This window comes from Anser cygnoides, chromosome 10 (genome assembly GCF_040182565.1).
Source record: "Anser cygnoides isolate HZ-2024a breed goose chromosome 10, Taihu_goose_T2T_genome, whole genome shotgun sequence".
NCBI lineage: Eukaryota > Metazoa > Chordata > Aves > Anseriformes > Anatidae > Anser > Anser cygnoides.
The window spans coordinates 15623350-15885527 of record NC_089882.1 but is presented as its reverse complement, the minus strand read 5'-3'; the positions used below and the strand labels follow the sequence as shown (position 1 = coordinate 15885527).

Below are 262178 nucleotides of genomic sequence, written 5' to 3'. Positions count from 1 at the left end.
ATTGAACAAACTGAAAGCAGGGCAAGAGAAGAATAGTAATTATGGAAATTCTGGTAAGAATTAATTACAGCATACACCACCAGGCAGCTCTGATATGTAAAAAAGAAATAAAGTGAGAAGCACCTATGTGTACCTTCCAGATACAGAAAATACTGCTTCGCCTTTGTATTAGATTTTGAAACAATGATTATTCCTAACTGCATTATCTAAAAGGAGATAGTATGTATAATACAGTCTTAAAGATCTCTTTGATTATGATGGCTGTTTGTCCATGGGACTACACATCACATGGAAACCTAAACCCAGCAGCCAGCTCCTAGTCTCACAACTGCTTAATTTATAAATTCTCCAAAATTGGTATATAGCCAAGATGTTCTGCTATTTATTGTTACTTTATGTAAGGCTGTTTATTGGTGGTTTCTGTGTTATGTTTCATTTTGAGAGGAGACAGTATATCTAGGGTGGAGATTTAAGGCACACAAACCACACGCACAAAAAATAGTATGAAGCTGGAGAAGGAAGAGGAGGTTGTCAAAGCCTGTAGAGAAGAATTGAGGATAATTAATCAGGCAAATGGAGATAGAGAGCAGGTGTGCAGAGGGAATAGTCTGATGGGAACAAAAGCCAGTGGAATGAAAATGAATGTCAGAAGAGGTGAGTGACTTTTTCTTTATTTTATAAATGGTGAACTGCAGCAATGAAAGTTTTCTTTGTCAGCCTGAATTTTTATTTAAAAAATAGTCTTATAAACATTAATCAAAGCAGTAACATTTTAGATGTTTTTGAAAAACAAATTATTTAGTAGAATTAAATTAATTCAATGATGACCTTTTAAACAGTGTTATATGACACACACACACACCAAGCTTATAAATTCCAGCAAACGATTAAAATATTTTACTTGAAAAAGTAGTTTTTATAATAAGGGTAAAAAAGGAAATATATTAGAGATGTTAAACTAGGAAGAGAAAGGGAAATGTAGGGCAAGGGCAAAACCAGTTTCCCCCCGGCATGTTTGTAAACCAAACCTTGCAGGATTTAGGTCAGTACGGGAGACAAAAAATATGGTTTATATAAACCAATGTCAAACTGAGCAGTTAAGGTTTATATCCAAACAGACTAAGGTCAAACCTCTCATCTCTCTGTGCAACAAAATAGTGTCACCTACTTCTCCAAGGAGCAAGAGTGTGGCTGACAACCCTGAAGACCATCAGAAATGGAAATTCATTCACTGCTTTTGCAAAGAGGAGCAGCTGGTATCACTTACTGTTTTGAGATAAGAGGAAAATGCTCTTTGATTCCCTGTTTACTTTGCAGTTCCTACACAGAGCTGTGAAGGAGCCTGTTGCTGCACTAAGGCTTTTCAAGTCTGTCTGCGCTTGCTCTCTTGTCAGGGCAGGACTGAAGTATTTGCCTCACCACACTGTTTTGTTGTTCCCTTTAGGCTAAAAGACTGAAGGGGTGAGCAAATAACAAAGTTTTGCAGAGAAGGTGAGAAGGGCTGGCTTTCTTAAATTAATGAAAGTAAAATTTTGGATGAGTAATTTTTAATGAATAGAAAGAAACAAAAGGAAGGAAACTTGAGGGATCCAAAGACCATGATACTAGAGCTTTGCAAATGGGATCATCTCAGATGATAATACACCTGAGCTGATTAGCTGTGGTTGGGATACCAAGGCTAACGTGAAAGCCTGCTTCTTTTCTTGTCTTCCTCCTGACCACACTGACTGGGAAATGCTAACTGTAATGGTGTGATAACAATACAGCCGAAGGAATAAGGTTCTTTAATAATAACAGTCTGAAATATTATCTGAGCCTACTCAGAGTGTTAGAGCAAAAAGAGGTGTGTGGGTTGGGTGCTCTTGGGACAGGGGGGCACAGGTAGGTGAATTCAGAGCACTGATTCAGATCACTTCTCCCTTTCATTTGATTTTATTTGAAGTTAGGCCTTCACCATAAACTTTAAGCTGACAGTAAATTACAAAAACAAACAAACAAACAAAAACGTATTTTGACACAAATGAATGTTCAGTAACTGAAATTTAATAGTGTGATTAACCGTTGCTTCAAAGATGGTCACAGGGGCATAAGATGGTCCTCTAGGTGTCCCCCTCCTTGCATATGAGAAAAATATATATATTTTTATTTGTGAAACATTTGACTTAATTGTTCATCAGAATTTTCTGCTAATCAGAAGCTAGCCTTTTGCTTTGAGAAATCAAACACTGTGTTCTAGGTATCTGACATGTAGGAAAGAATGGTAATACAGAATCACAGAATGGTTTGGGTTGGAAGGGACCCCAAAGCCCACCCAGCCCCAACCCCTGCCATGGGCAGGGACACCTCCCACCAGCCCAGGCTGCCCCCAGCCCCATCCAGCCTGGCCTTGGGCACTGCCAGGGCTGGGGCACCCGCAGCTCCTCTGGGCAGCCTGGGCCTGGGCCTCACTGCCCTCTGAGTAAGGAATTTCTTCCTGATGTCTAATTTAAATCCACCTTCTTTTGGTTGGAAGCCATTACCCCTTGTCCTATCACCACACCCCTGCCAAAGAGTGCCTCCCCAGCTTTCCTGCAGCCCCCTTCAGGCACTGGAAGGCCGCTGTGAGGTCTCCCTGTAGCCTTCTCTTCTCCAGGCTGAACAGCCCCAGCTCCCTCAGCCTGTCTTCATAGGGCTTCAGCCCTCTGGTCCTCCGCATGACCTCCTCTGGACTCTCTCTAACAGAACTTTTCTAGCTACAGAGGAAGCAATCTACCAGAATTGTAGCAATGCTCAGCATTTTTTTTTTTTTTTTTTCCTTTCCAGGAATATTTTTTTAACCTTTTTAGTCCTTTTTGTTTTACGTTAGAGAAGACACTAGCAAACACTGGTCTGGACTGGTAGCTGAAGAAATTGTTCTGTATGCAATCTTAGCAAGGCAGACTTGTCTTCAATCTGTCCTCTGTCCCTATGGATTTAAACCAAGATGCAAAAAAGGGAAGAAGTGCAGTGGGATCACACATTGGATATTTGCAAGTTTGCTTTCCCTTGAAGTTCAGTGAGATTTCTGCATGGAGGTGAGCAAAAGGCAGTCATCCTTTAGCAGTTAAAATTAGCCAACGTGGTTTTTCCAAGGTCATCACTGTTCTCAAACTCTTTGTACAGCAGCTCCTCTATAAGTAGTTGAATTTTGTACTCTTCATTACCTAGTAACCATACATACTACTCTTGAAAAGGAAAAAAATAAAAAGAATCCTACTTCCGGGCTCTGAAATCTTTTCACGATAGATGAAAATGATGATATGTAGATGCTTACTTATTCTCTGCCATGTCTAGTTGTGAAATTAAAACTACACTGATAAACGTTCTGGGATTAGGGATCTTTTCAATGGAGTTTTTTTTCTTGGAGTTCTTTGGCTGTTTTTAAATTGGCCTTTGCGTGCTGTGCTATCACATATGCTGCCATCCAAAGGGTTTAATCAGTTCCTTGTAACATGAAAGTCCAGGAACATCTTTCCTGTATTGAAAATAAAAATAATTTAATCCATATGAATTTAGTACTTGTAAAAGGAGCAGACTTGGCAGCTTCTGAGGGAAGTCCTTTGCTTAGCTATAAAACAGAGCCATTGTATAGCTTCCTTCTGTCGGCATCAGCCCTAAATGAGATTTTTCAATACCCTTAAACAATCATTCTCGATGTCAGATGACAGTCTGAACTCCACATTCAACCTGTGGTCATGACATCAATGAGGCAGGGCCTGCATCATGAGCTCTTTACATTGGCATTTAAACCATGTCACCTTGTAGTGAGGTCACAGCTGCAGGAACAGTAGGTTTGGGCACTTCCATCTTGCACTTCAGGGAATGCACATATATTCTAAATAACATTTTCCTCTTATTCACAGGCAAAGATATACATGGAGTTTGCAGTCCAGTTCCATTTTAAAAGTAAGTTATATGATTAGCTTTTAGATTAGCAGTTCTATGTTCACTTTATTATCTGGTATAGTGTCTGCATTATCTTGTATGGTACTTAAAGATTGATCCAGTAATTTTTCATGCTTTACCCATAGGAGGATGCTCCCCTAACCCGAGTAAATAAATAAATAAATATAAAACCCATAAAGCCTCTACGTGTATGTTGGTAGGTCCTTTTTTTCTCCTTGCCGAAGGGGAAGTTGTAAATTCCTTCTTACTGATCCCACAGGTTAATAATGCAAGTGTTTAAAGCAGTTGTGAATCAGGAAAGTTAACAAGAACCCACAGAACAACCAGAATAATTTCATGAGAAAAAAGACTTTCATAGAGAAATCTGTTGTCTGTCTCTTCATACATGGTGTTCACCCTAATCCAAGATGAATTTCTTTTCATCCTTTAGAGATTTAAAAACTGAGAGTCATCTTTTATCTGCTTAGTAAGGATAAAAATGTGCCCAGAATACTCTAGGGCTGCTGTGTTCCACGTGGTCCCTTTGTGCTTTTTGTAATGTACTCAGAGCTCACCATGGGTGTTCTTATGTGGTTTCGTTTATTTTGTGAAGCCTACTTATTTTTAGAATAAATTATGCTCTGCTGCAGGGTCCCAAAGTTTCTTGGCTATGTGAAGGAAGAAAAATGCTCTCAGAAATAAATCTTAAAAGAAAGAGATTGACGGTGCTACCTCGTCCTACTTCTGCAGCTATTAGGGGAAAAAAAAGGTGTATGGGGGGGTTGAATTAATTTGAAACTGTTGTTTGCAAAAGGTGTCTTTCGTTCAGGGGGTAGTATCTGTATGTAATACATTTCAAAGGTATACACCATAAACCAAATAAGTTAAAGTTCTGATGAATGTAGACCTTGGGACCATGACAACAGCAAACACTTCAGGGATCATCCGTGGACAGTTGTACAGAGCATGGCTAATCCGGTCATCATGCGCAGCCCTTCTGAGCGGCAGGCTGGCATTACAAGAGAGAGAGAGTGTTTGTGCGCACATAAAAAGGTATAGATGGATGCAGATATATATATATATATATATGGACAGCCATGTGCACATTCCCCAGCTAATGGACAAGTCATGTGCTTGTAAGAGGTGGAGGGAGACTGGGGACACTGGCACAGGTGTGAGCACGATGCTGCCAGGCCCACGGTCAGTGGTGGTGACTGGTAGCAATTCCTTGCTCTTTGTAAAGACTAATGGCTATGTTGTACGTCGTTCACTTGCTTTTGATTCATTCTTAATGCATTGATATTTTCTAGAGTACAGTTGTATTCAAGCTCAAAATTACTTTTTCATGATTTTGTTTATTGTGTTTTATCTTTTTTTTTTTTTTTGCTGTTATTTTTCGCTTGATTTGGGGGTAAAATTACTGCTGAAAGTCATATTTGAAAGTTAGTTCTTATGCCACCATTGAAAACATCCAAGTCTGTCACGCCTCTGCTGTTGGATCTGATCAGAACAGCTTTTCTTCCCTGGCCTGAGAACAGACTGGGGTTCTGTTTTCCAGGCAATGCAGTGGTGACCAGCTGAGTATAAAACATCACAGCACCTGCAAGATGTCACAGATATAACGCAGCAGACCTTTGTGTTGGGCTGAGGAATACTATGCCCCTGTTGGCAACAGACATTGACTTGGGAAATGGCGGTGTATCTTTTTTGTTGTTTTCCATAGATTTCAGGTTTTTTTTCTTTAACATGGGCAGTACTGTTCCTTTCAACATCTCTTACCTCACAACATCAGAGGAAGTTACAATGTAAAATATTTGCTGTTTTCCTTTTAACTTTAATTTAAATTTGAATTTAGGAGTATGGATTTTAGATTGTATTTTTCATGGTAAAATACAGGAAACTGTGTGTGTATATGTATGTATACACATATATGTATACATATTTAAACCTGAGGACTTTAATACATGCCGCACCTATATAGGGGTTGGCAGGAACTGAATAAACAGCCCTGTAAGTGGCCTCAGCAAGTGAGCGTTGTGTGCGCAGCGTTAGGCAAAGGAAGGTGACTTTTAAGGCCTAGGCAAATTTGAAAAGTAATCATAAGACAAAGCATAGCTTCATCTGGAGACTGTCACTGAGTTCAGCAAGTCTTGTTCTTTTAGCTTAATTCACTCTCAAAGTGAATTAAATTCCCCTGAAATAAATGTGTGTAGGAACAGTTCTGCTTAAAATACAGTATTTTAATCTGATTTAACTTGCTAGATAGACAACCAATAATTTTCGCCTTATCTTGAATAATTCTATATGCAGATAACACTGTAGGGTGAAATAAATAAGGTTACTTTTTTATTTGACTGGATTTATTTGCAAAGAAAAAACAGATGTTATGAAGATACAGTATTCTAGCACCTATCTGTTAGCTTTCTATATACTCCCTGCCAACAGGGTTAAAAGCAAATGATTGTGGTTCCTTTTCTGCTCCTCTTCCAGTGATAATTTAACACAAGCAGAGATTATTATCTGGAAAATTCAGATAGTGAATTCTGATAGTCTTCCCCTCATATTAATCTGCCGTTCTTGAAAATAAATTAGGGTTAGGAAAGTTACCGTTTATTATGAGTAATAAAGACCAAAAGGTTGCACATGGGTTACCTACAAACCTCTTCTTGGTCATTTCTGGTGGGCAGTTTTGGCTGGGAGGATTTTGCTGTCACATTTTATTGAATCTATTTTAGTTGGCTTTTCTTTTATTGCTGCACCATAGCTCCAGTCATCTGAAAATCTTTTCCACATTATTCTAATTATTCTTTTAAATTTCTCTTCTCTTGCTCTTTTCTGTCCTCCTTCGGTATATCGCAGTCTCATCTTTATTAATAAGTACTTTGTAGCTTTAGTGTATTTTGAGGAACAGTAAGTTGTTCATAGAGTTCCTATTAGGCAAGTTGTACACCAGTGAGAAAAATGAAATTGGAAGAATTAAATGATTGCCTCAGGGGAGGTTTGTTGTGCAGACCAGGACTAGAAATCTATTTCTAACCTTCCATTTTGTGATTCAGGTGTGGCTTGCGTTTTTCTTTCCTGCCTTCTCATCTTTATTTTTCTGACCTGTGTTGTTGTCTCTTTCCTGCCTACATAAATTCCCTCTGCATTCATTCAAAAAGCAGCTCCTCTGACCAGGGCCTCTGCTACATGGCTTTATGTGCCAAACCCAAGCTTGTTCTGGAAATGCTGACTCAGCACAGAACAAGGTAGCTTTGTGGCAGTGACAGTATTCTGTGAAAAGTGTTGGAAAATATGCTTGAGCTAGACACAGCCACAATTCTTAACTAGCTGATGAACCTTTCCAGAAGCTTTTCTTAATGAGAACATTACCCTTAGATGGGGACATTTCCCGCAGATGTTCTTGTATGGTTACAATCGACTCAGATCCTGCAAAACTGCCATTTTTCCTGTGCCTGCTGTGAAGGACTCGGAAGCAGGATCCTGAGGACTAAAAACCTGATTAGACGGCACTGTCACCTAGAATTCAGTCATGTCCAGCAACAAATCTTCCCCCCTTTTTCTGCTCACTGTGCACTAAGTTAATGATTCTATTTCCTTCTGAAATCAGCTGGTGATGCTGGTATCTGCTCATCTATTCTTTCATGTAAGAAATTAGGATTATGTCTATAGAGGTCCCCTCTGGGGTAATTTTCTCTTGAAACCCAAAGAGCTTTATAAGTCATATCAGGAGAAGTAAGGTTTTGAGGTATTCAGAATTCCTTTATTCATGTGTCACAGGTTCACAACTCTAAAACAGTGGTTCCTGATGAAATGCAGTCCCTCCCAAGTAGTTCCTGGAAAACAGTATAAGCTACCTAACAGTTAAATAGCATAGTAGGAGTGAAAATCTCAAGTGTGGTTGAACTTTGTTCATCTGTTTTATCTGTGTTTCTTCTCTGTATAAGCAGAGAGAGTTCCATTCCAGAGAAGGGAGAGAAAACTTTTAAATACATTTTAAGGTCCAAACTCTGTGATACATAAGGCAAGAAAAAGCTATTAAGTGTCTTGTATTCTGTCTCTCTTACTGTAAGACCAAAAACATGAAAAATGGTGTATGAATGTGGAGTTAACTCAGCTAGAACTGATAGGTCTCCATTCTTAGTCAACCGAGGCCAAGGGGATGATTTCAAAAATGAATTGCAATTAAGAAGTGGGGAGAATGGAAAGTCTGGGATCTGCTAACAGGGCAGAGCACCAGAACCAAGTCCGGTTCTTTTAGAGTGCAGCTTGCCATGAGGTAGCCTTGGTGGAAACACTGGGAGGGGTGTATACGAATAACCATCAGAAAAAATGGCTGAGTGGAACAAGCACCTATCTTGTTTGTGTTTATACTGTTTTTCACAGAATGGCTTTTAAGAAAAAAAAAAATATATTTGATAGTAAATGTATAGATGTGATTTACACTCAACCTTCTGTTCAGAGCACACTGTGAAGGATATGATATCCTTTCACAGAAAGCCACTTCAAGCTTTCTGTGGAAGTCAGTCCAGCAGCAAAAAAAATAAAAATAAAAAATAAACCCTCTTGCCTATTAAATACTCCCTATTCCTATTAATTCCCTATTAAATATTCCCAATTCCCTATTAAAATTAATGGTAATGATAAAGGGAGGGTACGCTTTTAGGAGGAAGGAAATATTCAGTTCCCAGTTACCCAGTCTGAGAGAAGAGAAAGACCATGGTTTCTGTCTCAAGTGCAGTTATTGAGTTGTCATCTGGTGATTTCCAGAGTATAAAAATTACTTTTAAGGGCCTCACTAGAAGAAAAGTTACTTGACTACTGCAGGCCTTAATTTAACTAAGAGTTGTATTTCCATTGTAATATATTTTAGCAAACTGCACACTAAGCAGTACGTTGAAAGCATGTGCGTGCCCAGGGAGAAATAGGGCAATATCCAGTAAGTAGCTGAGGTGTACCCAAAGCGTGCTGGATTCCTGATCACTACAAACAGCAGCTTTTCCCATTTCTCGGTTGCAGCTGGTTTAACTAGACCCTGGGACCCTGTTTTCTGCCCTGAGTTAACAGAGAAACATACATACACAGGCAGAATTGGCTTCAAGGGATTCTTGGGGGCAGGTAGAAGGAAAGAAACCTTTTCTTTCTTTCTGTGGAAGAGGTAGATCTAGGCTCTTTGTCTCTTCTGGGCTGCATGAACTTCAAGCCTTTGCTGTTCATTTGCCAGGAAAGCGCCCATACGATTAGAGATTTGCCAGTAGCAAGGAAAAAGTTTATGATCTAGGGGGCTGCAAAGAATGAATAAAAGGGAGAAAAAGTTTTATAGAGTAATAGTGTGGCCATCCATCCAAGGTTTCTATTTCTGTTCCCAGGGCTGTCGATATCTTCTGCATTCTATATTGCGTAATATACCTAACCAGTTTTCCACCAGTAAAGCTAATTAGCACTCATGTGACCCTTGACTGACACAGCTAATTGTTTCCAGTTCTAGCACTAGCTCAGTTATCAGCCTGTGTGACATTGTGTGGTGCAGATACAGGCTGAATCTTGATGTCTCAGGTTTGAAAAGCATATTTGTAAGGGGGTGTGTCAGACCTGAGATGGATGTGATTTATGAAAAACTTCTTCAGCCTTCACTGGCTCCAGTCTGCTGGGGACTTTTATTAGCATCCCTCCCGTTGGTAGAATAAAATCAGTAAATTATTTCTGCAGGAATTAAATTGTGGCTGCATTATATACCACACAAATGCCTGAAGTATGTCACTGTGGTTTTTCAATTACATATATATATAATATTTTACTGAAAACTTTATATAAAAATATTTTTATAAATATAAAATGTTTTACTGAAAAATTTTACTAATGCAGAAGAGAAGTAGTTCTCTACGCACTGGTACTAATAAAAATGTTGTTTTCCTATGCATTCATGTCTTGCTTGCGTAACCACAGTATCTAATATGCTGCAAATTCAAAACATGGTTTTTCTTTTCATTGTGGTGCTTATCTGTTTGTCAAGACTTGCTCTGCTGTTGGTAAGAAGGTATGTACACCAGCGTGTTCCCCTCTAACTGCCTATTTTCTGAAGCTATAGGATTTAGATGACTCCTCAAATCAGCCAACAGGTTGCAGGTGGAACAAAAGGAAAAGACAGATAAGAATATTGTTTCAAGCAAAATTGGTTTTCATGGTGCATTTTTCTGATGGGAAAACAGGCCAAAAATGCCTATTGATTATGTTTCCATACCTTAATATTTGAATGGAGTTTGGTTTTGTGTGTGTGTGTATTTGTTTCTCTGTTTTTATTGAAACAGAGAAAGGCAATTATATTATTTTAATGCTTAGGAAGCTCTGAACTTAGAACAAGTAAACTGTGCCTAGTAGGAAACTGCATTTATATTTTTTTTCTGAAATCCCCACTTGAAATGATATTTTTCAAGCTCAAAAGTGTGGTTTTATCTTTGTAATGACATTGGTAATCAACTGACTCCTTTATCTCCCCTGGAGATTGTTTTCTCGTCTGAATGCATGTGAGTATAAAACACCAGAGAAGTTCCTAAGCTACAGATACCAAGAGTAGCTTTGGGTTTTTGTTTTTAATGTAGCTTGCTGAGGGTTGTACAGCAAAATGGTTTGTTTACTCTCTGCAGCTTCTCTGAGTAGACTTCTGTGACAACTAGAATTTAACAAGTATAATTTCCTTTCATAATTATTTTTTTTTATTTCAGAAGATGTACATCATTTATTTTTCTTCCAGTTACTGTGAAAAGTCAACTTTAAATCAAATTACTGAGGAGTTGTATCCTTGTAAGTCCCTTGACACTGAAATGCAGAAAGATGACTCAATACACAGGGAAAATACAAGTGGCATATAACCTCCTTTTTACACCCCATTTCAAGATATATTAATGAGATGACAGATCACATTTTATATAGCTCTTATCTGAAGAACCACAGAGGTTTTGCCGAATGAAATATTAATTCCTAGTTCAAATGCAAATGCCTGCAAGGTGAACTGATGTTTATCAGCTCAGTGTCTTCTATTAGGAAGACATCATGACCAATACTGTGTTTGATAAAGCTGTAAGTGGATTCAATAAGTTTGATTGCAACCTTGCTAACCATTTTCTGAGGAAAAAAATAAATGCCAGAAAATCCTCACTGGACTTACCAACTACCTGGTATTAAAAATATCTTGTGATAAAATTTGTAAGATTCTGAGTAGTCAGTTATTTTGAAATACTTCACTTCTGACAAACTTCTCTCAAATCTGTTTTTAAAACTGCAGCCTTAGTTTTCAAAGGAGTTTGGTAGTCTTCTAAAATCCCAGTGTACAATTAAAATTCCTGCTGTGTGTCATCAGATTTGAAGCAGCACATTGTCTCCTGCCTGATAACATGCTCTGATACTGTGCTAGCCCTGAGGAAATCCACTCCCTGTTAAACCTCCAAGGAAATAGAGAAGAGGGACCTCCTGGCTCAGAGCTGAAGCCATTTCCATCATAAGCAATTATATCAATATAAACCCGTTGGGTACATGGATTAGGCTTAGTCTCAGAAATGTAAGTTGTTCCTAAGGCTCCTCTTGGAGCCTTACTACATCTTACTACATCCAGTTTTCGTCTACTCATTCTTGATGCGGATGTTGTTTAGCCTGGATCATTGTTTTCTCCTTTCCTGCTCACTTGTCTGAGTTTTTGATGCCCTAAAGTGCTTAAAATAATCGTTCTTTTCCTAGCTTTTTTTTTTTTTTAGGTAAGCTAAACAAGCCAATCTTTCTATTTGTCTTGCATAAGATAGGCTTTCTATTCTTCGTATCTTTATAGTAGTTCCTCAAACCGTTACTGGAGCAGGAAATTATTAATCACAGAAACACACGACCAGAGTTCTAAAGGAGGCAACTTACCCAGGGATATCGATACTTCTCTACCTCCTCTTGACCTTTCTCTGCAAGTCCTAGCATTGCACTTCTGTCTTCATGACCGTGTTTTACAGAGGTGACCTGGGACCAGCCTCAGATCTACTAATAAAGAGAATCAAGTTTTTTTCCCTCTATAAGGGGAAAGGTAAGCCAAGGTTTACGGTATTTTTATTTTTTTATTAATAGTAGCTGTGTATTGTTGAATTTTCATCTATGTTGATTATTCTCTTAAAAAAGTTCATCCAGGAGTAAAACTCCTTTGTAAAACTTAGCCTTTACATGTGCTGATTGTACCTCCCTTATATCATCAGAAACTCCCACGAGTGCTCTCCTACTTTTTGTACCAACATTATTAATTAAAATACTAAATAAGAATGCTCCCAAATGCAAAGTTGAGGAACACCAGTAGTGATCATCTTCATGTACAGCATTTTCCCAGTCAGTACAGCCTTCTGTCAGGTTTTCAGACATTTTTTTAAACCATCTTACAGTTCTTATACTGGTCTCTTTTACATTTCCTTCATGGTTTCTTGTGAAACAATATCATGTAAACATGTAAAACATGACTGTTTTACAAAGATGCAGATTGCTGTACCGTTTCTCTTTTATAAGTCCTAAGTTTCCTTGGATGTAAATAATTTTTAAATAGGTGGCAAAGCCAAGTGCCTTAGGCATTTCTTATTTGAAGTTACCAATACCAAGGTGTTCATAGCCCATCATAAAATCTAGCAAACGTAATGTTTTGAGATCTTTTGATAGATTTTGTTGAAAACAGAATAAAAAGAAATTAGGTTACTTAAAGATGAAGATGAGGTAACTAAACTAATTGAACTAAGTCTGAACCAATGAAATAATTCAGATTAGTGTATATACAAATTAGTACACTGGTAGTGAAGGCAAAATGTGAAGCTGACATTACAATTTTCTAGTCTTTATTAAATAAGACTTGCACTGTCTACTGTGGAGAGGATGTGAGGGGCGAGGTTCTTTCAACCTGGGTACCCCGTCAGCTGCTCTGGCTGGTGAAGTTCAATGATTTAGCTACAGATGGGCGCTAGGTACAAGTGCCTCAGCTTGTGTGTTTGTTCGGTTATTAAACCTCCTCAAAGGGAAGCTCTTAACCCTGATGGTTAAGAGCTGATTTGAATTGTTATGGCAACCGGGGTTTTTAACTTTTGTTATACTGCTTTTGTTAGCTGAAAGCAGGCAGCGGAGGCTTAGTTAGTTTAGGTATAGTAAAGCACGTGTGCTCTCATGTCTGATTAGGCAGTGACTCAGGTGTTTCCCCTTCTCCGTTCGCGTGGCTTGTGAAGAGAAGAAAGGAATACATGCAGCCTCCAAAATGGCTGGGTCACTCTGGATGCATTTTGCCCCCATGAAACTTTTTTTTTTCTTTTCTTTTTTTTTTTTTTTTTTTTGTAGATGCCTTTTGCTTCGGGAAGAATGCTTGTAACTTCAAGATCTGCTGGAGCCCAGGTATAATGGACTGTCTGTCCAGTCCAGTTCTCTGTGAGCAAAATCCTAGAGGTGAATCGGAATAGATTTTATTCCAGATACGTGATTGGTTTCTGCTGGTCATGTTACACTGCCAGCATTTTACCTGGAGTAGTGTCTTGTATACCACAGGCAGTAACCGTAATGTCTTAGAATTATCTAATAATCTAATCAGAATATTTTTTCCATGCAGATGTTCTTGTCATGGTAGATTTCAGTGTGCTCTCCCTTCCTCTCTTGTAAGCAGTTCCCCAAGACTCTTTGCTAAATAAAAAATCTGGGAACTTATCTTAATGCACAAACTGTTTTACATTTTATGCAAAATTTATGTAGAAAATATTATGAAAAAAAAATTAAAAAGAGACTGAGTGTGTGAAGTTTCAGAGGGCTAACTTAAATCAAACCTTGTGGTTCTCATCCACTGAATCTTTTTCCATTGCTTGATTCCTGAACTTTGGATTTCTTGCTGGGGATCACTGATGGGCCTGACATTGCTTTCTTTGTGGGAACTGAGAGGAATGCAGGCAAGATAATAGGGCTATAACTACCCAGCCTTTCTGTGAATATTTTGGTAGAGATTTAAGATTTAGTCTGTTTATTATCAAATAGATTAATTATCTATTATGCAGTAATAAAATGATTTCTATCACTGAAGAATTACAGTGAAGAGGAGCAGTGACTTCAAAGAATCAGACATCTACAGCGAGTCTGTGATTTGCACACTTGAAGAACGTATTCTATCTTCAAGCACGGGCCACCTGAATGAAAATGTTTTACCTGGGAGAAAAACAAGTCTGTGCTTCTTTCAGTATGCGTGCTGTTTCTATCAGTGTTAATTGGAGTGCTGGGTAAAATTCGTAAAGGAAATAGACCCTGAACTGTTGTTTTCAGGCAGCTGCAGCAGAAGCAGCAGCACAGCAGATCCTGCAGTTGTGTATTTGTAATTGTGCCACAATGGAACAAGCCCTGGAGCGAGCAAAGGGACTTGGAGATTTCCCACCTCCCTGGCAGCTTTTCTGACTAATTCAGCTGTGCTGGCAAGTGCTGCCAGTCAGCTACGTGCTATTTTCAGAATAAAGTGTATACAGCAGCAGGGAAGAGGCCACAATAGTGAAATTTCTCCCTTTGTTTCACATGATTATATGTAACCCTTCTGGCATGTGTGAAGGCCGTTATGTGGGTGTGACGTGACATCAAAGATCCTCTTAAATATTAACGAAATGTTGGCTTCTAGCTGCACGATCCAACTGTCCTTAAATTCTGTCTCTAAGAGTTTAAAATACAAATACCTAGAGGCCTTTTCAGTAGCAGTTCTTCCCTTCTTGCAAATACATCTGAGATCGTTGCTGGCCTGGGAAAGTGGTCTGTTTTCACTGATTAAGAAGCAGACTGCTTTACCTGAAAATTTTGTCTTCCTGCAGAGATTTCTCTTCAACCCCTCCCAGCTCACCCCAGCTTACCCTGGCTCTGCCGTGGGCAGGGAGGTGCAGGGCTTATTCTCGGCTGAGGCTTCCTCCATCCCGCTGACCTCAGCTCTGCACTGGCTGTAACTGGGCAGATCCAACTTTCTTGTCCCAGCTTGTGATGTCCCAGCTTCCACCTGCCTCCAGCCCGCTCCTTCCAGCCCTGTCTGGCAGTGGGCTGGGACTCCCCGTCCTCAGACGAGACTCCAGAGGAGGTCCTGCTTTCTGCTCTCTTCCCCAGCTTGAACTTAGACTTAAATTTTAGTGTGAAGAAGGTACAATAATAATATCAAGAAAGCATAAAGAATACCAACAGGGCTGATTTTTTTTGATTTTTCTTAAGATAGGGAGAAAACAGAAAAAGCTTCTTCCAGCATGAAATCCATTTATTCTACCCAAATGAAACAAAAATATATTTGCAAAAAAGTGTAATAAAGAGGTAATTTCTTTGCATACAATTTACTGGAATGACATGAGTGACCAGTCTGTTGACTTCTGTTTTATGCAAACTTTTTGTGCATCAAAAATTATTACCACTCCAGTTTAGAGACATTTTGACTATAAGACCATTCCTTTACTTTTGCTCGGTAGCCTCCACATTCTTCTCAAACTAACAGGGATTTTAGCTATTCCTTTGTAGCCCAGCAGAGGCTGGTTCTCTCTTTTCGTCTCCAGTTCTCTTGAGATTACTTTCTAAATGTACACCAAGGTGCTCATCGTTATCTTTTAAGCCGAGGGAAGCCTGTGGGGTCTTTCTTCTGAAAGCTTCCCAGATCAGATAAGTTAGAAAGTGGATGGACATGGAATGTGAAATTCAAAAGCAGCATAGACATTGCTTAGCAGTGAAAGTTTGATGAAAATTGTTTCAGTTAATTTTTCAAAAGTTGCCAAAACTTATTTTTACATTATAATGTATTCTCCCTACTTGAGCTTTGTTGTTACAACCAGCCAAGCCATTTGTCTGTAAGGAAGTCAACTTACTCTGAGAGTGACATTCGACATGAAAATGCTCAGGTGAAATGAATAAACCTTTGCAAAATTATAACTAACTGGAAAACGAGTCTCATGATATCACGTGTCAGGACAGCTTTAGGGAATAGTATGAGTTCTGCTTTGCACCTTTATAGCAGAATCCTCATCGAATTCTAGAAGGAAATATTTTAGAATCTGTTAACGCCTGTGAAAGTGACAACTGAAGTTTTTTGTTGTACTGTTTAAATATCTCCTTGTGTTAGTATTGCACCGCTCAGCATAAAAGTCTAAATGGATTTTTTCAGCTATCAGAGTGAAATAGTATATAATATCCCAGAGCTTCTGCAGCAACAGTCCATTGCCAGGGCTGCTGCTATTAGAATGATGATAATTTACAGGAGTAACTATAAGTCAGTCACATTTGAAATAAAAACTGTGGAAAATATGTTGCTTTTTAGGAGATGCAAATACATCAGCAATATTGATCCTGGTGCCATATGATGTTCTTGCTGAATTCAAATGTGAGAGGACAAAACATAAAAATGAAGATCTGGCTGCCTATCACATGATTCAACAGCCATCTAGGGGAAGGGATATTGCTTTGTGTTTCTCCTCCCTTTTTCTGGTTAGAAAAAGGTGTAAAGGGAGAGCCTCCTTGGTTTCTAGCTGTTTGCTTTGCTAAGAGAAATTCTGGATTTGTTTTTGAATAAAAAGCTATTCCTTGAGGCTAGAGCATAAGAGGTTTGAGTGAAAGAGATTGCTACCTTATAGTGGGTAATTCTTGTCTAAAAATGTAGTGCTTTTGAATGGTATAGAGGATCCTCTCTCTCTCTCCCCTGAATTTTCTGCTTTCTCTTTTTTTCTGCAAGAACAAGAACATTTTCATTCTCTGCTCTCAGATGCCTGGAAGTACAGACTCAGTGTGACCATGTTGACTGTATCAAAAAGTGATGAAACCTTAAGGGTAGCTATATATGAAGATTCTTATCTGCTAGGAAAAAATATATATAATCGCCAAACAAATAATTGCAGAAAACTGCATGCATCTAAAGCAAACAAACATATCCCTAAACATTCTTCTCAAGATTTCATTTAAAAGTTTTGGGCAGAATTTTACAACCAAAGCTATCCATCTCTTCAGCTAAAGACAAACTTAAAACTTATTTTTCAGTACAGAAACTGTAACTGAAAGTGATTAAGCATACTCTAATTTATTGTCATTTACAAGTCAACAGCAAAAAATATATATATATCCTACAAATCCATATGGTGATATGCAAGCATCTCTCTCCAGTAGTACATGATTCAAAAATGTCTGTGCCAGTGCTTTAAGCAGTTTCAGAGTAAGCCTTTGACTAGTGTCATAAAGATCTTCTGTTCTTTTCTGTTTAAAAAAAAATCTGAAAACAGCTGCAGAATTGGAGCCGTAACTGTGCACCATACTCTTTCAGATCTTTTCTAGGGCACAGGCCCAGGTGTCTTGGTTTTGTTACGCAGAAATATCCGCATTTCTTGGAATTGTTTGCAGTAGATTCTCATTTACTTATTTCAGCAGTCACAATAGCTTTTTCTGCCTCTCTGATTATGAGTCCAGATCGTGATAGCTTTATGGTTGATTGGATGATGTGCCTTTGCAGTTTTGAACTTGCTTGGTTTACCATTTACTATGAAGTTGGATGCTAGGGCAGCACTGAATCTAAAAAGGCAGCTCAGTGCTGAAAGGGAGGAACAAGTGCTGATATTTTCTCTGCAGTCCTTTTGTCATGTTCTGGTGAATCTTTAAGCTCTTGTAGCTCTTTGAGCAGTGGCTTTATCTATCTTCTTATTCCTGCTGTATTTGTGATACTCTAAACTGCATAGCATTTCCCTGATTATCATTTCATGTTTCCATTTGAATTTTATATACAAAGGTTTTCTGTTGGAGAGGATTAGAAACCCTGATTTTTTTCCATATTACCAGGGTAAGATTGTGTGTAATATCTTTCACAGTTCTGGCTACCAAGCTGTCGTCATCTACTTCAGTCATGTTTGTGTCTGAAGACACGCTGCTGGCACCATTTTGTTTTATCTGTGCTAGAAGACTGCCTCTTCTCCTTCTGTTCTTATGCTGATCGAAGTCCCAGATTTTTCCTTAACAGGAAAGTTAATGTTATGTTTCTGTCATTGCAAATTCTCATGTTAGTTGAATAATCCTGTTTTTAACTTTCCAATCCATCATTATAAGGTAACATAACAAGACTTCAGTGGGAATACGGTTTCAGCATGATCTGTGTTTCATCATCTCTTGAGAATGTATGCAGCCATGTAAACCTGCTGGCTGCCTGAGCCAAAGTGGGCCGCTTGTAAGAATATGAGAAAGCACAGCACTTGGATTTGGGGCCAGGAGTGCTAGGGGGTGATGCTGGTCATATTTTTGTTTTATTTTAATTTTTGTATAAGATACTGAAGCTGGCCAAATGATTGAGAATGTTAGCAGGTATGGTCTACAGGAGGATTTCAGTGTAGGCAGGTGGCTGTTCTTAGAAGATTATAGTACCAGCTACAAGATTTTATCTATATTTAAATTGCCTTAATGAACAGGCAGGTTTCTATACAAAACTGTTTTTTTCATTACACAAAAATGGCAAGAGAAGGAATATTATTTTGAGGGGAAAAAAAACAAACAGTAATATCTGGTGAAAGACATAAGTTACAGCCGTTGTTCAATATGGATCAGTTATTTTCCGTATGTGGCTTCCACATGGAAAAACTTTTCTGTTGGAAAAGTTTTTTGAGTAAATGAATATTGAATAAATCAATTATGTACTTTTCTAAGAATTCTAAAATTTTGATCTTCCATTTTTGTTATTTCTTTCAATCATTTCAGTTCTGCAATGAAACAGAGCATTGTCACATGAAGTCTGAGAATCAGAGAATGGTTTGGGTTGGAAGGGACCCCAAAGCCCACCCAGCCCCAACGCCTCCATAGGCAGGGACACCTCCCACCAGCCCAGGCTGCCCCCAGCCCCATCCAGCCTGGCCTTGGGCAATGCCAGGGATGGGGCAGCCACAGCTCCTCTGGGCAGCCTGGGCCAGGGCCTCACCGCCCTCTGAGTGAAGAATTTATTCCTTACAACTAATCTAAATCTCCCCTCTTTTAGTTTAAAACCATTTAAAACCAACCTAATATTATCTGCCCAAGTAAAAAGTTATTATCTCTTTCCCTCTTCCCTTCTTTCCTCAAAATATCCAGTGAGTCTTTAAAACTTCTGTAAAGCAAGAGAAATTTGGCCGTTTTTGTCCTGGAATTCTTAGATTAAAACAGCAACCAAGAAAACCTACCTTAGACCAAAGAAAGTTAATTTAATTTCAGACTCAATGTAATGAGACTGTTATCTTGTATTGTAGAATATGCAGATAAAGTACAGCTTTGAAGATACTGTAGTCTGATAAAAGACAATTTATCTACTGAATGTATTAGGCTCATAATTATATGGGTGGACCTAAACTAATTAACACCAAAAATGTATGTATTGCTGCTGTCTGAAGGAAACTGATGAGCAGGAAATGTGTAGATGACTCGGAGAATGAGAATTGGGTATGCTGGAGAAATCTGGTTCAGAAATGCAGTTATGTTATTTTTTATATATTTCCATGTGGAAATGATCTCTTCCATATTAAAGGAATCTCTCACAGCAAGAGAATCAATATCTGTGAATAACAACTTACTTGGTTAAGGGAAAGTATCCTGTAGAAGGGCCTCTGCCATGGTGGTTCAAAAAAGCTCACTGGGAAATAATAGCAAAGCAGCTTTTTTTTTTTTTTTTTTCAAAAGGAGGGAAATTATGGATGCTTTTTCTATTTTATTTATGCCTCTGAATGGTGTTTTTTTTTTTTCATTGAAAATGTGCATGTAGTGAAATTTTAAAAAATATATTCATCGGAAGATTTGTACACCAGTCAAATGCATGCAAAAGGATACTGGTTTTGAGATTTCTTTTCTTTCTCAAGAAAACAATGGTATGAGGAAAGAACAGAAAGAACCTACACAGTTATATCTTTGACATTTTTCAGGGTTGAAGACCTTGGGTCCTTGCTTAAATACCACGGCTGTTTTCAAACCAAGACTGTTGGGAAATTTTTTGGATCAAAACCTTTGCTGCATGTACATCAAAGGCTCTCCTGTGCTGCACTGTGCCTCTTGGAAACAGCACTGTTCTGAAGTTTGTGTAGCCCATGTTTGTAAACGAGAGTATCTGACAGTTAACGCTGGTGCTGCCAGTCTTCAGCAACTGGCTTTGGGCTCTGTCTCTTAAATCTCTCTGACTTCATGTACCAGGAGACACTGAGCTGCTTGTTCTCACTTGCTGGTGGTACAGCTGCCACTCCAGGGCCTGCAGATGAACCCTTTCAGAAACAGACCTGCGAGCCGTGTTGCTGTTTCTGTGCTGGAGTTTGTGAGATTTGCATGTCCCAGTGAGAAGGACCCATCTCTTAGGACTTAAACTGAACACAGGGAACAGTGCAATCCTAATGCAAAGTGGCTGAAGTGATTATAGCTTTCGAGGAGTTTCTAAATGTAGAGAAAAAGCCATCAGTGATTTTTACTAAGTGTTAACAAATAAACCTGATGCATGCAGAGTGTGGTTACCTAGGAAAATTTAGTGAGTTTTAATCCTGGGAATCAAAGCATTAGTACATCGCCAGGGGAAGATGATGGACTTTTGTTTCCAAATGCTGTATATAGCTCAGCCTTTTTGGCAATGTCCCTGGGATTATATTCATTTCTTCTGAAGCTGCAAATTGATTAAATTAAATCAGTGAAAGGCCACTAATGACATGTTTTGCTTTTCCTTTTATTGCAGCAGCATGTTAAGCTTACATTTGGAGTTTGAATCACATGGTAGCTGGCTGTTCAAAAGAGCAATTGGTCATGGTCTAAACATGCACGATACAGTGAAGCTTCTGACCACAGCTATTAAGGAGAAAAAAAAGAAGGGAAGTTGTACAATCGTGCCTCATGCTCATATTTAAAGGATGGAATGAGTGCTTTGTTTCAATCTTTTTTTTTTCCTAAATAGTGATGTGAAATTTTAATGTTCTCTAGTTCTAGTGCTGAAATATCTTTTCCAGAAACATTGTTCATTTTACTTCTGAAACAGCGAAAATTGTGTGTGTGTGCCTATCACTGGACTCCAGGCTTGTGCAAGTTGAAGCGGTAATACCAGTTGATGAAGCCATAGATATTTTTCCCCATATGCAATACACATTGGAGATGAGTTGCTCTGGCTCACTGGGACAGCATGGGGACTCCTGTCACAAGCTTTCAGTGGAATCTCATGTTTTATTCCTTATTCTTTTTGGCTCAAGTTTACCTGATAACTGCTCTTTTTGCCCCCTTCTCACCCTCTCTGTTCCTGAGCTGTAGTGAGGCTTTTTGACATATTGAAGCTCTCCATCTCTTGCATCCTGTCCTTTCCTGGTGTCCCTCTGTCATCACACTGATTCTCTTTATAGCTCCGGAGTATCATTTTGCCCTGGGTGGCAGTATCAACTACTGTGGATCATATATATGTATTCCATATAATGCCCTAAGTGAATCCTTAAATACTATGGAATCGATGGGGTACTTTCCACCACTATATTTTGTTTACGTAGCACTGTCTCTAGCTTTATGTCTGAATACGTTTAGATTGTAATTTCTTTGGTATAGGAACTGTTTCCGTGCCTGTGTGTGTCCACGGTACCTACAACAGCAATTCATCTTCTGTCTGTTGAGAACCAAAGGGAGCTGAGGTATACACCATATACTTAGTGTATTTGAAAATATTTCAGCTACATTTATGCTTATTCAACAGCCAAGTTAAAGACAAAATATTTAAAGAGCTGTGTGTTCATGCAATTCCTGTGACTGTAAATGAGATTTAGGCATTAATTAAAGTTGCACCTTAAAAATTCTTTTTAACCTCTAAAACTTTTTTAACCATCATGAACTCAGTGTTGTATCTAAATTTGTATAATTTACATTTTCTACCCATCTCCATGCAAACTGTAATTATTCAGGTTCCCATTTTGATACTCCCCAAAATGTGATTCACATCCCATTTATACACTACCATTGCCATTTAATTAAATTAATTCTTACAGCAGCCTCAGGTAACAGAGCAGATAGGTCTCAAATCCAAATAGACTTCACTGATTCGATCAGTTTTATTTAGTCACAGACTAGTTTTTCTGAGAAGCTCGTTTGCTCTGCAAGCACTACAAATGCTCATTTATCTAAGCATTCAGCATTGTGGATATTCAGCAGAGTATTTTGGAAAACTTGGCTGTAGTTGCTGGTGCTGAGCCATACAGTCTGTCTCAAAAAATTCTCAGATTTTATTTTCTCAAGTTCTCTCAAAGTTGGGGACGAGGAATCCCTTTGAAATATGTATCTAGGCTCTAGATGTCTCAGAAATGAAGTGGTATTTCTGAAAAACTCAGTTGGGATGTCTTGCCAACATGGATCTTAAGCAATGGTAAAGCTAGAATTGGAATAATGAGAAAAATAGAAAATGCCTTTGAAAGAAATTCTAAGATTGAATTATGAAAACGTGGCATCTTTAAAGCTCTTGAGATATCAGGTCATTTTGCTAGTCAAGCACATACATGTGCACCTATTTTGAAGTGTAGTTACACAAGTTCAGTATTTGAGATATACGTATACTTTTTAACATCAGCTTTCACAGAAGGACTAAATTTGAGAGAAGAGAACCACAACCTCTGAAAATTACCTTCTCAGAGGAGCTTTATTCTGAAATTCCTCCCATTACTAGCTGTCTGGAAACAAAAACAAGCATTCTTAAACAAAATGCACCTTTTAGCCATGTGAGTGATTGTCCTTGTAGTTGTAAAGCTGTGATTTATTTTTTTTTTTATTTTTTTTCTTGGAGGAATCTCTTTGTATCTGTTCCTTCCTATGAGGTTCTTGAACACTATTTTTCATATAAACCAGCTTTACTCTGTCAAGCAGCAGAGTCACAGGAAACCAAGGCTCCACAGATCCTGTAGGGTCCTCCCACTCAGTATTGCCTGGCAAGCCAATTAGCTTGATATTTTTATCTCTAACTTGATTTGGAACTAATTGTAAATTTCTATTTTACCATTCTGTTTTCTGTGATAAATGCCCTACTCATTGTTAGATCCGCTCCTAGGGCAGCTGAATCGCCTTCTGCCTGTGCCACGCTCTGTGGCTCTGGCACCCAAGGATTACGGAGAAGCAACATCGTGATCGTGGCCCGGAGCACAGGGGATGTGTTCTCTCTTCCCAGCAGTGCAGGCTTTCCTACCATACCCCTCACTGCAGTGAGAATTTTGTTCTATATTAAGGTTCTTGTTAGTTGTTTAGTATCCACTGAGTTGCCCTCAAAGCAAAGCCTAATTCTGTACACTAAATCTAGAAAGCTAGAGACAGTTCATGTTTTACTCTAATTCTATGCTTTTTATTTATTTTTTATTATTATCTCAGTGCCTACCATTAGAAACAATTCATTTTAAAGCTTGAGATGTGTTTTTTACCATAGAGTACATCTTCCTTTACAAGTTTGAAGTAAATCTTTCAATCATTACAATTTACTGCAGTTTGCCTGACATCACTGAGTGGTATCAGAGCGCAGAACATGGATTGCTTCTGGTTAAAACTAAGCTTGAATATGCACTCCATGAACACCCATGAATGTCCATTAAGCAGCTAGAGAACATTAATTCCTGGGCCCGTACCAGCACTTATCCCAAGTGATATATATATAGTGGACACTGGTTTGTCAGCATTAACCGTTCAGCTGTGCATATGTTCTCCCACCTCATTTTATGGTGCAAGAACAAGGAGGTGAAGGTATGCACACGATACGTGTAAAAGTGGTGCTCTGGTCTGAGGAGGTTCTTGCTTGGCCCAGTAGGGGGAAGTTGACTGGGAGTGGAGAAGTAGGATCAGAGAAGTAAATAACTCTCTACTCGTTACTCTCTTCTCAGAAAAATGTCTGTTCCTGTTTTGAGCTCAGGTAACTGAAAAACTTGCTGGCTGTTTCCATTAAAGCCGTTGAGCAGGCACAGTTCTCTTAACTGTGTTAGATTAATTACCTTGATCCCAAGAGTGCGGTGTGCAGACCACCGACCAGAAGAAGCTGAAAAGCAGTTTACAGTCTGACTTCTTAGTGTGTGCCTAAGTAACAGTGTCTGTCTAGCTACAGCTAACAGGAGACTCACAAACAACTGGAAAGACCCCTGAGGAAGGATGGAGTACATTGCAGCCATACCTACTTTCCAAGCCTGCTTCTTCCCTACAAATCTTAGCTACCTTACTCCATATAAGTACTGAAAGAAAATGCAAGATCTATCTCGATTTGATCATCTGCATCTGAGCTTTTCATCTAACTCCACTGTGGTAATTCAAGCAAGCAGTTCTCTTCCACAGGCAGCTGAGTTCATGAAATTGTGTATTGAAAAGTCTCACACAAAAGTGAACTTTGTGTTCTAAATTACTGAGATGATGCCTTTTCCATTAGCACTTTAATTGAGGCTTTTGCTGCAGCAAATGTTTAGCACTGTAAGTAATTGGTAAAGGCTGCTGACCTGATAATACTGTGATAGGTTCAACCTAATCTGGAAGAAAAGCCATAAAACAGTTAGTGCCTCAGCTAACCCAAAGAATCTTCAAAAAAGAAAAGCATAATCTGAATGTTGTGCACAGCAAGTTGAAACATGCCTGGAATATTGCAGAAGGGCAACAGTGAGATGAATGAAAAAAGACTGCTCATTTTCCATGCGTTTTCCTGGGGAGTGGTCACACAGCTCCCCTCAGTCTGCTTTTGAATATCCCTTCAGCAACAGGAACCAGTATGCCATGGGAAAATGCTGTGACTGCTTTTAGCATCACAGAGTCATTTTTTATTGGAAAGTGTGCACAAAGTCATTATTTTATTGGAAATCCATCGTTTGCCTTCTAGCGTGTAGTCTGTCTACCCATCTGAGTCTTAACCACTTGAGAACTGATTCAAGAATTCTATCATTCAAAAGCAGTAAAAGGTTAGAAAAGCCGACAGAGATTAGACGGTATTAAGAAGTCTTTCTCCTTTTCCCTAAACACAGAGAAGCTTGAGGAGACTGGGGAAACTACTTCGCAAAGAGTACATGAGTGTGAAGGCCGCAGCAGAAGCAAGTTGGATTGTTTTGCAGTCTAATCCATTTGCTTGGGAGTGAATCTTGAACTGGGTGTCGTTGGGTGCCTCCCCTGCCCAGCGCTCTGTTGTGCTGGGGAGATGGCAGTGTGATGGCACGCCGCATGCCACGGCCTGCGAGGCCGCACCAGCCTCACCTTCCAGCCCTGCCAGCATTTCATTAGAACCCAGAACTAGGAAGAAGAGATACGTGGGATCATGCTGATCTCCACTTTGTTGTGTGATGGAGGTAGGACAAGGAGGGATAAAGACCCCATCTCTTTCTCTGGAGGTAGAACTAGGTCCTCCTTTCCAGACCTATGCTAAACCTGGAGCAGAAAAAGCAAAGCCTTTTCAAGTGGAGAAACCCAGACTGAGGACTCATGATAGGCAGAGAGGAAAGAGCAAGCACATGAACTGCCAGATAAAATACAAGTGTATGTAATGCTTAAGTAGATATCATTAGGGCTGTGAATTTTGAAAACTGGTAATATCCATGAATTTCACTGGTCAGTATTTACCATCTCACTGACACCCTGCTCACTAAGCCATCATTTCCAGGATTTATTCAACCATTCCAAATCTCTGAGCAGATTCAGACAGCTGCATTTTGAAAATGAGCAGGTAAACGTGTAGTTTTTTCTTTAATACCAAATGTAGGTGGTATTGCCCACTGAGACCAAGCACAGTCTGTCAACATGCCAGTGAGAGTTTTCATATATGTAGCATCTTTTGGTTTATTAAGCCTGGAAGGAAGTTTTTGAACTACAAAAATAAGAAAAATCATGGGATCTTAACAGCTAAAACATTTTTTCCTGGCTGTGAAAATTCCAAATAAGCCATGTTTTGTGGTGATCTTTTTTTATCTTGAGACTGTTCAGTCAATTTATAATGAGGCTTCTCTTCCTTGACTCATGCACAGATGAAATTTTGCATGGGAAAAGATACAAAAATATTTTTAATTTTAATTTTTGTTCCCATAAAACATGCATAATTAAAAACAAAATACCACATCCAGCGATGTAACTTCAAAGTAAGACGTTAACCTGTGTCGTTTACTGTAGAAAGGCCTACAGCTTCCTCCTGAGGAGCAGAGGGGCAGGCGCTGAGCTCTGCTCTCTGGGGACAGCGACAGGACCCGAGGGAACGGCATGGAGCTGGGACAGGGGAGGGTCAGGCTGGGTGTGAGGGAAAGGTTCTGCACCCAGAGGTGGTCGGGCACTGGGACAGGCTGCCCAGGGCAGTGGGTACAGCACTGAGCCTGTTCAAGGAGCATTTGGACAATGCTCTCAGACACAGGGTCTGATTTTTGGTGGTCCTGTGTGGAGCCAGGAGCTGGACTGGATGAGCCTTGTGGGTCCCTTCCAACCTGGGATACTCTATTATTCTGTGATGAGTCTATGATGTTATGTTATATTCATATAAATATATTTTCATTTTGAGTATCAAATATAAATTTGTGTTAGGGTCACCTAATTAATATTTTGTTATATAGAGAATGGTACCAATAACCTACTCCTGAAAGACTGGAGTTTAAGAATTTCACCTGAGAATTGCATCAAGATTGTCCTTCCTGGTTGAGTTAATGAATGTTTCTTCAGGTGATAGCCAACCTAGAGTTAAAAACTGAAGCAATGAAGAATTTTTTACATCCTCTGGTAAATTGTACCAATTTACTCCCATGATTAAATATCTGCACCCATTCCAGTCTTAATAGGTCATCATCACTGAGTCTTTTGATCTTGGAATCCCTTTGTCTGCTAGATTTAAAGAGCTATCAGAAAAGTCCTTGTATATATGCTTATAGACTCTGATCAAGTCATATCTTACCCTTCTCTTTGATAAAACTAACAAGATTGATCTCTCTAAATCTCTGTACTCAGAAGATTTATTTTTCAGAACTCAGATTATTCTTTTATTATTTTTTTTCTTGAACCTTTCTGATTTCTTTTTGGAGTAAGGTAGATATCAGTAGTTGGCACAGTATGTTACAATATGACCAGGATGCAAAATTATGTGGTTAGATTAGATTCATGCAAATCAGATAGAAATAATTGTTTCCTCTTTCATTTGAATCCATCCAAGCTCCATGTTGCTCTCACTGAGACTTGTAAGAGGATGACGTTTGTTATCGTTAGTTATATCGCTGATTATGGTCTGATTGCTTCGTTCAAACTGTCTGGACTGAGCTACTGCTAGTAGCAGTAATAAAATCTTCACAGTATTGTATTAATCTTTAATAGGTCTGTAATGCCCAGGATGCAAAATAATGGTATTTTAGGAATGCCAATTACCATTATGTTTTTCAATATTATAATACTTATGTCCCCAAAGCATTTTAGCTAACACATTTATATGACCTTAAGTGGGAAGCTTCCCATGATTCATATTCATTGTAAATAGAAAACTTTTTCTTTTTTTTAATATTTCCGCAAATAGTCCTAGAGAAATTAGGCATCTGTGGATTGTAAGGATCTGAATTAGTGAAAGCCACTTCTGGAAGTATATCAGATGTCTTGTAGCTTCAGAGTGCAAAGTTCCTTGCATAGGATTCATCAGTATTTTATAGCTTCCTTGAGGAAATTATGTGGCTTTGGTTGGTCCGCAAATCAAGTATTTCCTAGGCTGCAATTCATATAAATATGTATTTAGAATAAACTATTAGAATGTGACTTCTTAAATCCAGGTAGCTCAACCAAATCCTGTCTGACTTTCTTTGTTGTCAGCAAGCTAACTTACTATGTACATCTGTCTTGTAGTTTGTTGTAGTTTTATAGGATCATTTCTAGTATAATATTTGGAATGTTTTGTAGAGTTCCCAACTGCTCTTGGCTATGATCGGTAGATGTTATATTGGTTTCATTATTTTTTTTCTAATATTGTGCTAAATTCCTGCTGAACTGTCTGTACAAGGATATTCTTTGCATTAGACATGTTCTGTGCTTGGGAAGAACGAGTAGGCTCCCATACAAACTGCTTAATGTACATTCTGGGTGCTTGTTTTGGCTCCTGGATCTAACATATATCTTGCTACAGCAGGAAAAAGTCAAGTAGGTTGATACCTCTTTTATGGTTCCATCATGGAGTAATTTCCCTCCCTCTAAAAGAAAACAGTGACAATGAATTTACTTAATTTTTTTTTTTTAAAGGGGTGGGGGGAGGGAAGGGGGGAGGAAGGCTCTAAATAAAATATTTATTTTACTACAATAACAATCTGATACAAAATAAACCTTTTTACTGTATGGCAAGGTCTTTCTAATGACCATTGGACTTGCAATGATCTCCTAACAGTGACTCTGTCCTCTCTTTTTCTAAGCAAGGCAAGCAAAGTTTCTTCTTTTCATGTCTTCTCATGTAATAATGTTCCATTTCCCTACCTGTTCTAATAGCCTTTCTTTGTACTTGTATGAATCTTGCTGGAACATGGATGATATAATTACATAAAGTACTCCAAAGTTTTTGCACGTAAGTTTTACCGATGCTTAGCTAAGTGGTCTGTTTTCAATGAAAATATCTTGTTTCATCCTTGTATCATGCTTGCTTTTTTTCTGTGTGGTTGCACTACAAATCAGGCAGTTAGCCATCCTGTGATCAACCACACACAGACTTTTTCCCTCCTCAGTCATTTTCAACCAATGAATCTTAAGCTTACAGCAGAGTTGTAATTTCTGAGAGCATCATTTTCTAATTTGTACTATTAGCATTTATGCCATACTGATTACTCTGTTATTAAAATTATCCATTTCTTCCCAGGATACTCTGATCTTCCACTGTGACATTGTATCTCAGTCAGTTAATATTAATACAGTTTCTGGTTGTTGTGTTTTTTTTTTTTTGTTTTTTTTTTTGGTTGGTTTGTTTTTTTTTTTCCTGTTAGTTTATTTTTGGTTCTGCAAATGCTGTTAAGTAAATACTATGTGAAAATATTATCTCAGAACACCTGAAGACTCTGGCCCCATTGGCATCCGTAAAGTACTCAGCTCCCTTACTAAGATCTTTCTTTGCTTTCTTTGCTTTCTTTGCTTGTGTACTGTTTAGTCTCACTGAATCCTGGGTAGGTTACCTGTAGATTATCCTAAATATAGTTTTATCTAGAAAAGTAATTTTATATTTAAATAGAGCTTATGTTTTGTTACACTGCCTCTTTTTCTTCAGCATTGCATTCAAAAACATTTGAGAACTTCTTATGCTACATATTTTTGACTACTAGGTAAATAGTTGCTTCGATCACCTCTTCTGCCTTCTTAAATGAATCTGTCTCATTTTAGGACCGGGATCAAATGATTAAATATTTTACAAATTTCTGATTTCAGAACAGAACACTAAGGTGTCAAGATATTCTGGAATGTGGATATTTATACTGCAAGGTTCTCAACTAGATTGTGTTGGACCCTCTGACCTTTGCCTCTGACATGGGTTTCTTTTCACATTTCACCAAATGGCTGGTATTGATTTACCATTCAGCACATGAACCTGCCCCTCAACCTTACTGAAAATTAAAAGAGTGATGTTCTAGATTACCCTCACTGCAATGTCTCTCCACTTTTTGCTTTTTTAAAACAAATAACTGACTTTTTATCATTATTATTGTTGTTATTTTGTTGTCCTTTCCATGACTTAGTTCAAATTAATTTCTGGAAGCTCTCACTTTCTCCTTTCACATTTTATACTCATAATTTTTACCTCTCTCTTCTGACTTCATCCCTTCCTAAAGCCCTGTTTGGTTTTTCATTTGCCCTGTTGGCTTTGTTTGGGGTGCTTATTCATTTGGAGCCTGTTTTTACTGAAGTGTTTTTGCTTGGTGTTCGAATTTTAGCAATACTTATCTATTGCTTTCACATTGAACATGAAGGTCTAGAATTTATTTAAGTTTGTAAGTTTTTCAGACCAATTATTTTCAATATACAGTTACCATAGTTACTCAGATTCTTCTTTTAAAATCAAGATTGAGTCCAATGTTTGTTTACCATTTCATTTGAATTGCATCATCTTAGTTCCTTCACTCCAAGGTTATTTGATCAACTCTTTTATAATGTCCTTCTTGCTAATCCAAATCACATTCACAACAGTATCATTTTATGTGAATTTAAGAAACATTTGGTAAAGAAGTCTGGCAATGCTCAAACTAATGAGGTTATGAATGCTACCGCTGACAGGAACATTTATTTTCTCATCTCTGTCTGGAAAGTTAGGTCCTATGCTGATACAGTTTCTAGAAGCCATAGAATTATTATTTTTTTAATCAAATCCAATTCTAGAATGCTCTTGAAAATCTTGAGCAAACTCATTGTTTGCTTATCATACCCCCAAAATATTTTGACTCAGAAATTATTTTGTCTGTGCTACCCACATTTCTTTAATCTACCATGCCCTTGTTTCATAATGCTAGTATATCAGTATTTCCTGCAGTTTTTCTGCAATTCATTTTTATCACTTTTCATTATTGTTATCCTTAGATGTTTTCCTCAGATTCTTTTAAACTACACAGTGGATATACAGGTTAATTATTAGTCATTCAGACAGCAATCTCACCCACAACAGTAAAATACTTCACTTGCATCATATTGATATATATTCCTTTTCATTTATTCTCTTTTATTAGTTGTAATGTTTATATTTTATTCTTTAGGAATGCACAATATTTCATAATTCCAACCATAACATGTTTTATGTAGGTAATAAATTTTTCTTGCCCGTTTATAGGCACCAATAGAAATTTCAATAACATTATTTCTTCAGTGACTTGTGCACCCAAAAATCTTTCTGTTCCTTTCCTCAAAGTTATGTGAGTTGGTCTAATAAAAGACACTTATACTCCCTTCATTACTTATGATAGAATGAGCACTTTGCAAACTGCAACAGTTAGTACAAATTCCAAACTAACTAGTAAGGTATAGTACTTTTTTTTTTTTTTTTTAATGGGTGAAAAACAGATTTTACCAGGTTGCAATAGAATTAGTATTAGCAGAAGATTACCTGTCTGCTAGGAATCCTGCCATTAGCTCAGTGGCTTGAAATGTTAAATCTCTGCTGAACGCGTCCTGTCTAGAGTGTGACAAGAAACAGCCGTCACAGGTCAATTCGAGATAATACAGTCGAGCATTTTGAGAACAAAACAAACAGTATTTTGAAATTTCAGCAGGGAAGGAGAGATACATCAGACACCAAAAGAAAAAAAATCATATTAAGAGGAAAATGTATGAATTATACCAAAATTTGCAGTCTTCTAATTCTGAACAGTAACACATTTGTAGCAGTGCATGCTGAATCAGGAGCAGCTGAGGGAGCTGGGATTGTTCAGCCTGGAGAAGAGGAGTCTCAGGGGCGACCTCATCGCTCTCTACAGGTACCTTAAAGGAGGCTGTAGCGAGGTGGGGGTTGGTCTGTTCTCCCACGTGCTGGGTGACAGGACGAGGGGGAATGGGCGAAAGTTGTGCCAGGGGAGGTTTAGGTTGGATGTTAGGAAGAACTTCTTTACTGAAAGGGTTGTTAGGCATTGGAATAGGCTGCCCAGGGAAGTGTCTGAGTCACCATCCCTGGAGGTCTTTAAGAGACGTTTAGGTGTTGAGCTTAGTGATATGGTTTAGTGGAGGACTTGTTAGTATTAGGTAGGAGGTTGGACTGGGTGATCTTGGAGGTCTCTTCCAACCTAGAAAATTCTGTGTGATTCTGTGTGATCTAAATTCGTGTAGATCCTTCTCCATTCCCAATAGGGAAAAAATAAAGGAGTTAATAAAAATTGCCTGAATCTTAACTTCATAATCCTAACAGGTTCAGGTAGTCAAGCAATCTGTTTGCAGTGTATGTTTGCACTTTGGTTGACAGGCATGTTGAATATTTATATTGGTTGCTGGATTTAGTGCTACTAAACAAATATATGAGTTTGTTTATCCTGTGTAGGAAGGTAGCAATGTCCATAGCCAATCCAAAACCTGATGGAAATGTGACAATATGGTGGATAATTTATAAATCATAAATGAAAAATAAATCTTCTAACTGAGTCTGTCCCCTGCTGTGTACCATGCTTTGCAGGAAAAAAAATGTGACTGTAAAAATAACTTTTACAAAGTCTTTTCTACATCTTATGTTGGCTTTAAGCGAATGAATGGGTTTAATATGGATGCTGCCTTTACGCTTAAAACGTTTGTGGCTGAAACACTACCTGGGTCATAGCAGGTTTCTTCCTACCTTATTATTCTTTCAGTTTTTGAGATTTTTGTGCCTATCACTGAAAACTTTACAATACGGGTATACCTTCCTCTTTTGATGGCCTGCCTTCAGATGGAATATATCAATGAGAGCTTTCTTGAAGAACTGTGCGCTTCTACTTCTGACAGACAATTATGTTAACGGATGCTATAATGATAGTTATTTAGTATGTTGATGGCAACACAAAGAATTAAAATTTTATTGCATAGCCTTACAGGAGGTGAGAAACATATTCTCTGTCTTTAATTAGCACCTGTACAATCTTAAACGTTTTTTGTTTGTTTGTTTGTTTTTCTCCATGTGGAGATGATCTGCTTAATCTGGGCTTTTTCTCCTAATGGCTCAATCAGTCACTCCATGATAGGACATTTCTGTCTGTTTATCAGGAAAATACCTCTCATATAGACTGAGCTGCTGTTTGCATGTCTGCTACAGATAGATAGCATCTTGAGGAGCTCTAGGCTAAGTCTTTACTGTGTGAGTTTACACCAGGGATGTTCACTGAGCATTTGGGGGGAGACAGGACGTGAATCTGTGCCCTTTTGCTTGGTGAACAACTGTCAGAAATTTTCTGATTGCTAGAGTGTAAAGAACAGCACTAAAGAAAAGTGAATATTCAATATCCTTGAGGGGACAAATGGATGTCATCTATTTCTGAGTAGAAGATTGTTGGGTATATTAAAGAGTTCCTTGCCAGTTTAACTGTACTACATTAGGGCATTAGATTGTGTTTATGTGATTATTGATTACTTCTTTGTGGTGATAGCTGATGAGGTGTCCATGCTTTTGTTGTTTAGATGAATCAGCTGCTGGTCACTTTGTGTTGATTCACTTTCAGAGCTGGATGTAAGTAGACTGGATGGATTTATGGTAACTTAATCCTTTTCACTCAGAGACGTGCCAGTTTTTGTAATTGTTGTTCTTGACTAATTGTTCTGCTGTGTCAAGTAACAAAATGTTCCTACATTCTCTTATTCTGCTCAAGATGATCTTGGTTCCATTACACTGGTCAAAGCTCCTAAAATATGTTTCTGTCAGCTTTTTGTTTTGTTTTGTTTTGTTTTGTTCCCAGTTAACCTAAGCGACACAGCTTAGTGTCTTTGGATGTAGTTATAGTTTTGGCATGAGTGAGACCAGGCTCCAAAGGTTCGATCTATAAAAGACTGAAGTGGAATGCTGAGAACGCAAGTAGAAGATCTCTCTCTCTTTTTCTTTTAAAGATTAGAATATTCTAATGTCTTTCCTAGGGATTACATTTCCAATTCTTTTTGGAATCTGAAGTTCGTATAAAGACTTAACCATTATCTACTTTTTAGGTAGAAAATCTCCCTCTGGGCACATGACACTAGCAATTAGAAACTTGATTTAGCTATTTATTGAACTATCCATATTTTAATTGTTTCAATTTAGCAACAACAAAAAGATAATCTTTTAAATATTAATTATATAATTATTAAATATCAAAAGGCATTATGTATTTATTTTGAATATACATATATTCAATACTGTATTTTGGTTAAAAAAATCAGACATAGAGGATGGTTATCATGTTTTATAAAAAAATATGTAATTAATATGGACAGTACAATAGAAGGAAAATGGTAAACACTGCTTCTTGGGTATTGAGCACCTTGCCATGACTGTTTATGCCAGTCATCGCGCTTCTCAGTAGTTGAACTGGAATAGCATGCCCCCGGCTAAGCTGTGTGCACCAGCCGTCTGCAAAGTAAAAATGAGATGAACGTCGGTTCATCAGGAACATAGGTTCATCAGGACTTCAAATTATTCATCTCAGTTCTTCCAGACTCACGTTTTTCCTATTGTTGATGCTAATTTCCTTTTGTTGATGATAGTTTTAGTTCCAGGCAAGAACATATTCTCTGTACAGGTCAAAGGCTGGTGGCCAGAAGTAACGCAGCCCGCTGGTCCTCCAGCTCGCGTGGCGACCAGCACGGCCAGCTACTGCTTTCCTCATGAGGACGCGGAGGAACGGGATTTGGGGCCGACTGACGCCGGGCCGCGGAGCAGGGGCAGGAGGCCGTGTCCCGCCCGGTGGCAGCGACCCTAACAGGCGGCGGCGCGCTGCGGGCCGCGATCGCTTCCCGGCCACGATCGCTTCCCGCCCGCGGCAGCACCACGGAGAGCGCCAGGGGCGCCGGGCCCACAAAATGGCCGCTGCCCGGCGGGCCCCGCGCCGCGCCGCAGGCGGGGGCGTCCAGAGCGCCGGTAGGGCCGCGGGGCCTGGCGGAGGGCAGCCCGGCCGCGGGTCTTCCTGCCCTGGCCTGTCAGACGGTTCAAAGGCAAATCAACCCGCTCCCTGTTTTACAGCTCGACAGCGTGTGCCAGGGAGGGAGAGCAAGCTGTGAGCCTTCAGCCCCTAACCCCGGAGGTACGTTAGGTTGTTTTCTTCCCTGCAAACCAAGGCTCAGTTGTCCTTGAAACAAAGCAATAACATGAGACAGAGCACTGGAGGAAAAAACAAACAAACAAACAAACAAAACAAACAGTAATAAATTACTCTGCATTCCCTTGAAGAGATTTGGCTAGGGATTGGTTAAGTGACAGCTAAAAACACTTAAGGCAGCCTCTGAAACGGCAACCCTGTTGCATTTCCAGGAGTGATGCAACCAGTTCTCAGATGTTTTCTCTCAGTAGTATAGATTTCTTAGAATCAAATCTTTCAAGGCAATAAATAAATATATGATACCTAAGATCAGAAATGAAAGACCACCACCACCACCAAAAAGACAAAAAAAAAAATCATGTTCACAAGAAGAGTTCACAAATAATTTCTGAAGTCTCTTTTAAAAAAATGACAGGAGCTAATTGTTACTTTGGAAGGGCTTCTTATATCCTGAACATTAGAAGAAATTAATAGGAAAAGGTACCAATATGTCACAACAATGCTAATTAACATTTTATAATTTCTCTCTCTTTTACTAGGTAATTTGCTGTAGTGAGGATATTAGGGATAAGTGAGAATGAGGCTGCAATAGTGTTTTTCTTAAATTTCTTGAGTATTTATGAAACATGAAGATTCAAATGAATATTTACCCTTTTTACAAATTGAAGAACAAAGTATTCTGCTTTAGTATCAGGAAAATGTTTGTTCAGCATGAGCTGTTATGACACTAAGGTGATAACAAATAAAGGTCCAGCTGACTACAAAATTACCACCTGCACTGAATTTTTAGTAATTATACTTGATGAACGCTATTTGTATTAACACATTAGTCAGTCCATTCTCTACTTTTCTGCTGAAAATAAATTAAAATAATTATCTGCCTTAATTTGGACACCTTCTAGGCAAACAACATATAAACTTACAAATTATTTGATGTTGGCATAAAAATTTGATCCGTATTTGTTCTTATGCAAGTTCTGCTCTTTCCTGATTTTAAAATTGGTTTTCAAGCAATGTTACAAATAGAGTAAAAGTAAGTTAGCATACTTGTAACTGCAAGTTGTGTTCTTTGCTCTTAGTTGGTCATTGTGGATTTTTTTTGTTTGTTTGTGGGTGTGTTTGTTGGTTTTTTTTGGTTGTGTTTTTTTTGAAGGTGAGACTTAACTCCAAATGTCTGATGTTCTGGAGATATTTGAAAGTACCTCTTTCCCCCCTCTCCTTGTCCCAGGATGACTTTAGCTTTCCCTTGCTTTGAAGATTAGACCAAAAATACAGGAAGTACTGGAATATTTTATGCTGACTTCCACTTTTCATGAAAGAAAAATTTTGGTGCTAAAGGAATGGAAAGATTGAACTATAGTCACTGAGAAGTTCCTAGGATTACCTGAAAAATACATTTCCTGTGTCGCACATGATAAGGTTAGATGTGTTTTGGTTGCTTTCAATCATAGGCTCCCATTTCAGGCATTCAATAATGAACACATGATAGAGTCATAAGTGCTAGCTGAAAATGCTGCCTGGCGTGTAGGGGTTGGCTTTCCTTGCCTGCCGCTCTGAGAAATGTTGAGGTGTGGGAGGAGAGAAGGCTACTAATAAAGAGCTTGTTCTGAATTAAAAAAAAAAAAATAAATCTAAAGATAATGGTCTTTAAAATCTTCCCTAATCCTGAGCAATAATCAGAAATTATACCGATGAAAGCGTGTTTGGGTGAATGAGGTTGTGGAGCACAAACACTGCAATGGCTAGTGCTCTAAAGGAAAATACTGCTGTCCATTTGCTACCTTTAGATTCCCACTGTGGCAGTTTAGTCCTTTCTTCCTAAGGAAAAAGTCTGTGAGATGGCCTTGGGCTATAGGAAAAATAACATAATTTGGATCCATACATCGAGAGCTGAGACCTCCCACTTAAAAGTTTCATGATTACTTCATCAAAACAAGAACAGCTCAGTTATTGAGATCTGTGAATCCTTATTTTGAGGGACAAAGGAGAAATGCTTTGTGCTTCAAAAGGACCTGCGAGGTTGTGGGAGATGATGATAGAGTGTATTTGCTTCAGATCCTTTTGCTTCTCCTTGCAATTTGTAATTTTATAGGAAAGCCAAGTTGTTTAATGGCTTAAACCATCTTATGAACAGGGGGAGAATATGAACTATAAAAGAAACAAGCATGCAAAGTTGGAAGTGTAAGTGTGGAAAAGGAAGTAATGTAAGCAAATAAGCTGACTGTTAGAGCGAGGTTAAAAGTCATCGCTGATTTTTCTCTGATAGCAGGAGATCCAGGCTGTGTTTGTAAAACAGATTTGCAGTAATAATGGAAGTAGGAGTACCAGCATCTATAGCTCTGAGAATGGGGAGAAAGGGTAAAGTATAGGGATGCTCTTACCTGAAAGGGAGGGCAGGAGGTGTTATGTTCCACAATACTGTAAGGCTGAGATAACTGGGAAGAATTTGCTTGCAGGGAGGTATGAGAATCCCTGCTTTCTGCACTCTGACCTTCCATTGTCCCTTGTAGAGCGTTCGAAAGGATTGTACAGTTCCCTTGATCTATTTAAGAGAAAGAAACTGTGTCAAATCTCTCCATTCCCTAGCCAGCTGTCTTTCAGATCACATCTATATTATAGCAAGATAGTATGATATAAGATGTACTTTAATTAATACTGTATTGAACGTTAATGTGTGTTCTGCTTGGTTAAGGGCAATTGCATTTGTGGTAACTTAACCATGAGCAATTCACCACATTTCTGACACAACAGCTCCTGTACATGCACAGTAGTCGTTAAGTAACTTTTATCAGAGTTATGCAAAATAATTAACATTTTTTTTTTCCCTGTGACTTCCTGTAAGGGAAAGCTCCTTTTCTCTGAAAAGCGTTTAGGATCCATGATGTCCAGTGGAAGAAGTTCTTCTTGTAGGAGCTCTGGCATATGCAGCAAATTTTCAAATTTACTTTAATTGATGAAGTTAATTTTAAAAACTTCTTAACAAAACCTTCAAAACATCTAAATAATCTAATGAAGCAGGCATTGGATTTCAGTTCTGCAGTGGTGGTTTTGAAATTTTCACTCCACTTAGTAAGGAAAATTTAAAAACAGCTCCAGAACGACAAAATTTGGACATGTAACCCTCTAAATTTCTTGCTTGCCTTTGCACAATACTATTATACTTTTCTGTGCTTTACAGAACAGTGTGAACAGTAGTCAGCTGTGTTGAGAGGTAAAAGAGGGAAGAAATGGTTGTTTTGCAGCCCTGCACAATAGCCGCTGTTTGCGTTGGTCTGTCTCTTCTGCATATGGATGATCCGGAATACCTATTTGCTGCCTGGGAGATTAGTGCCGCTGCCTGCTTACAGGATGAGGTGTTTGTTTTATGCTACGCTTTGGCTAAGAATATTTACCAAAGCAATCAGTGTGTATGTAGAGGTGGTAGGAGACTCATTAAGCTGGTGAATGCGAATCAGAGGAACAGGTGTAAATATATTTGGTAGCTTTATGTTATGCAAACTTGCATCCCACTAACACTACAGTTAGATGTACTGTTTTGTGTTTTTTGTTTTGTTTTGTTTTTTCTTAAGCAGGTCATGCACCCCTCTAGTAACTGTTCAAAAATAGGTATCACCAGCAGCAGTGCAGAAAAGTGTTGGAAAGACATAAGTAGTAACACTATATTTCACATACAAGTAATCTATCATCAGTATAACTCTACCTGCTAATGCTATTGTTTGTATGTCCATGATGTGGAAATAAAAATCACAGTTGTTCTGAAGCAAAATGTTTTAGTTTGTTGCAGGTCCTGTTCTTTCAGCTATTTTGTAGATTTCTGTGTCCTCAAGTTCATTAAACCTTTGGAGGTCCGCTCCTTCTCTTTCCAAGTCCACCTTCATTCCATATTTACTTTAATGAGAAGCATGAGCTTAGACATGGTTGTATTTTGAAGAAAATTCTGCTTTGTTCTTTAATTTTTCTTAAGCAGGAAAGGGATCTGCTTCGCTGCTCGTCAATTGGCAGCGAGAAGTATCCATGAAGTGCTGGGGAATGAGGAAACAGAGCTTGAAGAATTAACTGAATGTCATTACAGAGGTTTTCTGCTCCCAAAGTACTAGCAAGAGACGAACAGGTATTTATTACTGAAAAAACATACATCTGAGGTTCTAAATACCAGCAGCAGCCTATCTCCAACAGATGCAACTCAATGTCAGTTTTTGTCCCTTTGGAAAGCTATTTCTGCATGCTGTGGGAGTGCCTCAGGAAGGGAAGTAATGAAGCTATTGTAAATATATATGCTTAACTATGAATCTGAATTAAAATGTGATTGAATAAGTTGGGGTTTCTACATCAATAATGTAAAACACACGTACTTATTGGCCGCTTTCTGTTTGTACTCTGCACAGGAAAATCCAACAGCTCCAAACCAAACAAAAACCTAAACAGAAAGCTGGCCATCTTCAGTGTTGAAAAGTAAGTTGCACACGTTAAAAAAATAAATAATGAAGGTTTCCACAGCAACCTAAGTTCTGTAGTGCAAATAGATGACTTTCATTCTGTTTTATTACATAATGATAGAACAGATATTCTATAAAAAGTGTTGGGTACATCTGAAGTTATATTATTAAAAAGTTTGATGTAATCCTAAAACTTTACATCAAGCAATTTACAAAGGTTTCTGAAAATGCTGTAGAGAGAGCGTTGTTTCTTCCTGTAGCTTTGGGAAGGCTCTGACTGGAGAAAAATTGCTAACATGCTGGGGGATTTGCAGAGACCACAATTCCAGTTAAAGTTTGGGATTACGCACCTCGGCTTTCACTGTGTCGTGAGGAATTCAAATTCGGGTTCAGTGGAAAGATAACCGATTGTTGCGCCACCTGTCCGCATTTTGCCAGGTGCTTAGAAGCTTTGGAAATTAATAACGCGTAATGTAAAATAAGTCGGTGTCGTACACACGCTGGTCTCCCGAGGGGCGCGTGAATTTTCGCCTCCCAGAGAGCCCATTCCCTTTTTAGCCCGGTGCCCCCTCCGGTGCCGCAGCCCCCGAGCGCTGACAGGACCTCGGCCGCTCCCCAGCAGCCGTTTCCCGCCCTGTGCTGCGGGGCGGGGGGGGGGGGAGCCGGGCCATGGGCTGCCGCCCCCGCGCCTCGCGCCCGCGCGCTCCTCGTGCGGCCGCGCGGGTAGGGGGAGGGGAGGGGGGCGGGGGGGAGGAGGCGGTGCGAGCCGCGCATGCGCGCCGGGCTCCGCTGAGGCGGTGGGGGGGGGCGCGGCAGCGCGAGTCCTTCGGCGGCCGTGACGGGAGCGGCGGCGGCTGGGGGCGGCCGGGGCTGGGGGCTCCGCGGGGCCGCCGCGTCGGCAGGGCCGCGCCGGGAGGGCCACCGGGCGTCCCGCCACAGCCTGGGCGCTGAGGAGAGCCGCGGCCGTCGCCCCTGCGGGCGGGACGGACGGGCAGTGGGAGGGGGCGACCTCCTCTCGTTCCCCCTCCTTCCCCCCATCCCCTCGGCTCTCGCCCTGCCGGGACCCTCAAGGGTGCGGGGAGCCCAGGCGGGGGCTGCCGGTGCGGCGGCCGCGGAGCAGCGCCCCCGCTGAGGGGGGAGGAGGAGAAGCCGAAGCCGCCCCCGCTCCATGAGCGGCGCTCGTCCGCTTCGCTCTGCCCAGGGGATCCGCGGCCGGCCGCCGCCGCAACAGCAGCAGCAGCAGCATGTGGAGCCCGACCGAGGAGGAGAAATACGGCGTGGGTAGGTGCTGCCGCCCCTCGGCCCGGCCACTCGCCCCCGCCGCCGGGCCCCGGCCTCCGCCGCCGCCCCGCGGGGGTCGCCCCCGGCCGTGCTCGGCTCGCCCTGGCGCTCGGCCTCGGGGCTCTCCCCGGCGGCGGCTGACAGGAGCGGGCTGCGCGGCCCGGCCGCGCCCGCGGCGCTCAGCCCCTCATCGACTTAAGCGCGCGATGCTTTTTTTTTTTTGCCTTTTTTTTTTTTTTTCCCCCCCCCCCCCCTACCTCCCCCCTCCGTCTTAATCCGCGCTTTGTGGCGAGCTTGTTTATGTGGAGTTTGGAGCACGGGAACGGCTCCGGCGCGGTGTCATTAGGGGGCGTCGGCGATGCACCTGCTGCGGGGGGCGGGAGCGGCCGGCGGGGTCCTGCGGCGCAGCGCGGGGCCGCTGCCGGCCGTGGGTGGGAGCCGCGCCTCGCCGCCCCCGAGCGCGTGCCCTGCTTCCAGAGCTCGCCCCCGATGGCTTCTCCCTTTTTTGTTTGGTAAACGTCAGGGCTACAGAGCGTACCGAGCAATTTTTGGTAAGTGCAGGAATGTTGTGCATCATCGAAGGAAGGCACGGTCTTTCCTTAGCTTCCTTTTTATTTTGGTTGAATGTTTCAAATAAACCGTTGATGTGATGTTCACGGTATAATAATAAAAGTAGGTATTGCCTGCCCTGGCTACTTAGCTAAATGCTTCGTTAAAGTTACAGTTATCAGGTGTACGTATAGTTACATAAGTTCCATAGTGGGCGGTGATAATCCCTTTCTGCGAATATTTTTAAAATATATAATCCGACTTGTTACAAAGATCTGTTAACTTGTATGGTAAAGTGGGATTTTGCAGGTTGACTTGTATGCAATTAAGAGCTGGAGCGCAACAATGCTTATAACAAATTCTGAATGTGTCAGTGAGCAACAAAATGTATCAGAATGCTTTTTGCTAGTTTTTCACCTCGTGCAACAAATGCTTTGCTAAATACGTCCCATACATCTTCATAATAAATAATAGAATTAAGGAATGAACTTCTGTTTAAATAAAAAAAATGCAATCAAGTTTAGTGTTTTAGATGTGAAACCATAGGTATGGGACAAACACTGAGAATATGTAAAAGTAACAAGTTCGGTTACATGTTGTGTGGATGTTTAGAGAATACAAAGTATCCCAGCCTTGTTCATACCTTTACTCTTGGTTTAAAAAAAAACTAACAAAACAAAAAACAAAACCACCTCTGTTGTCCCAGTACTAAACTTGCTGGTGTTATTGTAACATATGCTGCAGAAAATAATTGTTTTTTCAAGTCCTGTTGGTTTTCCTGTGTTCTATTGATGTGGTCACTTTTCTTTGCTGTGAAATACCAGTGCCACAGGGTTTGATATTCAGAGTTTTGTGTGCTGCTTGACCGCTGTTCTCAAATAAGAAAATACGTATGCTGCCTTAACTGAAAAGCAGGTGGACTAATTTTGTTAAGGGAGATGCATGAGGGGATAAAGAGGAAATCTCAATTAAGGTTGTAAACCAGCCTCGAAGAGGCATCTAGAATAGAATGTTCCCTGAAGTAAGCATTTGTTTTTGTTCATTCTGTAGTTCTAGGAATATTGCTGAGATTTCTTTGTTGTTGTTTCAGGCAACACATGTATAGGTAGGTCTGACATGCTAGGTGACTCTTTGTGAACTTTGGTGCTGTCTAGACAAGGGTGCGTGTTTGTTGTTGTTACTGTTTTTATTGTTGGGTTGTGTTAATTACTCTTCCTATAATTGAAATTGGTGGTTAGTCCTCCAGAGAGGGAGAGTAAGCAAAAAATGCTGCTTGTGTCTAGAGCTTAGTTACTACAGGTGGTGAGAGAAGCACCAGAACTTGAGACTGGTTGTTTTCGTGCATTTTGGAGAAACTAGGCTATGGAAGGTATAATGGTATTGATAAAGTTTTATTGTTAGGAGATGCACTACCAAAAAAAAATCTATATATATAGATTTTTTTTCTGATGCAAGTTACCCTGGTTTCACAAGCAAAATAATGCATGCAAAAAGAAATTTCTTGGTATGAGTTGCTGCTAGGAGTTTATGTTTGGGTTTTATGAATTGTTTTTGTTTTTATTGCTGTCTATCCAAAGAAACCCTGTGTATTTTCTGCATGCTCCTTAAACTATGAGAAGTTTTTGCGTTGCCTTTGGATTAGGACAATGGATGTTATTTCTCTATTGACAGAAATTGGGTGGGAAAAAAATCAGATTTCTGCAAGCATCACAATACCATGAACAGATTACTGGTGGGATACTCAGGTATCTCTGGAGAGCCAGGCCCTGCTGCCTGCTCACCTCTATTTGTCAGAGCAAAGTGGTGATACAAAGGAGTTAATTCAGATGCAGTTGGCTTTGTTGAAGGCAAATTGGAGGTTAGGACACAGATCACATAGCCTGGGTCAGAGATGAGCCTTTATATACTCCCCCCCCCCCCCCCCCCCCCCCCGAAAGATTCCACATTTCCCCTCACAACAAGTTGCTGTGGAAGGGTTTTGTACTCTGCTTTCAAAGACTGTAAAAAGACATTTCTCACATGCTTGCTGGCACCCTTGTACATGCGCCCTTTACAGCTACCTGGGCTGCATGAGAACATGTTAAATTTACTGATGTGAACATCGGTGGCTTTTTCACAGGTTTGAAGTTCTCCTTGCCTGTCCAGCTGCAAGTAAAAGAAGTTTTTGGTGCTTAAAGTTCTGGTACAGTATTGTCCAACTCTACTGCAGGCCCCTGTATACTTTTGCAAGAAAGATATTGAAAGGTTGTTTGGGATGTTTAAAATAAATATATGAAAAACTCTAACAGCACTGAAGTTCTTCCTTGCTTGTCCTTCTCAGCTACGATGTGCAATTGGCTGTGAATAATTCCCTTCAGTTCCATTTGCAAGTACTTATATTCAGTGCCTCTTCTCCTAACTGTGCTTTCAAAACTCTGGACTTGCTGTTGGAAGGCAGGCAGTTCTTTCATGGGCATTGCTGAGGATGGCCTGCTGCAAAAGCTGCCAGTGAGACTTCCAAATGGATTATTGAAGATAACGAACTCTAGCCCTCTAGTGTTTTAATACTTTTAAAGCAGTCTCTGTCTGAATGAAAATATTTATTGAAGTGATGTGATTAGTTACATTAGGCTTCTAAAGCAAGCATTAAATAACGAGAATGAATTAAAAGAAAAAGCTGAGAAGGTGAAAGATCTTTTTAGTAAATAACTGCTAATTAAAATTTGTCAAATGCTTATGAGCTGATTATGTAATTAATTAGGCTGTCAATTTCTGCTGATTTATTTTAGTGCAGGGAGCATGTTTAGGTGATTCTCAAGAAAAAAATAAATGTATGTAGTTAATCCTCTACTTTATATGGCTGACTACATTATGTATGTATGTGTTAAATCACAAGGGTGGAGGAAAACCTGCCTTCATAAACAGCACCTGTTACTCTATTCAGAGTTAGTGGGTTAGAAGCTGTTCATTGTTCATTTAAAACAAATTTTGTATGTTTATTTTCACCACTTAATTGATAAGAATGAAAAGTAAATCTGTAAGCACACATGCACAAAACTAATGCTTCCCTTGCTGCTTCCACAAAAGGATGGAGCGTCTCAATGTCCTAGTTACAGTTCTGTACTGCAGCTTCTGCTTTTCGATCACTATCTTCCTTTCTGTTTCCTGCTGCTGAACGTTGGTTTGCACGCTCTGCGCTTCACAGTGATGTATGGGAAAGCAGGACTGCAAGACTTAGAAAAGGTCTGTCTTCCCTGAGCACAGCTCATAACATACTGCTGGCTTTCACCTCATCACGTAGAAGGCAGTTACTAAATGAAGGAGTGCTTTGAGCTGATGAACACTGCAGCTTCTCTGCATCACTGGAGCAGTTTATTACAAGTTTAAAATGAAAAGTTTCAGAGAGATGGAGAAAAGAATAAACCTCCACCAAAGTAGGAAAAACTCCATCTTCGATAACCTGGGAAGCCACGTCAGCCATTGCAACTGGGTTCTGTGTTGCGGGATGTATATTACACTTCGTCTCTCTTACCTTATTGCCAGAAACTGTAATAGCTTGGCAGCAGGTGGGAGGTGACTAAGGATGTGCTTCAGTGATCTGTCTTGGGACCGAAGCTGTACAGAGGGATGTACTCAAACCTTCTGTGTAAGAGGGTTTGGGGGGGATGCTACTAATACCTGGGGACTTCCTGATTTGTCAGGAAAATGAGGTGATCAGTGGATGAGAGTAATTTTTAGTTCCATTAAATATTTTGCCCAGAAGAACATGTTTTTACTCTTGAGAATGAACAAAAGAATTCATTAGCCAGGGGTCATGAAGGAAATATATAGGTGTTATTTGGCTGAATGAGGAATGAATCACACCTTGAAATGCCTGTGGAAAAGCGCAACTCCGAAGGTGCATCAGAGTAGAGACTTCCAGTATGGTCTCTACATGCAGTAGAGACTTTCAGGCAGAGTTTAGCACAGCAGCGAATGATTCAGCTGCAGTCTAGTGTACGGCTGCGTTCCTGTTACTGAGGTGACCTGGGGATTGAATATACTTCTCTGCGAGGAGGCTGATGTGTCTTGACTCCTTTATTCTAGAGAAGAGTGACCAAATGATAATGACAACGTGATTACTCTCATGAAAAGCTGGCCTGTGGGTCTAGATAAGAATTAATCTATTGCTAGTTTGAGATCTAAGTATTAGTTGTCCACAATTACAGTAGAAATTGGCCAAAAACTTCTAAATACAGGAGGAATGAAATTGAAAAACAGTTCTCAAATGACATGCAAAGGCAAGGAATCAGCTGTTTATGTTGGCCTTTTACGGTGTGGTTTGTATGGATGTAGGTGTGATCTTAGAGTCAGAAGTGGTAGTATTGCAGTGTGGGTTTTAACTTGGGGTGTTTGGTGGTTTTGAGAGTGCTTCTCCGCTTAGTCCCTGTTAAGCCGTGTGATGTATTCAGCTAGGACTTTAGGACTTCTCCTGGTTGCCAATGGGATGGGGATGGCAGTGTTTCCTCTCCGGTTCCAACCACAACACGAAATGGGTTTTGTATTTAGGCTGACTTCCTGAGGGTGAAAATCTTTGTGTACAGGCTTTCTGTCCTCACGTAACAACACCTCTTCACCAGTGATGTGCACCATCTTATGATGAGAATTGGCAGCTTGAGGCATACATTTCCTACAAATGTTATGAAAATTGCTGTCTGGCTGGGGAAGAAGGAGTTAGTTGGTGTTGTGTGGATAGACCTGCAGATAAACAGCTGCTGACTTGCTGAAAAGAATGGATATCCGAGTTCTGTGAGGACTCTTCCCGATCCAACTTTGTTGTTCACTTGCTGGAGAAGGTGGAGGGAGAGCTGTTGGTGTGAGCACAGCAGGGACCCGGGAGGGTGCTGCGTGGGCAGGAGTGCTTGGAGCAGGACTGGGGGCGGAGAGACTGAAGGTCTGGTGGCACTGCTCTGGGTTTGTCATGGGATTATTTGTGAAAAGGAGGGGATGGGAACATAAGTACCCGTTTGTAGAAAACTGGGCTTTTCGTCCTTATTCAAGGAACAAGGTCTTCTGTGTGCTTTTGCTGCGGCAGGTACCAGTTGAGGTTAAAAAGAAAAGTATATGCTAGTGTGCCTTGAATGCTCCTACTTCTTAGAAAATTTAGGTGCATGCTTGATGTTTCTTATTTGTATGCTTTGGGTTTAAATTCACTGTCAAGCCTGTAGGACAGGAGGGGAGATTCTTCAGAGTGAAGTTAGCGGGGAAGAGTAGAAGGTAGTTTCAGTTCTTCAAAAAGAGAAGGCAGCATTGGAAGTTAGTGAGGGACTTGGGTGCTGGTGCAGGTCATGGCTTGCAGTGGTATGGTTTGATAGTTCTTTCCTTCTTTCCTTTTTGTAGCTAGTGGCATAGCTCAGCTGAACTTGAGTCTCGCTTTCTTGCAGAGCCTTGCTTTAGAGTAATTCCGTACTTCTGTAAAAACCCAGAGTCCAGGACAAGCATCAGGGAAACATGTGAGAACTATTACCGGAACTCATGATCTAGAAAAGACTGTACTACATATTGGGTGCCATTTAAAAGCCCGCAGAAAGGGGATCATTGAGCATGGGGTAGATTTCCTTTCCTTGTCATCATGAGCACAGTGAGATGTACGTACAGCAGCTTGTCTGATTAATGTGTTAAGCAGTGATTTGGAACACAGTTCTTGTGTGAAAGAGCTGTAAATGCCTGATGATCTCCAACAATTAATGTAATCAGTAGTCATATGCGTGTCATGGATCAAATGGGAGATCTTTTCAGATGTGGATGTGAAAACACTAACCAAAGAATTGAAAGTCTGAAAGATTATTCAGCAGTTACAGATTCTGGTGCAGCTTCTTCTCGTGCTTCAGGTAGAAATCCTAGATAATTTTTGGAGTTGGTGAAGTCTGTGTTCCTTCCTCAGCTGTGGTACTCACTGTGGAAGAGGCTAAAGGAAGCATACAGTAGGATCTTGGTTGAAAGCCGGTTGTAACTGACAACAGTCTTTCCACTGATTGGTTTTGTTATGAATCAGCCTTAATATCACTACATATTACTCCTTGTTCTGTTTCAAAATGTAAGCTCACTGAACCTCAAGGCAGAGAGATGAAATATTTCATTCAAGTGACTGATGTTAAAAATCAAACCTCCGTTCAGGTGTTCGGGAGTCAAAATCAACTTGCTGATCTCTTCTGAGATCCTGGAAGCCTCCCTTAAGCTTTTTGTAGCTGGTTCCTTCCTGTCAGACGTATTGTAGTGTTCTTTTTGAACAAAGAGTCTCCAGTGAGGACTGAGGGTAACGGTGGGCCTGAGCAGGCCAAGTGCTTTGCAGCGGAGTTGTGAGGTGGGTACTCACTGCTGGGGATGGGCCTCTGCTTCAGCACCTCCCTTCATTTTCTTCTCTTGACTCTTTCTGGGTATTAAGCCTTAAGAAAGGTGTATGGCAGGTGGTGCTGGCTAACTGCTGGTGATTGGGAGCAGGTCATTCTGCTTTCAGTGGTAAGCTGGTACCAGTTGCTCTCTGAAACGTAACTAAGGGTTTGTCTAGGTGTTACAATGTAAGGAAGCTTCCGTGCAAACAGTGTGGCACTAGGGAGTGGTGAATGATTTTAATTTTCTTAATTTTTAATACAAGTCTGTGAGTTACCCAGCATGCTAGAGTGTAGTGCAGTGTGCTTTGGCAGATGGCTCCCTCTTATAGAAATCTCTTGTTTCTGAGCGTTTGAGCAGCAGGGGACTCTCTCTTCCCTCTAAATATGCTTAAGAATGAGATCTTTGTGCCAGCTGTAGATCTAGTGCACCTACCCTTTCTGTCTTCTTGCCCCAAAAAATGAAGCCTTGCATACATGTCAGGGAGACCCAGCGGAACTGTTGATTGACCCGAAGCTGGCTGAGAGCAATATACATCATCTTATGGGCCTGTTTGGGTATTGGGTTGCACGCAGTCCTTCGTCTTGCTGGGGTCTGTGGTCCACCCTATCAAGTCAGAAAGGCAGCAGGAAATCTTTCCCAGTGGAGTATCTTAGGCAGCACTGGATAGTTCCTGTGGGGAATGGATATGGGTGATTCCAGTAGCTGGGTGTGAGCCCAGAAGGGCAGGACGAGATGTTTGCTTCACCTGTGCTCTGCCTTTGCAGAGGATGATGCCTGTGAAACGTCTGCGTAAAGTTGCCCACTTCACCAAAGCGCATGTTTTCTCGTTTTTGTGTGTATGACTACATTATGTGCATGGAGAGAGTGTAGGTACAAGTAAGAAAGTGTCAGCCAGTGTGGGATTAATAAGCCAAAAATATGTGGATTATGCTAAAAATAGTTTGCGGTTTGAACTTAGATGTGGTGGTTTTTCATGGTCTGTAAATGGTCTTGAGCTGAGTGACTGGCAACTCAATTTTTGGCAAACCAAAGAGGCAGCAATGTAGCTTCACTGAATGCAGGATCAACCTTCTTGAAAGTGATAACTTTCCCCTGACGTCTGCTGTTACGTGCTGCATAAAATGGAGCTGCATGCTCCCAGTTACCTGCCCCCCGTGCCTAAGTGAGTTCCTTGCATGCCCCTTTCCCGTGGAGGAGAGGTTGCACTGATCGGCCATGCTGCTGCGAGGGCTCCTGGGTGCGGGCTGCAGGAAGGCCTGGCTCTGCTGCTCGCTGACCACACTTGTGCTCCTGCTGTCAGTAGCTCCTCACTGCCCCGGCACGCCCCTGGCATTTGCAGCTCGCTGCTTGGCCTGTCTGATGTTCCCTTTCAGCCTTTCTGAATACGCTGATCTAATCAGAACTATTTAAAAACAAAAGAAAACAAAAAAAACTGCTATGCTGTGTTTTTGTTTGTTTTTTCCCTCCCTTCTGCAGTGTATTTGGTTCTTTGTGGTCCAAGGGTTTTCCCCCAAGGAAGATTGCTTTTGAAGCAAAGGGTCTTGCAGAAATGGCTTTTTTTTTCTTTTATCTCTGGGGATGTGGAAGTAGAGAATAGGGCTCTTTCTCTAACTTTCTTCGTCATAGCAATGCCTGAAACTGTGACTTCTGGTCTTGGATTCTTGTGTTTTTTGGTGCTGGAGTGACTGTGCTCCAGGTTGCTTGCCCAAGACAATATTCTCTTTCTTGTTGTTGTTAAAAATGCAAATTATTTCAGCCTGTGTGAAGGATGCAGTAAGAGAAAAAGAGGATTTTGATAATGTGTCAAATGATGTTTATAACATTAATTAATGTGTTTGCTTAAGTCAAGATTAGAAGAGGGAACAATTCTGTAGATCTCGTAAGAACAGCGTCTCCACTTATGTCAGGTAAATACTTCATTTCCTAGAAGGTTAGTAGCAAATGGTTGACCAAAAAGGTCAAAGTTCTCGTGTGGGGTTTGAAAGGTTTCTTGGCAGTCTTGCAAAAGCTGTCTTCAGATCTCCACAAAAAGTTCTTATGTGGCAGACAGTATAGGATACAATAGTTTTCAGCTAGGATGCAGGAGCTAAATATGCTTTTATAAGTCTGCTATCTTCTTCCCATCCTCCTCCAGATGGGAAATGTGCAAATCAATCTTAAATGCCAAGGTATATTCGCCTTACGAACTTAGCAGTTAGACATCAGGACCAGAAGTTGTGGTCAATGTAAAATGGAGTAGGATATAAAGCATAGCAGCACACCTGCGGCTTTGGTGCAGGTAACTTGGCGGTGCTCTCGTAGCTCGCTGCGCAGCTGACTGTGTCCTTGGGCAGCCGAGGTGGTGAGGCTCCCCCCTCGGAGCAGGCAGGCTGATGAGCTGCAGCAAGGTCTGCGGTGCTGCGGCGTGTGGAAGCGGGGGCCAGCAGGGGCTGGTTCGTGGGCAGCTGCTTCGTAGGAAGCCACCGGCAGGGCAGAGCCCGACGCTCCTCAGAGTTGACCAGTGGAGGCAGAAGGAGCCTGGTCGTCAGTTACTGTACAGGATGCTAATTTTCACAGCCAGTGTGCTGAAGCACTGGGGCAGGCTGCCTGGGGAGGTGGTGCAATCTCCATCCTCCAGGATGGTCAGAACCCGACTGGTGCCTTACTTTGCTTCCTGGCGTTCACCATTGCGGTGCGGCCTTGGGTGGCCCATGCTTGCTGTGAGGAACATGACGAGCGGCGTGCTGCAGGTGGGGTGTTTCTCCTCTGTGCAGGTGAGGTGTGAAGCAGCCTTTGTCCCTAATTAAAGGGCAGAAAAAGAAGCTGCTGCATTTTCTTCCCCTGCAGAGGGAATGATGCAGGGATGAGGGACTTCAGTGCCCCCAGAGCATTGGGAATAGAAGTACAGGAAGGGAATGGGCGACCGGTGTTGGTGCCTGCCAAGTTAGAAGCTCAAAGTCAGTTCCTTAATATAGGTAAGAAAGCGGACAGTGCTGTGGGCTTCTGGTCTATATTTTTTTTTTTGCCCATCCTACCTCTTGTCACCAGGATGTGCAAAACTATTTTAAACAGCTCATGATTTTCGAGCCTAACCTCTATTTTTATCCTGAAGGGCGGGGGAAAGATGCTAGCAATAATTCACTTTGCTAGTGAATGATCACCTTTCTTCTCAGGCATCTGTTTCCTTTTTTACACGAATATTTTCATAGTGCTGGTATGAGTCAGTAGGAAGAGGCGGTGTTGCTAGGCAGCACTCTGAGCGCCGTGCAGATGCCGTGCGATGGCAGCGAGCTGCCTTGCAGCAGCCCGATGGTTGGTGGCGGTGTCCCTGGCCCAGGTTCTGCGCAGCCCAGAGCAGGCGGCAGCTCTGACAGGAGCAGATGCTGCCTAGCAACTGCCAGTGCTCCCCGGCCTGCCTGGAATACCGGCACTTAATTGTAGTGTAATTTTGGAAATACTCAAAGCCTTACGTGGAACAGATTGCTTTCAACTCTGCAGCATATTTTTCTTCCTCGAGGTTTTCCCTAAAAGTTTGTGTAGACCATTAATAAGGTCAAAAAATTCTTTAGCCCTCTTCTTCATGTCTTCATGTCTTTTGTTTAATCCCTCCTCTTCGGTTGTAATGTTTGGATGGCTTTTAATCAGCTTTTGATAATCTTTTTTGCGTATTACATTAGTGCCTGGCAATTCCAATCGGATTAGAGCCCTGTTCTGCACTGTGTGTATGGGGATTTTTGATGAGTATACCCCTTCCTGCAAAAACATTGTGGTGTTTTACTTGGGTAGGTGTTCTTTAGGTTGTAACTGGATGGGTCCTTTCCTTTGTACCCGAATTCTTTATATTACCTGTTTGCTTAAACACAGTGGTTTGGAAGTATTTTGTTTCCTGTTTTCTTTGTAAGCATGCATGCTGGCTGGGGCCTGAACTTGCAAATAAATTTGCCTGTCTCAAATTCATTCCTATCAAATAATTGAAACCTTCACTGACAATTAATCATGTAAGTACTAGGAGGGTATAGAGTGAAGGTGAAAATACTCTTCTAGGTATTTGTAGAACAAAATGAAAATGTTTTAATTTTAATTTCCTTGTGCTTCTGTTCCCTTGTCAAATATCATCAGGGTCTGATGGTGCAGTCTCTGAAGCTGCCAGGCTTAATCAGGTGGTTCCACACACAAAAGAATCATATCGGCATTTAATTTTGTGATAAAAATGTGAAGGCCTTTTTTTCTTTGTAAACTGTTTTTTATTCTTTTAAATGACCAGGCCTGTGATTATCTGTTTGCGAGAAGTACTGCTTCTTGCAGCAAAAAGGGTTGTGGGTTCTGAGACTCAGACTGGAAGGTGGTTTGGGAAGTATTAATTCTTTCTGCCTGTAGGGGTGGTTGTTTAATGCAATTGCCTCACAACCAGGTAAAGCTACATCTTGACTCTTAGGTTAATTTTCTTGTGCAGTCATGTTGCTGTGGTTTATAGGGATTTTTCCCTGTTTGCCATGTGCAAGTGCAAAGAATCTGTCACCCTTCTTGGAAAATGAATTACTAAGGAAAGGTAGCCTCGAGGATCCTAAAACCATAAATGGTATGGAGAGGAAGAACAGAAATTGATAGTTCACTCTATTTTAATACAAGCCAGAGGGCATTGGTGATGCAGGAGCTGAACAAATAACAGTGCTTTCTGTATGATGCCTAAGTGAAGTAAAAGTTCTGGGAGAATACAGCTGTTTCGGGTTGGTGGGGTGTAAAAACATTGAGTGGGGCTGTAGAGGAAAAAGTATGGAGCGTTTTATTTAATACATACATAAAAATTAATGCTGGTAGCCTCTGGTTCAGGAAGTCCCAATGCAGAGATGGCTCAAGTTATGGAAAGCTACATCCCTGCCCTATTCTAATACCTTTCCTTCACCTACTTATTTTAGCCTCTACTAAGGAAAAGGGATTGTATTTAGAGCCATCTTTGCTCTTGCCTAATACAGCAACTCTTAAGTTACATGGGGTCATTATCATTGTCTAGGTACTACAGGGAGCAAAATCGAGTTCATCTTATTCAGCTGTTAAAACTAGCTTATAACTGTTTGATATGAATCCATCTATTAAAAACATCTAATATGGAAAAGCTCTTTAGGGAAAGATATATCCTCTCTGTAAACTTTAAGTTACCAGTCTGGAGTAATTATATCATTTTCTTCAAGGCCAATCAATCTTACGGGCAGTCTCAGAGATTGACTTGTACTCCATGTTACCCAGTAATAGTGATAACTGGCAGTGGTCAAATGGGAAGTTAAAATTTAAACTACAGTCTTGCATATAAAACTACTTAAGAAATGGTTGGAATTCACTGTGTTAGAACTGGGATAGGAAGAGATCTTCACTGGTGGGTAAATATCACTTAGAGTATCACTTTGTTTAGCAATCTTTCCCAGATTTGGAAATACACTGTAAAGTTAGAAAGATGAGTGCGGAGTTCAGATAGCAGTTTTTACCAGTATACTTCTGCTCATGTAATTAGTAGTTTTCAGAGTGACCCACTCTTAACAGCTTTAAATTAAAAAAGTGAAAAATGCTTCAGGCAAACAAAGTTTACTATGACATCGGCAAAATAAGCAAGCAAATAAAAACCCTTTATGGACCATGGCAAATTTGTTGTAGAATTAAATGCTTTATACTCCTTTACAGGGGCTGTGAAATTCGTGTTTATGATATGCATTTACTCAAAGTAAGTATAAATGCCAAATTCTTAGCTGGTGTGACAGAGATGTGAATTTAAATATGGTTATGTATTATAAAACATAAATTACACCATCAGAAAAAAATCATAACTTTGGCATTTGTAGCATAGAATCCAATACAGTATCTGCATGGTTTGATTATAAATTGGTAGGGTATGGAGATAATTGATTTGGGTGTAGAGCTGCACAACTACAGCTGTGCTTCTCCTATGCATTATCTTCCTCATTGCTTTTGAAATTATTTGACTGAAGATATGCTTGGGGGCATAATTCATGCGTAGCCTGAATAACTGCACATTGACTGTAGTACAAACCAGATACAACAATTAAAGGCATGCTTCAACCTCAAACACCTCTACATTCTGTTGGTGTCTTCTAAAAGTATTAGAAGTCACCAGAACTTTGGTCAGACTGATAATAATGAATAGAGAACTGGGATGAACCATCGCACAGCCCAGGAAGACTTGTCTTTTGGAGCAATGAATAAACACAGATATGTTGGAAGTTTGCAAAATGGCGATTGTTACAATGGAAGGAGTGCAGGAACCTTCTGTTTCTTTTTTGTCAGGTTACGCAAATAAAAATGACCCAATGAAACAAACAAAAAGCATGGTCACAACTGATACTGTGATGTTATTTTTTTCCCCAAAGTTAACCCATAGAGTTCATTACCCTAAGATGTTGGTGAGGCCAAGCTTTGAAGAGAAGCAAAAATGTTTTAGTATATTGGATATGCTCTAGCATATATGGTTTCTGTTGTGGAAGAGAAAACATGAGAAATAAAGCAAAGCCAAAAAAAATAATTAAAATCCCAACTTTATGGTCAGAAAGTCGTAATTTAGACTTGGAGAAGGAATGAAAACATGGAAAACTCTTGAACCAATTTTGTTTCTCAGCCCTTATTTATATAAGGACTTCTAATTTTCACTGGTGTATCAGGGAATTTGGAGAGGGAAAGGGCTATGTTCCCTTATGAAGTAAAACAAATGACTTATTGTGGGCTGAACTGATATTTTTTATTGTAAATAGTTTATTATGCAACATCAAAATATTTCTGTAGGCTTTACTGAAATGTGTGGAAATAGGTTGGAGAATAATATATGCAGAAGGTGCATACATGTGCCAAGTTCGTAGTGCTGCAAAGTAGGTTGATTTATATACTAAGGAAAGTGGTGTGGGGGGCAAGTAGACTAGCTTCTGCCTGACGTTTCATGTGGAGGTATCGTGCTGTATGGTTCTCTGGCACTTACCTGTTTTCCTTTTAGCTTTTCCCACTATTCATGTGAAAACGTAGAGCATTTCTCTTACTACTGTTACGGTGTAACTGACATAATCCATTGAGAAAAAACACATCTCTGGAAGCACTGAGATTCAGGTGAGACTGGGTGGGGAAGCTGGGACACAGAAATTGGATTAGAAGCAATTACAAAGTGAAAGACCTATTTCAAACTGTGGCACAGCAAAATGAATGCAGCTCTGCAGTCTGAGTGTGCTTTTGGTCCTGGCAGGAGTGAGTGGCAGTCGCTCCCTGTTCACCTTCTCCATGCAGCCTACCAGTTACACTTCCTGCATGCCTTTCAGCTCTCAGTCTTACTGGTGGAAGCATCCTATCCTGGCTAATAATTCATCATACAAAGGTCCCTGTGCAGTGTTTGGTGCATCTTCTCTCATGTCTTTCCTGTCGTAGCAAGGTGAGAGGACGTCGGTGTGCATGTGAGGTTGTTAGGGCTGTTGGCCTTTGTGAAATCACCGCCCTGTAGGCAAACTGAGTGGCGTACATCTGCCAGTTCTGCATGTGGCTGTCAGGTCCTTCTGAAGCTCATCGGTGCCCTTAGTAGCATCACAGACTTTCTCACTTGGCTATATGCTGGCTTTCCTGGATCCCTTAGAAATACCTTATAAAGAATAGGCTCCAACGTGGATCCCTTTAGAGCTTGCTGGCCAGTCTGTCTTCATGAAGAGAACTGACTTTTCTTCCGTTTCCTACCTCTGTGCTAGTTATTGATCTGTGCAAATGTCTTCCCCCTTTATCACAGCCAAGCTCAGCTTCTGCAAGAGCTCTTGACAGGGGCTGTTCTTTAGCTTTTCTTTAGAAAAATCCCAGTAGCTTGTATTGATTGGGTCTTTGTCCATATGGCAAGCAGCTCCTTTACTTATCTAATATATGAGGAATCAGCAAGCCATGCAAAACCAGTGGCTCTTTCTTAAAATGCTGTGTGTAGCTGCACGCCCTTCAATTCTGTCCTTTCAAGACAGTTTCTCTTATTGCTGGAGAGTTGTAATGCAGTTGCTTACACCGTGGCAGGGCATGTCCTTAGGCAAGGGAAGCGCTTCTGAGGCTGTCCTCTCCTGCTTGATCTTTGGATTTCCGAACTATTACTCCAGTCCCATCTGTTATATCCCCAGTCCCTTCATGCTGTCTCTCACAGCTGGAGAGTGAGTGCCTGTGTGAATGAGTTTGTGCCTTCCTTACTGAAAAATTGCAGAGGAAGGCGTTTCTTTTGCCATGGCCCGCTTCAATACGGTTCAAGTAGTACAGCTGAAGAACCTCTGCCCTGTAGATAGTTCCTGTGCATGGTGATTCTTCAAAGCTGTCCTCTTTGGCAGGATGTTGGATTTAACTGCTGGCTGACATTAAGCTTGGGGAGGGATGACATTCTTACATCCTTTATAAGGCTGGCTGGCGAGGGGGTTTAGTCTCTGAAAATCTGCATGTCTGTCTTGGAATCTGAGAGGGATTGTTCAGATCTGTTAACTGGTGGGCAGAACCTTTGCTGTGTGGCTGATGTGATGATGCACTACTCTATTCTGGGGACTGAGGAGACCACTCTTGAAAGAAAAGATGGAGACTTACTGAGGGATGGGCTGTGTAGATAGATGTTTGTGGTACTACAAAGAATGTCTTTGTGGGAACGGCAGAAGTCAGATACTGGAGTCCTGTCTGTAAATGATTTTCTCTAGAATGGTTAAATTATTCTGTATTTCCCATACACATTTGTGTTCGTACTTCTGAAGTAATTCTGCAGAGAAGAACTGTACTTAGAAGTGACTTCGTAAATAAGATTTCATACTGCATTTTTAGCTTAATAAAGGAGCACCATCCATAACTTTGGCAGTAACCTTTGGAGTCATACATCAGGCTATAAAACAGCTGCAGAGCTCTGGGATTCTGTCACAATCAGTAGGTGTCTTAACATGTCTGAAGTCAAAAAACTGTAAGATTTTGGGATATGTGAAATAGTTTTAACAAGATATGGCTTGATGTACTATGGTGGACTCGGTCAGTTTATTTGAATTCTTCGGCTTTTCCTGACTTTTGTATAGTTTAGCGTGGCTGAAAAGTCTCCTACCCTTGAGATTTGGCTTCTGTTATTCTGAAAATGTTTTGCTATTCACATGTCCTTTTTAAAATTAATGATTATTAAAATCATCAAACACAGCAAACTTGCATAATGCACAAATCTATTGGTGAAGCAGTTAATTTCATACTGCTCTATTAAGAATGAGGAACAGGAGGTAGATGTTGTTTTTGTTTGAGAACTTTCTAATTGAGATGGTCATCTAGATTGTATCTACAGCTGATGGAGTCAATTCTTTTCTGTTCTGTGACTTTTTTATTTTTTTTTTTTTACTCAGGTAGACCTAAGAAAAGATCTTTGACCATCTCATGACTGAGTACTGTGAATTATAAAGAGCTGGTGACATACTGATGCAACAGAGCCCTTCTGAGATTTTCCTTGTGTGATCAGCAAAAGCCTTTTATAAATGGACAGTTTGCTTCTATAAACTAACAGATCTATTAGAATTATTTCTTATAGGCTTAAATATATTTAAGTCATTATTCCTGTCCTTGTTTTTGAAATTGACTATATGAGCAGTTGAAAGACTCAGTACTCTATTTTCCTAGTACTGTTCTGTTAGTGGTCCTTGCAAGCTTGCTCTTTATTGCTACGAAATAGGCAGGTATGTGATGACCAAGGAACTAGGCTTTGCATCACATCCAATTCTTCCCTGGCTACATCCTTAATTCCATGGTTTTTGTATAGGAAATAATCATTATAGGAAGCCAGCAGTTGTTCCCCAGTTCGGAACTTCTAGTGTGGTGTTAACCTGCAGCAACACTTTCCAGCTTCAGGTATTTGTTGAACTCACCTGAGTGAGACCAGTCAGTCATTAACCTGCCTGCAGCTTAGATGGCTCTTTGTCTTCAGGCACTAATTGTGATGTGTCCCACAGCCTGTGTGTCCCTGTGTCTTGATGATCTTGGCATGTGCAGAGAAGTTGAAAGTGGCTGGGACATGGCATTTAATATTTTTACATACATAATAAATTCGTAATCCTCCTGTGTCTAGAATTACTCTTACATGAATACATGTTGTTACTGTATTAATATTTCTCCATTTTGGGGGTATTTTCAATAGTAGCTTTTCACCCAGGATTTTACAGCATTCTCTACATATGCTAGAATTTTTTATTATTTTGGGTAGTCTGAATGAAAGAGTAATGTTGTTTGAATATAGGACTGTATTTTGGACAACAGTTCAAAAGAAGTTTGTACCTTCCTGTTTGGGTAAATGCCTTATTAGGGGGAAAAAGAAATCTGGATTTAAAGGACACTGTTACCTAAATCACTGGAGGGGTGAGGAGCAGCACTGGAGGTTTGATTATGGCCTGCCAGTAAAACATTTGGCAACTGCCAATGTTTCTGCACTTTGGGAGAAATGTTAAGTGGTTTTTCTTTGATTGAAAATCATATTTATGAATTCTTCATGGGTGAAGAATGAATCCAGTATGCTGACAAGCTCAGTGTTTTCCTTGGATTATGCTGTCTGTCTTACTCCAGTCTGGAGCCAGTTGCTGTGTTTCTCCTGTCTCTTAAGTAAACAAGAATTTCAAACCTCGTTTAACCAGTGCTGTCTTCTGTTGGGCTGTATGAGCTGAGAGGTTTGATGGAATCCCTACTTTTTTCCTTTTTAATTAAACAATGCACTGACTCTCAGAGCAAACATTGGATGTTTTCAGATTTTGATTCAAATTTTTTTCTCATTACTTTCATTTGTGTGGCTGATGCCTGCTTCATGTAGTTTGATTTTTTTTTTCTTGATCTTTCCCTTTATGACATCTTGTATGCATTTGATCTTTGGTAGAGATGTTTTTTTATACTTTTTTTTTTTTTGCAATCGAAGGGTCAAGAAACATACCTTGTGGTAAATGGTGCAGAAGTTGGTCTTAGTTCTTTTCCTGGTGTTCTTCTTCCTCGAGCTTGAACTTCTTTGTGCAAAACTTCCCTTGTAAGTTCTGCACAAAGCAACTTCAGTCGTAAGAGATCAGTGGCTTTGACACAAAAAGGCATTCAGGGAGGAGATGAAACGTAGCTCCATCCCATCGAAACATCTCAACCATATTTTGAGCTATTTTAAGGGGAGTGTTCTCTTAAATTGGGAAAGGGACATTGCCCACTGGAGGTCACTATTCCAGCTCTTGGAATTCCACTTGTGGTACTCTGTTGTGCCTTTGCGTGACACGCAGTGAGTGCCATGTGTCTGAGCATGCGTTTACTCAGAACAAGGTGCTCAGATGATTGAATTAAATCTGTGCCTGTGTGAGATTTTAAATGCTGCTGAACAGGCATATGGGGCTTGGGGAGTCTGGGGAAGAAACCTTATTTGCAATTCATCCTTTCTTTTGGTATGTCATTGTTCTGGTAATGCCCATGACCTTATTGCATTTTGATAATTGTGGTCAAAGAATGTATCTTTATACAATACCATATTTGTTTTGCATAGTTTGTTTAGTAATTCTTAGTTGATTTTTGTATTTTCTGAAATATTAGGTTCATATTCTCCCCAGTTAATGAAAACTACTGATACCTTGAAAAATATTTCAGATGTATAATACGATAGTTGTTCAGTGCTTCTGAAAACTACAGATTCCTATGTAGTCCCACATGTATCTAGTTAAACGTAATGTACGTTAATATAGGATTTTTGTAGTGTATTAGCTGCACAGATGGTACCTGAGATGGCATCAACTTGAAGGAAAGTGATTTCAAAGAAAACAAAAGGAAGTCAATGCCAGTAGTCAGGACTGCCTGTTCTATTGATGTAGTAGAGAAGGAATTCTGACACAAGGAAATCTTTGTATCCAGTATGAATCTGGGGTTGGTGATTAAAGTCATTATGAGCCTTGCTTAATTCAAAAGTCTTTTAAAAAGCACAGCTTTTATGCTACTGCTGAGCTTAACTTGTGATAAAGGCCAAAATAAAGATATCTGATGAGGAGAGTTGGCTGACAGGTTTTCTGGGCAGCTGTGTAATAGCTATTTTTGTGTAGGGAATGAGCTAAAGTGCTATGCTTAGAAGAAAAATTCACACACAGGTTCATCCCTCACATGTCTCTCTTTCTTTTTTCCCCACCCTCTAGTGATATGCAGCTTCCGTGGAGTTGTACCGCAAGGCTTAGTCCTGGAACTAGGTGAAACTGTCCAGATCCTAGAGAAATGTGAAGGTAAGTGTGATGTTCAAGTGGGAATCCTATTTTCTATATAAGAATACAAAAATATTTTAGTACGGCAGATTTTAATAAATTGCTTGGAAATCATGATGCATCAAAGCACTTGGATAAAAAAAAAATCTAATCTGACCCACTTTCTGTAGGAAAGGCTGAGTGCTTTTGGCACTAATCCAGTCTGATAGGGGGTCAGTGTGTTTTAAGTTAACCATCTGTCCAGAAAATCTTGAACCCTGACATGATTGTTTTATTGTAATTGGGTCTTGTAATAAATTTTCAGCATGTTAAGTGTAGAATCCTTGTTTCTTTAACTGTATTTTCTCAGTGTTATATATTTCAATTGACTATATCTGTGTTTATTACTTAGAAATATCTGAACACATGAAAAATACTAGTTATGAAGCAGAGTGACAAAGAATTTGCGAACAATGCTGGAGGAAAAAAATGTTTAGGGAGAATTGCTTTGCAGTTACCTTCCTATGTTCTTTTATATCTAAAGGAAAATGCTATTGTAAATGTTATAAATACAGTTCCTTCTTACATGGCTGGAGATGTCTGAATAAATTGCGCAATCCTCTTTTATTCATGTGACTAGTTTGATTGAAGTTGTTGCATTTAAAAGGAGAATTTTTATCTCAACGTTCAGAGTAAGCAAATGGTGTAAAACATTTATTGAGAAATAGGTTGACGAGATACAGTATCAGAATGTTTCACTAAATTCTGAGTTTGAATAATGTAACCTTAATCCTGAAGTGTTAAAAAACAAACTCAAAACACAGATCCACAAATTTGAATTCCAAGTTTACATTCCACAGTGTTGTAGGTTTGTTTTTGTGTTTGTTCAGTTTACTTTCCTTTTTCATCTCCAGCGTTAAAGTTGCTACATAAACCTTTTGCATGCATGTCAGAAGACTGCTTTTCTTCTGTCATGTCTGGAACTGTCTTTTGCTCGTCTTATATTCAGGCGTTTTGTTTGTTTACCTGCTGACTTAACTCTTTAATGAAAAAGTAACCTAATGTATGCAATTTTCCAGAATAGTAATGGCTTCCTCACTTGCACACATAAAAATTTGAATTAGAGTCTTGCGGCTCAGTGGTGATGTTTAATCCATGGAGAAGCATGCTATAAACAATTGATGTGTTGTTATACACAGGAATTGATAACGTGCTTGTTGGTTTGGTTTTTTTAAGTGTGGTGTAATGGGCTAGGATTTATTCAAACGCTGGATATTGATTATGTTGATTGTCATTTTTTACAAGGTATTGTGAATTAGTACATGGTGCAAGCTGAGGAAAAATTACTTGATGAGGATAATGCAACTCTAAGGGAAAACAGTATATATTGTTGAAAGTTGTCATAATATTTTTCAAACCATTTCCAGTAATCTGGGAAACTTTCAGAACTCTAGGAAATAAAGGCACAATAACAAAGGAGCAGCTTGTTCACAAGAAAGCAAAAGGTTAATCCAGTCTGTCTCTTTACAATGTTACAATAACTGGTTTCTGTGTATTCCCTTTGCTAGTAGTTTTGAGGGCAATTCCTCAAAGGAAGTTTGTGTCAATCTTCAAGTTGTTGAAAAAGGAGGCCCTTGGACAGAGTCCTGGGTGGAAGACACTTGTGCCAGTGATTTTTTTTTTTGCTTGCCTGTGTTTTTTTTAAGCCCCCTATCCTGTCATTTTGTTTGAGATGCCTTTAGCGTGGACTTCACATATTTAGAAAAAAAAAAAAAAGATTGATTTTATGCAGTTCCAGATGTTATTATAAAAACTAAACTCCTCTAGATATCTAGTGGTGAATGGAGTGAAATCCAGCTGGTGACCGGACACCAGTGGTGTTCTTCAGGGGTCGGTGCTGGGGCTCATCCTCTTTAATATCTTTATTAATGATTTGGATGAGGGAATCGAGCGTACTCTCAGTAAGTTTGCAGACGACACCAAGCTGGTGGAAGTGTCGATCTGCCAGAGGGTAGGAAGGCCCTGCAGAGGGACCTGGACAGGATGGGTCGATGGGCAGAGGGCAATGGGATGAGGTTCAACAAGGCCAAGTGCCGGGTCCTGCACTTCAGCCACAACAACCCTATGCAATGCTATAGGCATGTCTCCACAACTTTCCTCTCTCTGATCCTCTTTGAGTCATTCCATTTATGATCGTGCCACTGAGAGAGAACTGAAACAGTGGTGTTCTGTGCTGTACTTGCCATGCACTGGGAAGGTGAAAGGGTATGGCAACAGTGTGCCACCTACAGACGCTGAAAGGCAGAGCTTTCTAGTCTCAAGTGACAAGGCATGAGTACGTTCATTGTTTGAGGTGCATGAGGACCGCACAATTAAGAACGCCCTCTCTTTGTGTCACAGTGGCTATTGCCCTGCCACTGACAGTAGCTGTGAGTGGCATTCTAAGTAAACTTACAAAGACAGTTTTGTCCGTTTATTTTTGTTGGTAGGAAGCAGTTTTCTTTAGATTATAAACGCTTGAACTTAAGTGGCTTTAATTATTACTTTGAGTTTCCTATATATTCACTGAAAAAAAGAAATGGAAGGTGATGCCTGATGTACCAATTAAGGGAATGTTATCTTACCCATGTGAATTCTGGTATCCACACAAATATTTAGTTGCATGGTTTAATTTTTGTGTACATTAGCAGTTGTGTTCTTAATAAGCGTAATACACATAGTTTCCTTGGACAGCATGGTCAAATGAAGGCTTTCCAGTACCTGGGACAATTAAGAGCAGAGATAGCTTGTAATTAGCTTTTCTTAATTTTGAAGAACTCTGCTTGAGAAGTGGTGCTACTGGTGTGCCATCATGTCTCCAGTGAGATACCCCTTTTTGCTGTTTGCATTTTGTGGAGTGTGCCTGGGGAACTGAAGTAGCTTGGACCCCTGCAGCTGCTGTGGAAAATTTTGCCTGGCTATTCGAACTAGCCTTTTGGAGAGCAGGGGTGGCTTCTGAGTGGCTCTCTATTTGACTAAGGCCAAGATAAAATGCTAAGGTACCGTTCTACATCTTCTGCTTTTGTGGTGGCATCTCTGACTGCATTATTAGCATCTTCCTGTGGTTCTGCTGGCATCAGGCTGCTCCCTGACGTGGTGTTGGCAGCCTGGGCTGGCATTCATCTGCTGCTCATCCTGTCCTGGCGCTGCTGGGAGCACCAGGCTCAGAACAGAGTGGTCTTGGCATTGAGTGGTGGTTGCAGTGTCAGACAGCTTTTGCTAAGCATTGTTGCCATCCCTCTTCTGGGTCACTTTGAATACTGTTAGCTGCACACAAAGATACCCTGCAAGCAGCTTATGTGCAGATTACATGGTAAAAACAATTATTCGTTGACCAACATGTGCAAAAGATAGCTTTCCTTCAGATGTGAGGGTTACACACAGCACTGCAAAGTCTTATCAGTGTAAAATTCAGAATGAATAGCTAAGGTGTCTGTGTGTGTATACATATCTATAAAATATATAACCTAATAGATGTATAAGATTATATATATAATTATACCTAATTTAATTAGGTATGCGTATTGGAATAAAAACTAAATACAGTTCAAAGGTTGAAATTCCCTACTTGGCTTTGGCATTAGCTATTGAGCAGTTTGAAAAAAATGATTGTGAAATGTAATAATTAAATAAAAGTAAATAGTATTCTATAAGATAGTTGCTCATAATAAAATACTTTGGTACAATTTTCATAAAAGAATTCAGGTCTTTTTTCAATAAATTCCTAATTTGGGGTTAAAGATGCAGGGTGCAAGATCATGCTTGAAATTTTTGTTTGGTTTATAGTTAGCTGCAGAAAGTCATAATGTTGTCTGTGATAGTGGCCTCGTAGCTGAAAGTTGTACTTAATGAAACATTATTTTCTTAAACACAGAAGCCTAGTGACTAAATAAATTATTCTGCCACTTAAATAACAGACATGTTGGGATTGAAGTATTTGAAAAAAGTTGTAAAACACTGAAGATTGTCAGAGTGGCAGAGCTGCACGTTTTAGTTACAGAAACCCCTGGAGTTCTATTTTAATTTTAAAATATTTTTCAGAATTTGAAATTTTGGTTTCACTCTTAATTTTGACCTGGTCACTAGGATGGTAAATAAAGCTGTTCCTAAGGGAGACAGGTATAACTAACTACTGGTGTGCAGCACACTTCGTTTTTGCAGATTTTTGTCCTGAGAATCGCTTCTTGCCTTCTATGGTTTTTAGTAGTTTCTCAGAACAGTTGTTGTGAAAGTTTGCTTTTCTTGACAAAATTAAGGTAGTGAAGGAAACTTGGCCTAGGCAAATGTAGTGCCTCAGAGAAACTGCTTCTTGGCCCAAGCTCTGTTTGGAGACCAAGTTGTTTATAACGTGATTGCTGCTGCCTTTTACATCTGATTTCCTCATATTTAAAAATCCAGTCTCCCTTTGAAGAATGCTCAGAACCACTGATGAGCAGGGCACCCTTCTGATGGAGCTTTAAGTAGAGGTAAGGGAGTAGAAGGCTGTTATTGGGTCTGACTTTACTTTGTTGTGTCCCTTGGCACCCTCTGGTTAACAGCTGGGCTGGGTGCTCTATCCTGGTTACTCTTTCGTACCTTTATATTGTAGCAATTGCAACGTGAGACCCTCGTTTTGCCTTGTTTAAGCTTGAGGGTGAATTCTGCTTGGCGTCACGACATCTCTGCTTTGGAAGACTTTAATTAAAGCTTCTAGTTTTTTATCCTAAAATTGGTGTTTTGAAGAGTTTCAGAAAGCATTTTTTTTCCTTGACATGGCACCTCAACAGAGACAAATATAGAATCATAGAATGTGCTGAGTTAGAGGGGACCCATAAGGATCATCAAGTCCAACTCCTGGCACCGCACAGGTCTACCCAGAAGTTTAGACCGTGTGACTAAGTGCACAGTCCAATCTCTTCTTAAATTCAGACAGGCTTGGTGCAGTGACTACTTCACTGGAGAGCCTGTTCCAGTGTGCAACCACCCTCTCAGTGAAGAACCTCTTCCTGATGTCCAGCCTAAACTTCCCCTGCCTCAGCTTAACACTGTTCCCGTGAGTCCTATCACTGGTGATAACAGAGAATAGGTCCCCTGCCCCTCCACTCCCCCTCGCGAGGAAGCTGTAGGCCTCAGTGAGGTCTCCCCTCAGCCTCCTCTTCTCCAGGCTGAACAGGCCCAGTGCCCTCAGCCGCTCCTCATATATCTTCCCCTCTAGGCCCTTCACCATCTTTGTCGCCCTCCTCTGGACACTCTCCAACAGTTTAATGTCCTTTTTGTACTGTGGTGCCCAGAACTGCACACAGTACTCGAGGTGAGGCCGCGCAGAGCGGGACAATCACTTCCCTCGCCCGACTGGCGATGCCGTGCTTGGTGCACCCCAGGGTACGGTTGGCCCTCCTGGCTGCCAGGGCACACTGCTGGCTCACATTCAGCTTGCTGTCAACCACAGCCCCCAGATCCCTCTCTGCGGGGCTGCTCTCCAGCATCTCGTTGCCCAGTCTGTACGTATAGCCAGGGTTGCCCCGTCCCAGGTGCAGGACCTGGCACTTGCTTTTGTTAAACTTCATGTGGTTGGTGATCACCAACCACATATGTATATGTTATCTATATGATAGATAAAAGGTAGTGTCCAGTATTTATCAGTCTTTTTGAAGCTGTATAATTAGTGGAATAAAGGTCTGCTTCCTGACTTAATAAATCCCCACAACCGGTCAGCCCTACAATTTAAATTTAGGTTTGTTTTCATTGTATGCATAAGATCTGGAGTCATGAAATTTAAATTTTGGCCAAAAAATACAAAGCTTTAAGAGAGGAGCTTAATAATGCAAAACGTGATTATCAAATTTCTAGTTAGACTTCACATGGTAATGTTTTAACTGTAGCTGGGAATTCACTACTGGAAAAATTGTCAATTTGTGACGTATCCATGAAATTGTTCTTTATTCTGCTGGCTGGAGAACATGAGGCTGCAGCAAGTATTGGAACATAGGCTTTGCCTGGAGAGCTGGCTTTCAGAGCAGGAGCTTGTGTTACGTATCCCTGTGCTTTCAATATAGTAAATCTGTGGATCTCAGCAGTACAGTATGCTGCTGCTTTCCATCAACAGACCAAGATGTCCTGGATGCTTGTTTGTGTAATGTTCAGGGTTGTTATTCTGGGTTTTGAGCTAGCTTATTAGTTTCCAAGGCGTTCTAATCATTTTAGAAAAACTTGGTTCTTTTCGGACTGAGGGATGTTAAGTCTTGATTTCTCCAAAGCAAAGCTCAGAAGTGCTAGTCTTTCTGTTCTGGATACATCCTTAATTGTAAAATCAGGGAGGGCTTGATGTATGAAAATAAAAGATAGCATTTCACGTGTGCTTGTCTGCTCAGAGCTGTCTTGTGAGAAACCTCAGCTTTTTACATTCACGGTTAGCCCCAAAGGGGTTTCAGGCAGTTTTGATTGCTGTCTCTGCTGTTCTGGAGATTCAGGACCCTGTCCCTGCTCTCAGATGCTACTACATACTTGAGTTCTTCCACTCTGATGACCTCTCTTGTTGGATAGCCTTGAGACTAGGACAGATTTCCTGAGTGCAGTGAGGAGGCCGTATGTGGATTATTGTCAAGGATTTTGGTTTTGATGCGAATTAAAATCTTCTCTTATTTCAGCCTCTTTTGCCTGAGTCGTTAGGCTGTCCTTTAGAAAGACATGTTCTTTCTTAGTTCTGTTAAACTCAGTGACTACTCCTGCCCTGCACCCAGCCTGGAGGCATTTTAATGTCAGTCCTGTCCCTGGCCACTTCATGAAATGCTTTCCACTGGGGAAATGTCATTTTCTCAATGGAATTTGAACCTCAGAATTGTGCCTGCAATGGGGACAACTTGAAACTCTGGCAAATGGTGGTCTTTGTTAATTATTAAAACCTGACTTTTTGTGGCATTGTTTTTACAGGACAAGGAAGATTTGTGTTCTTGTGGCAGATTCTACTAGCAGATCTTTCTGTACAAGTTTAAGTTCACAATTTTCCATGAATACTTACATAATTTATTTCCAGAATTCTCTTTGTCATGATGTTATCTATGGAGTTTTTTCCCCTACAGTCTTGGTGTTTCTTTACTCAACTTTAATATTAGAGCTTTATTTTTTTCTGGAAAATAGATAAATATCTTCCAATTAATTTGCCTTGTTTTTCTGCTATTGAGTACTCAAAAGGGGATTGGCTTTTTCCATGTGACAGATTTCCTGTTGTTTAACTGGAAATTTGGAAAGGGTTATGAGGTGGCTTTTGGAAAGAATATTGTGTTTTGTTCAAGGTTCTTTCAAAGGGAAAGATCAAAAAACATTGGTAGCTCTTCTAATCTCTCAGATTATGAGACTGAGATATGCAGGTCTGCTTCAGAGCTTCTTTTGCAATTTAGATAGTTTCAGCAGTAATGCAGTCCTGAGTGATACATCTCTGGAAGGAGTGTTTTTTCAGTCCTTATCAACGAGTATGCAGGTTTCTGGAATAAGGCTTCAAGTTTCCCACACTGTGAATTTCCATATGCACAAGTTGTTGTAGGAGGAAATTTAAAAACAAACAAACAAAAAAATGCACACACAACAAATCCACCTTTAAGTAACTTAAGTAAATAACATGTGATGCTAGTATATATGTTTACAATGCGTTTATCTGTCCTGCCTCTTTCAGAGAACTTTCTGAATTCCAGGATTCAGAGGAGCTAGTCAGGAAGCCTAGTAATTCTTGGAGCTGAAAAAGCCCCATAGACAAAGAAAAGGGTAGGGACACATTCTTGCAATATACTGATAAGAATACTGCTACTATTTTTTCTTTAGCTTTTATTACTGGTCTGCAAGTATCTTACTATGTGAATATATGTATAGACAATGCATTTTGCAAAAAAAGTTTTGAGCAAGTGGTCATCTTAATGTTCAGTGGGAACAGGCATAATTGTGTGCTTTTGTTTTTGTTTTTCTCCAGTACTATTATCCTGGAAATAATTCTTCCTGCAAGTCTCTGAGGGATTATTTTCCTGTGTAGGTTATACAGGGCACAGAGCTATAGATCAGCCTACTTTTCAATTTTCTTGGCTTGTATCAAATACTGTCAGGTAGTATTGAGGAAAACAAGTTGTAAATGATCTTTACCCTGGATTTAGATCTTCCTCCTTAAAAACACAATGATTAGGCTTTATGGTCGGTTAGTTCAGTCACTCTGCTTAGTTTATCTACACTACATTGTGCTGTCAGGTGTAGTAGAGTTCATGGGAAAGCATAGTTGGAATAGCGTTTTAAGATACAGCAACTTGTCCAGAATACACTCGTATGGATATGATTCATTCAATTTTCTTCAGTACTTGGATTAAACTTTTTATTACGCATACCATGAGGTGTCCAGATCAGTTAGGTTAAGAAAGTGTATGCAATTCCTACTGCAACAATTTGTTTTACTGAGGTGTTACGTCCATCACGCTATCAATTTTGTAAATAAGTAAAACAAAAATTGTTTTACATCACCACTCATCAAAATCTATCCATTAGACAGCCTTGTTGTGACACTTCCCTATAAATACACATCGGCACTGTATTAAGATTAAGTCCAAAAGGCTGCATTTATCCCCAGCTTCTCCAAGCAGATGCAACAGTACTTTCCTCAATTGTTACCGTGCTCAGGTAACAGTAGGCTCATTCTGTGCAATCTTCCTGTGTGATCATTTAAATAAAAAACTATGCTTGCAGCACTATCTGTATCACTGAAGGTATTTCTGTCCATTCTTCATCATTTTATTTACTTTTGACTACGATATAAACCTGAAATTAGTCAGACTTGCTTGTGATATACTTGGTGTTCCCCTTCCTATCCTGTATAGGATGCTGTTTAGAATGGTGCTTCTAATAGACTGATTTTTGGTGTCCTTATAGGAAATCATGTCATATAGTATGAGTATCCCATGGGCTGGTTCAGATCAGCTGTCCCAGCTGTGTCCCCTGCCACCTTCTTGCCCAGCGCGAGCCTACTTGCTGGGTGCAGCAGAGTGGGGAGACAGACAGCCTCAATGTTGTTCACATGCTGTTGTGCAGGAGCCAAAACATTGCTCTGCTATCAGCACTGGCTTAGCCACCGATCCACAACACGGCACCATACAGGCTGCTGTGAAGAATGTTAGCTCCATCCCAGCACATCCAGTACAGGGATTCATTTTTGTAAAACAGTTATCTACCTGCCTTCCTCTAGGCTATCCACTAGGTCGAGCAGATTGAGAATATTCTTTGCTGTTGGAAAAGAAAATGGGGAGCATCATGTATGTGAAGCAGTCCGTTTGTAGAGGATGTTGGTGTTCTAAATTTGGTCTTATGCATTAACTTCATCTGTCCTCAAATTCTTACTAATTCATAGTAATTACTGGAAAGTTAATCTGTTCAAATTGTAGATGCTCACAATTGTTGATTAATATTAACTTATTCACAATATTCATGTCACTTCATAGACAAGTTCTTCTGTTTCTGAATTTTAAAATCTTTCTCACCATTTCATTTAAGTCAGTAGCCTTTAAAGGAAATGTATCACTAGAGAATGAACGACATAATTCTAAAGTAGTAGCACTTGGCTGTAGTATGGTAATATCTAAAAACGTTAGCACTGAGGTCTAACTGTGTAGTGCACATAGTGATCACAAATAACTGAAGCAGCTCCCTGGATTCGATGGCTGTCATGATTAATCCTCTAAAATAAATATTCTTTAAAAGATCTGGTTAGATCACTATGAATGTATTTAAGACTAATTTTAAGAATACAGGTTTAGTTCATTGTAGTCAATAACGTAATGCAGATGCAATTTTCTACATCTATTTAAAAATAAAAAAGCAATGTACCTTTTCTTATTGCTTTGACTTTGAGATACAGAATGAGGTTTCAGTGGTGTTCATTGTAAGCAAATAAGGAATTATATCCTACAAGTTAGTGCTTTGAAGTACTGGTGAGCTCTTCCATCTACTGCATCTTGCTTGTGAGGAGGTGGAGGAAACTTAAAACAGAGAAGGGTGATTCTAAAAATACTGTACTGCACTGAGAAAGAAAAAAGAAAGGACAGCCAAGATGTGGAGAGCCTGATCTCCAAGATTGAAGGGAAATGTGCAGGTTTTCAAATGTATAAAAGTACCTACAAAAGGGAAGTCAACAAAATATTTCCATGTTCTCAATAATAATAATAATTCTGGATTCAAATAGCGGCAAGGAAAATTCAGATTATAAAGTACGAATGTATTGTCTGAGCCGCTGAGGCAGATTGTGTGGTGAGGATGTACCATCTCCCCTTGGCAGAAATAAACACTCTGCCTTTCAAGTACTATCCCAAAATGTTGCTTTTACATGCAGTCTTCTTGGCTGATGCTGGTTATTGTGAGAAATTTATTCTGAAAGGATTCATGTACAGCACCATCACTTTCAAACCAGTCTTGCTGGAGTAGCAGGATGTTCATGTACTGTTTGTGGTTATATGCTTATATTGATGTGATTGCCATGAAATTTGACCAACTAAGAAATAAATTGAAAACAATTTTATTTTGCAATGTAAACAATGCCATGGGGAAATTTTGGCATTATATCCTATTTACATAAGGAATTTGTATAATAGGGATGCTTTTTTTCATACTAGGATTTATGAATGCCTTGAATTCATCAGTTTTCTTTTATATGGATTCAAGTTTCTTTACAAAAAGAAGTCAAGACTAGGAGGCTGTCCTGAAAACAAAATCAAGGCTCGCTGAGTCTCTAAATGAGTCATGTCATAACTCAGCCAAAAATAGTGCCTTTTCTGAGGTAGACAAAATACACAGTTACTTTCTTTTCTTCTCTATTCTCCATAGCAAATTGCTGACCGGTTCTCCTAGTGCTCTTCTACATGCTACAGATATTAAATTATATCTGTCCTATACAGAAAAAAATAAAACTAGGAAGTTGCTGGGAAAACTACTTGGAGGAATTTTTATGGCCCATGGATTTGGATTATGTGTAGTCGCTGAGTTGTATCGCATGTTGGCTATTGCCTGTCTGAGCGCTGGGCCACGGTAGGAGAGCAGCCTACAGGCGGTTGTGCTTGCCGCTTGCCACCCCCCGTTTACCGGCCTGGCCAGAGGCTCCTGATGGCTGGGGCTGTGCAGGCCTCCTCCCAGCCAGCGTCCTGGCACGCTCCTTCGGAACACCGCACGGGAGCCTGGCCTCAGGTCTTCAGGTCTGGCCTTGTGTGCCGGGGCTGAAGCATCAGACCCAAATCTGAGGAGAGCAGTAGATTTTTAATGATGATATGAGGCAGTTTTGTGTCTTATGAAGTGGAAGAGCTGCTCAGCCACCATGACAACTTGAGTGTGCTCCTTTTCTGTGGTTAAACTAGGTGGTGTTTTCAGCACTTTTTTATCAGGTGAATCGTTGTCTTGCATGGAGTGACATTAATTTCACTTGTGCAAAATAGAAGTAATTGGGTTCTTCTGTTTGACTTGCAGCCTTTGTAGCTTTTACTTCTGATATATTGTCCTATCTGGTTCTGTTATCTGATGGGGGATGCAAGAATTAGTAATTGGATTTGTGAAATTAAATCCTGAAGTCTTTTCTGTAGTCTCACAGGTATACATAAGACCAGACATATGCAAAGGATTTATCATTGTTTAAACAAAGTTAGAAATGTATAATAGCTCTTCCTGTCTTTTAAGGGACAGGTTTGGGCAGCCTGGATTTTTTTGGTTCAGATAAACACTAGGAAGAGACTCCTGTATCAGCGTGTAAGAAAAATGTTCACTGCATGAGCGCTGAACACATCTTTCTAACTGACTTATGACTGTGAGTAAAGCGACAAAGTGTATATTAAGCTGCTTTTACTCCTGGTGGGAATAAATAGGACTATTCCAAGTTCTTGATTGCTTATCATTGTTGCAGAGCAGGAAAAAAAAGTTGAAAAAATTTGACATGTGAGGCACAGTGGGTTTTTGAGATGATCTCAGTGATTGCATAGTTTTCAGTCAGCTTGCTTCTATGTAAAGCCAACAATACCAGAATTTAATGTAGCGTGTTTTGTCTGATTTTAGGCTGGTACAGAGGTGTTTCCATTAAGAAGCCCAATGTAAAGGTAAGTGTGAACAATTTTTTTTTAAGTTAGATTTACTACTTTGCTCTTGCAACCCTTGTAAACTCTTAGTTTTCCCTGTGCTCAGGATTTTAATTAAATCTAATCCTGCCACTTTCTTCATGTGGCAGGATTAGATTTATTTTCTAAATTGAGATCAATACTTGTCACCCCCAAAAAATCAGAATTTTATCCAGTTTGAGCCTCTCTCTACTGCTCCCAAGAAAACAGTAGAATGGTGATGCGCTTGCACTCCTTAATTCAGGATTTTTTAAGAACACATTTAAAATTTTATTATTCTAAAACAATTTTGGAAAAAGTCTGAGAAAGTTTGTTTTAGACTTTTACAGCTTAACCAATGCATTTAGTTGTTTTTCCAGTGATACTCTGTTTTGCTCTTGGAGAGCTTTTTCAACTGTTCTGATACGAATGCATGTATGTTTATGTAAATGTATGTATCCAAACATGTAAATAGTTTCTCCTATGTAAACATCATTTCATTGTCTTTTGTTATAAATATAGCTTGTATTTAAAAAGAAAAGAGTATCGGATTCTCATGTGTAACAGATCACTTTTCCTGACGTTACCAGCATTATGTTTGCAGAAGCGTAATCCTCTCTTAACGGAACAGCCTATACTTATTTTGTGTGCGTTGGTACACTTATGCTTGAGTATGTGTTCAGTTTTGATAAGAGAGCCCTTCAAGCCTTCCTTGGTTTCTTAGGTAACTAGCACAGGATCACTGATAGAGACATTAAGTATTGGAAGTGAACCAAACAAGAAACTGAATTAGCGTTTTTTTCCTTTTCTAGATATTCATATGGCTGAAAGCATGAACGGTTACTTTTTTTCCTGATGAAGTCATTCCTTTGTTCATCCCTTCTCCTTCTGCAGTGTCAGTCTTGCCTGTCCAAAGGAAGGAATTTTTCTTAGCATTTTGAATAAGCTTTACTTAGTATTCGTTTCAAAACCCTCACCATCCTGAAAATTTTTCTTCCTTTTATACAGGTTTTAAAGCGGTAAAAATTTAAAGCTCAAGCTTGATTACTGAAATTCTTCTGAGTCCGTCTGCTGTTTTTCACCTGCAGATTAACAATGCTGATCTTGTATTCCCCACTGAAGATGTAGATTTGCCATTCTTACAGGCTGAGGTTGATCTGAGCATTTGGGGCTGTCATTTTTCCAGAGATAATGGAATGCAATGAAAACTTCGGTTAAATTACTTTTCTCCATGTCTCGTCTCACAAGAACTGGCTGGCACAGGCAAGGTTAGAATCCAGCTGTCATGGGAACAGCAAAAGGCAAATACCCAGAGCTGCCCTGGATGGGTTCAGACAGTTCTTTGTGGGGAAAGAGGGAGGAAAGAAGGGAAAAAGATAGCCCCAGGCTATGCAAATAATGCAGTATGTTCTTCAGTGAAAGACTGGTATGGGAGCTAGACACAAATTCGATGGTGGGCTCTTTGGTTTTTGTTTTTAAGCCTACGTTGTTGTCGTTTAATGTAATGCAGCATGCTGGCAGGTAGGCACACTCTGGAATCATGCTGATGCCGTGCTGTGAAATGCCCAATAGGTATTTTGCTAGCTGTGCTGGCTAGCTTACATCTCTCCAGTAAATGTCCTTGGTAGGTAGTACTGGTACTCATGCCTTTGTGCTAACTGCAAGCTGTGTGTTTCTCAGACCTCATCCCACTTGTCACATCTTTTGACTACTTGCTTATCACCTATTAGCAGATTATTGTTCTCACACAGTCTTTGCAGCAGGAAGAAATTTTTTTAAGCATAGGTCTTCTCTCAGTCTTGTCCATTCCAAGGCAGCTGGGTAGGATTAGAATGGCACCTTTTCATTTGGTCATAGTTGGCTTACCTATTATTTTTATACCAGAGCATATTTCCTAGAGAACAGTGTTTCTGAACATTTTAGGAGATTTTGGGAATGAAAAGTGCTTTGTATAAGTCTTTTTATTATGTTTTTATTGAATAGACTTGCAAAACTTCGTTCTGAAGAAACTGGTCTCTTGAAGATGGAGGTTTGACTCAGAGTGCTGTCCTGTCCTAAAATGGATTAGAATAATCGTGTCCAATTTGAATGTTGACTTTTGACTGTGGTAGTGTCTTTGACACAGTAATAGATGGGTTTTAATATGGTATATTGGCAATTATATGTTGTGGAATAGAATATAAATGCTAAAAACTGCAAGTGTACTTTTCTAATTTACAGGCTTTTCTCTCTTACAGGGGATTTTTCCTGCAAACTATATTCACTTGAAAAAGGCAATTGTCAGTAACAGAGGGTAAGTGTTTTTCCTTAAACTATAATTTTTCTTGTTTAGAAGGGAATCTAAGAAATAGTTATTAAAACTTACGGAATGGTTTTAGTTTATTTTAGTTTTTGTGTTTATTAAGTTTTGAAATTTAAATGTTATCCTGTAGAGCTCTGTTATAAAATCACTGGTTTTCTTTATGTTCTTTAACGTTACAAGAACCAGTTTTATTTACTCTTGTTCACTTCCACTCATAAAATCTTGACTTCAGAGGTATCATCTGAAATGCACATGTTTTAAAGAATTCCATTTATGTTTTTCATTTCTTACTGCTCCTCAGTGGCAGAATTCTATATTCTGTTGTTTGCTATGGGGGCACTGGCATGTAGGCAGCAGATCTCACTTCTCAACAGATTTTCAACAAAATATAGCTGACAAGGTAACCATGTTAATTGGAAACTTCAAAAGCATCTAACCCCCACACCTCACCCCAACGAATGACTGAAGTACACTCTGCTGAAAATCTTTTACCTTTGCTGTAACAGGAAGGCTTATTAGGTTTAATTTAGTTAATGTGAATGGCAATGCTGATGGCAACATAACATCAGACTTTACTGTATGTAGGCTCTATAACCTGCAAAGTTTCCTGAGATTAACTGAGGCTCCTCAAATCAATATCCTGCATGGTTATGGATGCTTTTACCTGCATTTCCTAGATTAGGACAACTGTGGGGAGATTTAGAAGCGCAGTATTTCATTAGTGATCCAAGGTGGCCGATGAAATGTGGGATATAAAAAGCATTAAATGTCATTTAATGAAGTGCCTGTAGAAAAATATTTGACTTCTAATAATCTTAAATTGTGTGATTAGTCTCAAATGACTGAGTGAAGTTTGTAAAGGCAGCTGTAGTATTGATGCTTCTTCACTTTGGGGTGTAATCAAATCTATCTTTTGTGTAGAATGACTATTCCTAACATGTACTCCCCTTAGGGGGAAGAATACTTTCCTGCAATTTATGGTTATTAGTACTTAATGTTAGTTCAGAATTTTTAAAGGGCAACCTCTTCAGGATATTTGGATACTTACTAGGATAATTAATGTAATTTTTTTGAAGTATCTATCTAAGATTAGTATACCAATTGATACAACAGAACATAATACAGTTCCAAATCAGAGCTCATGGTCACTGTCATGTTTTGGTAAAAGAAATTCTGCATCTGTATTTAAGAATATATTCAAAGTGCCAGTATAAACACTTGCCAAATAATAAAGCATGGTATATACTGTTCTTGTATTTGGGTCAAAAATGCAATGCAGTGTCATTAATATGTAGGTGTAATATGGAGGAAGTTATAGTTATGGGAATGCAAAGCATTTTATTGAAATGGTTAAGTATAGTCCTGGTAGGCATTCATTTTAAATCCAGCCATACTATTGAAGGCTAATCTTCCAAAAAGGTTTATCTTTCAACGATGCCAAGAGTTTGTAAATCCATTTGCAAAAATAATCTTTAGAAGAACTTTGTCCTTTGGTTTTAATATTTTTTTCCCATATTAGCTGAAGTATGTTTTTGTCCTTTAGTTTTGTATGGTTTCCTAAAGGAATGCTGAGCTATTTTGAATCCATTCCCTTTAATAGCATTTTCAAAGATCTGAAAAGAACTGAATTTTCAGCTAGAAGTGGTTGTGGCATCTTTTTAATGTTAGTATCAATCAAACTTTTGGTGGTGTATACTAAATGCAGAACCTTTGTTTGACCATTGAAATGATCTTTGAATATGAGCTAAATAAGTAGTGAGCTCTTCGTGTTCGTAGTATCATACTTGAGATCACAAGCATATTCTGTGGAGATGTATTAAAACATGAATTCAGATTTACTAGTCTTTCATTGTGGCCAAATTTGAAGAAGGAAAAAAAGTGTAGTAGTATAATAGGGCACAGTCAGTGTTTCAGTGGGAATGGTAAGGTCATTGGCATAATAATAGAAAAAGTTGTGATTTGTCTTACTATCCTGGTACGTATGAATTGGTGCTTTCCAGTCCTAGCTTTAATGAGTTCAATGTATACCTAATATGGCCATGCCAGGTTTTTAAGATAGTGATGTTTCTAATGTATGTATATTTTAGATCTTAACATGAGATTTACTTATGTTGTTGATGTGAATTTGTCTTTTTGGTAGCTTGGAAACGAAAAATTGAAGCTTTTTCTTGATAACTTTTCTACTCCAAGAGTACCTTAACCTAAATTACTTTGTGACTCTAAGTTGGAAAAGACCTTCAAGATCACCAAGTCCAACTGTCAGCCTGATATACTGAGTCCCATTGCTAAACTACATACCTTATGCCATGTCCACACATTTCTTAAATACCTCCAGGGATGGGGGCTCTGCCACTGCCCTAAGCAGCCTGTACCAATGCTTGATTGCACTCTCTGTGAACAAATTCTTTCTTGTATCCAATTTAAACCTCCTTAGGCACAACTTGATCCAGCTGTCTGCTTCATCCTCCTCCCTCCACATTGCATTTGGCCTTAGCTAATGAGGCACAATGATTAGTAGTAAAATTTTCAAAAGAGAAGTACTATAATGCTATCATACTATTTTTAATGATGTTCTCAAAAAAAAATACATACCACCAAACAACCCACAACCTTTCAGAATTAAGTACATCTCATTGTTCTCATGTTTACGTGTTAGCATTCATTTAGCTCTGCACAGGGGGTAGAAGAAATAGTCTAAATTGTTTATGGAGTGGGGAGTTTGTAGCTTCCCTTCTGACGAATTTCAAAATAGCTATGTGCATGGCTGTACTGCTAAAGAGGAAGGGCTGTGTGTCTTTCACCTGTGTTGCTGGATGTGCTGCAGAGACTCTTACTTGACACAACCTGTCCCAAAACACCTTGTGAGCCAGTGTTTTTCAGTGGCAATATGCTAGGAGCTATGGAAAATTCTTCCAACAAGATGTGCTTCAGAAATATTTTTTATTTTTAATGCTCCCTCTTTTAAAAATTGCTGAAAGATCAGAAGCTTGAAATAGACCTTATTTTTACAGTGTTTCACGTTTTTCTGTAATGCCATTCAAAATAAATGGCAAGTCAGGGCACTCATGACTCAGATAGTATAATGTGTTACAATGCATACATTAGTTACCACATTCTTGCATCTTAGTGTAATGATAGAAGACAGCACACTATACTTCTTTAATTGGAAAGGAAGACCTTGACCACACACAAAAGGACAAGTTCTATTCTTTTGATTAGAGGATAGCCTACTCAGGTTTCCTATCCAATATTGAAAAGTCTTCTGGATAGGAAGGGTTCAAAGATGGAAGATCTTTCAGGTAATTGATTATATTGGACAACATATTGGAGGTGAAAAATGGATTGGACTGGTTTAGATGGAAGGAACACAAACTGAAGGACCCCGTTTACAGGCAAAATAACGTAACATGCTGTAATCACAAAAAGTGTTTTCATTGACCTTAATTGGAATAATTTAAATATTGAACACGTAACTAGAAAATTCTTCAATTAAGCACATTCTTGTTGAATATAGTGGAGGAAGAGTTAATATGATACGGGAGTTGCTTCAGTGTTACAACAGACAAAATGTTCCTCTTAAAATATTTTCCTTTATGTTCAGAGATCAAAAAAAGATCAAGTTTCAGCATTTTGCAAATGACTGCTACCTTTACTAATATTTTCCCTCTTGTCTAGGCAATATGAAACAGTTGTTCCACTTGAAGATTCTGTTGTGACTGAAGTCACAGCAACACTACAGGAATGGGCTGTGCTCTGGAAACAGCTGTATGTGGTAAGAACAGTACCCTTCTCATTGTACGCTGTTTTTCAAGCAGAAGAGATGCATTGCATGCATTCCAGTCCAATAGGAAAAAATCATAAAATAAGAGTTGTTAAATTCATTTTGTCTGGTGTAGGGGGGGGAGTGCCTAATTGTGGAATCACTGGTGATATGAACTTCAAATGGGCTGTGCTGGAAACTTCAGCAGTTTTTGAAATCTTGCCTTCAGATCTGAAAGCTTCATAGTTTAAAATATAGGTTTTAACGTGTTCTTAATTAAGTAAGAAATAGGATGTGTGTTTAGGAACACAAAATTAAAGGTTTGAGTCCCTTCAAAGAATTACTCAGTGCAGTCTGCATTTGTTTTAGCATCTGGGGTTTGAAAGAAGAGGTCAGACAAAAGACTTTCCACAGTATTGTTCCTTCCTCTGTTAAAAATGAACATTCAAATATTATCCTCATCTATTTTATATAATTTTCAGTTGCTACCACATAATGTGGTGACATTTTCTTTGCTTTCATTTTTATTCATATTATACTTTTTTTTTATGGCCAAGTCCTATGGAACAGCAAATAAGAAAATTGCACGTTTGAAAGTATTTTTTTCCTGTTCTATTTATTTATATTTTTTCTTAGTAATTTTAAGCCATAACTGTAGGATTAGGGTCAAGAACTGTAGGTGATACAGGCATGAGTTTCCTTTTTTCACTTACCTTACAGAAATACCTCTATGTAGAGTTTAGCTTCCTTATCTAAACCTGAAATGCCAGTATTTAGCTATCTAGGAAATGCAACCAGAAAAGATCAATTAAATGAGTCTAGTGTATCTGTAACACAGCAAGCCATGTTCCTTACTCCCTTCAAAAAGATTCCCTTCAAAAAGCAATCGAGTCTATTATGAAATTAGCTTTCTTTTTGTTACTCCCACTTCTTCTAACATCTTCTATGATGGCACATGGTATATACAATCTTTTAATATTTCTCTTAACCTAGTACTACTTGTTTTTTCCATTCCAAATACTTACCTCTCTGGTGTATGTGAATAAAGTGATCTTTTCTGTTTTCTTTGTGTAAGATAGATTCTTTTCTCTCCCTGGTGTCTTATGAAGAAGGCAACAGTAGTATACTGACAGTAGTATTGAATTTGAGAAAAGGGAATTGTTTTACTTACAAATGGGTTGAACTTCCTTTCTACTAATCTATTTCTTTTTGATCACTAAAACTAATTCTTGAGGGGAGGGAGAAAGAAAGCTGTAGCTATAAACTTTCAGTTAATGATTTTATTTCTGGGACTGCTTTCTATTCTAGCTCATTATACTTATAACATTGCTCACAACATTATTGTATTCTTAAATAACAGGGGAAAGAATTTACTGTTTTTGTGTGACTTTGGAAGTAGGCATCTGTTTAAAAACCAGTTGGCAAAGCTTCGGAGTGGAAAAAAGCTTTTTTTTCTGAAATCATACAAAAATAAAAATAAAACTATAATACAGAAACAATTACAGAATCATTTAGGTTGGAAGGCATCTTGAGATCATCCAGTCCCAACTGCCTGTTGAAGTAGAGTCAGGTAGAGCCAGTTGCTCAGGATTGGGTCTAGTCGTGTTTTGGGCACCTCGAACGGAGACTTGACAACTTCTCTGGGCAATGCTGTCAGTGTTTGACCACCTTCACAATTTAAAGAATAATTTCTTATGTTCAACGCTACTGATGCGGAACTATAGCTATTTTGACATGAAGGAACAATCTATGCTATTGTTAGGTGGGTAACAGAAGTTCGTCCCAGTCACAAGACATCAGTCTTCAGCCGGAGGAAGTGTAGATGGGTGCACAAATGGATGTGGCAGAGCTGGGATCAGGATTTTGTAATTGGTGTTCAGGCTAGAAGCTATACTGGAAGGTCACATCTTAAAATGTGTTAAGAGACTAAACAGAAATGCTTGCTGTTGGGTCAGCACCAGCAAAAATTTTTATTAATCCCAATCTGTAAAATGAATCATCTAAGAAATCTAATTAAAATTATTCATCATGCTACTGAGCCTAGTCAGCTTTGTAGAAAAGTACCATACTATAGTTAAAGTTAAAATGTTAGTTGTTACTGCAGATATTTTCAGGAGGTCAGTGCTTATAAATGGTAACAATAGGCACTTTTACAGTGCAATACATAATAGACAACTGCCAAACAAAACGTACAACATCTCTTAATATCTCTGAATAGACTGACGTGTTCATCTCATGCTTTTTGACGAATTTCTTCATTGGATTTTGGTTTCAAAGACCAAGTTTGTTTCAATTAAAAATTCCAGGGATCTGCTTCTAGTGATATAGTTGGGATGCATTGTAAGGTTTCTATGTGCCTCTCAATTAAACATTGGGTACTGGAATATGCTATCTAGGAAGCCTGGAGCAATTAAAATACTTCCTGAACAGGGGTGTGGTGTTTTAGGACAAAACTCAACTGGAAGAAATTGGAGAGAGGAGGAGAATACTAGGGAATGCAAGGGCAAAGCAAACTCAGGTTTGAGACACTGTTGTAGAAAATCGGGTCAAGTAAAGTGTTGGAAGTCCCCCTCAGCTCTCTGTGACCAAAGTTCATGCTGTCACCAGGAAGAAACTGAGTGGGGAAGCTCGAATAGCTTTATGAGAGCCATGGAAGTATTTTTAGTTTGTATGTCTGTATACTGGGAAGATGAGCCTAAGTTCACTGTACTACACAGTGTTGTGAGATTCTTACAAATTTTTCAATCATCATGAAAGTAAATAGAACTAGAAGCTGCGACTGTGGAGAAAAAGGCATTTATGGGCAATGAGTTCTGAAAGGAAAGGTTGTGCTTAAAATTAATTTGAAGTAAGATGTTACATGATGTTCTCTGATTTACTGTATGTCAAGTTATAGTATCAGCATCCAGCTACTCAGAACATATCACTTCAAATACTAAGAAAGCAATAAGGATTTCTGAAAACGTAGGAGGTATCTCTCTAGGTGGAAGTGGATAGGGATACAAACAATCCTGGTGTCAAAAACATGAGAATTTATTCAAGGTTGTTGTTACTTATATTGAGTTTTTGTAGCAGTAATGATAACCTAGTTAAAAATTGTGTGCCCATTCCAAAAATCTTGAACATTTAATATTTCTGAAGGAGTAAAGGCTTTTATATTTCAGGGATTTAAAAAAGTACATTTTTTTGTTTGAATACGTAGTCTGTGTGCAGATAAATATAGTGTCGTGGTATGGCAAAATAAAGCAATTCTCTTTGTTCTGAGCTGCCTGTGTGCAGGCTTCTACGATGAGCACAAACAGCTTTAGTAGCTACTTTCTGTCGAAAAGGTCACTATTCTATTTAACCTACTTACTTTGGATTTTCCTACTTTTACTGCCATTGTGTGAATTTTTTTGGGAGGTAGTTCACAGGAACTGAGGTTTAAAACTTGTACTGTGTAAGCACTGTATACTAAGTTGCTCACAATATGGGTAGAGTTTCTGATAACCATAGCTGATGAGGTGTGTACATACATGTGAGCATGTGCCTGTGTGTACATGTGTGTGTACACATACGAAGTGTATGATCTTGTGTTTTTATCTTGTGTTATTCTTTCGCCTGGCATTCAAATGAACATTCAAGTGCTCTTTAAGATGAATTTGGACAAGATACCTATTTCATTTTGTGGCAAGCCTAAGAAATTTAAAAGAAGGTTCTACTTGTCCTTTCTTAGTATTACAAAGGCTTACAAAGAAAAGATGTCAGAGATTCTCTTCCCTGATACTGCACTTAATATGGAGTGGGAGAGGAAAGAAAAATATAATTAGTGTTGGTACCAATGTGGGCAGATGAGCTTGTTCTTGTGACTACTCCAAAGAGTCAAACACAGGGCAGAAAAGCAAGAACGAACCTTTAGGAGAGACTTCTGCAAGCACAGATGTGTATAAAAATGCAAAACTGCATTTGTTATGGTGAAATGCGTGTGTGTAGCTGTTGTGTAGTTGCCTAGCTCGGTGTATGACTTCCATAGAAACAGAAGAATAATAGCAATAAGGTGAATAACTTTCTCTTTTCCTGTAGGTGTTGATAAGATTTGTTATTTTTGTACCACTTCTAAATAAAGGATGTGCAAGTTCTCTGTCAGCTTTAGTTAATTAGGTCAAACAAGACTCCTGTGAGTTGTTAAGTCAGCTAAAGAGATCACTGAAACTCACAGGTGGAGCATAGTAGCTATTTTAACAGTAAAAAAAAAAAAATCCTCAGAGTTTAAGATGTGATGTGGGGACTATTTCTGTTGAAATTGCAGATGACTGTAGAGAGACCAAATGTAACTGCCCAATTTAGAATTTGGTTGGATCAATAAATGTAATTCCCTACTTTTAAGCAGAAGGGGAGCAGGGGGAAGAGTGTGAAATGACTTCTGGTTTAGTTTTAGCAATAAGATCTACTGCTGTTGGGAATAGAGGGAGGTTTTGTTGTGTTTGTGTTTTTTTTGCCGAGTCTGAAACACGATTTGTGTTGACTATTTTTAAGTCTTCTGAGGTTCCTATCTGGTAAAAGAGTCTGGGTAAAAGGACTTGGTGCAATTGAACCTGATCTAGGTGTTTTAAGATGGCCCTGGCAACTGTGTAGGAGCATTAGTTCAAAGCTCATCTTTGAAAACAAATGTCCTTTACTGAATCACTAGTGCAGTTTGATTTTATATTGAAATATTTTGAGACATTTTTGCATAGTGATATGGCTTTTACTTCAAAACTGATAAAATCATAAACTGATAAATCAGTGCTAATGCCATTTCCTGAACGTTGTAGACCAAAAAATGTGTGGTATTATCTAGAAGAGACACGTGGTGTCTGAATTCTACTTTAGAAGGTCTCCTCTGAATGTCCAGGATGGAAAGATAATGTTAAGCATATTTCATACATGTAGTTCTGTGCAAGCAAACTCTAGGAAAGATCAAGTATTTGTACTTCGAGATGTATGTACAGAGACAGTCTTGCACGTATGTATGTGGTTGCCTTTTCTTTTTGAGTCATTTTCGAGGTTACCTGCAGATAGGAAAATCCTGTAGTGTGACTGTTCAAGCACAGTGAAAGAGACATGTAGAAAGCCTTAAGAGCTTGCCTGGCCCAGCTTGATGCTAATAGACTCAGTCATCATAGGTTCTGATATTCAGCGGTATTTTTGGAATTTTTTTTAATCTTTCCCTGGTTACAGTGAAGGGTGGGTCTTCATGGAGTGGCCAGGATCTCGGATATGAGTTTGAGTCAGTCACAGTTGATAGTCTTCAGTGCTGCACCAAACACAAAGGAAACAAAGAATAATTATTTCCACTTTTCGTAGCGTCTACTTCTTCGATTTCTCAAAGGGAACAGTGCACTGAGAAAACATCTGATTGCTTAGCAACCTAATCAAAGGCTTTTAGCTGATTTGTCATTTGATTACTGGGAAAATACTTGAACATTTTTCTTGATTGGATTGTGAAGGGTATGCGCAGAATGATTTGGAGCATGATGAACACTTCAGTGCTGTATATGTAAGGTGGATATTTTTATCATTTGTTATGTTTGGTCATGGAAGTGGAAGCCAGAGATAAAGAAGTGTCAGTGTGTTTTCTGTCACTGTTTCTACTCATTATGTTAAGCAGTTAGAAGTTTTTGTACCCTGAACCATAGGCTTTTATGCAGCTTAGATATGCTGTCTTTGGGAAGTCAGGTGGAGTCCTTCTTCTGTATTGTTCAATTGACAACTGCATTTACTTAAATGTATTATGCATGGGTTTTTGGAGGTCTTCAGTGAATGTCATGAATTCTACACTACTTCAGTGGAACAGTCCTCATGAGGAATCTAAACTTGATATATATTAGGTCACTGCCATAAAATGCAGTCAGCTTCAGTACATCTCCCCTTTTTAGCATGAACTTGAAGTTCAATTTAAAGGCTTCATGTTTTAAGATTATAAAGGATTCCTATAATTGCTCTCTTTGGATTCCATATTTTTAAGAAATTTAATGCAGTCAGCCCTTTGTAGTGACTTGTGGAAGTCTAGGATCTGTGAGGAATTAGATCAGGCATAATTTTGAGGAGAATAAAATGAGTTTGTAAGCAAGTCTTAGATCATAAAAATTTGAAGAAATACAATAATTGGATTGAAAGTAATTTGCCATTGAAGACCAAGGAGTATATGGATAGTTTTTAATTTAAAGAACAATATAATATCAGTATATGCAGTACATGTCACCTTTCTTATTCTTCCACATAGAAGAGATTCATGATATCATGTAAGGTGAGTGGGATCAACAAGCCAGTTCTTATGTATTTAAATTAATTATTTTAATTAAATTAAGTATTAAATTATTTAAAGTGATGGTAATAACAAAAAGCTGACCGTTTTACAGTCAGATGAATACTTAGTGTGTTCTGTATGGGAGAAATACATGTTGTGAGTTATCATGGAGATAAATAGATTTTAATAGATTTTAAAAATAAAGACAAATATGTCACCTTCTGGTGTCCTTGACAGGTCTTACTCTGACATGTTGTATGCTGGGCGTTAAAATCTCTTGCTTTGTAAAGGAAATTTTATTTGGTCATTGATATGGGAGATTGTAATATGCTCTTTTATTTTGGTAAATAGAAGAGAATAAGTAGATACCTTCCTAATACTGAAATTCACAGCAAGTTTTCTTTGTTTTGAGATTCGTTTTCAATTTTTGAAATACTAGTTAGCTTGTAGTTAACAGAGCCTTTCCTTTTAGAACAATGTGCAGTCTGCCATACGTTGCAAACAGTGTTACAGTATCCACACAAAGTGCAATGGACATATTAAAAGAGGGACTTTGAGTTTATTGAATGCTGGTTTAACATCAGCTCTGAACAGAAGAAAAATTACTGATGAGAAAGCAGTGGCTGACTTGCAGATGCTTTCAAGCCATTTCTTTTGTACAGAAAATGAACTGAATGCTTGATCTAGCTAAGACCAGGGAAAGAAGGGTTCAGTCCAAAATTCCAAACAGGAATTTGAGGGTTTCCTCATCAACAAATGGAGACGCTCATCTAGATTGTTCCCACTATGGTGTTACGTCAGAAATTGCATTTGAAACAGTGGGGCTTCCAAAGACATATTTTGAAGAACTGTGGCAGTTTTGTTTTTGTTTTCTTTTTAAAGAATGGAAAATGTGAGAAGGGGGGGGGAAACATAGGTAGGGCAAACTAGCAATCTGGCTATTTTGAGCGAGCGAGCTTGCCTGCGTGCTTACAGCTTAGAAGAAAAAAAGACTGAGCATCCCTAGTGGGTATTTATTGGAACTAAAAAGACAGTTTGTTGGATTTCATCTTACAGAAGACAGATATTTTTTTTAATAGAAAAGCAAAGAACATCTGTCCTTTTGGCAGCCTGTATGGCACTGTCCATGTGGTATCAAGAAGCATATTTCACTCTTAGCCTGATTTGTTACTTTCTGTTGTTTCTATCCTTAAGACTTAGGAGAAGGTAACTAATATGTATTAGTTGTAATTAATAATAGTTATTTTCATATTTTTATAATAAAAACATACATATGTTTTCTAAGGGGAGTAGGTAACAAAGTTTTCCACACCTTCCACCCATTAAACCAGGATTATGAGAATTAGCACATGCACAGCCATACTGAAAGCCTTGTGGCTGCAGACAGAACAGTGTCGCCGCAGCAGTGAACAGCTAGCGCTTGGCTTGCCAGGTTTGATTACTCTCTGCCCTGTTGCATTTGGCTGGGCAGGAAGTGATTGCTGATTATTGTGTCCTCATAAACAAAAGGGGAAAAAAAGTCATCTTTATTTAAAAACTCCATGGTAAGCTTGGCAAATGGCTAGATACTACCTTTTGTGTAAGGTATTACAGTGAAATTAAAATATTTAATATAATTATTAAGGACATTTTCCTTCTCTCTTTAACTTCTAGCCACATGATTGTGGATATGCTGTAGAGATAACTGGGAAAAAAAAACAAAACCTGTTTTCAAAGTGTAAGTAGGCTTTCAAAGGCAAGCATTCAAGAACCAGGGGAATGCCACAGTTCTCAGTTTAATGTGCATTTTCTTTAAGGTGTATGGTGAGACCTCTAGCTTTGTGGTCAGTTGCCATATGGTGTGTGGTAATGAGGCTGCAACCCCCCTTCTTCCCTCGTTTGTTCCAGCTGTTCTCCAGTGAATAAAGAGTGTGACAAAGACTTCCAGAAAGGGGGAGCAATGCTCTTAAAATGAAGAAAATGCAGTGCTCCCTCCTTTCTTTTGTTAACATATTATAGAAGATATCCCAAGCTAGTCACACAAAATTAGTGGATACTTTTTGTACTGAAATCTCTCTGCAAAACCAAGATGATATCTCTAGTCTCGTGTATTTTGACAAAACTGTTGTAGGTTTGAAGCCCTTGGATGCTGAATGTTATGTAGAACCCTTCAGAATGGGGAATGTCTGCCTTTATGGTAAAGTTTGAATAGTTTGTAGTAAGCTAAACACTAGGAACCATATGTTGAGTCACAGGGGATAAAGAAAGTCTGAATGGCTGATCTTTAATTGGTAAAAATAAAAAGGGGTTCTGCATGTGGTCATGCAATTAAAAAATTGTTGTAAAACATACGTGCAGGAGTGTGGACTAATTTCAGTTAATGTTTCTCCTCATTTTCTTTAGTGCTTGATTTTCTCCTGAGTGATTTTCTCATAACATCTATTTTTGTGAATGATGGAATGAAAAAAAAAAAGGGAAGAAATACAAATTCTACCTTCAGAAACCAAATTTACACTTACATGCTTCTTTAAATTGGTTATGTCTTTGTTTTGAGCTAACAGTGATTCATGGCCATTGGAGAAATGAGTTCTTTCAGAAACTCTTCTGCCTCTTTCCTCAAGTTTCATTGTTTAATAGAAGTTATGATACTCTGTTTTACACACAAAGGTTGCTTAAATAAAAAGCATATAGAGAAAGTAGGAGAAGTTTCTATATGCAAACTGTAAAGTAGCTTCTCAAATTTCTGGTGTTTATCTTCATATACTTTTTCTTTCTTTTTGAATTTAGGAGGAGAGCCTTGCCCTAGCTGATTTGGTTATAGATAACAGCTTTGATTTTTGTCATAATTATTAATTAAATATTAGGAAAACACTGCCAAGTTTGATTTCAGTTTTTAGTTGCTATCACTATTTTTACAGTGAGAGCAAAGATTCTATGACTATACATTTACCCCTGGAACAAAAACCCATCAGATGATATGAGAAGTTAATTCTAAAAATGAATTTAGGGCACCTCTATAATTTAGGAAACAAATACCCATTCTTTTTTAGTGTCAGTATTCACTGTTACTAATACCTTCAGAGCCGATGCGTTTAGATGAGATACAGTACATGCTACAGAAAAACTGTTGCTGAAATAATAGAAACATAAATCAAGAAAACTGTTGCTGAAATAATGGAAACATAAATCAAGTGTAGGATTATATAATTTTCTTAATACCCAGTGATATAAGCGTGCCTTTTTGTATCGGTGGCTTCCAGTCAATGTGGTCTCAAGTCTTCCTTTGGCTCCAACACGTGTTGCTGCTGCTGACAGGTCCAAAGGGCATGGCAAGTGCTGAGGGGCTTGGCCAAGCGCTTCCTCTTGCACCCGTGTGGCTGAGGGCGGCTTCTGTGCCGTACTGCAAGCAGTGCAGTGACGCAGTAAATTTAGGAACCCCTGTTCTGGGTGGGAGGGAGAGGTAATAGCTTTGGCTCCAAAGAAATATATTTTTTTCGAAGTGGTATCTGAAGTCCATTCTTTTGCACCGAGTCCTACCCTCAGCATTGAAAACTGCATGCACGTGTGACTTCCCATGAGGTTTTCTAGGCCTAATATAACTATATTAATTCTCTTTCTGCTCTGCTTTGCTGAGCTGTGTGTGAATTCTGCGGTGTCCCTGAGCTGGAAGCACTTAATATGTTAGGAAGATGCTGAGTCCCTAGTTCGTTACTGTCATTTTACATTTAGGTACATTTAGGTAGCAGGGGAGGTAACGGTGTCTTTTATATACTTTGCCGTTCCACAGCTGTTTAATCTAGATTAAATGACAGTTGATGGGGCAGATTTCAGTTCACATGGTTATTCTTTAGGTATGTCCTTAGAGGGGAGGGGGAATTTGTGAATGTTTGCTCTGTAGTCTGTGCAAGAGCAGACATTCAGAAATGAAGCTGAGACCGCGTCCTTTCAGGAGGAAGTGGGGACTGCTTTTTAATATCTCTTTAGACTTTTCAAGCTGATGTGAGCTGGCACTGCTGCTGAAGCAGGCAGGTTGTCTCCTGGTCCCCAGTTACCTGCTCCCGCACTGTGCTTTGCTGCACCGTCCAGCACTGCAGTTGGCAATGATAAGGGGGAGTTCAAGCTTCTATTTCATTTAATCTGATGGTTAATACCTTTTAATAGAATGGCTACATTTTTGGTAATCAGAGATACAGGTGTATAATTACTATATTACTGCAAGTCTTTGATTTAAGAGTAATGCTTGCAGGTTTCTTTTATGGGATAATTTAAGCTCAGTTTATTGTATGCAGGTGCACATATTGCATGTGTTTTCTAATTCAACAGATAAAATCCTAGTAGTGCTCCTTGTGCTATTACTTTTCCATACCTTCTCTTACTGTTAGCATTTGATATGTTTTTGAGTGAAGGTAGGCCAGTAATGGGTTGAAGGCCATGACTTTGTTGTAGAAATCTATCTGTTTCTGCTCCTTCATTTTTCATAATATATCATCAGAACTTGGGATAATAATTAATAAGGTCTTTTTGTTTTATATATGACCTTGTAGTCTTAGCCAGAGTGCATACTGAAGAAATACTGAGTTATCATTTTTAAGGAATAAGGTAGTAACACTTTTGTTCTCAGAATTTGTCTTGACCTGAATAGCTCAAATTGAATTTGAAGTGCACAGGGCTAAGTTAGCTTTCACAGCGAGATAAACTCTGCAGGTTCTCTGCTGACAAAAATATTGCCTAGTGAGTATGTAGTGATTTTAAGTGGTTTTACTAATACTGTCAAATGGACTTGTGGATTTCTTATTAGAAGGATGTGCTTAAAATCCTTCTACTTAAACATGGCTTAATTAATTTCTAAAATGTGGTATAGTACTTGCTCATATACTAAAAGAAAGTTAACTTATTTTCTGGGAAACTAGGAAATAGCACTAGCAGAGGTTTACAAACTTTCGATCTTGGACCTTGTTGGTCTGTGTGCTGGATCTTATGTAGACATAGTATATCTTTTAATATTTCCAAAATATGTGGAAAAAGAAGACTAACCTTCTAATTAGGAAGGTATTTATTACTTAGGCATACAATGCTTTTGAAGACATGAAACTCCGCCCTGCTCAAAAAGACTTGTGCCAATTCAGAACTGATTTGCCACATAGTACAGCACTGGACTCTGAATACCAACCCTCAGAACTCATGATAAACATTGATTTCAGATAATAATAAAAAAATCTCTAAGAAATCACTAAGGATTGGGAAACTTTTATTTGAACTTATGTACAGGGAGCTAAGCAACCCCATTTCTTCCATCGTTTGTCATTTGCCACATCCTTTCTCAGGCTCTCCATCTGAGCTTCTCATCAACTCTTTATCTCCCTTTCCCTGGTTCTCTATCAGTTACTTTCCCAGCCAGTTTCACTGATGCATTTACTAGTCTTTATTTTGATGAAACTTTAATATGTTTTCTCCTATTACCTGATTTTTTTGTGTACTTTTTACTTTCCTAACTACTTTTTTTTTTTAATTCTAAGTCTAGCTGTTATAGAAGGGAACAAGTAGAATAACAGAATAAATTCATTTTTCTTGCAATTAAAAAAAAATCTCAGGAAGATTGACTTATCTGGCAGAAAGTGACATACAGAGCATTTTAGCATTTATTATTTTTATTACTTTAAGAGGACCTTAAAGATAGTGAAATGGGGATATTGCTTTGCCTCTCAAAAGAGGAGAACATCGCAACCAATCCAGTGCTAAGATACAAGCCAGAGAGGTTTTCTGTCAACTTTTGTCTGAGCTAGTATTACAGAATATAAACAGAATGGCAGTTTGTTTTAGGGGAACTAGCAGTGTTGCTGACAAGTTTGGAGTCAGAAAGAAGATTTTAATAAACCAGTTAGGCTTTTTGTTGAGTTTTGGTGTCATACTCTGAAGTAGCTGCAATGAGTTTGCTGTCTCAGATCTGACAATAATTGCAGGCATGTCAGCTCTCACTGTAGTACTGTTGGCTGTCATCACATAAATCTACATTAGAAGAAGTGTTAGAAATGCAAGTATTCTAGACAGCATTTAAGAGTTATTCTATTACCCGCATAGTAGTCTAGAAATAACATAATTGTGATTTGATATTTCAGTTGAAACCAGTAACATTGCAGTGTTAAAGTAGAGAATACTAGTATTAAAATGATTGCAGAAAGAGGAAGGACAGAAGTGGGGCACATTTTCTTCAAAAATTAAAATCCACTGCATGAAGCAATCTAAAGTGAGTATTTTCTAATTGTTGGCTTTATTTATTCTAGAAAAGCCATACCCTCTTTAAGATATAATTTTTAATACCTTGGTTCTTTGTTTCTGCTCTATTCTCCAGGTTCTGTATAAGGCAAACCCAGAAAATGCATAACTGGGTAGCTCACAAGCATTGCACAGGCATGCACACACACAACCACATACAATGACAACACAACCTAGAACTGTTGTACATACAGACAATAAACTGAAACACATACTGTGTGCGACTTTTTGATGCAAATAATGGTACTATCTCAGTGTATTCTTACAAGATGATGCTATGTTTGATACAGTTGCTTTTTTTTCTTTGAGACCATTATTGTGCATTGAAGAGCTATTTCTGACAGTTTTCCCATTTTATTAGAGGAAAAGAGAAAGCTATACTTATGAGTCATCTTCCTTTAGCGGCCCCCGAGGTGGGCTGGCCAGGGCCTTCTGATGGGTGTGTCTGGCCCTTTGGATGCTCCAGACAGTCCCTTTGCCATCTTTCTTCTACCTCTTTGCCCCAGTACGTTGAATTTCTTTACCAGTTTTAACTCAGTCAAACAGAAATACTATTTTCTTGAAAAGGAGTGGCTGTGTAGAGGGAAGAAATGCAATTTTATTGCTCCTGCCATAGGAGGGACTGCAGTGTTATTTCAGCCATATTGTGAAGCAGAAGGTGATTGAGACAGAAATAAACTATGAGAAACCAGGCTTCATAATGTACTAAGCTTATTGCCCTTGTGCACACTAGCGTCTGTGTGGCTGTGCAGTGGGAATTGGGGAATTATCTGGCTGAATGCTAACCATCTTGAATCCTGTTGCCGTTTTTCTGGCAGATTAGATTCTTGATGTGGCTGCCTGCATGGCTGTACAAGCGCCAGTCACAGTGCATGGAAAGAAGGCAACAGGATCAGACAATCAGGTCTACTGTCAGTTGAGACTACTTGATTTTCTTAGCGACGTGTATTTCTGAAGGATTAAGCTGGCTGTACTCAATGGTACACTTTAGTGTAACAGATCAGTGGTTACTAGTAAAAGGAGTTTTTATAGTATTGGTAGCAGTCCAATAAGAGATGTTATAGGTTATCGCTTCTGTTGTGGAACTTGGTGATTGTTGTACTTATTACTTATGACTGTTTGGTCTGAAAAATTGGACAGAACAAGGCAAAGGATTGTCTCATGGCTCACAGTTTTACTTCTGTGTTTCTTAAGTTGTACAAGCACAGAATCATAGAATCATGCAGATCGGAGGAAACTTCTGGGGGTTACAAGTACACCTTCCTCCTCAAAACAGGTCCTATTGGAGCAGGTTGCTGAGGGACTTATCCCTTGGACTTCTGAGTGTTTGTGGAGATGCCTCAACCTCTCTGGACAGCAGCCTGTTCTACATGTTGACCACTTGAAGCCAGGGATAGAAGAATGGGGGCTTGCTTAATCGTATTAATGATTTCTAAATAAAAAAATTGTAATTATTAAAGCCAGGAATGAAAGAATGGGGGCTTGTTTAATTGCATTAAAATAGATATTGCTGAGTGTCTTTGCTTACTACTGTGCAAATTAACCGAAACAAGGAGTCTTGGGGCCCCTCACAGAAGATGTTTCCTGACAAAAATGGGGAACCTGTCTCAAAAACCAGCTGAGACAGACCCTGTGGTTTGGACAAGGGCCAAGGAGCAGCTGAGTCTGTACAAAGGCAGGGGGTCAACTAGTGGTGATGAAGAGGAGTTATCAGACTTCATCCCCATGACCCCCGGACGACCACCACCAGATGGCACTGCGCAGGTGCAGATGGGAGGAGTTTATGGAAATGACTTCTTGGAGCTAATTTTAATACAAAGTGGGGATAGGTTATGCGTACCTATAGGTGTATTGGGAAACTTCAAGCATATGTAACTTTTTACTGCATATAACCAAAGCAAGTTGCCACGTTAAGGTGCGCGTGCCTTTGGGAGCTATCCTGCATGTGCCCGGTGCCAAAATAAACCACATACCTACTTTATAACTCATTCGCTTTGAGTTGTAGAGTTCTTCCACGAATCACACCTACAAGTTAAAAATGTTTTCCTTTTATCTAGTAGGAAGTCCCAATGTGTGATGCCTTTATTCCTATTATGGTGCATCTCTGAGAAGAATCTGGATCCCTTTTTTCTCAATCTTCCAATTAGGTGGTTACAAATAAATACTCCAGGTGCCTCAAATACTGAATAACTGGGAAAAATTGCCTCCCCTGACCTGCTAGTTACCCTCTTGCTAATACAGCCCAGTATGTATAATAATGTGGTTGGTCTCTGCAGCAAGGGCAGCACTACTGCCTTCTGTTCAGCTTCTTCACCAGGTTGTCTTCTGTACAGTTGTTCTCTGTCCTCGTTGCATCCACATGATGAGAACTTTGTAGTTGCCTTGGGAGACCTCTGTGAGGTTATTTCTGTTCTGTTTTTCCAGCCTGACAAGGAAGCCTGGCCAGGAAGCTCCTCTGAATAGCAGCCCTGTCATCCCTCTGCCACCAAGTGTAGTGTCATCTACTAAGTGACTGAGGGTGTGCTCTATTCCAGTATGCAGATCGTTAATAAAGATGTTAATACACCAAGGGATGCTGTTAGGAACCAGTCACAAGTTGGCTGATGTGCTGCTGATGTTCATCCACCCTTTGAGCCTGGCAGTCCAGTCAACATCCCACTCACCTTACAGTCCATTTGTTCAGTCCATATCTCACCAACATCCTTTATAGCAGGTGTTCTCCAGATATGTCCTGGCTGTCCCAGGACAACTATCTTTCCGTGACTGCAAATCTTAAAACTTTATAGCCAAGGTTCCCTGTTTTCTAGTGTTAGCCTTCTCTTCAGAAATCGTCACTGATTTATCAGAACCCTATACCATGTACATCCTTAAGTGCAATTACAGGTTGCACTGACAGAGTTAACAGTAAATGTAGGCTTCTGCAGGCATTAGCTAATCCTCCCTTGGCACTACGATTAAAGAAATTAACAGTACAGAATTAAATATAGCACTTACTAAATGGTTTTTAAATGGTTGATTTGATAACAAAGTAGATGAAAATAGGGTTATTCAGAGGTGCTGCTTGTAATAGGACTTGGAGTTCTTGTCTCAGTGTTATTCAATAGGCTCATAATAGAAATGAGGAAAAAAAGGTGCAGTTTCATAAATTTGCTGATGATGCAAAAGTGGAAATTTAAATAATGATTAGTTCAGAAATTGTATAGTTTCCGTCAGATACTTGGCTCATTTAAACAGCATTTATTCTAATACATCCAAATATAGAAAGGACCTACAGATGGTGTTTGTATCCTGAGGTGCAATGACACTTAATATGATGAAACATTATTATGACTAACCCATTGAATGTCAGCCTTTTTCTTGATTTTGATAGCTAAGAGGGTAATAAGTCTTGCCCTTATAGTCAGGGAGCCATCTTGGGGGGCAAAAGAGGAGAATAATTGAAAATCTCTTTGTATGGAATAAATAATGTGATTGAGTAACAGCTACTGGTTCTGCTGTGTCCTTTTCAGAACAGATGCATTACTTGCTGCAAGGAAAGGGCTGACAGGAAGGGGAGCCTCAGAAGTAGAGGGAGGGTATGTAGAGAGGGCCTTAAGGTTGCCTGGTTCATCTAACCCCTTTGTGACATGTTAATTTCTAACTGTGGCTTTTCCAACATGTGCTTGTCTTGCCTGTTTTGTTTTTTTCTTTAAGGATATTGTGCAACCTCTCAAAGCCCAGTATTTTTTGGCCCATACTGTTAAAGACTTATTCTGAAGCTTGTGCTTAGTCTTCCTGACTTGATGCTTGTTATTTCTCACTCTGTTTTGGACAAGAAGAAATGACTCCATTCCTGTTCCATGCAAGTTTTTGACTTAAATTGTTTTCCTAAATCTTGTTTTTTCTAGACTAGGCAGCCAAACATCAAACCCAGTGTATCTGCTATACTCTGGATGTTCTCATTGCTTTAAAGAATCACCCATTTATCCACACTTTCTCAGTGTTTAAGAGACAAAGAGAGAAGGGGTGGGGTGGGGGAGAAAATAGAGCTGAGAATAATATTCCAGCAGAAGCCGGACCTGTATCGAGTAGTGTGAAGAAATTACTTTGTAGATTTATTTCCTTGAACTGCAGAAGTCCAGTGAGGAGTTAGCCTATTTATGACTGACAAATAGGTATGTGGAAGGAGGGTTTCGGGTAGATCACAGAATCATCTAGGTTGGAAGAGACCTCCAAAATCACCGAGTCCAACCTCTGACCTAACACTAGCAAGTCCTCCACTAAACCATATCACTAAGCGCTACATCTAAACGTCTTTTAAAGACCTCCAGGGATGGTGACTGAACCACTTCCCTTCGATCAGTGATCGATGACCCAGATCATTGTTAATAGAGGCAATCTGTCAAATATATGCCACAATCTGTTAGTTTTGTCAAAAAAAAAGGCACAAAGTTCAGTATTTACAAACTGAAGCCATGCAAATTGAGAGTAGAAAAAAAAGCCACCTCTTAATAATTAGGATAATTACCAATGAGGCTAAGTTAGTTATGGAAAGCAGTTACTTCTTTATTACTGGTATCTTTAAAACAAGACTGAATTGCATTTTAAATGATCTGTAGCTGCATTATCACACAGGAAGTATGTTGCAGCAATCTGTGAGTGAGTTTCTATGGCATGTGCCCTGCAGGAAGTCAGACTAGATAATCACAATAATCCTTTATAGTCTTGAAATAGATGAATCTTTAAATCTGTTTAGTCAGGACCAGCTGTGATGAAAAAACAGCATTACTAAAATATGAAAAGAAATATTAAGAAGTGGGTATACTGCACTGATGTTTATGATTTTTTTTAGGCAACAGAATTGTATGCAAAAGTCTGGTAGTTTTTTAGGAGTCTTTCTGTAGTGAAGAGAAGGGAGATGGTGCTATGTTGATTCTTGTATGCCTTTAAAGGCCTTCTTTGTAGTTTTTGACTCTTATCTGCTTGTTAAGGATGACTGCTTATTTATATGTAATTTGTGGAAAAGACTGACATTCAATATGTTTCTTGGCTTACTCATGTTTCAAACACTGTAGAAAACAGCAGGTAGTTTGGATATCTTTGAGTGGGTGATTGCCAGAAAGCCACTTGGATGGTGAACAGGGGTATGAGGGTGAATTAACAGCTAGTTCTTTGGCTTTTGAGTCCATACTGAATCAGCAGTCAAGGGTCAGTAGCATACTTGAGGATACTGCTTTACCAGGTATGCTGTGTTTCAGTCAAGAAATAATGCTGATATAATGCTTACTTATTCACTGGAATTTTTAACATACATAAAGCTGCATAATATTTTTTTTCTTTCCTTTTCCCTTTCCTTTCTTACGCCTTTTGGTCTATGGAGTATCCTGTTTCATTTTCAGTACTGGTGAAAACACATCAGAAGGTCACCCTATTTAAAATAGGTGGGAAAAAGTATAAATATTCAACACCAACAGGAATGCTTTGGTATTTGCTTTTTATAATAATTAGATTCCCAAGTGAAAAAAACATGGTTTTTTTCTGACAGTATTATGTTCTGACAATATTAGAATCTTTGTATTAAAATCTGGAGTTTTAGCAGCTGCCAACCACAAGTCCATTACAAATATTTGCGGAGTTACTGTCACGTACCTGGTATAAACGTTTTCAATTTGAAGAGGTTTAGAATTCTTTACCTTTGGGAGCTTTACCTGTTTTATCTTACCTTTTTCTGTGCAGCTCTGCCTCTCATCTTTTAACTATTTTAATCTTTTATTTACCAAAAGCTTGAACATTGTAAAGAATTAGTAAAAGCAAGTATATGGGAAGAGGTTCTGTTTATAATTTACATGGTACTTGCTGCATTCTGCTTTTTTTTCCCCACTTCTTGTTTTACTACTAAATAATAATTTGTTTTTATTGCTGCTCTATTATGAGGTGGCTATCAGCTCACTGCCAGAGTGTACAGCTCGTCTGTTTCATACGTTCTTTTGCAGGGTGAAGGAGCTTATTGTCTTGCATTTTAATCAATGGATTGATTACCAACTCTTCCTGAGGCTATATGTGCTGCTGCATTTACTGTCAAGGATGAAAAATTAATTGTTTATATAGGTTTTACTTTAACAGCTCAGACTTTTTTAACAATATTTCTGAGTGTTCTGAAATACAGACCATCTTGTCCCAGAGTATGAGAGTTGATCATACAGCACATTTCTGTTTGCTGTTAGCTGTACTGAAGCATCTTCCCTAAAACACAAAGGTGCCCTGCACCAAGCACAGCCAACACCACCTGTGTGGTTCAGGGTATCAGTATCAATGTCATTGCCAAATTCTGCTTTTAGTGTGTGCTAAGTAAAGGGGGGTTATTTTTTTCCTGTAAACTGTTTTCATCTTCTGGACTGTGGTTTCTGATTCTGGAAGTTCTTCAGTTATGGTTCACTACTAGAACTTTCTCACAATTCAGGGTGACTTTCTGGCAGTTCATCTTGCTCTTTTTCATCTCTCCTTAAAGAAAAGATTAGGATTAATCTTTCTAAAGTGTGTAAATCAGTTGCGATTTTATCAGTAGCATTGATTCAGTTGTCCTACAATGACAGAAATGTAAATTTGTAATATTTAGTTCATCTTGATTTTTTTTAATGTATCAGGTAAATCTGGCGGGTTTAGTCTATTCAGCCTATAAAAGATGCTTTGTATTGTCTTCACTGCTTTTAACTGCACAAGAATAAATGCTACATGTGAAATGTGAATGTAGCTGCACTTAATGCTTATGTGGAAATATGAGAGTTAATGTTAATTTTATTTCTAAGTAGTTAATTGCAGAATAAACATCTGATAAAAAGGGAATTTTCATGTTGTTTGCTGACTCTGAAACAGATTTTTGTGACTAAAATCAAAAACAGATGTGACAGATGCTATCACAGACTAAGACACAAGAAACTAATGCGTCTTTTTTTACCTGGGATTGCTCCTCTGAGTTGAAATTGTCTGTTTTGGAGGAATGAAGCTAAGTGGAACCTGTCTATGGAAAACATAGCTGAAATGTTTTTGTAGTTGAACAATATTGAAATGTCTGCATTTTTTTTAACTTGTGTGAGAAGTATGTAGTTGGAAATCTGTTGGGATACATTCAGTCATTTTCTTTAGAGATTCATAGAAATGTTGTAGGACAAATGGTGGCATCCTGCCCGGGATCATTAATTACAAAGACCACTGATCAAACTGTTCTGCAAATAACTTGTGTATTTTATTGGAATAATAGCGTGTGGTTTGCTGTTTTTTCTTAACATTTGAGGTATCCCTTACAAAACGTTTTTACTTTAAAAAAAAAAAAAAAGGATTTTGGCACAATCTTCTCTAACATAATGAACTTGCATGTCATGAGTTGCATAAGCATCCTAACAAGAGACAAAGATTCATTAGCAACATTTCAGTTTACGTATATAGCCTCAGTTCTACAGGCCCGCTAATTTATTTGGAATTTTTTTCTCTTACTGCCATGTTTGTCAGGTCCAAAGTAGTAGTACTGCTTCCAGACTACTCCACATGTGTGCATAGAATATTATTTTTGGGTGCTGTGCCTCACTGTGTGAGGGAAGCTGGAAAAAGTATTAATATGTCAGCTTATATGCTTGAACACCCCTGGATGTGAAGTATCCTCTTAAATATGTAAATAGCATGGAAAGAGCAGATGCTTAAGTAAAATGCAATGGAAGTGTTTGGGGGATTTTTCAACTTTGGCACACTAGTGTAAAGTACTGTTAAGGGGAAAATATTTATCTGACAGCATTTGTTATATAATGTAACTGATTTGAATTTCTTGATAGTTATTTATCGTATAAGTTGTAATTTAGACAATATGACTGTTGTTGATTAGTGTGAATGTGTTAATTATTTGTTAATAATCAACCATCTAAAGAACCTGAAGGTGCACAAGTCTATGGGACGTGATGAGATACATCTGCAAGTCCTGAGGGAACTGGCAGATGTAGTTGCTAAGCCTCTCTCCGTCACATTTAAGAAGCTGTGGCAGTCTGGTGAAGTTCCCAGTGACTGGAAGAGGGGAAACATAATCCCTGTTTTAGAAAGGGAAAAAAGGAAGACCTGTAGAACTACAGGCCAGTCAGTCTCACCTGTGTGCCTGGCAAGATCATGGAGCAGATCCTCCTGGAAACTCTGCTGAGACCCGTTGGAAATAAGGAGGTGACTGGTGACAGCCAACATGGCTTCACTAAGGGCAGATCATGCCTGACAGATCTGGTGACCTTCTACAATGGGGTTACAGCACTGGTGGATAGAGGAAGAGCAACTGACATCATCTACCTGGACTTGTGCAAAGCATTTGACACCGTCCCCCATGATATTCTTCTTTAAATTGCCTATTCTATATTTAAAAAAAAATGAATATAGAGTAAAAAGCCTACGTAAAATACAAAATACAGAGGCTTCCACATCTATTCAATACGGTTTAGCTTCTTTCACAGTAAAATGTTTTCACTTACTACTTCTCTGGCAGGTAAATACTACCTGCTAGTACTGAGTGCAGGGCCTCCCTCAAATCCTTCAGATTTAAATCTTTTTCAAATGGAGGTCATACAGCTTCCCGTTTTCTAATACATCAGAGGATAAATGGCTTCTTTTGGCAGTGAAAGAGAGTAGTTCCAGCAGGAAGCATTTTGATTGACTATAACAGAGATGGCAGCAGCAGCAGGCTGTCCTTTTTCAGCCAGATATACCAATGCTCCAAGCTCTGCTGCACCAGAACTTTGGTCAGTAGAGGAGGGGAGGAAAATGCATTTGCTGTGGATCAGAATAATCAGTCCTCCCTGTGGAAGACCACATTATTCAGCAATTATGTTTTGAGATATAAAATACCATTATGACCATGATTTTTCATGTAAACAGTGGACACAAGTCTTCAAGCCTGCACAGAAAATGGAAGGTGATGATGTGAGCAGGGCACACTTGATACCAATTCTGGTTCTGGTTATTAAACCACAACTGCAGTGTAAGTATGAGGTGTCCTTCATTGCAGGGACCTCATACTAACAGGCAAGGAAGGGCTAGTTGGGAATGGGAAGGTTTCAACCTTCAGTAGTTGTCAAAAGCATCACTTTGGTTCTTCCTCTTGCGGAGGGAGTGGTGTTGAGCATGACTGGCAACCTGCTTGCCACAGGCATTTTCAGTATTGTCCAATTTGGAGATGCTGTCACGAGTCTCATGATGCTTCTGGTTGTTCTCACACCCCCAGCCTCTACGGTCTTGCAATCACAATAATTTATTTTTCATGTAATAAAGGAAAATTGTCATGCTCTTAAGTTCAGAGGAAGTCTTGAAAATGTAACCTGTGAATACTCACCATGGAAGGTGTTTATACGTCTCCCAGAGGAATGGTAGAACTCTCTGCTGTGTAAGTCAGCTGTATGTACGCCAGAGACTTATTTTTCTGTAGTCAGTTTATAGACCTCTCTCTTGAGCTCTGCTCATATTTCAGTTTTGCGCTGATCTTATTCAGAGAGAGATTTGAGACTGCATTTTGGGAAAAAGGAAGCCTCTTTTACATAGCAGTATGTGTTCTTGGGCTCTTTCCTCTTTGTAACAGCATTTAGAAGGCTGTATTTCTTTTATTTGGTAATGCTTCTAAACGAATATGTTAAAGCAAAGTGTACTGCATTGTCTTTGTGTTACGTCTTTTCACCAGCTATGTGACATGGTGAAGGTGTTCAAAGAAGTGGGGGGAGGGAAATGTGGAGACACCAAGAAACTTAAAGCCAAGATACCATCCCTGATTAAACAGCAAAAACCTTGCATGCATATTTTTTCCTCTGAAGGAAAAATGAATTTTATGTTCTTACATTTGAAAATGAAAAATTAAATAATATGCAGAGAATTTGGAACTGTTCTATAAACATGATAGGGATTGAAAAGGAAGGAAATGTTATTAATGCCACTGGTTTTACAGCATTAGAAATGCTGAATGAAGAATTAAATCTCTAAGTTGGTCTGAATAATTATCCCCTTCAATTCCATTTCCTCAAGCTTTGCAAAAAGTCTATTATGACACTATAAAGAGAGGTTAATGTTGCTGCTAATCCTAAAGAATTAGGAACTTCAATCAAATTTCAGCAAAATCTCCCTTGTTCGCATCCTATTTTTTCTGTTAATCAAAGAATTAACACTAATTTCCACCTAGAATACCTGTCTTATTCAGGCCAACTTGTGTGTCTCAGTGGTGATGGTAGAGCCTGAAAGTAACACGAGAATATAAATACTACTAGCATGAAGTCAGACACTAAAGCCTTGCCAGACCTGTTTAAAAGTTTGTGGCTGTTAGACGTTGTCATCTGTTACTCGTTTCAAGTTGCTGTATTAGATAACTCAGGTGTATAAAGGTGTAAGTAAGGGAAAGACAGAGCAGTTTAAGATACATGTCTTAAGTGCATGTACAACAATTTGTGTTTTGGTGTTACTTAAAAATGCAACATAACTGAATATGAAAATGGAAAAGTTATTCATAAAGGAAATTGAGATACATCATTTTCCTTGTACCCTACTGCATTGCAATCCACAAAAACATGTTCTGAGTTGCATCTTTAGGTTAGACATTTAAGATCTGTGACATGATATGAAAAAATAGTTTAAAGAAAAAACAAGACTAAAACTTTGGTTCTCGAAGAAAAGCTACAACCACTCATGAATACAACTTTCTTCATAGTATTCTGTGGAGAGCTCTAAACTTGAGATGGAGTAGAGGAGAAAGCTAGCACAAGTTCTTCAAAAATTAAATTTCTAGTACATTTCAGATTTTCAGAGAAATAGTCCAAATAATGATTTGTGAATAGTTTGAATACGGACTGCAAGTCTGAGGGTGCCCATATAAAATCAGCTTCTGTATAACTTAAGGCTTCATATCATGGGCTTCATTCTTTTGAGAATATATTAGTAACTCAGAGAAAGTCAGTGATCCTGTCATTTTTGCTTGCATTGTTTCCGAGAGTGGCAAGGAACATTTTCACTGAGTTAGTGATGCAAGTCCAATAAATCTAACAGCTCTTAGCTCAAGGATTTTTGCAAGAAAGAAGCAGAATATATCCAGAAAAAAAAAAGTTACTGTACTAGTTAAGCATGGTATATGATGATTCAGATACTGTCATTTAACATAAGGAAAAGCTTGCCTGCTTACCCTGTAAAGGCTTTATTCTGTTATTTTGCCCTACTTTTGTTTTCTTTATTGGTGTTCTATCATTCTTATTTACTGTTCAAGTTCTCTATTGGTAATGTGTCAGTATTTTAAGCAACTCTAGATACTTTCATTGGCAAAAGAGTCTGTGAAGAATTTACTAATAACAATGTGAAATGGTCCTTTTCTGTCACTCTAATTTACTCAGCTTTAATACACATTGTAAATTGAAATTCCCTCTAATAGTGAATAGAATTGAGAATCAATTTAAACCAGATTTATCTTAGGGAAAATTTATGTTTGAAGCTAGGGGCTATGAATATTCATAGGAGAGAATAAATGTGATTCATGTTAATGCATCCTTATTAACTAATAGAGAACTTCTGTTGTGGTTTATTTTCATTCTTCTATCCTGAGGTGCCCTCCTTTCTCAATCTGTTTCTTGTTTGAGAAAATTAATGTTGTTTGTTGAATGTTTAGTCATATGCCATTTAGGAAGCATCAGCTCAACCACAGACTCATGTGAAAACTCCGGGATGGCTCCATGCAACCCTTTAGAAAAGTACTTGGTAGTTTTAATGGGGAGAAGTTATAGGTTAGTTTATTTTTGCTTATTATTAATTTTCTGTATTTTTAATGGTTTTTAAGGTATGTTTTAGTTCTACAATAAAACAGGACTCGATGTTTAGGCACACATTTATATGTATGGCCATTTAATTCATCACGAGTCATACTTAAATATGTGGGCTTGAGTCAATAATTTTCAAAATTTTCCAGGTGGTTTTGTTATGCTTGTAAAGAGCCTAAAATTAGAGAAGACTCTGTATCTCTCTCCTTTATTCATTAATAGCTCTGTCTTTATCTTCTAACCTAGAGTTACTTTTACATAAAACTGTAAGACTGGTTGTATGGAAACGTGACAAAAGTCTGTCTAGTCTAGTAGCTAGATTCTGGTCTTGGAGAATTCCCTATGTCTGTGGTGGGAATAGAGGAAGAAACACAAAAATGTTTCTGCCCTGTCTTTAGATCCTCACCTCATCTGTTTATCGTTCCGTGTTGTTTACCGTTTCTTAATACTTGTTTCTTGCCGTTCCTTATTAGATTTTGTGCATTCAGTTTGGAACTATGCCTTCTGTCACTTTTGTTTACCTTCCGCTCTAGAAGTATGGATATTTTTTTCTATAAAACTTTGTTAAGTTTGGTTGTATTGTAGAATCATGTGGAGACATTCCCATCCAGGGTTTTTTACTTTCAGTAACAGAAATACAGACAGTATCATTCATGTCCTGTATTATAATGGAAATCTAACCTAGATTCCCACAGGGAAGTTTTTGTTCATGTTGTCTGCCAGGATTTCTCCTTCATAACACTAGGCTTTGTTGCCCGACTTCAGCTAAATTTATAGCAGAAACAAAGTTCCTACAATTTTTGTTAAGACACCAAAACCTGCCAGCCACAAGCAACTGATCTGTGGAAGATAGATCTTGTAGTCCTCACAGAACTGCACATTTTTAAAATAATTGACTTGTCAAAAATATCTGTGTTCTCAACATGTTTCGAACAGCTTCCTCATCATGTTTGCCAAATTTTTAGGATTTGGTGTTTAAAAAATTTTCAGTGATTCTGGCTAGGGCTATTCTTGTCTAAAATATTTTTATTTAGAATTTGGGGAATCTTTCACTCTGCTCCTCAGAAATAAAACTAGAATATTATAGGGACACAGCTGGCCTAGCTAAGTTTGTGCTTGTCTTTTTTTTCCACTGCATGTTGGTATTGGCCTGCACCATCTTCACAGCTCTCCTTTTTAATATTCACGTAAACTATGTTCTCAAATTCCTTTGCTTTCCTGTGGGTGCCAGGCTTGATAACTGCATAATAATTGTATTATCCACATAAGTGTTTTACTTCATACCTGAGATATCCTGTTTGTGTTAACCTGTGAAGTCTGAACTTTATTCGGCAAGAGGCACCTCATCTGTCATCTCTCTGAATGAGACAACTAATAATTACTAAGCAGAGAGGTAGCTGGGATAATTGGTATTTGTATAAATAAGGTACGCTGTATTTTGATGATCTATTTTGTTCCCCCTTGTCTTTTGTATATTTGTTTCCTTGTGCTGCAGTGTCTTGAAATAGGAGACAGTCTTCCTCTGTTCACATAAAATGTCAAAAAAAAAAAAATCCCAAATCCCCAAACCTTAAATACATAGTCATTAAATAGTTTCATACTCCTCACAGAAACATGTGACAGGCCAAGTTTCATGGTGCAGTTTGGATAAACGTATATCAAGGCCAAATATCCTCTAATCAGCAACAACTTTGTCTGCTTTATACTAGAAATACAAGCTTTAAAAAAAAGAGGTTTTAGACACCGAGTCAAACGCCTCTGTCAAATTCTGACAGTTCTTATCCTTCTGTAGTCCTCTAGAAGAACAGTATCTGAAGTAAAATACATCCTTGTAATTGTTTGATACTAATGTGAATGATTTGAAACAAATTATTTGTTTTGGACAAGAAGTCTTAAGAGATGTTGTATGATATTTGCAAATATTGTGATAGTTCTATTAAACTGTTTCTTGTAAAGTTTGTAGTGTTTTAAGGTTTGCATGGTAATAACATTAAAGACTTTGTATAAGATTAAACTGTAAATGCAGCACAAATCTGTAGCACAAGAGCTTTAATATGAAATAATTTGCTTAATTAAAAAATCCAGACAAAACTGGAAAGGCATGCATTTTGTATTATTTTGAGGTTTACTGTTTGCTTTCATGTGCTTATGATGCTTCCACGCTTTAATATCTAAGATACTGGAATCCATAAGAAGGAGCCTGGGAAACATCTATTCTTGCTCTTAGAACAAAAACAATTTTTGTGACCTTCTCCCCTGTTAGAGCCCAAGGCAATTTTATAGGAGATGTCTTAAGGGATGGCTCTTAGAGTTCTAACTTCTTTAGGGTAGTGTTAAATGAAGTCATGATAACAAAGTTACTATAAATAGGTCATCTGGCCACAAAGAGAGGCTGTGAGAGAGTTGGGGCTGTTCAGCCTGGAGAAGAGAAGGCCCCAGTGAGACCTCACAGCGGCCTTCCATTGCCTGACGGGCGCTGCAGGGAGGCTGGGGAGGGACTCTTCTGTCAGGGTTGTGGTGATAAGACGGGGGGTAATGGCTTCCAACCAAAAGAAGGTGGATTTAGATTAGACATCAGGAAGAAATTCTTTACGCTGAGGGCAGTGAGGCCCAGGCTGCCCAGAGAAGCTGTGGCTGCCCCATCCCTGGCAGTGCCCAAGGCCAGGCTGGATGGGGCTGGGGGCAGGGGAGCGGTTGGGCTTTGGGGTCCCTTCCAACACATTCTGTGATTCCATGAATATACCACCAGTATTTTATATATTTTCATGGTATGTGGTATTTATTTAGAGAGAAGTGACAAAGGCAGTGTTAGTATTTCAAAGCCACTGCAGGCATGAAACAGTGAGGTGGTTGTACTGAAGAATGAAGCAGTTTTATCTGCTAGCTTCTGATTTTGGAATCCTTATGGGGCAGAGAGAAGATGCCTGCAGTGCGTGTGTCAGTAGGGGCTTATTTTATGTTGCCACCTGTTATTTAAAAATAAAATAAATAAAGGAGCTGTGCTTGCGTGCCCAGGTACTGGGAGCAGGGCTGCAGGCCTCTGTGAGCAGAGGCAGGCTGCTCCAGAACCAGCCAGACCCAGCTGTGTCTGGCTCCAAATGGAGATTATTAATCACCAGACTCTTGTGGTATGAAGGAGGGCATGATAAACTGTTGTTTTTTTTGTTTTTTGACCGCATCAAAGTCTTTACTATCTGCAAATCTGGAATTAAGCCACATTCAACTCTGTTGTAGCTCTCCTTTCTCTCAGGAAAGTACTTCCTTTCACTTCTGTGGATCTTGAATCTGCAATTCACCTTATATCCGTTTGCCTGAGATCCCAGCTACAGCTTCACTGGCTTTTTTAACCATCATTACAAGAGTGAGGGTTCAGCTTTTTCATCTCAGTATGTTTATTTAGGAAGTCTGAATATGATGGTTTTGGAACTGATTCTCATGATTACTTCATTGCCAAGTGTTTTATTGACAGTATATTGATGGTATGTAGCTCATCTGCTGGTTTGATAGGCCTGAACTACATTGTTTTCGTCTTGTGTCAGAAAAAGTTGCAACTTTTTTGTTCACGTAAATAGGAAATGTCTGGTTTTATGTTCTATACCTACTGTCTTCAGCTTGGGTTTGATTTACTTTGCACCACATTTAGTGAGAAAACCTGAACACAATTCTAGTAAATTTACATTTATCAGCTATGCGTGACTATCTTCTTAGAATATTTTCATATTTTCAGCTCTGGAAGTAGATGCCTTTCTGTTGGGTCTGGCGTCTGTATTTCACTTTTTTTTCAGATGGACCAGAACCAATGTTGATGCATAGTTGAAAGATTGTGCATCTTTTAATCTCAAAATTGATTAAGAACACCAGATGATCCTGTCTGTGCTCAACCTGCTTCATCAAAACAGATGTTTAATCAGGTTCAAACAAATTTATAAACTCCTTAACTCCTGATCAAAATTGAATGCATTGAAATTTTGTTTCTGTAACTCATGCAAGTCTAGTATTCTTGCAGGAAAACAAACTCAGGTAGATGGAAATTTTTTTCTTGTTACTTGTCTTTGGCAAGATTTGTCTTCGGTAAGATATACGAAAAAAACATTTTTTCTAATAATATATTGTAATAGAAAAACAGATTTTTCTTAGTGGATGTTCCTCTGTCAGATCTAGTAGTGATAAACTGAATTTATCTTCATTTAGAGAGCTTTTATGAAACACTCATTTACAATCAGCAATGCAATTGAGACAGTGCTAGCCTGCGAAGTGTCAGTTTCAATCCTTGTGGTCCGTGTTTTCCCCAGGTTTTAAGCTTTCTTAGGCTTCAAGCTTTGCATACAGGTAGGAATGGAGCTTAGTTGTTTCAAAAACATGCATACAAAAAATAGCATTCAACCACAGTAGTGATCATCTTTTTATTCCTTTTCTTTGTCTCCTTGGGATCTTCATTTATTACACAGGGGCCATTTTATGCAGTATGGCCGTGTAGACAAAAGCCTTCTTGACACACACACACAAAAAGAACTCTGGAAGATACGGGAGTAGCTTGGATACCCTTGTTTATCTTATGGGTGCTTATAAGCAGTCTTTGTTAGCTTCAGAGTTGCATTCTGGGGGGTTCTTCCCATGTAGTTGTTTCCTGCAGGGGAGAACAAACATTTCCAATTCTGTTTTTTTCCACATGTTGGAGGAATGCTGCTTCTGCTGGCAATGATTGCAGGGTTAGTTGCTTTGGATATTTTTGCTGGTAGTGGGTGTGGTTTTAATTTTTTTTTACGTTATAAAACTTTTCTCCTTGAAAGTAGTTTTGCAGGTAGATTTTATTATTGTTCTAGTCCCTTTCAGAGTGCAGATAATTAATATTCATTTCACCACCACCACCTATCATAGATACCCATGTAATTTTCAGTTAAGTAGAATATTTAAAATATTAAAAGTACTTTTCCAAAGTGATAAAACGTTGTTAACTGTTCAGAACACTACATTAGCTTCTGACTTAATGCAGTCTATTTTCCCCTCTCTGTTACTTTAAGGCTAAAACTTTGAATTTATTGTGTAGTTGGAATAAGTGATCCCTGCTGCACATAACGAATCGTTTTAGCTGTGACATTAGGGTCTATCAGAAAATGGACTTCTTAGCAGATTGAGCTCAAAATTTAGCAATAAAAAGCCATTCATTTTAAATAGCATCAGTTAACTCTGCTTTTTGATATAAATATTTTAAAGCTTGTACAAACTGGATTAATGTTCCTCTAGGGTAATTAAATGAAAAATTGGTAACTTATTAATCTCTCTCTTTCTCTTTCCTCTGTTCCTTGCTCTCTGCCCTCACTCCCCCTCTTGCTCTTTCTCTTTCCAAACTGATAAATCTTTCTCTCCCTGTCTTGTCTCCTCCCTGTCTTCCCGGTTTCTTCTCCCCCATTCTTCTTTCCCCCTTGTTTCGCCCCCCCCTTTCCCATTTTTCTCTTTCCAAATTTAATCTTTTTCTTTCATTTTCTTTCTTTTTTTCCTTTCTCATTCTTTCTCTTCCCCTCCCAAAAATATGCCTTTACAGAAACATAAGGTAGATCTTTTCTACAAACTGCGCCATGTGATGAATGAACTCATTGACCTACGTAGACAGCTGCTGTCAGGTCACTTGACACAGGATCAGGTGCGAGAGGTCAAGAGACACCTCACAGTGAGGCTGGACTGGGGCAATGAGTAAGTACAGGTACCAGCTGGGTACTGTTTGTTCTAATTACTTTAAATAGCTTTTATTTAAAAAAATAATAATATTTTCAGTAATATTTGTAAATAGGTAGAACATTTGCTTATTTGGAAGCCAACTTTTTACAGTGAGTTTACTGCATAGGTCTACTACTACTACTATCAAATGACCAATATGCTTATTAGTAGATTCTCTCTAAGGCTGCACTTTTAAAAGGTTCAGGTAAATTTACTTTGTTTCAGTGAGGTGATTGTTATGCCTGGGAAGATGTGTTCATAGATAGAAAAAAAAAAAAAAAACACATTTTTTTATTGAAGTATTTTAATGGTTGGTGCAATTACTATAGAATCTCACTGGCAACAACGACACTGGAACTGAGGCTGTGATAATGTAGATTTTTGATATAATCTATGTATTTGGCTATTGATGACATTTCTCAAATGTTTAGACTGCTTGGTCAATTTCACTGTGATTTTGTGGAGAATGTTTTTAAAGAGTCAATGAAAACTGCAATTCAGATAGAAGGTGAAATGATAATAAGCTACCATTAAACAAAAACTAGCCCTTCAGCAGAATTGTTTTTGTTCTTACATAAAGTGTATCAGACAGGTAAGTTTTGCTTGATATGCATATGACCTTTTCAAACAAAGTATCACCCTCAGGCATACAGCCACTGTTTTTCATCCAGGAGTAGGATTAGTGCTAGTTAAAATACAGGGTGGGGCAGGAGGCAGTTCTGTAACTCCATAGCTGAGGAAGAAAGGCAAGTATTTGTCACTAACGTACCTCTTTAGTGACTTCATTCCTTAGTCACCTACTTCAGGTCTTCCTCCAAGAGATATACCTAAACACAGTCATGAAACTTTAGCTAGCCCCCACCCTACATTTCATATCTCCCCCATGGAAAGAGAGCTCTGAAGGACATTAGCTAATAGATGTCATCAAGTCATTGTTCTGCAGCTTGGTCTTATAGATCATGACCTTCCATTGTCATTCCCACCAGAATAAGTGGGATCTAAGAAACCATGTTTGAATATTATGTAAAACACTTTTTTCTCAAAGTTACATAAAACATTTTTTCTCAAAGAGTGTATTTAAATTAGTAACAACAAGTAGCAAAAAAATTGTAAGAATAAAAAATGAGGAGAGTGGACAGCAATGAAGAGAATAAGCTGCTCAACTTGGTGACTATAGAAAGTTTTTTTTTCAATACACTAAATGTAAAATCATGAAATTCAAATTACATTAAAAGTATAAAAAATCTAATGCATGACAACTGTGGAAAAGCATCAGTTAAATCAGTAAATATAAATATGTTCATGATTAAATTCATTTGCTCAGAATGCTTATTTAGGGGAAAAAAAGTGCTCCTTACTATGTAAGAACCGGTATTATTCTCCCTAAAGAAAAAGGTACGTAATATCAGAGATGGATTCTGAAACAGAAGAGGGTCTCAATAAAGGCATTACATAAAAAGGCATACAACTGAAAAGATATTTAACTATCTCCGTACACTACGCAATATTTAAATGGGAGTTTGGGCGGTCTTTCTGCAATATCACTTTCTTGTATCTCCCCTCAGTTTTATCATGAAATTCATGACCACATTTCTTAATCTGTTGAAAACAATGGTTTTCATATGCATGTTCACATAGTAATGACAAAATTCTTCTTTCATATTTGAGATTTGCAAATAAATGAAAAAAGCCATTACTAATATGCATTAATATTAACTGAGAAACTTAAATACATGCAGTTTGAGTAGGTATGTAATTGCTTAAGGTAGTATAATTTAATGGAAGACATTCCCCAACCAAGTTACTTAGATGTGCATATGTACTATGTAGCACGTATCATTTAGGGTAAAGCTATTTTTATCTCGACCTTGATCATTAATGCATTGCATTATTTGGGATGGAGTGATACAAACATGAAATTCACATTTGTCTCCACCAGTTTGGAGGTTTTCTTTTCTGTTTTTTTGAGCTAGTATTGTTTTCCTTTAAATAACCTGGCAGTGGTTCTGGTAGTCATCTCGTGTGTTCTTGTGGGAGTTGGTAGAAATCAAAGAAAAAATATATGCCCCGGATTAGTAGTTACAGGGTGGGTGTTTGTTGTTGTTGTTTTGTGTGTGCGTGTAGTTTTTTGTGGGAGAACTCCTTTGGGCTGTTTTCATAACTCCATGGGGAATTTCTTCTTTGTTTAATTTTGTATGTTTAGCCTAAAATATTAAGAACGTTTGCTCTGTAGTTTGGTCTATTAAGAATGTAGGGATATAATTTAAAATTATTGCTGCTAACCTTTTGTATTGTTGCTAGTCATTCTTATAATGCAATACTAATTTCTACAAACTGTAACAATTTTATTTTTTTGTTGCTTACACATTTTTTTTCTCCTCGTTACAAAAGTATGATACTGGATTAATCTTTTTTATGATGCTTTATTATCTCTGCTAGTTATCCATGGTTAGGTTACTTGTGTATTCATGCAGTGGCTGGTATTACTACAATAGAGCTTTTGTATTTCACATTTAAAAGAATACCTTCAGATCAGCATCTTAGTATTTTTAGACTTTCAGTTTTGAGCATCTTTGTTTGTTTTTTTGTGCAGTTAAAGTCTCATACAGTATTGTTTGCCTGCATATCTTGCTAGATTTTATACAGAACATTACAAATACGTTAAAAAAAAAAAACAAACACATTTCACTCTGAAATAATTTGTGTGGACATTGACCTATTGAAGTCTGAAATGCTATTAGAAATTTCCTGTAGTCTATAAATAACAAGGAAAAATTTGTATATCAGGAAACTATTTATATGAAATATATAGCTGGAAGTCTGCAGTGATCATGTTATAAAGCTGAAATCTGCAGTTCATCTCAATTTAAGTCAAGTTACAAGTGAAATCAAAACTTGACTTTGAAATATTCCTTTTTTTTTTTTAAATGGTTGAGTTTTTCAACTTTTACTAATGCTTAGTGCTTTAGAACTTGTGAAACGACATCTCCAATAGGAAAGGCTACCTGCAGATGTGCTCTAGAATTCACAAGAGAGGACCGTTGATACTCTGATTTGCATATCTGCTATGTGCCCCAGCACTGTTTGAATGCACTTGTTCCAAATCAGAATTAAACTTATTTCCTAACAAAAATCTTTGTCATTCTAGAGACATACATCAAAAATAAAGGAATTTGCCTCACAGAGCTTCTGTTTGAAATGGGAATGCTCTGCTTCTGCTCCAGTGCACAAAATTAATTGCAGCAGTGTGTGAATGCTTTATTTACCAAAAAGGCAGATGAAGATTCTTCAAAGTAATTCAACTTAAAAATCAGAGGTCATTTAAAATTGTCTTCAGGATTTATTCTTTCAGATTAATATAATACCTGTCAGGAGATTAACAGAAAGCATCCAAGCGTCTGACCACAGTCACTTTCACTTCTATACTGAGCAAAAATACTTGCTTCCCTACAAATCTGGGATACTCCATGTTAAGGCTCAGAAACAGAGTAGGGAAGGAGGAGCCACCAAAACTTTTGGACAGATAAGACATAAGCAAGATGAGTTGGTAGGCTTGTGTTACTTTTTAGCCAAAGGTTATTCTTTCTTACGTGAAATGTTATTGAAGTCATTGCACTGAAAGAAATCTTCCAAATATAACGATAAGCTGCCATAAATTTTGCACTGAAAGATCCATAGGTAGCCAAAAGTTACAAATGAATGATTAAGAAGAAAACCAGAAAAAAAAAAGATTGAATATATATATTTTTTACATCATTAGTAAAATGAAACACTTTTAATTCTGTGGGTTGTCTTTTACCTCAAAAATGTCATGGGCAAGCCAGTGGCAGTTGCAGTGTTAGTACCTACTTGACACTAAAATTTGAAGCACTTTAGAGGGAATACTATGATCCATTGAAGTAATCCATAGTCTGAAAGCTCTCAAAAAGTCCTGAGTTTCAGTGTTTGCATCCTTAGAAACTTGTTTTTGGAGTTTGATTGCCACCTTGTTATAGTTTTCTTCATATTAAAAAAAAAAAAATGACTTCCCAATTAGCGTTGCAACAATTAGCTTAAAATTTGTAAAATGTATCTGAAGGTATGTATTGAATGTATACACGAGGTCACAATATCTTGAAATCCCTGTGAGATTTAAATAAATTCTTACTATTGTAGTTGTCATGTATTATAGTAATTGTTGTTGTTGCACTGAAGATGATCAAAGTAGGAGTGAACAATGTAAACAACCATAACGAAATGCCTTTAAGAAGGTTGCAGAAATAATAGCTCTCATTTCTTCTGAATATGTTTTTTGTTTGTTTGTTTTTTTCCTCTGGAACTCTCTTGGATGTCAGCCATGGAGGAAAACCTTAATACCCTCACTCTGTAGCCTGATGCTTCCATGATCAGAAGTATTTGCTGTCATTTCTGTTAATCAGTTCCTTACTAAGATTGCTTACTTTCTACTACTCCTCATCAACTTCATTTTAAAAATAATTTCCTGTGTAACATTACATCAATTCTTTACTAATTTCTTCAAAACTTAGAGTCTTGCAGTTTATGTACAAAATAATTCTATCAAAGTATCAAGTTGTATTAGTACAGTTCAATTTTTACAAACATGTTTTTCATGTATTTCTTTTTCTGTTAATGTTTCTATTGTATTTCCATCAAAGTTGTGTTTAAAGTCTGCATGTAGTTTATGTGAATAGCTGCTGGAATCATTACCATTCACCCCCTTTATAAATTTGCATAAGAGAAGTATGAATGATATTAAATGAGGCCTTGCCATAGTCAGAGAAGGGATACAATGAAAATTTGTGGCTGCAAAATTAAAGCCAGAGTCAGGGTAAAATGCAAATCTTTTGGAGCAAAGGGGAGTAGATCTTGAACACTCTCAGAAAGTGATAAATTCTCCCAATCTTTTCTTCAAGACTGGATGTGCCTCCTAAAAATGTATTTCAGTGAAATGACAGTCATTTCTGCAAGGATCTTGAAGGAACATTTGCTAGGACTTGTGGTTTTATGAATTCAAAATCATCTAGTATTCATATTTATAATATATGAAAGCATTATAAATTAAGATCATTCTTTGAAACTGCCATTAAAACCAAGGTGATTTTTTGTAGAAACACAGTCAACCTGAAGTGGAGTTGTGTGTTCATCCCTTTCAGTCTTACGTTTAGTTCATTCAGTCTTACATCAGGTAGCATTTTTCTCTATCAGTTTGTCTTGGCATTACTTGAGAGAAAAGTACCAGGAGATTTATTCAGGTGGTATATTTATTTATTTATTTTCTCCCAGAGAAAGTAAAATTAAATCTTAAGTTTTAAAGATTGCTGCATGGAAGAGAAGGAATATCTGCATGTCAGCAGGACTTGTCCTAGACATATGGTACCAAGAGATAGTTGACAGGCTTGGGAATTTTTTGTAGGTGTACTTGGGAAATATTTGTTAAAGTCAGTAGAGTGTTAAGGCAGAATAAAAAAAAAAAGCGGAAGAATTTGCTTGTAAAAGAAATGTTGTGGAGAGAGGAACTGTCAAATAGACAAAATAGCACATTATCTAGTTTTTATGCATGCTGTGTTTTGCAGAAAAAATTCTTGGCAGCTGGTAGTCTTGTATTCCCAAGTACTTGATAATAGAGGGTGAAAGTGGGCCACTAACTGTCATTGTCATTGCAAACATTGTCAGTCCTCTGTGGACAAAAAATAAAAAATAAAAAAAAATGATACAAATAAAATGCGTAAACCTGAACTTCAACTTAGACAGTATTAGTAGTAAAGGAAAAAATACCTTTATCTGCTGGGAGGAGGTACTGCACAGGATTAACATAGTATTAGAGAACGAGAATCTTCTGGCTGGAAATCCATGGTGTTAAAGGATTTAACTAAAAATAGGGCATCAGATAAGTTTCACGGGGATGCTGGTGCAGTTGTGTTGAACATTATTAAGTAGAAGATAATACCTTTGTCATGTGTTGGGTAATGTGTCCAAGCAGTTTGACCTTAGTTCTCTAGAGAGTTGAAATTATGAGACCAGAACAATATCAGGCTATGATTAGATGTGGCAATTTTATCCTGTAAATTTCTGACACTGCTTTGTAACTGCATAAGAACTGTAATGCAGCGTTCTGTGTGTTTGATAACTTTATTAGGAATTTGTCATCATCCATATGTTGAGAAATTACTTCATATACTTTAAATGTGTGCATGTGTGTACACACACGTGAGTGGTATACTCTTTTAAAGGTGTTTTAGATATTCAGACTCAGGAAAGCTTCTGTAAATGAATACGATGAGCATTAGCTTTAATTTGAAACACTTTGAAGTGGATCTTCTGCATACTACTATTTTGACCTGTAACCATTTCTGTTACATTTCTGGACTTCCTATACGTAGACTCCAATGGCAGCTGCAGTTGAGGATTACTTAATGCGTTCTCAATTTAATCTTTTTCATTTGGTAAACAGAAAGTAATTTTCAGCTTTACAGATGCAGTTTTCTGCTACTGGTCTAGGCTTAAAACAAAGTGTGTGAAAGGTATAAAATTATCACTTTCACAATTTAGCCCTAGAGTTTAGAAATTTCTATTTGGCATGAAAATTGAATTGAAGAAGGAAAAATGTTCTCTTTTCCACTGAAAATGTAATTGTTTTTGTTAAAGAACTAAGAATACAGAAATTCCCATTTGTCTGTACAATATTTGAATGGCAATTATAGTACTGCCTAACTCTTTGCCAGTAAGTGGACATGGGTTGAACTGTGTTTTTTGAGAGATGATGGTTTGGGGACATAATTAAAGCCTGATTAAGTAGAGTTTTTTAAAAATAAAAATAGGGACTTGGGAACTTAAGGGAAATGATTAAAAGCGCAGTGGTCAACAAAGGCATCAAGGGTTCATACAAACTACTGGCTCTTACTTGCTGTTATTTTAAGTTAATTGCTCAGAAAGAGATGCTGCATTGCCTGGAGGCTTCTGTTTATTGCACCGTACAACTATTCTGTGGTACCTGAGAGGTTTTTCAAATAAAAGTTTTCATTTGCCATCAGGAACAATGCAGTGCAGAATGTTTCTCTAAATATAAAATTAAATTGGATTTTGCTGTAGTTGTCTAGTTTGTGACAGAAGTGAAAGGGTAGTGTCCATAAGGGCACCTCTTCTGATTTTTTTTATTTTTTTTAGATTATTAAGAAATTTCATATAAAATACGTGTAAATTAAATATCAAAGTTATGTAAGAATGAAAGGGGGGAAATGGTTCATTTGTGTGTTTCTTTAATTTTACTCCTAATGTGTGTAATTAGAATAGCTTTTTATTGTACCTGAGTGTTTTATGCCTCAGAGCCTGAGCAACTATAGAGCAAAAAAGAATTTCTTAACCAGCCATCCTTTTTGCACTAGTAGACCTTTTTTTAATAGTTAATGTATTTATATATTTGATCTAAGCTGAAATCCTATTTTGGTTTGGACTAATCAGAAGTGTGCAAATATTGTGTGCACTACAAATACCAATTAAAATTCCTTTTGGTATTTTTCTAGCTATTGCTCAAGAATTTATAAGAATGTTTATGTATCATGTTTCTATGTTGATAAAGTTGGGGGTTTAGTTGCATGAGCACCAGGATTTTCATTCAAAGCAACTTCCCAAAGCAAAGGATGTATTTGCACATTTGAATAGGGTCACTGATTGAACTTTTTTTCATTACGTATCGAAGAAACCTACCTAATTACTGCAGCAGAAATCAGAGTACTAACTTCACTTGCCTACTACATCTCCATGTATAAAATTAACAGGTTCTGGATACTGCATGAACATACTGGCCAAAATTCTCATGTAACACTACTTGCTATAGCTTCACTGAAGTCAGTGAACAACAAGGAACAAATTCAGTGTCTTTCGATTTATTTACATTTACTTTTATTTAGAAAGCTTCTGTTTATTCATTAACAATTGCAAAAAGATTCAAATACAATTCAATATTTGTCTCCTTGTCCTTGAGTAAGTATATGTAGCAGGTGATTGTGGACGCTAATGCATTATACTTACCATTGTTCCTTCCTTCTCTTTTGCAGACATTTGGGCCTAGATTTAGTTCCTCGGAAGGACTTTGAGGTTGTGGATTCAGATCAGATCAGTGTTTCAGATCTTTATAAAATGGTAAGAAATCCATTAGAGATTCCTGTGAATTTTCACTTTGGGAGGGAAAGAAGAGGAAAAAACTCTTTTGTCTTACATATTATGTCTTGATTACAATAGCGTGGTAAGCTTTCCTTAGGCTTTTTTTCCATGTTTTTCATCTACACCCTTACCATGAGGATAGTCAGTGTCTCAAGTACCCTGAGTTTGTTTTAGGAAGAATGAACCAACTTTGTTTTGGAAGTGGCATGCTATATACAATTTAAATGCAATTTACAAAATAACCTGGTATGAAAAATAGAGAAACTAACTTTGAATGTTGTTTCTTTCTACTTTTTTTTCCTTAAATATATTTTTTCAGAAGTAGCAAAAGAAGTCATAAAAAGACATATCCATCAGACAGATAATGGAAATAATTTTAAACTTTGATCTTTGTTGCTAAAATCAATGTATTAGCATTAAATGAAGTAGCAATAATATTTTTTCACTATTCATATAATTTAAGAAAAATAGGTCTGGAAAATCTTAAAAGGTCATCCAGTCCATTCTTCCACATAATGTCAGGATCAACAGTCTCTGTCAGTTGTGACAATTTCTTCTGTTTCTAAAAATCTCCTGTGACTGAGAATCCACAGTCTACTACAGGCAGTCTTTGCAATTTGGTAATTTTATTAATAGTGAAAAGAAAATACATACTTTTGTTGTTGTTGAAGTATAAGCTTCACATCGTCCTGTTGTGTCCACAGTGAAAGATTACTCCCTGCCTGTTTGCACCACACTTTATGTACTTGAATACTGTTGTCCCATTTGGTCTTCTCTTCCTCAGGCAAGACAACTCCATTTATTTTTATTTTCCTTCAAAGGTCAGATTTTCTAGACCTCTGCTTCCCACATGTATTTTGTAGACATTATACAAGATAATCTGCCATTTGCCATATAATACCTGCCTTTTCCATTTATACTGTTGAATTCTGTCCGGTGGGAAATAGAAGGAAGCTTCGTAGTAGAACTGTCGTAATAGCTTGCAGATGTCTGTTCATTTGAAAGTGCCATGAACCAGGCAAATTACCCTGCAAGTTTTATTGACATACAATGAAGAAGTTTTAACAGGCTGCTGTTGGGTTACATGATTGTTAATTCAAACAACAGTTATTAACTTGCTGGTAGAGATAAAAATGTTCCTTACTGTAAGATCTAGTGTTAGTCAACCTACTTTCGTTGATTAAAACTTCCTGAGCCTGCAGTTCATCAGAAGTTGCGTGAGTCTAGAAAGTCCATGAGCCACTATCTGATTCTTTCAGGAGAGTCTGCAGATGTGGATAAAAAGAAAAATCTGCTTCTAGGATGTGCATAAATAATAAACATCTTGGCCCCGTTTCAAAGATTTTTGAGCTCACAGAAGATGGAAGGAGACTTGAATAAGTTACATAAAGCAGAACTAATTCTTGAACATTAAGGCCATCTGTGTTGTGTGGCAGTGTCCTTTAGAAACCATATCTGTTGCATTTTAGTAGAAATGTTGTTTTGTATTATTTATACCATATTACAACGGTTTTCATGGAAAGAAATAAAAATTGTGCTACGTAAGAGAAAACAAAACAACGACAACAAAGTACAGCACTCTACAGTACTGATTTATAAGTTTGTTCCTGATTTGCCATAGACTGAGGAGGGTTTGGTGCTATTACAGGAGAATTTTCCTTCACATAGAGTACAGAAATAACTATCAGTACAAAATTAAATTGGTAATGACTCAAAGAATACAAGTTAAGTTGCTAATGGGATTACTTTCTTACTCTGTGCTTCTTTCTGAAGGTGTTGTGTTGTTTTTGTTTTTATTCTGAATACTTGTAGTACAGCAAATAGCAAATGTTTAATTGTCAGAGTTGTCTGATTGCATCTACATCTTAGTCCTGAACAAAATGTCCATGGCAGTTTTCTGCTCAGATCTGTGCTGGTATTTAGAGCATGACCATTAGTTAGTTCACACTTCACTATTGCTTTAGTTTGTAGATTCAGGAAGACAGTGCTGTCTAATCACATCTAGTACATAGAAGGCAATTTCAGGAACCAAAACATCTGAGAACTTAGTATTTGCCTAACTTAAATTTTGTAGCGATTTAAGATTTTTTTTAACCCATAGAGAGAATTCTCTGTACTCCCAGCAAAATACTTAATGGATTATCAAATCAGCAATGAGGTTTTACATTTCAGAATAATCTTGTGGGAATAGTCATGAGAGCCCAATTACTTTTCCATATTTGCAGAATTGTAGAATGTTAAATGTACCATAGAAAATAGTCTCATATTAGCAGAAAAATAGATGAAGTAACCCTAGGCTTTCCCATCTGTGAGAAGAAATTGAAGCATTTTATACAGAGTCATTAGGCTCAGCATTACTTCCCCTGGTAAAATTTTCAATTTAAAAATTTTGTGCTTCTTTTTTAACTCCCATTTTACTTTGCTATACGTATTTGTGACTACTGTGTGAGGGTCGTACTCTTCATCTCTTTGTCAGAACTGTTGTGTTCTGAGGCCTTGTATATCCAGCTTCTCCAGATTAATCATTATGAAGCCAAATGTTAGTGGCTTCAGGACAAGCAGTCAGAAATTGTCTTTATTCTTGAAAGAAACCAAATCATTCATTACTTATGACGATATTTGTGATTTTAACTAATACAACCAAAAACCTTTTTTCTTACTTTCATTTTTTAATTTACAGTACTTTTGAAATGGTGAGATAATACGGTGTCAGAATTCTGCCCCAAAGCTCAGTGCTGGATTTGCCAGTAGATTGAAGCTGTCATTCATTAAGCAACACAAGTCCAGCAGAACGTCAGTAACCCTTGGACAGTACTTTTTAGTAAAAGGAGTTACAAGACAAATGTCTGGAGGTATTTTGAAGAATCAGAAATGTTCAAACCTGGCCATTAAGTATGTTTTGCTTTTCTATAGATGTATTGATTTGTGTACATGTGTTCAGGGAGAATTTAGGAGTTGCATGAAAAGCACAACTACTGGCTGTGTTACTGATAGGTTTAACAATTTCTCTCAACTATCTTAAAAAAAAAATTACCAGAGTTCCTAATTAAAAAGACAAGTTCAAAATTAATATGCTGCCATCACATCATAATTGGTTATGCTTTACTCTGAAAATGAGTTTGGTAAAAGTGAGTAGTTGTAAAACTTGAAAATAGAGGCTTCGGTTGCTCAGGTCTTTACTAGAAAAGGAAGCTAACCGAACACAGACTGTGGAGGAAGTTCCTAAAACCTCTCAGTGATTTCTTTGTTTATTCAGTGAAGCAGAGGACAGGTTTGTATATGTTTGATTCTAAGCCAGCTCTTAAGAATCATAGAATCATAGAATATCATTCTATGAATTCTTCATAGAATGAAGATTCTTCATAGAATCATAGAATATGATTCTATGAAGTTAGAAAGCAGTTTGAGGCTGACATGGTTGTGATGGGATTTACTTTTCAAGAATCATTAGGGAAGGAAGGAGGAAGCACAACAATAGAAAACCAGTATTTTGGTAGATAAGTGGAAAGAAATCAAAAAATCCCAACTATTTCCAACAAGGAGGTAAGTAATAGTAAATGTGAACTTGTTCAGAATAAGCAATGTTAAGATGTTCCAATGTATTTCCAGAACAGAAATCCAGTGGGTAGAAGAAGAGCAGCTGATGCCACTGTTAGATTTTCATATAGAAAAATCTTTGGTTTTAATTGAAATTCTCCTAAGATCTTTAGTTCTAGATGAAATTTCTGTAAAGTAAGCACAAAGCTAATTAGTAAAACTCCATTGGAAAAAAATAAAAAGTGAAGAATGGTTGTCAATAATTTGGTTAAATGGGGGGGGGGGGGGGGATGAATCTTGCTTGCTGCCTGAGTGCTCTTCCAACTTACATTAAGCTTGCTGTTAAACAGAACCCTGCCAGTCAATTCCCAGCCTATACCACAGAACTATTAGTCTGTCCAGGTGCAAGACTTTGCATTTGTCCTTGCTGAATTTCATGAGGTTCCTATTAGCTAATTCCTCTGGATTGCCTAGGTCCCTCTGAACAAAGGTAGCCTCCTTGAATACATTGATTACTTCCCTCAGTCTAGTGTCATCTGTGAATTTATTAGATCAGGTAGGTCTTAAGATGGACTCCTGACAATCCAAATGTGTTGGGTTTTGTTTTTACTGATACGCTTAGACCAGCCAGGTGTAACTTCACAACTTGGGTACGAGGATGCTGCAAAAGACTGTATTGAAGGCCTTGCTAAAGTTAAGGTAGACATCATCCACTAGTCTTCTATCATCCAGAGATCTAGTCATTTTACCACAGAAAGCAATTAGGTTGATCAAGCATGATTTAACTTTGACAAATCCTTGTTGGCTGTTTTCAGTCACCTTCTGTTTCATGTGCCCAGAACTGGCTTCCAACGCATGCACTTTGGGAAAGGGTACGTGAAACTAAGCGGCTGTTAGTAATAGTACAGAAACCAGGATACCTTGAGCAGTTTAAGTAACTGATCTTTTTTATGCCAAGTGCTTCTGAATGGTCACAGGTGACAAAGATTAAATAGGCAACCCAGCCAGCTAATCTAAGAGGGCTTTAACATTCTGAAGATGCTGCAGTAGAGAGACAAGCAATGGAGCTAGAGATTGTTTCTTCTGTTGGCAGTGTGAAAGAGGGCATTTTTACAACTGTGCATGTAAACAGAAGTCAAAATAGGCCATTTAACTTTCCATCGTCTTGATTTAATCTCATTATGGAGATTATCTTTTGTGATAGCAAATTATATTTTTCTTCTGTGGGGAACAGTTTGGAAGAAGTGTTGATGAATACATGTTGTGGAATATCTTTTACTTTCATCTCTTAAAGCTATGAGGTTATCAACAGATCACACAGCTCCTACTAGATAGCGTGTATCCTTTTCCAGAATAAGATGTTGGGCATGTAATAGAGATAGCGGAGAATGAAAAGAATATGTATTAATGTGTGGTAGTGTTAATATTTCAGTTAATGTTAAGATGAATATGCATGGACAGGCATGGCGGAATCACTAATGATGCGCTTTTTAAAGCGCTCAGAAACCTTTTTAATTTGGATTAGTGTTTAAAGCTCCATTTGGAGATTAAATGGGTTCAGTAAGACTTGCAGTCCATTTTCTGATTATAACATTTCCTTTTAGTATTGTTGTGGTTTAACCCGGCCGGCAGCTAAGCACCACACAGACATTCGCTCACCCTCCCTCCTCACCCTCTGGAATGGGGGAGAGAAATAGGAAAATGAAGCCTGTGGGTTGAGATAGAGACAGTTTATTAAGACAAAAAATAATAATAATAATAATAATGATAATGATAATAGTACTACTACTAATAATGTGTACGAAACAAGTGATGCACAATGCAATTGCTCACCACCCGCTGACTGATGCCTAGCCTATCCCCGAGCAGCTGGCCTCCCCACCCAGGCCAGCCACCCCTGTATATTGTTCAGCATGACGTCAGATGGTATGGAATACCCCTTTGGCCAGGTTGGGTCAGCTGTCCTGGGTCTGTCCCCTCCCAGCTCCTGCTGCACCCCTAGCCTGCTCGCTGGCAGGACAGAGCAAGAAGCTGAAAAGTCCTTGACTTATTTCAGTTACAAATATTGCTTGGCCCTTAAAATAAATATCGCTGCTCTGCAACAATTAAAATATCAGTGTGTTATCAACACTCTTCCCATCCTAATCCAAAACATATCACCCTACCAGCTACTAGGAGGAAAATTAACTCTATCCTAGCTGAAACCAGGACAAGTATGAAGGGCTTTAAATACAGGATCATCCTCTGAGTTCCACTGGAGATGTAGCTCTCTATACTGACGCTTCCGTATAGGTGTTGGACAGCTGAAATTGTAGAAATGTTTTTAACTATATATCAGGATCTCATTTCCAGATCTGAGCAAACATGTGGTTTTTTAATCATCTTTCTGTCTAGATGTCAGTTGTTTTTGTTTTTAAACAAATGCAGCTTTTCATGCACCAGCATACTGATGGTTGAGGACTTAGGTATCCCCTTATTTAGAAGGAGAATACATAAACTATGGAGTATATGGTGACGGACTTCTTAAAAAAAAAATGCTTTTAGAATGTTGGAAGTTCTGTCTAGCTCGTGCAGCCATTTGTATTCAAAACTAAGGTAAATATCACCTGTAAAATCTATTAGTCTAACAAATGGCTTAATTGAAAGCCACTAGGAAACCTTGTGGTCTTGTGAGTAATGATACATTGTGGAGGGAAAAAAGACAGTGAAGAGTTGGTAATAAGCTTGAATGATCATATTTTTAAAATACAGTTTAATGCTACACAGATGTAAATATTTCTTACTCTCAAAAAGGCTTAAATTTTACTCTTCTGTATCTCCACAGCATTTGTCAAGTAGACACAGTGTCCAGCAGAGCACGTCACAGGTAAACACCACCTATATAAGAAGCTTTGTTCTCTTTAAGTCTTTGATAATGTATCTGTATATAAAGGTAGGATGGTGATTATTGGTTAAGTCACTACCCAAGTTCATCAAAAGATCCTCCAGAATAATTAACTTAAGCTCCTTCTTCGACTTCCGCGTAGGCCTCTTTTCCTCAGTTCTGAGTGTTCTGAATAGAAAAAGTTCTCAGTTGAGATCGCAAGCCTCTGTCTGCCCACGTGAGTCGTCTTTCTACCTGCTAACACATAGCTTAGGAGGCTTTTATTTCACGTATCCTTTCTGTAGTAATGTAATCCTTTATTGGTCTTGGAATCTGGGTCTAATCTTTACTAGAGAACTGTGCTTCCACAGGTACCAGTCTTTAAAGGATGAGGATTTACTTGGATTTAATTCAAAATCCAGAACAAAATTCATTTTAAGCTGTATTGTGAAAGCTAGTACAGATTTGGGTGGAAAGTATGAAAATATTAAGATTTTCTTTGTTAGCATCTACCTATCTAGCACATTCAGAGGAGACTAATCTAGTGAATTTAGGTTATTCATGCAACCCATTTATTAAAATCAGCGTACAATCGATAAAGTGGTACCAGAAGTAAAAAATAATTATTTCTAGTTAATACTCCTTTTTCTCCACCCCAGTTTTCACTGTTGTAAATATGTCTTGATATACTGAGTCAAAAATAAAAAGCTTTCTGCTATTTGACTTTATTGGTTGCTCATGTTATCAACCAATATCTACTAACAATGAGATTTTTTTGTTATACCTGCAGGGCTATTAGCCTCTAAGGCCTTGTTCTAAATGATAACCATAAATGAATTACAGCTGCTAAAAAGAAATAACATAAAAGTTATTCTTAAAAAATTGAGTAGAAGTCCATCTACTGAAAAAGGGCATCATCAAGAATTACCATAACACTGTCTTACTAGAGCTCATTTGTCGTACCAAAGTCAAGACAATACTTGAGAAGCAGGGTTGATTTGGTTTACTTGAAAAAAATACACTTCAATTTTATAAACAGTACGTTTTTTACTTGATTTCATGGCTTCTCAGCTGTTCAAATTAAAAGTGGGGGAAAAAAAGAGGAAGAAAAACCTTGTCATTTGTCATAGAATCATTGACTCCTTCAGGTTGGAAAAGAGCTCTAAGATCACCTACTCCAACCTTTAATCTAGTACTAAATTCCACCACTAAACCATACTACCAAGTTCTACATCTATATGCTTCTTGAAGACCTCCAGGGATGGTGACGCAACCATTTTCCTGGGCAGCAGATTCCAATGCCATACAACCCTGTCAGTAAAGAAATTTCTCCTGATACCCAACATAAACCTCTCCTGGTCCAAGATGGGATGTATTTGAAATTAAGCTTTTACTTGATGGAGAAAGGAAAGCAAAGTTTAAGTTGAAATTAAGTCATTCATATCTCCTTTATTTGTGACAAAGTAAAATCACTTTCATTGTTTTTAATCAGGTGGATACAATTCGTCAGCGTCATGGAGAAGCTTGTCGTATGCCAGTGCCCCATCACTTCTTCCTCAGTCTAAAGAGCTTCACCTATAATACAATTGGAGAAGACACAGATGTCTTTTTTTCTTTGTATGATGTTCGAGAAGGCAAGCAGATCAGGTAGGACTTCATCATGTAATTAAAATGCTTTATAGGAAAAAAAAATTGTGAGCAAAGCACATGATTATTGGAGAAAAGCATGTGAGCTATTCTTGTGACACAACTGAAAGGACAACATTAAATCAGAAGCTGACAGTCCTGCAATGCATACATGAGAATATCAATAATGCTGATCATTGTGTATAGAATTTGTTGCTTACATATAACCAAAGTATTGAAGGTACAGAATAGTTGAGTTTTATTTAGGTTTCTGACTTGGTCTCTGCATATTACTGAAGGTCTTAGTGTTTAGTAGCTACATTTTTAGGGATGGTGTTTAAGAAATACCAATAATTGCAGGGTCATACCGTATCACTTTTGGAAGGAAGACTGCTGTGTGTTTGTGTGCTGAATTGAAGCTCTTGAGCTTTCATCCAGTCCTTGCTTTACAGGCATGTTACTATTATCGCGTATTTCCATCACTCTTACTAGCAACATAAATTGGGAAATTTGTATTCATCCTTATGTGTAGGCTAGACAACTGTGCTGCTAATTACCTTGAGGGTACTGATACTAATGTCAGCAAATATGAAATGTGCTGCATTTTTCCTTTGTAAATGTGTGTTCTGAAAACATCAGAACATATAGAAGAGTACTGCAGCATATATATTGTCTCAGAAATGAAGTGATCATAGCTTGTTTGTGGGGTTTTTTTGAGCTTTGATGAAAGCATGTCCTGACAATTGACATTGATGACTTCTGGTACTGTAGTCAAAACCGTCCTATATATTTCATCAAATGAGATTAGATTTGTCCCAAGCTGAGGAAAGAACCCCTAGAACATTCCTTCCTTTCTTGTGAAGAACATCATTCCGTCCAAGGAAGCTCAGAGTAGAAAGGTAGTGGATTTGTAGCTTTTCAGAATACAACCCACTAAAAAGTGTTATATATTAGAAAGCTCTAGTGACTTGATTACATCTGTCACCATTTAGTTTGGCAACTTAAATATGGTTTTGTAGAATGTGGCAAGAATGTCTACTATGATGCTACATCATGCTTATTTCACCCCCAGTACCTGAGAAATGCTTGTTTTTATATAGGTAGGAGTATATGCCTATGATTCTTCTATGAGAGAATTAACAGAAAATATTGTTGAGAGGGAAAGATGAAAATGGCAAATGAAAACAAAACAAAAACCTATATCAAAAAGCAGTAAAATATCAAATTATTTAGATGAGGAAAGCTGCAGAAGAGAGGAAGGGACAAACTGCTGCCGTGACGGTGGAAGGCCTCAGAAACAGCTTCAAAAGATTAAGTCTTGGACTGCACTTTGCTTGGTATGTTAACATAGAGTGGGAAAATCTTGAGGGTTTTTGCCAGTGATAAAAAGAAAGTAATAGTTACAATGAGAAAAGGTGCAAAGGGATTCAGGCCGATTTAAATATATATAATATTGCTTTGATGTGCAAGCAGTTGTTATTACTTAGCTCTTCATATTATGCATCAATGAGCTGCTGTAGTAAAACCATTATTTTTATATTGTCTTATGTCCCAAAGAGGGGTGGTGAAGAAGTGTGTAATGAGGCTAGGCTCTATTTTAGAGAAGAAACTTAAAAGTAGAAAACAAAGACACTGCTACAAATTTAGAATGATGTGCTTATATCTGCTTTGGAAGATGAAGTCTCTTTCCTCTTTTGTGTGCCTCAGGAAATAGTACATTAAGGCGTGTTTGTTTTTTTTTAAAAAAAAAAGAAAAGAAAAGCTACATTCTGCATTCTAAGTGAAATGAACAAATTGACTTTTCTTAAATGGTTTTGATCTTGATGAATTTCTTGTCCAAGCTTTTTCTCCTTTTATGCTGGAGATTGACTGGCTTTCAGTGTTATTGCTTTGGACACAGTAGTTTACAACCTCATTGATCCTGTTGGTTGCAATAGTTATTTTCAAGTCAGGTTAACTGAAGAAAAATTTAAACATTCCACTGTTTTTCAGTAGCTGAAGTAATAGTATGCACCAGTTATGGATTAGCAATCAGAAGACTGGAGCTAGAGTTGAAATACAATTTGAGATGTATTTTCTGCTTCTGAATACAAGTATGGTATTGTACAGCTAGTGATATGTGCTTTCTAAAAAGAAGCAGACAAAAGACAATGGTGGGGAAATACAGATATCGAGAACAATGCTGCTATCAGGGGTGTAAGACTTAGAGATTTTTGAAAAAGATTTTACTGTGACAAATTATAAAAACAAATACTTGTGAGTATATAGAACTGGATTAATAAACATCTGCCTCAATAACTTGTTTCAGTCCATACCAGAAACAACTTGTCGATCTGAGCATTAGATAATGGCTTAGACCAAAAGGGGCAAAAGTCTATTTGTATGTTTTAAAGTCTTTGGGAAATTTTATTGCAAAAGTTATTTTGTATTTTTACATACAAATACATTAGAAAAGCAACAAAACTTTAGTCCAAAACTTTAATACTTCAGCTTGTTTGTCATGTTGAATTTCAAGGGAAATGAGAAACTTCAGATAGTTTTGATTACAACCAACGGGAAGTACAACTCATTGTTTGAATTACCTTGGAATGAATGACCGTGAAATGATAGCTTATAATAACTAGAAAAGAAAGAAAATGTTAACATGAAGATGGTGAAATTCAATAAGGCAGGTGTTGATAAATATTTTTTTAAAAATGGTACAGAGGAAAGAAATTTGAGAGTTGTCGCTTCCTTAAGACAATACAAAGAGCACAAGAAAATTATTCCATTGTAAAGGAAAGATGAAATATATGGCAAAAACAGAAAGTCTGTATTGTGTGTTCTTTGACATAGTCCGGTAGGAAGTATGAAAAAAGAAACTGATGAAACTGTACAAATGGGGATGGAAAAAGACAAAGTTGTAGAAAAATGCAATCAGCAAGGGACCTCAGTAGCAATGAAGAATAAGCCCATAACGCTTTTGTTGCAAAAAGGTTTGTTTTTTTTTAAATCAAGAAATAACAGATTAAAGGGGACATTAAGCTATCAGCAGATGTTATCAAGATAGGTGGAGTATATAATAGCTGTTTTGCCTCCATCTCCCTCAAAAGGTCAAGTGCAATCAGATGACAAATGCAAAAAGTTCTGGAACAAATAAACTAGTTATTACCACTTAGAAGCTCATAAGAAGAAAAGTAAAAGTCAACATAGATTTGTCAAGCAGAAGTCACATCAGAACACACTAATTTTACTCAATTATACGGGAGCTCACCTCAACAAAAAAGAAGCATTAGACTTAATATGGTAAAACAGGGAGATATAGGATTGATGAAACTACTGTGAAAGTGGAAAACTGGTGGAAAAACTTACCCAATGTTATCTGTGTTGGAAGGATGGATTTAATAAGTTCTGTTGTGTTTTTTTTTTTTAAGAAAAAAAAACAGCAGGTTTTGGTGCAGCAGTATATTGATGGATGAAAAAAAACTAAATTAGTTTATTAACAATAAACTAAATAATAGCTTATTTTAAAGTAGTGAGGCTTAGCTATCTTTACTACAGGTCTTTTTTATTAAAAATGCACAAAATTATGCATAACTTCAAAAATTACGCATTTAAAAACATGATAGAAATTTTGCTGAAAATAAACTTGAAGAATCCATTAAGTGTAAGAAAGGGTACCTATATTTCAGAATGATTTTTTTTCTTTATAAGGTTTATCTTTAAACAATTTTCATTCTGGCTACATCTTAAACACATCTTAAAACAGTCGAAGTTTCTAGCACATTTTCTGCTTCTTTTTTTTTAAATATTAAACGGTCTTTATCTCAGCCCGTGAGTTTTCTAACACTTGCCCTTCCGATTCTCTTCCCCCATCCCAATGGGGAGGGAGTGAGCAACTACGTGGTGCTTAACTGCCTGCTGGGGTTAAATCCCAACAAAGGTAAAGAAGGAGAGAAAGATATGCATGCACACATGGCTTCTGTGGGTATATTGGCAGTAAATGGAAAATGAAGGCAAACATGGCCCTGATGGACAAGTTGAATGTGGTCAGTAGCAGGCCCTTGCAGATTGTAGCCAGCAAACTGAGGGAAGTTACTCTGATTCTTTGGTTTTTGTAGGAGTAGGTATCCTATCTCGTTTCTCATCCCTGCAGATGGGTCAGTGAACTAGAGCTAGTCTGGAGCTCCTTTAAACTGAGGTGGGATTATTTCTGCCTAGCACACCTCTTTCAGAAATAATGGTTTAAGTATATGATGTGGCATGAAGAAAGGGCAGCTATGAATGGTGCCTCTTTTAGATAATGAATATTTCCAGTTTAAACAATTAAAGTAGTAGCAAAGGTTGACTGTATTTTTAGATTAAAATTTACAGTGAAGATTGGCAGCTAAGAACATTATCAAAGGCATGGTAATGAAACTAAGATTTTTTTGTCATTGGTGTTTTTTTAATATGTTCATGAAGAAAGACATTGAAAGCACCTTCTTTGGCGTACATTGTGCAGAACTCAACAGTAATTTATTGCTCTTGTGACACCTGCCTTATAGCCTACTTTTCATTTACAAGATCATGTCCTCTTCACTGAGCACCATAGTGCACGTTATATTTTCTCCTTCCTGCTTATATGACTCATTATTAACACTTACTATTCTATTCTGTCTAGATCAAAAATCTATGTAGCTCTTTTTGTGATGTTTTTGTGATATTATTTTTGGTTTTGGAAGCAAAGAAACAGAAGAACTCCGTAGCAATTCTCCAGAATATTGCATCTTTCTTCAATTCATGTATAACCAGGTTTCCCAGAAGTGACAACATAGAACAAAGACAGTATGTATGGATAGGTAGATGTTGCTCAGTTTAAGAACTGCTTTCTTTTTGCGTGTGCTATTGTAGTGTTTCTCATTACGATGCTCCCAGCACATCTTATTATCTGATTGATAGTTATACTCTGAGAAATATTAACTGTAAGCCAGAATAGTTTCAAGCTAGAGAAAATGTACTCTGGAAATGCTACATGAGAAACCAGCAGTGATGGGAAGAACAGTAATACAATCTTCTGAACACTATCTTGTAGTGCCCTGGGAAACATGGAAGGAAAGCTTACCTAAGCTGAAAGCTAGCAAAAAGAAAGGATACAACAGGGGAAAAAAAAAAAAAGTTACTTTTTGGTGTTTTCCCTGGAGGGAGAGAGCAGAGAAGAGGTAAAAAGAGACAGCAATTATCTTTAGCAAAGGGAGAAGATTCCAGTTTACCCAAAGAAAGCTAGAAGCTAGCTCAGATGTTGGCAAAGCCACAGTGGATACTTAGTATGATCTTTGCTGTGCATTCTGTGGGTTTGTATTATTATAACTTCTCTCCAAAATCTAGATGTCTGTTTTATTTTATCCATAAATTTATCCATAAATCTATCTAGGTAAAGCTGATTGCTTGTGACCAGAATCTAAACTTGTATCACCCAAAAGTGTGACCAATATTTAAAAACAGAGTACTGTGGCAGTAGGATGTACAGAGTGGAATAGAAGTTTTTGTGCAGAGAACGTGCAAGTGGGGGGAATCGAGAGGCAGATGCATCTTCCACTGACAGGAAAGTTTTGTGTCATATGCAATATGGTAGTGGTATGTCTACACTCAAACAGTCACTAAGGAATTTTCAACATATCCAACTCCCTGTTTCATCACATAAGACAAGCTTAGGGTGATCATTCATCCGGCACAGTTATTTCCTGTGAAGAATCCTTAGGATGCTCTGAATCCTGAAGCAAGATGTCCTCAAAGCCTCTGTTGTTACTAGAGCTGATATACAAGAATACTTCTGAAGTTTAACAGTTTAGATTCAGATATCTTTGGCTGAACTGGAAGCCTGTCTGTATGTCTATCCAAGAAAATTGAGTTTGCACTACTAATTGTGGTTCTCCAACAAATAAGAAGGATCAAATAACATTTAAAAGAAAACACCATTTTCACTGATCCATTTAATTATTTTCTAGCTACTAACTGCCTTGGATTTTGTTCACTGCTATAGAGAAACTAAAACAGGATAGGTGTATGTTCAAATGAAATACAATTGGAATGATGCTTATAAAATAAAAGTTACAAAAAATATATAATGTAATTGATGTATTTTTTGTGGGACCTGTCCAAGTAAAGATAAGAACAACTCAGGGTGAAAGGGTATAAAACTGGGAAGAAAATGGTTGTTCTGTGATGGTAAGGGCTACTCTCGATTTCTCATGTGAGGATACTTGTAGGTGTATCACATAGATCTTGTGTTATGTATGTTTCAACAGGATTTTGTCTGACAGTTTTGTAGTGTCGAGGTGGCTTTGAAGGAATTTATGAAAGCTATCAGAGCTGAGGGAGAGTGTTAACTTTCTATGGTGAAGCAGAGAAACAAACGTGCCCGCTGATGAGAAGCTTACCATGAGCTGGCAATCATAGAATCATTAAGGTTGGAAAAGACCTCCAGGATCATCTGGTCCAACCATCCCCCTACTACCAATGTCACCCACTAAACCATGTCCCCAGGCACTGCGTCCAACCTTTCCTTGAACACCCCCAGGGACAGTGACTCCACCACCTCCCTGGGCAACCCGTCCCAATGCCTGACGACTCTTTCTGAGAAGAAATGTCTCCTCATCTCCAACCTGAACCTCCCCTGGCACAACTTGAGGCCATTCCCTCTAGTCCTATCACTAGTTACCTGAGAGAAGAGGCCGACCCCCAGCTCCCCACACCTTCCTTTCAGGCAGTTGTAGAGAGCAATAAGGTCTCCCCTGAGCCTCCTCTTCTCCAGACTAAACACTCCCAGTGCCCTCAGCCGCTCCCCATAGGACTTGTGTCCCAGGCCCTTCACCAGCTTCGTAGCCCTTCTCTGGACACACTCCAGGGCCTCGATGTCCTCCTTGTAGCAAGGGGCCCAAAGCTGAACACAGCACTCGAGGTGCGGCCTCACCAGAGCAGAGTAGAGGGGGACAATCACCTCCCTGGCCCTGCTGGCTGCACTATTCCTGACACAAACCAGGATGCCATTGGCCTTCTTGGCCACCTGGGCACACTGCCGCCTCATGTCCAGGTGAGCATCAACCAGCACCCCCAGATCCTTTTCCTCTGCACAGCTTTCCAGCCACTCTGCCCCCAGCCTGTAGCACTGCATGGGGTTGTTGTGGCCAAAGTGCAGGACCCGGCACTTGGCCTTGTAGAACCTCATCCCATTGGCCTCTGCCCATTGACCCGTCCTGTCCAGGTCCCTCTGCAGGGCCTTCCTACCCTCCGGCAGATCGATACTTCCCCCCAGCTTGGTGTTGTCTGCAAGCTTACTGAGGGTGTACTCGATTCCCTCATCCAAATCATTAATAAAGATATTAAAGAGGACAGGCCCCAACACCGACCCCTGGAGAACACCACTGGTGACCAGTCAACAGCTGGATTTCACTCTGTTCACCACCACTCTCTGAGCCCGGCTGTCCAGCCAGTTTTTAACCCAGCAAAGCGTGTACCTGTCCAAGCCACGGGCTGCCAGCTTCTCCAGGAGAATGCTGTGGTAGACCATGTCAAAGGCCTTGCTGAAGTGTAGGTAGACTATGTCAACAGCCTTTCCCTCATCCACCAGGTGGCTCACCCAGTCAAAGAAGGAGATGAGGATAGTCAGGCAGGACTTGCCTTTCATGAACCCATGCTGAATGGGCCTGATTCCCCAGTTGTCTCCCATATGCAGCGCGATTGCATTCAAGATGTTCCATCACCTTTCCTGGCACTGAGGTCAGGGTGACAGGCCTGTAGTTCCCCAGGTCCTCCTTATGACCCTTCTTATAGATGAGCATCAATGTGTGCTTGCAGCCCAGAAAGCCACCTGTACCCTGGGCTGCACCAACAGCAGTGTGGGCAGCAGGACAAGGGAGGGGATTCTCCCTCTCTGCTCTGCTCACGTGAGACCCCACCTGGAGCCCTGCGTTCAGCTCTGAGGCCCCCAGCACAAAAAGAACAGGGATGTATTAGAGCGAATCCAGGGGAGACCACTAAGATGATCAAGTGGCTGGAGCACCTCTCCTATGGAGGCAGGCCAAGGGAGCTGGGGTTGTTCAGACCGAGAAGGTCCCGGGGAGATCTCACTGTGGCCTTCCAGTGCCTAAAAGGGGCTACAGGGAAGCTGGAGAGAGACTCTTTGTCAGGGAGTGTGGTGATAGGACTAGGGATAATGGCTTCCATCCAGAAGAAGATGGATTTAGATTAGATGTCAGGAAGAAATTCTTTACTGTGAGGGCAGTGAGGCCCTGGCCCAGGCTGCCCAGAGGAGCTGTGGCTGCCCCATCCCTGGCAGTGCCCAGGGCCAGGCTGGATGGGGCTGGGGGCAGCCTGGGCTGGTGGGAGGTGTCCCTGCCCATGGCAGGGGTTGGGGCTGGGTGGGCTTTGGGGTCCCTTCCAACCCAAACCATTCTCTGATTCTATGATTCAAATGCAGGACCGTGTAATCCTTCTGCTTAAGTAGTTCCCGATGTGGACTCTTAAGTCTCTGAATATACCAGAAATTTCAAGAGATCATTGGTGATAATCAGGTTTAAAAGGTTTATATAAATGTATATATTAATGACCCATTTACCTTACAGCAGAATGAAATGAGAGGAAAAATGTTGCAGAATTAATGACCTTGAAAGGTATGGCTGGTTCCCATGCATGCAAATTTGTGCCCTATATCTTGCTTCTCTCAAAGTATTCCTTTCATTTCCCTTTTGCAGGTGTCTATCTGTCAATAATTTAGTTAATTTTTTTCTTCAAATGTTGACTCTTCCTCTTTGTTCTCTGTACAGGAGAAACATCCAGATGGAATTAGTAGAATTTCTTTCTCCCGTTATTGTTTAAAATAATTTGATTTGGAAGGGAAAGTACTTGTCGTTCAAAGGGGGAAAGAAAAAGAGCAATGGAATCATAATCATTCATGAGACTAATTTGGGGGAGTGTAAAGCACTGCAAGGAGAGATGAATGTAGGAAAGGCAAAGCTATCGTGTAACAATAATTTGGGTCGTTATTAACTTGGACTGATTAGCATTTTTCACTTTTTTTCTTTTACTTTATACTAAGTTGTGCCTTTAGGCTTCACCTAAATGACATTATACCATATAACTTTCTACAACGAGCACATACTATGTTATTATCATATCTTTTCTCATTACTTAGGTGATAAATGTAGACCTGACTGGATACAGTGTGTTCAGACTTCCAGGTGTGGGGACGGCGTATGATTACCTACTGAGAGATGCTTGCTGTAACTAACATAAGATGCCTAAAATTTTGTGCTCAAGTACTGAGTAATACCAGAGTACACGTCATACCTTTTCACAATAAGTTGATGTCCTGATGTGAATCATAAGCATAGAACATTTGCAATCTAATGTAAGGAAAGAGACAGCAAATGCTTGTACGAAGAAACATCAGAAGATAGGGGATACAAAAAAGGAATAACAAAGTATACATTTTTATAGGGCAGACATCTTCCTCTGACCCTCCTTCATCCTCCTTAAAATAAATCCAAAGATATTTTAATGTAAATGGTATATAGTAGACAAGTTTTAAGCATTATGGTGATCCTATCTCCTCTTAAAATTAACGTTAGAAATCTTTTCTACGTTAGTAGTAATCAGCTGTTAGTTTCTTAGCAGCATCATGGTAGAAACTGATCTTGACCGGAGATTGCAGTTAAGGAAAGACGTATTTTTCTCCAAAGGTTCTACCTTAGAATTCCGAATGTCACACTATTCCTCTCTGCCTCAGATGACAAGACACAGGGCCTATCAGATGGAAAAGCATGCAGCAGCTCAGAAACAAGACATTATTGTTCAGTGGTTAATTTATAAATGCTTGTAGGTTTTCTGAGGCAAGCCAGCATTTATTAGTTAGATGCATTAGAGAGAAAGTCTGTTGAAGTCCATGAAACAGCTTCATACTCTCGTTCTTTTCTCATTTCTTTGATTCTTACCTCTGCGTATGTGGAGGTATTAATGAGGGTGACATCTAGGTCTTTATAAAGCTTCTCATTGTGCCTTTTTGAGATGCCCTTTCATATTCTTTCGCTTCCCACTGAAGGATAAAATTGTAACCCATTCTTCCTTAGCAGATGGCTAAGTGAAGCACATACAGAAATGTGAAGAAACCGAGTCTCACGGGATTTTAAAACACTTAAAATGCAGAAGTGTATCTTTCACTGAGCAGCCAATTTTCAATAAAGTGGTAGGAATTCCATAATTTCAAAACCTCTATTTCTGTGTTAAAGCATCTGTTTTTGTGTTTGTAATAGGCAAAATGAGAGAGAACACAGCTTTGTTCCTGATGCTGTAGGTGATATGGAGAGATGAGTTTCATGTAAATGTTGTCAATTTGTGGGTGGATGTTGGCGAGAATGTGAATAGTAAAGTCTGTCTCACATCTTCTGTCTTAAGAATTTAATGCCACTGACAAAGTTCTAAGAAGTGTGATATGTTCAAAAATTTGCCATTAATTTATATCATGATAGTTGGATTTCGGTATTTCCAATGTCATGTAACTGAAATGAAATCATCTCACCCTTTTGTCAAGGCTGTATCAAATAATGTTAAGTGTCGGCGTTGTTACTAATGTTGCTCTGCAGTCATGTATGATCTGTAACTGCAACAGGAGTGTAAACAGTGATTTCCCTCATGAAGTTGAGGCAGCTTTCAACCAAGTTACTTTACATGATAAAAGTTAGCAGAAAAATACATAAGAGATTAAGATACTAAAGGTGTAAAAATGATTTGGCCAATTTGGGGGCTAGAAAAGGAAGAGTGTTCTCAAGCTACTGACTTCTGTAGTCTTCTCCTGTTTTAGTGTCTCTAAGCTGCCATTACCTTCTCATAGGTGTAATTGAATTGATAGAATCCACCATACTGTTTTTTATGCTCTAAAAAGAAATTCTGATGGTGTTTAGGTAGAGAAGAATAAAATTCACCACTTTGAAAGATTACAGATGCAGAAATAAAGAACTTTTTGAGGAATCAATTCCGAGTCAATATGGAGTCAAGCTGCAGCAGGGGAGGTTCAGGCTGGACATCAGGAAGAGATTCATCACCGAGAGGGGATTCTCTGATTTTTTCAGTAGTAGGAGTTTCCTCAGACACAGTATCCCTAATTCGTATGTCAGAGTGCAAATTTATACAAAGTTGCTGAAAGTAACCTTTACAAATTTGATGAGTCTCTCTCCCTCTTTATCTGTGGTGTTTCACACCAGCAGCTAGCTGAACTCCACCACGCCGTGCTCCCGCTCTCCCTCTTCAACAGAACAGGGGGAGAAAATGGGATGAAAAAGCTCATGGGTTGAGATAAGGACAGGGAGGTCGCTCACCAGTTACTGTCACGGGCAAAACAGACTCAGCAGAGGGAGATTAGTAATAGGCAGTACATTACATTACCAGATGAGAGCAGTGAGAACTGAAAGCCAACCAAAACCACCTCCCTCTGCTGCCTCCCCCCAGCAGCAGGGAGCGGGGCTGCGCTCAGTCCCCAGCGCTTCGTCCCCGCCGCTCCTTCACGCTCACCGCCTGCCCTGCTCCACGTGGGGTCCCTTCCCGAGCCGGTCCCGCGTGGGTTGCCCACAGCCCGCAGCTCTTCGAGCACAGCTCGATGTGGGCCCGCACCGCGGGGTCTGTCCGTCGGCCCCCGGGCCTCCTGCTCCTGCGTGGGCTCCTCCACGGGCCGCGGCGTGGGGATCTGCTCCGCGGGGTGCCCAGGGGCTGCAGGGGTCAGCCTGCTCCACCATGGGCCTGCTGCCCCGGTGCTGGGAGCACCCCCTGCCCGCCTTCCTCATGGGCACTGGGGCTGTGTAAACTTGTAAACTGTCAATAGGAATACACATCAGCTGCACCAAAATCTTAGCAAGAACATCAGAGCTAAAAGTACCTTGCATTTACATGTTTCTTCTTGAATAATATTCTTTTAATGCTTCCTATCATAGACAATTGTCATTGTCTGGAACTTTCATTTTAAACTTTAAGCAGACTTGTGAACAGTGATAGCAGATTTTCCAGAAGTTCGACCTGAGTAGGGGCTTGAGTCCTGTCAGAGCTCTGTTAGGTGGGATCAGCATGTTAACGGGAGAACACCTGTACGGCGTGACTCTATACGCTCCTAAACAGAGATGTAGGAACTGTACACATCCTAGAAATCAGATGCTGCTTGTGTGGAGGGGAGCTCAGCAGCTCAGAGCGGCAGAGGGCTGGTGACATAGACGGGAAGAATATGACAGAGTCTGGAACTGACCCTAAGATGCCGCCTTCTACATTGCTTCTCTGTTAAGGCAACAGATCTGGGAGTGCTGAAGCAATGTGCATGTATGTCCCCTGTTAACTGCGTTTAAAATGTTACCATATTCCACTGTTGTCAGTTCCTATGTTAGGAAACAGAAAATTATACTTTTATTGTGTAATCGCATACTAAACTTCCCATTTGTTAAGTTTGAATAGCAGCCTTCTCATAGTTATTTTAAAATGGAAACGTTATCTAATTCACTGTCACTATAGTTATTTGTCTACTGGGAAAAATAATTTTGTATCATTCTGAATTATTTCCTTAATATTCAGAGAATTTACCTAGGGATTAGGCTTACCAGCTAATGAGCTTTTTCTTCAGCTTAGTCATGAAAAAAAGTCCTATTTCTTATTGTTACCTCTTCTGGTTATTTCATTTGCTGGAATAGCTAATCCTCCACTAGTATTTCCTATACTTCAGTTTATTGTGTTTTCAGTGTTTCGAGGAAAATATTTTTCTGGCCTCCATGAAATAGATAATCCATAGCAATAGTAGTAACAAGGATACCAGTTTTTGGTTCTGCTCAAAGTGAATTTAAAGATTATCAAATAAACAGTAAAGAGTATTGCTACCTACAGCAATGGCCATTGTTCTGGTCATTCTAGTTAATGTGAAAAATACGTGGGTCTCTGAAGTCTACTGCAGACGCATTGGTGGTAGGGGAAGAGTCTCTCTGGCATAATATGCAACTCTTAGAAAAAAAAAAAGGCAACAGAGTAATAATTTCTTTCCATTTTCATTACCACTTGCTCCAGCTGACTTTTATTCCCTAGACATCTCTCACTAATTTGCATTTGCTTAGTTTTCCTATTTATCCCTTTTCCTGTTAATATTGTATATTTTAAAGAAACAGTTATTGTCTGAATTGGTATATGAAAGTTAGAGAGATAAGTGGTTTTATTAGAGATGTTCACTCTATCCTATATAATTTCTAATATGAGTTCATCATAAATGAGAATCTTTTACCATTATATCTCAAATCTCCCCACCACTGCCATGCTTCCCAAAAGAAAGCCTTTCACTTTTGGGGATCAGATTGCACATATCGGGGCAAGGATACAGATTTTTCTTCAAGTGTGATTCATTTTATTTTTAATAGCTTTTTTTAAATACCTGCAGCTGATTTTTCCTATTATGTTTTTCTTCCCTGTTCCTGCTCAGAAAGAACAAAAACAGACCATGAATACGTACCACTAGAAAGATTGTGCTGTCTCAGATGGTAACGGTGCACATTGCTAAAATGTTGAGGTAAACTCTGCAGCTCAAAGAAAGCAAATACTGTAAGCAGCTTGGTCTGTAGGAAGCCACGGTGTCGTGATCACTGCTCTTGGATGCCTCAGCTCTCTGTTGAAACCTTTACTGGCAAAGACCAGTTCTTTTCCTCTGCCTGAAGTTGCCACGTGCAAAGCCAGGTAACAAGGTTGTGAAGTTTGCAGAGCAAGAATTAAGAGAGCCAATCGCTGTATTAGACCTCAGACCCGTTTCTGACAAATAAGCTTTCCCAGGTTATAGGCAGTGATGAAATGTTCCATAAAATACTTGTAACCCAAACTTAGCAGCCTTCCCTACAGTTATGTGTTGCACACCTACCGCCTGTCAGGGTTGATCTGCCTTGCTTTTCAGGAGTTAAACATCAGGATCACCGGCAGGGACTAAGAAATCACACTGTATGACTAACTTCTCTTTTTTTAGAAATAGAAACTTCTAGCTAATAGAGAGGGTTCCTTTCAGGAACACAAATATCTACCTTTCATGATGTAAATAACAACAACAAAAAAAAAACTAATGACAGTGTCAAATGCTTCTGTGGCAGATGCATGAGAGCCCAAGACCGTAATTGGTGCTTAGCCACGTTTCTCCTGCAAGCTTTAATAACGCTTTTAACATTTTGGTTGTTTTTCCTTGAATATGGTTGAGAAAAATGACAGGTAGTTATTTTAACTAATTTCTGTTTCTATGGAAACCCAGTGTTTGCAGTAACAGTCTTACTGTAAGCTCTGTAATCCTCCCTCGTGGCTTCCAGCCAACAAGGTAACTTAATAATTCATGAGCATTAAGTCTGAATTTGCCAGGAAGCAAACTGCGTTGCTTGGAGCTGTTTTGTCAGAGCCAGATTCATTTCCCTCACAAATTTGGTGTTCTTTTCTCTAAGATGTCTTTATAAAATACATTCCGTAAACCAATGCAGTGTACTTTTCTTCACTTGTTTTTGAAAGTGGGGTTATTGCAGGTCATCTGGATAAGGCAGCTGATGACCAAAAAAAAAAATAATCAGTACTTGCCTGAAAAAAGGAAGATTTTAAATAGTTCATGAATCATTGTGCGATTTGCAAACAAAGTTCAGCAGAGGTGATGGTTCTGTCTCAGGCATTCAAGAGTGACCCCTATCGATGTTGGACTGCTCAGATGCTTCTGTGCCATGGGGTCTGAACACACTCTCAAAGGAAAAGTTTCTGGTGTGAGAATTGAGTTCCTCACAGAGACACAGAACCTTTCTGTACATATGCTTTGACTTGCTCTCACGCTTAAACTGAGAACTGGAGACTCGTTCTGTGGCACACTGGGAGATTTTATTATTAGGTCAGCCTCACAGCAGCTGTAAGGACGTAGATTTTTTCCAAGAGATGAGCAAAAATTAGCTACTCTGAAAGGCTAACACCATTAACAGAAAATAAACTTGAAAAGCTTTTTATAGAGTATGCTCCTAAATGGCCTGCAAACAAATTGCTTAATCATCTCAAGAGTTGTGCCTTTTAAAGTACAACAGCAACATGTAGATGCGTTCTGAAATACTTTCACAAACAGGAAGCTTTACATTAAAAGTATGTGATCTTCTTACAAAGCAGTGTTCAAAATGGACTTCAGCTTCTTATGAGGAAGCAAAATGACATATTTCTTGATTATGTATTGCTTTACTCTTCCATTTCTTTACATACTTACATAGGTGTCATGAACAGTTGTGCTTCATAAGAAATCTTCTTCTGATGCTTAAATCATGTTTCAAGAGAAAAATTAATCCTGTATTTATGACAATGGGAAGTGACTGAAATGTCAATACACACGTGCTTTCTTCATGAATATGAGGCAATCTGGTTGAAATAAAAGTTCAGAAGTCCTGATGGGAGACTTGTTTCCTTTTCAGAAGGTTTCTAAAGGGTGTTCTCAAAAGTGTCAGTGTACGATGTTGTCCTATAATGACCTGCTTTGATCACAGTGTAGTACTGTAGTACTGCACTGACAAACATGAGAAAGATTTTGAGGAATGTAGCAAAGGGAATGAAAATAAAATTCTGTGTTTTCCCTAATCTTATGCAAAGTTGTGCAACCAGATCTGATAAGCCCCCTGGTGCTATTGCTAACTAGATTGCAGGATGGGAAGCCAGGGCAATACAGCCATGGTTTTCTCTCTGCCACCAGATAAATACCTGGACAATTAAAATTACCTCCCTAAAATACTAGCTAATGCTGCTTTGTCAGGGCTTTAAGTAACCTCTCCTGTGCTGAGTGTGCTTCCTCTTTGGTACAGAGAACAGTTTCCCAAGTTAATTCATGCAAATATTGGCTTGTGGTTTAGGGACTGTAGTTCAATTTTTATTTTTTTTTTCTTTTCAAAACCAGGAATCTTTTTCATGGTATCTCTCTGCTAACTTAAAAATGCTTTGAAATAAGCACATTTTTTGGTAAGCAGCTTTAAAAACGTATATTGGCAGCAGCTTAAAGAACATATATTGCTGATATATATCAGCAGTTCCTAATACAATTCCATTTGCTTGGTCAACATATTGTCCTTGTTTGTACACACAGCGATAGGAAGAATGCAGCATTTCATTGCATTGATGAATTAAACTACCCAAAGTATGGTGGGCACAGCAAGGCTGCAATATTTTGAAGGCAAGTGTTGGCAAGCTTTCTGTTATCTTAGCAAACAAGTAGCTCATCCAGAGGTCTTTGTACCTGAGCTGCGACCTCATGCTGTGAGTTCAGTTACTGTTAGCAATTTATCAAAAGAATAAATGATGGTATCTAGCCATTAACCTCGGCTTGCAGTACACAGAGGTGATTCTTGGGTTTTTATCTGGCATAAAAAATGGTGTTTATACGTAACATCTTAAAATGCTTATGATATTCATTTGACAACTCTTTTTTTTTTCTAGAGTTATTGTCAGGCTACACTAATATATATCAGTATTCATTAAAAATGAGACTAGAAGACTTTTTGGGTGAGAATAGCATCGTGATCTTAACCATTTCTTCACTGGTAGTACTAAGTGTGAAGAAAGGGGGTGAATTTTGCTGGTTAGGCAGCTCTTTGTATGTAGCTTAGTTCTGCTAGCTGTTGCGACAGCATTGTCAGGTTTTGTTCCTGAATTTTTATTTTATATGCAGGTAGAGATTGCATGGTAGTAGAAGAATGAGAAAGAAACTTAGGGAGGTGCTGGAAGAAGATTCAAGGGCTATCAGTGATTACATGAACTTTTCTGCCATATGATCCTTCTCTTTATGAGCTGGAACATAAGTCATGGGACCAATATGTATTTTAAACAATTACCTTTATCCATAGAAGCGAGAGATCAAACACTAGGTTCTGAAAACCTAGTTAAATACAGCTTTTGAGAAGATCTGAAGAGCTTGTAAAAATGTTGGGGTTTTTCAGTGGTCTTCCAGTTGTTTTCTGGAAATAAAAACCACTGAGGGAAGGAAAACAAAACAAAAAAAAAAAAGAAAATTGAGCGAACAGATCTGTACATTTCCCTTTTTATTGACATACTAGATTGGAAAGAGTGAAGGAGGCATTTGTTTCTGGGAGAAACAGCTGCAGAACCATTATTTAAGACAAGGGAAAGGTACAAGATGTGAGGTTTCTGCTTAAGGGGATTGATGCCCTAATGCGTCACTGTCTGTGCCTCAGAAAACCAATCTCTTGTACGTTCTTAAGATTTTTTTTTAATTCTTGTTCTTTATCATTGGTTTCCAATTCAAACAGAAAATTGATCTGCATTCTCTCTACTCGGGCACTATGCATCTCTTAATGCCGTACCTGGATTTGTAAATTCATGGCCAGGATTTTTGCCTTCACAATCGCACACTAATTAAACTTGTCAATGAGTTGATACGAAGGAGCTCACTAATCCATCTCAAGCTCTTTGCCAGACCTTTTGTTGTCATCTTAGCATGTTGTAAAAAAAAAAAAAAAAAAAAGAAAAAGAAAAGGCCTCAACGGCAGAAACTCCCTATGGGCATAATGCTGTTCCTGCTCACCCAACAGTAACTGTTGTCCCTATTTGCCCCGTCCTTCATGCTGAACATGTAATGTCCCAAACCACTGGCTGCTTCCTTCCTTTTTGCAGAAACAGATGTCAGTTCAGTATGGTCCAGCTTTTCACACAGTCAAAGGAAGCCAAGAAGTGAGACACTATACTTCTTTCACTTTTCTTCCTTTTGAGTTAAAGAACAAGAAGCTATTTGACTTTGCTTATCAGAGCAATGTTTCTTGTGTTTGAATAGCTTTAGCAATTACTAATCAAGCCAGTGATTGTAAAGCCTGACTTACTGCTGTACAAGAGGTAGTTTCACTACAATGTGAGTTAGCACAGAAGGAGATCTTGAAGTTAAAGTAATTGAAGATTGCTAGTAGCACATACGAACAAGATGAATAAATAAGCTGTTGTTTAAGATACTGCTACTGGTGTGGGTCTTCTTAGGTCTGAATCCAGCAAGGCAAAAGCTTTAATGCTTTCCTACGTTTTGGTGAATTTCTTATTTCTGATTTGATGCAGGAAAGAACTGGTTTTGATATATTTTCAGAACAGATTAAAGTGAGGTTTATTTGATAGTAGACTGCATCAAATACTCAGAATCTCCCCACACTTCAGCAATTGTAACTGCTGTGGGTTTTTTACATTTTCCTTATGATGTATTTGAATATTTGAAGAGAGTTGTATGTATCCTTTTTCTTTAAGCAAGTAGAGCATATCCAATTATAATAAAAATGTTTAATGCCTACAATTATAGGGCAATTATTTCAATATCCAGTTTACTTAGATTTGGCATTTTTGTCTTACTAACCTGGACTTTAGTGTTGCCTGTGCATACTCTTGTCTTTATGCAGAAGATAACCTTGAGGAATAGACAAGCTGAGGATGGAACTCTTTGAAAGGAAGCAGATCCTAAAATAAGAACTGAATCGATTGAATTCCTGCTAGGTTTCCTGAGTCTAAATGTGTACGCCTTACCTTTGTCTAAAGAAGGAGCTACAATTACAGCTGAAGGCAGTGAATATTGTGGTCAACAGTTCTATGTCTGGGTGGAGGCTGGTCACAAGTGGTGTCCCTCAGGGGTCGGTCTTGGGACTGGTGCTCTTCAACATCTTTATCAATGACAGAGATGACGGAGCTGAGTGCACCCTCAGCAAGTTTGCAGGTGACACCAAGCTGAGTGGTGCAGTTGATACAATAGAGGGAAGGAATGCCATCCAAAGGGACCTGGACAGGCTGGAGAAGTGGGCCTGTGAGAACCTAAGGAGGTTAAACAAGGCCAAGTGCAAGGTGTTGCACTTGGGCTGGGGCAGTCCCAGGTATTTATATAGACGGGGTGAAGAAGAACTCGAGAGCAGCCCTGCGCAGAAGGACTTGGGGGTCCTGCTGGATGAGAAGCTGGACGTGAGCCAGCAGTGCACGCTTGCAGCCCGGAAGGGCAACTGCGTCCTGGGCTGCATTAAAAAAGGGGTGGCCAGCAGGGAGAGGGAGGTGATTGTCCCCCTCTACTCTGCTCTTGTGAGACCCCACCTGGAATATTGCATGCAGGCCTGGGGCCCCCAGCACAAGAAGGATGTGGAACTCTTGGAACAGGTCCAGAGGAGGGCCACTAAGATGATCAGAGGGCTGGAGCACCTCTCCTATGAAGAAAGGTTGAGGGAACTGGGCTTGTTTAGCTTGGAGAAGAGAAGGCTCTGGGGAGACCTCATTGCGGCCTTCCAGTACTTGAAGGGAGCGTATAAACAGGAGGGGGAACGCCTGTTTATATGTGTTAATAGTGATAGGACAAGGGGGAATGGTTTTAAACTAAGATGGGAGATTTAGGTTAGATATTAGGAGGAAGTTTTTTACTCAGCATTCAAGAGGGTGGAGAGGCACTGGCACAGGTTGCCCAGAGAGGTTGTGGATGCCCCATCCCTGGAGGCATTCAAGGCCAGGCTGGATGAGGCTCTGGGCAGCCTGCTCTAGTGGTTGGCAACCCTGCCTGGAGCAGGGGGGGTTGAAACTAGATGATCTTTAAGATCCTTTTCAACCCAGGCCGTTCTATGATTCTATGAATATTCAAATCTTTAAAAACAGGGTTATTCTTTCTGGTTTCTGTTGATGTAGAAGTATACTTACAGCTGTAAAATGGGGGGCATCTGACTAGCTGCAGATATGGGTCAACAGTGTCATATTGTCAAAGGTTCAAGTCCATTCCAGCATTTCCTAACAACTTTATCAGCATTAGTAAGACCTTAGTGGAATATTTTAACTAGTTTCTGTAAACTACTCTTGAAGAGTCATACCAAAGATCAGAGAAATTCTGCAGTTGAGAAACAAAAATGCAGGTTTGGGAGGAATGACCTGCAAGGAGAGGTGGAATAATTTGAGGAAGCTTAGACTTTTAAGATTGCCTATTAGCACCACTTGCTGTCTTTTCATTCGCCCTGTCCTGCAGTGGGATCTGACCTAACACCTCTTCATGTTCCACAGTTCTCAAGTGCTGTGTTTGCCTCAAGGTCCCCATAATCATTTATTCTCCATTAATTATTTAGTGACGTGAGCTCAAGTGGACTTCGGGGAGGACTGGAAATTAAAGGAAGGAATTTGAAGGTTGTTACTGGCATAGTGCTGGAATCAGGGGAAGGCTGATGAAAAGGAAGGTGGAAAAGATGGCAGCTTCGTGTGTTAAAGGCACTGGAATATGGGTACAGGAACCAGGCTGTTCTCTATAGCTGTAACAACAAAAAAGGCAAATTTTAAAAGATTTCCATTTGTTAATAGAGAAAACCTTGCAATAGGCTATTAAATAAGCCTTCAGAATATCTCTTCCAGTGTTTTGAAAGCAGACTAAGCAATACAACTTCTGGTAATGAATCGGGTATAAATAGACTATCCCAGCTCAAAGACTTGTCAGTCCCTTACTTTGCCATTGTCAGAGGGACAGCCTGCAAAGGGTGCTGTGGCATACAGTATTGTATTCAACTTCAGTTACAAAGATGAAATGCTTATTAGTGCTGAAATATTTTTTCAAAGAAAACCTGTGTTGGAAGTTAAAAAATATAAAACACACTGGAGGTTTAAAATGTGATAAGCAACTTTATTACTGAGATGAATGAAAGTGAAAGAACTGTTATGGCATTATTTCTCGAAGATCATTATTTTTTGGTGTAAACTGTGTACTACTGTATGCTTACTTTATTCTGCTATTCTTTCCCTAATTATCCACTACTGGACATTACAGGCTAGTAGGCTAAGGTGGACCGTCAGTATGGAGGGCTGTTGTTACAGTTTGTCTCTTTTAGACGTAAACTCATTTAACCTTTATTTGTGAATCAGCCTCTTCTACTTCTATAATATTGGACAGTAGTATGCATTTTTAGTATTTTTATCCCAGAATTTGAAAGTACTCTCAGTCAACAGTACTTTTTTAAATTGCCATTTTCCCTTTCCCTAAATAATTCTTCATGTCACAGGAGTGCTTGGTGCTCTGCTAGCGGTTTGGTTTCCCTTCAAAATTCAGTCATTCTTTTAATCAAGACAACCAGCCTTGCTGTGACTGCTGCAGTGATGTGAAGGTATTCTGAGTGTGTCCTCATGCAGGGCAGGTATAGGATATAAGAACTTCCAGGGATTTGCAGTCAAATATGAGCGAGCAAGCCCTGATTTACACTTTGATTTTGGATGGACATCTTCACCAGTGAACACATTTTCCCCTGCAGATATAATTTTTGTTGCTTATAATCTTCAGCTGGTAGTCTGACCATTGGCTTGTTTCCTCCACGTGCTAGGTTGCGTGTTAGAATCACAGAATCATTAAGGTTGGAAAAGACCTCCAAGATCATCTGGTCCAACCATCCCCCTACCACCACTGTCACCCACTAAACCATGTCTCCAAGCACCACATCCAGCCTTTCCTTGAACACCCCTGGGACGGTGACTCCACCACTTCCCTGGGCAACCCGTTCCAATGCCTGACCGCTCTTTCTGAGAAGAAATGTCTCCTCATTTCCAACCTAAGCTTTGTGTTCATCTCATGCGTCCCTGGCTGAGGGCTGGATTATGTTCTTAGCAGCCTAAGTGGAAGAAGAGTTTGCTAGAGGTCTTGTTCGTGTAATATCGATCCATTTCATTCTCTTACCCTTAAAATGGGACATGGTTAACATGCATAATGCATAGTAATTGTTTTTCAATGTATAAGTAGAAAGTGACAGGATTAGATTTAACAAATAAACTACTGTCAATTATCGTTGTTTCAAGTTCAGTTTTAAAGAGGAGTGATGTTTATTTTATGAAAGTAACTTTTGTATCTCTGAAGGTCATGACTGTTGGTTGTTTTTTTAAGGAATTTTGCTTTTCTTCATGAAAAGATGTCTCTTATAAACTGCAATTTTAATAGCAATTAAATTAATGTTGCCTCTTAATCTTACTAGATGAAAGATTGTACAATTAAACTGATTTAAGGATTAAGTGAATTTGTTGAAATTAAAGTCTCCCTAAGCAGTGGTTTTCAGACCATTGGAATTATTGATGCTTATTCCTTATTGGAAGGAACATGGCTATGAGTTAATATCTCTTGAAATTACTACCTGTTTTTAGTGATGTAAAGCATGATTCCTGGTTAGAAATTGATGGTATGAAGTGCTGTATTCTGTTATTTTCCCTGTGTGAACTGGAGTCTACCTGTGGGTGTCACCGTAACTGTCCTGCCCACTGCTCGTTGGAAATCCCTTGCAGCAGGGGTGCTGAGCGCCAGCAGCTGTAGGTGCTGGGAACCTGACGCCGGCCTCAGTTCATATGAGGGGTTGGAGTTCTGCGGTGTAATTGTTGGGGTGGTGCTGCAGGTCCTTTTCGTGGGGCCCTTCCCAGGGACAGCAGCGGCCTGAGGCAGGCAGCTGGGAGAAGCAGCTGCTTGGGCCATGCTGTGCGAATCGCCTGCTGCTGTGCCTTCCCCAGCCTGAATCAGATACCAGCAAAATAATGGGTGCAAAACTGAGTTAACAGATAAAGGTTAGGAGTATAATTAATGCATTTTTCTTGAAAACAATCACATCTTTAAAAAGTTCTGACTTCATTTTTTGTGATTATGTGTTTGGTAGATAGAGGTAAATATGAAGATGTAATATTGTTACTGTAATGTAACTGTTACTGTAATGTGCTGAATATGTAATTCTGCACTGCACTTAATACATCGTAAAATTCTTATTAAAAGATTATATTATACACTAAAGCATTTGCTAAAACATTAACTTACTAAATGACATCTCAGAAAGTTGTTGTGGGTAAGGAATCATCAAATGTCTGTGTCTTGTGGATTTCATCAGGGTATGTTAGCAGTCTGAGTTTGAGCATCTGCTGCAAATGAATTGAAATTATTGCTGAAAGAAGTTGTGGGTTACATAGAGTTCAGAGTAACAGTAAGTAACAGAATGAAACAGCTGGAGAGTACGATCTGGATTGCTTAGCAAGATAAACCTAAGCAAATAAACATGCGAAGATGTAAACCGAGATGTGTGAGCCATGCTTAAAGCATTAAGCACCATTCCTACAAAAGTAGCAATTCAAAGATATACCAGTATTTATGATGGACAGGTTGCTCCAAATGAAGTCATGGTGTAATGCTGTGTTAAAAAGGCTAATATGTGAAGCTTGATAAATTACAGAGCAAGGAGTAATAGGGAATTACTCGTGTGAAATACAGGTGTATTTGTCTGACGTGGGTGATACTAGGACTAGACTGTTGCCCATTGTTAGAACTGTTCATGAAATGTTGAAAAATTGCACTGGGTAAGTTCTATAGAATGATTCTAGCACTTGAAAATGAGTTCCTTAATAGTGTTGAATTGCTTATGTGTTTAGAGAGTTGGTTGATTACATTATGTAATTAACGATTGATATCAGTATACCGTAAGAAAATACCTTCTCTAAATGTCTCTTTAATGTACAAAAGAAAGTGTAACAAAAGTGGCTGAACGCTGAAACGAGACATTGCCAGACTGATGATAACCCATGTATCTTGACAGGAGGGATTGTCTTTTGGAGCAAGCTACCAAAGGAAGTAGTGCATGCTCTGTTTTCATATTTTTCAGGCCAACAGTGGATACCACGCTGGAAAATGTGTTTATTCAAATAAAGGTTACTGGGGTTGATACAATTGTACTGGAAAAGATTGAAAGGATCTGTAATATAAGGGAAGAGTTCCTAGAAGTTTTAGTAGTGTGTTCTTGCTTTACTTGTATGAATCTGTAGGAAGAAAATTCTGGTCAATACTTAGTGTATTGTCATACATTCATGAATAATTATTCTTACTCATTTAATCTATATGTAAATGTAAATTCTCTGTTTTACCTAAGAATAATATTAATGTCCACGGCCTGCCATTCACAGTAAGGGTTATTTATTTTGCAGTTTTCATTTACACACTGTTCTTGCTCGTAAAAGTAGTTTAATTGGTTTGATGAGCAGTTCCAATCAGTTTTATCACAATGTGTTTGAATTAGTATATTACTTCCAGAAATAGTATACGTGGTTGGAGATTGATCAGTTGGTACTCTTGTTACTTTTAGTTCTAAGTGAATTTTAATGAAATTAGTTTTCCCAAAGGCATTACATGCCTCAACAAGTGTGTTTTGGCCTTGCCTGAAGTACTTGTAATGTGTTCAAATCCTGTGCTTCATATATTCACATTATTGTAATGTTATTGCATCATGAATATACATCAACCTGATGTTTTCACATCAGAGTACTTGATTTGAAATCTTCTGGGGTATTCCATGTAATTTTGTGTAGATCAATGACTGTCGTTTCATGTGCTTTGGGAATTAAAAAAATTACTAGTGCATCGTTTTTTAAAAATGTATCCAGCTGTATTTTTGTTAAAATGTATGTAAGAAACTCATTTTTTTAATATTGTTTGCTTTGTAGTGAGAGGTTTATGGTGAGGTTAAACAAGAACGGAGGCCCCAGGAATCCAGAGAAGATAGATCGAATGTGTGCACTTTTCACGGTACGTATCTGTTCCCTTTCTTCTTCCCTTTATAGTAGTGTGACTGTGGTCACCCTGAGAGGAAAAACATAATTTTTCTTTCCAGTATATTGAGTAGAAGTGGATGCTGTTTCTAAGTTTTGTTATAGTTATAACTAAATGTTAACAGAAGAAAATAGAAATACTTCTAAATTATTTATATGACTAAGCAAGTGTTCTGAAGTGTTTCCTTTTAACTGCATTTGTTCTTGCTTATAGTTTGCAATTTTGTATATTTTCATTTCATGTATTATACATTAATTAACAGGGCACAAACTAGTTTGGCCTGAATGTAAAGCAAGGCACTTTTGCCAAAGCTGAAGTTAGAAAAACAACTACAACACACACATGCATACACAGAGAAAATTCTCCAAACTGTCTTGGCCCATTTGAGAGTCCATGTAGCAGCCCCAGGTACATGGTACAGCAGGAGCCTCCCAAGTCAACAGCATAGTGCATATGATGGAATGGAGAATCCAGGACATGCTGTGAAAGCAGCAGCCAAGGTGGGGTACAGAGAGTTGGTTTTACTGAAGGAAATGCAATGACTTCCTTAGTTTCTACAGTAGGTCTTGCACAGATAGCTATTCCGGGCTGATTCAAAGCAGATACGACCAACTGTACCAGCACTCTTTAACCATCTGTGCCAGCAAAACGGGATATGCAATATTCAGCTGTGGCTCCTATCAGATTATACCTCAGCTGGGAGTGAAATAGCCAGCTAAGATTTACTTCCTTTCTATTCTTCAGACTTACCTGTCACCTAACTGCCTTCTTGTTTTGTGTTAGTAGTTTTTGAAACTACTACCAAGACAGACTACAACCAGGATAGTAGTTTCAAAACACTCAGGCTTTAATATTCATTCTACAGTGGTGTTAAGTTCTGTTAAAAGTTGCCTCAGAAGCATGTGTCAGACCACTTTTGTTAGTCACTTCTCAGAAAGAATATGGAAATCTAGAGATACTGAAAGTACAGCTCATCACAGAATAACTGTAACTATATTTCACAACCCAACTGTGATAAACACCTTCCTTCATGATTCACCTTTAGCTGGTGCACATGCTAGAAGCTATTTGGGAAAAGCATGGTTGCCTCTGATGAAGAAAGAAGATGGAAGACAACTTTGGTATAAACTGTAGTCCTGGCAGTGAAACCCTCCATGGTCAGGCAGGGCTGGACACTGAAATAGACATGGTTCTCAGCACCATTCCCTTTTCTCCTTTAAGAAAATATCCAAATTTCTCCTCTTAAGGAACAGTGTATATCTAGCCAGGAGTAAGGATGCTCAATTCTACCTCTATCTGGACAGAAGAGATGCAGGCATTTCCAAAAATAGTACAAACAGTGATGCTGACATCAATATTAGTACTTCTGGCACAATCAGTGAAGTGCTACTGGCCGATTAGATGTCAGCAGAGGTTAACAGTGTCTTTGTTTTGCACTGGGCACTGATGACGCTGCTGTCAGTAACTTGAAAAATGTCTGTCTTTTCTGAGAGAAATATGTCCAGGAAGCAAGCTTTAGCATTGATGTCTGGATCATGGAAAAAGTTTGAGTGTAGGGTTAAGAACTGCTCTAAGTATTACTCCCAAGAGACAGCATGGACTGGTTTCTATCAAGTTTGGTATTTTCTGGCCTCTGAGGTTCAACATTCTTAAAATGATTTTCATCATCAAACTTCACCATCTGTGCTGATGGTACTCTACTTAAGGCTGTGCAACAACTGTCCTGTTTCATACTGTGGAAATGTTGCTCTGGTGACCTGCAAAACAGTCTGCATGATTTCAAAAAACACAAAGAATAACGATAATGTGATATGGCCTAGGGGCATAACAGTTCTGGAAGAGACTTGTTGTGTAGTACAAATGGGGCCAGCCTCTATTGCAGATATGCTGCTCTGATCCCAAGGACAGATACTACAGAGATCACTCCCAAGCTACCTTTCTATTTAACTGTACAAAAATACCAAAGATGCTTCAGTGTCACTTCTCAGATGCACATAGACTTGCTGCCTATTGCTCTCTTGTCTGGGAGATCGTATCTTCTACATAATGTGAATTATGATAATTGAGAAAATTATCTGTGAAAAATATGCTCATTTCTGATGCAGTTTTTCGTCAATATATTAAAAGAACAGTCCAAAGTGTGTACCAGGGCAACAGATAATAGTTTTCTGTCTGTCGTGGTTCCATCTTAATCTGTTAGTGCTGAAATTTTCTTTTAATCTCATGCAACAGTTATAGCTATGCAGAAATTCAGGGGCAGCTTTCTGGTCTACTCTGTGCAGATCCTGGCTGCATGTCCTTTGTTAATAACAGCAAGGAAGTTCTGTACAGATCGCTTCCCCTACATATGAGCCCTAATAAAATTGTGGACATTATATTAATGATTTGGGTCTGTAGCTTTGTGTATTCCAGAATACTTAATACTGACACTAAGTAGACACAGAGATGCAGTCGAAAATAAGAAGACATATCTATCCTGCAACGTATTTGTACTTCAGGGGTAATCCCAATTCTGACTATTATCAAAAGCAATACTGGATGACTAGCACAGTATCTTTTGAGGATCACTGCGAGACACCTTTCCCTTATCAGCCGTTTATTTACTTTCACTGAGAACGTTGATTCATGTTGTGAAATGCAAGATCAGGCAAGATGCATTCATTGCTCCTAACGATGGTTCCATGTTGGCTAGGACTTCTTGCTAAGTACGTTTCTTACTCACTGGAGCATTGAGTCAGAGCTTTGAAGGAGACAGACTTTTCACCTGTTCTGAGCATCCCAAAATGCCTTTGAGCTCAAAAGCCAACTTTTCTGTCATCAGACCTAAAAAGCCAATACGGAAGGTTTCAAAATAACTGAGCATTAATACAAAGGATTTTAGTGTTCACCCGTCTGTCGTGTTTTTGTGTGGTGTGTCTTTGCTTCCAGGCTCCATTTCAGTCTTTCCCGAGGTCTCTTGGACTGTATCAGATTGCACATCTCCTCCAGGCAACTTCTCTTTTCAGAACCCAAGAGGCCCAGTATGTCTTCTTCCTGCTGCTTTTAGCATTTTCCAGTCTCTTATGCTACAGTTTCTGTGCTACATGCATTCTCACTACCTGCCCTGGTTGCTGAATTGTTCTGACTACTGCCTTTTGAAAGCATACAATTTTAGGAAAGACAAGACAGATTGTGTCACGGTGAATATTGGCTCATCAGAGGGAAAAATCTTCCTTCTGGAATGTTAGTGCTGGTTATTATAAACCTTATTGAGATTCCCTTGAGCATTTCTCTGTACGCTTGTTTTACCATTTGACACCCAAGATAATTTTGTAGTCAATTTATATTACTTAAAAAGAAGAGGGAGCTTGAGGTCTTCTGGATGCTTCCAAAATAAGGTAGTGCTGTGATTTCAATACAGCTTTGTTCCAAGATTGTGTTAATCTTGTATTTAAATCAACATAATTATTTCCCACTCATCTTTGCCAGCCCTCAGAGTTGTTCCAAAACTCTCATCCTTCCCAGAGGGAAGAAGCCCTATATATCTTAGGTAATACAACGTATCCCTGTCTTTTCCTGCTACCTCTGTTTCTAGGTGTTCAGCCATATCTTTGTGTAAGTTTTCAAAAGTACTTAGGTTTTGGATCTGTTGTCATATCACACCAGAGGTGAGAAACTGCTTCCTCTGAAGATTCAAGCTTACTCAACTGACGTTCAGGCTATTCGCACTTTGGAAGCATTAAAACGTAACTATGCTGTATCGGTTTTCTTTTATTTTTTTTTGTTAAATACCTTACTCTCTGTGATAACTGAATTTGGTATAACTATTTAAATCTCTCTTTTATTAATTGCAGTCAAGTATCCTTGATGCCACTGTTTTTGGCTGTTTTGTTTTTTTTTCTTGCTTCTTTGTTTTTAACGTACAAGTAAGTCCTTATAGACCCCAGCATTGGAAAGAACTAATCGTCATCAACTAGTTCTTTCCCATACCTGATATGGAAAGCTTTTCATATTGGTGATTTTTTAAAAAGCCATGCAGTTAGAATTACTGTGAAATTATCTTGTTTATCAAGCAGTGTCATTTTAAAATGACAGCAGGATATGGGAAATAAACCCCTTATGGATGCAGTGCCAAGACCACGGTTGTGGAATTAAATTTATTTATATTGCATAAAAGCAAACAATAAACGTAGCTTTTCCTTTTCTGGGTCCTAAATTGTGTGCATGGATCTTGTGCAAAATAATTATTTAAAGATTTTCTCTCAGGGGTGGCGTTTTTGGATTGTTTGGTCCATGTCACAGTAAGAATTCTTCCATTTGTAAAAAGCCATTAATGTAAAGGAAAAAAAATGGAATACAAATACAAGGCCATCTGGGCCCACTTTTTTTTTTTTGTATTTTGACTGTGATAGAGTATTTTCTTTGTGAAATTGAAAAGCATCTAATGTGCGAAGCCATCAATATGTGCATGCCCTACCATTTTCTGATATTTTGACAGCTGCCCTTTGAAAAAATAGTTCTCTTAATTGCTGTTAATTAAAACTGGTAATCTCATAATAAAAATCCCCCTGTCAAATCACAGATATTTTCACAGAAAAATCACAAAAAAATTTTTTACTATCTAGAGTATTAACTACCACCTCCATGGTTTTTGGTTTTTGAGTTATGTTGCGAGGCACTGCTGAGATTAAAGCTATGTCAAATCCCTTCTTATCACAGAGCTTCAATTTCTCCAAGACATACAAGATAAAGCCTACTGTATGCTATGCTGGTATGTTGGTAGCAAAGAAAGCCTAGAAAGTACGTTGTCTTCTTGCAGCAGCAAAATAAGACTTGAAGAGAAAACACTGAGGAAGATTTATATAGCTTAATTGTTTGGCTTCAGAGAGACATGGTCTGTTAGCTAGTAAGTGTACCAAACAGCGTATTTGCAACTCGTTGCATATACTGCCCAGAGACATACAGTGCTCCTTTCAAATGGAGTAAGAAGACACAACCGTGAACTTATTACTTGCCCACTGTAATTTAACAATATAATGCTATTTGAAGGGGGCTGAAACGTCTCCTTAGAATAAGTTTTCTTTATGCATAGTCCCTGTGCTCAGATTTTATTGTGCTATCTATAGGAACGGCACTATAACCTGAAGTTCAGTGTTTATGTGCATTGCCATCATAATCTCCATCATTGAGATTCGGTTTCTCCAGTCACATGGGAAAGAAATTTGGTGTGTGAACTAAAGTTGATGCTTTAGTGTCCAGCAAAATAACATTTTTAATTCACTAAATTGGTTCAAAATAAGAATGATGGAACTTTGATGTCCACATTTTAATTTTTTTTCGAAAAGAGTATGATTTCATTTTACAGTGGTTCTAATACAACTCTGGTTTTTGAAAAGGAAAATACAAGACTTTATTTGAATGCTACTGAGATTTTTCCAGTTGATTTTTGCATTCTGCTTTCCAAAAAATGCAGTATTAGAAGGACAGTGTTTGTGCATAGCTGAATCCACCAGTGGTGTTCTGCCCACGCACCTGAACGCTTTAGAATTAACTGTTAGGACTGGAATGGGTATCAGTATTCAACTGAAAAGAAAAAAAATGTGAGCACAGAAATAGTTATCAGATCAAGTTGTTTTTAAAGTCATATAAATAAAGTACATTTTGTTTTAAAATGAAGTGAGATGATGACCATTGCTTCAACATAAGGGAAGGAGCGAAATGAACAACAAAAACTGAGCTTTGAACCTTTTTTCGGATCTTTCTCTTTCACATGTGCACATGCTTCACTCACTCTCCCACCAGCTTAGGCAGAGTATTTTAATCAATTTGAGATTCCTGTTGACAGTTGATTTTTCCTCAGAAATGTCTGGAGCAATGCCCGTTATGTTTGGGGAGGATCTGGAGGCTATATGGCATAAGTCAGTACATAACAATAAGATGATAGCGTTTAGTAGAGCAGAGAGGCAGCAGCTGTTGCTGTAGAGCACAAGGAGCCTTTTTGCATCAGAATCTGAAATATCAATGAAGATTCTCACAGCGCACAGTATCTTTTTGAAATCTTGTCTTGGAGTTAGTAACAAGGAAAATGTGTTGAACAGTGCTAATGTTTTTAGGAAGAAATTTTTGTTGGATTTTAATGCAAAAAAAAAGCATGGGGGAGAATGTCATAGAATTTGTTCCCTATAATGTTCTCAGAAACAAACACAAATCGTAAAGGGAATTGCAGTTGAGATAGCTTCTAACATGGGAGTGCAAAGTGCTGCATTAATGAATTACTGACAAGAACTCTGACTATCTTCTTGATTTATTTTCTTTATTTGGAAAGATTTGCCAATGCCAATAATGCTTTCTTTTTTTTTTTTGTCTTCATCTTCAGCTAACCTTTCACTCTTCTGTGGTTTCTCCTTTTCCCACTTACTGGGTTTTCTTCAAGCTTGTTTTTTAAAAGTTTGGACCTGCTATTCTGTGACATGACATTTTCAGGGTTTTCATATATGCGTATAGTTGCTTACCCTAAAATAACTTTGGAGAGATCTTAAGGTCTTGTATTTTTCTAGGCCAATAACCACATCTTAAAACTGAGGTTATTTCTTAGTTATTCCAATCTCCTGTCACTGTTCTTAACCTACTAAATTTAAGAGCAATCACCTGTGCTACTTAAACTCTTAAAATGTTTTTAGCACAAATGTGGCCCTTGCTGACTACCACACCCCCAAATAATCCTGGGGCACAGTTTGTCGGTTAGAAGGGGACATAAGTTTGCATGCAGGCTCCCCTGCTTTTGGATGTCTAAGATGGGGAACTATGAATTAGCTTGCCTTGGCACCCCTCAGCTTGTATGGCTGCACAGCCTGTAGGTTCTGTGCATGGTTGAGATGCTGCCTTGCTGCTTTCATAATGTAACAAAAGTATGCCATACGAAACAGGATTAAGGCTGCACATTGAAAAGTCTTCAAATAAACCATGTCCCTGAGTCTCCCATTTTTTATCATCTTCAGACTTCTGATTGTTTGGAGGAATTGCATCTATGCACTCATAAAAGGGAGATAGTTCAAAAAGCACTTGAAGGTTTATTTAAGTTCTGACAGTCATGATGTAATTTTTTTTCTATAGCCATCATGTGAGATGGAGACTCTGTGGTGAGGAATTAAAAGCCAAAGAAGGAAAGCAGAAGCAAAGGAACAAGATTTGGGACAGGTCTGGGACTTGTAGATAGGGCATGGGATGAGGGAGGCCAGAATGGTTGCAGCTGAGGTAAATCAGACATTTAAAGTTATGTTGTTATAGCAGTGTAGTAACATCTTCAAATCAGGGATTAAATTAATGTTTTAAATGCTTGCTAGGATTTTGATATGGCATTACTTGTCAGTGGAGTCTGACTCTTTTCATTTCTTTGTCTTTTAGAGAAAATGCCAACCAAGTAGAGTCCTTTTATGCTTTGTTGTGTTTTTTTGTTTTGTTTTTTTTTTTTAATTAGTAAATTAGAAATAACTTCCTGTTACTTAAAGATGGAAGAGCTAAATGAATGCAGAGTATACTTTGTAATCCTCACTATTGCTTGTGGGAGTCTTGCAGACTTACTTTGGAAGTGCAATGTGTTCTTTATTTTAATGTTTCAGTTTTTTCCAATCTTTTAGGATCTCAGCAGCAAGGACATGAAGAGAGATTTGTACATAGTTGCCCATGTAATTCGAATAGGTACAGTATGATATATTACTTGAAATATTTATATAATTAACTGTGTTTTTAAAGTATTAAAAGCATTTATTTAACTGACCTGCCATTATGATTTAACAAGTTAGAAATCTCAGTTATCGGCCATGCCTATCTGCTCAGATTAATATTCAGACCATCTCTAGCCAAGTGTTAAAAAGTTACTGATGATTCTTTAACAATGATGTTTTTTTCTCAGTCTGAAACAAAATACTTGGCTAAACACCACAAATGGGGGGAAGAGTAGGGAACTAAAGAAGGCTTTTTGTTTAATGTTCCAAAATTCCATATGAGGTCTTTCTGTTGATGATAAATAGCTAGTTTATGATGCAGGACATCAGCGTACCTGGCCATTTATAACTAGTAAGTCAGAGGCTGTTAGAAAAAAAAAAAAAATATATATATATATATATATATAAAAGATATGTTTTCTGCTGTTGCAGTCTGCAGTGCTTCCAAGAACCACATTCAAGTTTAGGCAAGTGCCTGTAAAACATAAGGGAAACTGTCATACCTGTAAGTTGTTCTTTCTACCAGCTGACACCAAAAAGGAACATTTGGAGTAGTATCTGCCTGCTGGAAGCCTATCAGTCTTGCAGCCCAACATCTAGCAACATACGCTGCTTCTTTCTGGTTTCCCTTGGGTGCTAACAGAGACCTACCCCAAGGAGAGATGTGGATGTATAATACTTTCTTCCTTGTGTAGGGTCAACTCAAAGTCCTTCCTTGCTAAATCATTTTATGTAGTTCCCATTTCTAGAGTGGGTTTCTATGACTACTCAAGGTGACACAGGGCTTCATCTTTTCTTCTTGAAAATTATAGTAACAAGAATGGAAAGCCTTTAAGATTGAAGTTTCATTTGCAATATATCTTATATGGTGTAACACGGTGCTTGAAGTAGTTCACGGACAGCTACGTGAATTTATTAGCCCAGCAGGATGCTTAAATGAAGTGACTGTGTGGTTTCTGGTATGTGAATTAAATTGCTAGAATCTCTTTTAGATGGGAAGTACTGGATAGAAAAAATCTCTCCAGTTAATAAGGATATAATTAGTCAGTAATAGGGAGTTAAATGGTGCTGAATTATGAATGTGTATACTTCCACAGAGAAAAAAACAAGTAAATGTTTACCTCTGTTGCGTATTCTAAACAGCTGAGTAATGCGTGTCTTTCGTGTTTCCCAGGTTTTCAGTTAACTGAAAAATGGTGAAGTAGTGTTTATAATGAAATGGTATTCAACCCTAAACATTACTAGTATCCATTACCAGCCGCGGATATCTTTTCTGAATGCAGAAGGTCTAAATGGCTTAATGAAACCATAGTTTTGCTGCATTTTCCTGTGAATGACAATAATAGCCTTCAAAGTCACAGATGTGTTAGGAGGATCCAATTTTCATTATGTCTTCACTGTGTTGTGAAACGTCTGAAAGTTGTAATTACTCTGTATTACCTGAGCTCTATATCAAATGAAGCTTGTAGAACTAATTAAAGATGTGCTGTAGTTCAAGTTCAGATTCTTAATGCTGATGCAAGATGTGGTGGACAAATTATGTGTGATGTTACAGGTTGGTTTAGATGATCAAAGTGATTTTTCCGGTCTTGACATTTTTGACTGTTAGAAAACTACTTTACCAATAGGAAGTTAGTCATTGCACAGCTTCGTATCTCAGCATTCTCGTTTATATGCTCCAAGACAAACGTGATAAATGACTGTATATTCAATACATTCCCTTTAAACAATTGTATAAAGTGAAAATATGTGTAAATAGTGGATTAAAATGGAAGAACTACGGTGGATCACTGTATGGATGCAGAGAGGTGAGCACAAGACACATTCTTGGCTCATTCAAGAGATGGTTTATAGTCAACCAAGCTGGTTGCAGATATGCGTCATGGGGCAAATCAAAGATGGCCAGACACGGCACTGTTCACTTTGCTCTTTAGTGTTCTGTTAGCTAAACAAGCTCATACACCTTAATTTGAAGTAGCCCAGTGGGTCGGCTAGGTTCAAGTGGACCTCTGAATTTGAAACAGTGTAAGAAGAAAAAGGAGTTACGAGTATAGGGAAGGCTTCAGTTTAGTTGTAATTTACTGTATGTATATGTACTCAGAAGGATAATAGAACACAGTTGATGGAATGGCTGTATTTGAGTGTTTAACTATTAAATTTCTGTTAATTTTAGGTCGCATGTTGCTAAATGATTCAAAAAAAGGGCCCCCACATTTACACTATCGCCGCCCCTATGGCTGTGCAGTGTTAAGCATCATGGATGTACTTCAGTCAATCTCTGAAATAAAAGAAGAGAAGGATTTTGTTCTCAAAGTTTACACGTGAGTAACTCTTAGAGTGTTTTTCCTAATTCTTTTCCTTCTAAAAGATAAGATACTGAATGTGCTATAAGCTTCATTTGGTGTTTCATCCTCCTGACAAGTTGAATTAGTGCTGTTGGCACTGGTTTCTCTGCATTTATTATTTCAGATGCTCATACAAAGTAATGAATATTATTACAGATGTTTCAGGTATGTGAAATGCTTTAGAAATTATTGAATATTGCCCAAATGTGTGTGGCATGCAAAGCTGCACTTTTATTAATGTGCCTTATTTAAAACCTGTTAAGCTCAAAAACATAGAAATATGCTGTATTGAGCTTGAGGAAGGGATTAGTTACTCATGCACTGTCTTCAATTTTTTATCAGTCATGATGACCAACAAAAGAACTAGAAAACAACTGAAGTCAACAATGTGTGACCAAAAAATTCAAAACAAGTCAGAATGTTCTGAGCAAGAATCTATCTTCAGTTTATTTGTGATTTTGAACTTTAAACTGCCAATTATTATTATGAAATGTGGTCTCACAATAGTAATAAAGAGAGCACAGATGAACTGCAGGGAACATTTAAATCTCTTGTCAGTGAAGATAAATACTGGCAAGATCTGCTTTGCAGATGGGCTGAGATACAGCTGACATTACTCTGTGGTCTGTGGCCACCATCTGAATAATAAGATAATTTGGGGGGGTTATTGAACTTTGTTATTCTGTGAGAAGTGCATTCAGCAGCAGAAAATCTGCCAGTCAAGTGAAACTATACATGAATAAAATGCTTTCACTGTTCAGTGAAAGATTCCTGGATATTTTTTAATATGTTAGAAATCTGTATGTCCAAAGAAAAGTCTCTCAGTCAGCTCTTCCATTCTTGTTTTGCCAACAGTTATGAAAACTGTAGCAAGAATCATAGAATGGTTTGGATTGGAAAGGACCTCAAAGACCATCTAGTTTCAACCCCCCTGCCATGGGCAGCAACACCTCCCACCAGCCCGGGCTGCCCCCAGCCCCATCCAGCCTGGCCTTGGGCACTGCCAGGGATGGGGCAGCCACAGCTTCTCTGGGCAGCCTGTGTCAGTGCCTCACCACCCTCAAAGTAAAGAATTTCTTCCTAATATCTAATCTAAACCTACCCTCTTTTAGTTAAAAGACATAGAATGGCTCGGGTTGGAAGGGACCTCAAAGATCATCTAGTTCCAACCCCCCTGCCATACTCAGGGACGCCACCCACTAGATCAGGTTGCTCAGGGCCTCGTCCAACCTGGCCTTGACACCTCCAGGGATGGGGCATCCCCAGCCTCTCTGGGCAACCTGTGCCAGTGCCTCACCACCCTCTGAGTGAAGAATTTCCTCCTAACCTCTAATCTAAATCTCCCCTCTTTTAGTTTAAAACCATTCCCCCTTGTCCTGTCATTTCCGATTGAGCAAAGAGTTGCTCCCCATCCTTTTTTTCAGTCTCCTTCAAGTACTGAAAGGTTGCAGTGAGATCACCCCAGAGGCTCCTCTTCTCCAGGCTGAACATCCCCAGCTCTCTCAGCCTTTCTTCATAGGAGAGCTGATCCAGCCCTCTGATCATCTTCGTGGCCCTCCTCTGGACCCACTCTAACAGGTCCATATCCTTCTTGCCTTCTTGTGCTGGGGGCTCCAGACCTGGATGCAGCACTCCAGGTGGGGCCTCATGAGGGCAGAGCAGAGGGGGACAATCACCTCCCTCCCCTGCTGGCCACTCCTTTTGACACAGCCCAGGACACAGTTGACCTTCTGGGCTGCAAGCGCACACTGCTGGCTCATGTCGAGCTTCTCATCCACCAGAGCCCCCAAGCCCTTCTCTGCAGGGCTGCTCTCAATGAGCTCCTCTCCCAGTCTGTCCTCCTGTCTGGGATTGCCCTGGCCCAGGTTCAGCACCTTACACTTGGACTTGTTGAACCTCAGTAGGTTCACGCGGGCCCAATTCTCAAGCTTATCCCGGTCCCTTTGGATGTCATCCCTTCCTTCTGGTGTACCAACCACACCACTCAGCTTGGTGTCAGCTGCAAACATGCTGAGAGTGCACTCAATCCCACTTCCATGCTGTTGATAAGGGTATTAAACAGTACCAGTCCCAGGACAGACCCCTGAGGGACACCACTCATCACCAGCCTCCACCTGAACACAGAGCCATTGACCACCACTCTCTGGGTGCCACCTTCAAGCCAACTCCTTATCCACTGAATGGTCCACCCACCAAATCCATCTCTCTCCAGTTTGGAGACCAGGGTGTCATGTGGAGCCAATAATCTTGGCATTTTGTAACCATTCATTTTTAGCTTATCTCAAACCAGTGGTCTTTGGTTATGATATTTGATAATGTTGGCTTTGTAGAGATATGCTAATATATTGCAACTGCTACATTTTGAATGTTTACAGTAATGGAACATTCTGAATATAATTTCTGTTTTGATGCCTTTTTAATGCATCTTTAGTTTCTTTTTCACTGAAAAATAAGAGAAAAACCTCTAAAATACTGGATTTGTCCATTTGTCAGTGACAAATCATCAATTCATGCAGCCACTTTGAGCAATCCAAAGTTCCAGTACTATTATCAAGAAAAAAACACAGGATAGAGAGCTTCCCTTTTCTTTCTCCTAATCTGAAGTGTGCTGTTAATATGGATTCCCTGCAGACCATCCAAAATACCAGCTGTATCTGCCTAAATGCTTAAGTAGGTTTATACCATCTGTTGTTCTTTGCTTCTGCTTCCCAAAACTCTTTGTTTTTAACATCCACACACAGCCATTATTGTCTTCTCAGAGAGGATGTAGAGCACATAACAGTATTCAACTCTATAATCAGACACTTTTAATTTTTATCACCATTATCTTTTGCTTGAGTGTCGTACATCATTCTCTAATGGCACTGCTGATTGGAGTGTTCTCTGTAAACTTGCAACATAAATCCTCAGAAGGGAAAATATATTGATGCGTCTAAGGGGTGCCAGTTTATCCCTTTTGCAGCTTTAATAGCTGTTGATCTTCCATGACAGAATATTTTCACAGGTCTATCCGCTTACATCTTCTCTTTGCACATTCATTTGGTTAAGCTAACTTTTTTTGCTTTGTAGACAAATATTGAAATAGCATTTTTGTTTTGTAAATTTGAAGTTGTACACGAATGCTTAAGCAACACTGAACTAATTTTCCTACCTGCTGCTCTTACTCTTATTATTGTTAAAATGCCTCAGGCCAAGCCAAAAACATCATAAAGATGAAATAAGGAGGGAAGTGTGTTTGTATTTTTAAACGAGCAATAAGAAGCATTCTTTTTGCACTATCTGGCTAAAGCTTATATCCAGAAAAGCCTTTTTATTGGGAGAAGCTGGAAAAAAGTTGAGACACTGAAAACCTAACAGACGATGAAACAAATATGTGGCATTTCAATTGAGACTATTGCTGGATCCACAAGAGAGAACACTTACAAAAAATCAATTTACTTCACCAGTCTGTTTTACTATTGTTAAAGATTTATGTCTGAAAAAGTCTTTCTGCTCACAATCCAGATTCTCCTGTTGGTTAATCCTGCAGTCATGTTATAATCTTACTAAGAGGATATAGTACCACAGCTCTAAATATAAGCTCATTATGTAAAAGCATGAAGGTTTACTTTTATAGTTCTTTTTAATAATATACATTTAAAAGTGAGATGGAAACTAAAATCTCAATCCATGTTTTTTTTTTTTCTTGGAAAAATTGATTTCATACTTTTATATGAATTTTTATCTTTAGTGCAGTTTTTTGCTTACTGCACCTTATTCTTTGTGTTGATTTTTCAATTTCCCTAGAATCTTCATATATTTCTCTGTCACATTATCTTTTTCAATTTTATTTTACCCTATTTTTTCTCAATCCTTTGTGTATTTCCTTCCTTCTCCAGCACGAGGTCTTAAAATTCTTTCCTCTTAATGTAGAGTATTGCCTGAATGCCTTTCCCTTTTGAAATTCAGTTGTTGCTGTTTGCCCAGCTGGACATTGCATTTCTGTCCCCATCTGTTTGACATCAGGGTATGATGTAGTATGGCAAACATTCCAAATGGTGAATTTATTGTAGAACCAGCCAACCTGAAGAGGTAATGGATGGCTTAGGAGGAAATTCTTAATGAAACTAGAAATACATTTGGTAATATATTTGGTATTTAGACAAGTAAAATGATAACAAAACAGAATAAAATGCATTACTGGTGAGTGTTTTCAGGCCAGCATTTCAACCTTGGGAGAATATTCTTTGTGTTCAGGATGTAAAGTGCAGCTTACGTCAGTAGTTGGTACAAAACTGGCTTTAAGCTATATTTACACTCCATTGATTTTGGGACAACTTTGTTCCAGCTTAATTTACAGACATAAGTCATTGGAGGCTGAAATCTATTTTAACTTGCACTCCGGTGGCTGGTACAGCAACTGAAAAGTTATCAAAGTTTAGAAGTTTTCTGTAGTCTCATCTGTGATGGTGACGGATGGAATAAAATTTGTCCTGTTGTTTTAATTTTTACTTTAAGGAAAATATTATTTGCAATAGGAAAAATTATTTCAAATGTCTTGAGGAGTAAAGAATGTGAAGATAATTTTTTCCTGATGAGTAAGCTGAATATTGGTTCAAGTTCTGAGTTCGCATAGAACAGCACAATAATTGAAAGCTTTTTTGTATGGTCCATTAATGTCTTAGCCCTGTTTTGTTTTGATTTTGAGAGATTGTTTTGGGGAGTGCAAATGTAATCAATTTGCCATACTGTTATGTTCTGAAAGGCTACCGAAGTGCTCCCATATCATGGGCTCTGTGCGAACATCTGGCCTCCCCTCCCAGAAGGGTATAGGAATTACAGAAGATACGGAGAAGAGTGACTCAAATTTTCGATGGCCTAGGGTAGTTTCTTCATGAGACTGAAAAGGTGGGGAGCTTTAGTTTGAAGAGGAGGAAAAGGGTAGCGGGAAGGGATGCAACTGAGTCTTACAAATTTGTGGAGGATGGTAAACTGTTGCTCACTGAATACAAGAGTACACGAGCTAGGAGCAATCAATGAAATCAGGAGGAGATCACATAAAAAGAGATGGAAGAAAGTACTTCTTTAGGAAGCAGGTAGTGATCTGGATTTTACTACCACAGGATGCTGTGGAGGCAGGCAGAATTAGCAGGTTCAGAGTGGGTTAAATAAGTTTAGCAACAGCAAGTCTATAAATGGAGGAATAGGAATAGTCAGGGATGTACACTCTAACATCCCTAACCCAAAAACCTGAGGGGAATGGACTGCAGAAAGCAGCCAGGCAAGGGCACCCTGCCTAACCAGTATCTCCTGTGCCACTGTGGGAAGCTTTTCTTCATCTTCGTATGTTCTGACGGTCAGCTGAGATGTCTGATACCTTAAAGCCAGCGCAGTGAAAGGAGGGGTGCTGGGATAGGTAGAGCTAAGATTTCACATGGGATAGCCCCCGTCTGTCCTCACCTTGTAATAGAGGAATACAACCTGATCAGCATTTTAAGTTAAGCAAATAGTTTTAGATAGCATGCTGGGAGGAAGTAACTCTATTTTGAAGTGTTTTTTTTCCTCCATTTTTCATTTATTACGATTTGAACATCATGCTTAATTTATTCCAAGTTGTTTATTTCTTTTGTATTTATAATAATCAACATTTGCTGGGGGTATTGGTAAATGTACCATAACAGGCTGCAGGGATTCTCTCATTATTCTTGACAGTACCTGGTTTTGTAATACTGAAGAAAATTACTAGCTGGCTACCAGTTCTTCTAGATAGTCTTAATTCCTTTTGCCAGACTGATTTTCAATTTTGGCAGGAGCCAAAAAATCCCTATTGGCTTTGTAGTAGCTGGTACGTGTCATAGCCTAATTTTGCCAAAATTATATACTCTTGGGGGAAAACAATAGAGGGAAAAAATATTAATATGCTTGGAAGAAGTTTTACAAAATGACTTCTCTCTCAAGGCTCCTTTCTTTTTAGGAGCTGAAAGTTTATAACCTTGTTTGGGTTTTTTTGGTGTTTTTCTGTTTGTTTTAAGGTAAAAGTCAACATGAAAGAAATTTAATTGTTTAATTCGTTAGCGTTTCAGGAGAAATAAGAATCACTATTGTTGCTAAGTTAAAAATTGCTGACTTTGTAGGGAACTTTAAGTCTTTCATTTGTGCTTTAGATAATCTGAGCAATGATTGAATCTAAAAGGCAATTAGACATGATCACCTTTTTTTTTTTAAGCAATAGAACTGTTTGTGGTAGAGATTCCATTTTTGTTTTTCATTCAGATGGTTATACTTGTAAAATTGTCATTACAGCTCTGCTTACACTAGTATCAATTACTTTATAACATTTATAGTTTCTCTCTTCATTATGCGGTAACAAGCTATAGCACCGATGGCACTTTTTTCCCGCTATGATTCTGTTCAAGCCTGGGAGATTGGTTATACAGCTTTACTCATTGCTAGTACAAATACAGCCATTCGACTTTAATGTTTAGATAAATAAGAGTTGTCATTCCAGTTGAGAGGGACCTCTAGTCTGAGCTCTTGCTCAGAGCAGAGCCAGCTGTGAGACCAGAAAAGGTTGCCGAGAGCAGACCACGTTGCTTTATCCAGTCACTTCTGCATAACCCCTAAGGATGAAGAGTACGTAGCCTCTCCGGGCAACCTGTTCCAATAATGCTTGACTATCCTCTTGGAAAAGCCTTTCCCGATATCCAGTCTGAACTTCTGTTACTTGTGTTTATGCCTGTTGCTTTACAGCATCTCACCAAGAAGAACCTGGCTGGCTCTGTAGTCTTAATAACTTTTAGTAGGTATTAGAAAGCTGCTGTTACTGTTCTCCCTCTGGCCTTGTCTTCTTCAGGCTGAAAAATCCCAGTTTTCTCAGCTTCTTCTCGTACAACACGTGCTCACATAGGAGAAAGACCTTTTTTGTGTTAGGGAGCACCAAACTGAGCGCAAGGTTCTAGATCCAGACTAACTGCCAAATAATGTCTTCTCCCAAAAGACAGTAGAAACACGTAAGAAAATACTAGTTAAAAGGATGTTTACACAACATATTGATATTTACAAAATATAGTAGATATTCAACAAAATATAGTTGTGAATGTATCTTAAACATCATGACAGCAGCCTGATTATATATGACTGAGCCTTTTTATCCCCTTGACCCACTGTTTCCCTGCAATTCATGTCTTGAACAATCCCAATATGCTCTTCCCCAGCATCCCATGATGAGTCCCATATCCCCAAAGGCAGTAACCTATTTCAGTCTTTAAAGCAATCCAGAGCGCCTTTCTGATTGACTTATCTGGGTGGACAATGTGCTGAACATCCTCCTACGGCAGCTGTGGGAGGAGTGGGGTCAGGGTGCTGTGTTTCCTCTGCTGAGATTGTCACAGTTTCCCCACCTGCTGTTATTCCTCTCTTCCTTTCTGTTCAAAAAAGATAAGCCTTTAATTGCATGGCCTATCAGGAAAGACAGAATTAGGAAATATTTAGAACAAGTTTGTTTATAGACTCTGGCATTAAGTGGTGGATTTGGTAGATGTACATCCAGCTGTTTTGGATTTGATTGCTTGATCAAGTACAGTGCAGCCAGCTATTTTGCATGAATATTGTTAGAACAAGGTTATAATCCGCACCAAATTGCAGTGTATTATTGAAACTAATATTAGCAATTGAATTTTTCCTGCTGAAAAAATATTGAATGGAAATATGACAGATCTGTTGACAGATAGTTATATTGTAATTTGTATCAAGGACTGTATCAAGGACTTAAAGGTGTAACTGAAAATGGAAATAGTATTTATAAATGCTTATTAAAGTTGCATATAGATGAGTAAGCAATTGTGAAACACAATTGTGAAAACGTATTTCACAAGGTAAAATACAAACAGAAGTGTACATATCCTTTTCCTACAGTTTGGGGGCTACATCATTTTTAAGGCATTCTATAAAGTATGTAGGTAAGCAAAAGACATGGTGTCAATGTCTGAGATATTTAAATATCAAATTTTTATTTAATCTTCAAAAATTCCACTTTTTATTTCTTGAATCCAACTTCTTTTTGTGCTTAAAAAATACATATATATATGCATATATGGCAAGTTACTTTCAGCTTGAAATTAATTTTCTATGTACTGAGAATTCAGCTAAAGATGTCTAAATCTTTCCTCATTTTTTTCATATTATGAAGAGTGAAGCAATTGCTTTAATGATAAAAAAGTCACCACAGGCTCCAAAGTGTCCATAAAAAGGAGATAATTATATGGGAATGTTTTGTTTCCTTCCACTTTTATTTAAAAGAGTTTTTCTCATTCATCAAAACCCCACAAAAGCTTTCATGTTATTTCTACAACAATGCTGACTTTCTCATCATAAGATGGTTTACCAGAAAGCTTTTAACTTGAATTAGTGTTCTTTAACTTGAATTACTGTTCTTTAACTTGAATTAGTGTTCTTTAACTTGAAATAGTGTTCTTTTATTTTAGGTGTAACAATGAAAATGAATGGTGTCAGATCCATGAAAATATTATTCGCAAGTCCAGCACCAAATACACAGCACCCAGCTCAAACTATGGTAAATATTTACTTGTATGCTTTTGTCATAAGTACAGCTAAAGGTTTCCTTTAGGAGACTGCTAATTAATTACAGTAGAGTAATTCAGTGAGTTGTGAAATTATGCATAGCTGAATTTTTCTACTTACTTGTGATGATTTAAGTGTAATTTTGGTAAAATTCAATTGTCTTCAGTTTACAGATGTAAACTGTATTGTCTTTGCCAATTTAACCAGGAATTAAAAAACCTACTCGATATCTTCACTTTTCAGATACAGTTGACAGTAATAATAATGTGAATTCAGTGTGCTAAATTTCCTTCACCTCTATATCTGTAGTGTAATTTTATCTCAGAGATCTTAGTGGTGGAGAGAGCTAAGGGGTTTGCTATAGTATTAGCTTATGGGCTATTACGTGTACTGTATATCTATGTATATCTGTGCCTGTGAAAACTGTTAGCCTATTGGAGGATACAACATCAGCGGCTATCAGCACTGACAGAACTCCTTTAAATGTTTCTTTGTGACACTGACTCACATTACTGTGACCAGACTTGGCTACACAGGAGGTAAAGGATTTAAATGTACTCATTGGAATTTCCCTGAGTAAAACAGGGATCATCCTTTCTTCCTGTGATTCCCTCAAAACTTCCAGGTATCAGACATATGTAACACTTGCTCTCATAGATTCATAGAATGGTTTGAGTTGGAAGCGACCTTAAAGATTATCTAATTCCAACCCCTCCACCATGGGCAGAGACACCCTACACTAGACCAGGTGGTTCTCCTGAGGATACTGTGTGACCTTGTCAAGAGAAGTAAAACCAGATGTTAAGTTAGTCTAAGATCTTAGTCTTGTCTGACTGTCCAGAAAATTCTGACTGACACAAAATAAATGGTGCTTTCATACCTACAGGTTAATTATCAAGAAGTCTTTCTGTGATAGTTTTAATACTAAATGTTCCATTAAATAGGTGAGGAGAGTAACTTTCCTGGCAGAGTTTTTGCCACCTTTCAAATTAATTTTTATTTTCCTGGCGAATGACAAATAAATATGTAAAGTAAATCTTTCTTTTTTCTTACCTTGCTACCTCATTTAATGATTCTTGTAGTTTGCTGATTTAGGTATGTCATTGCTATTCCATTCCAAATGAAACCGGCAAATAAACCCTTCTGCTTAGTTGCAGGTAGCTTTGCATCAATTATTAAGGGAGTGTATGATTCAGAAAGGCATACTGATGTCCAAATATTAGTATTGTCTTAATTTCACCTGTTTGCATATTCAGTTATTGTAGCATAATATGCAGTTCACAGTCCCACAGAAGATATTAAGCAAATAAACAATAAGCAAATAAAACAGTTCTGAAGTTTGGAAATTATTGTATCCAAAGCTGGTCTCCTTCCATGCTCTTCCTCATTACTACAGTTAAGGTCATCTACCACTTATTATTAAAGCATTGTTCTGAATTGTTAAAAACTTGGAAAACTTGAACTGTTTGCATGTATTTCCACTGGCAGATGTCTGCCTAAAACTTTTTTTTTTTTTTTTTTTGGGGCATGAGCTTTTCTGAAGTGCAGAAAGAAGGGGAAATAGATTTTTACTCGTGTTCAACTTTTTAAAATAATTATTTAAATTACTAAGATCACTAAGATCTAGTACATCTGTGGAGCAGAAGCTTGAAACAGCAGCAATATTGCCCTAATGTGCAGGATAATTTTACAGGCTGACATGATTTTAGCATAAGTAATGCAATTTGGACCTCTCAAACCAGTTCTTACAATGAGAAAATGCTCAAATCACATTTGTGATGAGAAAAGCTCCCTGGTTGTTTCTCCCCCTACCTCTCCAGCCCTTGCATAAGATTAGTCTTTCAGATCTACTTCAGGTAATAGAAAAAAATGAGAGGCTAGGCTGGATAGGAGAAGAGGAGTGGACAGTAGATGACAAACCTCCTGGGGAGAAGAAGCAGCTACGCAGAAGTTTGTTGGAGTGTAAAGTGTGGGGGGGCATCACAGAAGTATTGTCTGTCAATATCATGCTGGAAAATTGCATTACAAGTTCTATTACAAGTCTGTTTTATATAGGTAATAGAATAATTCTGGTACTATTTGTTAATTACTGGAGGTGTTGGGTGTGGACTGAATATTACTGGTTTCATTTCCCTAAAAACTTGTCTAACAAAATGACTAAATGTTGTTTGCAAAGCCAAACAATATTGAGCTTAGGAAATAGCAGAGCTTCAGAACTTTGGGCAAGATTATGGACAGAAGGCAGTGTTTGGTATGTGGTGTTCCATTCAGTGAGCAGAGAGGACAGGAAGAACTATTGACTGACTGTCATTCGTCAAATGAAATAAAGGTTGTGGAAAAAAGACTGTGAATGTAATTCATGTTGCTTTGTGAGGCTGGTAATTCTTGCTCAGTAGATGAGACTAAGCCTGGATGGTTGGTCTTACTGTTGGCATTTTCTGGTATCTTAATGCTTTATTTTCTAACTTCACCAGTACATTATCCTTCTTTTAGGGACGTAGTATACTATAAATTAAAAGCAACTTAAGAAAGCAATTGGACTGTGATTAACTATGTAATTACTCCTAGTCGAGCTATTCAGTTGATATACCAAATAAAGGGTCACATTGAAAGAGCTAGCTGCTGAGCATTTCCTACTCTAGTTTTCTGATAGTTTGACCTGTTGGTTCTGTGAGACATGCTGAGGTACTGAATTTCATTAAAATCAGCGTTCTTGTATGAAGTAGGTAAAGAATCAAGTAGAACAGATAAAATTTGAGTTTTCTTGAATGGTATTAAGCGCTGTTAAAGCCACTTTTGGGATGTTCTACAGGATTATATGATGTGAAGTTTCAGATAGAGGTGGTGTTCATGCATGTGTAGTAATGCACTGTATACAATGAATGGAAATAATGCTAAGTATTTTAACTTGTGATATCGTTTTGAAATTAAGTATTCTGATTTTTAAAACGTTGTAGTTGTATATGTTATGCTCCTGACTTAGCCTTAAAGCAGATTTGTTTCTTCCATTTCACTTCTGAATGACTCCAAGGGAAAAAAGAATTCTGTTATTTGTGTATTTGTATTAAATTAACCATGGGGCAAAACAATATTTTACCTGCACACCTTATATGTTCAGACATCTAATTCTTCGATCTGAAAAAATTAATATCTATTGGTTTTTTTCAGGACTTATAATATCTCTTCAGCTTCTTCGTGGTGACATGGAGCAGGTTCGAAGGGAAAACCCCATGATCTTTAACAGAGGGGTTTCTGTTACCAGGAAGCTGGGCTTTCCTGATGTCATAATGCCAGGTAAACATAAAAGCTCTAATCTTAAAATATTGATCGTATTTTTCTCAAATTCCCCTAAACAAGTGTCACTGGGATGGGTGCTTCACTCAAACAAGGTTGAAAACAGAAGAGTTGCCTTGCTTATCACTAAATGCCAATTCCAGATTCAGGGAGGCATGCTAAAACATTTTAATTGATGGGCACACTATTAATAGATGATGTTAAATTCACATGTAGAGGAGTTGATCTTGAAAGTTCGCTCTATTTTTTCCCCAAGTTTGATATCCCTCATGTAGGCTAAGCACAGAGATGTTTATCTTAAAATGCATGAATTTTCTTCTTCATGATAATCGAAAGCCTGGCAGAAGAGTTTCCACTTTGCCACATGGGTTTTTGGAGTTAATATGATCCTTTTGCATTGCTTGACAGTACATGAGGCTGCAAATCTGGTCTGATTTTCCAGTTGGTCTTACAGGTCACCTAGTCCCTGCAAGAGCTGCCTTGGCTGAAGCGTTGCTGTACTCAGTTTGCTCCTTAATTCTGGAGCAGCAGCTTGAGATGGTTGTCTTTTTGGCACAAGCAGAGGTAGCCCCAGTGTAGCCAAGAGTTCATTTAGGGAGGAAACTGGAATCTAGCCAGTCATACAACCAATAGATATAAAAACAGGCATTAAACAGCCTTGATTTTTACAGTGTAGTAGGAAATGGGCTTACTAATTATGTTGCGTGTATAGCATTTGAAATACTACATCATTGCCTTGCATTATAACCAAGACCAAAGATGACTTTCCAGACACAGGAAATTTTATGAAAGCATAATGGGAAATGTATCAGATTTTATTACTGGAAAGACTGCAGTGACACATCAGTATCAAAAGCAGTTGTTGTAGCCTCATTATGGAGGCTCTTCAGGAAGCACAATAAAAGTAGGGAGTAAGTTGGAAGAATTTCTAGAAACTAAAATAAAAGGGTTTGGAACAGTATGTGTTTTATTTACTAATGCACTTGAAAACCACAGGAGCACAGGATTTTAACACTAGACAGCATGGCTTACCCAGGGAGTTTGGATGGGATAAACATATCTGTTGGTCCTACACCTTTCTCGTCTTTCCTGTCCCTGCTGAAGGAATGCTTTATCTGTTTGTAGGCTTTAACACCTAGTTTGTAACTTTAACAGCTAGTATAATTTATGGCTCAGTGTATTGAAATAACCTTAAATCAGTGTAAGTTCAATACTGTGGCCAGTTACAAATTTTAGTTTTTTGTGACCTTATAGCAGTTTCAGTCTTAACCAAAAGCAATCAAATACAGAAAAGATTAAATATCACATGTTGATATGCAGACATAGCTCCTGCATGTTGATCTGCTGTAATTGAGATCACAGCTAGATACGTCAACTAGAAAAGCTAGATCACAGCTAGAAAAGTCAACATCAAAAATAACATTTACATACCTGTGTAACTGAACAGATTATCCTGAAAGAATTGGTTTATTCTACGCTTCTGCATGTGTAAAACTGTCCCTCAAGACCTTCAGACCACTGAATTTTAGCAAGCTTAAAGAATAGCTTTGTGACCTCAGTGTTCCCCCTCATAATTTGTCATTTTCTGGGTCCTGGCCTGTTTATGCAACCTGGTGTAGTGAGACTGTCTTCCCTGTTCTTTCGCTGTTTTGAGCAATGCTTTTGTCCAGGGGTTGGATAAGCAGGTTAGCAGTTTTCAGCCAAAAGGTGTTCCTACCCTAAGTTTTAAAGATTCTTTATTCACTGCAGCTAATTCAAATTTCCAAACTTACTTTCTCTAGTTAAGAACTCTAGAGAAAACTGCCTCAATGCAAAGGATGTCTACCAAATCAGAGATATATTGTTACAATCTTTGTCATATTCAGCCTTGAGATCTTGGACATTTAACTAAATTAAAACCAGATTCCACGGCATATGTCTGCAGTGCTCCCATCATAAGGCTCACTGTACATGTACAGTAGTGATCTTCCCTGCTCTGGTCAGCCAAGTTTTCAAGGAATACAAGTTTTTCAACTTCTCATCCTCAAAAGATATTCTAAGTCGCTGTTGCTAACTAATGTCTTTTTTTGTGGGAACCACAATTACTGGAGAAAACAGGGATTTTAAGATGATAATATATTTGGAATTGGGTTAATATAGAGATATATTGATCTGCTGAAGTTATTGATTGATACAATGAATATGTGAAAGGACCACCATTCTACTGTTAAATGCTTACAACCCCTCTAAAGGTGGTGAACACCAAGAAGTTCTCCTCCATTCCAAGGGAGGCACAAGAGGTCTGCATATATAACGTTTAGCTGCCAAGCTGTAGGCATTTCTATTCAAAAATAAAAAAGGCTCAAATTTGTGGAGAAAAGCAGTTTGTAAATGTCCTTGAGTACCAGGTGAGTAAGCAAATGCAGCCATGGAAGTGTGAATGGACTTTCACTACAGTGATATATTAGGAAGTTGCCAGAGTAGAGATGAGATGCAAAGAAAGAAATAGTCATGAATGGTGCTCTGAACAGAAATTTTCATTATCCTGTATATTCTTCACCTGAAAAATTAGGAGGATCAAAATGTAATGCAACTGCACTGATGCAGTGAACGTTGTTCATTCTAATTGTGAGGGTTTTTTGGAAATGAAAACGCTTGACAGTATTCAGGTGACAGCAGATATTTGTCTGTTGCTTTCTTTTTTTTTTTAAGAAGCATTAGATCAAACTGTGGTTTGAGTTTACATTATGGCTAGGACAGAGCATTTGGATAGAGTAAGTTATCTTTCTCAGGTGGATTAGCAAAGCTACATCAATAAGGAGTGGCCATCAATGTACTATGCACCTATGTTATTACAACCAGAATCAGACTGGCTGTACTAGTATTGTCTGGAATTAGGAAAGATGTCGTTTACAAAACAAACAAACAAAAAAATCTGTCAAGTACTTTTAGCAGTTCTCAACCATGCTTGCTTCTTTAATTGTCTTTGTCAATCTACCTTTTCCTCGCTTTGCTTCAGAACTGTTTCTTTCTCATGAAAGACAGGGTTTCCCCTCTGAGAACACGGAAAGTTCGTGGCTTGTATTTTGCAAGTGGATGCTGCTTTTCTGAGACAGTGTGATTTTTAAAAATATTTTGATGAATTAATTGATAAAGGCTATGTCATCTAGTATTGTTAAAATATGCAGTGATCATTCTGCTGAACCAAGAAATCTATATTTAAAAAAGCAAATAGCTCTAACATTTCAAATGAATCTTCTTGGTCATAGCTTTTAACATCTTCATTTTCTTTTTTAACAGGAATTCATTTCAAGCATAGACAGATTAACCATTAAAATTCTGTAGCTGTGTATTACCACACAATTCTAGCCTACTACAATTTCTACCCTACCTAGTAGCCCTAGTTCCTATATCAGGTGCACTTTTCCCTCACTCAGTTAAAACCAACACTAGTGGTCATCATCAAGGAATAAAGTTAAACTAGTCTTCATGTGCTTATACCTTGCATGGTTATGCAGGAAAATGTAAATATCCTCTAAAATAACCGTGCCTGTCTTCATTTCAAAGCATAAAATGTTCTTTGTTTCCTATTGTATTGTGACCTGAGAAGAGCATCATGAAGAATTCTATGTTTTTTTGTCCGAATTGGAAGGGATTCAGTCAAACCAGCCTCGCGAAGAGGTGGTGGGTTTTTGTTGCTTTTTTGTTTGTTTTTCTTTCTAAATTGCTATTGGGTTTAAGAGCGTCCATCTGATCCTGACAATTTTACCTTTCCCCAGAGATAAAAGCAATGAGGCATGTGCTGCTTGCCTTTTGGATTGCAACTTATTTGTATACAGAACTTGCTGATCAGAAATCTATTGCATAGGCATGGCGTTTGTCAGTTCCCCAAAGGACATCCCTTCCCTTCCCCATGTGCTGATAAGTATTCTGTCTTTTACTTTGATCCTCTGATGAAAAGTGCATGCTTCATCTTCTACTTGTAAGTGATGTTTCTTTCTCTTTTTTTTTTCTCTTTCCTTGTCTTAATTTCCCGGCTTCTCTCTCTTTCCTTTCCTTTTATTCTCTCCCCTTTCTTTCTGATGCAGAGATGAAGATAGTTGGGTGTAAGTTTCTGCTTTTCTGTGTAATGTCTGCTTATTGCTTGCTTTTTTCCATTTTCATATCTTTCATGGAATGTTGGGGATTGGTAAAGGTAATAAATCATAACATTATAGAGAAACTTTGGTAACAGAGGGACATAGATTTGTCTTACCAGTCTCTTTTCATACCACAGCGTTTCAGACCAATTTAGTAGATATGGCTTATGAACCAGCAGCAAAGGTGAGAAATATCTCAGCATCTGTTCTTTCAGAGATCACCGTCATGGCAAAAATAAAAATACATTAAGAATTGGACGTGGCAGGATTCATCAGATATTTTCAGAATCTTCAAGGCGACAAAATTGATGAGTCTAAAAGATACAATTATGTGATAATTATTGATAAAAAATGTTTACAAGGAGAATAAAAAATGTTTTTGTCATTAATAAACTTTCAGAAAGCAAATAAAAATTCTAAGCTGGAGGAGATAAGACAAAATATATTAAAAATTCAACCTAAATCTACTGGCAGGAAACTTTTTTGGGCAAATCATTGAATTTAGAAAGAGCATTGTATTAATTCTTTTGCATGCATAGAAGTCCAACAATGGATAGCAAATAATCTAGTAAGTATTGCTTGTTCCTTTTCCTCGTTCTTTAATTACAAGAATTGAAGCACTTTGAGCATTTTGTTCACCAAAAACTAGAGGATCGCACGGAGTTAAACTTGTGTGATGTTCTTTTTATAGAAGCGGAAAAAAAATTAATTCGGTATGTAAGCAGTAGATAAAAACTGTTTCCCCTTCCTGATGCAATATTACTCCCAGTGATGGTGAATAGTTGCATGCCATAACTATTTCAAGAATATAGGCTTTGAAAAAAACTTAGTGACTCACAAAAGGTCAGAGAAATAAACTGTTGAAATGGATCTAAAGGGATTCCAAGAGACTATCTGACTATCAGGCCTCTTCGTTTTAGCAGGCGAGCAGTAATTCAGCACGCACTTCAGTAGATTTTTACACCAATGTCAAGATGACTTCATTGTTCAAGGAAGGGAACATCGTGCAGCATGAGGCCTGGCACTCTTAAAAGTTTTCAGAAATGACTGAGAGCAGTCAGCAGTCAGCCAGGAGGCATTTGAGACACTCCCCAGACAGTACACTTTGTTAATTTTTCTTTTTTTTTTCATTTTGTTTTTCAAAAAGCAACATGATCACAAAGCTGATTGCGGGCCCGTTCTGTTAACCTTGTTTGTGTTGAAATTACAGCACTTCAGAAGTAGTTGCCTGGTCGTAATTTGGAGGAAGTTATTACTTAGCATGAGGGTGTAACGGGCTGCCGAGGTCAGATGCCAATTCCTGGCACCGTGCTCTGGTGCAGTGGCCTCACGGCTACTGCAGAACAGAGCTGTCCAGCCAGGGAACAGTTGATACTCTTGCCCAGAAAGAAGAGCAGTTACCCTTGTAAAGAGCTATATCAGTATTCTGTGCTTTAGTTTGTTTCAAAGATTTTACTTACTCACAGGCCCCTATCTTACAGAGGCAGAAACCCTTGGGCTTACGTCGCTGCAACTGCACTGAAGTCAGCAAGGTGATGCTGACTGAGGGTGTTGTGAAGATGTTCATTTATAGGATATAAATGTGTGATATTTTTTGTCTTCAGAAACCATTTCTTGCCCATTTGCTCTCTAAGAGTTGGCATTCTTCAGTAAAATGCCAGTATTTTCGAAAAGACTCTAACCCCAGTGATGTTAGAGAGCTGAGAAGACTCTCAGCGTTGGACCTCTTAAAAACCGAATTTGCTAGAATTAAGATGTTTGAGGTCTGTTTGCCAGTATCAACTTCTGGTGTAACCTTTTTTCAGCACAGGGACCATTCCTGTCAGTGTACAAAAACTTAGGATTCCTTTTAAAAAAAATAAAAAAAGTTAGATTAAATCCAGACTGTTTCTGTAAATTGTTAATACTTTGCAGTTCAAATAATTGGCTAGTTTTGTGGTGGAAAGCCTGCAAGTCTTACCAGCGTACAAACTACTTATTCTAATACATACTAGTCAATTATTGTCCACTGGGCTATTTAATGTTACTAAGTCCTTAAAATAAGTATTTGGAAGTCTTCCAGGGCATTTCTTTATATTGTAAACACAAAATCAATACGGGACTTTCGCATATTCTTTTCCACTTTTTTTCCCCATTACCATTAAAATAGTTTTAGGTGATAGGATTTCACTTCATTATAAGCAAAACGCCCAACAATATAAATTATGACTTTGTAGTTTAAAGTAAATTTGTATATTTGACCAAAAAAAGCCAAAAAAAAAAAAAAGTGAGGTTAAGTGAAGAGCTGCATACATCACAAAATAATTCTTTTTCTATTATAAGAAGTGTTATATCTCCAGATGTTTCATAAAGAATGAATCTCAGGAACTGCTTGTGTAAAATGTCAGCTGCAGGTTGTAATCTCTAAGTACTTTTGGCCCACTAGCCTTCTAGCACTTTTTTCTTTTGTCCTAATGAAAGGAGGCCAAAGCTAACCCAGTTTTATAATCTGCACTGTGCTCCTTGTGAAGATGCGAGGGGCCTGCGTGATCCAGCCTGCTGCACCACACTGGTTTTTCTCTCAAAACGCAAGAGAAGCGTTATTGTCCCTTCAGAGCCAGGACTGCTTGTTACAGTAGTTTGCCACACAAAGGGTATGAATTGTCTGCTTTGTTAAACAAGTTCTTCATCTATCTCTTTTCCTTTTTAAGATGGAATTAAGTAAGGGAAAAGCTCTATCAGCCGAGATTTTTGACATGAGTATGTAGCTGTCATTTGGTGGTAAAGCTGACAAGGATCACTTGATTTTGCTGCTCACACTTTCTGGTTGGTCACAGACAAGCTGCACAGTGCTATTTGTTCGTGTGCTTGGACGCTGTTGTGCAGAATGTTGCCTCTAGCCTTGCAATTTGCATACTCAAAAATTTTAATAAACTGCACTGTGTTCAAGCATTTGCTCTATTTTCTGAGCAGCCCTTTAGTGCATCTGAGCTAAAAAAAAAAAAAAAAAACTCTTCTTGACAGTAGCTGTCAGAGGAAAAAAACGGCTTGCAAGGTCTCAGCAAGAGGTGTGGTTTTAACGTGCTAGAAAAAGGAGATCATTCTTTATAGGAAGATTATTTTCATTGTTACACACTATCAAAGTGAAGTGTTTGAGTTTGTTGTTTTCACTCTAGGTCTTCAAGAAACTGATGGGCTAAGTACCTGAGAGTCAACTGCTTTTTGTCTGTACATAGAACCCAGTATATAGATACATTTACTTTCCTATTTTTTGCTATGCATAATGGCCTTCTCTGTTTTTTTTTTAAGGTTCTATAAACTATTTTTATAAAAGAAGATGCACCATTACATTTCACTCAAGTACTTTTCGCTCTTTTTCCTTCATTTTGATGCAAATCCACTGTTATCTTAGTTCTTCTGCCCCCACCCCACAGGCATTTTTTTCAATTAGTGAGGTAATATCCCTCCTGTTAAGCTTAATGGAAGATAAGATGCTTCAAATGCTGCGTTTAATTTAGGCTGGAAAATGATTTGCAATCTGACGTTGGACTTTGTGTAGCCAGACTGTCTTCCAGAGAAGAGGTTATAAATAGGAATATCCAAAATGCTAATTGTAGTGAGTAAAATTAATTTCTATTAAGAATTATAGCATATAAATTGAATTCTTTCCTCATTGTGCACACTGCTATGAAAAAAGGCCTGGAGTCTGTTAAGCAAGAGGAGTTTCGAAACAAAAGCCCTGACTTAAACTGTCTTTTACTAGGACTTTTATATTTCCTTGATATTCCTGTAGTCAACATATAGGTAGCTTATCTGTATTTTGAAAAGCAAGAAAAATGCACAGATAATTTTCTCTGCGGACTGTTGCATTTGATGGCTATTCTTTGAAGGGAAAAAAACCAGATCAAATATTTAAAGGCTGTCATGAGCCTCTTGCTGTCATCTTTTTCCCGTTAATGAACCACAGCTTTTTCATACCTCTAGCTGTGAGGCATTTCAAGTAGTCAGCTCTGTGTGAATTCACAGTGAGATCCAACGTTGACGGAAAAAGAAGGACATTTTGCATACAGATTCCCATTCATAAAGAATTCCTAGCAGAAAGCACTGCATGTCAGCTACAGGGTCGTATTTTCCATGCTTAAAAAGTTGTACTTATCTCCAGAAATAAAAATGACAGTAAAGCCAAGACTGAAAGCTTCCATTGTTTGTCCCCACAGTAGAATAAGGAACAAATTCTGTGGGGTTATAGACTTCAAGAAAAATTTGAAGCACATCTTTGACAGACACAAAAGGATATCCCTTGCTGCCGAAAGCATATGCTGTTTATTTCATTGTGCTTCTGATTAATAAACGGATTTAACTGCATCAGCTTCTCCAAGTACTGAGGTTGAAGAAATCAGACATTGGAGGAGTCTCTGCTTTGCTAGATAACCATTCCATTACTTCATTATTTAGTCTCTTGAGGCTGCTTAACAAAATACTTGCCTTGAAAGGGTTTAATTTTTTTTTGTATTTTTTTTTGCATTGCCCTTTAGTACATTTCTCTTTGTGGCAATAAAAAGTGATAAGTGAACCATCATGAAATGGTAACAATAACTAAATCTTACGGAGAAATATATGCTACCTGCTATCCTTTTGGTGCACGTTTTAAAATTGACTCCAGTAGTTGTGAAAGCAGCACTTCCTAAACCAGATTCTTAAAACAATAATTGAACTAGAATTCCTTAAATGCAGGATAATATAGACCTGTGAGAGATGCCAGTTGTTTCCAAATATAGTCATTTGTTCTGAAAGCTCTTGAAAATGAGGTACTGAGAAATCGGCAGTTATCCATACTGTCCACTTTCATACATTCATGCATATGAATACAAGGCGCTAGCCAGAAATCTGGCAGAGAAATAATTTAATAATTGCTCGATCCATCTCAACTGAATTACAACCGAGTTTCCAAGAAGGCTGCTTTTACTTGTCATTTTGATAAAAAGAAAATTTCAATATATAGAAAATAAGAATAGCTAAATGAACTTAATTTTCTGCTGATCACCGCAAAAATACTCATTCATTTTAAAGCATCTTGGAAATAGGAAGCCTGATACTTGCAAGTCAGATAACTAGGCAAACTCATAGTGGTTTTTTCCCCTCTCTGCTCACAAACAATAAAGCAAGTATTTATTCTGAGTTCACACTTAATAAAGGCATTACTAACAACAGTCTGATTTTATGCATTGATGTTAAAATGTTCATCTTTATTAACAATTAACTTGCTGCTTGGAATGATTTGGGCATCAGTCATAGTCTTGCAGAACACAGAAAATGGTTTGCAGAATCAAAATAAGTTTCACATAGGCATTGAGTCATCCATAGTGAATTTAAGCACGTGCCTCTGTCTTTTGCTGTAGGTGATATACGCAATGACTTATACCTGACATTAGAAAAGGGAGACTTTGAAAGAGGTGGGAAGAGTGTGCAGAAGAACATTGAAGTGACCATGTATGTTCTGTATGCGGATGGAGAAATCTTGAAGGTAAGTGCTTGTTTCCTATTTGAGCTTCAAGTGCCATCTGCTTGCTCTGTACACGTGTTGCCTTGGTTTGTTGTCTCTGATGCCAGGGAAATTCTAAATTAAGATTAGTTCTTACTATTTTTGGTTTTGGTTAAGGTTTTAAACTATTACAATGAAGGAAGTGGTCATTTATAAATTTGAAAGAATTCGGAGCATTGCACCATATGGGAATAGGAGATTTGGAGAAAAATTTATAAACTGAAAAACTTGTATAATTTCAAAATGTGATGTCAGTGGCTGGAGTAAAAAGAAAATTGGAGTATGAACTAGTGTATCATACAACATGAGGAAATATGATTACGAGAGAGACTGTTTTAAGTCTGACTTCTTGGAGTTATGGTTTTGAGAGTAGTTTTGAAAAATAAGTAGCCTTATTTCCAAGATCTTGTCTTTCACCCTGGAATGACTCCATTCCAGCTGTGGATGGTGATGTTCAATGTTTTTCTTTCTTCCTCTGTTCTTACTTGTAGTATTAATGAAAAGAACAAGGTAGTTAAGTCAGCTTTGTTTGGATCGGAGAGATTAAAAATAGAAAAATAAACATAGTATTTTTGACATAAACATCTATCAGGAATGGAGAAATGGCTGTTAATGCATTAATCATAACTTGTCCTATGCCTTTTTTAAACCTCCAATGCAGTAGAATGGTCTTTGTAGCTATTCTAATAGAACAGTCTAAAAACCAAAGTGCTTGTGTGTCAAACTCATTGCCACAATCTTTTTTTGAGTTGAAAGAGGAAGTTTCCTTTGTTACTACTATTGCTTATGATTTGATTAAAAATTAAGTGCGTCTCTTGTAAGGAACTGTCTTCTGCTCAAAGCTGTTGCTGGAAGATCACAATCCTTTTCTGTTTAATTGCTTTAGGCATGCATTTCAAATTGAGTGACGTGTATTTTTAATCATTGCTGTATCATCTGCCAAAGACCAGTGTAGGTCTTTACCCTTCAAAGTGCAGTATCAGCATCTTCAAATCCTAACACAGGGCATAATTAGCTACCATTATCTAACTGTGGCTAATGGTTAAGTATGAAAGTCATATAATTTCTAGACATTATCAGTCATAACTACTTCAGTTTTCAGCTGGCATGGTCAGTCTCAAGTTACTTGGTTCTTACCCTTGCCCGTCATTACTACAGCAGTACTTCAGGGCTGTACCTGAGACTGGGGATCAGGCTTGGTGCAAGCTCGCAAAAAACAGTAAAAGGTAGTCAATCCAAATTAAAAAATTAATGTGAATATATTCGTTGTGAAAGAGAGACTTTACACATGAAGGATCTTCTGTGATTTTTAAATTGAAATCACATATTTAAAATAAAACCTTTGTACCAATTTTTGTTATCGTTCCTCAATGTAGTTGCAGTCAAAGCAATAAACATACTAGGGTTTATGTTAGGGAGATCTTTGGTTCATGAAGTCTAACGATGCCTCAGATTGCATTTCAAACATGGAATCATTATAATTTTTCTGTGTAGGAAGTTCTTAAAGATACATGCTGGCATATCTACTGAAAAACAAGTTAAAGGGCTATAAAGGACAATAAAAGCTGAACTCTCCCTTTAATGTGAACTCCTTCTCACTGCTTAGGTTACATCTCTGTTCTCTTTTATTGCAGAATAGAAAGAAAAAGTTACTTATGAAACCAAGCATCAGTTTAACTGAATATAGAGACATTAGTTTAAAGCTTGAAATGGCAATTTGAAGGAAAAATAATATGCACATATGAGAAGGAAACAGCTACTTAGAAATGAGTTCGGAAACTAATCATGTCTTATCTTTTTTATCACTGATACACTTTCTACTTGATGCAGAAATTCTGCAAATTCATCTACCAAAGGTAAAGCAAATGAGACAGCCATCTGGAATTAATTTTAACTTGGTGGGTTATCTTACCATTCAGTGATAATGTCATTGTAGAAGACGATTGACCCCATTAAGTGTATATGGCTGTTCTGAGTCTATAGAAATGCCTTGAAACTTATAAGAATTCAGCTCTGTAAGAAGTAGATTTCCAGTTTATCTCAACTTTCAGAATGCAGATTTTAGCTGTTGAATACAGGCAAAGGTCATCCTCTAGATCTTTCCCGTGCTTCAGGTGGAAAGTCTTGAGAGCATAGACCTCCATCATTTCTAACAGTTGTACCTGCGCAATGAAATTTGAGAAGTCTGTATATTGACAGATATCTAAAACTTAACACAGCTTTATTAGTCTCAGTTATTTTAGTATTCCAATATATGGGTATTTTTTCACCTTCTATATTAAGAATTAGTTTTAAACCCTGGATGGCTTATTTTTCACTGCAGACATCTGGTTTATGTAATCTCCAGTATGGACAGCTAGAGCAGTGTGTTAGAGTCTGCCATTTTCCACTAGGAGGGAAGCCGATTTCGCTCAAAGACAGAATATAACTGTACTCCTAACTGGAAGGAAAAGAAGCAGCTGTAAAGAGACTGCTAGGTGGGGAACTTTCATTTCAGTCATTCAGCATAATCTAAAAGAAAATACTAATGCTGCAACAAGAGGAGTCTAATTTACATTTTTCTGTATAAATGCAAAGAATAAGGTGTATGTTGGGTAGGGCTTGTGCAGTACCGATGATGTGAATTGCTTTGTTTGGGTTGCCTGTCCTCTGAATGATCCCTTGCATGACCTGGGGTTGCATTCGCAGTCAAGTGTAGCTATTGGAAATGAAGGATCTTTCCATTTCGTTTTTCTAATTATAAGGTTAATTTAGTAACTTTCAATTGCTAGCATAGTAGAGAAGCTAATTAAAAATCTCCAATTCAGGCTTAACAATAGCATGGGCAACACACCGAAAGTTTTATCATTGACCCCAAAGCACTACTGTTCTTGGTTGAAACACCATTTACTGTTCCTGACCTATGGCATTTCTAAAGCAGACACTGCCAAATACGAAAGGGTGTGCTGAGTTACACACTACGGTGGGGAACTGCCACATTTTCATCTGATAGTAAGATAAAAACTAAACTTTTCCTGACCAGCAGCACAATCCTAATCTGAATTACGGCTTTGCGAAGACTTTAGCAGAACCATACTAAGCGTTAATAAGAATATTCTGTCTCAAACCCGTATTGCTGTTGAGTATATCTTGGTCCAGAAATACTCCTGTTGAAAGCAGTGGAAATTGTATGCAGAATGCATTGCTGTTCAAAAGGAAAATGAGCATTTTCTTTTCAAAATGGTTTTAGCCAAATACTAGTATCTTTCAATATAGTCTGAAAAATAAAAATAAAATAAAATGACACATTTCTCACTTATTCTTCTTTCTGTTGTGGTAGCAAGAATCTTATTCGTTGCAGAACATGCCTTAAATGATAAAAATTATTACCTGATCCTTTTTCTAGTTTAGCCTCCCTTACTTGCCCGTGCCCTCTAATTCACCTACATATTTGGGTCACCTGGTGACTAGGTGTACAGAGACTAGTATCATGTCTGTATTTTGCACATCACTTCACAATTCAGAGTTGAAGATTAAACAATCCTCTCTCCTCAGACTATAGATAGCAGTATAAATGCATAGACACAGAACAGTTAACAACAACGAAAAAGATTTCACCAGTTCTTTTATTTAATGTTCATAGCCTGAAACAGCATTCAGAGACTGAGCGTTTGCCTGCTAAGACAGGTCGATTTTTGAGACAGCAGAAAAAAAGCTGATTAAAATTTCAGTTTTTCCTGTACATTTTAAAAGAAATACCGTTTTACTTTCTCTTAGGAACCTAATGCAGAATGAGCTTTTGGAAAGGTTGCATTAAGCCCAGCAAGTTACGTTTATCCAGAAGTATTAGGAGATTGCAGGCATTGGCACTGCTGCCACCACTACTCTCACGCCAGCCTGTTAATATGTGCAATAGTTCAGTGGTTGTTGCTGTATTTAAAAACAAAACAAAACAAAAAACGCCTTTATGCCTGGATTGTGGCAAATACCATATGGTTACAAAAACTCAAGAGGACTGAGTTTTGTGGGTATGCTGTAGCATACAATGAATCTCTGTCCAGAGAGACTGTTCTTGCATTGAATTCCAGAATGACAGTGAATTTTTCTTTCTTTTTGGGCTCCTTCACAAATATCTTAGCTTTCTGAAAGTCAAAAGAATATTAGCACTGACTGAACTAACTGGATCTGGTTAATGGGATATATATGACTTGATATGATAGTCCCTTGCTTACACATGAAAAAGACCAAATCAAATCAACATTGACAGTGTTTCTTGGAATAGAATTTAGAGATGCCTTGGGGAAATGACCTGTAGTTTGTCTTGTCATGACTCTGTTCCGTGTGGAGTGTTTTCATGTCAGGATTTATATTGCATGCATTGTTTTGGTCCTGCTTGGCTTCTGTTTCTTCCTGGATTCATTATTCCGAGAGATATTAAAAGTGAAGAATCTCTAACCTGTCTTTTTTCTGCATGGTTTTATAAGATGTCAGATCTTTTGGATTACTTTTTAAGTGCTAGGACTGGAGTATAGTTCAGGGCTCATAAAAGAAAATGTGCCTCAAGTTCCATGTCTTCATTACAAGGGACCTTTTAGTGTCTTTATTTCAGGACTTCATATTTCTCTTAACTTCCTTCTCTTGTGTGGTGACGGAGGATTTCCACACTTCCAAAATAAAATGAATTCATTTTTCTCTTCATCTGTATTTTGACAAGATCCCTGAGCTTTTTAGGTATAAAAGCAGAAATTTAGATACTATGATATTTTCAGGTAGTAACTATTTAACAAACTCTTTACTTGCTACTAATGAAAAAAAATCAATCAGAATTTTCTGGGTTACTTGGTGAAGCGCTGGGTGATTATCGTTTTGAAAGACCAAAGTTTTTAAGACCTTGTAAAGGTCAGGTACAATTTTGAACTGAGATACTGAAGGAGGAATCATCAAATGATACTTCTAGAGATGTCTAATATTACTTTTGATGATCCTGTTAGGTCCTTTTTTGGACATGTGTTTATTTGGATGTGTGTTTATTGTATCTGTCCAGTTCTTGATAGAAAACAGCTTAAATAATAATTGAGCTTAAATAATGAGATACTGTAATTCATCCATTATCATAGGTGTTCTACCTTTTCTTTTGACCCAAAGCGTGGTTTTAAAATCTCTTCAAAAATTTCAGTTTTCATTGTGTTTGAGTTTCTGCTTCTGACTCTTCCTTTATGTCTACAGGAATATATGAATTATGTGAAGGTTGTCACCATGTAATAAAATGACTCATCTGTAGTGATGTGATGTCTTTTTAATCTTAAATTGTGTTCTTTTGTTCCAGGACTGCATCAGCCTGGGCTCAGGAGAGCCAAGCAGAAGTGCATACCACTCTTTTGTTCTTTACCACAATAACAGCCCTCGATGGGGGGAAATCATCAAGTTGCCCATCCCCATAGACAGGTTTCGTGGGTCTCACCTCCGGTTTGAGTTCAGACATTGCTCCAGTGAGTGCAGAACATAACCAAAAGAAATGTAAAAAGGCTGAGGTCTTTCCATTGTCAGTTTATACTTAGATGAGGCTGTTACTCTGTGGAGAGCAGGAGAAGGGTGCTAACTTAAAATACCATAAAGGTGCACTACTAGTCAGCCTTTTGCTACGTTTGTTAAACAGCATATTCAAAACATTGTGAGAAATCAGTGCAGGCCAAGGCATTTTGTAGTTATCTGTCCCTGCTGTTCTTTTGCTGTGTTTTCCTATAGAATGTTTTGTTTACAGCATGTTCACTTTATATTTTACTATGATCAGCATATTTGTATTTGGCAGGGGGATTGGAACTAGATGATCTTCAGAAGTCCCTTCCTACCCAAACCATTCTGTTTTTCTATTACTTGTTTTGAGGCTTGTTGATGACTTGCATAAAATTAGACATGGTAGTACGTTATATGTTGATTCTTAAGTAACCTGTATGTTTTTTGTTAGGAATGCAGAGAATTTAGTGAATAACCTTGTGAACAGAGAATGTACAAATATGACTCCTTATTTCTATCTCCTGCTACAGCAAAAGACAAGGGAGAAAAGAAGCTCTTTGGTTTTGCATTCACTCCATTGATGAGAGATGATGGCACTACCTTATCAGATGATATCCATGAACTTTATGTTTATAAGGTACCATATCTTCTCTGCAGCCTTTTTACCTACTGATCTCTACTTTAGTTTGAATAAGAAACTATCACTGCATTATCGTGTTTTGTTGTGTTTTTTTTTTTCCCACATTAGAAGAATGTGAGGAACAGATTAAAAGTAGGTTCAACGTTTTATAAATTCCAACTCATGTAACTGGGTATTGATACACCCTTCTATTATAGGGGCAGCTCACCTTTTCTCCTGAGGTAATGATGATTTATCATCTGTTAATCCTGTCTATTTTGAATTCAAGCATACTAATTTTAATGAGCATTCAGTAGCTTCACCAGCTTATGGCATTACTCTGTATGTTTTTATTAGGAAATTATGCTGTAATGCCCAGAAACTTCATGTGTATCATGTTACAATGCTGCAATTCAACGATGCTGTAGCAAGAGATTTTGGGATGGTTTTTTAGTGTGGGGTTTGTGGTGTGTTTTTTTTTGGTTTTGTTTTCTTTTTGTTTCTTTCTTCCTGCTGATTTACCTAGATTTATTTGCTCAGAAATGATTTTGAGACAGCAACACTAAATAGTACACTTGGAAGATCCTAAAAGTTCTAAAGAGTCAGTTGTTAGGAGACCACGCTTTCTAAAGCTGGGTCTCTTTTGTGTATATACAGGCCCTGAAGGTGTTAAGCACAGCTTTTTCTTAGAATTGTTTTTATGCACCCAGAAGATCAGTAAAAGTACCATTAGGCAATTGCTATCAGTATGTGTGTGTGGAATGAAATAAATAAACCAGGTAAAATTGCATTTCCTTTCCTGTATCTGCAGTGTGATGAGAATAGCACATTCAATAATCACGCACTCTACCTTGGGTTGCCTTGCTGCAAAGAGGACTACAATGGCTGCCCCAACATCCCTTCCAGTCTCATTTTCCAGCGCAGCACCAAAGAGACCTTTTCAGTCTCCACACAGCTTTCTTCTACCAAATTGACCCAGAATGGTAAGTAGCTGATCCTTCCAAATTGCCTAAGGCAGCAGGCATTATGGCAACAGGGCAGATGTGTATTCTTGTGGTCTCTCTGTTTATTTTACTAAAATACTGCTTTGCTACAATTCTGTGATTTATTTTTTTTAACTAACACTATTGAAATAAGCAGAAACATTTTTTGAGGAAATAGGGTTATTGACAAAGGGCAGAGACATGGCAAGCATTTCTATAAGTGCAAGACGTAATATGTTAAAATAAAGGCAATTTTAATTAAATGATTAAAGAACAAAAAATCTAATGCTAGCACTTTTACACAATCCAAAGTTTGTTTCGTTAGGCTTTTGCAGGGTTACCAAGTACAGTAATGTTCTTAGGCACAGGAAGACAAAAATGAATTGTTTGCAACTTAGTGTCAAGTCACCACAGGGAAGGCTGCAATATTTTATCTTTTTTTTAAACTTTACCATTCTTCCATTTGTTTCTTTGTTAGTAGCATAGGACTTACTGCTTGTTTTCCTCCTTGCTTTCTTTGTTTTTATTTTTAGTTCTTCCAAGATACATGAACTACAAGAGCAGAACTGTTATGTAATGAATCTCAGTTGGGTTTGGGGTTGCCCTTCTTTGCTCTGTGTATGGATTCTAGCTCTTTGTCTCTCTCTGTTCTGCAGTGGATTTGCTTGCCCTACTGAAATGGAAAGCTTACCCAGACCGTGTGATGGATATCCTAGGAAGACTGAGACATGTCAGTGGCGAGGAAATTGTTAAGGTACTACACAAAATAACAATCTTTGAATGTGTCTGTGTTAACAAGCTAATTCAGATCTGCAGTGCAATTCTGAGTGTTACCTCTTCATGTACTTGGATTCATACTGGGAAGTCTCAGAGTGTATGAATTGGTATTTTTTTAATATAAAACTGAATCATCTTGCAAATGTACTTTCGTGTCCCGGCATTGTGAAATGGAACTCTTGCCTGGAGCACCAATTTCTCTCTGAAGTGTCTAACCTATCAGTAAACTATCTCCTATCTGCCAAGTTCACCCTGTTTCATAGTCATTGTTGCTGTCCGTGGTAATCCTATGTGTGACCCAAACTTTATCATCTCAAAGAGTGGGGGGAGTCCCACTACAGCAGTCCATCAGATAATTTTAGGTGTTCTAAGAACTTTCCCTATAATATGTTTTTATAGTTCTAGAAATAAAAGGAGATAATTTGTAGTGGCAAACAACCAAAGAAACCAAATAGAAATCCCATCACTTGATTAGGAGTTTATGGTAAAAGCCACTTTGTTGTAGCTCATTTGAATGTTGCCATATGTAAATTTTAATTTTCAGGATAACACTTGTAACAATAACACAAGGAAGATACCCTGTGTATCTTGAAATTCTTCAAGAACATCACGTTCTGTACATTTTGTTTGCAGGACAGTACAAGTGTTTGTTTTTATAGAGAAAATCATTAAAAGATATGTATTAAATTATTACAAGGGGAAAACCAATTGATTCCCTTCCTAAATTGACTGCCATGTGGCATTGGGATATTAAGGACAGCATGTAGTAATTCAGCAAAAAGAAATTTTATCCTTTCAGAGACTTTATAAATTGAGGTAATTTGAGTTTTTTAATATAAATTATGAGGTTTTCCACCTCATAATCTATTTACAATAGATTACAAAATCATGATGACAGAAGCAGCAGTTGACTTCATCTTCAACATCCCTCTTCACAGTCATCCTTCCTGAGGACTGCGCCTTCTGGAAAGAATTCTGGAAAGAAATCACTGAATTAACAGCTTTCGGTGTTATGGATGAGAGAAACAATTGGCCATACGTAGCTCAGATCAGTTAATGCTTGTTATAAAGGCCCTACTTCATTCATAACACAAATTTTCAATACTAAACATAATTTGGAGCACTATTTAATGTGCTTCCAGGTCGTAAATTTGATAAAGAACAGTATCTGATGCACTAATGATATAAGAATGAAAGTAAGTTGTTTTGCCACTCAGGCAGCACTTCTGGTCAGCTCAGACACAATGAAAGGAACACACAGTTGTATTTAAGTGCAGTATATATTTCTTTCTTTTTCTATCATTTTCATTTAGAAATATTCCTTGTAAAGAAAAAAATTCTTAATTAAAGAAAACAAAATCTGTCATTTCTCATGGGTGAACCTGAAATGGTTTGTTCTTGGAAAGTGATTTACAAAGATATCAACATGTATGACATAATTCAAGCAGGGGAAAAAGTCCTTCTTCTGAATACAACTGAATTTGAAACTTTTTGTTTATTAATGTCGTTTTAGTTCCTACAAGATATTCTTGACACGTTGTTTGTAGTTTTGGATGACAACACAGAAAAGTATGGCTTGTTGGTCTTTCAGTCTTTGGTAAGCTGCTGAATTGTTACTTTTCTTTATCTTATGGTCAGTGATTAATTTTCTTATTAGCATGTTACTATTGTAACATGCTTCAATTAAATACGAAATATTCAGCTGAATCCAGCGTTAGTTAATCTAAAATAATCCTGGCTGAGGAGGGTAAGGATAGCATCAGCTGGAGATAGGAGAAGAGAAGTATTTGCTATCACTTGGGAGAAGCAAGCAATAACATCTAGTAACGCAAGTATTGACTGTTTAAAGAAACTAATATATCTCATTGTTCCTTAGCTTGTACAAATTGTTTATAGAACACTAGTGACTGTGCAATTACTTTCAGTGTGGGTTCACTTTTTCATCTCGTACAGGTGTTCATCATAAATCTACTGCGAGACAGCAAGTATTTTCATTTTCGACCTGTGATGGACACTTACATTCAGAAGCACTTTGCAGGAGCACTGGCTTACAAGTAGGTTTTGTTTATCCATCTCTTCAGGAGATGGTATTAGAAGCCTTTGAATGATGTCACCATCTGAATCATAACGCTTATGTTAGTGGTTTTTAAAAATAGAACTATCCAGACGAATATTTTTCCAACACTGTTTCAGAGCAAAGCTGCTCAATGTCACCTGTTGCTATGAATGAGCAGACTTTGAATTTTTATCTTGCCTTTCTGCACTGGCAAATTCTATTTTCATCCTTTTTTAAATGAAGAGATACTGTCACACAGCAACACCTCATTATCAATCTGTACTAATGAGCTACAAGAGCACATACGTTTCTTGTCCAAGAAGGATACTAAGATATAGGATGCATGGAAAAGGCGTGAAAAATAGGAAAGCTTGGAGAACTAATTGTAATTTCCTCTTCCATAGTAGACAGGTGTTCACATAAGATGATGGTGTTCCATTTTATTAGAGTAAATGTATAATTTCAGTAGATCAGAAACTTAATTTTCACTGTAACTTCGGAGATTCTGCCTTATTTTCTAGTATACTTTTCTGTGTTTTCTATCAGACAACAAGACGGATTTGGAAAGCAGTAACAGTTACCAGTCAGCGTTTGTTTTTACTCCCTTTTGGACCATTTATTTTGTACATTTGAGAATATTCTATCTTTGGTCACAATAAACTCTTAGAAACAGCTTATAATTGGCTTGGATTGTTTTACTGAATTGACGTTTTAGTATAATTTTTAAAAAAGTATCAAAAATACTTTGTCAATGGCAGGCAAAGAACTGCAGGTACTGTTCAACACTAAAAGGCATAGTCATGTTCAGAGGCTGAAAACATGTTCTGCCTTGTGTTAATGATCACTTCTGTCAGGTAAATCAAACTATTTTTGTAGTTCGATGCCTGAAATAAATGTTTTCAACAAAATTCTTTAAACTAGTCCAAATGGTACTGTGCGCTTAGGAAAATATATGAACACATTTTCTTTGTGATCTTAGTTTCTAAAGACTGCTTGCTTAGAGGAAATCTGAAATTTCTTGACAGAAAATAAAAATGTTTTGATTTTAGCTTTGATAAAGGCAAGCAATATAGCTCTTTTTAATAACATCTTTTTAATGTTCCCTTAGTGTATCTCATGGTCTAAGTCAATTACAGAGAAGAAATTATTTTCTGGTTTTGAAATTTAAATAAATGTATATGTTGTGTAAATTCATTCAGGAGGACAGCTATAGCTGATCTTTGGAATGGACTAAAATGAGAATTTCTTTTATAGATTTCCCCCTGAAACCAAAATATTAGCTGCCTGACTAATTTAAAAATGGTGCTGACTTTTCACTGTTTGTTATTTTCAGAGAACTGATCCGATGTTTGAAGTGGTACATGGACCGTTCAGCTGAGCTTGTACGTCAAGATCACATCCAGGAAGCAATGAGAGTATGTATTTAATAGAAGAATTTGTGTGTCTGTTCCATCTGTGACTCCAAAAGAGTTGGGGAAGCTGCATATAAAATCGAGGGTAGTCTGGCACTGATTTCTTAAGTGCTAAAGCAATTTATTTTTTTTTTTGCCAAAATTTTAATGTTAGAGGGAGATTCGCTCTTAAGCAAAAATAAAATGGAAGAACTGTGTTGTCTTAACTCCTTTTAAAGCCTTATGTAGGACTTAAGTGGAACTTACGTGGAATATATACGCACCAGTCATACATGTGTGGTCTCTGCCTTGCACTTCAAGAAACAGTTATTTCAAATGTATTACACAGAGGTGCTGTGGATCAAAGATAAGCTTTTTATTTCTGGCTGTGCCCACAGTTTCGTTTTTTCACTGGTTGAAGTTCTGGAGTTTTTTAAGAAGCAGATAAATGAGCCTTTAACTGGATGGAAATTCTACCAGTTACTGCACAAGACCTGAATCATGGTTCTGTGATGAGCGTATGATCTTGCAGGAATGCACAGCATTCTATTACTATGTGAAACATAGGGAATATTTTTGGTGCTAATTACAGAGAATCAAGAGAATAAATAGTGTATTAGTTTTACTATATGTAATTGTAAAAAAGATACTTTGTTAACTATATGAATACATTATTCAAAAATTTTAGGAGGAGGTTTTTCTTTGAGTGATTGTCCATCTGTACCTTCTTACTGTGAGCAGGTTTATGTCCAAACATGTGAGTCTGGGCATTTTTAAAACTAGCAGCCGTGGCAGAGATTTGCACTTTCTTTTTCTCTTTTTCATGTCAGTACAAATAGGTGAAGCATATCACAGCTGAAGTGCACCACACACATAAGCTATTCCTATAACTTCTTCTGATGACCACATGGGAAAGTTAGAGGTTGTTTCTTGTGAATGTCTTTATGCTTGGGTCTTGGCATATATTTCAGATTTTCATTTCTTTTTCTTCCTTCTTGTGATATTTTTGTACTTTATATTGCCTCCTTTGGTCTAATTCAGTCAATATTTTTGAGGAAGTAATTTTTATTTTTTGAGAATAATTGATTGTTTCATTGGAATGATCTGGCATCACTGCTATTACAAGGGTGCTATACCAGTGTTTACTTTGTCTTTTGTAGGTATTCATGTATTTAGAAACTACTGTATTGCAATACTTTACAGATTCAGGGGCCAAAGATGTCTTCTCAAGAAATTCTGTTGGAACTCTCAAATTTCTCATTCTGTTAGTTTCCGCCCTTATCTTTCATTTTTTTGGGATTACAAATAAACCTATTAAAATTGTGAGGTGAGAGGCAGATCCCTAAACGGACTGGCTGCTAGGATGTTCTCCCTTCTCCTCCCCCTGTCCCCCCAAACTACTTATCAGTGTGTTATGCAATGCAGCAGATACAGATGTATGATATTGTTCCTATGTGGTGAGCATGTCTTGAACCTCATAGTAGTTCTCTTCAGCAATTGCGACTGTGAATGTTAGGATGTCTTTCAGAAGCTCAGTTATTCAACATACCGTTAGAATACAAAGTAAATTATTTCAAGGATTCCAAGGCAGCTCTTTGCTTACTGGGAATCTCAGGTGTTTGCCTAGACAGTAGCAGCCCCATAAGTGAGCAGGGTCAGTTTGAAGATCTGACAGCCCAAGTCTTTCCAAGCACAGGAATTACAATCACAACCAGAGATTCTGCAGACCTAACCTCTACCATTGAAGCTGCTGTTGTATCTTAAAGTATGCAGTTGCCTTTCCAAGTCTATCTTTGAGGCCCAAATGAAGATATTCATCTTCTCCCACTATAGCCAAGTGATCAATGCCCTTTCTTTCTAAATTTTATTTCAGGCATTTGGAACAAGTTTGTACCAAAACCATTATCACTGCCAGTTTGTCATTACTTGTAGTATGTTTTGTTGCTGGGAATTTCTGTGGTCTTCGGTGTCTTCACTATGCTCCTTGCATTAGCGGCTCGTCAACTCATGGAACAGGATAGCTTTCTCTTTGTTTTCCCCTCAGTTAGCTGTTAAATGTAGTACCCTAAAGCAGGTTTTGCAGTATCTCTGCAGTCTCTTTTTTGGCTCTTGACTCCCCATATACATTTGTGGGACATATGCAGATATCTCATAGCATTCTGATTCAGACATTAGCATTTCTAGACTATTTCCAAACTGGCTTCCCCCCCTCAAGACTTTTTCTCAGAAACTTCTGTGAAACCTTGAGGAACAGTAATGCAAGGACTTCTCTAGCTTTGCCAGAACAGAGAGTGTCTTGTTCCTTGTTTATGGCCCATAACAAACTCCATGAAAGCTGCATCCAGATACCACTGCCTGTGCCTACATGGGGAGTTCTGTAACAATGTCTCAATGGATTAGCTCCACGGACAGTTGTACTTTCCCTACTAGTCATGGCAAAACTAGTGAAATATCTCCAGGAGGTGCTCTTTCAACATCAGACATCTTCTGGTAGTATAATCACAGCTGGTCTTTGCCTAAATTGAGGAACCCACTAAAAAAGCAAGACTTCTTTTTTTTTTTTCCTCAGGAAGTCCCATTAGTGTTCTGGAGCTGAAACATACCATTGTTGTTTGGCTTTAAATGAATTAGTGATAAGAAAAAGGTCTGTCTTTGGAAAAGACTGAAGCAATGTTATACTTCCCAGGTGATTTCTTGAAAACACGTATTTTCTGAGCCATACTAGCCAGGGAGATGAGAGATATGAAATTATATTCTCAGCCTGCCTTTTGAGACTGGGGACTCCTCCAAATTGTTTTCTTCACCCTGAATTTCAAAAAGAAATGCCAGTCTGTTGCTTTTAAGACCAATCTGTCTCCGGACTTATTCTTAATTCCCTCATTCAGAAATAATTATCTCATTGGTGATTTACATTTTCTACAGTCTCTTTTTCTAAGAATACTAAAAATTGCTGAGGTAACTATAATTGTTATAAATATATATAAACCCTGATCAGTCCGTTTGTGGGACTTGTTCCTTCTTTTATTGTTGATACCTTAAACTTTGCCTTAGGTCTCTTATCTGCTCTCACAAGACTCAAATTGGTACCTTCACTTGAATCTCTACACTTTTTTTTTTATCTCACTAATGCAGAGTACCAGCTTCTTGCACTTGAAGCAAGTATGCTGTTCTCTGGTGGCAGAAAACATTGCCAGTAGCAGGAAGGAGTTTGCTAGCTGCTCTTGAATGGTGAAGTAGATGGTCTATACAGACTACTGCCTGTATTTTATTATGGTGCAGAAGCAGCTTGCAAACATCCTCTTGTTTACTCATAAGAAGGATGTTCTTGTGTTCATGTTTTTCTCACAAGCTCCACTGAGATTGCTTAAAGGCCAACAAAACCAAAACTTCAGCTGATATTCTAGTTTCTCACTGGGATTTTGCCTGGATGTTGGTGTCTTGTTTGGGGTCGTCCTTTGAGACTTTTGTCTACATATTTATTTCCTTGTATTTTTATGAAGGTGTTTTTTGAAGATTACTTTTATTCACTTTGGTTAGCATGGTGAAAGAGCTTCAGACTTCCAGAACTAATAATCCTCTTTATATATACTGTGCATATGATAAGGTTACCTGTTCTACGTAACTCCAGTTTATTTTCTGAAGTAACTTTTAGGTTTCTTGAGTCAGGAAATTAAACTACGCTTTTTCCTAAAGCAGATCTGTACAAGATTGATTCATCTGTTCATACTCTGAACATCAAATACAGTTTTTTCTTTTTCCTTTTGTTCAAATTGAACAGACACTTCATATCTATAGATGAGTCCAGGTGTGCAACTGTACTGTCCCCAAGACTGTCCACTGGATGTATGAATATGCTGCGGTAAAACCATCAAATATTGTCTGAGTGTAGTTCCTGAAGGCTCAAGTGATACTTGTGGTGTCTCTAAAGAATATATTTATCCACTAGACCTGCAGAAATTTATCCATTGTTTCACCTGTGTCATCCTAGAACCTTCTAACTGATGCTGCATTTGTCAGAGTGGTCTTCGGTTTTAGTTGTCCTGGGACATTGCAGCCGAGCACCAGGTAGTCTGTGCAAGTTGAGCTGTGCTGCTCCTGTATTCACAGAGTGAACATGCACATGGACAGTCACTCAGAAGAAAGGAAGGTTACTCCTTAGTAAGTGGAAGGTCTTTGAGATGTGTTAGCTATAAGCACATTTCTTTCTCCATTTCTTTTCTCTCCTGGAGTATCACTGGTAAAAGTTAGAGATTATTTGGTTGAGTTTAAGTGAGGTTATGATGCTATTTGTCTATTTCAGTTTTTCTTGAGTCCTCAGGCTGCTGGTCACAAGTGATTGATGTGTGTTTACCTGTTGTGTGACTGCATTTTTTAAGAAAGTTATTTTAATTTATTACTGATCTTCCTTTAGCATCTCCGTTTTTATATCATCCTGATTTAATAGAGGGCTTGTTTCTTTTCAGTGCACTTCTACATCTTTAAGGGTCTATATGTGTCATGTCTGTGATTTTGTTAGTAGTAAGATGCAAAGTTATTCCATGTGCTGGTTTGTGCTAACAGAGCTTGGTTTGTGTTTTTATCATCTCAGCCACGTGTCTGTGAACACAGTGAACTCTTCAGTTTATTGTCTTTCATTCTAGGCAGCAGTTTGGTGTCTGTGCTAAGGACATAGTGTTGCTGAAAGCCTGTCATTCCGCTTCCAACAGAGAATTACAGATTCTCAGACATAAATCATCTGATTCACTGTAAAACATAATCTTCATGTTAAAGCCATGAGATTTCATGTAAGAGTTTGGGTTGCCTATATCAAGCTGGTAAAACTTGACAGCGCTTGACTTGCTGTATTCGGCATTAGCAGCAGAGGTGCTTACCTTAAAGAGTGGGCTGTTGTGAACCAACTGACCTTTGTCTGGCAACTATCCAGAAATACAAGGTGCTATTACCCAGTAAAGTCGTTTGGTGTAAAGAAGCTAAACAGGAAGATGTTTTACTAGAGAAGGATAACAGTGTACTGCCAGGTTACCAAGGTTGCTGTCATTCAAAAAAAAAAAAAAAGCTGTAATTATCAGTGGGATTTTGAAATCTGTGATGGGTTCACAAGGAATTTCAACATTAACGTTCTCTGTCCTTAAATCTGTAGCATTGTAAAGTTTAGAACATAACAGTGCATATTTGTACGTTATAGTGTGGTGGTTCAAAGAGAACTATTGTATGGATGCAAAAATTAAATGAGGGCAAACTTTGTTGTTAGAATTAGTTTCAGCTTTGAACAAAAATGCAGACAAGAATACTTTTTAGTCAATACAGTGTAATAGTACTAATGTTTCTGCATAAACTCTGATTACTGGAACTCCAGCCTGTTTGTTTCCTGTGCTATCATCCTAAGCACGTGATATCATAAGGATATCAGCCTATATATCATGTCTTAATGGTATATTACATTGAGCACTAAGGAAAGGAGTGAAGTCTAACTGTCACTGATGTTTAATACATTTCAGTGTTGACACTTGCGTGCACCAAATGATGAAAAAGGCATTCTTCCTGTGTGGAATATTAAATCTGCCATCATAGCATCTCTGAGGACTTTTGATAGATTGGCAAGCTTGTTAAAGGCTGCATCGAAAAAGATCTCTTTCTTACTTGACGTGGCTGCCAAATAAATGGAGTACTAAATAATGCCAGTTAAAAAATTTTAGTTGAAGATGTTTAGGTTGTGAATTCAGACTTAATCGAGACATGTCATAGAGCAAATTTCTTTCTACTACAGATGCACTTTGCCAGCCCTTTAGACTGCAGTGTCTGTCACATGTATAACAGTGTTAAATGCCATCTTCTGTGCAGATGATTCTCCCTCTACTGTGTGCTCTCCAAGTTTCATGTGTGACGATAAAAGAAAGACTCCTTAACTTATTCCAGCTGCAATTAAAAGGATACCCACTTACTGTAGCACAACTGCTGCTTGTTATTTTTGTGGGCTGCCAGAGGACTTCACAAGTCACCCTTGTCTTTTATTTCTGCATCTATATTTACTTCTATTTGTACCTGTAGCTGCCAGAAATAAAGGCAGACCTTGCTGTTGGGTTAATACTGAAAAGTACATACTTCTTTTTCCAGGTAACACTTCTTCCATTTCACTGACAGTCCACTTACCTTAATCCAGATTAGCAAACTCAAGTAATTAAAGGTAAAATTTGAATGAAAACAGGCAAATAGGTTCTTCAGACACAGTTGTCATGCCACATCATGAGAAAACTATAAATCTCGTATCTTTACCAAGATTTTTCTCAGATTGTGTAAATTGAATATATCTACTTGAATTAAATACATACTTGTTCTTTTTTGCTAGTGGAACACACCAGTAGCAAAGGTTATAGGTTGGGAAGGAATGCTTGCCTATGAGTAGCTCTTCCTTAACTGAATTATGTAACTTACAAAACCTGTTTTTCTTTCTCTTTTCTAAAGCTGAAGAATTTTGTTATTAATTATGCACCTAAAATCTTTCCTGGTTCTCTTTAAAGTTCCTTTATTTTTCTTTCTCTCTATCTTAATTTCCTTCCTTTCCTGCTCCCTAAGGCCTTGGAATATCTTTTCAAGTTCATTGTCCAATCTCGGATCCTTTACTCCAGAGCTACTTGCGGAATGGAGGAGGAACAGTTCCGCACCAGCATCCAAGAGCTTTTCCAGTCCATCAGATTTGTGCTCAGCTTGGACAGCAGGAGCTCTGAGACTCTCATCTTCACACAGGTTTGCTATTTTCTGTACTTTAACTGGCAAACCAGAAGACAGCTATTTTCTGCACAGGTAGTATATGGGCATGTACCAGTTAAGTGCAGGTTAGTAGTGTTTTCTTCCTTTAACAAGCTGATGATATTGAAAAACAACATAGTCAGTCTTATAAGAGAGCACCACTTCAGATCCAGGTGAACCGAACTGTGGAGTCTCAAGAGAAAAATGAGTAGTCACACAGGAATACAGTTTCTGCTCCTCACAAAAGTAAACTGTATTGCCAAGTCTCTTGTATGTCTTAGAGTTATCCTAAAGAAATTTTAAATCTTTAATTGTAGTAGGTCAAGTCAGTAATCAAGGTTGTAGAGACATCGCTGTAGAGAAGTTCAGCTGATGTGCTCACAATCAGAAAAACTTAATTCCAGCAGTCTAAAATTAGTTAGAATGATATGCAGTCTGACTGCAAGCATATTGTGATACCTATGCTCACATCTAATACGTTATTTTGAATATGGCCCAGATGCCTTCACTGAGACATCATGTGCCCTTCAGGTACTACTCAAAGTGAGTAAGAATGTTGCAGTGTTTTGATTCATATTTGAGAGATCACTGTACTAAATTACATACTCCTGTGTTCAAAATTTTTAATAGTAATATCAAATATTATGTGTATGCCTCAGCTCAGAGAATCTCAAAGATGGACCACGTAGAACATCCTGGTAATATGAAGGTTATTTGTAATTACTAATTTACTATTTACAGACGTTTTGAACACCTACTGTAATTTGACAAAGCAGCAGTTACTGTGAATGTCACAACAAAACAGAACAACTCCAGGGGTTAGGGAAGCTGCCAGCAGTGTGATCTCTTTCTTAAGAAGGTGCTCTGAAAGATTTGAGAAGAGCTTCTCTAATCTTTTATTTAATCACCCATTAGTTGGTATAATAAAATGACAAAAACATGAGAAGTCAGAGCACAGATTCTTTCAGGCAAAGTGACAGTGAGTGGGAACAGCATTTTGTGAATGCAGGATGTTTAGGGTTTGTTTGGTTTTTATTTCTGGTGATCACCGGCACAGAGAGAGACTAGATTTGAGGAAGGGGTTATTTTCCCTTTTTCTGTCTTTTTTTTTCTTTCACTGTGGTCTTTCTTGCTATCTTTGCTCTAGACTTGTAATTTGGGAAGCCTGTCCTTGTTTAACCTTTGAAAAGTTTACTGTTTTGTTTCCCCCGTGCCACTATCTTGCCCCTTGATCCCAATTGCCCCATAGGCCTCTCAGCCTGGAGGTCAGGTGAGCGGAGCTGGGACATGTGCCCCACAAAAATGTGGTGGTACTTCAAGGCCGTCATTTAATTCTGTAAGTAATGATCCCCAAAACTGCACAAGTATTTCATCGTGGATGTTCCCAGTGAATCCTTTTCCCCTACCCCAATCCATTTTTTCCTCCATATAAACTGGAATTTAATGTTTAAGTGGCTGGTACTTTAAAACTAGGAAATGTGGAATGTTTCTGTCATTAATGGAACAATTTAGGGCAGCAGCACTTTGAAAATAGAGTACTGATTACATAAATCAAATTGTTCAGGCAGACCAAGGAAATTGTGTACTAGTTCCAGAAAGCTGGACAACTCTTAAATATCTACAGAAATGCTTGAGGCCTTAGTAAACATAATTTTCTTCACACTTGTCCTCTTATCCAGGCTATTAAAAAGATCTTGGTACAGTTCTTTTCAGCAATGAGATGAAAACTGTTTATGTCCTTACTTCCAGGCAATTAGTTTGACAAGAGTAATGCTCCAGAATATTTTCGGGTGTTGTACAGAAAAGGACCTTTCAAGGAACTGATAAAACAATATAACTGTGCCTCAAGATGGCTCCAGAGCTTCCTGAAAAGTTCCCATGCATATCCTTAGATTGCTACTGGATGTCCTAAATCACCATAGAAATCCTCCTGCCTCATAGTAATAGAAATAAGTTTAGGAAAACTGTGAGGATTTGTTGGGCCAGTATTGTAATTTCACTTGCATTATCTCAAAGATAAAGATGATGAATGGATTTGCAGCTGTTATAGCCTTCCAATAGTACCATGAACTATTTAAATGATTCATATTTGTTTATTTTGTTAGTACATTGTATGTATGTAGCAACAAATAGGTGACAACACCCAGGAGGCTATGTGGGTTTTTGTGTAATCTGAATTGATTGTAACAAGACAAGATGTTGAGAGAGATAACAAGCACGAAGAAGAAAGAGGTAAATTTATATTCAGAATAATTTAATGAGCTCTTCAGTGTTTGCTAAGTTAGTTATAAAAATAACTTATATTTTGCTGAAAGACTATTAAATAGATACCACAGTTGTTTGAAGGAAAAGATACTTAGAGGAAAGACTTGGCAAAGAAGGAAGCCATATATTGTATGGGATTAGGAGAGGCATTCCAAGTGTTACAACCAGAATGGGAAATGTACAGTAATGTTTATGGAGTGAGAAAACAAATCTGTTCTGCAAGATCACTTTTTCCTCACAGAAGTAAAATGGTAGGTCTTGGGTAGGGCTAAGCTAAACAGAAATCTGCAACCAAGTTGACTAAATGTGAACTTCTACAGGAAGGCAGTGTGGTTTGTATGGACAGCTTCAGACAAGTGAGGGGAAAACGGTGAGAAGCGTGCCCAGTGGTGACACTGTGGATGAGATAGGTGAAAGTAAGAAAGCTGAATCAAAATGCTCTGTTTAGGAGGAATTTTTTTACAGAGAGGGTGATCAAGCACTGGAATGGGCTGCACAGGGCAGTGGTGGAGTCCCCATCCCTGGAGGTATTTAGGAGGCATGTAGACATGGCACTAAGGGACATGGTTTAGTGATGGGACTCAGTAGGTCAGGTTGATGGTTGGACTTGGTGATCTTGAAGGTCTTCTCCAACCTAGATAATTCTATGATTTTGTAAAAAACAGTATAACAGTTCAAGAAAGCAACCATCAGGGAGTTTAAGTAGTTGTAAGGAAGGAGATAGGGATAGAGCTTGGGTAGGATGTAAAGGAAGAGAAGGATTTTAAAGCTTTGGAGGTGAGTGGCAGTTGTTAGGTATGACACCAAGTCCGTGGAACTTGAGAATAGGAGATGCATGGAATTTTATAGTTATGAAGAAATTAACTGAAGTGTGAAACAAAAGATGAAGGGTTTGATTTGTGTTGTGGTGATATTGTTTCTGCACTCCAGCTTACTGGATGGCTCCAGGTTACTGGAAATATCCACTATTGCAAGAGTCACGTGCACACTTACTTGCATGATGTGATGCTTCTTTCACATGAAATTGCACCCTATCCCTGTTGCAGAGTGAATGTAATATCACATGACAATTATGCTATGGTTAAGGGTCTGTCAACATGTTATTGGGAATATTTTTTAGAGTTCTCTCTTATGCAGTTCCTCAGTACAAAAAAATCAGTACTGAATTCTATTATCAGAAGCCATTTTTACAGTTATTGAAAAAAGTAAATTGATGCAAACGGGCTATTTTCTGTCCTTCTGTACCTTATTTTTTCTGTTTTATAAACCATGTCCTAAAATACAGCCTTTTGCAGGTCTACAGAAACTGTGCTCAACTTACCATATATATGACTTAGTATTGCAACAATGCTTGATTTTTGTATGCATCTTGTGATTTGGTCTCTACAAACTTTAGGTATTGCAAAACATTAATGCTAGCCATAGTGCACTATGTAGGAGCTTTTTCCAGACCCTTAATTCAGTTTTACTGTTGTTTCTATTTCACTGCCTTTAGTTGCAGTTACAGAATTCAAAGTTTTCACATTCTTCATTTGGTTTTTACAGGCTGCTTTGCTGAACTCCTTCCCTGCTATCTTTGATGAGCTGTTGCAGATGTTCACTGTGCAGGAAGTAGCAGAGTTTGTGAGGGGTACTCTGGGCAGCATGCCCAGTACAGTGCACATTGGGCAATCAATGGATGTTGTTAAGCTACAATCCATTGCGCGCACTGTTGACAGCCGCCTGTTCTCTTTCTCAGGTAAGACTGTGGTATGAGTCTAAGTTTTGCTGTTAACTAAGAATAAGAACACATTACATTTATTTTGCAGTTGCTTTATTGCAAGCTTAAATAAATAATCTTGGTAATTATCTATCTAGGTGGCATTGTTGTTACAACACACACACAGTGAATATATGTAAGTTTCCCCGTGTTAGAAAATGTTAATAAATTCATCATGGATAAATTGTAGCTACTAAAGGCTGATAAAATTATGTTAACAAATCAAGGCAATTATTAAAACTGCCAAATCTCACTTGATACTTTATACTACTTCTCTATTGCTTATTACTGTAGTTTCAAAGACATGGATAGGAGGATTAACCTACTTTCCAGCAAGCTTATTGTCTGAGAAAGAAACAGGGAGACAATTGCATCAGAAACTCAACACATTTGTTTAAAAAAACTATATTTAATCTTTACATGACAATACTTGTATAGCTCCACATATTAGTAATTGTTTAAGATGCATTGAATGAATAAGGGTTAAAGACAGAGTCTTTCATATGTAAAGGTCCAAACAAAAGAAGTTATGAAGATAATAGAGGAAGGTAAAAAGTACCATAGGGTTTATCTTCCCTGTAGTGAGGAACAGAAGTTAGTGCACTCTGTACTGAATTCCCAGGTCAACAATCTCTCACATGTTATTTGCCCCTAGGAAAATGAATCTAGTTGCCAAGGTCGTCTTTTGCCTGCCAACCCTGCCTACTCTTCTGGCTGTGTAATTAAAAGCAGATATATTCTTTTTCTTGTCTCCTGTATGGTGATGACTTGTTTTCCTTCCATCTCTCCTATCAGTCAGCTTCCTGACGTCCCACTCTTTTTCCTCCTTTTTTCCTGTTTTGGCTACTGTCTTCTGGAGCTGCTCCCTGCTCTTCCTCCTTTAATAAGGTTAAGGTTTGTAAGCCAGCTAAATAAGAAGAATTAGCCAGTTTCCAAGAGGCATATATTGGAGGAGCCCTATTAGCTGTGACAACAGAGCTGAAAATGAAATCAACATCAGCAAGTATCAGTTCACAACTGTTATTTCCAAGCTGAATCAATATTGAAAACATCATGTATACTTCATTTATGAACTTCTGAAACTAGATGTACTGTTAATTCATTATGTATAGTTCTTGGAAGTGTGTTGTACTGCGATAGTAGAATTTGCACCAATTAATCAAATATGCTGTTTATCAATAGGCTAATTTGGATACCAAAAGGCTGCTGATGGGGATGGTTGAAATTCAAGTTTCTTTCAGAAGAACTGTGATATTATTTTCCTTCTTTCAGAGTCCCGGCGTATCCTGCTACCTGTGGTTCTTCACCACATTCACCTTCACCTACGACAGCAGAAGGAGCTACTCATCTGCTCTGGGATTCTTAGTAGTATTTTCTCCATAATCAAGACCAGCTCTTTGGTAATCTGCTGCTTCACTTCTTAATTCCATCACTGACTCAGTAAAATGATGGCTGAGGGACTTCTATAGGTTAATACAGGTTTTTCAAAGATCCTTTTAAAAATGAAATTCTGCTAATTTTCTGTCAGCAGGAGAACATCTGAAATGAGGGTCTGCTTTTGTATGTGTGACTCAGAGCATTCTGGTTACACAGTGTTCTTGCTGTTGGGAGGGGAAAAAGGATATGCATATACCAGGTTTGACACTGTTTAATTTTCTTCATCCAAGCCCAGAACTTAGATGTCAATGGAGCTCAGAACCCTACACAGCTCTAGGACTGGTAGTTCTGCAAGAGACAGTAACTAGCACTTTATGATTCATGTTAAATGAATACTCTGAAATTATCCAATCAATGAAATCACACATACAAAGTAGAAATTGCTGCTGAGTTTAAATACCCAGCTTTGATGATCATAAAACTCTGATCCAAATGGTAACTTGATCATTTAAAACGATGCTCAGAAACAGGGTGGTGAAGTTTCCCCACCTGACTCTAAAGGAGGAAGCTCATAATGCTAACTATAAATCATACCAATGAGCTTTCTCAATAACAAATTAAGGCTTTGTGTGAAGGGAATGAAATGAAAGGTACCGTGGTAATAAGCTAAATTAATGCTGCCATAGAGTAAAGGCTATTGAACATATTTTGATCCCATTTTATTCTAGAGTGTATGCAGGCCTTTGATTATAGTTTTACCTTACGGCTGAGACCCTGAATGTTTCTATCAGAGAGGGAGGAGGTAACACACACTGGCATCATAACAGTATCTGGTATCCGTGATGAATTTGATTGTACTTCTTTGAACCTCCATTATAGAGGCTTCTACCAAAATGAGTGATTGTGGTATGGCTGACTGAACAGAATTCTCTGCCAATGCCATTTTCTCCAGTTTCTAACTGTCTGTTTGCTCACCACTTACTGTAGGAGGGAGATGTCGTGGAGGAGGTTGAGATGATGGTGGAAAGCCTCCTGGATGTGCTTTTACAAACTCTGCTTACAATCATGAGTAAATCGCAGTCTCAGGAGGCGGTAAGAGGGCAGCGTTGCCCGCAGTGCACAGCAGAAATCACTGTTAGTAACTAACAATCAGTTTCTATTTCCTGCTTCTTTAACCTTTGGTTCAGTCCCTCACCACCACCTGCACCTCATTATCATCTCTCCTGCATGAATGCCCAGGGCTTTGTCTCTTTTCCTTAATAAGCCACAGATCCATTCCTTCCTCTGTGTGGTAGTGAGGTCTGCAGGAAACAGTAGGGCTAAAAGAAGCTTTTGTGGATTTCCAGGTTATTTTCTTGTTTTCCTTTGCAGCCGTGATTAAGAATTAGCGTTTAGAACTTGAGACATGCTAACTGGGTAGCTGCCTAGGGCTTCACCCCTAAATAGGAACTGCCAAGGGCAATATGAGCATCAGGCTCTGATTCCAATGTCTGAGAACACAATTTCCAATGGACAAGTCCCTTAACACCCTGGAGATCTTCTGTTCAGGTTCACTGATTATTTCATGCAAATGAAACACAACGTGCTTTTGAAAAAGAAATTAGCAGAACCTAAGTCAAGTGAGCTGTTGAGCTTGGTGGGAGAAGAGGGAAAAGCCACCATTTCGTCTAGGCTGACAGCTTAAGCCTATGGGAAGAAATTTTTTCCTTAGTGCAACAAGAGAAAAGGAACAGAATTACTGATCTGCTTTCATCTTCTGTATTCATTACCCTTTCTATACTATCCTATTCTGGTCTATTTTTGCTTAGGAGAGTCTCTAATGCAGCTTTTGCACTATGTATTATGTTACAGTGTTGTCCAGGACATCCTTTTTTTTATAGACTTGCCTTTTTTTTTTTTTTTATCAAAAGGCTGAAACCTCAGAGATGCTGGGGGGATAAGTGTACACTAAGGTACACTTTTCACATAAATGAAAAGATGGTATCTTTCTATGTTAGCTCAAAGGAACTAATAAATGGTAGAATCCTAATAAAGAACAAGGCATTTCATAGTTCTTAAAATGTCCAGTAACATCTCAGCTTCCTTTTACTTCGGCCATTTGACTTACCATTATTTATCACATGCAACCTCACATACAAGAGCACACTATTTTTCCCAATGAAGTTCATCCCTATGAAGTTTATTGGAACAACATATGTCAAAGCTTCTGGGTTGGTGCTTGAGCCAATTTTAAAAAATAAAAATGGAAGGGAAAGTCACAGTTATAAAAACCCCTCATAATCTGTTCCTGAATGTGTATTTTACAGCACAGTGATGTGTGTGATCTTCTTAGATACTGATTAGAAAGTAGTTTGTATGTTTTGCAAAAGATTGGCAGACAAAAGACATACTCCTTACCTTCTTGCCACCGCCATGCTTATTATCTTGGACAAATTGCTTAACTTCTCTGTGCTTTACTTTCAGATATGTAGAGTGGGGGAGCCCATCTTTGGAAAACATTTTGGGATACTGTGGTAACTGGTTAGGGTGCATATGCTTTGCAGGCCAGAAATGTAATTGTAGCTCATGTAGGCTTACCCAAGCTATATTCAGAGTATCTTAATGGAATACTGTTAATATTGTAGCTATGACGGCATGTAATTTGGTGAACGCTAATCAGCCAAATATTTACAAGATTCCAGACACCTTTCGTAGCCCATACTGATCCCATGCTGTTATCGCTATACTGTTTTCAGTATATCAGCCAATTAGTTTAAAATATTCCTGGTATGTCTGCATGAGCAGCAGTCCCACCTTTGTTAGCATAGTATATTGAGTATAAAGTAACTGAGAAGGTGACTGTCAAAAATCGCATGCTTGGAGGGAGATTTGTTAATGTCTGTAATAGTAATTACAAAGTATTTTTGTTTAGACTACAACACTTGCTAAGTCTTTTAAAAATGGCATCTGTGGGAGAGCCTGTAAAAGGTGTATTCCTGTATATTAACAGTAATTCAAGAACTGTTAACTGTTAATGCAGTATTTTTAATTTCTGTGCATGTCAGCTTTCCTCTCATAGGCATTGGGGCCATTTCAGACCCCTCCCTTTATACCTTACCCTAGGTTGAGTTTTATATTTATGAAATTTCAGATTGTCTGAACTAAATAATTTCTTATCTTGTCAACAGGGAGAATATGTGTCCTGTCTTTTATCTTTGCTCCGTCAGATGTCAGACACTCATTTCCAGCACTTACTGGACAACTTCCAAAGCAAGGATGAACTAAAGGTACAACAGAACATCTTGTGTGTAGGGTCCTTCATTCCAAATGAGAGAGAAGAGGGGAATCCCTCCAGCATTACTTGCTCTGCTAATTGTTCCCATTCATTGGCACTCTACTTTTATAGACCTTTCTTTCCTTCTTATGGTAATAGATGTTACGTTATAAAAGCATTTAATAATTGACACTGAACTATCTTGATAAACAAGAGCAAATAAAAACCAAAGATGGGTATTATCAGCCATAGAAGCTTATCATTGTTGTGCAATATAGAACATAGAGGAGCAAGTTTTTTAATCCCATGAATGTAGTCAGTTGTACTATAATATATTACCAGATGTGAAATACACGTTAATGTTTGCTTACAAAGAGTGTTGAAATTCATTTTATGCCAGAGGAGTGTTTCAAGCCTTTTTTGGGATACAAATATCTCTAGCAGATGAAATCTTTCTTGGGTAAGCAGTAATCTTACTAATTCTCTTGCCGAACCCTCCTAAATTTGCAAACGTTAACTTGAATTATGGCTATCCGTGAACAGACGATGGCTGGTAAGGGACCAACAGACCTCTCTGTTGGCTTTTTTTTTTGTCACTGTCATTTTGAAATGGCACATCTCAAAACAGCAGAAACTGATTTTTTATCTCAGCTTTCATAAGAAAGAGGAGTATCTCAGACAACAGTCTATTAAAGATGCAAAATAATTTTGTAAATAAAGACAAGATTTTATGTAACATGCTTTTGATTAGTATGACACTTGATAAAATAGGGACAATGAGAAGAGTGTAACGTGGCAGGAACTTAAGTTGCCTTAACAAATGAGACGGAGAAGTCTGAATAGGCATTTGGCTTCTAGGTGTTTCATGCATGAGCAGGGAGGCTGAATAAATTGGGGAAGTAAATTTGGGATGATGGAATTCTCACCTGTAGGTTGCAGGGTTCAGTGCATCTCAGATTGATAGTTACTTGAGATTAATACCTTCCAGACAGTAGCTTCTAGGAAAATGATTTGGTTTGGAACTCATTTTGGAACTCATGATTTGGAACTCATATTCATTCTCAATAAATATTTTTAAAAGCTATCTAAACTATAGTTCGTATTTCATAACAGTGAAGAATGTGTTGTTAAAGTAAAATTTATCTATATGCTCATAAGAATGAATACAGTTGTATCTCTGACAATCTAAGGATGTGTTCAGCAGTATGACAGAAGCTGAAGATATTATCCCCAACGTTTTTCCAACTATCGGTCTATCAGTTGATCTAATAAAATACATTACCTATTCCTTTAAATATTGCTGTAATAATATTTCCAGTACCTTTTCTTGAATAGGAAAGCACTATGTTCGCTTACCTATATTACATTTAGGCCAAAATGAGGCCAAAAGTCAAGGAGCTTCTGATCCTTTACTCTTGGCTAAGTTACACCAAGATACTTATTTTCCCCCCAGCCCATCAGAATTAAGGCACAAAGGTAGAACAGTTTTGAATAAATCTAGTACTACAACTTTCTATGCTGTCTTAATTTTGTGTAGAAGAAAAGTGAAACAACAAATCATAATTTGCAATGCTGACTAGTCAACTTTCATCCTCACTGTTCCTCATAGATGTAGAGGTGCAGGTAGTCAAAAATCAGAAATGTTTTCAGGTTTGGGAAATTTTTGGAAAGCAAATGTTCAGTGGAATGTGTTTGAGAGAGCTTTTCTGCTGTCTGTCAGAAATGAGGTTTTATGTTGCTATTTTAAAAAGGACACGTAGGAGTTCTACCGAGTTTGTGTGTGTGCTTTTTGTCAAATTTGTGACATAAGTGCAAAGAAATTTGGACAGATGCTGTCATTATTTGAATGCATAAACCAAATAAATAGCTGTGATTCCAACCTGTTTGAAAATAGCTGCAAATTGACACCGGAACTCTGGATGGGAAGTCATATACATTATGCACATAAGGAAGTTTTTCATCTCACTGTAGAAGATTTAAAAGACAGCTACAACCCAGTCAGTACATATTAGATGCAAACAAAATTGAATATCCAAGTATTTGTTGTTATCATATTTTCAGATGAATGTCCTGGTGACACAAAGCTCAAGGGGAGCGCACTCTTAGCTTAAGACGTGCTTGTAATCAGGAACACAAATTAATCTTCAGCTGCTAATGCTTTTTTTCTTTTCTTTTTTTTTTCCTTGCAATAGGAGTTCCTCCTGAAGATTTTTTGTGTATTTCGGAACCTGATGAAAATGAGTGTCTTTCCTCGAGACTGGATGGTGATGAGGTTGCTCACCAGCAAGTAAGTAGAGAAGCAGGTATAAACTTTTAACATTCTATATCCAATTTTTTCTCCTCAGCTGGACACTTAAACCTGTGCTGCAGTGTTTGATCTGACTGAAATTTGGTGATCAAGGCAGGAACTCTGCAGTACTCATCCTAATTCTTCATTTGTTTTAACAATCCATATCAAATCTGGATTTCTGTTACCATTCTGTTTCTTATACTCTACCAGTATGCACAGGTGTCGGGAATTATAGGTCTAACCTCAAAGTTGAAGTAGCTGCACTGAGGGTAAGAGTGGCACAGCAGATCTCATAACACATGGCAGGGAGCAGGTACCCACAATAAGTTGCTATTAAGTCAGGCTTCTCGTCTCCCTTTCTCCGTAAATGACTACTTTAAATGTCTGTCTTTTCCCATAAACAACACTCCTTAACCTACAGAGAAGAAGGACTCAAAGTTAGAAAAGGAGGGTCAGACCCCAGCAAGCTTACCAAATACATTACAAATAGTTATTTCTCAATAATGTTGTCATTGGCCATTTTAATGCTTAATTTTATCTAATTCTGTTTCTGTTGAGTTAAGTACTACACTGTTTGGAGTGGTAGCAGCATGATGAACAAATGGTGGCTTGAATTATTTACTAGTTTCTTGTTTCATTAGATAAACTAGCTATAGAATTAGCACTGGCTGAGAACTGGAAGGGTTCCCATTACAGGAAGACAGGCTGGCCAGCTGCTGAGCTGTATGCTCTGCGTGTTCACAGAGTTAATGAGAAGTCAAGGAAGTGGATTTCAGTATTTCAAGCTCTCAAATTAAATGAAGTTCTGTAAGAAAATAAGAATCTACATAAAAGAGTAGTTACCTCAGATGCTCTTAAGTTACCTAGTTCCCTTTGGTACTATTTTGTTATAAACTCTTAGGCTAAGATACATATATTTAGCAGTGTTACTGAAAGTATTGCTTGCATGTGAATGAGAGAGATGCTGGATTTTTTAATGCTATTGTAGCCTTATCCTACATGCTATTTATTAATTCCTGAATTTATCACATGGCTTGATTGCTTTTCCTTGAAGTGTATTTAGCCACCTTCAAAAAGGGGGTGAAGGGAGCCTGGGGGGGCGGGGAGAATTGGAAAAATACTCACAAATATATTGAGTTGAAGCATGTGCCAGATAAAGGACCATAATATAGCCAAGAATTAAAACAGTTCAAGCTTTTTGAGTTGCTCCTCTTTGGAAAAAATATTTCTGTTAAAGTAGGAGAAAGATGGGTGTATTCTTTCATTTCACTGTAGGTAATATAGCTCAGCCATACAAAATAGATGTCATTTGTATAAACGATACATACAAAATAGAATTATAAAAGCTTCTATATAAATCCCCCAAATTACAATAATGATAAAGATTCTTAATTTTATATTACTTAATACAAGCTGTTGATTGAAACACAGAGAATAAGTGACTTCTATGCAAATCTAGCAGTAAAAACGAAGAATGCCTGTCTGTATGTATAGTAAAATCTGCACCACAAACCACTGTGATATGATTTATACTCCAGATTCAAATATTTTCTCTTTTCTTTTTTTCTTTTTTGACTGCAGTATCATAGTTACAACAGTTCAGTACCTGTCTTCCGCACTGCACAAGAATTTCACAGAAACAGACTTCGATTTTAAAGTAAGGATTGATACTGAGAAAATATTACAACGTGTTTAAACTAGTAGTACCACAGGCACAAGAGCTATATTAACGATTATACTTGCAGCATTCGATTATCTATGAGGAAAGATGTTGTAACCGATGAACGAGAGGAATTTGAATCTGCTGTGGATTGAGGGAAGTAGAACAGAATGCTCAAACCTAGTAAATGGAGGCCTTTGTAAAGGAAACAAATGCCTACATAAGCAGTGGAGGTAATGAAGCCTGTTGTCAGGCCTAATAAAATACGAACTCAAACAGTGCTTTTCCTGAAGTCCGGGCGTTCATAATCTTCCTCTCCCAGAGGCCTCTCTCTTTGGTTGTTGACTTAAAACTTGGAGGAACACAGTATCTTAGAGTGTTTTCCCTATGTCTGATGTGCTTGAAAGTGGTCACAAGCTCAGTGTTGCTAAGGAAAAGCAGCCAGATGTGTACCTTTCTTTGCACATGCGCACACACAGCCTTAATGCATAAGCCTCATTTCTTTCAAAAAACAGACTAAATTATAAAGCTCTCGTTCATAATATAATGTAATCTCTGTTTTGTGTTTTGGTTTTTTGTTGTTGTTGTTGTTTTGTTGTTGTTGTTTTGAGGGATAAAATCTGTTTAGCCTAGAAAAAGAATAATTTAAACTTTTGTGAAGTAGCCAAGTTTAGTCATTTTTAAACTTCGGTGCTAAGAGTAAAGCTTAGTGACATTGAATCACAGAATTGAAGGGGTTGGAAGGGACCTCAGAAGATCATCGGGTCCAACCCCCCTGCCAAAGCAGGTTCCTTAGATTGCCTTCTTTAATATCTTTTCCTATCAGTTTTTAACCCTTGGTGTCCTTAAGAGTTTAGTATCTCGAGTCAAGAGGCATATTGATTGTTACATCTTTATTACAAAAAGGAAAGTCTGATTCTACATACAAAGGAACATATGTCCTCCTACACTCGTTTAAAACTTACTCATTGGAGTGTAATGTTATAAAACTTCCTTTCTGTGTTACAGGTGTGGAACTCCTATTTCAGCCTGGCAGTGTTGTTCATAAACCAGCCAAGTCTGCAACTAGAAAACGCCACACCAGCTAAGAGAAAGAAGATTCTAGATAAGTAAGAAGACTTTTTGTTGGCTTCCCAGTCTTTTCTGCCACCTGAAAAAATGAGGCTTCTTTTTCTATCATAAGTCCCTGTGATTTATGATGGAACTTGGGATGTAGAAGTGCTTGGGAAATAAATAAATCTCCTAATACAGTGCTCAGTGATAATTTTTTTCATATTCTTATGTTGATTTAAATGTGAATTCAATGGAACAGGCTTCCTGGAGAGGTAGTTGATTCTGTCTGTCTGTAAGTGTTGGAGGCGTTTGAATAATGCCCTTAACAATACGCTATAACTGTTGGTTAGCCCTGAAGTGGTCAGGCAGTTCGACTTGCTGATCCATGTAGCTCCCTTCCTTCTATTCCAATTCTATTCTTATTCTATTTTATTCCTTATTTTTTTAAACGTCACCGCCTTTGCTGGTGTTTTTTCCATTAGGCAGTTGTCTATCTCGTCTCTTACAGATATGGTGATATGAGAGTGATGATGGCATATGAGCTCTTCAGCATGTGGCAGAACCTGGGTATGACTCTTCCTTTTCTGTCTTAACAACCAAAGCCAAAGTAACCCCAGATTTCAGTTAGATTTTTTTAATTTATTTTAGTATCATGTATTACTTTACATTTCTCTTAGTTGGAAAACAAGGAAGCACTTCTCTTCTCCTACCAAAAATATTCTGTGGCATCATAGTCTCTACTTCATTTGAAGTAATGTGTTCCTACCAATCTGAATGCTTTCTTCTCAAATGTGACAGTGGTAAAGCTTCTTTTTTGTCTTCTTCAGGCATTTAGTATGCATATAGTAAAAAATTCTACACTACTGCTTAAAAATACCCAAAACAGAACATAGAATTTCAACTTCTATAATTTATGTGACCTTTTCTTATATATTTTGATAAAGAAACTAAGCATATTACACAATGGGGAATCTTGCTACAAGTCTCAAAAGGTAAATGGAGAATTTTCACCTAGGACTTGTGCTTTGAGAAGTGTTCTGCAGCAGTCTTGGGTTTAGGTAGTTCAGGATTTTATTAATAAAACAGCCAAATAACTTCTGTACTAGATGAGAGCAAATCCAGCTAGGCCAGTATCCTGTCTCGGTCAGGGATCAAAAATGAATACCTATGGAAACATTTGAGGACAAAGGAAGCATATAGTATTCTAGAGGAAAATTAAAAAAAATGTTTATAGCAATCACAGATTATGCAAGGTTCTGAGAACAGTTAAGTCATTAAAAGAGCAAAGGAATGATGCAAATGAAATTGAGTAACTTGATAATGTGGCTGCAAGCAAGTAATATATTCAAAAAGCCAAATACAAACATTTTATATGTAGAAACGTATGTAGGACTGCTATTCGAGAAAAGAAACTACAAATGTATCGTGCTGATAATCAGCTGAATGGGAACTACCTGTAAAATGCCATGAGTAAAAACAGTAACATGATCTTTGAGAAAATATATAAGAATCTTAAGTAAGAGAAGGAGGACCATATTACTGCTGCAGTTTTTTCATAGGTGCACTTGATTTTAGAACAGTTAGTCTGGCCCTGCAGCTTATAAAAACCAAAGACAAGTTCAACAGAGTTCAGAAGACAATTAGGAAGATGGCTACAGAAGTAAAAAAGAAAAAAACCTTAATCAAAAAGACTAAATAAGCCTGAGCTGTCTTGCACAGCTAAGAAGGTACAGGCAGACTCGATCACAGTCTTGAAGTATCTGTGTGGGGAATAGAAAGCTCTCTAATATAACAGAAATCAAATAACTGGAAAAATATATTAGAAAACTTTAAATATGAAGAAAGAAGTCTATTATATACATATACAGATAAAAGTATTTATCACTGAGCCTTGTTCCGAATATGGCTATTCCGATTTATTCTCTGCAGCTGCAAAGTAAGCAGGCCACAGAAGAGGTTGTTAGTAAATGCCTTGAGTTGCTATTGCTGAGAATCAATGCTATTTTGTCCTAAGTCAAGGTCAGCAATGAAATTGTGACTTCTATAGCACTGAGGACAAAGAGCTCTCTAGTTATTTAAAATCTAGGTATGTTCTACTAAACATAGTTGTTCTCACCAACCCTTTCCAATACTTTCTTTCATAAATTAAAAGTATCTGTCCTCTTTTCCCCCTGGTTAGTATGTTTTAGTTTGTTTGTCTTTAATGGTTTGAATTCCATTACAAATGAAATGCAATGACAGTTTTTGCTGAAGGCTTTGGCATTGAAATTAAAAATGCAGACTGCAGGAAATGGTGTAAAGCAAGGTGTTGTTTCAGTCCTTTTAGGAAAAGAATGTACTTGCTTTCTTCATGTTCATGCCTATTACTTTGCATTGGGCCTATTATTGTCATTATTGCAGAGGCTCCCTTCCTTCTCAGTGACAAATAACAAATGCTTTTATTTAATCACAATTGCTTTGTGTTGTACAGGTGAACATAAGATTCACTTTATTCCGGGAATGATTGGCCCCTTTCTTGGTGTTACGCTTGTTCCACAACCAGAAGTCCGAAATATCATGATCCCTATCTTCCATGACATGATGGACTGGGAGCAGAGAAAGAATGGCAACTTCAAACAGGTGAAGTAGCTTCCCAGGCATCTTCAGTGTTCTTTTTCTTGCTCTGTCTGTCTTGCAATACCCAGCTGGAAGCAAGGAGTTTGTATCTGTTGAACAATTTTTTCTGATGGTGAGGAAGATGTCATGCAGATGTATAAAACCAGAAAATTTGAAGCATCGTTCACAAAAGATTACAGGACTCCCGGGATTATTTAGGCAGTGCACTTTAGAGCTGGCTACATTTCCTGTGAAAATATAGAATAGAAACGTGCTCGTCACATCAGAGATGAGAAAGAGAAAATAATTTCTTTGGTCCTGGGCTCTCACTGCTCTCATTGGTTTCCATGTAGATCATTAGTCAGTCACTAAGTGGGTAAGACTGGGAACCAAAAATGGAGACTTCAAGATTTAGCCAATATTTGTGAAAATAGTGGTCTTTGCTTCTCTGGCAAATTTCTAGCCAGAAGGCAGTATTGTATAACTAAATAATTATGCCATGCTTTGAAACAGGCTTTGTGACTTGTATATTCTTGGAGAAATTGCAGCATCTCTCCTGAATGCTTATGTCCAACAACAGTTTCGTAGTTCCCACCTGCCGTGAGCTATGATTGCAGAACAGGCAGAGGAGTCCTCATTTTGTTGCTCAGTCATGGTCAGAGAATTGCTTGAATTTTCCACTGCATAAAACAGATCCTAAAAGTTCAAAGTAGTAATAACGAAGTGTAGGTTTGGAATGGATCCTTAGAGGACATTGCTTCATTGTCATTGTGTTTGGGACAATAGTGAGGGCAAGTATCTACAGATAGGTACGCTGAAGGAGGCAATGCTAGTGTACAGTTAAACAACACAAACCGTTTCCAGAAATACTTAATGATTGGACCTTTTGTTTAAATTACCATAATTCACGTGATTATTAACCACATTAAATGTCAGTTCTAATCATTCCAGGAGAATAACAGACCTTTCCCATAACCTGATATATCAAAGGCTGTGTGGAAGAGTATTACCAAGGGCTTATGGTTTCTTTCCTCCTTGCTTCAACTCCTTTGACTGCTATTATTATTATTACTACTACTACTATTACTATTATTATGGTGGCATTTGATCACGGTACTCTTTTTGCTTTAGATGCTATATTAGCATAACAATAGAACAGTTTCTGCTCTGGCATTTACAGTTAGAAGTACCTACAGTCATCTTCTAGTTTCTGGATCTATTTATACTTTCTACATGACAGATGAACTTCTCATAATCATCATATAATTTTTATACTTGTTCATATGTTGTAAGCTTCAGCCATAAAAATCTTTCTTAATTTACCCATGGAGCTAATTCTCACACTGAAGCATGTATCGTAATTTTGTAAGACTAAAGATAGAAGGTTCATCTAGATTAGTGAGAACGAAATGTATAGTTAAATAGTACAAGATGCATTAAACCTTACTAGCATAAGCAGCTGGAACCAAGAAGTTAATTTTTTGTCCAGTGTAATGTTAGACAGCTGGACAGATGCTTTGCAGAATTCTGTCAAATTGTTGTAGCTTACAGACTGAGAGATGGGTTTGGTTTTTTTAGTTTTGAATTCTGTTGTCTTTTTGAATACTAAATTTGTTGTTAGAAAATACAAAAATCCTGGAAATTCGCTTTCATGCTTTTTTTTTTTTTTCCAGTAGCTTGTTTTAACATGGTAATTTTTCAGCAATACTAGAGAACAATGCAGTCTGATTCATGGACTAAATCAAGTCTCCCTTTAATGATTTCACTAGCAAGAGTGCCAATTCCATTTGTGTGTCACTGGGTGATTTACTCTTCCTTCTCATCTTTACTTACTTTGCGGTTTGGCAGCTGAAAAACTGAGAAACTCAAACTATGCTAATCTTTGAATAAAAACAAGTGATAATTCTACAAGCCATTTCAACCTTTAGAAACCTGTATTCATTAGTGTTGAAGTATGTTTTTTACAAGACTTTGAAGAGCACACAATTTTTTTCTTTAATATTGGATACAATGATTTCTGCACTTGAACCAATTTTATTGGAATATCTGATCTCAAACTTGACAATAGGACGTATTAGACAAGGGGAGAAATGAATGCATATTCATGACCTTTCTAAGGGAAGGGCAACATAATGATACCGTTCTGTTCCTTTATATAAGTGTGAAAAGAAAATGCATCATATAAGCATAGAGAAGCTTGATAAAAGAGTTTAATGAACAAATTACATTCCAATGCAATTATGTCTGGATGGTTGGAAATCAGTTAGGTACCAGCAGAACCATCACAGCAGGCTAGTGGTGATCATGCCATAAACTGGCTTCTCTGCATGGATATTCAATTTATGGTACAGGATATATTTTTCACAGAAAGTGTGTTCAGAGTGATTTATTTGTTGAGAGAATAAATATCAAAAATTGCTGTGAAGAATCAACATTATCTCCCCTGGGATGTTCGTTTAGACTCTGATAAGCAAATGGATAATTTAATTTTAGCCCTGCTATTTCATTGAAAAAAATAAGAAAAGTGTTTCCATTTAACTGAGATACAGAGAAATAAATCACTCACACAAAGAAGGTGGGGCAGCCTGCAGGACAATATTCTTTCAGTCCTCCTTGTGTTTGGTACTCTTGTCTTCTGCATGAACAGCTAATTTGTAACCAGTCACTTCTTCATCCAGGTGGAAGCTGAGTTGATTGATAAGCTGGACAGCCTGGTATCTGAAGGAAAAGGTGATGAGAACTACAGAGAACTCTTCAGCCTACTGTAAGCTATGCTCATTTCTGCTTGCTCTGCATTCTGTGGGGTCACTAAAGGAGTCTAAGTAGTGACCTGTGCTGCAGTAGCAGCTTCAGGGCTGATCTTCAAAGAAAGCAGTAGAAGGTTTTCTGGCAGGTTTTCATGACATGGCTGTCAGGAAAACAGAAATGTGTCACTCTAATTCTGAAAAGAATATAAAAATTTAATTTTTCCTTGTTTTTGTTCTGTGAAATCTAATATAAGGCTGCATAGGTAAGTCATTAACGTCCTCCTATAAAAAATTGATCTGCTAAAGGAACCGGTGCCTTTCTTTTTTTTTTTACCTTAGCAATATGCGAAATCAGGGCCTTGGGATGGTTTAGAGAAAGTCTAGCGAGTCAGGCCTTGTTAGAGCAAGAGGTTTTCCTCAGCGTTTTCCTTTGCTACTTACAATTTTTGAAGGTCATTGAGTTGATTCAACAGTTGTAAGTTTATTCCTCCAGAGTCTGTCATGACAGTGTTTCCACTCCCTTTCACACCAAATACGCAGTACTCATAAGGATAAACTTAAGAGTGGAAACAGTCTAGGAGATTCCTAGAGTGTTATGAGGATAAATACTTGAGAAATAAATACATGAGGCACACTAGTACCACTGCAGTGGGGACCAGAAAAGTACTTAAGTCCTTGCCATTGAAGAAAGGAACCTGCATCGGAAATAGTGTGGCCAGCCGGACCAGAAAAATGATTGTTCTCCCCGTAGTCAGCACTGGTGAGCCCACACCTCGAGTACTGTGTTCAGTTTTGGGCCTCTCACTATAAGAAGGATATTGAGTTGCTAGAGCATGTGTAGAGAAGAACAATGAAGCTGGTGAAGGGACAAGGAAATGACATAGGAGGAGCAGCTGAGGGAATGGGGATTGTTTAGTCTTGAGAAAAGGAGGCTGAGGGGAGACCTCATTGCTCTCAACAGCTACCTGAAAGGAGCAGCAAGGAAGGTGCTGGTCTCTTTTCTCAAGTAAACAACTGGTAGAATGTGAGGAAATGGTCTCAAATTGCACCAGGGGAGATTTAGATCGGATATTAGGGAGAATATCTTCACAGAGAGGGGTGATCAAGCACTGGAACAGGCTGCCCAGGGCAGCGGTGGAGTCCCCATCCCAGGAGGTATTTAGGAGATGTGAATGGGGATATAGTTTATATAGGATATAGGATATAGGATATAGGGATATAGTTTAGTGATGGGGCTTTGCAGGCCAGGTTGATGGTTGGACTTGGTGATCTTGAAGGCCTTTTCCAACCTAGATAATTCTTTGATTCTATGTTCCAGACAATTTTATGTGGCCCCCAATTGTATGGAGGCAGTTTAAGGCAGAAATCTTTGTATTTCTCAGTTTACATTTACACATTCATTCATTGTCAAGATAAATAAGCCAGCCCATCCTGTATGCTCATCCTTAGAAAGCATGTAAATCTATTCCGTTTTGATTTCTGCATATTCAGCCTCGAGAAGTCTGGCACTTCATGTCTGCAGATAAATATATTTCATGTTTGTTAGTGTTTTTTTTTTTTAAAAAGAAATAAAATATCTTTTTATTTTTATTCACCTGGCAAGAAGAATGTTCAACTTTTCATTAGCTCCAGAAGAAGGTACTTAATAGCTGAAATGTTAAGAATTCAGGGACCATAGTTTCACTTATTTGTAGATGATAATGACTGCATATGTAGCCAAGAAAAATAACCTTGATCTTGAAGTCCAGCAACCTTTTAGTTTATACTTGTACTGTCTTTTCTGAGAATACTGTCAGCTTTGAGGAAACAATTCCACAGAATTGGAAAATCTCATCTCTTTTCTCACAAACTTAATAAATGCACCGTGAAATAAACAGTTGGCCCTGACTTCTGTTGTCTCAGCTGTACTGGTGAAGTGTGAATTGGGTCCCTTGGCTGGAAATTATTTCAGTATAAAAGAGTTTGGTTGGAAATTATTTCAGTATAAAAGAGTTTGCCTGTTGTGAGGACATGTAAGACACCTAACAGTATTTCTTTGTCAGTATGTAAGTGGCAAGTTCTTTGACCAGAGATCAGTTTCAGGAAACTAGCATGTAAATTTGCTTTCTTTTCTCATTTTTTAATGTGATTTTCAGTGTTCTTACTCTAGCCTTTTCTCTTTCTTCTCAGTCATCTCAGTGATGTGCTGCCTGTATTGTTTAGCTTGCTGATCAGAAAAATATCGCTTTCATTTATTTACAGTTTAATAAATTGTAATGCAAGGTTAGTTGGTTGCTGATTAGAGACCAAAATTAATGTGAGGATGTACGAAGAGGAATTTGCATTAGGTTTAGACTCCCTTCCAACTTGTGATTGCTGTTAGTAGTATTTAAGCTACAGATAATAATGTGGGAATCAACTGTTGCCATGAACATTGCTATCTTTTATATATTTTATATGGCAATGTGAGGATAATTTTCCTTTTCCTGTCAATTCTGTAATTTCCTTGTCTTTGCTTCATGCTGCCTGGAGTAGAACCCAGCTCTTTGGGCCTTATCCCAGGTAAGATAGTAATTCTGTGTACTTGTCTCATGAGGGAGAAACGAAGTCATCTGCAGCTGTCTGCATGCACTACACTGTTTCCCCGGATGCCTTATCTGCTCTTTTCATCTCTGAACAGTTTGCTGGAGAAGATTGAGCAGGAAACATGGCGGGAGACTGGAATCTCTTTTGTTACATCAGTTACTCGCCTCATGGAGCGTCTGCTTGACTATAGGTATCTGGCAACAACAGTAATATGTTCTGAGTATATGTATTAGAAGTTTTATTATCAAATTTCTTTTGTACAGGGAATGTTTTTATTGTTTATCAAGCTGCATGCTTCTCTGATGGCAGGTATTACGTCTGCAAGCCTACCTCACTGCTGCAGGATTCTGAGTAGAAATCCAAAGTTCACAGCTCCGGAGCCCTAATTCTTATTCTTGTATGCTCATTCCCAAAAAACTACAAAGACTAAGGTTTATTCAGGTTGCTAAATGATTTATTCCTTTTAGCTTTGAAGTGATCTTCCCTAATTAAGCAATATACATGCTAAATGTAAGAATGATTCTAAATGGCTTGCTGAACCAAGGTCTTTGACACATGCTGAACGCCTCATCTAAGTAGGCAGGGTTAGAAAACTTCATCTGAGGAAAGCCTGACTTGTCAGCTGGTGACTTGTGTGCAAGACTCCACTACAAACTACATATCCTCTGTTTGGATTTAGACTAAAGCTTGCAGGACTATTGTGAGCTTTGATTTAGTTACAAAAACATATTTTACTTTCTAGTTTGTGTGTGCGCACACTCAGAGTTATTTTTATGGAACAGGAGGCAATTAGAAACTATATAGAACTGCCCCGTATATTTCTATCTTTAGCCTACTGACAAGAGTTCAAATCATTTTTTTTGTTTTTCTGCTGCTCATTATAGGTGAAAGCCTGTGACTAGGTTGGGTGTTCAGCAATCCCAAATCCTTTTCTGTGTTTTTTAGTTTGTTCTTTTTGTTGTCCTGAACAGTTTGATCCAATCTCCTGTGTTGTTTTTTTTTCTTGACAACTGCCATACAACTACTAAGAAAGACCAAATATCTGAGAGACATTTAAAGAGAATGCAAGGGAGCTGACTTTTTTAATGGAATTTGCTATCAACGCAACTTGGATGAACAGATACTCATTTTCATGCTTAATTTCAGGAACAGATACCAGTTTTTAACTGATACTCAATATGCAGCAGAATATTTCATTCCCTGAGCAGAGCAGGATAGGGAACTGTATGAAAATTTGGAAATACCCAGATGAAGTTTGTCAGCTGCTGTGATAGTTCTGCAAATCACATAGAGAGCTATGAAGTGAAGAGCTCTGCTAATCAGTTTTGACATGTTGTGGAGCCCAGATGCCAACTAGCTGACAGTGTAGTTCTCAGGAAAGTTTGTGGTGTCACTGCCTAAAAAATTTTGTCTCGCCTTCACAAATGAATGTGACTTTCTCAAGTCAAAATTGGTAATTTCTGAAGCCTTTTTCTTTTGTGCTTCTTACACCAAAATTATTATAAATTTGCAATTTTTATAAAAAATTTATCTTACCTGTGAAAAAATCAGTAATCTAGTCTAAATCAGTCAGGTTGTGTCTTTCAGGACGCCAACACTACATTAGATACCTGAATTTCTGAAACCTAGTCCTTTGACTAGGGAACCACTAAACAATTACATCTGGGTAAATAACTTTTCACTTTTATGGTAGCTTTTTAGTTATGAAGATGTTTGACTACTGCCATCTGGTATTTGTTCAGAGCAGTGGTCACTTCAGGTGCTTGTTCTCAGATGCCATTAAGGCAGTTCTTATATCGTTTAGGCCATATTATGGAATTTTTTCTTAGAGCAACTTTATAAAATAAAGTATATGGTTCACTGTTTTTTGTGATCCAAGGAAACTCTGGAGGTTAAGATAGCTTCAAATGTATTTTAAAAGGAAATTTTGCAGGTGTATGTTTCAACATTACTCTGCTTTCTTAGGGATTGTATGAAAGGCGATGAAACAGAAAACAAGAAAATTGGCTGCACTGTTAACCTTATGGTAAAGATTTTTTCCTTATGTTTATCTCTTTGTGATATTGTGCAATGTAATTGAAGCTGGAATGGGGAAGGTTGGGTAGGAATCTGTGTCAGGAATTGTAGGTTCAGAATCTGAGCACTGGCATGACAGAAAATGATGGGTTGGGAGGATCCCTGGAGGTCTGTGGTCTAACTTTCTGCCTTTAGGCTGGGCTCTCCAACTTTAAGCTGGGCTTCTCAGGGCCTTGTCCAGCTGAGTTCTGAATATCTCTGTGACAGAGGTCCCACAACCTCTCTCACCTTTTCTTCCAGTGTTTGACTGTACCCTCATTTTGAAAAAAAATCACTACATGAAAAAGTTAGTGGGTTAAATCAGTGTGAATGTGAAAATAATTAGTCTTTTCACTTATAATGTATTCTCTTTCCAGTACCTATATACATACACAGATGCTACTGATTGTCTTGAATGAAGGAAAATTCTCAATGAAAATAAAACCTCTCTCTTTTACAGAATTTCTATAAGTCGGAAATTAACAAGGAAGAGATGTACATCCGCTATATCCACAAGCTGTGTGACATGCACTTACAGGCTGAGAACTATACAGGTTAGTAAGACATCATACAGGGTCTGTTTGAAATCCTAGTGAAAGTTTTTGACTCTTCTGAGGTTATTCTCTAACATCTCTTGAATTTGTTTCAAAAACTTCTGTTATGGATCAGTTTACTGTTAAGACCAGCCCTCAGGAATCTCTGACCCTAGAGACAAGGGAGGAAGACTGGAGACAGGAGGACTTTCCCTTGGTCAGAGAGGATCAGGTCAGAGATCTCTTAGGCAAACTTGACACCGACAAATCCTTGGGCCCAGATGGAATGCATCCATGAGTACTGAGGGAACTGGCGGATGTTATTGCTAGCCCACTCTGCATCATCTCTGAAAGGTCATGGAGAACAGGAGAGGTGCCTGAGGACTGGAAGAAAGCCCACGTCACCCCAGTCTTGAAAAAGGGCAAGAAGGAGGACCCAGGAAACTACAGACCACTCAGCCTCACCTCCATCCCTGGAAAGGTGATGGAATCACTCATCCTGGAGGCCATCTCCAAGCACATGGAGAAGAAGAAGGTGATCAGGAGTAGTCAGCATGGGCTCACCAAGGGGAAATCATGCTAGACTAATCTGATGGTCTTCTATGATAGGATGACTAGCTGGGTGGATGAGGGAAGAGCAGTGGATGTTGTCTACCTTGATTTCAGTAAGGCTTTTGACACTGTCTCCCAAGACCCATGTCTTCCCATAGGCAAGCTCAGGAAGTGTGGGGATAGATGAGTGGGCAGTGAGGTGGATTGAGAACTGGCTGGATGGCAGAGCTCAGAGGGTTGCGCTCAGCAGCACAGGGTCTAATTGGAGGCCTGTAGCTAGCTGTGTCCCCCAGGGGTCAGTACTGGGTGCAGTCTCATTCAACTTATCCGTCAACGACCCGGATGAGGGAACAGAGTGCACTCTCCACGAGCTTGCTGATGACACAAAGCTGGGAGGAGTGGCTGATACCCCCGAGGGCTGTGCTGCCATTCAGAGGGACCTGGACAGGCTGGAGGATTGGGCAGTGCAGAACCTTGTAAAGTTCAACAAAGGCAAGTGCAGGGTCCCGCACCTAGGGCGGAATAACCCCGTGCACCAGCGCAGGCTGGGGGCTGACCTGCTGGAGAACAGCTCTGCAGAGTAGGACCTGGGAGTCCTGGTGGACAGCAGGCTGACCAGGAGCCAGCAACGTGGCCTTGTGGCCAAGAAGGCCATCGGGATCCTGGGGTGCCTTAGGAAGTGTGGCCAGCAGGTCGAGGGAGGTGATCCTGCCCCTCTGCTCAGCCCTGGTGAGGCCCCACCTGGAGTGGTGTGTCCAGGTCTGGGCTCCCCAGGACAAGAGGGACATGGAGCTGCTGGAGCGAGGCCAGCGGAGGGCTACGAAGATGCTGAGAGAGGGCAGGGGCATCTCTCCTATGAAAGGCTGAGGGAGCTGGCCCTGTTTAGCTTGGAGGAGAGAAGACAGAGAGGGGATCTTATCAATGTGTGCAAATACCTGAAGGGAGGATGTCAAGAGGATGGGGCCAGACGCTTTTCAGTGGTGCCCAGTGACAAGACAAGAGGCAACAGGCACAAAATGAGACCCCTTCTTTGCTGTGAAGGTGACAGAGTGCTGGAGCAGGTTGCCCAGAGAGGCTGTGGGGTTTCCCTCTCTGGAGATACTCAAAACGCACCTGGATGCCATCCTATGCAACGTGCCATAGGTGACCCTGCATTTCAGGGGGTTGGACTAGGTGACCTCCAGAGGTCCCTTCCTACCTTAGCCATTCTGTGATTCTTTTCCTGTAGTTACAGCAGTCGGAACGATTAGAAGCTGAGGTCTACCTCACTCCATCACACGAAGATGCGTGGGCATGTCTCTGCCCACGCAACTGTTCTGTTGCACCTTGAATTTTACATTACAGTGTTCTGCAAGGACAGCTGATTGAAAAATCACAACAGTGGAATCAAAATTAGGGGAAGATTGAAATCACGAACCCACCATCATACTACCATTTGCCAAATTTCCTTGCATTGTAATACTTAGAGGGCATGACTCTAGTTCTTCGTTATCCAAGCTCTGTTTACAACTGCAGACTCCAAATCTAGTTACACACCTGAGTATCTGACTGTGCATTTAAATCAAGTATCTAGTAGAAAGGAACTTGACAGATTTGTACCTAAGAGTCAGGTTTATCGGAAACAGCTATGTGCTGCTATTTTAAGTAATTGAATAATTTAATGTTAATCTAATGCTTCAGAATTTTTTCTCAAATCGTACATCAGAACTTCCAGACTGTTTTAGAAGCAGCCTGTGACCTTTTAGCCTATTTGCTGAGTTATTTGTTGTCATTGATTCAGTGTTCAATGATTGCGTTTCCAACAGAGGCTGCATTTACTTTGCTTTTGTACTGTGAGTTGCTTCAGTGGGAGGACAGACCTCTGAGAGAGTTCCTGCATTATCCATCTCAGTCAGAGTGGCAACGTAAGGAAGGTCTGTGCCGTAAGATTATCCATTACTTCAACAAAGGGAAGGTATGCCAACTTCTTCTCTCTTCCAGCAGCTTCCTTCCCTTTTCCTGACTTAGAGCTTGCAAGGCTATCATCTTGGTTCAGTAGTCTGGAAGTAAATTTATATAAAAAGGTTTAGTAACTTGACAAATTGCGCCTTGGCTCTCTAGACCAAAAAACAGATGAGAAAATGGATATGGATATTTCATTATACATATCATTTGGAACTAGTTTATGTAGGTCAACGGGAAAAAGGCTGGAATGTTTTTATACCTGTAAAAACTTTGGATCACCTGACATGACAGAGAGCTTGATAAATGCCAATTGCTTAATTTAAAAAAAAAAAAAAAAAAGCATTGTCTATGCAAATCATTGTTTTATGACTTGCTTCTCACTTAAGGACTTCTGTTTCTAACTTCAGAAGTAAATGGCAGGCAATACTTTCTAGGAGTCCCTTATTAAAAAAGTTTTAAGCCTTTTCAGTATCACTGGTGTTTTGAAGTGGCTTTCACTTAAAGTGGAGTTCCATCCATTGCACAAGAAAAAAATCAATACATTTTCAATACATTTTAATTCCACATATTTGTTATGCTTTTCCTACAGTGAATAATTTTTTAAATCACTGCAGAGGTAGGTGTTAGTCCCTTGTATCATGGTGTTGTTCTTTAGAAAAATTCGTATAGCTTATATTATTAGAAGATAACATCTGTATGTGCACCTCAGGGCTGGTTTTCCCTCTGATAGCAATGACAATGAAATTAAATACAAATGTGATTCCAGTCATGTGGGGTTGACATTCCAGATATTTTTTCCTGGCCCTGATAAAAGAAAGATGCTTATGGCAGAGCCATTCTCTGCCGAGCCTGCAAAAAGAAGTCAGATTGCTGTTTGTAAGAAGGAGTGGCCGGTTTATGAGGAAGCGATTCATTATCTAGGAATCTTTTCTAGGTCTTTTGAAATAATACTGCATGTGGTTCTCTGTTTAGTTTCAGAAATTTTCAGGGCTTTTTAGACTGCACTTAAATTTAAATTACTCACTTGTGCAAATATTGCAGTACTGTACTGTCTGACTAGACAAACGTAACATAGAGACTATGTACATAAATTGAGCCTGTGTTTTTGACAAACAGGCCATCCACATAAACACTGAGGGTGAGTAAAAAGTTAATGGTTGTAATTTTGCTATTAATCTCCTCGCAGATTATGGAGTGTTAACCTCTTAAGGTTTTTTTTCCCACGGGGTGTTTCTGGAGTTACTTGGCTGTGTGTTTTAATCCTCCTTTATTTTAAATGTTAGCTGAATGACTGAATAATCCACTTAAGCTGTATGTCACTCGAGCTCTGGAGGTGAAAGATGCTGAGAAGCCGAATCTTCCTGCTGCTTTCTGCCACTTTTTCTGTGGCTGTGTAACTGAGAACAGCTCAGGGAATAGAAGAAGCTTGTTTCCCTCAACTTGTTTCTGACAGGCTGTTTTTCTGTGCTCCCCTGAGGTGAAGCAGGACCTCCCTGGGTCCTGAAGAAAGGGATTTGTTGTTCTGTGTTCTCTTGCATATCTAGACTTAAGTTTCTCATGCTGCTCCTGGCATTTCCCATTAAGGGGGGGTCAGAGCAGCATGAAGGAGGTGTAAAAGTCCTGCATTTGTTCATGGTAAAACCTCACCATGGTAAGGGGGGAAAGCTAAGGCCATACGGCTGTCCTGTGAGTCTGACATAAAGGGCATGCTGGTGGAGTGCAGAGAGCAGCTGCGGCACTGCAAGGGAGTGCAGGATTGTCTAAGTCCCGTTCTCAGAAGCAGCCCTGTGCTGGGAAGGAAGAAAGCTTTCCAAAACCCTTTTACCCTTCACTCTGCATACTCCTTTCTACTGCTGTCTTGCTATGCTTTGAATCGGTTTATGGCTCAGCAGGTAGCATGTGCAAGTGCGTAACTTTAATTTTTTTTATGATTGATTTTGTCTGTTAAGACTCAAGGTCTCCTAGCTAAAGGAGACGGAATGGAACAATTTGAACCTGAGCGATCCTGTTTCTGGACAGCAACGTCTTGAGAACTGCACAACTCTTTCCTGCCCAGTTCACTGCTAATTTTTATTAACTAAGAATTCTGACCAGCTCCCTTCACAGCATCACAGCATGTATTCAGCCAAGTGCTGCGAGAGACCCAGTGCTACATTTCCAAAGCAGTTCATTTTTACATTGTGTTCTTTCTACACAACGTTTGAACTAATTTCTCTTGTGCACACTCATTTGAATCACACTTCCAAAAGAAATCTGCACGTTGGGATGTGAGTAAATAAAGGCTCCCATTCATAGATGTTGATTGTCTATCTGCTTCCTGTGTGCCGTCAACAGCACTCAGCTGAGAGTTGCTGGTGTCATAGGAGAAGGTTGAAATAAAACTCAGATGAATGAGCTTTACAAGTGAAGGACATAATATACAGCATACAAACAGATCAGACATCAGCAAAAGGGAAAGCAGTAATGAATGAAATTAACAGTGGAGACATTAGGAAATTATTTGAGAGGGGGAAGAATGATACTTTAGAGGAAAGTAACACTTAGCACACAGAACTGTATATTCAATTTCTACATTGTGAAGATAGTACTCATTAACATTACCAATTTTATAAAAGGAGGATCCCTATGACTCATATCCATTCGTTCTGCTTTATTTTCAAATATCTATGAACTCTCTTTTCTAAGAAGCTACCTGTATATTGTGTTTCTTCCACTTACATATCACATCTTTATCATCGGAGTATTCAGCTGGCATGGTACAATTTCTCTGTGTTGAAATCTGATTGAAAGGAAGAGAGAGAGCCTGAGCTAGGATGACAGAAATAGTATCAGAGTACATGTGAAAGAGCTTGTCTAAATAAAGAGAAATGAGATGTGGTTACATATTGTTAATTTAATTCACATCAGAAAAGGAGCATAAAAAGGTTACACCTTTAGGATCACTGTAAGGGAAGATAGCCAGCTTTCTGGTTCCATCCAGAAGACAGATTGCAGAATTATGTAATGCTTTAGCCACAGCATCACATTTGGAAGTGAGACTCTGCTTCTGTCCAGTGTAACAAAAGCCATTTATTCCTAGCCAGGTGTTCTAGAAGAGAATTTTCTTTTCCGTTCTTTCAGGTAAATACAGATCACCAGAAGTCTATGTACTGATACTGTAAACTCTATTGAAATCTTAAAAAAAAAAAAAAAAAAAAAGGGCATGCAGTGCTAGTTGTGCTTGCAAATATAAACACTTAATTGGGCAATGATCAAAATTCGATGTATCTATTTGTGTGTCATGGACTTTGACAGCCCACAGCAAAAATCCTGTTAATTTGAGATCACAAAATTCCAAGTGATAATCTGAGTTGTTCAGTAACTGGTCTTTCAGTTGCACGTATTGTAATTATCTAAATAAATCTCAGGCTTCCCATCACCCCAAACTACTACTATAAGAATATCAAAAAAGATCCTGAAGGAATCTTTTACTCAGCAAGTTCTTATGTAAGTTTTTTATAATAAAGAGAAGCTAAAGAGATGTAGGAATGTTATTTTTTCCTACTTAGTTTTTCAAATTATCCTCTCTTTTAATAAAGAAATTCTTAAAGTTGATAATGTTTTTGCTGTTCAGAGGACAAAAAAAACTTTGGTATTAAGGATGAGAGAACAGACACTGAATGCATGTGTATAAAGGGAAGCATGGCAAAGTGCCTACTACATTAACTCAAATGATGCAGAGGTTCTCTTCTTTAAGTGAAGGTACATGGAACCAGAAAAGCTATTTCCATATAAAGTGCTAATATTTTACGTCACTACTGTTAATTACTGTTACCAACAATGTACAATATTATGCTTTTTAATACTGATGAGGACAGTATAACTGACATCAATTTTGTTTTCATTGTAATACAGTCCAAGCTTAAAAAATAAAAAGGCAAGTTAACCCAATAGTGCATAAAAATTAATCTAACCAAACCTCAGCTGAGACCTTTGTGTTCCAGATCCTTTACATAACTATGGTAAGAAACCATCACTCCCCCAAAGCACTTCCAGTCTGTGCAGGTGCAAGATGATGGGAGAGATTTCAGTTCAAGGGTGTATAAAATGAACACTCTAAAAAGTTAACAGGTAACAAGGGAAGCTTCCTCTCTGTGTGGGCATGCCCAAACGCAATCTCCTTCTTCCTTATCCTTGAGGGCCATGAATATGATGTGCTTGAGAAGATTTGGTGTATGCAGACTGTAAGTTAAAGAAGTGGGTTTTGCTTTTGGTTCTGAATATAGATACTGAGTGCAATAATGCAGCTCAGTTCTGAGAATGTTCTGTCTCTGCATTTGAGTGTTTCCTATCGCTTGATGGTTTTATGCTTTCAGTAGGAAGTAGCACCCCTGGGAAGGGGAGCACTTTGCCGCGGAGCTATGCCCTAGATGACAAGAGTCTTTGCTTCAGGGAGTTCTAGTGCAGAAAGCAGAGGAGATACTTGGGGGGGATTTAACAGGAAGAAAATTTGTTAGTTATATTTCTCCAGAGAAGTTCCCAGTCTCATGAGTAAACTGTCAGTAAAAGCAGTGCCTGCGTGTAATTTCAATGGAATATGTGCCTCTGTTACCATCTTGAAGAAGGAATCAATCTGATATTTAATGGAAACTGTTTCATCACATTGCATTTTCGTATCTAATCCCTGGCATTTCATAGCTAATGAATTGCCTAAAACAAGTTTCTGTATTCCTCTCAGCTGAGTTGGTGATAACATGCCAGTCACTGTGAGCGTGATTTGCTTTGGTTTTGCAGAGCTGGGAGTTTGGTATCCCGCTGTGCAGAGAGCTGGCCATACAGTACGAAAGCCTCTATGACTACCAGAGCCTCAGCTGGATTCGGGTAAGTAGCAGCAGTTCCTCTCCTTGCAGAATCTCTTCCATTGTCTAGGAAGTTTTGTCTCTCCTGTCAGAAAATTCTCAATTGGAAAAAAAGAAAAAAAAAGACTCCTTTGCCACTGATTCATTCCAATGATATTGTAGGCCTACTGAAGTAATTCTAGGTCTGCCAACTGTAACTCTCATGAGTATATGGAAAACACATGCAGAGGATCTTGGTTTGCCATTGCCTGTTTATGTGTATTTTTGCATAAAACATCCTTTGCTAAACTGATCATGAGTGATGAGCAGACAAACCTATTAACAAGTCTTAGTCTAGTAGTGCACCAAGGGATTCCTAAAACATCAGTAAATAAGCTATTCTCTCTGCCTCTTTATTAATTGGATTTAATCAACTGGCAGGTGAGGAGCATCTCAGCTCTTTGTTTATGCTCAATGCATACATTTTCTGTTCAAGACCCCTAAATCTGTGTTGACCTGAAATGACTTGAATTTCTCCCCACTCTAAGTTTTTCTCTGTGCCGTTCACATCATTCAGCCCATTTCTTTTTTCTTCCCACAACAACTCTGGGACATTCTCCATTTTACAAAAGGAGATAACGTGTGTGGGAACCAAGAACAAAAGCTTGGTGCAGTGTTCAAAGTCAAAGCTACTGTTAGGGTTCCCTGCAGTGGAAGCAATGATGTTAAAGTGATGCTTCTCTTTAAAAAGCTATGTTTTTGCTATAGAGAAACTCTTATGAGCATTTCAGAGATTCAATTTGGCAAGGGGTCTTGAAATCCCACTCTTGATGGAAATGCCAGCACACTGCTATGGAACAAGTAATTGTAAATAACGTCCTTTTTTCAACCCTCCCCCCCCCCCCCCCCCCCGCCCTTTTCTTCCATGTTAAACATGCTGGTATACAGAGCTGTAGAAGATTTAATTTTGTTTTATACTGTTTCATGCTCCTCAACTCAATTAAAGCAAACCCCATTGAACTGATAAAATTTTTCAGACGGCAGTATAGATTTTGAGCTGTAGAAAGCTGTTGAGAATACAGGTAGAAAAGGACACTGGGAGCCAGGCAAACAGATATCTTAATCTCAGCTTTGCCATTAATTCTGTAGTGCAAAGAGAATTACATGCAAGACCTGTTTAATTTGAGGTACAACAGAAAAATTTTCATAATACCTCCCAAAATGTAAAATGAGCATGGTGATGATATAGTCTGCTCCACCATGTAGACTGATTAATTAATAATTTTAATCTTTAAAATAATTTCACTCTTCATTAAAAATGTGTGCAAAAGAATAATGTAATATTTTAATGTAACTTTAGATTCTAATGTTTTAAGTGCAGTTTTAAGAGTCTGATAGCAACTAACTTTTTCATTCACAGAAAATGGAAGCTACCTATTATGATAATATCATGGAACAGCAGCGCTTGGAACCTGAATTTTTCAGAGTTGGTTTTTATGGTCGAAAATTCCCATTTTTCCTGCGGGTAAGCCAGAGTTATACAAAATATGGCAAAGTGATCGGGCTCAGAGTAGCATTTAAGGCTTTGAATTTCAGCTGTGGAGATAGGACATCTGCTGTTCAGTTTATATTTTACACCTGTGCAAGTAGAAATAGCTTTCTGTCAGAACCGAAGGATGTGGTTCATTGGGAGCATTCTTAGGAACAGACATCAGAAATTTGACTCATGCCTATGCGTATTTTTGACAATCTGGAGATCAGCAAAAATTGCCTCTATATTAAGCAAAATGCTCTATCACAGCAATGTTGGGTCGTTACTCAACAAATTTTCATCATCTCAAATTATCATGCTTTAAAAAAATCTCACGTGACAGAGTGATTCTAATACCAGACTAATGATACTCTTCTGCTATCTACAAGTAAAATTTTCCTAGGTTAAGCAAAAAGCCTATTAGCTTCTCGGAACACATCCTCTCTTTGATCTTCTTGTCTTTGGTGTATACAGGATCAGTTGGGTCTGAAATCCATTTTAAAAGTGAAATTACTTTCCCTTCCTAATGAGGAATAAAATGTAAAATGGGTATTTGTTCATACAACTCCTCCTTGCTGGTTCAGAGCAAGGAAGGAATATAATCTGACAACTTCTGTAAAAACTGCCTGAAGATTGATGGTGGATGCCATCTAGCTTGACAGGACTAGCTAACCTGAAGCATGCTTTCAAGGACTGGAGCTGCGTGTTTTGTGTTCTCTTTGAAGAAATGGTTTGACAAGAGATGGCACCGCTCTTGAGTCACACAGTAAGAAGTTATAAAAAGCAAAAGCGTGTACCATTTTTATTTCATAAGGTACATGTTTTGAAAGTTGCACTCTTAAATTTCCCTCTATTTTTTTTTAACCAAGATTTAAACATTGGTGTTTAATTATATTACTTTAATGGACGCCCAGGGGAAGTGAAGGCAAGTTGGAAATGAAGGTGGAAGTATCAGCGGATAAAGGGCAGTGTTGTGTAACTCAAAGGTAAAGCTGAACAGTGCCATAATTCAGGATCCTGAACCAACACTTCAAAGAAGTGTGTGCAAAGGAATCTGAGGAAAAGCAAGTGTTGCATATGAAGCTCCTCTTTTATGAAGATCTCCAGAGAAAACAATTTCTTTTTTAATCTAACGACAGATGTTTCCAAACATAAATGACAACAAAGTCATTACAGCGTATAAATGTTCCTACGTCTGAAGTAATATCAGTGACTCTAGCTATCTTTTATTATGGATCCCCCAGTTTTGTCTTGAACTGATTGGCCTATGCATTTAACACTGCACAAGTTTTCAGTGCACAGCACTTTTCTGAAATGGTGTATCGGTATGGGTACTTGGCTGGAGACAGTAACAGCAGACATGAACATACATAATTATAATCCTTGTTAGTTCTGCAATTATATTTGGTAGCAGTACTTCTTATAGCAGATTACTAATGTAGCAATCTCATTAGAAGTCACCCTCCTCCTTTCTCTCTCTAATGATCCATACAGCCTACACATTGCAAAGCACAGACTAAACCCATTAGCAGTCACATCTGCATGGATCACACCGTAAAGAGATTCATAGCAGCCATTCTAGAGAAGAAAAAGACTTACATGGATTTAAAATTTTTAAATGGATACAGGAGTGATTTAAAGTGATCAAATAACTTCATGCATTTCTCTCATTTAGTCTTCTATTGATGTATAGCGTAACACAGAAAAAAACCACTTACTTCTACATCTTTGATTTTGTAGACCTTTTGTCTAGAAAAGTCATTGCTCATGTTGCCATGAATTCTGCATCTCTTTCTAGCCTTCCTACATAAATTAAAACTGTTCTTGTCTTCACCTACCAGAAGTTCAAGTAAGGCCTGACAAGCTACATTCTGAGATCTTGTGTTGGCATCTGTCTGAAGAGTCTATTAAATTCAGCCCTGAAGTGTTTTCAGGGCATTATTTTTAGAATCATAATAACTTTATTTATAGGCTTACCGTTTTCTCAATTGCTGCAATCAAAAGCAGAATATGCAGTGTCATGAAGAGATTCACCTTCAACTATGGACTCACTCCAAATTTAATAATAGCTGCAGTTTGGACATTATAGACTGAACCGTCAAGATTCATCACGCAGGTTTTCTCCCAGTTCATTGGCTTCTGTGACTGGTTCATACAAAGTGACACATGTCACAGATGGAACACGCGGTCTGTTCCAGAAAGATGAAATGCAAAGCCAAAGACACTGCACTCCTTAACTATATTTTATGATTGGGTTTTGCTGCTTTCTCTTTCATTTTGCTCCTGCTCTGCTGGAACCCTTTTGCAAAGCAGTTAGCAAAAAATCATTGCATATCCTGCAGCTGCTTAAATGCAAGAAATAGAATGGGGGGAACTATTCTTGTTTGCCGTTTTTCTTTTCTTTTTTCTTTTCTTTTTTCTTTTCTTTTTCTTTTCTTTTTCTTTTCTTTTTCTTTTCTTTTTCTTTTCTTTTCTTTTCTTTTCTTTTCTTTTCTTTTCTTTTCTTTTCTTTTCTTTTCTTTTCTTTTCTTTTCTTTTCTTTTCTTTTCTTTTCTTTTCTTTTTTCTTTTCTTTTCTTTTCTTTTCTTTTCTTTTCTTTTCTTTTCTTTTCTTTTCTTTTCTTTTCTTTTCTTTTCTTTTCTTTTCTTTTCTTTTCTTTTCTTTTCTTTTCTTTTCTTTTCTTTTCTTTTCTTTTCTTTTCTTTTCTTTTCGTGAAAAATCACCCTGTACTTCTAGCTATTGTAATGTGTATAAGAGTTAAAACTACTAGAATCAGAGTTTTGCCTGCTTTGATAGGTCTTGCATCAGGCAACATTAACACCAATCAAAATTGTATTTTGTGGCAATATAGTTCAGACAGTGGAATACAATCTTTATGACACTGAGGATTATAGAGATCCTGTATCTTGCTGTTCAGAGTTCAAGATGTTTCAAAAGCATCCAAGAACTCTGAGCAAATGGTTTAATGCCTCAAGAGGCATATTTAAATGCAAGCTTTCCATCACTGGCAGAAGGGAAATTTTGTTTATCAAGAGGAGATTGCTTTTAGGGCTAAGTGGCCACTCAGAATTCTTGGTAAGGCTTTTCCATATTATTCCACTATAGACAAGGAGCGTTCCTGAGGATGATCGACATGATCAGAAGTGGATTGTATGGGTATGACAATACAGCAACGATTAAACAATGATTTTTATGATGTTTGTTATGACTCCTTTCTAACTGGTAAATTGATAAACATTTAGCTCCCTCTGTCCTGTGAGATCCTCAGAATTTTTATCCAGCTCATGGAGATTGCATTTGATGGCAGCTTTCCCGGTGCAGAACAGCCAAGCTGGTGACTTAGTCTGAAGTATTGCTTGCTATGTTTCAGTATAGTCCAATTAAATAATAGTCCCTGTTCAGTTACCTGAAAAGCAAATCAGACAAAACCATAGGACTGAATGCTACATGTGTAGGGAGCAGAGGTACCTTTCTGTTAGAGATCAGTGGAACGTTCTACTTATCAGTTGATGAAATACTTTGTAATGAAAAAGAGAGGAGTAAAATACACGAGCTGTGTTACCAGTACTTTTTACTCTCACGTTAGTGTATTGACTTTGTCACATACCTTGCTTTTTGAAGCAGTAAAATTCAAAGTGAGATAAAAAAACAATAGAATTTAACCTAACTTTTAGAGAGACTATTTTATGATTGTCCTTCTTGCAGAATAAAGAATATGTGTGTCGGGGCCACGACTATGAGAGGCTGGAAGCCTTCCAGCAGAGGATGCTGAGTGAGTTTCCACAAGCCATTGCAATGCAGCATCCCAACCACCCAGACGACTCTATATTACAGTGCGATGCCCAGTGTATCCTTTCAGAGAAAAGGGCAAGCTATGGTTAGGTAGAGCACAGTGAGGAAAGTATTGAAAAGTCATCATCGTGGATATCGCAGTTCATAACTGTCTTGGGTAGAGCTGGATACAGACAAAACCATACACCTGTCTATAGCAGACACTGCAGAACATAGCGTTGGAGAGATTTGTTGCCTTTTATTCAGGGAGTACTGCGGGTCGCGTTCAATGTGTAAGAGAGTGCTTGATCACATCCAGGCCTTTCCCTTTACCAATGGCATTGCCATAATGGACATTTTACTTCATTAATCATACGGTCTGATGCCTTCTCTTGGAGAACATTTGTTGGGAACAGTTAGTAATTTAAAAGTGTTATTTTTCCATTGTGTTTTTCACTTCAGCTTTTTTCTCATAGCCTACTTTTCTTTTAAACTACTTGAACTCTTTTCTAACTAAGGCTCTGAATTTACTACTTCTCATTGGCGATCAGTACTGCAGTTTGTTTCAACCAATGCAATGCTATCTGTGTATATTTAAGGACGGAACCACATAACAATGAATGGGTCTGCAGAGACTTTGGAGATTTTACTTATAAGAACACTGCCATTTGGCTTGTGTGGCACCAGCAAGGATACTATAGGATTTTAGCCATAAGAACACTGTCAGTAAGTGAAATCTTCTGAAACTGATTAGCATTTACCACTAGATTTTCCTTAATGTGCTTTCCACTCTTCTTTGCTATGTAACATTGATACTTTCATAGACAGAGGGTTTGTTTGTATGTGTATGTTGTGAGTGTAATCAAACCTATGAGGGACCTTGCCTGTAATACCAAGGTTACACCTGTTTAACTAAACTGATAAACATCAGATAACAACTGTTTGCAGACAAAGTTGAAGTATCTAAGGCAAAATTTATCAAAGGTAAATACTAGATAGTTTCCTAAATACATAGAGACACAAAGATTTACTGAAGTGCCTGCAGCAATGAAGCACCTAGCTCTAATTAAAACTAATAGGAACTAACTGTTTTGTCCAACCTGATATTTTTGAATGTCTTAGTATGTACTCTCTGCATCCTCAGGTATCTTTTTCTGTTTAATCTGGCTGTAAAGTACCACTCCGTAGACTGTCCTAGTAGCTCTAGTCTAGTGTGCTCTTGTTTCACTTGCAAAAGAAGGGTGTTGGAAAACAAAAGGGAGTGTTACTTTCTGAATTCACAATCCTGTTCCTTTCCATAGTAGAGAGAGCTTTTCCTGTTTTATGTCCCATGGCTTTCTTTGACTACACAATTTGCAGATTTACAGATCTATGCAGTCACTCCCATCCCAGACAATATAGATGTGCTACAGATGGACCGTGTCCCTGATCGCATAAAGAGCTTCTACAGAGTCAACAATATCCGGAAATTCCGCTATGATAGGCCTTTCCACAAAGGCCCAAAGGACAAGGAGAATGAATTTAAGGTACAAGTAGTCAGCAAGCTGTATTTTAAGTGTCAGTCTCTTCAAGGCAACTACTCTTGTGTTATTCTATACTAATAGAGCCTTTCAAGTAATCCTGATATGATGGCCAAAGATACTATAACACAAACAGCAAGTGGCTGTTGGTGGATACGCATCTGATCTGATTAAAATGTTGTCCACTTTAAAGATAAGTCATTTTAGTGCCAGGAGAAATGCATTTTGAAGCAAGGATGGGTTTTTTGTTTGGATTTTTTTTCTTACTGCCATAGATATTCACAAGATCTTCTCTGTTCCCATGACAGAACTGGTAGCCAACCTCAACCTCTGGAAATTAACAGAGATGAACAGAGATGTTGAATGTATTGCTATAGAGCACACTGATTTTTATTTGGGGGGGGGGGGGGGAGGGAGGAATTTAAATGACATTCAGTATGACATTCTTCAAAGTATGTTACTGCTTAGGAGGAGGTTAATATATTCTTCTCTGACCTTTACCCCCTTAGCACCTGTAGTAAGAGTATAGATGATGCGATTGTGGTTCACTGTGTACCTCACATCCTCAATTATTCTTTGCAGAGCCTGTGGATTGAACGTACCACTCTGACCTTGACTCACAGTTTGCCTGGGATTTCTCGTTGGTTTGAAGTGGAGAGAAGAGAACTGGTAACATTTATAGTTCCTACAGTTGAGGTTTGAAATGATGACTTACTAAGGACATGGGATAGGCAACTTAACTTCTGTCTGAAATCTTGCAGTTTAAAATGATAAGGTTTACAGCAATTAAGTATGTCGTTTTTCCACCACTTAGTATAAATAACTGCTGAATGTAACCACGGGAATTAGGTGAGGGAACATGACAGCATAATGCAGAAAGTGCCAGAAAGATAGAATAATTGCATTGTTACCGTAATGTTAGTTTGCAAAAAGAAGTTATCACAACTCAGTGACCTGAAATACAGCATTACTGACAATAAAGTTTGTTAATGTAGCTAATTTTCTAGCAGTAAAAACTAAGAGAGATCATTGAACCATCTTAGTGTATCATTTCTTTATAAGGAAGGTAATAAATCACAATGAAGTGTCCATGGAATTAAAGTGTGTTTTATTGCCTTTTGAGGTTGAAGTAAGTCCTTTGGAAAATGCCATTCAAGTGGTTGAGAACAAAAACCAGGAGCTGAGAACACTGATAAGCCAGTACCAGCATAAACAAATGCATGGTAACATTAATCTTCTCAGCATGTGTTTGAATGGAGTGATTGATGCAGCTGTGAATGGAGGGATTGCACGATACCAGGAGGTAAGTGGGGCTCTACTTCTGAATATAGTATCGACATTTTTCAATTTTATTTCCATTGTTGTTTCAAAGAAAGTATCGTTTAATAAGATAAGAAATTTTCATGGACGTTTTCTAAATATAAGGTTAAAACCCCCTGCTTGGTTATTCTGCATCAGCACTTGCATAGCCATTTGTCAACAAGAGGATCCAAATGTAGAATTGGGATACCACGTAGGTACGGTTGACAGTGGGGTTTCTTAAGAATAAATCTTGGCTTACCTGGAGGCCCTGACCTGGCAGGTATAGGAATGTATCAGAATTTATTTATTTTATTACTCTGCTTACATTATAAGTCCATTTTGCAGCAGAGGCAGTGGAATTCATGGTAATTGAGACTGTTTGGACCTGTAATCAGGAAAAGCTGCTAATTCATGCTACTCAACCATTGTCTTTGCTAGCCTAATTTCAGACTCACTGAGACCCTAAAGTTACATGATGTTAGCTGGTATGTTATCTGTTATGCTCTTTGGCAAGCTGTTACTTAAACTCCACATTGCAAAAGGTAAGTCTAGGTTGAGATACTGAGAAATGGCAGCAGCAGTCCAGGGGTCTGGGACATGTCTTCCCTGCAAACCATGCAGAGAATGCTCTTCTTCCTTTAGCTTAGTTACCACTTTACTCGCTTACTTTAAGGATTTTTTTTTGAAGGAAACGATACAAAATTCAAATCCCTGGATGATAAAAGGTTTAGTGGTATTGTTCATCATTGTCACATAAGTAAATACGATCAGATTCATGATCCTTCAGGGCTGAGGACTGTCTTATGCTATTTTACACTGTTTTCTTTAAATGAGCAACAGAATCATGTAGGTTGATAACACTCATACTGTAGCTTTACCTGGATCCTAGAGTGCTAAAAGTGATAAAATTGAGCTGCTGCTGTTAGCTTAATATATTTAGTTCTCTTAAGATTTCTGGACCTTTTCCTCTCATCTTTTGAAGACAAGTTATGACGAGTATCTCCCAATAAGCAGAAAGCTTTTTTTTTTTCTTTTTCCTACAGGCCTTTTTTGATAAAGATTATATCACAAAGCACCCTGCAGATGCAGAGAAGATCACACAGCTCAAGGAACTCATGCAAGAACAGGTACTGCTTTTCAGACACAAAAGAACATTGGTGTGTGGATTCATCAGCAGTCAGTTTAAACACACCAGATCCAACTGATTCATTCAGAAGCAAAGAATTTCAGTACAGGAGATTTAAAGTACATTTAAACAAAAAGGAGGGGAGATGGCCGAGGAGTTTATGAACAAGCCATTCATTTTATGTAATGTTAGGTGAAGCTCTGCTAGCATAACATGAATTTTGTTGTCTCCATTTATTATCTACTAGACATCTTGTCACGTTTCAGGCCTGATGTTCATTTTTGGCATTTTGAATTATGTCTTCCTAGTATATTTCAAAGATAATCAGAGTCAGGACAGGTCAGGGTTGAGATTAAACTGGCAGAGCTACATGGGAAAACTTAATGTCTATTTATACTATCTACAGTTCTGTTTTTCTTTAGTGTCTCTGTGAAACATCTTGGTAGATAAAGCTTGCTGGATGCTTTGATGGGAGTGAAATCAGAAAATGACATCCCTGTTAATGGAAGGTTTGGCAAAATACACCCCATTAAACAATGTGGCCAAGTCTTTACAGAGCTACTAGGCCTGCTTTGTCAACAAATCGCTTAACTGCATTTCAGATTTCCCATTTGTAAAATGAAGATAATACTTATCTCCCCTCAATCCTCAAGAGGATGTTTGAAAATTAATTAGCTATTGTTTGCACTGAGTTTGGATCATGTAGGGAATTACATGTATCTTAAGCCTGCGATCATTACTATTTTCTTTCATCTGAGAACTTATATAAACTCTTTCAATTACTAATATTGTATGTTTGACCTTTGAAAATGTGACCTTTATAAATAAATAATGAGCAATAGAAGGAGTGAACACTGCTGAACACTTACTGTTCAGCTCAGTTATCAGAACCTCCTTTGTTTTGAAATCTCTGTTGGCAACTTTGACCCCTTTTCTGACACTGTTGGGAAGGAATTTTCTTGGTCACAATGAATTATCTGTATGAGGACTCAGTGCTGTTAACTGCTGGAGACACAATCAATCTGGTAATTTTTTTACAGTTGTCTCTAATAAACGTAATCCAACGTGACATAATGTACTCGTCTCACACTTGAAGTATTTGTTGAAGTAATATAAACTTGCCAGGTCTCTTAGGCTTACTTGATTATCAGCAGTCTTGTACAGAACGGTGGTATATTTTACAGTACTCCCTTACACAGTGACGGACCTGAGGGACAGGCTTCAATTCTGTCTCTTAAACCTGATTTATGTAGTTTTGTCATCTTGTTTTCTTCTTAACAGGTACATGTTTTAGGAGTGGGTCTGGCAGTCCATGAGAAATTTGTACACCCAGAAATGCGCCCTCTGCATAAGAAACTGATAGACCAGTTCCAGATGATGCGATCCAGTTTGTACCATGTAAGCTGATCTTCATTTAATATCACAGAACAATTGTAAAGTTCAATTTTCAGGCTTGTCGTAAAATAATATAAAACAGAAGAAGAAAGATTAACAAAGCACGTTAGATGTTCAGCTCTTACAGCTGTCATAGTTTGACTAGCATGACATGGACTAGGCCCTCCAGAAGTGTTTTTATATAGACAGCAACATAAATTCCTGTTGGTTACTTCAGGCTTCCAACTTTGATTTAGTCACGCAATATTATAGGTTTGCATTTCCTATATCGTCAACAGAACTGCCTTCAGAGCATGGCTCACACCACCTGTTATATACCAGAAATACAAGTATCACCCTCTAGGAAAGGTACCTTTCCATCCGTTTGTGCCCTGCTGTACATTAGTATTCTGTGACAGCTATACTTGAGACATCTTTGCCAGATGGGTCTCAGAAATTGCAGTGCATTCTCCTCTTCCTGTTCAAGTGTAATTCTTATCACTTTCTTGAACAATATCACAACGAAACCAAAGGGCACCTTTCCATATAATGTAAAAGAATTACCTGAAATGTGTTAGCAGTTTACTTTCCAACTGAAGCAAGTATTTTCTAAAAGCTTCTACCTTGAAGGGTTTTACCTCCGCTCTTAGGAGTGAATACTATGCAAGGATGACCAGAAATAGCAGCACCACAATTATTTTAATACAGCCTTTCTCTTTCAGCAGATGAGATCCATACAGGTTATAGCCTGTGTCCAGCCTGTGTTCATTGCCTTTCTTTAGAATTTAGATAAGATCTGTATTTTTGAGTTCAAGTTTCTTTTCAGAAAAAAATGGAGATGGCTGCAATTTGAACAACACAGTACCTCTCTTTTTCTCCAAAATTCCTGAAATGGTGGCTGGAAAGTATTGTTAGAAATAGAGAATAGGGATATAAAACACTGAAGCTCTTTATCCTGTGGAAACACAGGTAACTGTAGATGATTACAGAGAACGTGGAAACAGATCAGATTTTTTCTGAGAAGAAAACATTGTAATTTTCTCACGACTAATTTAGCTAAAATGTCTATAGTAATTAAAAGACTCTGTGTCTCATGTGCAGGAGTTACCTGGCTTGGATAAGCTGAGTCCAGCCTGTTCTGGCACTAGTACACCACGCGGCAATGTTCTCATTTCACACGGACCAATGAGCCCAGAGAGCATCAAGCTGTTGCATCGACACAGGTACCCTGTTTTCTTCTGCTGAAATATCAAAGATCTCTGCACACTGTTGAATTAAGATTCGAGGGTCAAAGATGCAGTTAATAGTACTGGAGGAGGAGGAGGGTCAGTTTTGGTATAAGCATCCTTTATTTTCGTTCAAAGCTAATTATTAAAGTTTGAGGATGGAATCAAAATGTTGAGAAATCCAGTTTGCAGCATATCCTAAATACCTCCAGATGTTACTTCATCTCTTTTCTTATACATCTGCCACTCAGATTCTTCTCAGCTCTCCAGATTCAATCTGACTTTGGAGGTTCCAACTTCTCATACTTCTGTTATGCAAATGGCAAATAAATATTATCTACCATGAAAGGAAAATCGTATTGCTTGGTTTAGAAACTGAACTCAATATGTGCCCATTTTTAAGACTCCAAAAATGTTTGCGTAATTGTTTTTAGAGTTTTAATCAAATCAGAACCCAAATATAAGAGGCTGCCAAGGGTGGTTTGATCAGAATACCAGAAAATAGCTCAGCATTCAGAGAAATAGCTGAAAACATGGATGTTTATTCAAACAGAAGAACCACCTATAAAAACTGACTGAGGACAAAAATTGGGATTTTTCAGGTCAAAACAGAGTTTTTATATCCAGCCAAAACTGCTTATTTGAAAATGTACGTATCCATGCCAGCCTGAGAAACAGTGAAAAGAATGTCACTCAGATTATGAAATTTCAATGGCTCTTCAATGTTTATTTCCCTTGGTGGGTCTACATAGTTTAGCCTGGCATAAAGAGCTGTGTAAACTTGGTCCTGAGTTACAGGATCCATGGTTCCCTTTTTAAAATTACAATTGAGTAGCTCTTGTACTACTTTAGTGTCTTGGCAACTGACATTAGGTATCTGGGTGATATAATTCTTTTTCTCAAAATTCATCACTTTGTAAAGCCTTTTTTTTTTAGTTCTTAGGGTAAAATGGGGAGATTCTATAGTGTACAAAGTATGTATTTGTGGATGTGATTCACACTGACAAAAAAAGAATCTGAGGAAGATTAGAGTGCAGACTGCACACCAGTTGGACTGTATTAATTTACTGTCAGCTAGAAAGTTGACTTTAACTGCAATGCAGAAGCCCAACAATGCAGTAAGAAAAACTGCATTTTGGCCTGTCTCTTGTGCTTGGCTTCCTTTGGAATGTTTTATTAAGCTGCTCCCACTCATCTTACTTGGGTATTAAGAATGAGAGTGGTTTCAGAATGTTCTGAACAGCTGATATGTATCCTGACATGTTAACCTGGCCTTGGATTCTGAAATTCAACACCCTACACACTGTGATATTAAGTATAATCTTATTTCCATTTCTTTCATATTTACTCACATTTATGGATTTGTTTAAGCTTTTATTTGGCCTGATACTTTCAAAAGTGTTTGACATGTAGAGATGACCTAAAGCAGGTATTTAACCAACCTGGAAAAAAATCAGACTTCAGAAATTAAAATGCAAATTAAAAAATAATAATGCCCCTGTTCTTTCTCTGTTTTCGTTCTAGCCCACTGAACATGCTTGGTTCAGTCCGACACTCGTCATCCTCTCTGTCATCACACACCTCCAGCGAAACAGGAAACCTGGTTATCCTGACAGACAGTTCTGTGGGGGAGACTGCTGAGGATATGTACCACATGCAGGTACGGCTCCAGCGCACCCAGAAGCAATTGTTAGAGATGGCACTGAGCATGCTTGGAGCGTTACACTTAAGAGTGCAATGTACCTATCCACACGCTTGGTTCTGTCCAGTGAGATTTTTGTGAAGAACCGAGTAGTGAGAATCTGAGGTTGTTCAAGAAAGACGACAGAGTAATTCATCCGGGTTTACTTTGGGAAGAAATCTTCTGTATTCATACAGTGAAAGTTGCTGTCCAAGATCATAGTATTGCATTCAAAAAGTGAGATTTTAGTCAGCATGTTATTATCTGACCTGTTCAACACACATGCATTATTGTTCTTGTTTGTGAGAGGCTGAGATGAGTCCCCAAGTCTTGAGTGCAGATTAATAGTGGCCTGCACTGAAGCTATTTCCTAGACAGAGGTCACACTGGGGAACCTGAGATAGGTAAAAATCTGATCCACTCAGTTCTCTTCTCTGCCTCCTGCAGCTTGTTTACCCTAACTCCAGGTACCAAGGCTCAGTCACCAACGTGTCTGTTTTATCCTTGTCCCAGGCCAGCCCTTCCACCTCAAGCCTGAGTTCTACCCACTCGGCACCATCCCAGATGATTAACTCTGCCCCTTCCAGTGCACGAGGTAAGAATGGATGGACCCAAATGAAGGGTTAACTGGAACTGCAGGTATACCCCCTAAGTCTTTCAGCTTCCTTATCATATTGGTTGAAATACAACCTGTACTGAAATAGACCACTGTTTCTTTTTTGGAGCTTGCCTCATCAAAAATGATTTAAACATTTTGGTTTTTTTCAAAAATTTATTTAATCTTTTTTTTTCAGCAGTATTTGGAGTGTATTTCTGATACATGCTGGTTTCAGACAGCTGAATTTCATAATAGTTTCTGTTGTTCTGCTATGAAGTTGTGACAGGCAGTCTAGAGGAAAAGAAGAATATTCTTTGGTACAGTACTTCAAAGAGAGAGATCATGAAGACATGCAACATTTTCATTTTAGGCACTTAATGAAATTATGGCATAAAAAAGAACTGCAGTTAAGCAGAAATTTGTGTATACAGAAGCATATGTATACAGTGAACACTGAAAGATATAAATAGAGACAAAGAAGGATTTTCCTGCTGAGAAATGCTTGAAGAAAGGAAAAATATAAAATGAGACTCTAGGTATGCTTATATTGCCTTTGCTGTTGTGGTAGCTGGTCTTGATATAGCTAATCATTTTCTTCCCAAGCCTCACAGCTGTAGCAAAAGTATTCTGTGTAATCTCCTGACTTTGATAACTTCTATTCAAGTTTGTTTTATCTCATTTTGGATTCTCAGTTGCAGGTTCAAAAATTTCTACACCTCTTTTCACAGGCGTATGAAGAAGGTATCCAGGATACAGTCAGAGATGGAGGCTATTACTTAAATCTTACCCCTTTTTCCCATACAGGGGAACTGTATGCTTCTTTATGGACAGAGAGTACAGAGCAGGGGAGGTTTCTATTGCTCGTTAACAAGGAAAATCCTCCCTTTTCTCTCAGGCCAGCTTGGGGCTTTTTTGTTCAATCTTGCAGTAAAATCTTAATTGACTGGTTGTTGTTATGACATAGATGTTATCAAAGTGATTTATTTGAAGGATCCGATGGAATAGGAAGGTGAGAAGTGGATGTCTTCAAACAAAGGCATAGAGCTTCACTAATTACCATGAGCTGGAAGGAAAGTAATGACATCTCAAATAGTAAAGTAACAAGATGAAAGTGGCATAACAGAAAGGGGAAGATGGAACTGAGTACAGGGCCATCACGCCAGGAAGACACCCTTAAATGGGTGTGCCTCAGCTGGCATCAGAGGCCTGAATCTTAGGGGGGATCTAAAGGGGTTTGGTGTTCATGGCATTTCAGGATATTTGTCACTTTAAAAAGCCAGTGCTCGCAGTGGCAGGCTGTGCCAGTCTTTCTGAGGTTGATGACTTCACAGCAGCACCAGCTTCCCTCTTAACGGTATTCTTTGCTGTTGCTTAGTAACTAAAGCAATGAATGCTACGAAGGGCATGGTGCTGATGGTTGAGTCAACAGCACCTCCCAGAGTTGAGTGCTGTAAATGGCTGCTAATGAGGAAACAATAAGAGAAATAATGATATTGAAAAATACTTCAATGTATATTAATTTTACTCTTTACCCTTACTAATGTGTTGATAGCCTTTGATAATACATTTCTTCTCTGCTTTGTTCACTTCCAAGTTAGGTGAGCATAGCATCCAGACACTGCCCACTTACTATGGGATTTTATTTCTAGTAAAGTCCCAGATCCTCTCTGTTTCACAGTGTGCAAGTCACTACCCCAGTTATTACAACACTGCTGTTTGGAATGGAGTTGTTCGTAATGACGAAAAACCCTATGCTAAGCTCCTCTGTGATAATACAACTTTGATTTGCTCCTTGGTGATTTTTCCTTTTGTTTTCCTTTTGAATTGGGTGAATTTGCTGCTTGTGAAAATGAGAGGCCAGTGTCGCTGGCCTGAGCAAGGTACTTCACAAACATTACATGTGCAGCTCTGCCAATGCACCTCTATTCCTTTTTTTCTTTTTTTTTTTTTTTTTTTGGTATTTATTTATATTCTTTTTAATTTAGTGCTGGTGAAAGGTGCTGGATTGACACCACTGGAGGCTGAAGCCCTCTATTTATCCACAGAACAGATACAGCATGGGCGGCAGCCATGCAAGCTTCCCCACGCTGCCCCCACCAATGTGCCTCATCTCTGTCCTGGAGGGACCACCTCTAGAGGTGAGAGGATAGTTCAGTCTCCATGACCCATCCAGTCCGTGACCTTTCTGCTGAGACTGCCAACAAAGCTGCAATAGTCGCGATGCTACAGCTATCCACTTTCCAGACAGGAAGTACACAAAGGCCAACAATTCATTTCATACAGGCCACCTAAATTTACCAACTTAGCATCGTTGTCACCTGTGACTTTAAGCTGAGCACAGTTTTCTAAGATTTCTGTTTTTTTCTCAGATGTTTAAATGTTTTTCATTGGTTCAGATATTAATGTAGAGGTTAAAAAAAAAAAAATCCTGTTATCAGGATTCTTTGACACCTGTTCTCTGTTTGACTGCAGAGTCCTTTCTGGACCTCAGCTATTAGTGCTGCTCTGAGGAGACAGGGATCTTGTTGACATAGATTAGTTCCATTAGCAACCAAAATAAGCCATGGCCATTTGCATTAACAGTCCAGCAGGAAGTTAAATCTTATTTCTAATTCTCCACTTCCAGACGTGGCCCTTTCATTGACGTTTAAAACAACAACAAAAGCAAATTATTTGGTTTGTCTAAGGAAAATAATAAAGCCATTAATCCAACATTTTGTGTAAGATACTCATGAAGGGTAGTATTGATGCTGATGTGATCATAACACTGAACAGCAGATAAAAGCAGCAAGCCTTATACTGCAGTTACAATCTATACAACTTAGAGCAAAAGTCTTAAATAGGCGTGTAATCAGAACACAGTAAGAACTCTTTAATTCTATGCTAACAGTAGAGAAGGGTATTACTAGTCTGTTTTTCAGATTAATGAGTGTCCATCTTTCAGTTTTCACTTGACCCTTGAGTAGCTTCTTTCCTATTAAGAAAGCAGCATGTTTGTTCTGGCTTCATTTGAGGTGACTCATGTGAGGCGCTGCTCTAACCCTACTCGAGTTAAAAGATTATGTAAACCAGTGTTCCTTAAACAGATACCGTAATGCAAAAAGACCTGGAAAGAGCTATGAGTGGGTTAGGGTTCTTTTTCCCATGATTTCATTGACAATGTATCTGGGACTCTTCCACTCTCAAAGAAACTCCCAGTTGGCACTTCATGGCTGACCTCTTAAGGCATCGCTACTGCTTCCTCAACACATTCCCCTTCTTCAGGGGCAGAAAATGAGTCCCAGAGCCTGCCTTAGCACTGTGCAACAACCCATATACTTGCATAAAAACTTCCTTCTGAAACCCAGAAAGTTACAGTTTGGTGCAGGAGCAAACTGTTTTCATAACAGTAAAGAAAATGATGGATTGGGAAGAAAAAGATGCATTGAGTTTGGAGTTTAACTATGTTAATTTTCAGATTCGCTCCTTAAAACTAATACTTGTTACAAGTGGATTAATATTTTCAAAATTAAAAAAAAAAGAAAAAATACCTCTGCCTTCAGCATAGGATTTCCTTTCTCACTAACAGTATATACAGTGCTACACACATCCAGTGTACCCAGCTACATGCTGAGAACAACAAACCCTGGTACAAGCTGCAGCATTTTATATGGCTGCTCTGGCTGTTCTGAAAACTTTTTAAAAGTTTTAATTTGTTTTTTACATGTTGCCAGTCCCTGATGAGAGCCTTGGTGATTGTGTTCTCTTTGTCCAACTTATTAATAAATGCTTCAGTTATAGACACTCCTGTTACGGCACCCAATTTGGATGTATCCGTGCTTAATTTTGTTAGCAGACTGGATATTTGGCATAATCTGCAACAATCTTTGTAGTTATAGTTATTTACCAATTTAAGGCACCAAACAGCAGAGCTGTTGTGTAAACTAGGCTCTGCCACCAGATTTAGCACATGCAGGATTTTTCAGATCATGCAATACACAGTCTGGTGGAAGCTAGTGGTTTGCATCTTGGACAAAAAAAAAAAAAAAAAAAAAGAACAAGGATGGTAAGATAAATAAAATGGAAAAGCTTACCATATAGGTTGTGCTGTGATGCAGTTCTGGGCACACCTAGAAGTTTGGCACATTTACATTTGTTATGTAGAAAGAGGACTATTTGTGACGTGTGAGTAAAAGAGACTCAGCATAAAGCATACCACTGTGTTTTCCAAGCTGACGTTGTACGTAAGAGCAAATAATGTTGTGTAATTATGTTTCTGTTTTATGTCTGGGGACAAAATGAGTTCGGAACTAGAATGCAGATACTCTGCAGCTGTTCATGTCAGGGTGGGGACGTAGATTAATCTGGGATCTTCCACCCCTGATGGAATCGTTGCAATTGTGGGAGGTTATCCTGCATTCTGCTGGACACATTGTTCCTTCCACTGTGTGCTGAATCAGTCCCAAAAATTGCATGTTTGCTTTTGCTGGGGTAAGAGCTGCATTAACCAGCACCAATGCCTTTGCTCATATGTTGGAGTGCTGTTAAGGTAATGTGTGTGGTTGTGGAAAGTTTGCAAAAGGGGGCATGTATTCCCCAAAAGCCGGCATGGCTCTGTAATGCGCTGTGTGCTGCCATCTGTTAAGTGCGTGTCCGTGACACAATGAAATAATCAGTGCAAATTAAAGCTCACTCTAGCAGCTTCAGATCATCAGTTCCTGCCTAATATTGTGCATCCCAAGGGATGTGTCTATCAGTAGTATTGGACTTCAGGAAGTCACTAATTGAAATCATTCTTCTAGCAAATCCATAGTCAGCTGTTGCGTATCAGAATATATATTGTTGTGTGGCACTCATCTTGAAGGACATGAATCACATACTCCAGGAAGATACCTACATGAAATATCCTTATACCTTAAATGATAAATATTCAGATAACTGATAAGTCTACCAAGTCAGACATATTCCTCTGATATAACTCTAAGCATTGGTAAACATCCTGTTATCGTATAATGGCTCAGTATACCAACACTAATAGCACCTCAACCAGAGGAATTGTAAGGAAAATGCCACCCACGTTTATAGAAAGTTCTGCTTATTATTATTCTTTGTTTTGTCTTAATAAAGAGGAAGCTAACAATGGTATCACCAACTACATGGCAATACCTCAGTCTCTGTCTGCCAGAACTGAGGAACAAAGTAGCTCAAGCTTTTATCCCTTTCTGCCACATTCAATCCTAAAGTATAAAATTCTATGGCATTTGTATACCTCTACAAAACTTTATGGGGTAAAAGAGCATTAGACACTGCAAAGCACAGCCACAGCTGATTGCCACTTTTTTCTTAAGAGAAAGCTCTTTGCAGCACACAACTAGGGACAAGTACATCTTACACACCTTACACGGTATGTCCTTAATTGTATGTAACATGCCAGTTCTTATTTCATCTTGTGCCATGCACCCCACCAACAGCTGCTTAGTGGGCTCAGCACCGTGTTTTCTTGAGTCCTGTAAGATCATCGTGAACAAATTGCGAAGGAGAAGTAGATCACTGGGCATGCGGAGACATGGCTGTTGTTTGTCATGTGTACGTGATTATTCTCACTTGTTTACAGGCTCTCCCTCTCTACCAGATAAGTACCGCCACACTCGGGAGCTGATGATGTTGCTGCCAACCCACCGGGACCGACCTAGCAGTGCCATGTATCCCACGGCTATCATGGAAAATGGACAGGTAGCAGATCTAATTTCTTTTATGTTAGTTCAACCACCTGAAACGGTGACTTTCATTTTTACTGTTTTGTCCACTTTAAAGCTTCCCTTCTCACCTTTAGAAAGCACAACTTAGGATCCTTTTCAAAGTGGTCCAAGAAGTAACATGGAACTTTTCGTATTAATCACCCACGAGAGCCACCCACTTTGGTAGTCAAGTGATACAAACTGTAATGACTGTTAAAGCTGTATTTACTTCTCAGCTTTGTCCTCTTTTTTCTTTTGGTGTGTTGCAAGCAGTCATACCATTAATTTACTCATGTTTCCATCCTGCAGTCTAGCCTCAAAGTACATTTTAAATAGTTCTATGGTGACTTCCAGAGGTAACAAAATACACAAGAGGCTGAAATAATATACTGATACAGGGTCTCCAGTCTAGGCCTGTTTCTACTGCTTTCTCTGGACAAATTGCTAAATTCATAGCATGCTTACATATGAGCATTTTAATTCAGCGCTGGCATGCACTTTTGAAGGGAATCTGCTAATCATGCCCACTTACTGTACTTCAGTTCACAGCAGAGTACTGTCTCAGCATGTGAACTCAATTCTTTCAAATAAAACCAAAGCAACAGGTAAGCTTCAGAAAATTTCCTCCAGAGAACACAGGCAGGTTGAATATTTTGTCCTCGCCACTGTTACACTCGGAGATCCACTGCTATTGCACTGCAGTACTTGCTAATGTAGACACAGTCTAATATTTCCATGATTCTTTTTAATTAAATAACCTTCCTTGCCTAAAAAGTGTGAACAGAAATACACAGGTGCACCATCTTATGCTGGTTTTGGTTTTTATGCTTTTTTCTGTGCTTTCTTCTCCCTTAGCCTCCAAATTTCCAGCGCGCCTTGATCCAGCAAATGATTGGGCCATGCAAACCTTGCAGTGATCCCAACCTGTCTGTGGCTGAGAAAGGTACTCTTTTTCCTAGGTAACATGCATGCTTTCTAAAATATTATTACTCTGGTCATGTTACAGCAAGTACTGACTGAATGGGCTTCTACATTTCTTGGCAGAGCACATTCTCTGACAGTTTATTAACAGTTTAATTAACTTGGCCTTCTGCCAACCTACAGTCACTTTAGATCATTCACAGAAGGAGTTACACAAAGCTCTCTATTTCAGAAAGCTTTCTTGAGTTTAGCATTTTGTTATCGAAACAAATCCTGCAGCCTTTATCAAGCAAAATCCCCAAGCAAGCAAATGAGAAGATATCTAAAAGAAGATCGGGACCATTTTCAAAAAATTATGAGGTATACTGTTGCTTATCTTTGGATAGTATAAATCTTTTTCTTTTTTTAATGTGCGCTTATTCTTCAAAATAGTAACATTTCTTGTAATCTCTCTCTGAGGTAGTTTTATACTTAAGTTTATCATTAGGGATGTAAGCTTAACTCACTGCTTTGAAAAAGTACAAGCGAGTCACTGGTTTTTAGTAAGAAATTTTTAAGGAAGGGTTTAAAGAGAAACAGCGAAGTGACTATAAGGTAAGATGCAGCATGGGAAAAATCGGAGGCTTATGTGAAAATTTCCCAGATGATCCTGGTGGCTGGCATGACAGATCTGCAAATAGGTGGGAAATGAGTCTGTCAGTAGCTAGCAAAGGATGATAAATAGCCAAGCAGGGAGGAGGAAAAAAAAAAAATGAAAGAAGAGAAGGAGCTTGTTTGATGTAACGGAAAGGGAGAAGTTTGTGAAAGGGTGCCATGGACAAAGCGATGGGCTCAAAAAATGATCTGAGGAGCAGCATTCTGAAAAAACAGAAAAGTGGACAAAAATTCATGAGCTGAAATCTGAAACAAGGGTGCTGCCATAAGCGGGTAATGGTCATAGGCTAGGCAAACAGTGTCTTAAAGTCAAACATTTTTAAGGCCAGGAAAGACCACTGCAGTCCTCTAGGCTGACGTGCATAACGTACTCCATCAGACATCTGTCAGTATTCTTGTTTTGTCAGCTATGCCTGAACTAAACTGTATCTTTGGGAAAAAAAATCCAGATTTTTTAATAGAATTTCTAATAAGTCAGAATCCACTACTTTAACAATGTGGCAGCCTTACAGAACAGTTGAGATGGAAACCAAAACCCAACGTACAGTTCTAAATAAAGGACTTTGACGATAATAAATGGTGACAACAGTTAAGACTAGGGAATGAGGAATTAAGAGCTCTGGCTTAGCCATGCTGCATTTGAAATGAACATGACAGACATGGTAACTTTTTCATATTGGACAAGAGAAGGAACTGGAAAAGGCACATATATGATGTATTGCCAGTTAAGAAATAATTCTTGAATCTGTATTTGTAGCCAGTCTTTATACAACAGCATAGTATGTAGCACAAAGAGAAGGGGATCCAAGACCAAACTCCCTCCAGAGGAGCCGTGAAAGGCAGATGACATTCAGTAACTGTTTTTAGGGGATGGTGTTACGGGAACCCCAGCTCTTCAGCCAGGTTGGTAGCACAAGCACAGTGACAAGCAGTTTTGCAGTCCTTGAGCCTTCATTGTTCTTTGTTAGTGAGGATGCCTTGTTTTTTGCTAACAGTCATGCCCCATGAATTTTTCCACCCCCTTCCTTGCCGTGACAGAAGCACTGCTCAGTAATTCTCACTGACAACAGGGTGACATCAGTCACCAAGAGCAGAATGGTTCATGTTCAGCTTCCCTGCTAATTGAACTTGGCTACTGAGCCACTGAAGACTGTTGAGAAGAGAGAGCTGGGCTAGGACAGAGCACTGGAGCTCCCTGGGTAGGTTTCTTCCTGAAGCATTTTGGATTAAGCACTGGTTTTAACAGGCAGCAGCCATGCTCCAAAATTGTCTGACCCGAGGATGATTTCCAGCACTTACACTCAAAAGGCAGTGAATGAGGGAATGAGACAGTATAAACGGCTTACATGTTGGGGTACCATGTTCTGTTCTTCAGTCTTCTGCTGCATCTCAGTGTTAAACAAAAAGCAGTCATTCTACAGGCCAAGAAAGCCAGGTATTGTTCTGTCCTTTTCACTTGATGCTGGTATCATTACATTTCTTGTCCCTCTCCATTTTAGCCTTTTGACACCAACTGCAAATTAGAGCACTCTGGCATGCATACAGCATGAGCAGGGGTGCTCAAGAAGCTCATCTGAAGCCAGCTCACCTGTGTTGAGATATATCCCTTGGTTTGAACTTGTTCTCTGTCAAGATTCTTGGTATCTCACTTGTACACCTTTCTCAGTTTGAGAGTCTCCCTTCAAAAACAACATTTTCTTTTATCTTTTATTGTTTTTTTTCTGTCTTATGAGGCTGTTACTTTCTGATCTTTTTTACCTTAGGGAATTTTAAGTCTTGGGCAGCCTGTGTTCGGAAGCGAAGAAAACAAAAATACTGAAGAAACTCTTCAAAGTCATTTTAGAAAAGAAACACACCAAAAAATGGTTGCAGGCATTTTAATTACAGAGAAATTTTCTTCGTATGTCAAACTCCATGTTTGTTTCTCCAGGCTTCCATTTTTCATGTTCCAAAACTTAACAGTGGCAAAAGCTATCTTTAATCTCAGTTTTCTTTGGTAGACTCAAGGAATCACTTTTTTTCCCTTTTTTCTTTGGCAAATCTGAAGAAACTCAATCGTTTATAAATAAACATAAAATTATTGCATTTCCATCTCCTCAGAATAAATAGAGTCTTTCAGTGTGTTTGGAAGAGAGGAAGATGCGTTTTAATAATCTTCGTCAACAAAATTCTTGAGATCCTGAAAAATTCTCATTGTTAGAAGCAACTATTATTTTGATGAGAAAAAGTCACACATACCATACTGGACGTCTGTCGTGAGGAAAGCCTTCTTGCTGTTGTCCGTAGGTTTGTGCCCAGTGCACCCCGTCAAGAAGCACACAGAGTGGGAATCCCCGAAGTAGCTTGGGACTACGCTTGCCTCTAACTTTTCTGATTAACAAAGGCTTGATCTCGTCAGCTGACCTTGTAATACAAGGAGTCCAAACAGCTGTTTTTAAGTATTTGGTGATCACATTTTTGATCAGCTCTGTTGCTTAGTAAATTGGACCTGTGAAGTCTTGATTTCTTCTGTAACCGATTGAGGTGTCCACAGATTCAGTCTTTGCTTAGCCACTGTAATACAGCTACAGGCCATCCTGTTTCAGGACACACGTTCCCTCCTGCTCTGTAATCATTTGCCGCCAGGCAGAAGAGCTCACAACTGAGAGCTAGCTGCTGTTCTGTCACTGAGGTGTCATTTTTACTTACTCAATGGCTTGGGAAAAAAAAAAAAAAGAACACCTTAGGAGTTCTACTGCTCTTCACGTTTGCTAGAAATGGGCCGGGGGGGGCATCAGTGAAGGGGAGATGGGCAGACTAACAAACACTGTGATCACCTAACTGTCACTTCTTTAACAAAGTACCCTGTAAACTTAACACGCTGTAGATTAGATGATGCCTTTGTTTGCCTTCAATCCTACCATACACCAAGTTTCTAGAATCTGTCCCCTTTTTACTACTGAAGAGCACACCAGAAAGCCAATCCTTCTGGCCCCAAGACCTCCCTGTTACATTACCCAAGTTAAATCTGTTTCAATCCTTCAGCTGTGCCAGCAGCGCCCAGTAGCTGGAGCCTAGACAGCGGAACAAGAGAGGCCCTGCCATTCCTGTCTGCCCACGTTGGGAGCATCTTGGCCCCACCAGTACCTCCCCGAAGCCTGCCCCATGGTAAGGAAAAGCCCAATAGGTCTGCTGCATAATTGGTGCAGTCACGCCAGATAAATCTAGGCCACCTGAAAGCTGACCACAGCCTTTTGTTTTTCCCTATGGAAACAACCAGAAACAAGCCAAAGTCTTTCCTGGTCTGCTAGGTTAGTGCTGGACAACACTTCAAATTTTTACAATCCTTACAGTAAGATGTGGGCTTGTATGGACTAGAATTAGGTGTGTGTGCGCGCTGGGGGTTTGGCCTGGCTTCTTGCCAATGGCTATCTTCAGCAATAACTTACAGTTACAAAGCTATTAAATAAACCTTCAAACATTCATTGTTTATGAGCCTGTTGCCTTGCCATGAGATCCTTGATAACAGGGTTGGGTGGAAATCTATCACTGCACTAAACTTCTCATTAGCATTTTGTGATGTGACAGATGCACTCCACGGTATCTGTCAGAAAGGAAGCCTAGGCTGGAGTGGAGTTATCAGCGTTTGGAGCTGTTACCTGGCACCAGAGCATCTAAAACCCCAACTCTTTCATGGCAGTTGAGGCTGCACAAGTCTGTATTTCTGATCCATGTCTCATTCCAGGACACTACGCGCTGCACTTTGATGCCTTCCATCACCAGCTCAGTGATGCTCCTCCGGCACTACCTGCACGAACATTGCGCAAGGTAAAAAAAAAAAAAAAAAAGTTGCAGGAGAGAAGAGAGTAATGCAGAAGTGCATTACAAAGGAAGTGCACATACAAACCATTAATAATTAACGTTTTGAATACAAACGGAACTGCATTGTTGTTCACATCGCTGTCAAAAGCTGAAATGTGCAACAAGCTGCAGTGTTGCCTCCCTCATCAATTTTAACGTGGTTTTTGTTTTTCTCTAAACAGTCCCCTCTTCATCCTATCCCTGCATCACCCACCAGTCCGCAGTCTGGTCTAGATGGAAGCAACTCCACTTTATCCGGCAGTGCCAGCAGTGGTGTCTCTTCCTTGAGCGAGAGTAATTTTGGACATTCTTCTGAACCACCTCCTCGCACAGACACCATGGATTCTGTCCCCAGCCAGGCCTGGAACACTGATGAAGACCTAGAGACACCCTACCTCCCTGTCAGGTACAGTCTCTCTGAGCCTGATGTCCTTGAGTCGCTCAAATCCCAGCCATGCCGAAGCCACTCCGCTCCATCAGGAGTCATTCCTCAGGACACCATGGACCCTCCCGCTCTACCCCCCAAACCGTACCACTCCCGGCTGCCAAACATGGAGAACGAGGAGGGAATGATAATTGAAGATGATGACAAACACCGCCCATTGCATCGTAAAGTGTCCCAGCCAGTGAGCGGCGGGAAGGAAGAGCAGGCCAGGGTAGCATGGGAGCATGGCATCAGTGAGCAGTAGGGACAACTCCTGGTGAGCAGCTTGCGTCATCAGTCCAGGTCTGAGCAGAAAGCAGAGAGATGAGGACTCAGAACAGCAAGCCGCCTTTCTACTGCCGCAGGTTTATGGCTGGAGCCCACACAAGCAATTGGGCCAGCATGGGAGGTTGCTGCTTTCCTTTTTAATTTCTTTTTACACCTTTCCGTTATGTTTTTTAACTTTTGGTGCAGTGGATGGTTATTCCTTCTGCAGTTTCTTAACCGCACCACATGGCACACAAGCCATAGAGACCTGCAGAAGCTGAAGAATACAATTTTAAGCGGCAGGGGAAGAAGAAGGGGGAAATTTGGCAAGTTGATTTTGAAACTGCTTTCCTCCTAGTTCTGAGACCCACGTGAGTAGAAGCAGTTGCACTAGGGACATATTTTGTTGCTGTACAGAAGTGAAAGCTCATTGCTGAAATCAGGGATTTTATGAACTGTCAGTCTGGAAGGTGCATGAGCTGCAGGCAGTGAAAAAGATGGCAATTCTAAGAAGAAATTGGCTCTTTTGAGAGCAGGATTGTACATATCTGTGCAGTGATCTCCCTGCATTGGTTCATGGGTGCTGAGGCAATCTAACCAGTGCTGATGCGCTGATTTCCAAGATATCATTTCCAACAAACTCTGCCTCCTTTGTTTTTTATGTACTGTTTGATTTCTTAAATTTTGCTTTCACTGGCTAAACCAACCTGCTTTCTCATTGGAACCATATGCTATTCATCAGTGCTACAGGATGAGGGGAGGTTAGTAGCCATTGGAGCTGCGACTGATTGTAGGCTTTTCCCATGCCCGACTTCGGGCAGGCTGTTGACACCAGCATTTCTATTCTGGTTTTAAAAAAAAAAAAAGTTTCTCATGCCACAGCTGGTTGGCGACTCACCAGTAAAGAAAAGGTGGCTTAAATGCATCATGTCCAACAATCCTTGCCTCAGGGCTGAACATCACCGTTCTCACCACCTTCCATCACCCAGGAGCTGAGATTCACGAGATTCATTTCCCAATACCACGCTGTCCTCAGTCCCTCTAAATCTCACTGCAGCTGGTGTGCAGCAGCTCCATCTCTCACAGCAGACAGAAAACACTAAGATGCAAGAAAAGCCCAGTGTTTAGTGTGCACCCTAGAGTCAGGAATCTTAAAGGCAACCTGTAAAGAAGAAACATTTGTTTCCTCTTTTGCTTCTTTAGAATGTATAAGAAGCTTAGGAGCTTCTCCTCTCTTCTAGAAGGTTTCTTTTCTCCCCATGCAGTAAAACAGCTTTCCCCCTATGCCCTGCCTCCCCCTACCCCTTTATTTATTTATTTATTTATTGTCAGGCTCCAGAAAGGGATGAAGAATTTGGTGCAAGTTTAGTTTTTTGCAATTTTGGTGGAGAAAAAAAAAAGGAAAAAAAAAGAAAAACCAAGAAATGGAACTATGCAGAGGTGGCGACAGTACAAGTCTATGTATACAAAACAAGCCTTTTAATCAGTATTTTCTTAATTCAGTACAAGACAAGCCAGGAAAAAGTTCTGTGGTAACAGAGCCAAGATCTGTTCTTCAAAAAGAACTATAAGAAATCTTTTATTCCTATTTTCATATTTTTCAAGAAACTTTCAATCTAAAGAAAGCATCAAATATTTAATGTTTTTAGATAAGCAATGCTTCTTTCTGCTACTATGCACATTTTAGCCTTCCTTATAACCATTTCCACCTGCAGATTGCAAAGCACATTTCAGACGATGGTAAGTTACCACTGAAAAATCTGAAGCACATTCAAATAGAAGACTTACCTCCACCACATAAATTAGTGTCAGAAACAGGAATAGCATCAACTGTTATATCCAGTTCTTGCCCTAGCCACTTAGTTTCTCATGCTACAAACAGTGTAAAGAAGCAAAAAAGGATCTAAGTCTTTTACAGGTCACCTTTAGCACTACCTCTAAATACAGCGACTGGGCAGAGTACATTGCTTCTGAACTCCTAAAGATGGTCAGTATGAAATCTGGGCTCTGTCAGCTGTCATACGAAGGGGATTGTAAGAGGATGTATTCGTTTTCTTTCTCAAGCTCTAGCCCATGCAAAAGTAATAAATTATGGATTTGTTTCTTAAATGGCCTGTGTGGCCTGGAACAAAGTCTCTCGTGCTTCCTCTATTTTGTTACTAACACAGGCTGCTTGTAATCCTTATGACCTTCACAGTTAAGAAGAGAATTATATTAAAACCTGACCTACAGTGGACATTTCATCTCTAGCAGGAACAAGTTTTCCAATGGTAGGGCCATTCTAACTGGTAATGAACCAAGCTGGGTCTCTGGTATAGAACACAGGTGTGAACATTCAACTCAATTATGTTTTCAGTGAAGGTAAGTCAAGGTAATTCCTTAGAAATTAGTGTAATATTTTCAGTGTGTTATCCTCCAATTTGACTGAGATTCCTCAAGAGAAATTTTTAAGAGAACCAAGTATTCGATTCCATCTCCCCTGCCCCTGTTTCTTGTTTTGTTTTATTTTTTTTCTGGCGGGAGGGTTGAAAGTAGTAAAGGTACTGATTTACTGAATTTCCTCATTGGAAAAAAAAAAAAAGAAAAAAAAACAGCAGGTCTTGAAAATAAAAATTTGCAAAAGCAAGAATGCAATTAACATGGGACTAAGTCCCAGTCAGCTGGAAAACCTGCCACCTGGAACTCTAATCAATATATTACGATGTGTCACCTTGCTCTGATTAGAGAGACTACAACAGTAGTTGAGTCCCTTTTGGGTATCTGACATAATTACATATTTGTAAGAGTTTGAAGATCAATCAGATGTTGTATACAAATACCTAAATTATGTCAGGTCCACACAAAAAAAGGACGGAATTACTGAATTTACTAAATATGAGCCTCTCTGAAGTTAAGGTTCTGTTACTGTTCTGATATCTACCACATATTCTGTCTCCCTTTTCAGTGCTTAACTTAAAGGGTGCAGAAGATAGACTCCTATTGAGATTTTGTGAATGCTGGAACTAATAATTCATGGAACTAATACTTCTCTGGAGGGTGGGGTGGCTGATAGCATAGTACAACTCCAACAGCAAACTCAGGCCTGGAGCAGGTGGAAGCAACAGCAGTTGTTGCACTTGTCTAACAGGATTTGAAGATTCTTTGTATAAACCACAGTGACGGGATGCTTTGAACAGGACCCGTTCATGCTATACCTAACTCTGATTTAAATTTAATATGTACTTGCCTTCCTCGGGTTTTCTTTGCATAACAAAATAGCATGTGCATTCCTCAAAAAATTGGCGGAATTCTGCTGCAAATCTCTCCATCGTGAGTGTACCTGCTGGCCCCATATGAAACAAAAATGAGAAGAAACTACAGTAATAGAAGAAAAGCAATTAGAAAAAATTTTCTTAATCCCACCCTTTTTTTTCAATGACTGGGTTGGTTTTCTTGCAATGTCCAAAATTAAGATTCTTTTCCGTCCTTTACTTCATTTCCTTTTTAGCTTACTTAACCATTTCTTAGGTAAGGGATGCTTGCATATCCCTTCTGTGGGAGAATCAGACAAAACTGGGGGAGGCTGGAGAGAGCAAGAGCCTTTGGGAAACAAATTATGTGATATTTGAAATTTCCTCTAATCATGCTTCTTTGTAAATACCCCCATTTGAATGCTGTGTATTTGTACAGGAAATTGAGCAAAAAATGTATAGATTGTGATGTCTGACTGGTATTCTGCCCTGTAAATGTGTTTTTAACCTCTGGCATTCTGTGCTTATTTAAAAAAGGCAAAAACCTCTAACCACTTCTCTTTTGTGTATCCATGTTTAAAATAAAATCAAAACAGCTATCTTATCTATAACGGAAATCAAATTTAAAAGGAAAAAATAATTTGTACAAGTGTCTTAAAGGTACTTCATTGTATATATTGTGATAGCATGTTTCCAGAACCAACAAATAAGTGGTGTGAATTTTAGATGTAAATATCTGCTGTTTGTTTTGGGTTTCTTTCCCTTACCCATTCACTCGACTGCTGTGATGTGGAATTAAAGATTAATACCTGATATTAAAATGGTACAGCTGTACATTCATTGCTGTCCTCCTGACAGGGTTATCCTCAGGCTTCTCTAGCTGGTCACCACAAGACAGGCGGCTGTCAGAGAGGGGCAGCACCGCTACCCCCTGCAGCAGCCCAAGGCACCTCCTTGTATGGCAGAAGCTTTAAGAGTTTTGTGGGAGTACTTCCACACGCCAGCTGAATCAGTTCCTTGAGAGGTACCTCACTGCTTGGGTTGGGATGCACTGAGTGGCAGCCTAGTTCACATTTTTATGCAATAGCAAGACGTTTTGGCAGCAATTTTGTTTCTCAATTTTAAATATTTAAATACCAATCATTTTAACAGAACGGATTTGAAAGAATAAGATGTAGAAACTAAAATTTATAGTCATTACTACATGAGAGTTAATCTCTAAGATGCCCATCTTCTTCCATTAGAACTAATAAATCAGGTCAAGGCCCAGGAGACAGAAAAAATAACCCATTTCTCCCATCCTGTCTTGACAATGCAACAAAAAAAAATATTTAAAACTCATCCCAAAAGCCATTTAGCAGTAAAATATAATAAAAGTGTAATTTAAACTGGAACTGGGGTGTACATTGACTGCCATCTGCACCCCACTTCTTCATTAACTACATACCCCATGAATCACATAAAAATACAATGAGTTGTACTTGAAAGTACAGGTAACATGGCAAAAGTGTTCAGCTGACACCTGAAAAGTGTCTGTATAAAGCACTCCCTTTGAGATCTCTTCTTAGCCCAACTTACCAAGTCTGGTTTTTGTTTGTTTGTTTTTTAATTCAGCTAAAAAATCTGCTACTGGAGCATAGGAAATGAATATTTGGTACAAAAAGACAGGTGAAGCCCTCAGCTTTAAACAAGTTAAATCTCATTGCCATTAAAGCCAAAAGAACAACTGTTTCGATGCAAGCCAAATACCTTATTTAAACTAAGCCACAACAGTCAGATTGAAATCTAAATACCCTAGCCAAATACTTCGCCCTAGCTAAGTCAGAGCTTCAGCAGTTTCCATATATGACCTGTGTAGCACAGTATGAATTTTCTTGTGAAATTGATAAGTAAACCTCTAGAAAATATGATAACCTAGCCCATAAAGATTCAGCCACCTCTGTGCAAATACACCTCTATTCCTAGAGGCTTTAAAAAAAAAAAAAAAAGGTACCCATCACTGAACTTCAGGCAGCTGAACTTTATTGCTCAGCAGAAAGTTGTCTTAAATCCCAGCTTCTTCACTGACACCGTGCCAACCATTAGGGGGTGCCCAGTCTGCGATGCGACCATCCCCGCCTGCACCGTTGCACCGGATCTGTGCAACAGCTCCGTAACCTGCAGAGTTCAGCTGCTGTCTTCCACCTCTCACAACTGAAGCCCCAGACACAGCATAGTTTTGTGTAAATAGCATGCTTCAGAGTATTCTCAACTTTTTTTTTTTTCCTATTCCTGGTTTTCGTGGAGCTGAACAAGCAGGCACTGCACAACCTGTCTCCCACTAGCTGGCAGCTTAGCTGGTGCAGAGTCCCACATGCGGCAGGCAATGGACTCCCTTACGCTGAAGCGGGAGCATCAGCAGCCCTGAGGCTCTCGCTAACTCCTTCAAATTACCGTTATCCTGCAGCCATTAATGTAAGCCCCGTGCTGTCCCACCACCACCTTTATCCACGCCACCTGCTTATTCACCACTGTCCTCCTCTCACCCCCTGTGCTTACCTCAGGAACCACGGTCTCGTTAGATGAGCATATGCTGAATACTGTCTTCCTTGATCTAGCAGGAAAGCAGCATATTCTATACCAACAATTACTTGGCTTCTTCTGCCACCACTTTTTACTGTGATTTGAAACTAGCTTCCATGCTGCAGCCTACCACATAGATTAAAAGAACCGTTTATGAATTCATAGACTTCATTCACATATTTACCATTGGTATGGACATACATGCACAGTTTTATTTACTGTACATATTGGTAGTCATACTAGCCTTAAAGTCAGGGCAATCTCATTAGCCCATTCCAGTGTGGCTAATGAGCTACAGGCATACAGCAAGCTCTTTGTTTTATTTTTCTATATATTTCTGTAGCTGCATTAGCATGCACTGTACTAGCAAATGCTTCACTGGACAGTGTTTGGAATGATATTTGTACAATTATATATATATGTACACACATATATATATACACATATACACACAAATTATAGCCCACTTTCAAAAGGTCTACAGCTTTTGTCTTTACTATCATGAGAGAATTGATGTGCTGTTTTTTCCTTTTCACAGGCTTCTCTATCCACCTGACACAAAGTAAAATCAAATTCACATTAGTGTTTCCACTATGTCTCCTACTCAAGTCAGTCAGGGCAGTTCTGTGCTACATTTTCATCAAAATGTAACCTGGTTTCACCTCCACCCTTAGCAAACACCGCATTTCATTGTCCCCTCAGCCTCACCACAAGCACAGGATGCTGCCCTTGCCATAACTGTAACCTCCTATCAAACTCCTGTCGGAGAGCTGATCATAAACCAGATCCCCTGGTAGCCCTACCCTGCTCACACTTTCCCTTCATACTATTAGCCCACCAAAACCATACCTTGCAGGCATGCTCAGCACAAAAACCTAAGGTTTGGAGATATGCGGTTCCCATTCTTTTTTTCCCTTCCCCAAGGCAAATATTTATTAAATTAAATAGGAATTGCTTGGCTAGAAACAACCTCAATCCCAACTTTGGCGGTTATCAATGTGGAAAACAAGTAAACCATGTAAATGCTGGAATCAACATCTGCATCTCCATAATGGTTCACTCTCTAACCATCATCCTTTTCCACATGCAAAATTGAAAGGGAA

General features: G+C 38.5%; 1 protein-coding gene across 16 annotated transcripts; it reads left to right on the top strand.

Moving 5' to 3' along the window:
* The first annotated feature begins 39796 nt into the window (after positions 1 to 39796).
* Positions 39797 to 259334, top strand: DOCK3 (dedicator of cytokinesis 3). Of its 16 annotated transcripts, none has more exons than XM_048069154.2 (56): positions 39797 to 40252; positions 59281 to 59364; positions 71398 to 71438; positions 73673 to 73728; positions 77413 to 77509; positions 107343 to 107491; positions 115570 to 115654; positions 122037 to 122078; positions 123568 to 123722; positions 148155 to 148236; positions 155877 to 155937; positions 158137 to 158284; positions 166771 to 166859; positions 170036 to 170161; positions 174229 to 174246; positions 179658 to 179782; positions 185106 to 185268; positions 185824 to 185930; positions 186724 to 186895; positions 187552 to 187649; positions 189186 to 189269; positions 189626 to 189726; positions 191062 to 191143; positions 197693 to 197863; positions 201677 to 201869; positions 203163 to 203290; positions 204255 to 204401; positions 206435 to 206533; positions 208713 to 208807; positions 210392 to 210467; positions 211479 to 211579; positions 212032 to 212090; positions 213994 to 214142; positions 216797 to 216882; positions 219380 to 219406; positions 219525 to 219620; positions 221396 to 221456; positions 221946 to 222039; positions 224376 to 224524; positions 229288 to 229374; positions 230752 to 230856; positions 234568 to 234709; positions 235993 to 236159; positions 236736 to 236822; positions 237277 to 237456; positions 238499 to 238582; positions 239863 to 239979; positions 241057 to 241178; positions 242706 to 242841; positions 243376 to 243457; positions 245446 to 245598; positions 249054 to 249172; positions 250033 to 250120; positions 253777 to 253899; positions 254477 to 254559; positions 254775 to 259334. In XM_048069154.2, the coding sequence occupies exons 1-56, from the start codon at positions 40216 to 40218 to the stop codon at positions 255279 to 255281; spliced, it is 6315 nt and encodes a 2104-aa protein (XP_047925111.2). In that variant the 5' UTR covers positions 39797 to 40215; the 3' UTR covers positions 255282 to 259334. The 16 variants fall into 16 exon arrangements, with proteins under 16 accessions (XP_047925111.2, XP_047925070.2, XP_047925098.2 ...); XM_048069113.2 differs by lacking the exon at positions 39797 to 40252 and adding an exon at positions 40596 to 40803 and having other exon boundaries at positions 204255 to 204359; XM_048069141.2 differs by lacking the exon at positions 39797 to 40252 and adding an exon at positions 40596 to 40803 and having other exon boundaries at positions 245506 to 245598; positions 249072 to 249172.
* Positions 259335 to 262178: the final 2844 nt, after the last annotated feature.

What these genes read in the sequence shown, in the direction of transcription:
- DOCK3 (XM_048069070.2), top strand. Translation starts at nt 40,611, where the DNA reads ATGCACCTGCTGCGGGGGGCGGGAGCGGCCGGCGGGGTCCTGCGGCGC. An exon ending in AGGCTGGACTGGGGCAATGA is followed by an intron (nt 107,492 to 115,569) that starts GTAAGTACAGGT and finishes TCTCTTTTGCAG; the next exon opens with ACATTTGGGCCTAGATTTAG. An exon ending in TTTGTTCTCAAAGTTTACAC is followed by an intron (nt 158,285 to 166,770) that starts GTGAGTAACTCT and finishes CTTTTATTTTAG; the next exon opens with GTGTAACAATGAAAATGAAT.